The sequence below is a fragment of the Pan troglodytes genome, chromosome 12 (assembly GCF_028858775.2).
Source record: "Pan troglodytes isolate AG18354 chromosome 12, NHGRI_mPanTro3-v2.0_pri, whole genome shotgun sequence".
NCBI classification, from domain to species: Eukaryota; Metazoa; Chordata; class Mammalia; order Primates; family Hominidae; genus Pan; species Pan troglodytes.
In genome coordinates, this window is record NC_072410.2 from 112,157,641 (window position 1) to 112,395,585 (window position 237,945).

At 45.5% G+C, this 237,945-nt stretch overlaps 1 protein-coding gene across 11 annotated transcripts; it reads left to right on the forward strand.

Annotated features, from left to right (window-relative positions):
• The first annotated feature begins 16,509 nt into the window (after nt 1-16,509).
• On the forward strand, nt 16,510-135,934 carry NOL10 (nucleolar protein 10). Of its 11 annotated transcripts, XR_001715130.4 has the most exons (23): nt 16,520-16,717; nt 21,896-21,941; nt 24,206-24,304; nt 30,345-30,422; nt 32,663-32,700; nt 34,295-34,426; nt 34,523-34,659; nt 37,503-37,568; nt 38,952-39,012; nt 43,197-43,282; nt 46,998-47,076; nt 48,358-48,507; nt 51,714-51,780; nt 61,881-61,933; nt 100,660-100,786; nt 104,820-104,899; nt 105,103-105,201; nt 107,039-107,128; nt 118,202-118,375; nt 118,663-118,910; nt 129,845-129,947; nt 132,493-132,849; nt 135,398-135,934. XR_001715130.4 is itself a non-coding variant. In XM_016947059.4 (22 exons), the coding sequence occupies exons 1-22, from the start codon at nt 16,652-16,654 to the stop codon at nt 135,515-135,517; spliced, it is 2,199 nt and encodes a 732-aa protein (XP_016802548.1). In that variant the 5' UTR covers nt 16,520-16,651; the 3' UTR covers nt 135,518-135,934. The 11 variants fall into 11 exon arrangements, 10 of the variants coding, with proteins under 10 accessions (XP_525686.2, XP_016802548.1, XP_054534217.1 ...); XM_016947059.4 differs by lacking the exon at nt 132,493-132,849; XM_016947074.4 differs by lacking the exon at nt 132,493-132,849 and having other exon boundaries at nt 16,538-16,717; nt 21,910-21,941.
• Nucleotides 135,935-237,945: the final 102,011 nt, after the last annotated feature.

The following is a 237,945-nucleotide window of genomic DNA, read 5'->3' on the forward strand; positions in this document are numbered from 1 at the left end:
CTGCATCCCTGCCCACTCCCTGCCTGGCTCCTTTCCCGTGCTGGTTCCCTGACTGCCCTTCAGGTGTGCTTGACCTGAGTCTCCATTCTCGCCCACTGCTCCCTCACTCCACACCAGAGGGTCACAACGTTTTCTGGGGTCATAGACTCCTTTGATTCTCTGCTGGTCACTCTTCCCAGAAAAAAGTAAGTGCACATAATACATACATATGATTTTTTCCATACAACATCATGAAGGGGTTTGAGGGTCCCCCTAAGTGTTGTGAACTCCAAATTAAGAAGCTTCATTTCTACATTGTCCCAGAAAGATTCCATCTATTTTCACAGTACTATCTGTTTATAGCTTTTTAAAGTTGAAAACTGCACTGTAATCCCAGCACTTTGGGAGGCCAAGGCGGGCAGATCACTTGAGGTCATGAGTTTGAGACCAGCCTGGGCAACAGGGTGAAACCCTGTCTCTACTAAAAATACAAAAATTAGCCGGGCGTGGTGGCAGGCACCTGTAATCTCAGCTACTCGGGAGGCTGAGGCAGGAGAATCACGTGAACCAGGAAGGCAGAAGTTGTAGTGAGCTGAGATCACGCCACTGCACTCCAGCCTGGGTGACAGTGTACGACTCCACCTCAAAACAAAACAAAACAAAAAGACCCTGAAAATTCAGGTGGGTAGGGATGAATGGGCAGACACAGAAGATCTATATGATACTGTCATGGTGGATACATGTCATCATATATTTGTCACAGCCACAGAATATATAGCACCAAGAGTGAAACCTGATGTAAACTGTGGCCTTCGGGTGATAATGACTTGTCAGTGCAGGTCCCTTCACTATAGCAAATGTGCCACTCTGGTTGGTGGATGGTGTTGATCATGGGGGAGGCTGTGAGTGTGTAGGGGTAGTGGGTATATGGGACATCTCTTGAGAACCTTCTGCTCAATTTGCTCTGAAGAAGAAAGCTCTAAAACTGCTCTAAAAAATAAAGTCTGACCAGGCACGGTGGCTCACGCCTGTAATCCCAGCACTTTGGGAGGCCAAGACAGGCGGATCACCTGAGATCAGGAGTTTGAGACCAGCCTGGCCAACATGGTGAAACCCTATCTCTACTAAAATTACAAAAATTAGCCGGGTGCGGTGACAGGCACCTGTAATCCCAGTTACTTGGGAGGCTGAGGCAGGAGAATCACTGGAACCTGGGCGGCGGAGGCTGTAGTGAGCCGAGATTGCACCATCGCACTCCAGCCTGGGCAACAAGAGCGAGACTTCATCTAAAAATAAAAAAATTTTTAAAAAGCCTGTTATTTTAAAAATGAATCATATGTAGGAAAGAGAACAAATTACATGTATGAAGCTTGACAGATCATAAGTGGGGATTCCCATGAAGCCACCACCCAGGTCAAAAATGAGCCCTGAGTGTGACCAGAAGCCCCCTCTTGCCCCCTGCCAGTCACTATCCTTGCCCACCCCCCAAGGAATCTACCATGCTGACCTGCACACCAGTGACCAGTTCTGCCTGTCATAAGTAGAATCATCTGCCATTGGCTCTTCCATACACCTGGCTTCGTCTGTTATGCTTGTGAGATTCTACTTTCTTGGCCGTAGCAATTGTTCTTTCTCATCCACTGCTGTCCAGTATTCATTGTCTGATGTCCCATAGTGTGTTTTGATGGACTTCTGTTTCAAGTTCTAGGCTATATTGAATAATGCTATTGTGAGCATTCTCGTACGTGTCTTTTGAGCATTCTTGTACGTGTCTTTTGGTGAACATATGTACACATTTCTTTTCTTTTTTTCTTTCTTTTTTTTTGTTTGAGGCGTAGTTTTGCTCTTGTTGTCCAGGCTGGAGAGCAATGGCGTGATCTTAGCTCACTGCAACATCTACCTCCTGGGTTCAAGCGATTCTCCTGCCTCAGCCTCCGGAGTAGCTGGGATTACAGGCATGTGCCACCATGCCCGGCTGATTTTTTATATTTTTAGTAGAGACAGGGTTTCTTCATGTTGGTCAGGCTGGTCTCGATCTCCTGACCTCGTGATCTGCCTGCCTCAGCCTCCCAAAGTGCTGGGATTACAGGCATAAGCCACCGTGCCCAGACACACATTTCTTTACTTTTAATTTGTAAATATTTTTTAGAGACAGGTGGAGTACAGTGGCTATTCACAGGTGCCATCATAGCACACTACAGCCTCAAACTCCTGACCTCAAGTGATCTTCCTGCCTCAGCTTCCTATGTAAGCTGAGACTACAGGCACATGCTACTGTGCTGGACTGTACATATTTCTTTTTCTTTTTTCTTTTTCTTTCTTTCTTTCTTTTTTTTTTTTTTTGTGAGACAGAGTCTCACTCTGTCACCCAGGCTGGAGTGCAGTGGCACAATCTCAGCTTACTGCAACCTCTGCCACCTGGGTTCAAGTGATTCTCCTGCTTCAGCCTCCCGAGTAGCTGGGATTATAGGTGACTGCCATCGCGTCTAGCTAATTTTTGTATTTTTAGTAGAGATGGGATTTCACCATGTTGGCCAGGCTGGTCTTGAACTCCTGACCTCGTGATCCACCCGCCTCAGGCTCCCAAAGTGCTGGGATTACAGGTGTTAGCCACCACACTGGGCCAGCTGTACATTTTTCTGTTGAGTGTGTATTTAGGAGCGGAATTGCTGGGTCATAGGAGATACATATGTTCAACATAGGTAGATAATTCCAAATAGCTTTCCAAAGTGATCGTACTCATTCACACACCCACCAGCAATGTGTGAGTACATCTCCATCCTTACCAACACTTGGTATTGCCAGAATTTTTAACTTTCACCATTCAGGTATGTGTGTAATGACAGCTGGTTGTGGTTTTAATTTTTATTTCCCCAATGACTAATCATGTAGAGGACATTTTTATGTGCTAATTGTTATTAATACACTAATATACTTTTTATTGGATTGCTTTTATATTATTGAGTTGTAGGAATTCTTTATATATATCTTGGATACTAGTCCTTTGTCAGACACATACTTTGTGCATATTTTCTCCTGGTGTATAGCTTGCCTATTTTCTTTTCTTTCTTTTTGTTAGAGACAGTCTCACTCTGTCAACCAGGCTGCAGTGCAGTGGCACCATCATAGCTCACTGCAGCCTCAAACTCCTGGGCTCTAGCAATCCTCCTGCCTCAGCCTTCTGAGTAGCTTGGACTACAGGCACTAGTCACCATGCCCGGCTCCTATTCTTTTTTTTTTTTTTTTTTTTGAGTCAAAGTTTCACTCTTGTTGCCCAGGCTGGAGTGCAATGGCACAATCTCGGCTAACTGCAACCTCTGCCTCCCGGGTTCAAGCAATTATCCTGCCTCAGCCTCCCGAGTAGCTGGGATTACAGGCATGTGCCACCATGCCTGGCTAATTTTGTAATTTTAGTAGAGGCAGGGTTTTTCCATGTTAGGCTAGTCTGGAACTCCCAACCTCAGGTGATCTGCCCACCTTGGCCTCCCAAAGTATTGAGATTACGGGCATGAGCCACTGCGCCGGGCCCTATTTTCTTTTCTTCTTTTTTGAGACGGAGTCTCGCACTGTCGTCCAGGCTGGAGTGCAATGGCAAGATCTCCGCTTACTGCAACCTCTGTCTCCCAGGTTCAAGAAATTCTTCTGCCTCAGCCTCCCGAGTAGCTGGGACTACTGGCACGCACCAGTAGTCTAAACTACTGGTTCCTGGCTAATTTTTGTATTTTTAGTAGAGACAGGGTTTCACCATATTGGTCCAACTGGTCTCAAACTCCTGACCTCGTGATCCGCCCACCTCTGCCTGCCAAAGTGCTGGGATCACAGGCGTGAGCCACTGCTCCCGGCCTCGGCTCCTATTTTCTTAATTATGTCTTTTGATGATCAAAAGTTTTTCATTTTGATGAAGTCCAATTTAACAACTCTTACAATTGTTGCTTTCTGTGACCTACGACATCTCTGCCTATTCCCCAAGTCACACAGATATCCTCCTAGGTTTTCCTCTAAAAACCTTTTTGGGCCAGGCACGGTGGCTTACGCCTGTAATCCCAGCACTTTGGGAGGCCAAGGCGGGGGGATCACGAGGTCAGGAGTTCAAGACTAGCCTGGCCGAGATGGTGAAACCCTGTCTCTACTAAAACTACAAAAATTAGCCGGGCATGGTGGCAGGCACCTGTAATCCCAGCTACTTGGGAGGCTGAGGCAGGAGAATCGCTTGAACTTGGGTGACAGAGATTGCAGTGAGCTGAGATCACGCCACTGCACTTCAGCCTGGGTGATAGAGTGAGACTCCAACTCAAAAAAACAAAACAAAACAAAAACTTTACGGTTTTAACTTTGATATTTAGGTCTGTTTGTTTTTTTTTTTTTTAGACAGAGTCTTGCTCTATCACCCAGGCTGGAGTGCAGTGGCACAATCTCAGCTCACTGCAACCTTCTCCTCCCAGGTTCAGGCAATATCAGTGCCTTAGCCTCCTAAGTAGCTGGGATTACAGGCATATGCCACCATGCCTGGCTCATTTTTGTATTTTTAGTAGAGATAGGTCTTGCCACATTGGCCAGGCTGTTCTCGAACTCCTGGCCTCAAGAGATCTGCTCATCTCGGCCTCCCAAAGTGCTGGGATTACAGGTGTGGGTCACCATGCCTGGCCTATGGTCCATTTTGAATTAATATTTTTTGTATGATATGAAGTAGGACTCACGGTTCACTTTCAGCCATACAGATACACAGTAAATCCCAGTACCATTTGTTGAAAAGCATTTTCCTTCCCCATTGGATTGCTTTGGTGCTTTTGTTGAAAATCGGATAACTACATAAATTGGAATAGATTTCTGAGCTCTTTATTATTTTTATGATCTGTTTGTAGATTCTCAAACTAAAAGTGCATAATTCATTACTGTTGCTTTGTAGTATGTCTTGAAATGAGGCAAGGTAAGTCCTCTGATTTTGTTCTTTTTTTTTGTTTTTTGTTTGTTTGTTTTGAGATGGATTCTCACTCTGTTGACCAGGCTGGAGTGCAGTGGCGCAATCTGGGCTCACTGAAACCTCTGCCTCCCGGGTTCAAGCAATTCTCCTGCCTCAGCCTCCCGAGTAGCTGGGATTACAGGCATGTGCCACCACATCCGGCTAATTTTTGTATGTTTAGTAGAGACCGGGGTTTCCCCATGTTGGCCAGGCTGGTCTCGGACCCCTGACCTCAGGTGATCCACCCCCCTCAGCCTCCCAAAGTGCTGGGATTACAGGCGTGAGCCACCATGCCTGGCCTGACTTTGTTCTTTTTTAAAGTGTTTTGAGAAAAAACACTTTGCATTCCTATATACATTTTAGAATCAGCTTGTCAACTTCTATCAAAAAAAAGATTACTGAGATTTTGGTTGTGGGATTGTGTTGAATGTATAGATTAATGTGGTGAAAACTGGAATCTTAAATAAGTCTTATCCTGAATTGTTTACTTATTTCCCCTATTCTTCAACTGTCCACCAAAACTTGCTCTTACTGATGTATATTGTGTCTTAGGTAGAGTACCATTATCTACTATCCTGGCTGACTTTATAACTGGGAGGCACTTTTAACTTCGCCCTCTTCCTCAGCCCTAACAACAATCTTTAAGGCTGGCTGAATTTGCCCCCTAAATCTTACTGGATTCATTCGTGACTCTTTGTCCCCATGACTGCTATGCTAATGTAGGCCTTCCTCGTTTCTCACCGGGGTAACTGCAATCACGGCATAACTAGTTTTTCTGCTCTAGGCTGGACCCTGCAAATCTACTTGGCACTCAGCCTCAGAAAGATGGCTCTTGCAAATCTGACCATGCCACTCTGGCTCAAAGCCCATGGGTTCTAAGTTGAAGTCCTGATGGCTTTGACCTGAGATGCAGCGTGCTCATGATCTGGCCCTTTCCCACCCTTCAGTTGCATTTCCTGATATTCCCTGTACTCTGTTCTTTCTGAAAGTCTTGTGACTAAGAAGGGACCCCACAGATGAATAAGGGTCCCTTCTTAGTGTGCCCATAATGCTCTGTACACAGGACCAGCTACACAATTTCAAGAACCTAGTGCCAAATTAAAACATGGGGCCCCTTGTTCAAAAATGGTTAAGAATTTCAAGAGGTGACAGTAGAATGTTAAACCAAGTGTGGGGCCCATCTGAGCAGGGGGACCCTATATGACCATGCCGGGCCTGGGCACATCTCATGCTTGTTATTGTCTCTGTTTCTGTGATACAAACAGGCAGCCCTAGAGCTCTGGAGATCCCAGGCAAATCATCCATGAAGTAAGTTGCTTTCTTCCAAAATCAATGGCTTTGGCTTTTGTTATAATCTGATTAACGTAAATGCTCTTACAAGGTCAAACATTCATAGTTTTACAGTCCAGTTACTCAGTTCTGAAAACTGCAGTTAACTAATGACAATGTGTGAGAACCCCTAAGATCAGGCATCGTGAGTCGTGATTAAACGGATTGCTGTGGTCACAATGTCAGTCAGCAGTTTCATCACAAAGATAGAGGTTGTGATAAGCATTCAGACACAGAAGTTACCTTGGGGTCAATTTGTATTCTGTGTAGTATAATTAGCCTGTGCTTATTCTCAGTAAATATCTGACAATGTTCTTATTCAAAGGATTCTATAAATTAAATGTCCCTCCCCAGAATAGATTGGAAATGCATATTTATTTGTACTTGGTATTACTCATACAATACTTAGGTGTGTGATTAAAGGAGGAAATGTACAGTGAGCTAGCATCCCCTGGTTTTGGCAGGGTATGGGTGTTGACTGTGGCATGGTTTGGGACCCAGGCTCTAGCAAAGGTCTTCATGGGCAAGTCTAAGGGTCTTTTGGTCTGTCCTACTGCCAAGCCACCTGACTTCATTCATCAGTCCCTAGAATGCTTCATCAATGCAGACAAACATCTCAGCCAGCCTTTTATTTCTATTTCTACTTGTTATTTTTTTGAGAAGGAGTCTTGCTCTATCGCCCAGGCTGGAGTGCAGTGGCACAATCTCGGCTCATTGCATCCTCCGCCTCCCAGGTTCAAGCGATTCTCGTGCCTCAGCCTCCCGAGTAGCTGGGACTACAGGCACGTGCCACTACGCCCGGCTAATTTTTTGTATTTTTAGTAGAGACAGGGTTTGACCACGCTGGTCAGGCTGGTCTCAAACTCCTGACCTCAAGTGGTTACACCACTCCAGCCTGTGCAACACAGCAAGACTCCTTCTCAAAAAAATAAAAAATAAAAGTTTTTTAAAAATACAAAAAATGAACAAAATTAGCCAGGCGGGGTGGTGTGTGCCTGTAGTCCCAGCTACTTGGGAGGCTTCAGTGCGAGGATCTCTTGAGCCCGGGAGGTCAAGGCTGCAGTGAGCCGAGATCACACCATTGCACTCCAACCTGGTTGACAGAGTGAGACTCTGTCTCACAAAAAAAAAAAAAAAAAAAAAAAAAAAAAAATTCTTAAGACTTTTTAATTGCAAAAAAGAGAAAGTAATTTGTAAATCCACAAATATCCTAGAGTTCCCATTTACCACCCCCCGCCTCGCACCCAGCACTCTGGTTGTTAACATCATACATAACCCTGGTATATATATCAAAATATGAAATGAACACTGATACAATGCTGTCAACTAAACTGCAGATTTTATTCAGATATAACCAGCTTTTCCACTAATGTCCTCTTTCTATTCCAGCATTGAGTCCAGGACACCACATTGACTAAAGACATAATTCTTTTAAATGTTACTTAAAGATGTACAAATAGAAACCTAGTTACAAAATGTATTATGCTTTTAACTCTTGTATTATTATAAACCAAACCAAAACAAATTTATATTTTCTTTTTTTTTTTGAGACAGAGTCTCGCTGTGTCACCCACGCTGGAGTGCAGTGGTGTGATCTTGGCTCACTGCAACCTCCATCTCCCAGGTTCAAGCGATTCTCCTGCCTCAGCCTCCGGAGTAGCTGGGATTACAGGCATGTGACACCATGCCCGGCTAATTTTTTGTATTATTATTATTTTTTTTGTAGAGACAGGGTTTCACCATATTAGCCAGGATGGTCTCGATCTCCTGACCTCGTGATCCGCCCACCTCAGCTTCCCAAAGTGCTGGGATTACAGGCATGAGCCACCGCACCCAGCCCTTTATAAGTTATTTTCAAGCAAAACTTTAAAACTTCAACCTAGTATAATTCAAATTAATTTAGTACGATGATTGATATTGTTTTGATGGAAACCTGCTCTTTGCTAAATGAATGGAGAGCTCTGCTATGGCAAGAGTTCTCTTGCTTCTATCCCTGTGCTATCACGTTCCCTGGGATGATTTAATTCTTCCCACCCCTGACTTCAATTTGGTCAATTGCAAAACCCTTTTTCCCACAGTAAGCCATGACATCATTGACTTTCACTGGGCTCAAACTTGCCTGTATCTTATTACCTCCTACCAGACCCATCTCATCTTTTTTTTTTGAGAGGTAGTCTCACTCTGTCACCCAGGCTGGAGTGCAGTGGTGCAATCTCAACTCACTGCAACCTCTGCCTCCTGGGTTCAAGTGATTCTCCCATCTCAGCCTCCCGAGTAGCTGGGACTACAGGCACGTACCACCATGCCCAGCTAATTTTTCTATTTTTAGTAGAGACGGGTTTCACCATGTTAGCCAGGCTGGTCTCGAACTCCTTGCCTCAAGTGATCTGCTTGCCTCGGCCTCCCAAAGTGCTGGGATTACAGGCGTGCGCCACCGTGCCCAGCCCAGAGCCTCTCCTAATCACTGGGTCAAGACAATACAACTAGTGGGACAGGCGCGGTGGCTCACGCCTGTAATCCCAGCACTTGGGGAGGCTGAGGCGGGCAGATCACGAGGTCAGGAGATCGAGACCATCCTGGCTAACACGGTGAAATCCCGTCTCTACTAAAAGTACAAAAAATTAGCTGGAGGCCAGGCTTGGTGGCTCACGCCTGTAATTCCAGCACTTTGGGAGGCCAAGGAGGGCAGATCACAAGGTCAGGAGTTCTAGACCAGCCTGGCCAATATGGTGAAACCCCCGTCTCTACTAAAAATACAAAAATTAGCCGGACGTGGTGGTGCATGCCTATAGTCCCAGCTACTCAGGAGGCTGAGGCAGAAGAATCACTTGAACCCGGGAGATGGAGGTTGCAGTGAGCCGAGATTGCACCACTGCACTCCAGCCTGGGCGACAAGAGCAAGACTCCGTCTTAAAAAAAAAAAAAGAAAGAAAGAAAGAAAAAATAGTAGTGGCACATGGAACCAGTGAACTGTAAACTTAAATGCAAACTTGGCACTGAAATCAACCAGCAGTGCTTCTTAGAAGATGGCCAACCAGAGAATTGGGTGTGCTTATTATCACTGAAGTATTAATAGAAGAAAAACACCTAAAGATTATCTCTCTTTCATTATTTTCTTTTTTGAGACAGTCTCACTGTGTCACCCAGGCTGGAGTGCAGTGGCACGAACTCGAGATCTTGGGTGATTGCAACCTCCACCTCCCAGGCTCAAGCGATCTCCCGCCTCAGCCTCCCGAGTAGCTGGGATTACAGGCACGTGCCACCACATCCAGCTAATTTTTGTATTTTTAGTAGAAATGGGTTTTCGCCATGTTGCCAGGCTGGTTTCCAACTCCTGACCTCAAGTGATCCTCCCACCTCGGCCTTTCAAAGTGTTGGGATTACAGGCATGAGCCACCACACCCAGCCAGTTATTGTATTTATTTATTTTTTTTATTTTTTGAGATGGAGTCTCGTTCTGTTGCCCAAGCTAGGGTGCAGTGGTGGGGTCTCAGCTCACTGAAACCTCTGCCTCTCAAGTTCAAGTGATTCTCCTGTCTCAGCCTCCTGAGTAGCTGGGATTACAGGCCCACGCCGCCACACCCAACTAATTTTTTGTATTTTAGTAGAGACGGGGTTTCACTGTGTTGCCCAGGTTGGTCTCGAACTCCTGAGCTCAGGCAATCCACCCGCCTCGGCCTCCCAAAGTGCTAGGATTACTAGTGTGAGCCACCACGCCTGGTGCCAGTTATTTTAAGAATACAAGTGTAGTCTGGGCATGGTGGCTCACGCCTGTAATCCCAGCACTTTGGGAGGCTGAGGCGGGCAGATCACCTGAGGTTGGGAGTTCGAGACCAGCCTGACCAACATGGAGAAACCCCCCCCGCCAAATCTCTACGAAAAATACAAAATTAGCTGGGCATGGTGGCGCATGCCTGTAATCCCAGTTACTTGGGAGGCTGAGGCAGGAGAATCGCTTGAACCTGGGAGGTGGAGGTTACGGTGAGCCCAGATTGAGCCACTGCACTCCAGCCTGGGCAACAAGAGTGAAACTCCATCTCAAAAAAAAAAAAAAAAAAATAGAATACAAGTGTAGGCCGGGTGCGGTGGCTCATGCCTGTGATCCCAGCACTTTGGGAGGCTGAAGCAGGCAGATCACCTGAGATCGGGAGTTTGAGACCAGCCTGACCAACATGGTGAAACCCCGTCTCTACTAAAAACACAAAAATTAGCCAGGTAGTGGTGCACGCCTATAATCCCAGCTACTCAGGAGGCTGAGCAGGAGAATCGCTTGAACCTGGGAGGCAGAGGTTGCAGCGAGCCGAGATGGCACCATTGCACTCCAGCTCTGGGCAACAAAGCGAGACTTCATTTCAAAAAAAAAAAAAAAAAATAGCCAGGTGTGGTGGCTCATGCCTGTAATCCCAGCACTTTGGGAGTCCACAGTGGGTGGATCACAAGGTCAGGAGTTCAAGACCAGCCTGGCCAAGATGGTGAAACCCCATCTCTACTAAAACTACAAAAATAAGCTGGGCATGGTAGTGGCTGCCTGTAATCCCAGCTACTGAGGAGGCTGAGACAGAGAATTGCTTGAACCAGGGAGGTGGAGGTTGCAGTGAGCCGAGATCTCACCACTGCACTCCAGCCTGGGCGACAGAGGGAGACTCCATCTCAAAAAAAAAAAAAAAAAAAATTGTAAGCCCTAGTTTAAGAAACAAAACAGTGAGATGATACACAATGAGAACTTTGATCTCTAGGGCCTCTTGCAGGGGAAGAAAGATTCAAGAGAGTTACCCAGGTGTCTCAGTCCATTCTCTGTTGTTTACTACAGAATACCTGAAACTGGGTAATTTATAAAGGAAAAGAGTTGATTTGTTACAGCTGTAGAGGCTGTGAAGCCCAGGGTCGAGGCGCCGTATCTGAAGAGGGCCTTCTTGCTGGTGGGGACTCTGCAGTCCCGATGCGGTGCAGGGCATCACATGGTGAAGGAGCTGAGTGTCCCGGCTCAGGTCTCTCTTCCTTTTCTTATAAAGCCACCAGTTCCCCTCCCATGATAACCCATGAATCCATTAACCCATTTATCCATGAATGCAGAGTCCTCATGATCCAATCACCTCTTCTAGGCCCCAGCTCTCAATACAGCCTTGTTGGAGATTAAGTTTCACTGTGAGATTTGGAGGGACATTCAAACCACAGCACTGTGCAGAGGAGGGTGTTAAAAGTAGCCAGAAGAGCAGGAGCAAAGGCAAGAAGAGGGTGAGAGAGGCCTTGTATTTTTCAGGCTGTCAGTAATCCAGGATTTTTGGAGAGGGTAGTGAATGCAGGAGAGAGGCAGCAGCTTCGGCACTGGCTGGAAAAGGAAGGAGGGGCCAGGTGCCTATAAGGCCAGAACCTGCAAAGGTGTTCGAATGTAGTATTTTCTTTTTCCTAGAGAGGGTCTCACTCTGTCACCCAGGCCGGAGTACAGTGGTACGATTATGGCTCACTGCAGCCTTGACCTCCCTAGGCTCAGGTGATCCTTCTACCTCAGCCTCCCAAGTAGCTGGGACTACAGGCGTGTGCCACCACACCTGGCTAATTTTTTGTATTTTTTGTAGAGACAAGGTTTCACCATGTTGCCCAGGCGGGTCACAAACTCCTAAGGTCAAGTGATCACCCACCTCAGCCTCCCAAAGTGCTGGGATTACAGGCATGAGCCACTGTACTCGACCTTCAGGTATGTTCTTTTTGGCTTTAGGAGGATTGAAGAGTTTTTGTAGGAGTGCACCATAATCAGATTTGCCTGTTAGAGAGAATGAGTTTGTCTCTTATGGGAGGCAGACTTGAGGCCGGGAGAACAGGAAAAGGGACTGCAGTGGGCCAGGTAGGAGACAATGAGGTCTGAACTCCTGCAGCAGCAGGAACAGAGAAGGAATCTGATATTGGAAAGAAGGAACCAAATGCTTCGGAGACCCACTGGCCATGGAGGTAAAGAATTAGGAGAGGAGCCGGGCATGGTGGCTCACACCTGTAATCCCAGCACTTCGGAAGGCTGAGGTGGGAGGATCACCTGAGGTCAGGGGTTCGAGACCCACCTGGCCAACATGGTGAAACCCTGTCTCTACTAAAAATACAATAATTAGCCTAAAAAATTAGCCAGGCATCACAGGTGGCATGCGCCTGTGATCCCAGCTACTCGGGAGGCTGAGCAGGAGAACCGCTTGAACCCGGGAGGCAGAGGTTGCAGTGAGCTGAGATCCCGCCACTGCACTCCAGCCTGGGCAACAGAGTGAGACACTGTCTCAGAAAAAAAAAAAAAAATTTAGGAGAGCAAGCTTGAATGTTATTTGAAGGTTTCTGGAATGGCAACTAACACCAGAACATTTAAGGTTAGTTGGAATCTGTAACAACTAGTTTTTCTGGAACAGTTTTTAATGTTTTGGTTTTCTAATAACTAGCACTTATGTAGTGTTCTGTGTAAGGCACTGTTCTAAGTGCTTTATATGCACTTTATTTTATTGACTCTAAAAGACCATTACCTATAAGATGCACCATTCCCTCAAGATATGCACGATACACTAGACTCATCCTTTCAGAGATGCTAAAAAAAAATGAATGTCCTGAAATCAGTGATTTATGGCATAAACTCACTTTTTTGTTTGTTTGTTTTTTGAGACAGAGTCTCGCTCTTTTGCCAGGCTGGAGTACAGTGGCGCAAACTTGGCTCACTGCAACCTCCACCTCCTGGGTTCAAGCGATTCTCCTGCCTCAGCCACCTGAGTAACTGGGACTACAGGTGTGTGCCACCATGCCCAGCTAATTTTTGTATTTTTAGTAGAGATGGGGTTTCACCATGTTGGCCAGGATGGTCTCGATCTCGTGACCTCATGATCTGCCCTCCTCGGCTTCCCAATGTGCTGGAACTATAGGCATGAGCCACCATGCCAAGCCTTTTTTTTTTTTTTTTGAGACGGAGTTTCACTCTTGTTGCCCAGGCTGGAGTGCAATGGCACAATCTTGGCTCACTGCAACCTCCGCCTCCCGGGTTTAAGCGATTCCTGTGCCTCAGCCTCCAGATTAGCTGGAACTACAGGTGCCAACCACCACACCTGGCTAATTTTTGTATTTTTAGTACAGACAGGGTTTTGCTATGTTGGCCAGGCTGGTCTAGAACTCCTGGCCTCAAGTGATCTGCCCACCTCAGCCTCCCAAAGTGCTGGGATTACAGGTATGAGCTACTGCGCCTGGTCATGATTAGTTTTTTTTTTTTTTTGAGACAGAGTCTTGGTCTATTGCCCAGGCTGGAGTGCAGTGGCACCATCTCTGCTCACCACAACCTCTGCCTCCCGGGTTCAAGCAATTCTCCTGCCTCAGCCTCCTGAGTAGCTGGGACTACAGGTGCGTGCCACCATGCCCAGCTAATTTTTGCATTTTTAGTAGAGACAGGGGTTTCACTATTTTCACCAGGCTGGTCTCGAACTCCCGACCTCATGATCTGCCTGCCTTGGCCTCCCAAAGTGCTGGGATTACAGGCGTGAGCCACCGTGCTCGGCCCATGATTAGGTCTTAAGGGCAGAGCTCTCATGAATGGGATTGGTGCCCTTATAAAATACATGTTGAGTATCCCTAATCTGAAAATCCAAAATCTAAAATGCTCCAAAATCTGAAACTTTCTGAGTGTCAATGTGATGCTCAAAAGGAAATGCTCACTGGAGCATTTCGGACTTGAAATGTTTGGATTAGGGATGCTTAACTGGTAGACCCATCTCTATAAAAACAAAACAGCCAGCTCTGGTGGTGTGCCTGTACTCCCAGCTACTCAGGAGGATAAGGTGGAAGGACAGCTTGAGCTCGAGTTTGAGGCTGCAGTGGGTCATGATCATGCCACTGTATTCCAACCTGGACAACAAAGTGAGATGCCCCCATGGAAAAAACCCACAACCCCAACAGAAAGTAGATTAGTGGTTGTCTAGGGCTTGGGTGGGGGATGGGGCATGGAGTGAATGCTAATTGAGGCTGGGGTTTCTTTTTGTTCTAAAAATGATTGTGGTGATGGTTGCAGAACTCTGAATACACTAGAAGTCATTACATTGTACATTCAATGGGGACATTTTATAGTATGTTAATTATATCTCAATAAAACTGTTAAAAAGGAAATGTTAATGGAATTTGGATACATTTCCACTTATTTGGTATATGGCTTTATTTTCAGTTTTATTTTACAAACACTTACATGGTCTTACTATGTGCCAAGTACTGGGTTCCAAACGCTTTATAAATATGAATGTATTTCATCCTCATTAACTCTGTGAAGTGGATACTACTGTTATGTCCATTTTACACAGGTACAGAGAGGTTAGGTAACTTACCTAAGGTCTTTCAGTTAAAAATGGCAGTCAGGATTTGAATCTTGCCAGTCTGGCTTCAGAGTCTGTGATCTTTATTTATTTTTCAAGAGATAGGGTCTTGCTGTGTTGCCCAAGCTGGAGTACAGTGTTAGTCACAGGCATGATCCCATTACTGGTGAGCATGGGAGTTTTGACTTGCTCCATTTCTGACCTGAGCCGCTTCACACCTCCTTAGGTAACATGGTGGTCCCTGGCTCTTGTGGGGTCACCATATTGATGCCAAACTGAGGACACCCAATGCTCGTTGCGTGCTACAGCCAAGAACTCCTGGGCTCAAGTGATTCTCCTGCTTCAGCTTCACTAGTAGCTAGGACAATAGGCCTGCACCACCAAGCCAAGCCAGAGTCTGTGATCTAACCATTCTATTATGCCACCTTTCCCAAGGATGTTTACAGTTTTTCTTAACTGTAACCAGTGCAGAAAATTAAAAATTTGTGGAGGATCTTAAATTTGAGGACAGAGTTTAGGAATATATCCCTACGTACGTGGCTAAATGTAAATATGTAGCAATGCCTAACAGAGGCCAGGCACTGTTCTGGTACTCTGGGTAGGGGTGGATGGGGTGGATACGGAATATAAGGACAAATGATATAGGGTCCACGAAGAACTCTCAACCTAATTCTGATGCAATGTGGTGTTGGTATTTGAGAGTTTCCAAAATGTTCTGGGTAGGAGAGCAAACCAATAATATTTGGGTTTTAGAAAGTAAGGCATAAAATAATTTGTTCATTAAATCAAAGGAAGTAAGAAGATCACTTGGGAAAGTTATAATCCAAAAATAGTTAAGTATTTGAGTTTCAGCAGGAGGAATGAAAACAGATTACTTTAAGGAAATATTTCATAATTAGAAATATCCAGGTTTAGATACTGCAAGTGAGGGCCAGAGATAGGAATGGGTTGAAGATGACGCCACAGTCTTTTTTTTTTTTTTTTTTTGAGACGGAGTCTCACTCTGTTGCCCAGGCTGGAGTGCAGTGGCACGATCTCAGCTGACGGCAACCTCTGCCTCCCGGGTTCAAGCGATTCCCCCACCTCAGCCTTCAGAGTAGCTGAGATTACAGGCGCGCGCCACCAGGCCCTACTGATTTTTGCATTTTTAGTAGAGACGGGGTTTCACCATCTTGGCTAGGCTGGTCTTGAACTCCTGACCTCAGGTGATCCGCCCGCCTCGGCCTCCCAAAGTGTTAGGATTACAGGCGTGAGCCACCTCACCCGGCCTACAGTACTTCTAACGTAACATCGCAGAAACATTGGAGGAGAGAAGAGAATACACTTCCACTCGGAATTCGCACCCTGGTCGCCTTCATTCGCTGGGTTCACTCGCTGAACTGCCTCGCCCCCGCCCGGGAGGATGACATCTCGGCCTGGGCAAAGACTCGAAAGCCTCCTCCTGCCGCTCGGGATGCTAACAGCAGGGAGAGCTGTGTCTAGTCTTTTTTTTTTTTTTTTTTTTTTTTTTTTTTGAGAGTGAGTCTCGCTCTGTCTCCCAGGCTGGAGTGCAGCGGCGCGATCTCAGCTCACTGCAACCTCCGCCTCCCAGGTTCAAGCAATTCTCCTGCCTCAGCCTCCCGTGTAGCTGGGACTACAGGTGCCGGCCACCACGCAAGGCTAATTTTTTGGTACTTTTAGTAGAGACGGGGTTTCACTATATTGGTCAGGCTGGTCTCGAACTCCCGACCTCAGGTGATCCGCCCGCCTCAGCCTCCCAAAGTGCTGGGATTACAGGCGTGAGCCACCGCGCCCGGCTTGTGTCTAGTCTTGCCCGTAGCAGCGTCGCCAAAAGCCGCGCCGGGTTGTCAGAGCCTCACTAGCTTTTCTCCCGGCCGCTGCTCTTCGCGGATTCAGCCACCTTCCCTCTTCCGGGAACTTGCCCGCGTGTTCCGGCTCCAGGAAGTGCGTCATCAGTCGGCGCCAGCGGTCGCACGCCGCGGAGCAGGGGCTCGGAGGTCCCGGGATTACGGTGCTCGAGCACGCTGGTGGGAAAGGACCCGGGACTTGAACAGTGTTGTGCGGCGCCATGCAGGTCTCCAGCCTCAATGAGGTGAAGATTTACAGCCTCAGCTGCGGCAAGTCCCTTCCTGAGGTGAGTCACTTCCCGGCCCCCTCACTCTCGAGCTCTTGGGGGTCGTCCTCCTCGTGGGGCAGCCGCCCCTCTCCTCGGCCCTAGCCTCTGTTTTAGCTGGACGCTGGTCACCCCCCGACTCGGGGAGGCCCAGAGGCGGCTGACAATTTCCGGGGGAGGTGTCGGCATTGGGAGACAAGGACACTGACGTCATCGCGCCAGAAACTGGACCAAGGGATAATCAGGGTCAGTGAGCTTTGCTGGAAATTTGTAAAGTTCTCTGTTCCAGAGAACGCATCCATTTGGGCTTCTTTGGGTGTTCACAGTCCCTGCCGTACACTGAGGAGGAAAACGTGGCAGATTGGTTGACACATCTCTCCCCCATATGGCCATCAGCTGTTTGTGGAGTCCCTATCATTTGCCAGGTCTTAGGGATACAACAGTGAACAAGGGAGATACAGACTTCGCATCTGCAGAATTTATGGTGTAGAGGACAGTATTTTCGAGACTTGTTGAACTTAACCTGATTTCTAGTCTTAAAGTTGGAGAGGGCTTGGACAAGTCGGTAATTCTCTTCCAATCTTCTCGTGTTTAATAATGCAGCTGAGATTTAATAATGCGTTTAATATGCAGCTGAGATCCAGCAAGGGGAAGGGTGACTTGTCCAGCATGACACACTTAGGCTCTGAAACTTGTCTTTTGTTTCTTATACGTGATGATCCAGCCTCTGTCCAAGCACTACCACTGCGCACTACCTTTTGTGGAAGCTCATTTCCATTTTGAGACTCTGCTCTTGTTAGAAAGTGGTTTTCAAATATGTCACCTTATAGCATGCCACTGTTGGCCTGAGTCCTGCCCTTGGAAAACAGAATAAATATAGCTCTCCTTCCATGCGTCTGCTTCTACAAAAATTTGGAGCCAGTGCTTAGGTTTTTCCTTTCTTCCTAAAATTCTGGTTTAAATAATTCCCTGTCTTCCAGTTGTTCTTCACACCCCGTGAGCTTTCTCATTTTGTTCATTCATTCTCCACATGTATTGAGAAGTTACTGTGTGCAAGCAACTCTGTTTTAAGTATTGGGATATATGGTGGACATTTCAGATAAGGTTCCCTGTTGGGGAAAAGGGAAATAAACAAGTGAGCAAATAAGGCAATTTAAGGTAGTCAAAAAGTACTTTTCGTGATGAATGATTAGAAGAGAGCTGTTTTGGATAAAATATTGAGAGAAAATGTTTTGGATAAAACCTTCGGGGAAGGCCTCTCTAGAAGAGGTGACATATGAGCAGAAACTTGAATGATGAAGAGTAGCCAGTCGTGTGAAGATGTGGGGAAGAGTTTTCAGTGCTGAGAACAGAAAGTGCAAAAGTCCCCACATGGGAATGCACTGGACATGTAGGAGGACGGAGGAGGCACAGGTGTCATTGCAGTATGCTGAGTGAGGGGGCGAGAGCAGGGTGGATGAGGCTGGAGAGGTAGGCCTGGTAGGAAAGGTAGGAAGTTCAAGTTTTATTCTTAGTGCTGCTGGAAGTCACTGTTGTGTGGGCTGCTGTGCGACAAATGTCTAGCTGGGGAGGGTTCAAGTCGGGATGAATTAGGTAGTCCAGGTGAGCGACTTTGGTGGCTTGGGCTTGCCTGGTAACAAAGAAGATGCTAAGACACAGTGAGATTCAGGACATATTTTGTAGATAGGGCTAATGGAACTTGCTAATGGATTGGACTGTTGGTAGAGGGAAGTTGAGGTGACAAAAAGGAAGGAATCAGAGAACTCTTCAGTTTTGAGTCTGAACAAGTGGGTGCATGGTGGTGCTGCTAACTGACATGGAGAAGAATCAAGAAGGAACACATTGAAAGGTGGAGAGGAGGAACGTAGTGAGCAAAAAGAATCAAGATTTTTTTTTTTCTGAGGTCGCGTGCAATGGCCTGATGTTGGCTCACTGCAGCCTCTCGGGGTTCAAGCGATTCTCCTGCCTCAGCCTCCCCAGTAGCTGGGACTACAGGCACACGCCACCACGCCAGCTAATTTTTGTATTTTTAGTAGAGACGGAGTTTCACTATGTTGGCCGGTATGGTCTCGATCTGACCTTGTGATCCACCCACCTCGGCCTCCCAAAGTGCTGGGATTACAGGCATGAGCCACTGCACCCGGCCCAAGGTTTTTATTTTCAATAGTGAACGTTTGAAGTTCTAATACATACCAAATGGAGACGTTGAGTAGTTAGCAGTTGCATGGATACTAGGATGGAGATTGCAGGTGAAGTTACTGTCGTTGTTTGGGACTAGGTGAGATCAAATTGTGAGAGAAAGAACAGAGAAGATAACTAGGCTGAGGCCCTGAGGCAGTCTTAGCATTTGTCATCCAAGAAGAGGAGGGGAACCCAGCAAAGAAGAAAGAGTAGTAGGCACTGATGGAAGGGGAGACTGGGAAATGTGTAGTTTTGTAGAAGTAAGTGTTTCAAGGAGGAGGTGGTGGTCACCTGTGTCAGCTGCTACTGAGAGCTTCAGTAAGATGAAGGCAGAAAAGCGACCATCGACTTTGGCATGATGCAGAGCGCCCCTGACCTTAGCAAGGAGCTCCAGTGGAGTGGTGGGGAGGGTAGCTTGAGCTGAGTGGATTTGGAAACCCCTGCTTGTCCTGGTTAATATTTTCTGGTTATTTCTTTGAGGTGTGGTGCCTAAACTACACGTGGAACCCCAGTTGTTGTCTGATCTGTGCAAATATTGCTTCTCTCCTTCTGGGCTTTACCTTTTTATTAATGTAGAGAAGCCTCTACGTTTACTCCCCTGGTGATCCGATGCAGTCTCCTGGCTTTAAGCACATCTGCATATCGATAACTATCACATTGATGTTTCTAGCCCTTACCTCTGCTCTGAACTGGACTTGTGTATCCAGCTGTTTCTTGACATCCCCGCTTGGATGTCTGATAGGCATCTCAAACTTAACTTGTCCAAAGTAGAACACCAGCTTTCCCCCCACATTTCCCCCTCCTCCAACCTAGTGGTCTTCCCTCCCTCAGTCAGTGGCAACTCCATCCCGCAAGCTGTTGATGCCAAAAACACTGGAGGCTTTTTGTTGTTTCTTTGCTCTCATACAATCCACTAGAAAATGCTGTTGGTTCTGTCTTCAGTATAGATCCAGAATCCAGTCACCTCCATTACTGTCACTGATTCAAGACACTGTCACCCCTGACTATGCAATTGCAGTTATTGCAGTTGACTTCTAAGCAGTTTCTCAGTTTCCACCCTCTACCCCTTTATTCCACAGTCTGTTACCAGTAAGCTGCCAGGGTGATCCTCTACTCAGAACTGTCCAGTGGCTCCTGCTCTCTTGGGGGTGAAAAGCAGAGTCCTTTGAGTGACTTTTAAGGTCCTACTTGATGTTGTGCCTTCCTGCCCTCCTCTCTGAGCTCAGCGGTCACTGTTCTCCACCTTACACTGGCCTCACAAGTCTCCTCACTGCTCGAGACCAGGCACACTCCTGCCGTAGGACCTTGGCACAGGTCCTGCCTGCCTGCTTTTCTCCCAGATGTTCTCCAGGCTTTGCCTCCTCATGCCTTTCAGGTCGTTGCTCAAGAGGACCTTAACCTTATTTAAAATTATAATTCTCCACCAACACTTCGTCTCCTTTTCTTGCTTTATTTTTTCCATGGCATACATAACCATCTGACATTCTAATTGTTTTACTTCCTTATTTGTTGGTGTTCCCTCACTTGAAAGAAAGCTTCATGAAAGGAGGGGTTTTTAGATTTTTAATTTTTTTTTTTTTTTTTGAAACGGGTTTACTCTGTTGCCCAGGCTGGAGTGCAGTGGCACGATCATGGCTCACCTCAGCCTTGACTTCCCTGGGCTCAACGATTCTTGCACCTCAGCCTACTGAGTAGCTGGGACTACAGGTGTGTACCAACATGCCCAGCTTCTTTTTTTTTTTGTAGAGATAGTGATCCCACTTTATTGCCAGGCTGGTCTCGAACTCCTGGGCTCAAGTGATCCCCTTGCCTCAGTGCTGGGATTATAGATATGAACCACTGCACTTGGCCAAGAGGGCTTTTTTTTTCCTCCTGTTTTATTTACTGCTATACCTAATTACTGGCATTTAGTAGTACTAAATAAATATTTGTTTAATGTATTGATGAATAAAGTTAATTTTCATTTTCAGCCCCATCACACTTTTGACTTGGGGCTATGATTTTTATTCACACGATTTGACCTACAGTCTCCCATTCTGGAGTTAATCAGCTTTTGTTGTATTTTTAATGCCGTTAAATTTATTTTTGTTAGTTTTCCAGTGGTTAAGACTGTTTTTTTCTTTTTTGTGGGGGTGGGGGGGACGGAGTCTCTCTCAGTCACCAGGCCGGAGTGTAGTGGCAAGATCTCAGCTCCCTGCAACCTCCGCCTCCCGGGTTCAAGTGATTCCCCTTCCTCAGCCTCCCAAGTAGCTGGGATTACAGGTGCCCACCACCACACCTGGCTAATTTTTTGTATTTTGGTAGAGACGGGGTTTCACCATGTTGGCCAGGCTGGTCTCAATCGGCCTCCCAAAATGCTGGGATTATAGGCGTGAGCCACCATGCCTGGCCAAGTATCAGCTATTTGGTCAGTTATTTATCTGGTTTTATTCTTTGTAAAAATATATATTTCTATAAGAAACATTCTCCTATAAATGTTTTACTTTTAAAATTCTCACTTAAATAGATTAAATTGTTCCATATATTTAGTTATAACCCATAATATTTGAGGCTTTCTGCTTTCCTTTAGATTGCTTAGATGGGTTAGTTTTTCTCTGTGTAAAAGATGGTAGTTCAAAAAATTTCTTATCTGGCCGGGCCTGGTGGCCCATGTCAGTAGACCTAGCATTTTGGAAGGCAAAGGTGAGAGTATTGTTTGAGCCCAGGAGTTTGAGCCTTCGGTGAGCTACAGTCACATCGCATCATTGTACTATAGACTGGGCAAGCATGAGACCCTGTCTCTAAAAAAGTAAAAATAAAAGAAATTATCTAATGTATGTAAGTATACACAAGAAAAAAAATCCAGGAGATATTTAATACGTTACGAGTAGAGTTAGGATTAGAGAATATTTTTTGCTTCCTATGTTATATATTCCTATGAAGTTTGAATTTTTAAATATAAGCATGTATTGATTTTGCAAGCCGAAAAACAATTTAGCTAAATTTGTTTTAAAATAAACTCTCTTCATTTACTTTAAGTGGCTTTCTGATAGGAAGAAGAGAGCGCTACAGAAGAAAGATGTAGGTGAGTATTGTTTTTTCCCACTTCAGCTGCATTAGTGATCCATGTTCTAATGCTTTTACTCATTTGCTGTTATATATAAGTGAGGATTTATAAGAATGCAGTAACATGTAGTGGAAAATGAATGCTCTTGTCCCTTTCCTTTTTTTTCCTTTGACATGGGATCTCGCTGTGTTGCCCAGACTGGTCTCTAACTCCTGGGCTTGAGCAGACCTCCCACCTTGGCCTCCCAAAGTTTTGGGATTACAGGCATGAGCCACTGCACCCAGCTCTTCTCCTTTTTTTTTTTTTTTTTGAGACGGAGTTTCACTCTTATTGCCCAGGCTGGAGTGCAATGGTGTGACCTCGGCTCACTGCAACCTCCACCTCCTGGATTCAAGCAGTTCTTCTGCCTCAGCCTCCTGAGTAGCTGGGATTACAAGCCACCACGCCTGGCTAATTTTTTTTGTATTTTTAGTAGAGATGGGGTTTCTCCATGTTGGTCAGGCTGGTCTTGAACTTGCGACCTCAGGTGACCCACCTGCCTTGGCCTCCCAAAGTGCTGGGATTACAGGTGTGAGCCACCGTGTCCGGCCGCCTTTCTCTTTCTTAAGAAACTTTTTGTTGTGGTTGGTATGTTCCTGGTGGGTATGGGATTTGATTTTACCTTATTAACTAATAAGTTAGCCTGTTACTGTTTCATGGATAACAATAGTAGACGCAAGACTCCTGGGCTAGAAATGCAGATGTTATTACTCACAGCACAGTAGGTAGCATGAACATCAGCATATTTGTGCCAGTTCCCCTCTTGGGTCTCCTGGGGACACTTAGCACAGTCCAGGTGGATGCTTGGCACACAGTGGATTTGCGTTGTGGCCGAGCAACACAGCTTGGGAAGTCCACTGCTTTTCTGGCAAGCAGTAAGCAAACCTGTGTTTTGTCCAGAAGGGACAGGTTACCTGTCTATCAAGGTTCTCAGCAGTGTAAACAACCCTGAGAAATGGCTCAGGTAAGAGTGGCTGGGGTCTTGCAATCTCGCCATACCCAGTAAGCATGCAGGTCCAAGGAGGACTGTCTCTCCTAACAGGTCCCTAATTGCTTTGCTCTCTTGTGTATCAAAATCTTATCGTGTAAATTAAATCCATTTATCAGTGTTTGAGATACAGAGACAATGAGCATTTTTTGAAGAAAGGAATTTTACATGTAGGGTTTATGAATGAACAGTTAAAGGTGATTGCAGAAGATGTTGGTTCTTTTAAATTTACGGCAGCAAGAAATTGTAAGAAAAATTTCTAACAAATAATTTTGGTGTACAAGTTTTCATTATATTTTCTTCATTATAGCTTGTCACATATGAAAGAAAATTTATTTTCCCATATATTTTGTTTAACTTACTCCTTAAAAACCTAAGGTATCAAAGGGGTTTCCTCTTGTCTGCAGATAATTGGTGCCAACAGAGGTATAAGTCAGCTTCGTAGAAGTTTCTTATATAAACTTAAGAGGTTGGGTCAGGCACAGTGGCTTATGCCTGTAATCCCAGCACTTTGGGAGGCCCAGGTGGGCAGATCATGAGGTCAGGAGTTCAAGACCAGCCTGGCCAACGTAGTGAAACCCCATCTCTACTAAAAATACAAAAATTAGCCAGGCATGGTGGCACGTGCCTGTAGCCCCAGCTACTTGGGAAGCTGAGGCAGGAGAATTGCTTGAACCTGGGAGGTGGAGGTTGCAGTGAGTCAAGATCGTGCCACTGCACTCCAGCTTGGACAACAGGTGAGACTTGTCTCAAAAAAAAAAAAAGAGTTTGGAAAGTTTGGGGGCTTAAACCTGTTACTTAGGAGAAAAAAAAGTTAGATTTTTGTCTTTGCCATGATTGAGTAGTAATAGTGGTTTAGTGGCCCGGTGCGGTGGCTCACTCTGGGTGACAGAGTGAGACCCTGTCTCAAAAAAAAAAAAAAAAAGTGGTTTAATGTTTATGCTCTTCCTCCTATAACACTGGATGTTTGATACACTGTTGTGGAAAATTTTTTTTCAATTAATGATGCTACTTTTTTTATTCTTGAAAAGTAAAAATGAAATACTTAGCTTAGAAAAACAATGTATGAGCTAAGGAAAAAACCTCTGCTGTTTAATGGTTGGGCTGCGCTGGTGACCTTTCCCAAGGCCAGGAAGCATTTGGGATGAATTTCACCTGTTTATAGTTGTGGGGACTGCTTGGTACCCATTTGTCTTCTTATGATAGAGAATAAGCACATGTTAGTTAAACTAGTTGTTTTTTTCTCTCTTTTTAGATGTCCGTAGGAGAATTGAACTTATTCAGGACTTTGAAATGCCTACTGTGTGTACCACTATTAAGGTGTCAAAAGATGGACAGTACATTTTAGCAACTGGTAAGCATCTTTTTGGTTATGATTTTCATGCATTTTGTACCAGGAAATGCTGCAATGGGAAAGGTCTTTTTTTTTTTTTTAACCCTAATATTTTATTATAAAAAATTTCAAACACACAGAAATATTGAAAAAATTGTATAGTAAACACCCGTTTAACTCCTACCTAAATTCTCAATAAATAGTTTACTCTGCAGTATTTGATTTATCCCATGCATCTGTCTCTTTGTTCATGTATCAGTCCATGTTTCTTTGATGTATTGCAGTGTAAGTTGAAGATACCAGTATACTTCACCCCGAAACACTTCAGCAAGTATATCATTAGCTGGAGTTCAATATTTATCAGTATTTACTTATGGCTTTTTTCAAGGTAAAAAAATTTATATTGGTGAAGTGCACAGATCCTAAGTTTACCATTTGGTTAGTTTTGACAAATGCACACGCTTGTGTAACTCAAAGCTCTATCAAGATACAGAACATTTTTTTCCTGCAGAAAATTTCTCCCACCCATGCAGAGACAACCATTGCTGATTTTTTTTCAGTATAGACAAGTTTAGCCTGTTTCAGAACTTAATATAAATGTAGTCATACACTGTATATTCTTTGTCTGTGAGACTTATTTCATGTAGGATTTTGTATTTGAGGTTCATACATGTTGTTATATGTGTCAATAGCTTCTTTTTTTTATTACCGAAAGATATTTCATTCTATGACTAAGCCACAGTTTATTTACCCATTCTCCATGTGATGAACAGCTAGGCTGTTTTCATTCAGTTTTTTGGCTGTTACTAATAAAGCACTATGAACAATCGTATAGAAGTCTGTTTTGTGGGTATAAGCTTTCATGTCTTTGGTGAATACCTAGGAGTGGAATTTTTGAGTCCTAGGTAGGTGTATGTTTAGTGTTCTGGGAAACTTCTAAGTCGTTCCCCAAAGTGATCCTATCATGTGCACTCCTACTAACAATGAATGAGAGTTTTAGGAAAGGTCACTTATAACATGATTTTCTGTATAATGTACTAATTTTTAAAAATATCTCTAAGATTTTACATTAACAGTATTTATCGTTATCAAAAAATCATGAAATGTAGAGAACTTTTAGTGTGTTGGAGTGTTGAACAGTATCACCCAACCTTTAGTGGTTGTGATTTTGGCGCGTACGTCCTGTATATTGTCCAAACATTTTTTGCTGATAGGAGTATTCCTTTTCCAACCACTTTCTTTTTGGTAATACCTTTTATACATACACAGGCCAGTCTCTTTTGCTTTGTGTTAATGATTATCTCAGTACTAACTAACACTATCTACATCTCTTAGCCTTCAGTTTTATGTTCAGAAACTGGTAAAAAGAATTGAGGAAATCTAAGATACATGGACACCCTTACTGAAGACTAGAAGAAACTCAAATTTTCTTCATTTTATAGATCCAGAGATATTAAGTGACTTGTCTAGGCTCACAGATCTAGTACTTTAGAAAGCTAGGATATAGATTTGTTAAATGACACTTTCTTTTATGAACTCGTCCTCTATTCCCATGCAAAATTAATGGTTCTTCTTCTCCTTCTCTCCCTCTCCCTGTTCTCCCTCTCCCTCTTCTCCCTCTCCCTCTTCTCCCTCTTCTCCCTCTTCTCCCTCTTCTCCCTCTTCTCCCTCTTCTCCCTCTTCTCCTTTTTTAACAGAGTCTCACTCTGTCACCCAGTCTGGAGTGCAGTGGCATGATTTTGGCTGACTGCAACCTCCGCCTCCCGAGTTCAAGCGATTCTCCTGTGTCAGTCTCCTGAGTAGCTGGGACTACAGGTGCTCGCCACCACACCCGACTAATGTCGGTATTTTTTTAGTAGAGACAGGGTTTCACCATGTTGGCCGGGCTGGTCTCGAACTCCTTGCCTCAAGTGATCCGCCCAACTCGCCCTTCCAAAGTGCTGGGATTATAGGTGTGAGCCACTGCGCCTGGCCTAATGGCTTTCCTTCTTACTCAGAATGCCTCGGTTTTATTTTATCTTAAAAATATTTAATAAATAATATGTGGGCTGGGCGGGGTGGCTCACACCTGTAGTCCCAGCACTTTGGGAGGCTGAGGCAGGCAGATCGCATGAGGCCAGGAGTTCGAGACCAGCCTGCCCAACATGGTGAAATCCTGTCCCTATAAAAAATAAATTAGCTGGGCATGGTGGCGTGGACCTGTAATTACAGCTACTTGGAGGCTGAGGCATGAGAATCGCTTGAACCCAGGTGGCGGAGGTTGCAGTAAGCCAGGATCGCGCCACTGCGCTCCACCCTGGGCAACAGAGCGAGACTCTGTCTCAAAGAAAGAGAGAAAGAGAGAGAGAAAGAGAGGAAAGAGAGAGGAAAGAAAAAGGAAAGAAAGGAAGAAAGAATGTGAAACATGGTAGTGAGACTGAGGAACTGAATTTTTTTATTTTTATTTTTTTTTTGAGACAGGGTTTCACTCATTGTAACCTTGAACTTATGGGCTCAAGCCATCCTCCTTCCTCAGCTTCCTTAGTGGCTAGAAATACAGGTGCTCGCCACTGTGCCTTGCTAATTAAATTTTTTTTTTTTTTTTTTTTGAGGCAGAGTTTCACTCTTGTTGTCCAGGTTGGAATGCAGTGGTGCCATCTTGGCTTACCGCCACCTCTGCCTCCTGGGTTCAAGTGATTCTCCTGCCACAGCCTCCTGAGTAGCTGGGATTACAGGCATGCACCGCCACGCCCGGCTAATTTTGTATTTTTAGTAGAGATGGGGTTTCTTCATGTTGGTCAGGCTGGTCTTGAACTCCCAACCTCAGGTGATCCGCCCACCTCAGCTTCCCAAAGTGCTGGGATTACAGATGTAAGCCACCGCACCCGGCCAAAAAAAATATTTTTTAAATGGAGATGGGGTCTCAGTATTTTGCCCACATTGGTCTCAAACTCCTGGACTCAAGCAGTCGTCCGCCTGTCTCCCAAACTGCTGGGATTATAAGCATGAGCCACGGCACCCAGCTGGAATCTTAAATTTAATTTGATTTTAATTAATTTTAACTTAGCCTCACATTGCTAGTGGCTGCCATATTGGACAGCACAATTGTAGAGTCCAGAGTCCTGGTTTGACTTTCCTAGAGGCCTTTTTCTGGTATTGGTAGGGGAAATGGAGTTGGAGCGTCACTTGCTTCTCCATTTAATTTGGTAGAGGTTTTTCTTTCAATCTCGGTATCTATCCCTACATCTTTCTCAGATTCCCTTTGGTGTTCTAGGCCTTGTGGCTAAAAACAAGTTGAATAAGATTGGCCCTAAAGACCTTTCATTCTGGTTGGGGAAATAGATTATCTAAGGGAATGAACCCAGGGGATGTGCAAAGTATTGATTTGTTACGGAAGTGACCGGCCTCTTGATTCCTTTTGGAAGCATTGGGTTTATGATCATGCCAGATTCAAACCTATCCTTAGTGGTTGTGTTAATTTTTTCTGTTACTTGGGGATGAAAGATAAGAAATAGAGGATCTACTTTTATTAATGTTTATATTTTTTTTACCACTTTTTTCCCCTAGTGGCCAAAGTAATACTTGTAAGCCTTTTAAACAACATAGCAATAAAAAACAGCAGGGTACACAGTAGCTCATGCCTATAATCCCTGCACTTTGGGAGGCTGAGGCAGGAGGATTAATTGAGGCCAGGAGTTCAAGACCAGCTTGAGCAACACAGCAAGATCCTGTCCCTACAAAAAATAAAAAAAAATTAGCTGAAAGTGGTGGTGTGCACCTGTAGTGTCAGCTACTCACGAGGCAGAGGCAGGAGGATTGCCTGAGCCTAGCAGTTTGAGGTTACAGTGAGCTATGATTGCACCACTGTGCTCCAACCTGGGCAACAGCGAGACCCTGTCTCTAAAAAAAATTAAAGCCCCAAAAACAAACGACAGTGGAATAAAGGTCCTGGCTATATTAAAAGTTTTATGTATAGCCTTTCAAATTATGTGTGTGTGCGCACAAAAAATTGTGTGTGTATATATATGTATCTGTCTATATGGATATATATATACACACACACATATACACACGCATATATATGTGTATATATATACACACACACACACATACAAATGTATTAAAGTTATTGCCATACGACAGTGGGCTCATATTTACTGGTTTTAAACTTCTCTCTTTTAAGCTGGGTGCGGTGGCTCACGCCTGTAATTCCAGCACTTTGGGAGGCTGAGGTGGGTGGATCACTTGAGCCCAGGAGTTTGAGACCAGCCTGGGCAACGTGGTGAAACCCCATCTTTACAAAAAATACAAAAATTACACAGTCGTGATGGCAGGAGCCTCTTGGTCCCCACTACTTGGGAAGCTGAGGTGGGAGGATCACTGGAGCCCAGGGCGGTTGAGGTTGCAGTGAGCTGTGATTGCACCTCTGTGCTCCAGCCTGGTTGACAGAGTGAGACCCCATTTCAAAAAAGGAAAAAAAAAAAAAACCACCAAAGAAAACCCCACAAAATAACCTTTTTTTTTTAAACGAAATCTTGGGTTTTGATCTATGCCAGAAAACAAAGGACTACCTCATTCTTTTATTTTTAAGATGTCTTTGTTGGAAATACATAACATAAAATATGAAAGTCTCCGAAATTGCACTTCACGGAGATAGACTATCATTGTGAAGTTAGTTCCTCCAACTTTTGCCTTACAAAGTGCCAAAGTTAGGCCAGGCACGGTGGCTCACTCCTGTAATCCCGGCACCTAGGGAGGCGGAGACAGGCAGATCACCTGAACTCAGGAGTTCAAGACCAGCCTGACCAACATGGTGAAACCCCATCTCTACTAAAAATACAAAAATTAGCCAGATGTGGTGGCAGGCACCTGTAATGCCAGCTACTTGGGAGGCTGAGGCAGGAGAATCACTTGAATCCAGGCAGCAGAGGTTGCAGTGAGCTGAGATTACTCCTCTGCACTCCAGCCTGGGTGACAGAGCAAGACCCCATTTCAAAGAAAAAAAAAAAAAAAAGAGGCCGGCCTCGATGGCTCATGTCTGTAATCCCAGCACTTTGGGAGGCCAAGGTGGGTGGATCACCTGAGGTCAGAAGTTCGAGACCAGCCTGACCAACATGGTGAAACCCCGTCTCTACTAAAAATACAAAAATTAGCTGGGCATCATGGCCTGCACCTGTAATCCCAGCTACTCAGGGGGCTGAGGCAGGAGAATAGCTTGAACCTGGGAGGCGGAGGTTGCAGTGAGCCGAGATCACGCCATTGCACCCCAGTCTAAACGACAGAATGAGACTCTGTCTCAAAAAAAAAAAAAAAAAGACAAAGTGCCAAAGGTACCATTTCATTGTACAAAATTGGGATCGTATTATATGGATCATTCTCCAGCACTCACCTGTGCTCTCCCTGTACTTTTACTTTATAGTACGTTTTGGCAGCTTTCCATGTCAGTGGTTACTACTGAGGTCTGCCTCATCCACTTTATGGGCTATGTAATATTCCCCTGCGTGGATTTATTGTCATTTATTCAACTATTTTCCTGTCAGTGGACATTTTATTGCTTTCAGTTGCTGACCATTTATAAATAATGCTGCAGTGAACATTCTTAATATCTTTGGCAGGCTTGTGGATATATTTCTGTGAGTTCAATTTGTGTAAGTTGAAATATAGATTGAAAGTATGGAAACATCGTGTGTTTTAGGGATTGTCCTTCAAAGAAGTTGTATCAATTGTATACTAATCAACAACAGTATAGGGGAATATTTTATACTTTCGCCAACACAGATATTAACCGTTTTTTAATCTTTGCCATTCTGGTGGACAAAACTGTTTCATTGTTTGCATGTATTTTGTTAGATTACTTGTAAGGTTTCTTAGTTATTTTGTTTGGTTTTCTATGACTTGCTTGTTTAGCTTTTGCTCAGTTTTTCCTTGGGGTGTTTGAGAGGGGCTGCTTTTACATTCCTTTCTTTTGATTTGGTTACAATTAATCCTGCCTGTCTCTGAACAAGAAGTACACTCAATGTATCTGGATGTTTTGACTATGAAAGTATGTCTTTAGGTTTTACATCACATTAATTTTTTGTAGGAACATATAAACCTCGGGTTCGATGTTATGACACCTATCAATTATCCTTGAAGTTTGAAAGGTGTTTAGATTCAGAAGGTGAGTAAAAAGCTAAATTTGAATTCATGAAAATGGCTTTTTATGTTGTCTGCTTTTCTGGTTTTAAAATGAGAACTGTTTGTAATTAGTTTTTTATTGCTGTATAACAAATTCCTGTACTACAATCCCGATGGCTTAAAACATCCATTTAGTAGCTCACAGTTGTGTAGATCTTAAGTCTGTGCAGGTTCTGTGCTCAGAGAGGAGGTCAGGGTGTTGACCAGTTGGAGCTCTGACTTGGAGGTGCTGGGCAAGAATATGCTTCCACGTGTTAGTTTGTAGTTCTTTTAGAATTGACTGGCAGCTTTTCTTGTTTTCAGAGAATGCACCCCCCCCAAACCCCCAAAATAATAAAAAATAAAAAAGAATTTGCTTCCAAATACACTCAGGTTGTTGTCAGAATTCAGTTTGTTGTGGTTATAGGATTGGGGTTCCCATTTCCTTCTGGCTGTCAGCTGGGGGCCACTCTAGGCTTCTGGAGGCTGCATGCATTTCTCATCACACGCTCACCTCCACCTTCAAGCCAGCAACAGCTCATCAGATCCTCCCTGTATTTCTTTTCTTTCTTTTATTTATTTATTTATTACTTTTTTAAAGAGATGGGATCTTGTTGCCCAGGCTGGAGTGCTGTGGCATGATCATAGTTTACTGTAGCCTTGAACTCCTGGGCTCAAGTGATCCTCCTACCTTAGCCTCCCAAGTAGCTAGAACTACAGATGTGAACCACCATGCCCCACTAATTTTATAATTTTTTGTAGAGATGGAGTCTAGCCATGTTGCCCAGGCTGGTCTCAAGCTCCTGGCCTCAGCCGTCCTTTTGCTTTGGTCTCCCACAGTACTGGGATTCCAGGCATGAGCCACTGCACCCAGCCCCTTGTGTTTTGGATCTCTCTGACTTTTTCTTCTGCTGCCAGCCAGAGAAACTCTGCTTTTATTTATTTACTTATTTATTTTTTTGAGACGGAGTCTTGCTCTGTCGCCCAGGCTGAAGTGCAGAGGCACAATCTTGGCTCACTGTAAACTCCACCTCCCAGATTGAAGTGATTCTCCTGCTTCAGCCTCCTAAGTGGCTGGGATTACAGGCGCACTTTACCACGCCCGGCTAATTTTGGTATTTTTAGTAGAGATGGGTTTCACTGTGTTGGTCAGGCTGGTCTCGAACTCCTGACGTCGTGATCCACCCGCCTCGGCCTCCCAAAGTGCTGGGATTACAGGCATGAGCCACTGCGCCCAGCTGAAACTCTGCTTTTAAAGGGCTCATATGATTATAAATCCCCCCTTTGCCATAGAATGTAATGTAATCGTGGGAGCAATGTCTTATCAATTCACAGTTTCTACCCACACTCTCAAGGGAAGGGGGTTATACGAGGGTAAAGGTCACGGGGGGTCATTCTTAGAATTTTGAATGGCACTGAAGTCAAGTTAAAATGGGAAAGTTCAAGTGCTTTTATCAGTTGGCCTAGAATTTGAGATTGAGGGGAAAGGAGTTAATGGGATATGTGGTCTGTGGAATTATATGCATAGTCTCCCAACTTGTTTCACCCTTTGTTTTTTTTTTTTTTTTATTTTTACTTTTTAGAAACAGGATCTTTTTCTGTCACCCAGGCTGGAGTGCAGTGTTATGATCACAGCTCACTGCAGCCTCAACTACCCAGGCTTAAGAGATCCTCCTACCTCCGCCTCCCAAATAGCTGGGATCACAGGCATGCACCACCATGTCTGGCTAATTTTTTTTGTTTTTTGTTTTTTCTTTCCCATAGTGATAGGGTCTTACTATATCTTTGTTTATTGAAAACAATAGAAACTCTGTGTGCCACTAATAATGGCTATTTTTCGCTCTTTTTGTTTATCAGGTAGACTATGAATGGGTAAAAAATGACTTATCTTTTTTGTTAAGCAACAATTTTTTTGTTCTTTAATGTATATTTGAAAGTCTTTAAAATTATTTTGTTTTCAACATCTCAGAGTGTCAGAATTTAGAAGTCATTATATTTTGTGAATTTGCATTCAGTTCTACAAGAAATCTAGTTGATGTGTATTGAGAAATTATGAGGCTTTTAAGTTTTTGTTGGTGTTTTGGGACAATATACTATGACAATTTTCTTCTTGTTTCACGTAGAGGCAGAAAAAAACTGGTATGTGTATAATTTCTGTGTTGAATTAGAATCTTTGCATCAGGTTTGCGTTGTTACTAAGAATATTGATTGATAATTGTATTTTTCCTATTTCTTGTTTTTCAGTTGTCACCTTTGAAATTTTGTCTGATGACTACTCAAAGGTATGTTTTATAGTGTTGGTTTGTACTGACTAGACCCAAGAAATGAGTGAGTGGAATTTATTTTAATGATAAGCAGTTTTATGATATTTTTATTGTTAAACTAAAATGGCTGTGTAGTTCTATTGTTAAACAAAAATGGCTGTGTAGTAAAATGTAACCCATCATTTTTTATTAATATTAATACAGTGATACAGATAGCCTTTGGCCAATCTAATATCAAAGGTAATTTTTCATATCGTATATGAAACCTTATTTGTATTTTTAAGAATTGGCAGCAGTCATCTTTTATATCATTCTATATTCTAGATTTGTGATTCTGATTATTACGTTTAACCTAGATGTATTTGCCAGGTTGCTTTCATTTTCTTATTTATATGTGAAATGTAAACTAGCAGGGTTGTATGTTTAATTTTTTTTAACTTTGCAAATGGTTGTGATATATTCTGAAACAGTTCAAAATATAGCTAAGTAGATTTATTTCTCTTTTTTGGTGCCATTAGTCCATCTTTCAACTCTTTTTTTTGGAGACAGGGCCTTGCTCTGTCACCCAGGCCGGAGGGGCAGTGGCGTAATTTCAGCTCATTGCAGCATCAGCCTCCCGAGTTCAAGTGATTCTCCTGCCTCTGCCTCCTGAGTAGCTGGAACTACAGGCATGTGCTTCCACGCCTGGCTAATTTTTGTGTTTTTAGTAGAGATATGGTTTTACCAGGTTGGCCAGGCTGGTCTCAAACTCTTGACCTCAAGTGATCCACCTGACTTGGCCTCCCAAAGTGTTGGGATTACAGGCGTGAGCAACTGCCCCTGACCCATCTTTCAACTCCTATAGTCACTTTCAACAGTTATAAAATTGTCAGTAAACTCTTGAATTTAAAATGAAACATTTTTAGTGATGTCAAATGGCATCTTGAAAGAAAATTGAATTTTCTTAGCTGACATGGCTTTATATTTTCAGTTTTGGAAACTATGGGGTACAGCTTATCCTTTTGTCTATGGTATCATTTATCATACGTTTTGGAACATGTCATTTTAGAATGTATTTTCTCTAAATACTGACAAATTTGCCTTTAAATACCATCTGTTGATGTTTAAGATACCCCTTTAGTACACTAAAGTCAAATGTATACAAGGAGTTTATCATAACTTGTGTGATAATGGTGGGATTATTATTATTTTTTGTTTTTTATTTTTTGAGACAAGAGTTTCACTCTTGTTGCCCAGGCTGGAGTTCAGCGGCACAATCTCAGCTCACTGCATCCTCCGGCCCCCGAGTTCAAGCGATTTTCCTGCCTCAGCCTCCTGAGTAGCTGGGATTACAGTCATGCGCCACCATGCCCAGCTAATTTTGTGTTTTTAGTAGAGACGAGGTTTCTCCATGTTGGTCAGGCTGGTCTCAAACTCCCTACCTCAGGTGACCCACCTGCCTCGTCCTCCCAAAGTGCTGGGATTACAGGTGTGAGCCACCATGCCTGGCCAGGATTATTTAAATGTGTTCCCAAGTGAAAGAGGGAACTGATCATTGAGGGTACCATGAGAGTGCTCTATGTTATGACATGCTGGTGCCATGTAAATGAAGGGCGTTTGTTTCTTTAATTAGTATGTAAGGTTTGCAGAAAAGCTATCAGGATACAGGAAGGCATTAAGGAGCCGATGGAGCGTTTTCATTCTTAATCCCAGTGGAGTGTGTGTGCATGGACATGTGTGTTTAGATACAGAAAGTGAGAGAGAGGTAAGGGTTTTCCTTGGTTTGCCAGTTTTTTAGCGATAATGAAGTAAACACCTAACTAGAAACCTAAGCAAACTAATTTTTTTGTTTTATTTTCAGATTGTCTTCTTACATAATGATAGATACATTGAATTTCATTCGCAATCAGGTTTTTACTACAAAACCAGAATACCAAAGTTTGGGAGAGATTTCTCTTACCACTATCCATCCTGTGACTTGTACTTTGTTGGTGCAAGGTATTGGATCCAGTCCCTTTTTCTCCTTTTCACCTCCTAAAACAACCAACTTCTGTTCCTAAATTTCGTGTACATTTTCTCTGTTTAGATAACTTGCTTTAATAAAAAAGTGATATGTGGCTCTTGTAAAAAAAAAAAAAAAAAGTAGAAAACACAGGATAGGCAAAAAATTCTATTTTCTACGTATTGGTTTACTTATAAGTACCATATACTGTTTTAACAACTGTTGTTTTGCTTAATACAATATTTTCTAATGTTAAAAATATCTGTGATAGTTATCTGCCTCGTTGGGAAATACTGATGGGAAGTGTGTGAGCCTTTTCAGTTTAGCCTGGTTGCCACAATTTATGAGACATAGTATTGTTTTATTTATCTGTTTATCTTCTAGACTTTTGTCTCTACCTTAAGTTTGCTTCATGTCAGTAATCAGTATCTATCTGATCACGTTGTGATTAATAGGTCATATGTGGTTATGGACTCTAGTTTAAAAAAATTGGGAGAGGGTTTTATTGTTACTATTTTTGGTAATTTGATAGTTTGATTTAATTTGATTTGCATGAAATGACAAAAGCATTTAAAGCATCTTTCATTATGTAGTTGATGACCTACATTAAACAGTCTACTAAATTCTGAACAAAAGTTTATTAGCAAGTTTTCAAAAATTTAAAAAACAGTTGTTTCAAAACCATTAAGTAGTAAATGTATTTAAGAAACTAATTAGGACAGATGTCATAACTTTAGAACACCACTACCTACCCATGTCTTTTTGTTTTGTTTTTTCTGTTTTTTTTTTGTTTGTTTGTTTCATTTTCTTTTTTTGAGAGGGAGTCTCACTCTGTCACCCAGGCTGGAGTGCAGTGGTACGATCTCGGCTCACTGCAACCTCTGCCTCCCAGGTTCAAGTGATTCTCCAGCCCCAGCCTCCCGAGTAGCTGAGACTATGGGCGCCTGCCACCATGCCCAGCTAATTTTTGTATTTTTAGTAGAGGCGATGTTTCACCTTATTGGCCAGGCTGGTCTCGAACTCCTGACCTCAAGTGATCCACCCACCTCGGCCTCCCAAAGTGCTGGGAGTACAGACATGAGCCACGGTGCCCAGCCCTGTTTTGTTTTGTTTTGTTTTTAACAAAGCAATTAGTGTATCTTTTTGGCTATTAGTATTAGCAATTTATTTACAATATTTAACGAGATAAATTGTAGGCAAAAATTTAGTACAATTTCAATAGAAATATCCCTTTTTTTCCCCCTGAAAATACAGCAGTATTTGAAGGACTAATTTCTTTAAAGAAGAATAAGACATGATCTTTGCTTTTAAGTTGCTGAAAGTGAAGGTATAATTCCTACATGTGACTCATTTAGGAGTGATATCTTTGGCTTCTGTTAGTATGGTGCTAAATTTGGAGATAGACATGTATAATCTAGTTGATAAAGTCAGTTTCTTAGCCCTATTGCACGGTATTTCAAAACTTTTTATTCTAAGTACCTTTTTGGTTTTATTATTAGGTTTTTATAAAGATGGGGTCTCACTATGTTTCCCAGGCTGGTCTTGAATTCCTGGGCTCAAATGATCCTCTTGCTTTGGCCTCACAAAATGTTGGGATTACAGGTGTGAGCTACTGTACCTGGCCTATATTATTATTATTATTATTTGAGATGGAGTGTCGCTCTGTCGCCAGGCTGGAGTGCAGTGGTGCAATCTCCACTCACTGTAACCTCCACCTCCCAGGTTCAAGCGATTCTCCTGCCCCAGCCTCCCAAGTAGCTGAGATTACAGGCATGCGCCGCCAGGCCCAGGTAATTTTTGTATTTTTAGTAGAGACAGGGTTTCACCATATTGGCAAGGATGGTCTCGGTCTCTTGACCTCGTGATCCGCCCACCTCAGCCTCCCAAAGTGTTGGGATTACAGGCGTGAGCCACCGCTGCCCAGCCCTGTGTTATTTTTATGGTCATCAAAAAGGTAGCATTTGACCAGGTATTTGGCTGGTGGCTATTATGTGTGTATGTGTGTGTGTGTGTGTGTGTATATATATATGTGTGTGTGTATGTATGTGTGTGTGTATATATGTGTGTGTGTATGTGTGTGTGTGTGTGTGTGTATATATATAAAAAATTATATATATATATACAAATACATACCCATTTTAGAAAATTGGGAAAATATAGAGAAGAAAAAATTCAGGCTGGGCATGGTGACTCATGCTTGTAATCCAGCACTTTGGGAGGCTGAGGTGGGCAGATCACCTGAGGTCAGGAGTTCAAGACCAGCCTGGCCAACATGGTGAAACCTCACCTCTACTAAAAATACAAAAAAATAGTTTGAGACCAGCCTGGCCAACATGGTGAAACCCTGTCTCTACTAAAAATACAAAAAATTAGCCGGATGTAGTGACCAGCGCCCGTGAGGTGAGATTGCGCTATTGCACTCCAGCCTGGGCAATAAGAGCAAAACCCCATATCAAAAACAAAAAAACAAAAAAAAGAAAAAATTCAGCCATAATTACACCACCCAGAGAGGATCCTTATTATATTTCCTTCTAGTCCTTTCTTATATACATATGTAGATACATTACATTTACTTTTGGATCTTGTATTCTCCATCTTATTTGTAAATAGTATTCTACGTAATGACTTCATATTTCTTTGGCACATGAGTGGTTTAAATCACTTTTATACGTGAACAAATTCATAAAGTGGATATTTTTCAGATTTAGAATACATTTTTGTATCAGTGTTACAAAAGGAAGTGGTGGCTTATGAGTAATATATATATTTATAAAATTTATATTTACTTAAAGTTTCATTGTAGTTTAGCAGGTTTTTAACTTTCTTTATTACTTTACAGTTCTGAAGTTTATAGGTTAAACTTAGAACAAGGACGATACCTGAATCCTCTACAAACTGATGCTGCGTGAGTATTGTTTTAGTAATTCTGCTATATACATTTTGACCAGGAGGTGGAGCCAGATGCTCAGTTTGTTAACAAGTAACATAAAATATTGCAATTAAGCAAAACTCCCAGCAACTTAGTTAAAAAGTACCGTTGAATTTATTCTCAGACAAAAAATTCACTGAAAGATCTGGTGATTACTTTAAAAATTAAATAAAAGCTTTTTTTCATCTACTCAACTTTAAGTCAGTTAAAAATACTCAGTTTATTATTATTACTTGTAGTGTTCTTTAAATTTACATTCATGGTTTTGTTTTGTGATATTTTCTCCTGTGGAGAACTTTTGAATTAATTTGGAGTGCCATTTTTAAATTTTTATGTTCTGCTAGCGGACATTTAAGGTTTTTAAAGGTTTCCTTTTATCATACATTATAGTCTACACATATGTATTATGCAGCAAAAATTTTTAGGAATGAATCCATCATCATCATCATCACAACAAATAATAGCGATAAACACAGTAGGAAAGCACTTTGTGCCAGGTGTTATTCAGTCATTTTACCTTTATTAACTCATTTTAAACTTAGAACAGATTTTTGTGGTAAGTACCATTTTACAGATAGGGCAGCTGAGGCTCAGAGAGGTAAGTAGTTTGCCCAAGGCCACACAACTAGTCAAGGGTGGAAGCTGGATTACTTCTCATTGTGTATATGAAGAGCTTGCTGAATTTCTCGTATTGCTTTGAGAGGATTTTTAAAGGTTAGGTGAACATGTTGTGATAAGAACCAAATAAACTCCGATTTTTTTTTTATTTCACATTGGCTAGAAATGCTTTTATTTTTATTTTAAAAAAAAACTTGTAGTAGTAACTTCACAAATGCATTATATTGAGTGTCCTCTGTACCCCAGATACTGCTGAACACTTTGCAGTCTTTTTCATTTAATCCCCATAACAACCCCCTGAGGTAGGTGAAATATCCATTTTACAGAGAAAGAAAATGAGACTTAGAATGATGTACCCAGGACAAGCCTGTCAAGGCTCAGGATTGTCATGGTGATAGCATGTGTTCTTTTAAGAATGTTACCTGCCTTGGAAGAAAATACCTTGAACAATAGAGTGACCCTTTCTTCTCATGGTAGTGGAATAGTATTTCAGAAGGAAGTCCCTCCTTGTTTGTCACCTAGCAGGTAGAGTGTCACCCTGGGGATCAGAAACTCCAGTGACTGAGCCAAGCACTTAACCCTTTCATACCTTGGTGTTTTCCATTTGCAGATTAGTAAGAGAGAATCTGTGTGTCTTCTTTCTACTCAAAATTTGGGTTGACTGTTTATTTATTTAATATTCCTTCCCCACTAAAGTAAGTGCTAACTAATACTTTCTTTCTTACTGCTTTCCTGTATTAGGGAGAATAATGTTTGTGACATAAATTCAGTGCATGGCTTGTTTGCCACAGGAACCATAGAGGTAAGCATATGTTGACTTTATTTTTTAGAATATTTGTTTTATATTTGATTGGAATTTTTATTTAAAGACTGAGTTGCTTGATTCCTTAGAGCAGGATGATAATGAGGTGATAGCTTGAACATCCTGTAGAGTAACATTCAGTAAATATTGAGATGAATGTACACAACATTTTTCTTTTAAATGATAATATCTTTGAATCAATGTCCTTCACACTTACCAATAGTTTTTTGTAGATTTGCATTTTTCACTTAAAATAATGATAAATACTCATAGTTTTAAAAAATGCAAATATGTCAGAAGCATGTAATTTTAAAAAGTGCCCTTTTATACCTTCCAGTCACCAAATCCTACACCCCAGAGGTAACACTTGAATGGTTTGGAGTAGTATCCTTTCAGATTTTTTTTCCTAAGTGCTATATGCCAATATGCATATGTGTACATACATATTTTTTAAAGTGGTTTACCAAACTGAAATTGTATTCTACTGTAGTTCTCCATTTGCTTTTTTTTTAGACATAACAGTATATAATATACATCTTATTGGTACTTATAATTACTTACAATGCTAAACTAATTTAAAAAAAATTTACAGGCCAGGCGCAGTGGCTCACTAATCCTAGCACTTTGGGAGGCCAAGGCAGGCAGATTACTTGAGATCAGGAGTTTGAGACCAGCCTGGCCAATATGGCGAAACACCGTCTCTACTAAAAATACAAAAATTGGCCGGGTGTGGTGGCACACACCTGTAATCCCAGCTATTCGGGAGGCTGAGGCAGGAGGGGCGGAGGTTGCAGTGAATGAAGATTGGGCCACTGCACTCCCGCCTGGGTGACAGAGCGAGACTCCGTCTCAAAAAAAAAAAATGATAGTTTACAGATAGCATTCTGTTGTTTGTACTATAATTTATTAAACCAGTTTCATATGGATGGAATTAATGGTTTGTTTTTTTTACTCAAATTATTTTTATGTTGAGAGATTAATGCAGCCACAAAAAAGAATGAAAGAATGTTCTTTGCTGCAACATGGATGCAGCTGGAGGCTGTTACCCTAAGTGAATTAAGACAGGAACAGAAAACCAAATACTGCGTGTTCTCACTTACGAGTGGGAGCTAACCATTGGGTACTCATGACCATAAAGATGACAACACTAGACACTGGGGATTACTGGATGGGGAAGGGAGGGAGGGAGGCAAGGGTTGAAAACTAACTGTTGGCTACTGTGCTCACTGCCTGGGTGACGGGATCAGTCACACTGCAAACCTCAGCATTATGCAATATACCAGTGTAACAAACCTGCACGTACCCCCAGAGTCTAACAAAGAAGTTGAAGTTGTATTTTAAAAAAAGATTAATATTTGAAATGGGACACTGAGTTTGATCTGACAGATATTATGTAAAACTATGTTGAATGTGTTTGAATACTGTTACGTCTAAATCAAGCTTTCTCTTGGTAGTCAGCTTACTTGAGATTACCAAGGGGAAGTTTTACAAGAGTTTCCCTGAGAAAATAGTTTTTAGGGTCCTTACAGGGCAGTCTAGGCTAGACACCAGGCAATGTGCTAAGAGAAGTTATGTATTAGAACGTGCTGCTCTTCCAGCAGCTGGTTTAAGACCAGCCTAGGACATGTTGAAGGGATAGGAGGTAGGGATGCTCAAAGACTGGGCTTCCGGAAATTCCTTGATTATTAGCAGCTTGCAGTTTCATAAGCATAATGAGATCAGGCTTAACAAATTCATTTTACATTGATTTTCATATTATATCTCAGATTTTAGTTTCTTCTTTAGTTCTTAGTTATCATAATATTGTCAAACTAAATGTTTGCATTTTGTGCTTTTTGAAGTGCCTAAGAGGGGAGGTTTGGCAATGGAAATATTCAAATTTAGGTAATAGAAAATCAGTGTGCTTAAAAATACATTTTGTATTTACACTGGAAGTTATCTGCATACCCATTTTGTGTTTTTGGAATGCAGCTTTTCTTTTTTATGTCCATAAAATTTATTAACTCATTTTGAGAAGACATAGAAGACTAGACCATTTGGAATTACCTGCTGTAGTTTAAAAAGGTTTCCCTTCCTTTATTCATCTTTGCAACATACCTACTTGTAATAATATTAAAAGATTAATGAGGTCAGAACCTCCTAAGTATATTGAAGGGTTTGCTTTTAAGGTAGTTAATGTATTAAACAATCTTAAAACATCTTTGTTTATGTTTTTGTTTTATCATTACAAAATCAAATGATAGACAAGAATACAAAGTGAAAAGTGTAATTCCCTTCCGCCCTGTCCTATTCCTGTTTCCTTAGGTAAACACTGTTAATAATTTGCTCTGTATCCTCTCAGGTTTTTCTGTTTGCATAAGCATTTTTTTAAAAACACAAATGTTGGCTGGGTGTGGTGGCTCACGTCCGTCATCCCAGCTCTTTGGAAGTGCGAGTGGGTGGAACGCTTGAGTACAGGAGTTCGAGACCAGCCTGGGCAACATGGCGACACCTCTTCTCTACCAAAAATCCAAAAATTAGACAGGCGTGGTGCATACCATAGATGCAGCTACTGGGGAAGCTGAGGTGAGAGGATGGATTGAGCCCACAAGGTGGAGGCTGTAATACGCTGTGATTGTGCCCTGCACTCCAGCTGGGCGACTGAACAAGACCTTGTCTCAAACACACAAACAACGACCCCTCATTTAACAAAGTAAATTGCTTTTTTGTGGACACAATTCTAGTACATGTATATTCACATCATTCTTTGTAATGGCTAATACTCAGTTTAAATCGACGTACTACAGTTTCTCCATTCTGTTTTTTTTGAGACAGTCTTGCTTTGTTTCCCAGGCTGGACTCGGCTCACCGCAATGTCTGCCTCCCAGGTTCAAGCGATTCTCTTGCCTCAGGCTCCCGAATAGCTGGGATTACAAGCACCTGCCACCACGCCCAGCTAATTTTTGTATTTTTAGTAGAGACGGGGTTTCACCATTGGCCAGGCTGGTCTCGAACTCCTGACCTCGGGTGATCCACCTACCTCGGCCTTCAAAAGTGCTGGGATTACAGGCATAAGCCACCATGCCCGGCCTGTTCTCTTCTTTTGGGATTTTTTTTTTTTTTTTTTTTTACACGGAGTCTCTCTCTGTCGCCTAGGCGGGAGTGCAGTGGCACGCTCGGCTCGCTGCAGCCTCTGCCTCCCGGGTTCAAGCAATTCTCCTGCCTCAGCCTCCTAGTAGTTGGGATTACAGGCATGCGCCACTATGCCTGGCTAATTTTGTATTTTTTTTTTTTTTTTGGAGACGGAGTCTCGGATCTGTCGCCCAGGCTGGAGTGCAGTGGTGCGATCTCGGCTCACTGCAAGCTCCAGCCTCCTGGGTTCATGCCATTCTCCTGCCTCAGCCTCCCAAGTAGCTGGGACTACAAGCGCCCGCCACCATGCCCGGCTAATTTTTTGTATTTTTTAGTAGAGACTGGGTTTCACTGTGTTAGCCAGGATGGTCTCGATATCCTGACCTCGTGATCTGCCCATCTTGGCCTCCCAAAGTGCTGGGATTACAGGCGTGGCCACCGCGCCTGGCCGGGATTCTTCTTTTCATTAAAAAAAATTTTCCCCAGCTTTTTATTTTTAAAAAGTTCACATCTTTGTAAAAGTTTAGTGATATATATATTTTGCATTTTCTTTTCCTATAAAAATGTACATGTATTAAAAATGTTTTTTGAACCTTTTGAAAATAAGTTGCAGACATTATGATATTTCTTCCCTAAATACTTTAAAATGGATTTCTTAAAAATAAGGACTTTTTCTATGAAATAAACAGTGTTAATGTGGTTTATTTTTGTATGTGTTTTAAGGATTTCTTAGCAGCTTTTTTTTTTTTTGAGACGAAGTCTTGCTCTGTCGCTCAGACTGGTGTGCAGTGGCACAATCTCGGCTCACTGCAACCTCCACCTCCCGGGTTCAAGCAGTTCTTCTGCCTTAGCCTCCCAAGTAGCTGGGATTACAGGCATGCACCACATACCTGGCTAATTTTTTTGTATTTTTAGTAGAAACAGAGTTTCGCCATGTTAGTCAGACTGGTCTCAAACTTCTGGCTTCAGGTGATCAGCCCTCCTCGGCCTCCCAAAGTGCTGGGATTACAGGCATGAGCCACCATGCCCAGCCTTCTACAGCTTTTATTTAAAATTGTTTTTCATTTGCATAGGGTAGAGTGGAGTGCTGGGACCCAAGAACTCGAAACAGAGTTGGCCTGTTAGACTGCGCCTTAAACAGTGTCACAGCAGATTCAGAGTAAGTAGAAATTAATTTGCAATGTAAATGTTCATCAACTTTTAATTTAAGTAATGTGTCTATATTAAATTCAAATAAATTGCTACAGGATATCTGAAATTGTACTTTCCATGATTGTTTTCCATAAAGATCCTCTCCTGTAAAAGCTCACTAGTGAGTAAGCCAGATAGAATTTCTTTCCAAAATACTATACAGAAGGCCTTATTTCTTTAGTTGCTGTACGATTTTATTAAAACAATTACACTACAGGAATTTATATTCCAATTTTGTAGAATCTAGTGATAGAACCAGGAGTCCACCACAAAGTCCACAGAGGTGTGCTTTGAATTCTAAGGTGGAAGGAAGCAAGTGTTTTTTTAAAATATTTTCTTGTTCCTGTTTGCCTAATTTCTACATTTAAACCATTCAGAAGAGTTTTCACTATTATACATCCATTTACAGTTTTATGATTATTTCCTGAGAAATGATACCTAGAACCTGAATTTCTGGATTAAATAGCATACATGTTTTGAAGGTTTTTGGTACATTGCTAAATTGCCCTACAGAAAACATGACCTTAGGTTAAATGTCTCCCTGCATGCCCAGAGCATACATTGCTCACTCTCCTCAGCCTGGGACGTCCATCACAGCACTGCTAATAATAAGTGTTAGAAAGAGCCTGAGGATATTGATTAAATAAAGCTTAGTAGAAATAATAGCTGACAGATAGTGCTTTCTATTTGCCAGGTACTGGGTCTAAGTTCTTTACATATATTAACTTATTTAATATGACAGCCCTTTGCTGTAGGCACTGTTATTGTATTTATTTTATAGATGAAAAAATATTCGTCAGTGGCATACATGTTACTCAGCCTTTAGGAATTATGTTGCAGAAGCATATTTATTACTAGGGAAAGGTGGTCCAAATGCGCCTGTCAGTGGAAAAGCAAGCCATACTGTTGCCTATAGAGTGTTACCACATTGTTATCAGAAAAACAGTGAACACAAGTATAGTCATAGGAAGAAGGCTGGGTGTATACCAGAATGTAAAAACTAGAGGTTTTTTTTTTTTTCTGATTTGGTTTTAGGTAATTTTATTTTTTAATTTTTTTTTAATGCTTAGCTTTTTTGTTTTTGTTTTCCCTACAAACCTTAGAAGCTGTCACTTCTAGGTGGAGCCCATACAATATGAGAAAGCAGTAAGTGTAAGTGTTGGATAGGGGAAGCAGGCTGTCATTATTTGCAGATGATGTAAGTTTCTCTGCCTGAGAAACTCAGGAGAGTAACTGAAAATCTATAAGAACTAATATAGACCAGGCGTGGTGGCTCACACCTGTAATCCCAGCACTTTGAAAGGCCGAAGCTGGAGGATCACTTGAGGTTACGAGTTCAAGACCAGCCTGGCCAACATGGTGACACCCTGTCTCTACTAAAAATACAAAATTAGCCGGGCATGGTGGTGCATGCCTGTAATCCCAAGTACCCAGGAGGCTGAGGCAGGAGAATCGCCTGAACCCGGGAGGCGGAGGTTGCAGTGAGCCGAGATCACCCCACTGTACTCCAGCCTGGGTAACAGAGCGAGACTCCATCTCAAACATAAATAAGTAGGCTGGGCATGGTGGCTCATGCCTGTAATCCCAGCACTTTGGGAGGCTGAGGCAGGTGGATTACCTGAGGTCGGGAGTTTGAGACCAGCCTGACCAACACAGAGAAACACTGTCTCTACTAAAAATACAAAATTAGCTGGGCGTGGTGGCGCATGCCTGTAATCCCAAGTACTTGGGAGGCTGAGGCAGGAGAATCACTTGAACCCAGGAGGCGGAGGTTGCAGTGAGCCAAGATCATGCCATTGCACTCCAACCTGGGCAACAAGAGCAAAACTCCATCACGAACAAACAAATAAATAAATAAAGTGTTACCACATCGTTATCAGAAAAGCAGTGAACACAAACAGTCATAGGAAGAAGACTGGATGTATACCCAAGTGTTAAAACTAGGGTTTTTTTTCTGATTTGGTTTTAGGTAATTTTACTTTTTTTTTTTTTTAATGCTTTGCTTTTTTTTTGTTTGTTTTCCCTACAAACCTTATAAGCTGTCACTTCTAGGTGGAACCAATACGAGAAGGCAATAAGTGTAAGTGTTGAATAGGGGAAGCAGGCTGTCATTTCCAGATGACATAAGTTTCTGTGCCTGAGAAACTCAGGAGAATAACTGAAAATCTATAAGAACTAATATAACAGTTAAATAAATTGGTTATAAAATGTTCAAAAATCAGTGACCTTGTCAGCACTATCCAGTTAAAAAGGTTATAAATGGAAAAACATTCTAATAACGACAAAAATTGCAAAACTCGATAAGAACATATATGGGCCAGGTGTGGTGGCTCACACCTGTAATCCCAGCACTTTGGGAGGCCAAGGCAGGCAGATCACTTGAGATCAGGAGTTCAATACCAGCCTGGGCAACATGGTGAAAACCCATCTCTCCAAAAAAATACAAAAATTAGCTGGGAGTGGTGGCGCACATCTGTAGTCCCAGCTACTCGGGAGGCTGAAGCAGGAGAATTGCTTGAACCGGAAGGTGGAGGTTGCAGTGAGCTGAGATCATGCCACTGCACTCCAGCCTGGGCGACGGGAGTGAAACCCTGTCTCCAAAAAAAATATGTGAAGAAAATGACAAAGGAATAAGTAGAGAAATATATCACTATACTGAAAGAAACGATTAAGTATACTTTGAAGAGTAAGTGACTAAAGTTGCTGTGCATATGAGGCTTCGAGGTTCCCACAGGTGCCCCAGCGCAGTTACAGGCTCAAGCTCTAGGTGGCAGAAGAGACCTGATGATGCCGACAGCCAACAGCCAGGACTCTAGGTCCTGGGCCAAGGGCATGTGGACGATAGGATTGATAGCGATATTGTCCACTTCTGACTCATCGCCTAGCACTCTTTCCACTGGAGATCATTGCTTTTGGTGCTGATTGGCTTGGTTGGTATGTGAGAAGCATATTCTAGAGTCGTGGCCATAGCATTCACTCTGTCTTTGGTACTTTCAGAGGCTCTAGGGTCCCCATTTGAGGATTAGTCTTTTATTTTAGCTGAACTTGGCTAATTTTAAAGTGGAAATGGTGTACCCATGTCCAAACAAAACTATGTCTTCTTAAGTATGAAAGGGGATGTTTCTATAAATACCTTATTCTGGCTTAATTAAAATGGAAGAAAGAAGTAGATTATGTTTTGTATATAAAGTGTAACTTTGATTATGAAAGTTTGAATACAATTACCATTTACTTACTATTTTTGAGACAGGGTCTTGCTCTGTTGTCCCAGCAGAGCTCCACTGCAGCGCAGTGGAATGATCACAGCTCACTGCAGCCTTGACCTCCCAGGCTCAAGCAGTCTCTTGCCTCAGCCGCCCAAGTAGCTGGGACAACAGGTGTGTGCCACCACAACTGGCTATTTTTTTTTTTTAAATTTTTTGTAGAGATGGTGTCTCACTGTGTTACCCAAGCTGGTCTTGAATTCTTGGCCTCAAGAAATCCTCCCACCTCAGCCTCCCAAAGTGCTGGTATTACAGGTGCGAGTCATCTTACCAGGCTGCAGTTACCTTTTAAACAGAAGGCTAGAAATGTGATTTCCCCCCCCCCCCCCATTAGATTTGAAGTGAAGACTAATAATGAACTTGTTACTTGGAAGGAGGTTTGGCCGTATATTCATGAAGCATGAATATTTTGCTTTTCAGGATAAACAGTTTACCAACAATCTCTGCTTTGAAATTTAATGGTGCCTTGACCATGGCAGTTGGAACAACCACAGGGCAGGTAAATATGTTTAATTTGGAAACCACATGTAAGTTGGTATTTCAGTGGTGTGTGTATGTGTCATGAGAAATACACTGCAGGAACAGAAAATGAGATCATACTATTTTAGCCAGACCAGAGGGTATTCCAGAATGCTGGATTCTTCCACACCTTGAGAAATCTTGACTCTTGCCTTGGTCAGTCTGCGGTGCTGTGGACTTAGAGCTGCAGTGGGATAGGCCTGCACCACCACACCTGGCTAATTTTTTGACTTTTTGTAGAGACAGGGTCTCACTGTGTTGCCCAAGCTGGTCTTGAACTCCTGGGCTCAGGCGATCCCCCCACCCTTGGCCTCACAAAGTGTGGGGATTACAGGTGTGAGCCACCGGGCTTGGCCATAGGTATTCTCTTGTTAGTGGTTTGGAACAGCATTTTTCAGAGTCTATGCAACAGAATTCTGTGGTCAGACAGTCTTGGGAGTCTGCCAGACTTTTACTCTTGAAGATTAACAGTGGGTTTCAATACTTTTTCAATGAAGGCTCTCAGGAATTCTTGCAGACAAGAAATATGTTTAATAAATATTTCCAAAATTTGTGTGTTCAAGGAACTTTTTTTTTTTTTAATATAGCATCATTAACTATAGCACATGCCATGAGTGGTCAGCAGAACATGCATTAGCAGTGCTAGTCTGAGGAGTACTTCTTTCTTTCCTTCAAGGCAGAGCCTGTACACTTGCCTCCTACAAGAGGTCTGAAACCCTGCCTTGGAGGATTTACTTTCTTTGTCATCATGGGCTAGAGGGCATCTGTCACCTGGGACTTAATCCTAGGGGAGCTTTCCCAGGCTTCCTTGCCTCTAGTGACGGGTCCGAAGAGATTCTCCCTTCTCCCAAGAAGTCATAGCCTTGCCACCACCATCTGTCTTGATCTACTAGGACTGTTCCTGATTATGTCTTTCATTTTTGTTTATATCTGTTGCTATGACACTGCCTGGTACATAGGCCCTCAGTATATATTTGTTGAACAAATTAAATTCTTATGGGCTTTCATTTTTTGTTCTTTCTTAGTATGTTCAGTAGCTCTTACAAATTAATCTTGGGGTTGAATTCATAAAATGTATACTCTAAGGATTATTTAAGAGATCTTTCTGGAAAGAATCTCAAATCTCAGCACCTTGAGTAAGGGTGTTCATTTTTTTCATAACAAAGTGATGAAGCAAATGGCTGCCATTATTCTCACTTACAGATATTTCCTTTGAAGATAAAATGTCTAGTTTGTTTAAACAGAAATAATTTTTTTTCAGGTTTTATTATATGACCTTCGATCTGATAAGCCATTGCTAGTTAAAGATCACCAGTATGGGCTGCCCATTAAGTCCGTTCATTTCCAGGATTCATTAGATCTGATTTTGTCTGCTGACTCTCGAATTGTCAAGATGTGGAATAAGAACTCCGTATGTATTTTTGGTTGAAATTACTTGCTTCTTTATTTGCAGGTGTTCCGAATGATCCTTTCCTCTCCGTTTCCTTTTTTATGTGGGTTATTGGGAAAGAGATACTGAATATACATTTGGGAACTTAGCGGGAGGTCAGTTACTTTTGGATAGATAATATCCATATTTAGATAAGATACTCATGATTGCTTTCCTTCTGTTAAGAAGTTTTCCCGATTATCTAGAATTGGCATGCATTTTAGATGTTAAATTAGGTAGAGAGAAAATAGTGGTTTACAAAAGTTGATCTATGACCCGAGAAACCCCCTAGATATTGAGATTCCCTCACAGGTGTAGGAAAAGTCTTAAGAGCTACCAATTATCCTTCCATGCATGTTGGTATTATTACATATCTCAAATTCATACATTTCCTATTTGATTTTTTTTTTTTTTTGAGAGAGAGTTTTGCTCTGTCGCCCAGGCTGGAGTGCAGTGCCATGATCTCAGCTCACTATAACCTCCGCCTCCCAGTTTCAAGCAATTCTCGTGCCTTAGCCTCAGAGTAGCTGTGATTACAGGTGCATGTCACCATGCCCAGCTAATTTTTGTATTTTTAGTAGCAACGGGGTTTCATCATGTTGGCCAGTCTGGTCTTGAACTCCTGGCCTCAAATGATCCGCCTGCCTCGACCTCCTGAAGTGCTGGGATTACAGGCGTGAGCCACCTCACCTGGCCTTAAAAGCTATATTTCTTAAGAATATTTTGATGGTCCTTCTCCTCAGCTCTAAATGTCATTTGAAATGTAACAAAATCCTATATTGCTGGTTTTAATCTGTCTTCTGCTTTTCATTTTTCATTTTAAAACCTAAGTATTTTGAGAGAATAGTAAAAAGTTGATCAAATAAATGGGAAAAATGCATTCAGTATAGCTATGTTTTTAAGAGTTCTTCGCATTTAATTCATTAGAAACTTAGCATTTTTAGTTTAAAAACAGATCACTTTAAAAAAATTCCTATTTGTGATGAAGTTGGGTGGACGGTCCACCAGCCTGAGCAGTTCGTGCCTAAGCGCAAGTGCCCGTCTATTCCGTGGGGGCTGCCTGTGCTCAGGCACACATGCTACAGACAGCCCCTCACAGTTCAGCTGCCTGTTGAGTCTCTGGCTTTCTGGGCTGTTACTTTGGTTTTTTAAATTTCATTTTGTTAATTCCTGAAGTATGGGTCTTACTTGGCTTCTTTTCCTTTTTTCTCTGGATCTGTCCTGGAGACCAGAGGTGTGTTCTACATCCCTGAGGCCCTCACCTAATTCATAGGTTCTGGTGACTTTGTTTATGTTACAGAGAAGAACATAAAGAAAAGACAGGCTTTCAGTCTTTCTAAATTCTTGGAAGAATTGCCCTGATGATTGCCCAGGAAGTGTCTATGCTGTCTGCTTTGTTGCCTTTGAGTTTGAAGGATTTTGAGGGCTTTTTTAAGGAAGATTCATGATCTTAGACCAGAACTTTCTCTGCTCTTTTTCTGGCAATTCAAACTAATTGATGTTAAAACAATATTTATTTTTAATACTACAAATGCATATGTTTTTATTCTTAAAAGTTCATAAAACACTGGTAAAGTAGAAGTTATTTATCCTTGACCTGGCTTTCATCCAACCAAAGGGAAAGACTGTTAGCAATCTGGATGTATCTTTCCAGACCCTTTAACTTCTGCATAGTTTCCATCGTGTGGATTATTATCACCTTCGACACCTTTTTGTCATTGTTGTTCCGTGCCATTATAATTCCTTTCCCTTTGCTTCCTGGTTTCCCCTCTTTTCCTTCCTCTTTCAGTGGGAACTTGAGAAGAACAAGAGGTAGCTGTGTGAATTTCACTGTTAGTCTTGGGTTAGGACTTGGCCGTGTTCTTCATCGGACACAAACCATCTTGTCTGTGCTCTAACACTGCTCTTTTTCGCCGTGGGCACTCAGTCCATCCTAGTGTCAGACTTTGCATAATGAGTTACAAATGCAAGAGCTGGCAGAAATTTTCAACATCACTTCTTGAAATCATCACACTGTAATTGCTACAGTAAATTTTATTTTGGCATTTTTTTTGTTTCTTATGACTAAAGACTTCCTCTTGACTAACACCCACATTACATGGTTTTGCCTGACTTGCTTACCTTGTTTATCTTTCTCATCACCTTTTTCCACACCCACCTTCTTAACATCTTTTTCTTTTACTTTCCTTCTCTTAATTTTTAAAAGATAAAACACTTTTCCCCAACAGTTAAAATAGAAATGGTTTAGCCCTAACTACATAGTAACTAACACTTAAGTATTTGTAGGATTTCATTTTGTATTTCATATCCATTGTCTCACTTGATCCTCCTCGAAACCTTGCGGTGCAGGCATGGCAGTGTTGTCCTCATTTTCCATGCTGGCCATCTCTCTCCTCTGATTGGTTTGTTTTCTTTTCTTTTTTCTTTTCCTTTCCTTTCCTTTTTCTTTTCTTCCCTTCTTTCCCTTCTTTTCTTTCCTTTCTTCCTTCCTTCCTTCCTTTCTTTTCTTCCTTTCTTTCTTTTTTTTTTGGACAGAATCTCACTCTGTCGCCCCAGGCTGGATTGCAGTGGTGCTATCTTGGCTGACTACAACCTCCGCCTCCTGGGTTCAAGCAGTTTTGCCTCAGCCTCCCTAGTAGCTGGGATTACGGTTGCAGGCCACGACGCCCGGCTAATTTTTGTGTTTTTAGTAGAGTCGGAGTTTCACCATGTTGGTCAGGCTGGTCTTAAACTCCTGACCTCAAGTGATCTCCACGCCTCAGCCTCCCAAAGTGCTGGTATTACAGGTGTGAGCCACTGCTCCCAGCTGTCTTCCGATTTCTTTCAATACAAGTTAAGCTGGGTACACTTCACAGATTATGAGAGACTTTTTTTTAAAGTTGATGCATAATTCAAACTTCATCTTTTCTTGCCATGTTGACATTATCTTTAAAATGTTGTAATTTTTCTTTTTTTTGGACAGGTCACTTCTCCTCCTTAGGCCTGTTTCTTCATCTATAAAATGGGATTTTTTGATAAATTGATAAGATAAATTCTCTAAGATTTTTAAGAATTTAAATTTTGTATTTGAAGTAGGCTATTTTATTTCTTTACATAGGAGTAGATGGTTGAGTTACAGCTTCAGTTTGACATTGCCAAAGTTGTTGTTCTTTAACTTTTAATACTTCGTTTCTGCTTGCTATTTTTAGGGAAAAATATTTACTTCCTTGGAGCCAGAGCACGACCTTAATGATGTTTGTCTCTACCCCAACTCAGGTATGCATTCTGTAGTGAACGTTCAGTGAGACAAATAAAAAGATGCATTCTGTAGTGAACGTTCAGTGAGACAAATAAAAAGGCTATACTTTTTTAGGTTTTAAACCCATTTTATTTCATAAGATAGAATTTGGTTTTGTCAGCACAATTCTTGGATATTTAACTTACTTAGAAGAATTAAGAGCAGGAAGTGGTGTGGATGATTCAGAAAATGGCACTCTTAATGACTCAGTGCTCAGCCCGCCCAGCTATTAGTGGAACGTGGTAACAGCATACAGGTAGGAGGCAGGTGAAGTGCTATTTTAGTGTGCTCTTTAGCTCTTTTATGTGATTAGTAATAGTGTGTGGAAATTGAGGGTAGAGATTTGGAGAAAGCTAGATTGCCTGATAATACACAGATGGCTCATGAAGCCATAGGTTTTGTAAATTCTAAGTTGTATGCTATTCAGCAATTTACATGTTAGGTTTCAAAATTTAACAGTGCATTCAAGGCAAATCTGTGAAGAATTTCAGAGTATGGGAGAAAAATGAGAATAGTTTCTACTCTGAGGGCAGAGGTACCCAGATAATCCTGATAGAGAGAAGTAAGGCAGAGCGTGAGAACTCCTATCACGTTTGTGCAAAGAGTACTTTGACAGCTTGCTGGAGAGAGAGAGCTTTTACCCTGTGACCACCGAGAGCGGAGCAGTGAGAAGATTTTGCTTTGCGTTGAGCTGGAGTGCCGAGTGAGATTTGGTTAGGTGGAGTTGGGGGGCTGAGGTAATTCTCATGGGAGAGCAGTCCAAGATGACCAAAAAGGATGGGCACAGAGGGCTTGGTTGGGGTGGGGAGGAGTGTCCTGTGCCTGAGCTGTGGTGGCTCTGGGAAGGCTGAAGTAGGAGGCAGAGAGTGGCGGGTGGTAGAGGGTTGGGCATGATGTGCTGAATGTCTTGGGCTCCGTGTGCTGTCAGAGAGGACTTGTTCCGACTGTGCTTTCAGAGGCAGGTCTACCCACTGTGCAAAGGGTAGATTGGTTTTGAACAAAAGTGCCTCGGAAGTAACTGATATTCTGAGCTGAGATGGGGAGCACAGGTGAGAGAGCAAGTTTGGAAAGATTATGGCTTCTTTTTCTAACGTGTGAGGATTAGGAGGTGACAGGACAGTGGCAGTATCTGGCACTGTCTGGCTTCCCATCAAAATCATCTGCACAGCTTTAAAGGTGCAGCTCCCTTGACCTTATACTAGGTGTACTCACTCATAGTGTCTATGGAAAGGGCTTAGAAATGTGTGGTTTTCTTTTTTTTTGAGTTGGAGTCTCGCTCTGTCACCCAGGCTGGAGTGCAGTGGCACAATCTCTGCTCATTGCAACCTCTTCTCCTGGGTTCAAGCGATTCTCATGCCTCAGCCTCCTGAGTAGATGGGACTACAGGCACGCACCACCACGCCTGGCTGATTTTTGTATTTTTAGTAGAAACGGGGTTTCACCATGTTGGCCAGGCTGGTCTTAAACTCCTGACCTCAAGTGATCCGCCTGCCTCCACTTCCCAAAATGCTGAGATTACAGATGTGAGCCACCGCGCCTGGCCAGAAATGTGTATTTTTAACATACTTCCCAATGGATTCTTAGGCAGCAAGCCCTGAACTGATCCGCAGACTTGTGCTTGGGAGGCATGTCTGGCGTCCAGTAGAAAATGTGGTCTTGGGGTAAGCAGGTCTGTAGATAGAAAGTTTTGCGATTATCCCAGAAGTGGTGGGAATGAATGAGATTACTGATAGGGAAAGCTGGGAGTGAGATAAGAAGTGAGCAGGAGCTGGTTCATTTGGGAGAATGAGGGGGAGGAGCCAGCTGAGAAACTGGATGGGAATGGACAGAACGACAGTGCCAGGCCCCACGGTTTTTGAAGTATGGAAGAGATTCAGTGGGCACTGCTTAGCAACTACTAAGGATTACAGAAGTTGGGGCAGGAAGGAAAGAACTAAGATTGATTGCATGCTGCTGTTATCAATCTGGATGATGGATGCTGTAATATAAACTTATTTAATCTTTTATAACTGTGTAGTCAGTGGTCCATGGCTTTTTTTTTTCTTTTTTCTTTCTTTCCGTTTTTTTCTTACCTCTTAAGGGGTCAGAAAAATTGGGTAATTCATTCAGGGTTGGTCACCCAGCTGGTGTGTGGCAGAGCCTCAGTTAGAACCCAGCCTTCCTGTTTCTGGTGCCCATGCTGTTTTTTCTTTTTTCTTTTTCTTTTTTTTTTTTGAGACAGAGTCTCCCTCTGTCCCCCAGGCTGGAGTGCAGTGGCGCAATCTCAGCTCACTTCAACCTCCCCCTCCCGGATTCAAGTGATTCTCCTGCCTCAGCCTCCTGAGTAGCTGGGATTACAGGTGCCTGCCACCACGCCCGGCTAATATTTGTATTTTTAGTAGAGACAGGGTTTCACCATGTTGGTCAGGCTGGTCTTGAACTCCTGACCTCGTGATCTGCCCGCCTCAGCCTCCCTAAGTGCTGGGATTACAGGCGTGAGCCACCGCGCCCAGCTGCCCATGCTGTTTCTAATTGCACACTGCTCTCCCAAGAAAGATGAGAAACCCTGGACTTTATAATTTGCATTTCATCTGTGATAGTTGAGAGAATTTTATTATAATCATGGGAGTAAAGTGAAATTCTGGTGAGTTCAGGAATAGATTGCAGCTGAGGATGCTGGGTCCTAGTTAGGGTATTGAAATGACCTACATCAGGGTCTGGGCTAAGTAGGTAAGTGAGTAAATCAGGTGGAGCTGAGGTTGGGGCAAGGGTGATGAGCAGGGATAGTGCGACTGGGGGAGTGACAGTTTGAAGGGCACAGAGAGTGGGGAGAGAAAGAGTCTCACCTTGGGCTGTACAGTTTGGTAGCCACTAGCCACTCGTGGGCATTGACATGTACTGTGAGTATAAAATATACATTGGATTTAAAAGACATTCTACGAAAAAAGGATGTAAAATAGATCATTAATAATTTTCTATTAATTACATGTTGAAATGAAAATATTTTAGACATGTTGGATTAGTAAAATATATTAAAATTAATTTTACCATTTTTAAAAATGTGGCTACTAAAAATTTTAAAATCACATATGTGGTTCACATGCTCTTTCCATTGGACAGTGCTGGTCTAAACTGGGAGAGCTTCGACCCTTGAGGATGCTGGTAAGGTTTAGTAGTGCTTGTGCCTGGCCCAGTGTAGCGGGGATTGTTGAGCCTGGTAGGCTGCCTCAGTTTTTCCATTGTAACCAAGAATATAGAAGCCCAAAGAGATAACCTGCTGAAATGAGTGCCAATCTGTTGGCCCCCGCAGGCTGTGTGCCTAAACAGCTTCTCCAGGAGGCAGGGCTGGAGGGTGGACTCTTGTGGGCAACTTGATTTCTCAGGTCAGTTTTTGTGCATCTCTTCCCCCACCTTTAATGGCTGTAAAGATCTATTAACCCACAAAGGGTGTGACTACTGGCAAAGAAGCCTCTTTCTGAGAAATACTCAGGCTCAGACTGTTGAGGAACCCATTCTTGAAATGCCACCACTGATGACAGTGGTTGGAATCACAAGGACAAGGAGAAGAGGGAGGCTGATGTTAGCAGTGCATGTTGTTACCCAGGTAACTGCTGAGGAAGAGACTTAAAATGGATTGAGAGGGTGCTGATAATTCAACTAAGCATCTCTGGAATGCTGATTTTGTTTTTTCGCCTGGTCTGTATTTATTTATTTTTTCAGAGACAGGGGTTCACTTTGTCGCCTAAGTTAGAGTGTAGTGGCACAATTATAGCTGACTGCAGCCTTGAACCCCTGGGCTCCAGCGATCCTGCCTAGGCCTCCTGAGTAGCTGAGGCTACAGATACGCACCATCAAGCCGGCTCTCCCCTGGCCTCACGATAAAAATTTAAATGATTTGTCATTTAAAATGGCATAAAAATTGTAAAAATAAGCATGCTTTTAAATGAAATTTAAAAGTGTTTCTCTCTGGGAAAAATGCCCAGAACACTTATTTAATGAAGATTGTTGTGGCCTAGCTCAGTGGCTCACGCCTGTAATCCCATCATGCCTATAATCCTGAGGCAGGAGGATCACTTGAGGCCAGGAGTTCAAGACCAGCCTTGTCAACACAGCAAGACCCTGTCTCTACTAAAAATAAAAAAAATTAGCAGGAAGCAGTGGCACACGCCTGTAGTCCCAGATACTCTTGAGGGCTGAAGCAGGAGGATCGCTTGAGCCCAGGAGTTTGAGTTTATAGTGAGCTGTGATCTTGAAACTAACTGTACTCTTGCCTGGGTGACAAAGCAAGACCTAAAAAAAAAAATTATCTTGCTAACATTTTAATTGTAGAAGCATTTATAGCACAGTGATTTTAATAGTTACTTATTAAAGTAATATTTATGAAGAAATGTTTGACAATTTGGTCAGAAAACATTCTTAATGAGTAGCATTTTAAAAAGTCTATTTGGCAAACTGACCTATAGGCCAAATCCAGTCCACCACTTGGTAATTTGCAGCCTTTGAGTTAAAATGGGTTTTACATTTTTAAATGGTTGGAAAAAAAAATCTAAGAAGAGTAATATTTTATGACATGGAAATTCAAATTTTTGTGACTGAAATTCAGATTTCAGTGTCTTTCAGCATAAAGTTTTATGTGCACAGCCACCCTTGTTCGTTTATACATTGTCCATGTGGCTTTTGCAGCACTGTGGCAGAGGTGAGTAGTTTAACAGTGACCAGGTGGGCTGCAAAGCCTGAAGTGTGTACTGCCTGGCCCTTTACAGGGACAGTTTGCTGACCCCTGGTCCATATTACTAATATAAACAAAAATGGTCACTTTATCCACACTATTTAATTATGAAGAATTTCAGGCCAGGCGCAGTGTCTCATGCCTGTAGTCCTAGTACTTTGGGAGGCCGAGGCAGGCAGATCACTTGAGGTCAGGAGTTCGAGACTAGCCTGGCCAACATGGTGAAACCCTGTCTCTACCAAAAATACAAACTTAGCTGAGCGTGGTGGCAGGTGCCTGTAATCCCAGCTACTCAGGAGGCTGAGGCAGGAGAATTGCTTGAAACCAGGAGGCGGAGGTTGCAATGAGCCGAGATCATGCCACTGCTCTCCAGCCTGGGCGACAGAGCAAGACTCTGTCTAAAAAAAAAAAAAAAAAAATTCAAACATACAGAAAAGTTGAAAAACTGGTAGAATGAACATCTTTGTATTCTGTCCTCAATGTTTGTTATTGTTGTCTTCACCATAATTGATTTATTTATCTCTGTGCTTCTATGGTTGTTGTGGTTTCTTTGTGGAATCACTCGAAAGCCAGCTGCAGACATGGTGGCACTCACCTGCACCGAGGGTGGCATTGATCTCCTGAAAATCGTTGAAATTATTAGGTCCCTTATTGTGCCTAATAAAAATGGCAGCCCTTTTCTAATATTATCTTACATCCCGTCCATTTTCAGGTTTTCCTAATTGTTCCCCATATGCCCTTTTTTAGTTAGGTGTGGTTTTTTTGTTTGTTTTTTTGTGGTTCTTTGAACCAGGATATAATTGAGGTTGTGTGTTATATTTCGCTGTTGTATATCTTTAGTTTCTTTCAATCCACATTGAAAGAATAGAATGTGGGGGAAGATAGTCCCCCACATCTTTTTCTTTTCTTCTCCATGACGTTGACTTTTCAAAGATCAGGCCAGTGGTCTCAGAATATCCTTCATCCTCGATTTATGTCATTTTTTTTTTCTCATGATGTTGTTTAACTTGATCCTCTACCGTGTATTTTTTCTAAAACAGAAGTTAAGTCTAAAGACTTAATTAAGTTTAGATTAAATTTGGGGCAAGAGTAATGTGCAGGCTGCTGGGGTCTCCAGGTCATTGCAGTATTGGAGAGGGGTAAGGTTGATCCCATTGTTAAGTGATGTCGTCATTACAAAGTACAGTTTCTTGCAAACCAGCAACTTTAAGCATGATGTTTTGGACAAAGGAATGACTGTTACTATCTAATAACTCGTAAGAGGTTAATCAAGAATAGAAAAGCTAGCCAAATAATTTATTTCATAAGAGAGCAGGCAGAACAAGACCCGTAGGCGCCCCTTCTTTGTGGCTTGGATCTGAGTGTGGCGGATGATTGCGCTCCGCTTTTCCTTGCTTTCCCACACCTTTTCCTCCCGTTCAACTCTTTGTGTCTGGTGCTTAATCATTGTGGGCTTAATCATAGTTTAGAAAAGCTGAAACTGTCTTTCTTTTTTCTTTTCACTTACTCATTTTGGAGTAATTGAAGCATAATCATGATTATGGTTTTGTAATATTTTTCTTATACCAAGCCTGCTCAGTATATTGGGAAATGGTTCTGCCTTCCTGCCTTGTTCAGGGCCCTGCTCCTATGGCTCATCGGCCACCTGCACAGTGAGCAGCTGCTCCATGCCGGTCAGGGCACTTGAAGAGACAGCACGGCTCTATGACTTGGGTGTGCATCAGATTCATGACACGGGGAGCTTGTAAAGCTTACGTGTGTCTTGAGTCCCACTCCAGACCTGTGGAATCAGCATCGGTGGTTTCAGAACCATGGTAGAGAGAAAAGAACAGGGGCACTGGGCTCAAGAAAGACCCAATTCAGGCTTAATAGTGGTAGAAATTACCCAACCTCGGAATTCTCACCTGCCTTACAGGACTGTTGAAGACTACCTGTGCTGATAAGTGTGAAATAGCCTTTTATTCCGTCAGTGCCTTCTAAATACATGGAAAACTGTTGGAGCCATCTATAAATATCTTTGGTGCCTTGTATAGTAAACTTAAATGCCCCATACTTTCATCTGAGGTTCTAAATAGGGCAGGAGCGCCCCTGCCAGTCCTCTTTGGCACAGTTCTGTGTGCACAGCCTGTCTCCTCTGAGCTGTTCAAGGTGGTGACTGATGCCATATGTTTTTGCGCAGCACTTCCCAACATGTGTGGTGAAGGACCAGGATTTTGGTTTTTTGTTTTGTTTTGAATTTTCTAATCCACTGCACGTTGATACATCTGTAGAAGACAATACAAATGAATTACTAGGAAAATGATCACACATTTGGTTGTCACTGCAGTGTTGAATTGCAGGTTTCTAAATGCTTCTTTTCAATTTCTGCACTTATTTCCTGGCCTGGTAACAGTTTGCAGTCTGTCACTGGGGACACACTTTGAGCAGCTGTAGAGCACTGTGTTTGTGTTGTGAACTTCAGTGAGTCCTGTAGTCCCCAGAGCACATGCAGATGAGTACTGATTTGTGCATGTTTCTGGGGAGGGCACTATTTTGTCAATTTCTCTTTTATTGTATTATTACAGCATACAGTGCACTGCATACTATACACTATAGTGTACTGGGTCATATTGGAAATGTGTTCTTTTGACTCCAGGTGTGATATCTTTTCCTTCCTTTAAAAATGTATAGTTTTATTGTGGATAAACTACATTAAAATAAATTTAAAGGAAAAAAGTCCTCAATGCCATAATCTCTTTACACGTACTATCACGTACTATTACTGTCTTCATGGGTGAAACCATATTAATCCTGTGTTCATATGTTTTAACTTATGGTTATCTCTTGCTTTTCAGTTTGATGTTATATTAAACACATCTTTCACGTTGCCATGTGGTATTCATACTGACTTTTTAAAAATGGTTTCTTACTTGATCATGCAGGAGGTCTTTTAATTTTACCTTAGTTGATGAAGTGTCAGAGTCCCATGTTATGAGCCTTGGAATTGGTAGACTGTCAGTGGCTCTACTTACTAGCTATGTGGTGGCCCTGAGCAAGGGAGGTAACTTGCTGAGAATGTGACTTGCCTGGCGCGATGCTCATGCTCTTCTCTTCTCCTGCCTTGATCATCTTAATTTCTGCTGAACTAAGGCTTTCTTTCACAGGTTTATTTTTCTGTTTCTGCCTGTTAGAAGCTGCTCATACTCTTTGGGCTCTATGATGTTCTTTTTCTCATTCATAATTGCTTTCAGCCCTGACCCTCCTCACTTGAGTTTGGTAGTAGACCTGCTTGTATCATTAGCCGTATGTGGTTATGTGAGATCCTCCTCCATTTTTAGAAAACAGTCTAGCTGTGTCCAGTCTGAATTTTTTTGTGTAATTACATTAGAGCCCTTTCCGTGGTTTGTTTGGTAGGTGGTGTTGTATTTCATTGTGGAATGTTCATTGTTGAGTGTTCAGGGTTGAGCCAGTGGAGAAGGCTTAGGAGAGGTCTTTATTAGGAACCTTCCTTTTGGTTGTGAAGATGTGGCTTCTGTCTCCAGAACTGCTTTAATTATGTCCAAAGGCTCCTGGAGATCTTTCAGCAGTGTTGTTAGTGGAGACCTAGGAAGCACAATCAGTAGAGGCTGTTTCTGTCCATCATGACCTCGGTGAACATTGTTTGGAAGGCTAAGATGAAAGATTCTACAAGAGTTACAAGCTATGAAAAACAGCTCCGACTTTGTTTTGGTTTAATTTAGACATTATTCTTGCTTTTTTAGACTTCATTAGGTGCTTTTAGATGTTTTTACGGGGTGTGTGTGTGTGTGTGTGTATGTGTGTCTGTGTGTTTTGTGTGCATATATTTTTGGTGACCTGTTGGTCCCAGTTCAGGGCTAGCTCACACTTCTGAGTTATTGGCAAGACGTGGTTTTGGTAAGATAGTATCGAGGCCGGATGCGGTGGCTCATGCCTGTAATCCCAGCATGTTGGGAGGCCAAGGCGGGCGGATCATGAGGTCAGGAGATTGAGACCGTCCTGGCTAACACGGTGAAACCCCCCTCTACTAAAAATACAAAAAATTAGCCAGGCGTAGTGGTGGCCGCCTGTAGTCCCAGCTACTCGGGAGGCTGAGGCAGGAGAATGACGTGAACCCAGGAGGTGGAGCTTGCAGTGAGCCAAGACTGCGCCACTGCACTCCAGCCTGGGCAACAGAGCAAGACTCTGTCTCAAAAAAAAAAAAAAAAAAAAAAAGATAGTATTGAGTTCCTGCTTGAGTGGTAATTGACTCTATTCACTCAACATCTCATTTCTGTAATAGAGTCAAATATCATCACTTTTACAAACTTTTGTGTTAATAAAAGGAAAGGCAGCAAAAAATATTTTTAAAAACAGAATCTAATCATTGCCCTTAACATTTGGTATATTCATTTATCATTATGTGATCTGATAATCTAAATGTCTTCCCTCTGTGGATTCCTCTTGTATCTTACAAATAGATTTTTAAAATGAATTCTTATTTAGCTGATCTGTAGAAGTCTTTATTTAAAAACAGACGCTCTTGAGTTTGACTTTAACTTTAACATTCTCTCACGACTGGGGCATCAGTCCCTCTGAGCTTTATTTTCTGATCAATAAAATAGGGCTGATGATACATCTTCTTTTAGAGGGTTGTTGTATGTTCACTAAGATAGTATATGTGAAAGTGCCTAGATGGTTATGAAGGACTGGTCAAAGGCTTGCTGGTTTCAGTTTTATTTAAAGTGCAGTGGTCTGGAGCAGGGGATCTGAGGAGTTTTGATGTTTGCATATTGCCATGTTGGAGCTGCTTCAGAACACTTGGGGAAGGAGTATGTTGCAAAAATGGCAGAGAAAAGGGAACAAAACCGAGATATTTGAATACTTTGATACTAAGTAGTTTAGTACCAAATAATAATGTATTTATAGGTTGCTCCTGGGGTTATAGAGAATCCTTTATTGAATGCCGGAAAGTTATCTCTTTCTTCAGTTTTGCTTTCTTATATGCTGATCCCAAGGAGACTCAGTTATTAACCACCCTGTTGGTTCAGTCTGTTATAATTCCCTGTGAGGGAGTGACTGTGCTGTAGTCAGGGCTGTTAGAGTCCCTCTAGGACTTTCTGGTGTAGATGATAACAAAATGTAGACATTGTGTTTTGCAGTCAGTTTTGTAAAAGTTAGGAATTTGCTTTGCAAAAGCAAAGCAAATTTGTTCTGGAAAATTCGAATTTGTTTTGTAAAAGTTAGGAATTTGCTGTGACATTTTGTGGGAAATACTATACTTTGGTTCACTGACTAACAGAAGTTCCTCAGGCATTTCAGAATGGAAAGCAAATAGAAAAGGGTACTTTCTTTTTCCTATGCGTTGACCTTTTTCATTGTATTTATTTTTAGGCATGCTTCTGACGGCCAATGAAACCCCCAAGATGGGCATCTATTACATTCCAGTAAGTAATACAAAGAGGAGTTTCAGTAAAAACAGGACAAGCAAAGATACTTTTTATTATTTATTTAATTTTTTGAGACGGAGTCTGGCGATCAGTGATGCTGGGGTGCAGTGGTGCAGCCTCAGCCCACTGCAACCTCTGCCTCCTGGGTTCAAGTGATTCTCCTACCTCAGCCTCCTGTAGCTGGGATTACAGGTGTGCGCTACCACACCTGGCTAATTTTTGTATTTTTGGTAGAGACGGGGTTTTGCCATGTTGGCTGGGATGGTCTTGAACTCATGACCTCAAGTGATCCTCCTGCCTGGGCCTCCCAAAGTGCTGGGATTACAGGTGTGAGCCACCACTCCCGGCCAAAGATACTTTTTAAATTGGATGTATTGAGGAACCTGGGTCTACATGTGGCTGTGTACATTAGACACAGTGGACTCACTTTTGGGTTGAATTTGCTTTCTGGAGCCAGTCAATTCATGCTCAAACATTCTTTTATGGGAACTGTTTAATATCATGTTAAAATAGACATTATAAATTAGTATTTATTCTTCTGATTTACATTTATTTTTTGTTTCCAAGTATTTCAGAATCTTAAACTTTCAGCTGTTAGTGATCCAGAGGTCTAATTCTGAAAAGTCTATTACTCTTCAAGTCATCTCACTATAGTTTGTTTCTTTTAAAATAAGTTACATATATAAATTATCATAGATCATCCTGATCAGGGATGACATGTAGTTTGCCAAAAAAACCTTTTTTTTCCCTCCTTAAATAATTCTTCTCTTAAATAGCCAGAAGCTCCCCACCCTTCCCTTTAAGTTTATAGTAAAAAACAAAACAAGGAAATACGATTTCATAAGCAGAAAAACACATAGTATAAAGTTGGCATTAGATTACTTTATACTCAGCAGACATCTCCCTTACCTGAGATTTGAGAAGAGAGTAGAGTGAGGGGTACTGAAGATCAGAATCTGAGGGAGGTGAACTCTCTGTAACCACTATCATCTTCCAGGTATGAAAATTGTTCCTGTCTATGATAGTCCTTTTAAAATTGCTCAGTTATGTATTTTCACACACAAAAAAAGCATGCTGCTTGCTGTTGACTCTGTGGTTTCGGGATACTGACGTGTTGTTGAAAGCACTTAGAGATATTTCGTTTGGTTGGTAGTGAAATGAAGGCCTTTCAAACAGGAAGCATTTTGGTTTTCCTAAGTTACCATTTGTTCCTTTTCCCCTGGACTCTCGCAGATACTGCATTCATATTCCTGTCAACTTATCCATCTTTCCTTGTATTCACTTGTTAATAAATATTATGGACTACATCAACTGTGTGTTGGGAACGATGCTGTATGCTGGCAGTATTACAGCATCCAGGGTACTGCCCTTCACTTTGAGGAGTTACTGTTGGGAATCCAACAAGAAAGTAGGCAGTTGCCATTCAGTGTGAGGAGTGCTACCAGGGTACTGTGGTGGGAGCACGTAGGAGAGACCCTGTACCCACTGAGGGCCCAGGAGCTGATGAGAAGTGTGGTTGGCACTCAGGGAATACTTCCCAGAGGGAGAGACTTTGAAGGAGGGACCGAAGGATAGCTGCGTAGACTGGGTGAAGGGGTGGGGTGGAGTGAGGTGCCCAGTGGGAGAAGGGTTTTTTTTTCCTTTTCAGTCGACTTTCCCAGGTTGGACAGTAGATCGGATCTTGACAGTAGAGTCGGTGCAGAGCTGCGGGAGCAAGTACCTCCCATGGCTGAGCATTCGAGCCTGTGGGGGCAGGCAGAAAGCCAGGTTAGGAGGGGCCTTGTGAGCTGGCTGTGGGGATGTAGGGCAGGGAGTCCTGACAAGAGTTGTAAGCGGGGGGATAGGATCAGACCTGTGTTCTGAAAAGATTACTTTTGCTGCCACAGGGGAATGCATTAAACAGGCTCTAATTTGGACGCAAAAAGCACAGGCTGTGGCAGCCCACAGGAGAGATGATGGCACCTGCATTACCTGTGCCAGGCTCCCTTTCTAGTAGTTGTGGCTCTTTGGGGTTCTGGGATAATGTGAGAGAAGTCTAATCTGGTAGGCAGTACTTGCAGACGATTCATCCTTGAATTGCCCGGTGGCATGTCTCAGAGGTGTTCATTGATAGAGAGCTGTATAGATCACAAGAATGCTGCCCTCAGACCAGCGTTACGTAGTTTTCTCCCAGTTTGTGCCCCTTTGGGGAACATTGTCAGGAGAGGCAGAATAAATCAGCTTGCCCCTAACCTTTTCATCATGAGAAAGGTCTCTTTCATCTTCCTCTTAGAAGTGCTTATTGTATTTTGATCACTACAGCAACATGGACAGCAAGTGCCTGTCCATGCCTTGGATCTTAGATCCCTTCCGCATGTCAAAAGTAGATAGAATCAACTAGTGGGCAGGTGAAAAGCACTCTCAGTGTGGAGTGCTGCTTCAGGAGGTCTGCCTAGTAGAGGAGGAGATGTGGGCTGGAGAGCCGCGTTGTGGAGAGGTGGGGAGGGGCAGTCCTGAAGATGGTTGCAGTGAGGCCACCTTACAAGCCTGTGTGAGGATGGTGGCCATGGGGATAGAATTGAAAGGGTTGTTATGGTTGAGACTTGAAATTGATGAGTGTGGGAAGTAAGGAATAGGAAAGGACCAAGGATGACACCCCGGTTTTTGCTTGGGCAAATGTGCAGGTAACTATGTCATTCTGAGTCCAGGAAGAGGCAGGAGAATATTAAACATTATTTTCCCTTTGGTATTTTCTGCATTTTATAAAATGACCTTTTAAAGAAAGCAAAACAGCTTTTTTGTTCATGCAAACAATGTATGCGTATTCCTATTTATTCTAAGTGGGTTACAAAGTATATGAAAATAAAAACCAGCTATTCCCTCTTGATAATACTATAACTACCATTAATATTTGGATGTATTGTTTTTTAGTTATATTTGTAATGTTATGTGTGTGAAGTTGTATTTTTTTTTTAAGCTTTAATTTTTTTTTTTGAGACGGAGTTTTTGTTGCCTAGGCTGGAGTGCAGTGGCACAATCTCGGCTCACTGCAGCCTCCACCTCCCAGATTCAAGCAATTCTTCTGCCTCAGCCTCCTGAGGAGCTGGAATTACAGGCATGTGCCACCACACCCAGCTAATTTTTTTTTTTTTTTTTTTGTATTTTTGTATTTTTAGTAGAGATGGGGTTTCACCATGTTGGTCAGGCTGATCTCAAACTCCTGACCTCATGTGATCCACCTGCCTCGGCCTCCTGAAGTGCTGGGATTACAGGCATGAGCCACCGCACCTGGCCCTAATTTTTGTGTTTTTAGTAGAGATGGGGTTTCACCATATTGGCCAGACTGGTCTTGAACTCCTAGCCTCAAGTGATCCACCGCCTCAGCCTCCCAAAGTGCTGGGATTACAGGCATGAGCCCCAAAGTTGTATTTTATATACAAATTGGTTCCTGGTTTCTTCAGTTAACCTTGGACATATTAATTCTTTTTTTTTTTTAAAGTAGTCTTTTTTTTTTTTTTTTTTTTCTTTTCTTTTTTATTGATCATTCTTGGGTGTTTCTCGCAGAGGGGGATTTGGCAGGGTCACAGGACAATAGTGGAGGGAAGGTCAGCAGATAAACAAGTGAACAAAGTTCTCTGGTTTTCCTAGGCAGAGGACCCTGCGGCCTTCCGCAGTGTTTGTGTCCCTGGGTACTTGAGATTAAGGAGTGGTGATGACTCTTAACGAACATGCTGCCTTCAAGCATCTGTTTAACAAAGCACATCTTGCACCGCCCTTAATCCATTCAACCCTGAGTGGATACAGCACATGTTTCAGAGAGCACAGGGTTGGGGGTAAGGTCACAGATCAACAGGATCCCAAGGCAGAAGAATTTTTCTTAGTACAGAACAAAATGAAAAGTCTCCCATGTCTACCTCTTTCTACACAGACACAGCAACCATCCGATTTCTCAATCTTTTCCCCACCTTTCCCCCCTTTCTATTCCACAAAACCGCCATTGTCTTCATGGCCCGTTCTCAATGAGCTGTTGAGTACACCTCCCAGATGGGGTGGTGGCCGGGCAGAGGAGCTCCTCACTTCCCAGTAGGGGCGGCCGGGCAGAAGCGCCCCTCACCTCCCGGACGGGGCGGCTGGCCGGGTGGGGGGCTGACCCCCCACCTCCCTCCCGGACAGGGCGGCTGGCCGGGCAGAGGGGCTCCTCACTTCCCAGTAGGGGCGGCCGGGCAGAGGCGCCCCTCACTTCCCCGACGGGGTGGCTGGCCTGGCGGGGGGCTGACCCCCCCACCTCCCTCCCGGAGGGGGCGGCTGGCCGGGCAGAGGGGCTCCTCACTTCCCGGTAGGGGCGGCCGGGCAGAGGCGCCCCTCACCTCCCGGACAGGGCGGCTGGCCGGGCGGGGGGCTGACCCCCCCACCTCCCTCCCGGACGGGGCGGCTGGCCGGGCGGGGGGCTGACCCCCCCACCTCCCTCCCGGACGGGGCGGCTGGCCGGGCGGGGGGCTGACCCCCCCACCTCCCTCCCGGACGGGGCGGCTGGCCGGGCGGGGGGCTGACCCCCCCACCTCCCTCCCGGACGGGGCGGCTGGCCGGGCGGGGGGCTGACCCCCCCACCTCCCTCCCGGACGGGGCGGCTGGCCGGGCGGGGGGCTGACCCCCCCACCTCCCTCCCGGACGGGGCGGCTGGCCTGGCAGAGGGGCTCCTCACTTCCCAGAAGGGGCGGCCGGGCAGAGGGGCTCCTCACTTCCCAGAAGGGGCGGCCGGGCAGAGGCGCCCCTCACCTCCCGGATGGGGCGGCTGGCCAGGCGGGGGGCTAACCCCCCCACCTCCCTCCCGGATGGGGCGGCTGGCCGGGCCGGGGGCTGACCCCCCCACCTCCCTCCCAGACAGAGCGGCTGGCCGGGCAGAGGGGCTCCTCACTTCCCAGTAGGGGCGGCCGGGCAGAGGCGCCCCCCCCCACCTCCTGGACAGGGCGGCTGGCCGGGCAGGGGGCTGATCCCCCCACCTCCCTCCCAGACGGGGCGGCTGGCCAGGCGGGGGGCTGATCCCCCCACCTCCCTCCCGGACAGGGCGGCTGGCCGGGCGGGGGGCTGACCCCCCCACCTCCCTCCCAGATGGGGCAGCTGGCCGGGAGGGGGGCTGACCCCCCCACCTCCCTCCCGGACGGGGCGGCTGGCCGGGCAGAGGGGCTCCTCACTTCCCAGTAGGGGCGGCCGGGCAGAGGCACCCCTCGCCTCCCGGACGGGGCGGCTGGCCAGGCGGGGGGCTGACCCCCCCACCTCCCTCCCGGACGAGGCGGCTGGCTGGGCAGAGGGGCTCCTCACTTCCCGGTAGGGGCGGCCGGGCAGAGGTGCCCCTCACCTCCCGGACGGGGCGGCTGGCCGGGCGGGGGGCTGACCCCCCCACCTCCCTCCCAGACGAGGAGGGAGGACGCTCCTCACTTCTCAGACGGGGTGGCTGCCGGGCGGAGGGGCTCCTCATTTCTCAGACGGGGCGGTTGCCAGGCAGAGGGTCTCCTTACTTCTCAGACAGGGCGGCCGGGCAGAGACACTCCTCACATCCCGGACGGGGCGGCAGGGCAGAGGTGCTCCCCACATCTCAGACGATGGGCGGCCGGGCAGAGACGCTCCTCACTTCCCAGATGTGATGGCGGCCGGGAAGAGGCGCTCCTCACTTCCTAGATGGGATGGCGGCCGGGCAGAGACGCTCCTCACTTTCCAGACTGGGCAGCCAGGCAGAGGGGCTCCTCACATCCCAGACGATGGGCAGTCAGGCGGAGACGCTCCTCACTTCCCAGACGGGGTGGCTGCCAGGCAGAGGCTGCAATCTCGGCACTTAGGGAGGCCAAGGCAGGCGGCTGGGAGGTGGTTGTAGCGAGCCGAGATCACGCCACTGCACTCCAGCCTGGGCGCCATTGAGCACTGAGTTAACGAGACTCCGTCTGCAATCCCGGCACCTCGGGAGGCCGAGGCTGGCGGATCACTTGCGGTTAGGAGCTGGAGACCAGCCCAGCCGACACATCGAAACCCCGTCTCCACCAAAAAAATACGAAAACCAGTCAGGCGTGGCGGCGCACGCCTGCAATCGCAGGCACTCGGCAGGCTGAGGCAGGAGAATCGGGCAGGGAGGTTGCAGTGAGCTGAGATGGCAGCAGTACCGTCCAGCTTCGGCTCGGCATCAGAGGGAGACCGTGGAAAGAGGGGAGAGGGGAGAGGGGAGAGGGAGCTCTATCTACCACACAGTCCTTCTGTGAATATGAGTCCTGGACATATTAATTCTAAGGTACTGCAATTACCTAAAACATTTTTAGTTGCCTCTATTATATGTCATTGGCTGGTTTATGACATGTCTATTATCTTAGAACTGTAAGAGACCCATAGTTTACTTCTGATTCTCTGGATCAGTTTCTTAGGGTGGGCGTTTTTGTTCCAAGTAATGGTGACTTTAATTAGCATGAGTATGAGGGGCTGGTGATGAGAAGAAGTATGAAGTGTGAAGTGTGAGGGGCTGGATGATAGCCAGGTGATGAGAAATTGCCTTCTTGACAAATGTTAGCTTATCTTATAAGACCTTTTTAGTTTCAGCTTTCTACCTGAGATTTAACAGAAAGCTGTGAAAAAAACATCCAGAGAGCCCTCTACTAGGTGAGCTGCATATGGGGACAGTGTGAGCAGAAGTTGCTTTTGCTAAGCGAAGCATTATGCTGAAACTTGGACTTCAGTGTTCCTTTCTGACCTACCTTTCTGCCCTGCTCCCTCCCACAGTACTGAGTGATATTTTATAGCACCACTTGTCTTTACTTGGAAACTGCTCTTTGTAGTACTCCTTCAAAGCAAAGGGAGAGCCCAGGGGTCTGAAAGCCTGCCATTTTTCATAAGATTTTATCAAACTTACCAAGCTGACGTTTGGCAAGAAGGTTCATTTGAGGCCTATAGAACCAAAGAAATATGTGTTTAATGTATGATCCATGCCAAGTTTAGGAGGCCTGGACTGTGATTTGTATTAACATCTTATAAATCAGGTTTGAAAACTTTTTCCATCCCTCTTTGGGGCATATTGAAGATGAAGGCAACTTAGTGTTCTTTTAGCTTGTTAATTTTTGCCTTTCTATCTGATATCGTCTTTCTTGAGTAATTGAAATTTTTATAAACTAATGCAGTTTCTGATACACCACCTTCTGGCACTTAGATATCTCTGTAGCCAGCTTGTCCTTTGAGACCAAATGGGTTGTCTCCAGCCCCTGTCCCATTTTCTCAGTTCTTTCCTTATTTTTTTATTTTATTTTTTTTAAATTCTCTCAGAGACCAGGTTCTATTGTTTTGTTTGTTTGTTTTCTCCAGGGTCTAATTCATCTGCAGCTTCAGAGATTAATGCCAAGAATAATTTTTCAAGCTTGGTTTTTCCTCTGAAACATAATTTAATCTTAGGTTAGTTCTTTATAATTAACATCTTTGGCAACTATGTAGACTTCAGAGGGAATCCAAGTCCCCTATGGCACCCAACCCAAAACCCAGCCTTTCTGCTTAATGGTGTTTCTGTTGGAAATGCTCCTGAGTTCCGAGCCCCTAGCATATCAGGGCACTCCTGCAGCCACTCATTGCTTGGTGGTGGTGGTTGGGGTGCAAGTGATTGCTTGCTGCTTGGTAATGTGGATGTGTAAACTTGAGGAAAAATGTAGGAGGAAAACTATTTGTTTGGGAAGCTGTTTGATTTAGATGGAGTCTCGCTCTGTCACCCAGGCTGGAGTGCAATGGCAGGATCTCGGCTCACTGCAAGCTCCGCCTCCCGGCTTCACGCCATTCTCCTGTCTCAGCCTCCCCAGGAGCTGGGACTACAGGCACACACTGCCACGCCCAGCTAATTTTTTGTATTTTTAGTAGAGACGGGATTTCACTGTGTTAGCCAGGATAGTCTTGATCTCCTGACCTTGTGATCCGCCTGCCTCGGCCTCCCAAAGTGCTGGGATTACAGGCGTGAGCCACCGCACCCGGCCCAAGCTGTTTGATTTAGAAGAATAAAAGTAATTCAGTTGGCCAGGCATGGTGGCTCACGCCTGTAATCCTAGCACTTTGGGAGGCTGAGATGGGCAGATCACTTAAGGGCAGGAGTTTGAGACCAGCCTAGCAAACATAGTGAAACCCCATCTCTACTGAAAGTACAAAAATTAACCAGGCATGGTGGTGCGTGCCTATAGTCCCAACTACTCAGGAGGCTGAGGCAGGAGAATCGCTTGAACCTGGAAGGCAGAGGGTGCAGTGAGCCGAGACCACACCGGTGCACTCCAGCCTGGGCAACGGAGCAAGACTCTGTCCCAAAAAAAAAAAAAAAAGGCCAGGCGCGGTGGCTCAAACGCCTGTAATCCCAGCACTTTGGGAGGCCAAGGCGGGTGGATCACGAGTTCAGGAGTTCGAGACCAACCTGGCCAACATGGTGAAATCCCGTCTCTACTAAAGGACAAAAAATTAGCCGGGGGTCATTGTGGGCACCTGTAATCCCAGCTACTTGGGAGGCTGAGGCAGGAGAATTGCTTGAACCTGGGAAGCGGAGTTTGCAGTGAGCCAAAATCATGCCATTGCACTCCAGCCTGGGTGACAGGGTGAGACTCTATCTTGAAAAAAAAAAAAAAGGGAATTCAGCTATAAGGGTATGTGCTTTGTTTTTGTTTTTTTCTTTTTTTAATGTCACTATTTAAGATGTTATAAAGAATAAATACATTACTGCACCCAGCTTTCAAGAATGGCAGTTAGGTACTGTTATGTTATGTTATGTTATGTTATGTTATATTTTTGAATGAGACAGGGTCTCGCTCTGTCACCCTGTCTGGAGTGCAGTGACGTGATCATAACTCACTGCAACTTCATCCTTTGGGGCTCTAGCATCCTCCCGCCTCAGCTTTGTGAATAGGTAGGACTACAGGCATGTGCCACCAAGCCCAGCTAATTTTTATGCTGTTTTTTTGTAGAGAGAGGATCTCGCTGTGTTGCCAAGGCTGGTCTCAAACTCCTGGCCTCAAGCGATCCTCCCACATTGGCCTCCCAAAGTGTTGGGATTACAGGTGTGAGTCACTGCACCTGGCCAGTTATTTTATTTTCAAACATTTTCTTAAGAAACTCCTATATTATTTCTATTAAAATATTTTGACTATTTAAAATAAAACACTGATTAAATATTTTAACATTTACCATTTAATTTAAAATTTGGAAAGTACTCTTGGAGCCTGCAAATGAGGCAGTGTTAAAAACATGAAGAACCCTTCTAACTTGCACTAGTGCTTCTGCGTCTGTTCAGAATAGCACTGGAACTTATCCAGCAGTTCATAAACCCACAAAACTGTCTTTGCAAATAGAGGAGACTATGTGTTAAGAAGCATAAGACCTCAAAAATACATACAACACAACTTCACAGAGGCATGCAAACCAAAGGAAATGCACAATTAGAAGCCACATTTTTTGGAATGTAATAAAAGGTTGTTTAGTGAATGTTTCTAAGTCTCTCAGCTGAGTAGGTAGCACACTTCCCGCAGAGGTGAGGCCTTCTGACACCATCACGGGGTTCAACACTGGTATCTCCTCAGGGCTTCAGTCACTGGGCTAGGGCAGACATCTGTGCTCCTGCACCTGTAAAGATGGCAAGGCAGTAGGTGCTGCAGAATTTTAGGGGTTGTCAGGGAGATGCTTTTGAAATCATTATAGCTTTGGGAAGTCAGTTTTAGGGAAATGGCATGGACATTTTTCTAGTAAATATATGAATATTTGCAGTCTGGCAGATTTTTTTCTTGCTCAATGAAGAAATACAAATAGATATTATAGTCTTTTTCTCAGGTTTTTTTCTGTAAGGGTTTTTGGTTTTAGTGTGTTTTTTTTTTTTTTTTGAGACAGTGTCTTGCTCCGTGGCCCAGATTAGAGTGCAGTAGCACAATCAACCTCCATCTCCTGGGTCAAGCGATTCTCTTACCTCAGCCTCTCAAGTAGCTGGGATTACAGGTACGCACCACCACACCTGACTAATTTTTGTATTTTTAGTAGAGATGGGGTTTTGCTGTGTTGGCCAGGCTGGTCTTGAATTCCTGGCCTCAAGTGATCCACCCATCTGGGCCTCCCAAGGTGCTAGGATTACAGGCGTGAGCTACCACACCCAGCCTCTAAGGGTTTTGTGACAAAAACAAATTTAGGTGCAAACAATTTTAACTTCTGTCTGTGGTGAATTGAATTTGTTAGTCTAGTTCTAAACTCCATGACTATGTCAATGACTCTTGTCTGTTAGAGAGGTACTTATGGATACTTTTTAATCATCGCTATGTGATCTTCTTCCTATATAGATGGCATCTTTTTTCAAGTTCAGTATTTGAAACATTACTGTTCTGGTGTGTTTTGGCGTAATTTTCCAAAGTCTTAAGAACACAGCCTTACTCCTCAGCTTCATTAAGAAGATACTTTTTTTTTTCTTTGATTGAAGGTCACACTCTGTCTCCCAGGGTGGAGTGCATTGGTGTGATCATGGCTCACTGCAGCGTCACAACTTTCTGGGCTCAGGTGATTTTCCTACCTCAGCCTCCTGAGTATCTGGGACTACAGGTATATGCCACCATGCCCAGCTAATTTTGTTTGGTTTTTGTTTGTTTGTTTGTTTTTTGGTTTTTTGTAGAGACAGGGTTTCACTATGTTGCCCAGGCTGGTCTCCAACTCCTGGGCTCAAGCAGTCTTCCCGTCTCGACCTCTTAGAGTGTTGGGATTGGGATTACAGGTGTAAGCCACTGTGCCCGGCCAAAGATGCCATATTTTATCAGCTATCCAGAGTATATGTTGTTTTAGCTTAACAGTAGATTTGACAGTATCTTGAAAATAAGTGTCAAAAATTCCTGGATGGGCCAGGCATGGTGGCTCATGCCTGTAATCCCAGCACTTTGGGAGGCCGAGGCGGGTAGATCACTTGAGGCCAGGAGCTTGAGACTAGCCTGGCCAACAAGGCGAAACCCCGTCTCTACTAAAATACAAAAAAATAGCTGAGCATGCTTTGGCACGCGCCTGTAATCCCAGCTACTTGGGAGGCTGAGGCATGAGAATAACTTGAGTCTGGCAGACAGAGGTTACGGTGAGCCGAGGTCGTGCCACTGCACTCCAGCCTGGGTGACACAGACTCTCTTAAAAAAAATAAAAAATACATGAAATTCCTAGATGGATGAGTGTTTTGCTATTTTGTCTATTAATATTTTTATTTTGTCTTCCTATATTATAAAAGTAAATGTAGGAGACCAACAAGTGCTTGTATTTGTTCAGTAAGGATATATTGAGTATGGTACTAGGCTGCAGGAATATGCTGGTGAAGAAAACCAACATGTTCTCTATTGTACACTCACCGCCCTTGTGAGCTTACAATCTAGGTGAGGGGGTGATGATAAACAGATCTGTGACTAAGCGCTGTGAAGGAAGGCAGCAGGGTTCAGTGGCTTCCTAAGCATTTTCCCTAAGTCAAGGGTCAGGCACTTTGTATCAGTCTCTTTTTTATGTAGATATTTTATCAGCCCCCTTCTTCTGTGTAGATATTATATATAGATTTGTAAAAATCTCCCCCACCTTCATCTTAAATTTGAATTTCAGGGTTGGAGACTTGGTGTTTTCTTTGCCTTATGATCATAGCACATATCTGGGGCAAAACAGTGAATGACCATATTTGTCCCACAATCTCTGGAAACAAAAGAGAACAGCAGAGAGAATGTTGGCCGATAGAGAACATAGAGGTTGAGCCTCTATAATCCAAAAATCTGAAATGCAGACGCTCCAAAATTTAAAACTCTTTTGAGTGCCAACATGACTCCACAAGTGGAAAATCCAAACATGAGACTTAACCTAAAGTCTGTTTCCTGCCAAAAATTATTAAAAATATAAAATGTTTAAAGGTATAAAATTACCTTCAGTCTGTGTGTATAAAGTGTATATGAAGCATAAATGAATTTCATGTTTAGACTTGGGTCTCATCCCAAGATATCTCATTATTTTTATACAAATGTTCCAAAAGCCAAAAAAAAAAAAATCAAAAATTTAAAATCCTTCTGATCTCAAGCATTTTAGAAACAGGCTACTCAGCCCGTATTGCTTTTCCCGGACAGACATGTGTACAGTCATCCTCCCTTTCTCCTTGAACATACATCTCATATGCAGATCATTTTACTTTATCTCCAAATGGTATTTAGAAACACAGTTGACCAGGCCTCCTTAAAACTCTGTGTCCAGCTTCTAGAAGGCCACATTCTCCTGGGATTCCTTCTTTCATCTAGTTATCTCTTTTCAGTCTTCACTGGCTCCTCCTCCTGCTGATAACGTCCTAGACTTCGGATCTTGCCTCTCTCCCCTGACCTCTGAATGTTAGTGAGCGCTAGGACTTAGTCCTTGTCTCTTCTTTATTTATATTCTCTCCCAGGGAGCTTGTTTATGCCTAGGCTTTATATAACTAGGCTTTATATAACAGCTGTGTTAATGATGTCCAATTTTCCCTCTCCAGCCTTCCCTCTGAGCTACAGAGGTACATATCCACCAGTCTACTCGGCTTCTCCAGTTGGATGTCTAATAGCACATCCTGTTTAATGTGTCTACATCAGAACTTCTGATCCAGCTCCCCACCTGCACCCCACCTGCCAGGGTCTCCATTTCAGCTGAAGCCTTGTTGTTGCTCACTCGGCTGTCTAGGCTTAGAGCACAGGAGCCATCCTTGTTTCCTCTCCTCTCCACTTCATGCCTCTTCATCCAGTCCATCAGCTGTTTGCAGATTTTGTTCCACATCCAGCCGTTTCTCAGTGCTTCCCTTCCATCAGGCCTCTGGATTACTGTAATACTGGGTAACTGATCTTTCTGCTTCTGCTTTTGTCTCTCTTGTAACCTATTTTCCATGTAACAGCCAGACTGATTTAAAATATTAAAAATATAAACAAAACAGGCCCAGTGCGGTTGGTCACACCTGTAATACCAGTGCTTTGGGTGGCTGAGGCAAGAGGATTGCTTGAGCCTAGGAGTTTGAAACCAGCCTGGGCAACATAGTGAGACCCCATTTCCACAAAAAGTTTTAAAAATTAACCAGGTGTGGTGACATGTGTCTATAGTTCCAGCTACTTGGGATGCTGAGGCAGGAGGATCCCTTGAGCCCAGGAGTTTGAGGCTACAATAAGCTATGACCATGCTACTGCACTCCAGCCTGGGTGACAGAGCAAGACCCTGTTGCTTAAAATAATAATAATATATATATATACACACACACACACACACACACACACACACATACACATACATATAAACAAAACAAATATAAATCAGATTGTGTTACTCTTCTGCTTAAAACCTTCCAGTGGCTCATTATTTTGCTTACAACTTGAAAAGTCTTACATAATAGAAAAGCAGAAAGAGACTAAAGAATCAGATTCTGTTTTCTTCTCACTCAACAGAGAACAGATCTCTATTAAGCATTAATCTATTTACAAAGATCACCAAATGGTCAGACTGTTAAACCAAATCCTCAGCCACTGCCACCATAAATGGGGAATAACTTATGGGCTGTTAAACCAAATCCCCAGCCACTGTCACCATAAGTGGGGAATAACTTATGGGCTGTATATTAATAATATATCAATATATAATTAATACCAATGTTATGATACCTTAATATATAATTAATATATCAATTATATATTACATAAGCATTATTAGATAAGAAATTTAAAATTAGAGCCTTTTGCAGTGGTACCCACCTGTAATCCCAACTACTCAGGAGTGGAGAATCACTTGAGCCCAGTTCAAATCCAGCTTGGGCAACATGGTGAGACCTTGTCTCAAAAAAATAACGGAATAAATAAGTAAAATAAAAAAGAAAGACAGCCAAGTTCTGCTGTTCATTTGGATTCACCCCGCGAGCCAAGGACAACTGTACTTGGATTTCAGGAGCCCAAGTATGTTACACTCTGATGAGGAAGTTTTCCTGGTTCTGTCAGGTGAGTCCATCAGGTATCTTAGTGAGACCTCCAAAACTGCTAAAAGATAACTTCCCCAAAACATGAAATCATGATTCTCATATAGATATGAAATAAATACATGTTAAAATTTTAATTTAGGCCTAGTGCAGTGCCTCACACCTGTAATCCCAGCACTTTAGGAGGCTAAGGCCGAAGGATCACTTGAGCCCAGGAGTTTCAGACTAGCCTGGGCAACATAACCAAGACACTGTTTCTATTATTTTTTTAAATAATATTTAAAAATTTAAAAATTTCACATTTTAATTTAACCTGTAAATTAAATGAGGGAACCAGGCCCATGGTTAAATCAAAAGGTAAAATTTTAATTTAACTTTTAAAAGGAAAAGTGTAAAAAGGACAAATTTACATGATATTGAATTGGGAATGTGCAAGTAGACAGAAAATGGTCTATTTTGGACTATTTGGGGCCTTTTCCAAAGGTATAAACTGTCCACCAGACATAATTCATTTGCATGTTATAGACAATTATTTTGCATTGCTTCCAGTTACCTACAATTTGCAAAGTTGTAAAATAGGTCCTGTAGAATGAGAATCAGATGATCTTGCAGGGTGTACTCTGGACTGGGGTTTGGGAAACTACACACCAGCTGTCTGTTTTTGTAAATAAAGTTTTATTGAAACACAGCCCATTCATTTATGTATTATCTATGCAACTTTCTGACTATAATGGCAAAGTTGAGTAGCTGCGACAGAGACCATATGGCTCGTGAGCCCTAAAATATTTTCTCTTCGTTTATTTACTTCTTTATGTCTATATTTCCCCATTGTAATGTAAGACATGAATGCGAGGGCATTATTTTGTCTTTTTCCCTGTTATATCCTCAGCACCTAAAGCAGTTCCTATCATACTGTAGGCCCTCACTTAATGGGTGTGGAAAAATCAATGAGCACACAAGTGAGAGTGACCCGATTACTGCAATTTGGAGCGTCTTCGATAATGGTTGTGTACTTTGACCATGGCTGGTTTGCAGTGCTTCTTGACTGTACTTAATTCCAGATTGAAATTTTGCATTTGCCCTTTTCTGCTACTACTATTAAAATATAGAAAGGCACTCTGGGAGGCCGAGGCGGGCAAATCACCTGAGGTCGGGAGTTTGAGACCAGCCTGACCAACATGGAGAAACCCCGTCTCTACTAAAAATACAAAATTAGCCGGGTGTGGTGGCACATGCCTGTAATCCCAGCTACTGGGGAGGCTGAGGCAAGAGAATCGCTTGAACCTGGGAGGCAGAGGTTGCAGTGAGCTGAGGTCGCGCCATTGCACTCCAGCCTGGACAAACAAGAGCGAAACTCCATCTAAAAAAAAAAAAACAGGGAGAACATGGTTCATGTGTGCCAGAGTATAATTTTCATACAGTAGGATTAGCATCAGTTCTTTGGCTCTGACAGTGCCTTCTCGTCAGCCACATCTGAGAATGGTGGTATGATGCAATCGTTGTGTTTGGGAGTGCCAACAAATTTTTAAAAGTAATACCTTGTCCAAAAGATTTAATAGTGATTCTGTTAAGAAGATAGGTTAATTAAACTTTTTTTCCTATAAAAATCCAAAAGGAGAATATGAAAGCAAGGGCATTTAGCTTTTGTCTTAATTTTTTTGGAATTTGTGCAGAAGTTGGCTTTGCATCTAGAGTACGACAGCCTTATTGTATGTTTTAAAGATTGAAAAGAATGCCTTTAGTTTTTCTCCCCATGCTTTTAACTGGAGTTGCTGGGAGTGCTGTACATGTCATTCCCTAAGATTTGGGTTTGAATCAGGACCACGACTGGTCCAGCTGATGTATTTCAGTTCATAGCCAACAATGTAGGATCATTTATGTTTACTAAATTGATATTCTGGAGAAGTCCCCAGTAAGAGATCTCTTTGCCCCATTAGTATATGTTGAAATGGCCCTGAATCTGTTAGTGTCCGTGTAGAATCCTAAAAATGATAGATCACACTTTCATCTAAAGTGCACATTTAAGCAGAGCTCTATTAGACATAGTGACAGATGTAATTTTGCCAGAAATTGCTCTTTTATAGTACCAGTAGCAACACATTCTCTTTGTTTGGGAAGGTAGTGTCAGATGAAAAGAAAACTCTTCCCTAGGGAATTTATCAGCATACAAACGATGTTCCAGACAGAATGTAAACGGGAAAGTCGTTGCTCAAATCTTGTCCACACTAAAGGATTTATCAGTGTGCTTTAAAGGAAAGGGGAAGCTTTGGAGCATAGACCATCAGAGCTAGAAGGGATCTCCAAGGTCATCTAGTCCAGCCCTTAATTTGTAGCTGAGGAAGCAAGTTTTTGTTTTTTTTTGTTTTGTTTTTCCTGAGACAGTGTCTTGCTCTTTCGCCCAGGCTGGAGGGCAGCGGCACGATCTCGGCTCACGGCAAGCTTCGCCTCCCGGGTTCACGCCATTCTCCTGCCTCAGCCTCCCAAGTAGCTGGGACTACAGGCACCCGCCACCACGCCTGACTAATTTTTTGTATTTTTGGTAGAGACGGGGTTTCACTGTGTTAGCCAGGATGGTCTCAATCTCCTGACCTCATGATCCGCCCACCTCAGCCTCCCAAAGTGCTGGGATTATAGGCGTGAGCCACCGCGTCCAGCTGCAAGTTATTGTTTAAGGTCAAATTGCAAGTTGGTGACAGCTGGATCTAAAAAGCATTTCTTCCTTCCACATTGCATAGTAGAAATAACTTAGACTTTGGAATTGGTTGGACCCAAGTTTGAATACCAGCATTGCCATTTATAAATGTTGTGACCTTGAATGAGTTACTTATTCTCTCCGAACACTAGTTTCTTGAGCAACAAAAGTCCTAGGAATGATATTGTAAGGCATTTATGTAGAATGGATATACTCATTCAGTCATTTCTCATGTTCAGCTGATTTCTTGTAATGAAGAATTCACGGGGTCCGTGGCAAAGAGTATTTGGATAAAATTAAGTCATTAAGCTGGGCGTGGTGGTTCATGCCTGTAATCCCAGTACTTTGGGAGGATGAGGTGGGAGGATCACTTGAGGCCAGGATTTCTAGGCAGCCTGGGCAACATAGTGAGACCCTCTTTCTGCAAAATGTTTTAAAAAATTAGCGGGGCATGGTGGTATGCATTTGTAGTCTTAGCTACTCGGGACTGAGGGGAAAAAAAATAATAATTATGGCATTATGTGAGCATGGACTTTTATTTAGCTTTTAGAAGGGAATATCATGTTGAGCAAAATAAAGCTATACATGGAAAAGATTGTGACAAACTTGTGAATGTGAGCAAGGAAAATGAGTTAAGACATGATTTGGGATTGTTTAGTCTGATAATCACATAAGATATAGATTGAGAGAGGTCTGTTGTGCCATTAGTTTTGCCGTTGACTATTGAAACAGAAAGCAGTGATAACATCTGGTTGTTTAAATAAGAAGTCTGATTTTTTAAAGTGAAGTTCATTTTCCCCAGTTATATCATCAAGGCGCACTCTTTGCACAAAATATGGCAAATACAGATGAGTAGAAGAAAACTCAAATATCCTTTCACTGCCTAAAGACAAACATTAACATTTTGCTGTATTTTTTCAATATTTAATCTGAAACTTTGTTAATATGGTTTCTTATCTTGTTTTTTTTCCCACTAAACATATCTCTTTATTATTATAAACTCTTGGAAATTATTAAAAAATATATTTTCTGTATGAGTTTAAAGTAATAGTTATTTTTGAAAATACATAAATATCAGAAAAAGATGAAAAAACTATAAATCTCACTAGTCAGAGACATTCTTGCCAACATTTCTGTTACATTTTCTTTGCATTTGGGATATTTTAGTGGCTACTGATTGGATTTAAAGTGAAATCCTGTCAGAAGCTCATTTAGCTTACATCAGTTTCAATAAAAGCCCTTCAAGATGTTGGAGGCTGGAGGTGGAGGGGTGGTGGGGGGAGGGAGGGAGGTGTATGTAGGGGAGAGGTGGAGGGAGCAAGCGAGCATGTTTGCACTCTTAGGCAGTTTCACTTATGTGGCTGTCCATTCGCTCTGGGGGGCATATGTCCTGGACTAAACTTGAGATGGGAGGGCCTTTCTCAACCGAGAAAACGTGTTCCTAATTCCCTAAGGCATCCAGTTTATGTGATCAATTACCTTTTCCCCCATGCATTTAGGATGGCTCCAGTGATGGATCGTTGTTGGGAGAATTGAGAAAAGAGTTACTCGGTTATTTTTGTGTTCTTGGTTGAGATGAGGAAGACTGATTGAAAAAGTTTGCTTAAATCTGTTGTTTCCTAATACCGCTCATGACAGCATCACACTGAGTGTGATTCTGGTCATTTAAGACATGGGATTTTTTGGTATGACGTAGTCACCAGGTGCAAGTCTCCTGCTGTATCTGGTCCTATTCTAACACCAGATGGAAATTCTGATGGGCCTTTCAAGTTTAGGTTTGCTTATATTCCATTTAGTCTTATCTGCTTGACTTTTAGAACCTGATCTTTATATAAGAGATTAAACCAATGAAATTAAACTTCAGAAATATTTAATGCAATGGATAGAGTAGGAGAAGGGGAACAATTTTAAAAATATAATTAGCAGAATGGGTGAGATGGTGCCTAGCAGCAGCAGCATCTATAACAAAAAGAGCTCTGTTGGTTTCAGTCAACTGTAAGTCAAAGGCATAAAGGTTAAGTAGAATGTTGGCAGTGACTCCACTTGTGAATGGGGGTCGAGAATGTCAGGATAGCACAGTGAAGGGGCTGTCTTGGGGCTCTTCATGTGCCGAGTGTACCTGTGTTTGTTATTTCTTCTAGTGGTGGTAAGTTGGAGAAAGCTCGGAAAAGAATTCAAGAATTGTGTTTCCAGGCATCATCTAGATAGAGAAGGCATGATTTTAGGATCTAGGAAAAGAGTAAGATCATGCAAGAAAGCTACCTTGTATGAGGTACAGAAAATGATAGGACATTGGCCTGAAGACGAAAGTTTTCATTGTTTGAGGGTGTGGGAAGAGCTGTCAGACAGTGGGAGGCAGTGAAGCACTCGCCTTTCACAGCTTCTAAAAGGAGGAAAAAGACAAATTTGAATGAAAAATATGATTTACTTTAAATTGAGTTCAAATTTGAATTCAGATGTATATTTTTAATTTTTTATTATTTTTATTTTTTAAAATTTTAACCTTTTTTTTTAGATTCAGGGGGTACATGTATAGGTTTGTTACATGGGTATTTTGTGTGATGTTGAGGTTTAGGGTGCGATTCAACCAGTCACCCTGGAAGTGAGCATAGTATCCAACAGTTGTTCCTCCCTCCCTCTCTCCCTCCCTCCCTCTCTCTTCAAAAGATGTGTTTTTTGTTGTTGTTGTTGTTTTTTTTTGAGACGGAGTCTTACGCTGTCACCCAGGCTGGAGTGCAGTGGCGCAGTCTCAGCTCACTGCAACCTCCGCCTCCCGGGTTCACGCCATTCTCCTGCCTCAGCCTCCCAAGTAGCTGGGACTACAGGCACCCGCCACCATGCCCGACTAATTTTTTGTATTTTTGGTAGAGACGGGGTTTCACTGTGTTAGCCAAGATAGTCTCAATCTCCTGACCTCGTGATCTGCTCGCCTCAACCTCCTAAAGTGCTGGGATTACAGGTGTGAGAAGATGTGTATTTTTAAGATGTCTTGATTCATAATAGGATAAAAGAAACAAATGCCTAATTTTATTCTCCAAGAAAGGTATTACAATGATAAAGCCAAGCCTATAAGAAAGATCCGGAAAGATAAGACATCTTATGGAAGAAAAAAGACCTAATTTTATGGGGAAAAAGTGTGGAGTTCTGTTTTGTAATTTTTCAGTTATATATTCATAACTATGAACTGGGAAGCAAGGCACAAATGTCAGGTGGTTAATACATATTCTTTTGTAAGACAAACAAGTTGTTTGTGACTTTACAAAGGGGAAATGTGGACTTCCTATTTTAATCTAAACACTTTCAGGTAGTAACAGTATCTGTGGCCTTTTTCTCAACAAAGGATATCCTCCCCGTTTCCCATCACAATTTATTGGATCACAAGAATAGCGGACATACAGAAGCATTAATGTGTGACAATCAGGAAGTAATTTTCTGAGCGTCCTGTCGCATTTTCAAAGTTAATTTCAGTTCTGATTGGGTAAAAATGTATGTAATTTTCATGGAGATATTTGATACACATATGACATATATTGTGTTAGTGTATCAGATGATGTTTGTTTTTGCTTAAATAGTCTTAAATCTGGCATGTCCATTTTCTTGGAAATAAATGACAACTTCCTATTCAGATGCTAGTTTGACTTCAATGTTGACCAAAGGCCTTGTCTCCTGGTTCCGGCATTTCCTCCATCTTGGTGCTTACCAAGTAGATCTCGTTACCATTCTTACTTTGGATGAGATATAGTCGGACTTAAACCTAGTATTTCAGTGTCCTGGTTGTGTAGTCACTTAGGTGGCGATGTCTTTAGTTAACATGGCCATTATCTCTTCTTTTTTTTTGTTTTGTTTTGTTTTTTTTTTCCTTAAAAAAGAAGGTAGCTTATACAAGTAAGCCAGAAATTTAGACTACATTCTTTTAAAAGGCCCACCTTATACAGAAAATAATAAGAAAGTTCTAGGACTTACACCGTCTCTACTTTGATTCAGTGTTCTCAAATCCCACGTAAGTTTCTCCTCTGATGCCCACTTAGGATGTAAGCTCCACAAGGCGGGAACTTTATATGTTGTGCTTTTTGCTGTGTCCTTGGTTCTTAGAACAGTGTCTTATACTTCATAGGCTTTCATTGACTCCATGCATGCTGGTTTAAAGTAATGAATATTGACCCTTTTAAAATTTGTTTTATTTATTATTATTTTTTGAGACAGGGTCTCACTCTGTCTCCCAGGCTGGAGTGCAGTGGTGTGATCATGGCTCACTGCAGCCTCCAAACTCCTGGGCTCAAGTAATCCTCCTACCTCAGCCCCATGTAGCTGGGACTACAGGCACATACCACCATACCTGGCTAATTGAAAAAAAAATTTTTTTTTTCGTAGAGACAGGGTTTCACTATGTTGCCCAGGCTGATCTTGAACTCCTGAGCTAAAGGGATCCTCCCATCTTGGCCTCCCAGAGTACTGTGATCATAGGCATGAGCCACCACACCTGACCTGACACATTTTTTTAATGTATTATGAAAAAAATGTATTTTGTCTCTCATTGGTTAGAGGAGAAAAAATTTCAAATAAACATAAAAGTAGAGAGAAATGTAACAAACCCGTCTTCTACCCATCCTTTTGCTCCCATGTCATCAGCTTTTCCCCCAGGCTTTTTTTTTTGTGGGGGTGGGATGGAGGTAAAGTTGGCTTATACTGTATTACTAGCACTGTAAATTGCTCTAGAAAGTAGTTGTTACAGATTGTTAAATGGGAACGAATATTAGATCTTGACATGGGCACAAATCCTCATTTGGATTATATGTTTACCTTCTTGAGGAACAGAACATTATTCTTGGTTGGAAAACAAGTAATATGTAAATGATAGTAGTGGGACATTGAAAGAAAGGTTAGATCTGCCTGTCCATGTTTCTTGCATGTCTGTACATGGTTAAGTCATTCACTCATTCAGTGGTCTTTATTTTTTAGAGCAGTTTTTGGCTCACGGCAAAATTGAGTGGAAAGTACAGAGTTCTTATGTCCCTCCCCCACACGCTCCCTCACCATCAGCACTTTACAACAGAGTGGTCCATTTGCTGCAGCCAGTGAACAGACATTGACACATTACCACCTGAAGTTCATAGTTTACATTAGAGTCCACTCTTGGTGGTGTACCTTCTGTGGCTTTTGACAAATGTATAATGACATGTATACACCGTCATAATATCACATAGAATAGTCTCCCTACCCTAAAAGTCCTCTGTTCCACCTGTTCATCCCTTCCTCCACCCCACAAACCCCGAGCAATCACTGGTATTTTTACTGTCTCTAGTTTTGCTTTTTTCCAAAATGTCATATAGCTGAAATCATACAGTATGTAGGCTTTTCAGATTGGCTTCTTTCACTTAATCCTATGCTTTTGAGATTCCTCCATGTCTGTTTGTGGCATGATAGCTCATTTTCCTTTATCACTGAGTAACATTCTCTTGTCTGGATGTACTGCAGCTTGTCTGTCCATTCACCTATTGAAAGGCCTCTTCGTTGTTTCCAGTTTTGGCAGTTAGGAATAAAGCCGCTCTAAACATTCTCGTGTAGGTTCTTATGTGCACATAAGTTTTCACCTTGTTTGTATAAATGTCAAGGAACCCAATTGCTATGTCATATGGTCACAATACGTTTAGTTTTGAGAAATTGCCAGATGGTCCTCCATAGTGCCCATACCTTTTTGTATTTCTGACATCAGTGAATGAGAGTTCCTGTTGCTCCACATGCTCGTCAGCATTTGGTGTTGTCAATGTTTTTGCGTTTTAGCCATTCTAATCAATTTATAGCGTATAGTATCTTATTGTTGTTTTAATTTGCAAATATCATTTATTTATGTTGATCAGTCATGAAAATGACACACCATGATTTTTGTCTTTTTGGGCTTAACTAGATAGTTGTGTTAATTAGTTGTTAGTTTTGAGTATTTGAGGGGGCTGGGTCATTTATTATACAAACATTTGTTACACAAACACTTAGTGAGCATCTTTCCTGTGCCAGGACCAAGGGTGGGATATCAAAAACTGCACTAGGATATCAAAGGTGTTTGAAGAGATGGGCCTTGCTGCCTAGGAGCTGGTAGTCTAGTAAAGGAACAGATAGTACAGGTGATAAGGAACTTTGGTATACAGGATCTTACAAGAGGTAAGAAAGTCACTTTCCCATAAGTAATGTTTCATTCAAATTTCGAAGGACGTTCAGGAATTAGGCAGTGATGGTGGATAGAAGGGTGGCAGAATCAGGGAGATCATCCTGTACAGAGGGAGCTGAAGTAAGACCCACGAGCCCCAGTCCGTTCAGTCTGTTTGGGAGGAGCTTGGGTTTTTCAGTGGCTCTTAAGGAATGGGAGATACCGATACTTCTCCAGTAAGACTGGAGAAGTATCAGGACTTAAAGCCAAACCTTTTGTACCATGTTAAAATTTTTGCTTTTGCTTTAACTAGAGTGGCATGCCTTTGAAGGGTTTTATTCAAGGGACTGAAATCAGATAGGTGTGTCAGATTATTCTGCCTGTATAATGGGGGTTGGCTTTGGAAGCCAGGGATAGGACACACTGTAATTGATTAGAAAAAATAATGAGGGCCCCATTTAAGGCAGTAGGCATGGTGAGGGAAGAGTTGGGTGTGAGAGACAGTAAGGAGTATGCTCATAGAGTGCGGTGATTCTTGGGGAGTGATGGATGATGGGGAGAGAGGGGAACTGAATGAGCAGTGGTACCATTCACAGAGGTAAGGTGGAATAGATACTAAATTCAGTTTTGGCCATCTTGAATTGTCTTAATTCTGACTCTTCATATATATGAGTTAAACTGCTTCCTGGGAGGGAGTTTTGAGCTTTTGTTTTTCTGGTTCATCTCCATGGAAAAGGTCAAAGGTTATGAGTTAGGTTCTTGAATTTTCTGGAGGAAAAAAAATCATCTTTATTATCTACACTTTGAATATCTGTTCTCAGCCAGCAGCACTAGTACTGACTTGAGTGCTCACTAATAGCCTCAATGTTGAATTAGGGGCTGAGTCTCTGCTCCTTTACAGAGTATTTGAAATAATTGAGGTTTCAGTTTGATAGTGTAAGGGACTTGTTCACCACTTGGTATCTGCATCTGTGCCTGTATTCTTTTGGGGGTGTTTATTTTTTCTTCTTTTTTTTTTTTTTTGAAAAACGCTCTAACTAAAAAAAAAATTTAACCTTGTAACAATACATAACCAAGAAGATAAAAGTCCTTCATTACCATTATTAACAAGTTATTAACAAGTTGGTGCACATGCTGTGCAGTCAAGTCACGTATGACACACACAGCACTGGCATGGGGCTTGAGCAGAATCAGGGTCTCCTTATACTATTCTCAAAGGTTTTTTTGATCACAATATCATTTTGGTCAGCACGTAAATCAAGCTCTCTTTTTAATAGTTGCATAGTGTTTTGTTGTGTAGATATATCATACTTTATTTACATAGTTTCCTGTGTAACTGTTTACCATCTACATTTTCCAGTTCTCTAAACCAGTGCTGTCCAGTTCTCTAAACCAAAGTCTGCCAGCAGCGTTTCTGTGATGACGGACACGTTCTATATCTGCTGTGTCCTGTGTGGTAGCCATTATTCACATGTAGCTGTTGAGCACTTGAAATGTGAGTACTGCATCTAAGGGACTGAATTTTTAATTTCATTTAATTAATTTTAACTTAAATCGCCACAAGTGGCTTAGTGGCTGCCTTATTGGGCAGCATAGCTCTAAACTATTCCAGAGTCAAGTGAGATCATTAGGCTACTTCCTTAGACCACATACTTTGGTCTTCATCAATTATAGTTTAATGATTTTCTTTGATGTTGAACTTCTGTAAGCCTCTCAAAGAAATATATTTTGTTGCCACACTCCTTTAAAGGTCTATATTATGCTGCTTGAGTTTTGTTCCAACAGAGAATTTCTTCTTCCAGATCTATCAGTATACTTCCCTTTAGCAAGTAAAGGGTATCTGTCAACCTTACTGTGCATCTCCTTTTGTCTTGGTTGCCTAGAAGCCCAAAGTTAATTTTTATTTTTATTATTTTTGAGACAGGGTCTTATTCTGTTGCCCAGGCTGGAGTGCAGTGTCCTGATCACAGCTCACTGCAGCCTTGAATTCCGGGGCTCAAGTGATTCCCCAACCTCAGTCTCCCAAGTACCCAGGACTACAGGAATGTGCCACCACACCCACATAATTTTCGTATGTTTTATAGAGATGGAGTCTCACCATGTTGTCCAGGCTGGTCTTGAATTCCTGGGCTGAAACGATCCTCCTGCTTTGTCATCCCAAAGTGCTGGGATTACAGGCCTGAGCCACCACATCCCAAAGTTAAATTTTTGATTGAATTATAGCAGTTGTTTTTTTTTTTTGCCTCTCACCACCACCCCTATCAAACTTCATCACTTTCTTTTCCTTATGAGTTTAAAGATTTCGTTATGTGTATGGTTTTTTTTTAAATAAAGCTGTTCATATTCTTTTTGCAGGTGCTTAGATTTTACATGAAGTCTTTTGGATCTATCCTAAAACTTCACTAAAAAATGATTAGCAGCGGCCAGGCACAGTGGCGCATGCGTGTAATCCCAGCACTTTGGGAGGCCGAGGCAGGTGGATCTTTTGAGCTCAGGAGTTCGAGACCAGCCTGGCCAACATGGCAAAACCGTCTCTATTAAAATACAGAAAATTCGCCTGGCGTTATTGTGCACACCTTTGGTCCCAGCTACTCAGGAGGCTGAGGCAGGAGCATCGCTTGAGCCCAGCAGGTGGAAGTGGCAGTGAAGTGAGATCATGCCACTGCACTCCGGCCTGGGTAATAGAGCAAAACTCTGTCTCAAAAACAACAACAAAAATCAACAGTATATACACACTGCTTCCCTCCCACAGTCATGCACACCCACATATACATCTTAGTGAGATTCTAAATATTATCACATGTTTGTGGGAATCCTGTTTATTACCTCAGAGGAAACTATGCATATTTAAGACTCTACTTAAGTACTTTTGTGGTTGACCACATTTTATTCCACCGAGTTCAGATTGAGTTCCTTTACGTCCTTCGCTGTGCCAGTATCATGCTTTCTTTCCTTCAGCTGTATTTGGGGGAACATATGGGAAATCTTATTTTGTATGAATTTAAAATATGTTCTTCAGGATTTCCTAGTTCCATGCATGACCGCCTCCCCAAGATAATCAGTAACTGCTAAATGGTGTTAAAATGTTTTTTCACCTTCCTGGAATAGCGCCGTTAAGGTATAGAACCTTGAATAAAAGTGCACATACAATTTTTTTAAAGTTTTGCTCTTCCTTTTTTTCTGCCGAGTTTCCCCCCCTGGGTATTTTTAAATATATTGGTACCCTTAGTTTTTACATAGATTTCAAAATTAAGAATTAGAAAGCAATAAGAATATGCAGAAAAGTTATTAATAAACACTTTTGCCTGCAAGGAAGTTGAGTAGAACCAGGAAACTACTGATGTGCTAAGGATGACACACCAAACCATCTGTGTTACTAACTCTTGGCAGGAATAAAATGACAAAACAAGATCTTGGGAGATGCTCATTACCAGGTGCGTGATCAAAAAGATAAATACATTCTCATGTAAAAAAATTGGCATAGTGCCTTTAGCATCCTTGGGGCATGTGTGCGTGTGCATGTGGGCAAGTTTAGCATTTGGTGTAGATAGGAAATTGGGAGAGGAAAAGGGTAGAAGTAGAGGACTTTAACATTGCTTAGAGTCATTGTTATTGCAAAGTCTGGAAGTGAACTCTAGGAAACTGCACTGGAATTCAAGTGTAATATGATGATAAACATCAAATGACTGTTTGTAGCCGAGGTGCAAGGCCAGGCTCTTCAGGAAAGAATGAATAGGAGACCTTAAAATAAACATCTGTTTTTTTATTCAGCTAACAGTGGACTTTGAAGAAGATTGGGGCCATGTTCAGATTTTCTTTTTCATCCTTGAGAATTGAAGAAAAATGTCAGCTGAGGATTTTTTCATGCTACTTAACATGTCATTTGTAGTGTTTCATGAAAAGCAGACAGATATGTAAAGCTTTTTATTCCACTTCAAATTAGAATAATAAGTTAGATCCAGTTTTGAATTTAAAAGAGAACTTTAACAGATATGTTTTATGAGTGAGTTTCATGATTTTGAATAAAATTTTCACACACTTAAACTACAGTGGTTTGGCCAGGTACAGTGGCCACAACTGTACTCCCATTGCTTTGGTAGGCCAAGGTGGGAGCATCATTTGAGCCCAGGAGTTCAAGACCAGCCTGGGCAACATAGTGAGACCCCGTCTCTACAAAATAAAATAAATTAGCTAGGCATGGTTACATGTCTGTAGTCCCAGCTACTCAGGAGGCTGAGGCAGGAGGATAACTTAAGCCCAGGTGATCAAGGCTGCAGTGAGCTATGATCATGCCACTGTACTCCAGCCTGGGTGACAGAACAAGACTCTGTCTCATAAATACATATATACATACATACCTACATACATACTACAGTGGTTCATTTGAAAGTAATTCTGTATGTCCTGTTCCTAAATGTTTTAGGAAAATCTGGTTTTCACCAAGCTTGCATGTTCTGAATCCTGCTTAAGTTCAAAGTTTATAAACCTCCATTAGGTATGTGAATTTAGTTTTCAGCAAATTATTCCTTTGGTTTCCCAGAAGCTTCCTTCACATTCCAGCTCCTCAAGTAAATGTTAAAAGTTTAACAAGGAAAAGGAGTGAATTGATTTTGTATATATTTTTGTTTGGTGAAATAGCAGAGTGTAGGCATAGTCTTTTCAGATAAGTTTGCTAAAAAGTAGTTTCCTGTCACCTCCCTTTGAAAAGAACTGAGGTGTGCCCCGTCCTCAAACCTACCATCTTTCCAATTTATTTGTTTATTGGGGTAGTAGGTGGGAATAAATGTTTCTTAGATTTTTCTGGCCTCCCTTCCTAAGCCAGGGTAGCTCCTGGCAAATAGTCCCCAGACAAACCTTAACTGGGCCGCCTTCCTGGAACCTCATTTTATACCCAAAATACAAAAAAAAAAAAAATACAAAAATAGGAAAACACATGAAGATAAAGTGCTGCAAACACATGACTTTGCAAATATTAATCATACAGAGCCAATCGCTTATGGTATAGAAATAGTCTGAAGTATTCTTTTGGCACAGCATTGCCTGTGTGATTCTCGCCAGAAAGGTTTAACTGGATCTGATTATGAGCAGTGATCAGCAGAGGACTGTGGGGAACCCCTGCAAATCAGGGCTCTTTCTAAGAGCTCTGGCCTGAGCCTTGAGCAGATGTCCACATCCGGAAAGTCAGTGAAGGTGGGGGCTCCTACATTAAAGGAAGCTAAGGAGACATAATAACCTCCTTAATTCATTTTTTTTTTTTTTAAAAACAGCTTTTTAAAGACATAATACACATACCATGAAGTTTATCCTTTTAAAGTGTATAGTCCTAAGCCAGGCTCTGTGGTACCCACCCATAATCCCAGCTATTCGGGAGGCTGAGGTGAGAGGATCACTTGAGCCCAGGAGTTTGTGACCAGCCTGGGTAACATAGTGAGACCCCATCTCAAATAAAAAAGAAAAAAAAAAACATGAAGTGTACAGTCCAGAGTTGTGCAGTGGTCGCCACTAATTCCATGACGTTCTGTCACACTAACCAGAAACCCCATGCCAGTTTTTCTTCCTTCTCCTCACTCTCCCAGCCCCTGCAACCACTCACCTACTTTCAGTCTATACATTTGCCTTTTCTGGACATTTCCTGTACAGTATGTGGTCTGTTTTTTCTTTAGCATGTTTCCCTGCCCATCCATGTTGTACCATGTCTCAGTACTTTATTCCTTTTGATTGCTGAGTGACATTCCATTGTGTGGATATTATCACATTTGTTCACCCATTCATCAGTGGATGAATGTAGTTATCCAGTTTTTACTAAGTGAAGTGTTTGGACTTAGTGAAGTAGCTAGTCTCTTAAAGATGAGTTCTCTGGCAACTTTCCCCCTCCCTTCATATGGACCCTGCTTTTCTTGTTTCTTTGTGTGTCTTGTAATTTTTTTGTTGGAAGCTGGATGCTTTAAATAACATAATTTAGGAATTATGGAACTCAGTCCCTCCCCCAGGTCCCCAGGGTTTGTGGTTGTTTGTTTAGTGACTGTCCTGGACTAATTCTATAAAATCTGATTTCTTTCTAACGTGTGACCACTGAAGTCTCTGCTCGTTGCCGAACTGTCAGCTAATGAATAAACAGAGATTTCCTTCAATGCCCGGAACCAGTCAGTCGCCCAGCCTCTGCCAGAGTGATCCTCATGAATGCCCCTGCTCACCATTGCTCTCTCTATTCAAGCCACACTGGGCTGGTCTTTTTACTGATCCACAAACATGCCAAGCAGTTCCAACCTCTAGGCCTTTGTAGTTGTCAGGTAGTCTTGAGGGTCACTCCCTCCTGCCCCTTGGGTCCCTGTCCATCATCTCCCCTTCCCCTCTATTCTTCATTGCCTTCTCTCCTTCAGTTTCCACAGCACCAGTCTCTGTCTGTCATACTCTCCACTGCCTCTCCCTTGTTTGTAGTTTCCCCTTTCTGGAAGGTAAGCTCCTTGAGGGTGGGGATTGTTCTGTGTTTTGTTACTGAGTATCTAGAGAGAAGGGAAAGTGCCCGCCTCTTTGTTGAATAAGTGAATGGGGAGGGAGCTTAGGCAACCTGTTCTTGTTTAAGAATGAGGGCCAGACGTGGGGTCTCACTCCTGTAATCCCAGCACTTTGGGAGGCCGAGGCCAGTGGATCACTATAGCTCAGGAGTTCAAGACCAGTCTAGTCTGGTGCACTCTAGTCTGGGTGATAAAGTGAGACCCTGTTTCAAAAAAACAAACAAAAAAATGAAGAATGACGTGCTAAAATGCCAACTGGGGCCAGACACGGTGGCTCATGCCTGTACTCCCAGCACTTTGGGAGGCCAAGGCGGGCGGATCACCTGAGGCCAGGAATTTGAGAATAGCCTGGCCAACATGGTGAAACCCCGTCTCTACTAAAAATACAAAAATTAGCCAGGCGTAGTGGCACATGCCTGTAATCCCAGCTACTTGGCAGGCTGAGGCACAAGAATCCAGGAGGCAGAGGTTGCAGTGAGCCGAGATTGCACCACTGCACTCCAACCTGGGTGACAGAGCAAGACTGCCTCAAAAAAAAAAAAAAAAAAAATGCAGGGTGGTGTTGTCCACTGGTAGTTTTCATGTGGACTCTACCCAGATATCAATATCTTAAAGTCTGTCTTCTGGGACCTTTCGTTTACTCCAGAGAAGAATCCCCCAGTTTTGTTCTGAGGTGTTAGGGGTTTGGGCTGGTAGAGTGGACGCACAGCAGCATAGGCTTGACTTTGGCATTCCAGGGGCTGGGAAAAGGAGGCGAGGGTCCCACAGTTTGATGTCTAGACTGCCATTAATTGTCCTGACTTTAGCCCCACAGCTCAAGTCACCTGTGCCTGGTGGCATACTCCCCACCCACCCCGCACATAGGGCAGCTTTGGTTCCCCTCCTCCAGAGAATTATCTTCTGGTCTCTGTAGGCATGGTGGGGATTTGGGTGTTCATCAGCTCCATTGTTCCCCTTTATTCGGGCCTGTGCCTCATCCTGTCGTCCCCCATGCTTAGAGCCTTGAAGTTCTTGTCCCAAGGGTTCTGAGAGAGGAATCTTTTCTCTTTGCTATTCACCTCTGTAAGCTCTCATGTTTACCCGGTTAAGTTTCTTAAACTACTGCATCTTCTTCTTCAGTTCTTTTTGTCCTTAAAGGTTAATACCTTTTAAAATTTATTTACTGTCATTTTAAAAAAGCTTGACAGAGATGGGGGTACCAGTATTAACCGAAAGCTCTCTGTGTTTCTTAACATCAGTTTTAATTTGGTGTTTAAATGTTTGCTTGGGGCGTCCTGTCTCCGCTAGCCCTTGATTGAAGGCACTCTGTCATGCATATTTCTACTCATAGTGTCACATAGATTGACTATTGCTTGATGGGCTATTAGTGAGATAGTGGCTTAAGGAATCTTAACTTTTTTTTTTTAACTTGGCCTTATTTTTCTTGTTATTTCATTTCAGTCCCTAAATTATCTTTTCAAATATTAAGTCATGGCAGGTAATAGTTTTTCTTTTTTAAAAATAAATCTTTTAAAATGTTGAAATTAAATTGCTTCTTTGCTAATTTGATTTTTAAGAACAAAACACTACAAGTAGAGTACATTTAAATGACTCATAATTACTCACACAAATGCATGTAAACTTGGATATGCAATTAGGCAGCTCATTATGCTGCAAATGCAATTACATGCTTAAGGTCATGGCCACTCCCTCTGGCTCATCCAGTGTTCTCTTGGGTTTATGATCATTTATTAAGCCTCAGCTGTCAGAATTTGAAAATACATGCTGCTGCTAGTGAGGCCTTTCCAACAATAATGGAAGAAAAGCTGGAAAAGAAAATTTTCTTTTGAGTTTATATGCAGAGTTGGTTTTCTTAATTGGCAAAATCCCATTTTCCCACAGGAGATGCAGGCTAGGTAATTAGAAAAATTATCATTAATCATAATAGTGGTCAGTGATATTTATAGTATATCTATATTTAGTATATATTTACCATATGTAGCTATGTATAGTGTGTATATACATTATAGTACAACTCCATCATCTCTTATCTGCAATTCTGAAATTTAAAAAGCCTTGAAAGTTTGTTTATAACCCTGTGGTGAACCCTGACTGGACCTGATTTATTAGGACTTCAACCTATGTGAAATAATGAATTTCTTTGTAGGTCTGTGTTTATCCCAAATCACTGGTGTGAATTTGTGTAGGTTTTGCTGCAGAGATGTTAATATGGTTTGATCATGGGCCACTGACCCAGACCTTACTGAAGTTTTTTTGTTATATACAGCATACATACTGTATTACTTTTTTAAAATGCAAAAAGTTATTTGTTTCAAACTCTGGTTCCAGTTGTTTCTGTTAAAGAACCAGGGCCTCACTGCAGTGAGCTATGGTCATACCACTGCACTCCAGCCTGGGCAACAGCAAGATCCTGTTTCCCAAAAAGAATCATGGCCTCACAGTAAGGGTAACAGATTTCTGGTTAGACCTGGATTTAAATTCTAATAGGGGGCTGGGCACGCTGGCTCATGTCTATAATCCCAGCACTTTAGGAGGCCGAGGTGAGCGGATCACCCGAGGTCAGGAGTTCAATACCAGCCTGGCCAACGTGGTGAAACACTGTCTCTACTAAAAATACAAAAATTAGCTGGGCGTGGTAGTGCACACCTGTAGTCCCAGCTACTAGGGAGTCTGAGGCAGGAGAATCACTTGAACCCGGGAGGCGGAGGTTGCAGTGAGCTGAGATCGTGGCACTGCACTGCAGCCTGGGTGACAGAGTGAGACTCCTAAAAAAAAAAAAAAAAATTCTAATGGGGGATAAAAACCCTCTACCTCTTGGAGTGTGGGTTGCTAGTGCTATTATTATTTTTATTGTTGTTATTGTTTTTATTATTGTTCCAGTTCCAGAACTGATATTTATATCTATTTTTAGAGTGTCCTGAAAACAGTTCTATAATAAAATAACTAGATACTTGATATGGTTGCTAGGTGGTAAAAAAAACTTTTATATTCAAACTCCCTGTTGCTGTTAGTAAATGTAGTTCTTACCTGTTTGATTTAATAATGTCATTATAACATAAAAGTTTAAATTGAATTTCTAGGATTGTAATAGTTGAAGATCACTAAAAGGTAAAAATGACAATTCTCCTAACTAAACATCTTCTGTGTAATTAATCAGTGAAATATATTAATTTTATGTAGCACTACGTTCTAACTATTTAGTGTGGCAGTTAAGCTTTACTGGTTATGAAACCATAGCCTCTCAGTTGTTCAGGGCCTTGCTCAAGTGCCCCTTGCAAAGCTATCTTGATCGGCCTCAGCGGATAAAGGGCTTCCTAGAACCTTTTTAAAATTTCTGTTTTGGCACTAATCCCATTGTATTGTACTTGATTGTTTTCCACTTACTTATGTTTGACTTTAGCACTTAACTTTTACCAAATGCTCTGTTAACTTTTTGAATGAATGAATGAAGTTGAAGAAATTAAGAATAATTTAGTCCTTCCACATAAGTATTGCTGTATTTGAAACAACTCTGTTCCTTTTGGGTTTCATTCTACTATTTTTATAGGGTATACTGTACTTGGAACATAATAAATATGGAATTTAATAAATATGTGATGAATAAAAATTGAATTAAAATCTATTTCATTACATTTCATGGTTTCAGTTTTATTCCTGAAATAAAATAATTTACTTAGGTCCTTTTTCCATGTGATTCTTTTTCTTTCTCTTCTCTTGTCTTCTCTGGTCTTCTTTCTCTTTTTCTTTTATTTAACAGGGTCTTATTCTGTTGCCCAGGCTGGAATGCAATGGCGTGATCATGGCTCACTGCAGCTCAACCTCAAGTGATCCTCCCGTCTCAGCCTCAGGAATAGCTGGGACCACAGGCACATGCCACCATACCTGGTTAATTTTTTAATATTTTTTATAAAAAATATAAAAAATGTGTAGAGACAAGGCCTCACTACATTGCCCAGGCTTGTAAAAGAATATTTCTAGGCTGGGCGCTCTTGAAATCCCAGCACTTTGGGAGGCCAAGATGGGCAGATCACCTGAGGTCAGGAGTTGGAGACCAGCCTGGCCAACATGGCGAAACCCCGTCTCTACTAAAAATACAAAAATTTAGCTGGTTGTGGTGGTGAGTGCCGGTAATCCCAGCTACTCAGGAGGCTGAGGTATGAGAATCGCTTGAACCTGGGAGGCAGAGGTTGCAGTGAGCCTAAATTACGCCACTGTACTCCAGCCTGGGATACAGATGGAGACTGTGTCTCAAAGAAAAAAAATAATATTTCTAAAAAAAGATAATTTCAAATTTAATGGCTGTTCTATGTTATCAATTATTTTCTTATTTGTTCCATTAATAGTACGTTAGATAATGAAAGGCTTTGTCATACTCAGTAGCATTATAAGTAAGCAGAAAAAAATGATGGCATTTGTATTGGTTTAGTAGACTTTGGTTCTTTGTCTATAATATTAATAGTACTTTGTTGTTGTTTTAATCACCCTTGATCTGTTAAAACCATTTATCTGGTAATCCTCAATCTTTTTTTCTGTCTCAGCACAGCTTTGGGATGTAGCACAGTGATTTTTCTAAAGTAGAGTGAGGGAGGGAGTATCTTCTTTCAGCTCCCTAAGAGTATTAATTTTATTTTTATTTTTATTTTTATTGTTCTTAGAGACAGGGTCTCACTCTGTTGCCCAGGCTGGAGGGCAGTGGCACCATCATAGCTCACTGCAGCCTCCAAATCCTGGGCTTAAGGGATCCTTCTATCTCATCCTCCTGGGATAATAGTTGGGACTACAGGTACATGCCATCATGCCCAGCTAATTTTAACAATCTGTTTTGTTTTGTTTTGTTTTGTTTTGTTTTTTAAGCAGGGAAGCAGGGTCTAATTCTGTCACCCAGGCTGGAGTACAGTGACACAGTCTTGGCTCCCTGCAACCTCCACCTCCCAGGTTCAAGCGATTCTCATGCCTCAGCCTCCTGAGTAGCTGGGATACAGGCATGCGCCACCACGCCTGGCTAATTTTTGTATTTATAGTAGAGATGGGGTTCCACTGTGTTGGCCAGGCTGGTCTTGAATTTGTGACCTCAGGCGATCTGCCCACCTCAGCCTCCCAAAGTGCTGGGATTACAGGTGTGAGTCACTGTGCCTGGCCAACAATATGTATTCTTGTAGAGATGGGATCTCACTGTGTTGCCCAGCCTGCCTTGAACTCCTGGGCTCAGGAAGTCCTCTTGCCTTGGCCTTCCAAAGTGCTGAGATTAGGCGTGAGCCATTGCACCTGGCCCCTAAGATTTTTAGTATTCACCCTTTTTCCTCCCCACTTGTAGTGCTTTACAGGAATACATGATAATTTTGAGTTTTATAATTAACATCTTAAAGACAAATTGTAATCATAGAAGCGGTGATCATCTTGGGCACATGGCATGTATTTTCATGTCCTTTAAAATTGGTTCTTCCGCTCAATAGCATAAGCAGATACTTTGCTGCATTTGAGTTGTGGCCTTCTTGTAGCATGTTGGTACATAAAGATTCATATTTTAGAGAATCAAGTATTTCCATTTAGATTGGTTGATATGATTATCATTAAAGTTGCTAAGGGAGCCACATTATCCCTTTCTAGCAATCTGATGAATCAGTTTTCAATTTTCTACTTTTATTAATACTGACCTGTGAGTTGAAGAAATATTGCTGGGCACAGTACCACTGCCTGTAATTCTGTCTATTCTGGAGGCTCTCAAGAGTTTCAAGACTAGCCTAGGCAACACAGCAAGAACCTGTCTCTAAAAAAAATAAAAAGAAAAAAAGAAAGTCTTATAAATTGACCACAGCATGGGCAACATGGTGTGACTGGAGCATAGAATACAGCAATGTAACAGCAGGACCGAAAACCTGGAAAGTTTGAGGTAGTAGTGATAGTCTATATATGGCTAAAAAGGATGTTTTCCTCAAGTTGTAAAATGTGGAATTTAGAAAGTAAATTAATATATTTCAAAGGATTAGTTGAGGTTTAACATATTTTATGGCTATGAAGGCAATAAAGACATTTTACACATTGATGCTGTGATGTAGCTACATCAGAGAGTGTGACGTGCCTGTGATTGAGCCCTCCTTATTGGCTAAGCTGGCCACTGGTTTTGAAACTTAATGGTAGGCCTCTGACGAAAGGTCTAATGTGGATAAAACCTGCATTTTATACCAGTGTAAATCAATAATTTCAACTTTGTTATGGTGGTTTTGATGTTTTTTCTCTGAAGAGGAACTCAGGAAATGTGATTAATAAGGTCAACTACTAGATTTAATTTTGTTTTTGATGGAAATATTTTTTCCTAGAAAATTTAATGGCCATGAATCTGATTGCAGAGATTATTTACCATAACTAGACCTGTCCCCTGACAGGCAATTTAAACCATTTCCATTAAAATCTAGATAATCAGAAAGAATGTTGTGGAACATTATAAAAGAGGGCTATGTGAAAGTAAATTCACATCTAGACTGTTTTAGTATTCCTGCCTTCACCTTTGAAAGTCAGTGCACACAGTATAATCTTTTTATTGTCTTTGAAGCCCATGTTTATGATTGATTTAAAAAGGTGGAACAATTTATTTTGAGGTTCTTTGGGTAACAGTGTACCCTTGTATAGGAATCAAGATAGATGTAACTTTCACCAGAAGTATTCATATAGCCAGTAGCTTTATGGTGAGATATTTGAGTGTTTTTATCTGAATAAGGAATATTAGACCAATTTAGAAATACTTTTGCCGGAGAGGACCCTTTCAGTTTTAGTACTTTATGCATATGAAATTCATATGTGTTTTATACATGAATAGATTTATTTATCACATAGTTATTGAGCACCTACTATTTGGCAGGCACTGTTCTAGGTACTAAAAATTCAGCAGTTAGCAAAACAGATGTCTCTCCTCAGAGGACAATATCTTGGATATTATATCTAAAAAAGCAATAATAGCATACTTTGATCTCGTCTAGAAAAGAAAAGATTGCTGCTTTAGGGAGTACACCATTATCTGATAGAGCTTTGCATTTGCAGGTTTATGACTCACTGGAAGCAGATACCCCTGTAGTTACAAGGGCCTCAACTCTCTTGGCTTCAGAAGATGCCTGTGATTTTCCTAGCTTGCTCATGTGCTCCTTCCGACATGAAGTCCTTTCTTTTTTTTTGAGACAGAGTCTCGCTCTGTAGCCCAGGCTGGAGTGCAGTGGCGTGATCTTGGCTCACTGCAAGCTCTGCCTCCAGGATTCATGCCATTCTCCTGCCTCAGCCTCCCGAGTAACTGGGACTACAGGCATCCGCCACCGTGCCTGATTTTTTTTTTTTTTTTTTTGTATTTTTAGTACAGACAGGGTTTCACCTTGTTAGCCAGGATGGTCTCAATCTCCTGACCTCGTGATCCTCCCGCCTCGGCCTCCCAAAGTGCTGGGATTACAGGCGTGAGCCACCACGCCCGGCCATGAAGTCCTTTCAAATAGACTTATTCGGTGTCCCAGCCTTCCCTAGTTTTTTTTAAGCCATCTTCCCCTTGGACTCAGTGCAGTCTGAGTTCATTGCACACACATTGTGTGTGTATGTGCGTGTGTGTGGACACGCAAGTGCACACATGTGCTTCAGCTGGATTTTAAACTTCTTCAGGGAGATTGTGGTCAGTGTCTTTAATTTAGCACAGTGCTTTGTATGTGGTAGCATTTAGTTGTTGACTTCAAGCTACTGTCCTAAAATTGCTTAAAACCATAGCAGTTCTTTTAAAAAGTGTTCTATATGGAATTTTTAAAAAATGCCTTGCATTTCTTGAAGGTTTGTCTTTTATGGTTGGAGTCAAACCACTTAGTATATAAAAACCTTTACTTCTATTTTTAAAAATTGTAGATTGCACTAATATGAAATTTCTTCGGAAGACTCTATATGCTCGAGTTTTTTTCGTGTTTATGAGTACCATAGCTGTGTTGAGGTGAAGAGAATCACTCTTTCTAATCAGGCAAAATAATGTAACTAAATTATTATGGCCATATCTAACATTTACTTTTCTTTTTATTTGAAGAGGGTGTTAACAGGGGCTGTTTTTCTTTGTTATAACTCTCTTCCTTCTGCCTTTCCTTCTTCAGAAAGTTTAAGCTAGATTTAATAATTTCCATTATGATTTCTGGGTTTTTTTCCAGTATGCTTGATTGCTACTGAAATAAACAGGTTAAGTCGTCACTGGAAGTTCCATTTTGCCCGAGTCCAGTGTTCTCTCATTGGAATACCTCTAGCTTAAGGGAGGATTTCACTAGCATATCTTCTCTGTTGACTGAGCCAAGGTTTCCTTTGGCATACATTGACCTCAGCGGGTGTGGCATTTTGTTGGGAAAGATTTGTATCAATAGCAAAAATGTACAAAGTGATCATAGTATTTTATGAAAGTAGGTGGATTATATTTTTTCATAGTTGGATTACAAACTTAATGATTCATATTTTATTAGTTGGTTATAATTCTGTTCAGCCTTTTGTTCCTCAGCCTTTTGTTGGGATAACTCGTGGAGCCTGGTCACCCATTTAGTTTTGAAGAATTCTTTATACAGAAATTTCAAAAATCAACTAATTATTTTTAAATGGCAAGTAAAAATTATATGTATTTGTTGTGTACCGCATGGTGTTTTGAAACATGTATATGTTGTGGAATGGCTAAATTGAGCTAATTAACATTTGCATCACCTCACGTAGTACTTACCATTTTTTGTAATGAGATCATTTAAAATCTACTCTCTTAGCGATTTTCAAGAATACAATATATTGCCATTAACTATAGTCTAGAATTTTAGTTTTTAATGAGTTAAATGAATTAAATGAAGTGGACTATGCAGAATGGAATGTAATTGTCAAGTAATTAGTTGAAAAATCTTAAAGTAATTTTGGGCCGAGTGTGGTGGCTGAGCCTGGCAGATTGCTTGAACTCAGGAGTTCAAGACCAACCTGGGCAACATGGCAAAACCCTATCTCTACAAAATAATAATAATAATAATAATAAATATTGTTTTTTAAAAAGGTAATTTTTCTTTTAGACTTTTGCTTGGCAAACTTAAAAAATCTAGTGTACCAAATAATGCTTTTGTAGAATTCTAGTAGTATTTTGAAGGAAGGAGGTGATACATGAATGGATGGATGTTATTATAAGTATCTGAATTATTTATCTGTACTTTGATAGTGCTAATATAAGAACATTCATTCATACTTTTGTACCTTAGACTAAGTGAGGTTGTTTTCTCTTACAAGCCTAAACATTTACCACTTTGCTTATTCTCTTCTGTTATATACTTGTTCATTATACATAATTGCATCCATTTGTCAATACTTCTGATAGAAAAAAGGATTTAGAAATCATGTTTAACAAAATCTGGTTATAAATAACTGAGACTTGGATGGCGTGGTAAACTGTGCCTTTGCTGACCTTCTCATAAACACCAACAGGTTTTGGGTCCTGCTCCTCGGTGGTGTTCCTTCTTAGACAACTTGACCGAAGAATTAGAAGAGAATCCAGAAAGCACAGTCTATGATGATTATAAATTTGTCACCAAGAAAGACCTTGAAAATTTAGGTAAAAAAAAAATTGTGATGAAATATTATGTAATTACTTTATTTCTACTTTTTTTTTGAGTTTTGAACATGAGAATTGGCTGAGCCATGTTTACCTCATCTCCCAAATCTTCCCTTTCTGCCAAATCAGATATTAAACATACTATAAATTGTCAGATTTGTAACCTTTCTCCTTAGAGAAAAGTTCAAGTAAATTTAACATGCTGAAGCTTTTTTGTATTTTAAATGAGAATTTATTTTAGCAAATAATTTCTTTTAGCATACTAGCTATATAGAGGAAAAAAATTGTCATGAAAGCAGTGATTTTTTTTTCACCAGTATTATCTGAAGTATAATAAGGTTTTGAAAATGTCTCAGAGACGGCAAGTAAATGATTCCTGCCTCCCTTTTAGGTTTGATTATAAAAGACCCAATCCAAAACTTAGAAGTGATACATTGAAACTTCAGATGTAGAAGAACCTTAATAGTTACTTTATGTTTAAAGGTCACAAGCCAAGAAGTGTCTTAAAAGAACAGCAAATACTTATGAGATAGGGCTTACTATGTGCAGACAGTATTTTTTTTTTTTTTTTTTTTTTTTTTTTTTGAGACAGAGTCTTGCTGTGTCATCCAGGCTGCAGTGCAGTGGCCCAATCTTGTCTGATTGCAACCTCCGCCTCCTAGGCTGAAGTCATTCTCCTACCTCAACCTCCCGAGTAGCTGGGATTACAGATGTTCGCCGCCATGCAGCATGGTAAGAGGGGGTTTCACCATGTTGGCCGGGCTGGTCTTGAACTCCTGGCCTCAGGTAATCCACCCACCTCAGCCTCTCAAAGTACTGGGATTACAGGTGTAAGCCACCGTGCCCAGTCTGTGCAGGCAGTATTCTAAGCGTTCTACATGTAACTCATTTAATCTTCACATCCCTATGGATTGGGTACTATTATGATTCCATTAGATAAGGAAACTGAGACAAAAAAAAAAAAGATAAATGTATGTTGCCAGAAGTTTCAGTGGTAGTAAACTTGAGAGTTGAGCTTTAAATCCAAGAGTCCGTGCCCTTTCCCCAGCCATCCCAGCCCCTGCAGGACATGTTGGGCCTGCTTGCCTAGCCCTCCTCTAGGTTAGAGTAGATGGTGCTCATCTTGTTCTGCTGCTGCCAGAGGGCTACAGCAGAAGTTACTGAGAGTGGGAAAACTTAGAGGATCCATTCTGTACAAGGCAAGGCAACTTAGTTGTCTTTGGAACAAATAGATGTGCAACAACAGTTGAGTATTAAAACAGAATCATGTTACCATTAGATTAATTAAACTTCCTTTTTAACCCATATCTCATAGCACAGTTAATCCAGGTGGAATTACTTTCTGTCAGTTACTACCAAAAAAGAGCTGAATTTAGCCTTTTAAAAAATGACTTGAGTGAAATAGGACCTTCTTACTGCAGTGCCTTCTTAAGTGTCTCCAACGTAATTTTCATAATATGCTGTGTCACACTCACCTACATTCCTAAATCGAATGAAAAAAGGTCATTGTTCTTCTATGGATTTTTAAAAAACTACTATGTTTAGTACATTTTGGGTTCTTTTTCAGTTTCTTTACTGGGTTTATTTTGGGTGAAGAAAGCAGTTATATAAGTTTAGGTATATTTTGTTAAAAAGTAATTGTACTGCTCATTTTTAAAACTATAGAAATAGATATTCAACAAAATGACAGTCATACTAGAAAGCATTTTATGTATATTACTAATATCTTTTGTTGTCAAATGAGCTTTTATCATTTCCCCATAATATATAAAACCTTCTAAATAGAATATCTTAAGAGTAGAAGTAAGTAATGAACTTCCCTTACTTCCTAAGATTATTTTTAGTGCAGCATTAGTATATTGAAGATTTGCAAGTTCTGACTCTTCCGGATATGGCCAATAGCAGATCTTATAGCTTGGTATTTCCCACAGTGCGTTCTTTGGAAAATTACGTCTGTAAAAAGGACTGGGTGGATAGCATAGTGGCTGATATTGTGGGCACTACAGGTAGACTGACATGGGTTTACATCCCACCTCTCTCACTTAATATCTGCACAACTTGGCCAATTCACTTAGCCTCTTTAAGCCTTGGTTTCCTCATATGTAAAATGGGAATAATATTGGTCCCAACCCATAGGGTTGCCTGGAGAATGAATCAGAAAATGCTTGGAAAATATTCAGCACCCTGTTATTTTAGGAGATTTGTGGCAAATAAGTTTGGGAAATGCTAAGTTAAGCACAGTTAAATCAATTTCTTTACCTCGATACTTCTTAGAGCCTTTAATACCTTCATACATTGTAAATCTCCAAATGGAAGGAAAGTATGAAACATTTCCCAGACTTACTTGACCATGGAGCCCTTTTTTCTCAGAAGATCTCTTGGGACTAGTGATCCATGGAGTTAACTGTAGGAAATGCTGCTGCATCCGATTCTTGGGTTAGGATTGTTTCGCTATGAAAAGCGCTTCACTCGGTTTTTATTTATGACCTGACTTGGATTAATTCTGTGACATTAATAAAGGAAACAAAAAATTACTTTTGCAACCACTGGTATATGTATTTTATAATGTAGTGGTTAATCAGACCCTTATCCTGAGGAAGATGTAGAGAATATACACGTGCAGTTGTATACATTCACATTTCATTAAGGCTCAGCCCTCTTTTGTTAGGACTCCATTGTGAAAGTGCAAACCCCATGGTTTTATTAACCTAATGAATTCTATGACAGTATTTTCCTAATCAAGTTTTAGAATTCCATTATGAGAATATCCTAAATTTAATTTTTTAAATATTGTTCTATAACATATACTATTTTATACTACTGTATGATTTTGCTCAGTACTTGATTTTCAGGTCTAGATGGATGTATATTTCTAAAATTTGGAAATTAGAGTAATGCTTTCCTTAGAAAGACAGCCACTTATACCAGGGGTCCCCAACCCCTGGGCCATGGACCCATACCAGTCGGTGGCCTATGAGGAACCGGGCCACACAGCAGGAGGGGAGTGGTAAGTGAGCATGACTGCCTGAGCTCCACCTCCTGCCAGCCGTGGCATTTGATTCTCACAGGAGCGTGAACCTAGTGTGAACTGCACATGCGAGGGATCTAGGTTGTGGGCTCCTTGTGAGAATCTAATGCCTGATGATCTGGGGTGGAATAGTTTCATCCTGAAACCGTCCCTCCCTGCATCCGTGGAAAAATTGTCTTCCACAAAACCAGTCCCTGGTGCCAAAAAGGTTGGGGACCACTGACATATATCATAAATGTTCTGCATGTGAGTACATCACATGTGGACTTATTTTGAAGATCTCAATCTTTTTCTGTGTCAATATTTGGAATTAATAAATAATTCCTGTGACATAGTCAGAGCATTCTTATGTGACCACCAGCACCATAAATTCTAAGTGTAACCTATTAAAACTGGGAAACTCTGTGAAAGGTATTGTTTGAGGCAGGGTTCTGAAATGCTGACTGGCAGTGGACTTTTCATTAGTCCCTGATGAGGAGTGCATATGTGATATGAGTATTAATATGCATCTATGTATGTTTATATATGGTGGTAGGAATTTGTCAGCTGTTCTTTCTTGGAAGATGGTTCTTTCTGCATTGTTTTTGTGAGTGTCCTTTGTCTTTGCAAATGGTCCGATGACAATGTTTCTCCTCTCTCCCTTCTCCTCATTTCAATTTGGCAACTTACTGTTGATCCCCAGTATTATTTTCTAAATTGAACTTGTTTGTGGAAATAAAAAATCTGAGGACCACTCAGAGGGTATAAGGGAACCCTCTTTGTCTTAGTTCATAAGGACTTTCTCATCATTTTTGTGTGTAGTATTATTACATTTAAAATAAGGATGATATTGCTGAAGTAGATTAAATGTTCTCTATAGATATCAAAGAAGATTAGTAATTCTAATCCTTAAATTTTTAGTCTGAAGTGAAATCTTATTATAATCAAATTGTTGCCCAAGAAAAACTGTTGAATGTTAATGAAGATTGCATAAGGACCTGCTGTCTTCTGTTTGACCTTTCCCAGGGCTCACCCACCTCATTGGATCTCCTTTCCTCCGGGCGTATATGCATGGGTTTTTCATGGATATAAGACTCTATCACAAGGTAAACAGAAAACTACAGTTATTATGTTTCAGGTAACTAATGCGTAGTCTATGGGCATTTCCTCACTACTCGCACTTTCATAAAACATACATAGGATTTGTAGGGGATCTGCCTGTTCTTTGGCATAACTGTTGTGGTGTATATGAAAATGATATTACCAAATACCATTCTTTTATTTTAAAAACTTTTTTCATTTTGAAAAGGTGAAACTGATGGTAAATCCATTTGCTTATGAAGAATATAGGAAAGATAAAATACGACAGAAAATAGAAGAAACACGTGCACAGAGAGTCCAGTTAAAGGTAAATATTATACTTACCATTGAATTTATCAGAGAAGAGTACTTAATTTTCATTTTGTGTATTATTCCAAAGAAATCTGCCATTCTTTTCTTGATTTTCCATCTTTAATTTGCATCTTTTACTGATATTTTTGGTATAGTTTGTTTGTCATCAGTGTGTCATGTTTGTCATGAGGGTGCAAAAGTCTTTACAATTTTAGCATTATGACCTCTGCGGTAATTGTACTGTGGGACATAATGCTAGAATGATTGATATTGTCACCTCCACTAGAAACCTGATAGCATTTTTAAATGGGTTTTCCATTTTTGGAGTATCCGGGCTTTGCTAATCCCTATTCCTTACTGACCTTTGGCCGTATCTTAGGCTCTGTTTGGATCATGGGAAATGGTTGACAGTCATAAACTGCACTCGCTGTCTGAGTACATAGAATTTAATGTAAAGAATGATTAACTTGGTATTCGAGAACTGAAAAGACAGAACTGCTAAAGGATGGAGGAGAGAGGTAAACTGCAGGAAGCAGCCACCAACTCAGAGCTGCGGAACAGCCTGGGGAATAGGAAGAGGAGGCCCCGTGGAGCTGGACCCAGGCCTCTGAGGAGGGGCCGCAGGCCGGTTCCAGGGTCCTTGAGGCATAATAGCGAGGATGTTCCTGGGAGCGTTGGAAACTGCAAACTGGAATCCACCACTGCTGTGGAACCATCTGTTGTTTCCAGGACAAAGAGTTGCTGTTGTGTGATGCCAGTGCAGACAGGGAAGGGCAGGTCCTGCTCCCGCACCTGCCTTACAGTCTGTCTGCAGCCGCCCCTGTTGGTTCATTTCAACCACCAAATGATACCAGTGTGTATAACTGAACGTTGGTATACGTACATACTCTGTCACTATAAAAGACTAGTGACTGTTTTCTGCATTTACCCTCAGTACTTTTTTTGTTTTTCCAGACTGTTAAAAGATTTCTGGTGTATTTTTGAGACAGGATCTTGCTTTGTTGCCCATGGTGGAGTACAGTGGCATGATCAGAGCTCACTGCAGCCTCGACCTGAGCTCAAGTGATCTTCCCACCTCAGCCTCCCAAGTAGCTAGGGACTATAGGCGCACACTACCACACTCAACTAATTTTTTGTAGTTTTAGTAGAGACAGAATTTTGCCGTGTTGCCCAGGCTGGTCTTTAACTTCAGGGCTAAAGTGAGCCTCCCATCGGCTTCCCAAAGTGCTGGGATTACAGTCATGAGCCATTGCACTGCCTCTCAGTGCACTGGAAAGAGGTTCTCAGTGCCCTGGGAAGAGAAATGAGGGCAAGTTCCCTAGCAGTAAGCTGGGGTTGCCGTTTTTTTGCCATGTGGCCCACCTGGTATCATCACCTGTCTACATTTCCTACTATGAGGATAATGAAATTTTAAAAATAAGAATTAGTTGGCTGGGCGTGGTGGCTCCTGCCTGTAATAATCCCAGCACTTTGGGAAGGCCAAGGCAGGCGGATCACGAGGTCAGGAGATCGAGACTGTCCTGGCTGACACAGTGAAACCCCGTCTCTACTAAAAATACAAAAAATTAGCCGGACGTTGTGGCGGGTGCCTGTGGTCCCAGCTACTCAGGAGGCTGAGATAGGAGAATGGCATGAACCCGGGAGGCGGAGGTTGCAGTGAGCTGAGATTGCGCCCCTGCACTCCATCCTGGGTGACAGAGCGAGACTCCATCTCAAAAAAAAAATAATAAAATAAGAATTAGTTATCTCCTGTTTATGAAATTATACTTACACAACTGTTTACCTTTAAGCTAATATGTAAATATGTTAGCTTTTAAAATAAAATAAAATACCAGCTTTTATTTTCTCTCTAGAAATTGCCAAAAGTTAACAAAGAGCTGGCACTTAAATTAATTGAAGAAGAAGAGGAGAAGCAGAAATCTACATGGAAAAAGAAAGTTAAGGTAAGGTGAAAAAGTATCGGCAAATTGTTTCTGCATTTTGTTGATAGTAACTTACATCTTTTTTATTGTTTCTTTTTACTTTAAAAATACATGTAGGACTTTTTCTTTCCTGCGTATAAGATTAGTATATGCTTAAGATGGGAAGTCTGGAAAATAGAAAAGAATATCAAGAAGAAAGCTATCCTTACGATTCTTATACCAGAGAAAGGCATCATTAATATTTCAGTGAATTTTCTTCCTGTCTTATTTGTTTCAAAATTAGAAACTACAATAGCAAGAGTCTTGTATGTGTAAAATGTTTATCCTGATTCTTTAAAATAACACAGGTGGTTTCCCATTTTGTTAAAAATTCTTTGTAAATATTTTTAATGGCTACATATTCTGTTTTATGAAATGATTATAATTTACTCAATCCTTCTATTGTTAAACGTTTAGATTATTGTTTTTCTTTGTTCATAACTCCAGAAGTAACTGATTTTTATTTAGACTTGGTGTTCTTACGAGTATGCAGGCTGAAGTGTAACTTCCACCTGCTTTCCTTTATTAATGTGAAAATAGACAAAGATTAGTCATAAAATAAATAAAAGCACTTTGTTTAGTTGGTATTGTCCAGAGGTGAGATTTTTCTAGTGTTTTCAGATGTATGAAGGTACCTGGGTCCTTGCCAATCTTGTTTTCTCTGCTTAGATGAGGCAGGCAGATAGCCAAGCTTGGTTATGTGCTGGAATGAGTTTGAAAGAACTGATCTCTGCGACAGCCTGCAGAACCTAATGAGTAAGGAGCTGACCTTGTAGTTTTGGGCCAGCTGTGTGGTGCCCTCAGGAGGTTCTTTTTTTTTAGCTTATTCTTTCTCTGTCCTCTGGTTTTTAACCAGGTATGTGCATCTAAGATGAGTGAGCTCCTTTTGTCTTCATTTCTGTTCATGCTCTTCAGTACCCAGGGACTGCAACTAAAGGATCTTGTTCCTAGCTCTTGGCACACTGGTTGTGTAATCTTCGGTGATTGCTCATCTTCACTGGGTCACAGTTTTTTCATCTGTAACATGCAAGGACCGGATATGGGCATTCTTACAGCTGTGATTTCCAAATGGATTCAGACTCAAGACTCCCCCTTGCTGTCTTCTGCTTCCTTAGCCTTTCCCTGCATCCCCTCATCCTCGTTTATTACATTCTTTTAGTATATTATTTAAATTTTAATTTCTGGAAGCCTCTCAAGTAAATAGAGGACTTTTAGGTTTCCATTTTCATGACATGAATAGTATGCCAATGTTGAAATAATTCCTCAAACTTATTAATATTTGAATTTATGTCTGCGTGTAATGGCTCTGCACCTTCCTAAGTTACACCAATGTGTATAAATGAATATATATATCTTTAAGTGTTTAAAATACAAGTCTTTCCTGCTGTGTTGACTCTCTCCTCAGAGTATTCACACTGATCTTCTTGTTAGCTAAGCCTAAGCATGATTAGGGAGGTAACTTTTCTGCTTCGTAATGTCATTTTACAGTAAAAGCTAAATGGAAGTGATCTTTGGATGTACATACCCTAAGGCTTCAGTAGATAGAGAGTAGAGCTAACTTAGACTGTAGATGTTTGCATTCCTATCTGTGTTTTATGCCAGAGTCTTTATCATCTGATAGAGGCAAGAATACTTAAGTTACAATTTAATTTTGCTACTTTGTGCAGCATGCTATACCAGAGCCTGTTTATAAGGCCCTGTGATTATCTAGATGCAGAAGTGCCCTTCTCTTCCCCCCATTTCTTTGTAGACCTTTGCTGAGGTTGAGGGCAGCCAGAGAAGATTTAGAATACCCCATAGTGTAGGATGGTGGAAATGACCTCACAAGTTGAACACATGCAGAGCAATGCTCATGGTCAGTAGGGAAAATTAGCATTGTTCCATGCCTTTAAACATTTTTGACAAAACATTAAAAACTCTCTTACTGTCCATTATAAATTGGAAAACTAGGATCTTTTCATTATATTGCAATTTAAAACATTAGGAATAAAGCCTAATTGAGTATTTTATTTTCTTTGTTTTCTTTTATTTCTTTTGTCAATAGTACTTGGAACAGTGCTTACTGTTTTCTCCTCCTAAACTTTTGATACGGAGCCAGCATTTTTCTTTGCCTCAGCAAATTGTCATACTCACTTTCTAAGTTTGGATAAGCTTCCGATGTTTCATCCTTTGCTCTTTTGACGTTATGAATTGTCTCTGAGAGTTCCTTTCATGTAAAGTTTTTTGCCAGTGTCACTTCCACTGGGACACTTTTCTTCTTCTTGTCACAACTGTTTTCCTCATTTGTTTTCAGAGGTTCACCATTACGTGGTCCCCTCACTACAGACTTAGAGTGCCAGCCAGTGACAGTAGCCACATTCCCTGTATTCCCACAGCCAGCTCTTTCTTCTATAACTCCCTTTAAATTTGATTCACATTTTTGTTGTTGCAGTTTTATCTTGTTGATTAGTTCTCTGTAAATTGTTCTTTTTTGTAAATGTCACACGAGTTTGTCTTCAGTATCTAAAGAAGCAGTGCAACAGTTATACACGCGTCCTGTCTGCAGGAACTGAACAGGAAATTCACTGTGCATCACACCGCCTGATGCAGTGTCCGGTCACTGACAGGCTTTGAGAAAAGCAACCCATTATTTACGTAGGGATTTGTGGACTAAAGAGCTCGCTGTGGAGTTATACTTTATGAACGTACTCAGTTGATGAACAGAGATAACTGAAATTTGAACCGTCTTGTTGGGGCACCTGGTATTCTTCAACTGCATTCCTTAGCTACTCCTTCCTGTTGGCACCGTGCGAATCAAGAACTTGCCTTTCTGTTATCTCCAGTCACATCTACGTTCCGTTGATGTTCACTCATTTTGTTGCTACATATTCTCTAATTAACTATCAGGATGGCATTTGATTATTTTAAAACCTATTTGTGGGTCACCCTGTAAAGAATTACCAAGCTGTGTACCATTTTACTTCCAGTGAAAAGGAGGAAGAACCTTAGAAATTCCTATCTTCTTCCATCAAACAGCAGTTTCTCTTCAGCTCTTCATAGCTGGAAATGTGATCTTTGTAGCCATATCACGTGATAACAGAATTCTTCCAAAGAGTAGTACTTGTAAAATGTGCCCCTAATCTTCTTGTTGGTGACTTCCTAGCCCAAATCAGACCTATTATCAGAGCTCAGTTTCATTCCAGAAATATTTATATATGGTCTTTTGAAAATCTGAGGCTGTGCTTGGAAAAAGTTAGTATAATTTGTTGTTGAACAGTTTCATCTTATGTAAAGTGAAGATCGTAGAAATCACTCATGAATTAAGGAAAGAATCCTTCATTATAATTTAAAAGACTACTTGAAAGAATTGCTAAGTCTCATCAGCAGATCATTAGTCTTGCCTTTGAACTCAGCTCCTCAAAAGCTTGAGAACTTTACTAGCTGTGATACCTCCTGATTTGAAAGTCGGTATCTTGCAATACCAATTTGAAAGGTATGTTTTGCCTTGTCTGCAGCTGAAATTTATTGGAGACAGTGAAATGTGTTCCCAAATATTGCTGCCACTGAGAACACAAAAATCGAATAAGATGTTTACTGTATGGTTGATATTGAACCTAAAATGGGAAGTGGCCCACCACATAATGTCAATCAGTATTATATGGACATTATCCAAACTCAGAAATTTTGGTTGCATTAATTCTAGTTAACAATTAAGGCCGAGTGCAGTGGCTCACGCCTGTATTCCCAATACTTTGGGTGGCTGAGGCAGGAAGATTACTTGAGCCCAGGAGTTGGAGTCTGCAGTGAGCCATGATCACACCACTGTACTGCAGCCTGGGCTACAGGGCAAGACAGCATCTCTTTAAAAAAAAAAATGAATGAATGTATTTATTCTTTCAACAAATATGTATTGAATTTCCAGTATGCACAAACAGCTTTGAGAGGCATGGGCATCTGTGATCTGTTTGATTTGTGAGGGTTTGAATTTTGGTTAGAGCTATTTTTCCTATAGGTATCATTTTTTGTATGTTAGTCTTTTTTGTCAGTTTCTTGCTGTGGCCTTAAAGTCTCTGATGAATGTACTTTTCTTTCATTCTGCAGCAGCTCAGGCAGGACTGTGCATGAGATCTCTAGGCCAGGGGTCTCCAACCCCCAGGCCATGGTACTGGTCTGGGGCCTGTTAGGAATCAGGCCGCACACCAGGAGATGAACCTCAAGCTTCATCTGTATTTACAGCCACTCCCCATCGCTCACATTACTGCCTGAGCCCCACCTCCTGTCAGGTCAGTGGCCACATTAGATTCTCATAGGAGCACGAACCCTATTGTGAACTGCGCATGTGAGGGATCTAGGTTGCCTGCTCCTTATGAGAATCTAATGCCTGATGATCTGTCACTGTCTCTCATTAGCCCCCGATGGGACTTTCTAGTTGCAGGAAAACAAGCTCAGGGCTCCCGCTGATTTTATATTATGGCGAGTTGTACAATTATTTCATTATTATTACAGTGTCATAATAATAGAAATAAAGTGCACAATAAATGCAATGCGCTTGAATCATCCCAAAACTCCCTTGCCCCACCCCCCCCCCCCCACCACCATCTGTTGAAAACTTGTCTTTTCCGAAACTAGTCCCTGGTGCCAAAAAGGTTGAGGATCACTGTTCTAGGCTATGTGTATTCTGTGGCTAGGAACCCATGGAAGAGATATTTTAGCAGTTTCAGGAATTACTAAATACCACTGAGAACTTATATTAAAGTAATACTTCATCTCTCTAGGGAATACAATTAGGTGCAGATACTTTGGGTTGGATCAGGTCAGTTTTAACATCCAAAATATTATTTTTAAAGCTTTTTTAGTATCAATTAAATTTTTTTTTTAAATTACAGTTATACATACATAGTTTTAAAAACTAAACATTTCAGTCTGGGCACAGTGCCTAACACAAACTTTACGGGCTCACACCTGTAATCCCAGCACTTCGGGAGGCCAAGGCAGGCAGATCACTTGAGGCCAGGAGTTTGAGACCACTCTGGCCAACACAGTGAAACCCCATTTCTACTAAAAATAGAAAAACTAGTTGGATGTGGTGGTGCGCACCTGTAATCCCAGCTACTTGGGAGGCTGAGGCAGGAGAATTGCTTGAACCTGGGAGGCAGAGGTTGCAGTGAGCCAAGATCATGCCATTGCACTCTAGCCTGGGCAACAGAGCAAGACTCCATCTCAAAAAACAAACAAAAAAACAAAACAAAAAAACATTTCTGTAATCCCATCATTTTGGGAGGCCAAGGCAGGGAGGATCACTTGAGCCCAGGAGTTCAAGACCAGCCTGGGCAACATGGTGAAACCGCATCTCTACAAAACATTAGCTGGGTGTAGTGGTGCATGCCTGTGGTCCCAGCTACTCAGGAGGCTGAGGTGGGAGGATCTCCCTGCAAGGCCACAGTTAGCCATGGTTGTGCCACTGCACTCCAGCCCAGTAACAGAGTGAGACTCTGTCAAAAACAAAAACAAAAAAAACCTAAACATTTCTCCAAGGTTTGTTAGGAATGTAGGCCATCCCACTGTCTGCCCCTTTTCCTCCCTCTGCCTTCCTCCATTTTCACCTCTTCTCAGACAACCACTTTTGCCTTTTTAGCTGATTATTTTGGTATAAATCTCTCTCTCTCTCTCTCTCTCTCTCTCTCTCTCTCTCTCTCTCTCTGCCCCCTCCCCTTCCCTCCCTCTTGCCTGTAGTCCTACCTCTTAACTTTTTAGTGTTAGGCATTATCTTTTGATAACTTTCCTTTTCAAGGAAGCTATATTGTGATTTTGATTAAGTTGGTATTCAGCATTACATTGTCGTACTTTTGTTTTTTGAGATAGAGCCTGTTACCCAGGCTGGAGTACAGTGGCAGAATCATAGCTTACTGCAGCCTCAGTCTCTCGGGCTTAAGTGATCCTCCCACCTCAGCCTCTCAAGTAGCTGGGATTACAGGTGCACACCACACCCAGCTAATATATAGGTATGTATATATTTTAGTAGAGCTGAGGTCTCACTGTGTTGTCTGGGCTGGTCTCCAACTCCTGAGCTCAAGAGATCCTCCCAAAGTGCTGGGATTACAGGCACGAGCCACCATGCCTGGCCTACGTAAGTGCTATTTCCAGCCGAGTCAGTAGTAATCTGTGACTGCATTTCTTGTTCAATCTTTGTGTCCTTTGAAGTTAATAATTGTCTCTCTTGCTCGTTTTCTATGTAGTTATCACTAATCAACACCCAATTCTATGTCAGTTCTCTAAGTCTTATTTTGAGGTGTTTAGATAGGTTAGACTTATGCTTATTTACCTTCCTGAAGAAGTTGCTTCTAGAATTTTCTGCCCCATTCCATTCTGGCCTGGTCACCTTCTAATCCTGGGACCTCCCTTTACCATTATCCTGGGCATTCACTTCACCTCAGCCCATGTTGGACAGAGAATTACAAGAACCTTCAGTTTCCTGAAGGAATATAGTTTCCAACCTAGGCAAGCAGTCAGTCCATGTGAGGGTATGGTAGATATTTTCAGACATGCAAGTTCTCAACAACAACCAATTCCCCTTAAATGCTGCTTTTCCTCGGGAAGTTGCTAGGGGAGTTGTTTCTCTAAAATAACAGTGTAAGCCCAGGAAGAGGAAGCGTCCTGGGAAACCTGACACGAAGCGACTGTACTGTGCTGCAAGCCCATCTCAGTCTAGAAGTTCGGTCTTCAGTGCTGGGAAATTTTCTTGAAAGAAAATTTCAATTAGTTTTTCCTGCCATGATCCATAGTTATTTTTTGGCAGTGAGGAATAAGAGAGTTAAAAAACTGAATGAAAACTCTAGGTGGGGACAGGGTCCCTCAGTCACTGTGCGGTGACTTGGCCACACTGTTTGGGGAGGGACGCTGCACATGTCATTGTCTGTTAGGTCTTTCTCTTGGCTGGTCAGGTCCTCCTGCTTGGGGGGGTAAAGGCCTGGCTACCAGCATTCCTAGAACTGACCACTGTAGGTCACAGGAGGTTGGAGGGGTCCAGAGGGCACCTCACCCCCCTGTGCCAGCCTTGCCCTCCCCTCCTTGTGGCCAGCACACCTCTCTTGCTCTTGCAGTGCCAGCCTCAGCCAAGCAACTTCTCAGTGGGAGAGGGCTGGGGCCAGCCTTTCCAGAGCTGGGGTGTGATTTTTAAATAGGCTTTCTTTCTGGCTTCCAAATTTTTATTACCCCTATTTCCTTTCCTTTTTTTCTTAAGGGTTTATGCCCTTTTTAAAAAGCTCCTTTTCTGTTGTTCCAGTGAAGTTTTAGGAGAGATTAGAAGATACTGGTGTTCAAGCCACCATCTTTACTCAGAAGTCTGTACCAGCCTAACTTCATAGGTATCATAGCATTGAAAGAACTAATTTGATTGGCCGGGGTGCAGTGGCTGACGCCTGTAATCCCAGCACTTTGGGAGGCCGAGGCAGGCGAATCACCAGGTCAGAAGTTTGAGACCAGCCTGACCAACTGGTGAAACCCCGTCTCTACTAAAAATACAAAAATTAGCCGGCCGTGGTGGCGCGTGCCTGTAATCCCAGCTACTCCAGGAGGCTGAGGCAGGAGAATCGCTTGAACCCGGGAGGCAGAGGTTGCAGTGAGCCGAGATCACACCACTGCACTCCAGCCTGCGTGACAGAGCAAGACCCCATCTCAAAAGAAAAAAAAGAAAAAAAAAAAACTAATTTGTTTCAAATGGCAATCATTCTTCATATACGTTACTATGTTGGAACAAAATAATAATAGGCATCCCACTCAGGTAGACAGATACCATTCTTCCAGGTAGGACTGTGGTATGAATAGTACTTTAATGTTTTCTGTATTTTAATGGTAAAGTTGAGCATGTGTAGACGGGTATTTATAGGACGGATCACTAGCCAGACACTTGTAAGCTCCTATAGAACATTAATAGCTATACCTTATCCTACTTTTTTCCTTAAGACAGCTGTGAAAACAAACAGACTAGGAAAAAACCCTGAGGGAAATATTTTTACAAGCTGGGTCAGAAGAGGTTTTATTTTATAGTTGTTCATCCAAAGCATACTTGTCTTTAGGCAATGCAATTGATTTGTTTTAAATTAAGAAAAAAATCTTAATACCAGCAACATATGTAGTCTTTGTAACATTTTCTCTATTTATTAAATATGATTATTACTTTAATAAATATAGTAAGATGAAAAGTAAATATTTGCCCTTGGGTTTTTTTTAACCTGAAAATGTGTAATAGGCACATAGTTATTCATTTGAAATTATCTTTGACAATATCACCTATCCGATATCTACAGATAACTCCAAAATTTACATCATAGCCCCCTCCTTTCCCCTGAGACATGGCGCATCGTTCCCAGACACCTAGTGGTGTCCGTCTGAATCCTGGTGCTCTTCTCCCTGTGCCACAGGCATAGGCAGCCCTAAATGGAGCGTGATTTCTTCCCCTTTACTCCACCCCTGCGTTTTTTCCTAATGCTCTCCAGTGATGGATTCTAACTCAGTGTCGCCAGCTTTCTGGTTGCTTAAGCTACATGTTTGAGAGAAGTTTCTAACCCTGTTTTTAATTCTTAACCCTCCCATCTCCATAGCTGGATCTGTCAATTCTAATTTAGAACTGTATCTCACAATTATTCTTTCTTAAAAACTGTCTGTTCCCATTGCCCTAATTCAGGCCCTGTCTCTCTTGCCAGTTTCTTAAAATGGCTTCTTAGTCTTCTCATGATGCTAACTTCTTACTCAGCAGTCCGTCAGACATCATGCTGCTGCAGACTTTTGAAGCACAATTTTGGGTTGTTTTGTTTGTTTGTTTGTTTGTGACAAGGTCTCTCTGTTACCCAGGCTGGAGGGCATGGTGTGATCTCAACTCACTGCAGCCCTGACTTCCCAGGCTCAAGCGATCCTCCTACCTCAGCCTTCCAAGTAGCTGGGACTACAGGCGTGCACCACCACGCCTGACTAATTTTTTATATTTTGTATAGACAGCGTCTCACCATGTTGCCCAGGCTGGTCTTGAACTTCTGGCCTCAAGCAGTCCTCCCACCTCAGCCTCCCAAAGTGCTGAGATTGCAGGCATGAACCACCACCTGGCCAGTTCTGTCATCTGGGAGTCTTGAAGCACACTTCTGTTGATCATCCATCTTCTCCTTCCTCCCTCCTTCCCTGTCTCCCTCCTTCGTTTCTCTTCCTTTTCCTCTTCCTCTTCTCCCTCCCCCTCCTTCTCTTCGCTAGTGGTTTCCCCTTATATCTTCAAAATAACAGTCATGGTATTTAAAATCCTTTACAGTATGACCCAATCAAAAAATTGTTTCGAAATTGCATCATTCTTATGTCGCCAGACTATTCACCACTCCCATCGGCTGGAAATGCTGTTTCTTCAGATTTCTACTTGTTGAAACCTACTCATGTTTCAAGCCCCCTCCCTGATGCTGCACCCCCCAAGGCCCCTCCTGGGGTGTCTTGTTGGGATTCCTTTTTCTGTCCTCTCCTGTGGCACTTTCAGCACTACCGAGCAGCCCTCAGAAGAGGCCTAGTAGCACGTGTTTGCAGTGTTTTTTCTTCCTTACTAGTTTAGGATCAGGAACCCGATCTTACCTTTCTTTTTCCCTCCGTCCTAAGTCTTTCTTGGAAATGATGTTTAATCAGGGAAAACTTGCTGCATTTAATATCTTAGAATTTTAGGTAAGGGTTTATCTGTTTTTAGGTACATACAAATAATAAACAGGCCAAGTTCCTTAATATCTTATGATTTACTAAACTTTTGTATAGGTCTGTCACACAAATAATATTCAGAACTCAACTGCCTGCAATCTTGTTTACTCTCAACAGTGGAGAAATAGTAAAGTAGTCTGTTCAGCAGAGTCAGAGTCCATCACAAACAGGTCAGCTTTTTCCAGCAGTGTTCAGGGCTGTTTACTCTGATTGACAAACAATTCTGAGTAAGCTGTTTCATCTGGCTTCCAAGCCTGTAGCAGAGAAGGAACAATAAGACAGTCCTAAATGTGTAAGATTCTCTGTCATCTACTTAAGTGAACAGGTAAGTTTACAGTACAGTTTAGAAAACTTTCCATTGAAAATGGTACAAATAAAAAGGAATTTAGTGTCAGTCCTGAGCTATCTAAATGGGTCTCAGTAGCCAAAGTTTTTGTATCTAAAGGATACACAATATCCTTTGACAACAATTAGTTGACCTGAGGGGGAATATTGATGAAACAACCCTGTAGGGGATGGAAAGGTTCGGTTTCCCAGTAACTCAGCTGGAATCGGTAAACTGACATCACCAGCTTCCTGCATCCCACCATGTGAGTTACTGGCTTTGTATACCTCCTCTCCCAGTTTTGGAATCTGAAGTTGAAAGAATTGCTTATTTTAAGTCAGTGTAGTAACTAAGCTTTATTTAAAAGCCCTGTTTTCAGTGGCTCATGCCTGTAATCCCAGTACTATGGGAGGCCAAGGCACGAGAAATTGCTTGAGCCCAAGAATTCAAGACCATCCTGGGCAACATAGTGAGACCCATCTCTACAAAAAAAAAAAAAATTAGCCGGGTGCGGTGGTGCACCTGTGGTCCCAGCTACTTGGGAGCCTGACTGAGGTGGGAGGATCACTTGAGCCCAGGAGGTTGGGGCTGCAGTGAGCTGTGATTGTGCCACTGCACTCCAGCCTGGGTGACAGAGTGAGACCGTATCTCTAAAAAATAATAAAAGCCACTTTCTAAAAACCTAGTATCTTCTTGAAAGGTGTTTTTTTGCATTAAAATGTTAATTGAAGAAATTCTTTCTAATCTGTTAAGCATAAAGTTAGCCAAAAGGCTCATTCTTGGCTCATTGTGTGTAATGGCCAAGTGGTGTAGAGCATCTGCAAAGTAGATTAATAGAGGTTGTTTTGGTGGTGGCAGCTAAAACCTAGGGGCACGTTGAAAGTCCTGGAAGAAATTTCATAATGAGTTAATAATGTATGCCTCATGCTGCTTATTAACTTATAATAGAATCAGTGTTTTAAAACCATGTTTCTGGTCAAATTTTAATCAGATATTAACTTAAATTTTTACGTACTTTTTCCTCCTTGTAGAGTCTTCCTAATATTCTCACCGATGATCGATTTAAAGTTATGTTTGAGAACCCTGACTTCCAAGTAGATGAAGAGAGTGAAGAATTTAGGCTTCTGAATCCACTTGTTTCAAAAATTAGTGAAAAAAGGAAGAAGAAACTAAGACTCTTAGAGCAACAAGAACTTCGTGAAAAAGTAATGTACTCCTTATCAGTTAGAATTAGCTACTGTTTCTTTAATGTAATGTTTTCTTTGTAAGTTAGAAGAGTCTTTGATTATACTTGAGATGTAATTAATTCCATATTAAGTGTTTGACATTCGGCTTAGGAGTATTATCTTATTTAATTAAAGGCATTTCTCCTGATGCATGCAGTAGAGCAGCTGTTAGGCACTCATTAATGGGCCAGTGCTGCTTCAGAGAAACCAAGGGGTCTGTGTTTGACTGGGGGAAAGGAGTTGCTGCTTACTATTTTTATTCTCAGGAAGAGGAGGAAGAGCCGGAAGGAAAACCAAGTGATGCAGAAAGTTCGGAGAGTTCAGATGATGAAAAAGCCTGGGTTGAAGAGGTCAGGAAGCAACGCAGACTCCTCCAGCAGGAGGAAAAAGTGAAGCGGCAGGAACGACTCAAGGAGGACCAGCAGACAGTCCTAAAGCCCCAGTTTTATGAGATCAAAGCAGGAGAAGAATTTAGAAGCTTCAAAGATTCTGCCACAAAGCAGAAACTGATGAAGTGAGTAGCACTGCCTGAGTGCACAGTTGACATGTAACCAAGCCCTTGCTTTTCCTCTCTGGCACATTGCCCTAAAGATGACATTTCTGTCTTTGGATGATGGAGGTGCAGAGGGTGGAGGGGACGAGGGAAGCGGGGGAGGTAAGGCCGTGCAGGAGGTGATGTGAGGGAAGCACCCAGGAGGCCTGAGGGGAGCGTCGCTATTGAAGTACAGTGGTCTCTAGGGGATTTACTTATTTGTCACAACTTTTTGAGGTATAGTTTACATGCAGTAAAATACAGGGTAGAGGGAGCCTTATGAGTATCAGTGGAACACTTTTAAGCTGCAGAAGCCACACACTTTCCTTGTCCTTGTTTTTTCCCCATGGGGTTCCCTCACCTACAAATACTTACTCTGTGCCCTACAGATCAGTGGTTTGAAGCCTTTTGGACAGTGGTTGCTAGGAGATGACAACTTTTCTGCTTCTTCACAAAGTTATTTTAAAAAATTAGAACCTCGGTTATGTTTACCCCATCTCACTTTACCTGGTTATTGAAAAGGTTACTTGGAAAATTGCCAGAAATTTTAAGTCTTTTTCAGGAAAATTGAGAGATTGAAAAGAGTGGTATTCTAGAATAGGCAAATATGTAGAAAGAGGCAGAAAGTAGAATGGTGGTTGCCGAGTGTTTCATGGGTACAGAGTTTCAGGTTGGATTATGAAAATGTTCTGGAAATAGTTGGTAGTGGCGGTTGTACAACAGTGTGAATGTACTTAATGCTGCTGAACTGTCTACTTAAAAATGGTTAAAATGGTAAGTTTTATGTTATAAATATTTACCACCCTTCCAAAAAAATTAACCTTCCCCAAAAAAGGTAGTTTTATTTGAATAATTTTCAGTCGTCAGGAGTCTGAGTCAGGAACAAGCTAGGTGTCAAGCCCAAGTTGTATATAAACTCTAAATTATGCAAGTCTCTGCTTTGAGAATTCCTAGGCAAAGTATTGATGCACAAGATTGGAATATGATAGACGGTCACAGGAGATGTCTTAAAAGAATAGTGGAATGTCTGGGGAGCCAAGGGAGCAGTCTTGAGGCGGAGCAAGAGGAGTGGGCAGAATAGACGAGGTGTTAGGCTGGGGTCAGTACATTTCTGTACCTTGTACTTCTCCAGCTCCCAGCTCTCCATGCAGGAGAAGGTGTTTTCTCCGAAGTGGGAGGAGGAAAAGGGTGGGGAGGACATCAGTGAACAGGTGGAATTGTTTCTGGGGTTGAGATATGTTTTATTCATCTTTATTTCACCAGCTTCTAGCAAATATCTGCAACACCAGATGTAGTGAATCCTTGAATTTAGAATTCAGAAGCACCTCAAAATTCTGGTTCTGATGAACTAACTAAAGATATGTCCATGAATAAAGAAGCCAGTGGAGTTGACCCTTGAACAACTCGAGGGCTAGGAGTGCCAACCCCCTGCAAAGTAAAAAATGTGCATTTAGGCCGGGCATGGTGGCTCACGCCTGTAATCCTAGCACTTTGGGAGGCCGAGGGGGGCGGATCATGAGGTCAGGAGATGGAGACCATCCTGGCCAACATGGTAAAACCCCGTCTCTACTAAAAATATAAAACTTAGCTGGGTGTGGTGGCACGTGCCTGTAGTCCCAGCTACTCAGGAGGCTGAGGCAGGAGAATTGCTTGGACCCGGGAGGCAGAGGTTGCAGTGAGCCGAGATCACGCCACTGCACTCCAGTCTGGCAACAGAACTAGACTCCATCTCAAAAAAAAAAAAAAAAAGAAAAAAAAAAATATATATATATATGCATTTCACTTTTTGTGTTATTTATTTTCACTAGAAAGTCTAGACCTAACACATACAACTTTTGATTTCCCGAAAACTTCATTTTTTTTTTTTTAACCTTCCTGGTGACTGAGAACCTAGAATATCCCCGAAAACTTTACTAATAGCCTACTGGTAACCAGAATTTTTAACAGTCAGGGGTCAATTACCACATATTTTGTATGTTCTATGTATTGTATACTGTACTCATACAATAAGATAAGCTGGAGAAAAGCAAATGTTATTAAGAAAATCATAAGGAAAGGAAAATATATTTATTCATTAGGTGGGAGAGGATCATTGTAAAGGTCTTCATCCTTGTTGTCTTCATGTTGAGTGGTCTGAAGAGGAAGAAGAGAAGGGATTGGCCTTCCTGTCTCGGATGGCAGAGTCAGAAGAGGAGGAAGTGGAAGGGAGGCAGGGGAGGCGAGTAATGGTGTTAACTTTTTTTGGAAAAACTGCGTGTATAAGTGGAGCAGTGCAGTTCAAACCCATGTCATTCAAGGGCCAACTATAATGTTCCTGGTATCTTTTGAAGGTGTTTTCTTTACTGACCAACCTCACTTTTTAAAATAACCACTTTCTTGAGATATAATTTATGTAACATACAATTCATCTGCTTAAAGCATGCAGTTCACTGGTTTTTAGTATATTCACAGAGTTCTGGAACTATCACCTTAATTTTAGAACATTGTCATCACCCCAAAAAGAAACCCCACGCCTTATGGGCAGTCACCCCACATTTACCCTACCCCATCTCCCATCCTGAGGCAGCCACTAGTTTACTTTTCTGTCTCTTATCGATTTGCCTATTCTGACATCTCATGTAAAAGGAACTGTATAATGTGTGGCCTTTTGTGGCTGGCCTCTTTCCCTTAGTACAGTGTCTTTAATGTTCATCCGTGTTGTAGCATCTATCAGTGTAGTCAGCCCTCTGTATCCAAGGGTTCCTCATCCATAAATTCAACCAATATGGGTTGAAAATATTCAGAAAAAATTTGTAACTGTACTGAACGTGTACAGACTTTTTTCTTGACTTTATTCCCTAAACAATAGTATAACAACTATGCATGTAGCATTTACATTGTATTAGGTATTATAAGTAATCTAGAGATAATTTAACATATAGGAGAGGGTGTGCACAGGTTATATGGAAATAACCACACCATTTTATACAACTTGAGCATCCATGGATTTTAGTATCCAAGGGAGGTCCTGGAACCAATTCCCCAGCGGATACCAAGGGACAACTCCACTCCATTTGTTTTTATTACCAAGTAATATTCCAGTGTATGTATAGACCAGTTTATATATCCCTTCGTCAGTTGATGGACATCTGGGTAGTTTCCACTTTTTGGCTTTTATGAATAATGCTGCTATGAACATTGGTTTATACAGTTTTACATGTGTTTTGCATATGTTTTCATCTATGTGCAAGAATTGGAAGAAATTGCTGGTCATATAGTAACTCTATGTTTAGCCTTTTCAGAAACCGGCAAACTTGTCCACAGGCTGTGCCATTTTACATTCTCCAGCAGCGTGTGCAGCCTCACTTTTTATACAGCTGTTATGCGTAGGTGTTTTACTGGGAGTCCTGCTTGGTTTGTGCTGTTCTGGTTCTGTGGAGTAAGTTTATTTGTTGAGTATATGCTGTTTTTGTCTTGCTCTATTTACTGCTTTATCTCTGGCTCTTGAATAAGTACTTAGAATAGAGTGGGCACTTGAGAAATACTTGCTGAAACTGTGAATCTTTTTTGCCATGACAACATATCAGGCAACTCAGAAGTTACTCCTTCAAGATCTGCTGAGAAAGGACTCCTTTTCCCCATAGCCATTGACCAGGAAAATCTGGGAGCAGTTGTTTTGAGTGTAACCACAGCAACAGGAGGCTGTGATTTGGGGGTAGGCGGTCTGACTAATCTCTCTAACATTCTTCCTTTTGCCTGGGGGCTGTAGTAGGATATGGAGGTATAAAACAAAGAGGATAAAAATTTGTATCTAAGAATAACCCATAGCAAGGTGAATAAACTGCAGTTAAACATTCTAAGTTAAATATCACCAAGTTAAACATTCTTACTAAGTTAAATATAACCAAGTTAAACATTCTTACTAAGTTAAATATCACCAAGTTAAACATTCTTACTAAGTTAAATATCACTAAGTTAAACATCCTTTTTGAGAACTATATAAGTGATAATATTTACATGAGTATTTGGTGAAGCATTAAACCATGATCCTTCAGAGAACTAAAGTGACTCTGTATGTTTATTCTGCAAGTTACCGCAAGCCAGTCAACAAGAGACAACATCAGATTGAATGTGTTATATTTAAATGTTCACTTGGACTTGCCTAGCTTTAAAACTGTTTCTATAAAGGGAAAGGTGGATCGTGAATGGTAGCTGGAGACTTGAGTGAGCTGTCTGCGTTGCTTGGTGTGGTCATATGGCTTTAGATAAACACGTGTGTCTGTCGACACATATTTTTATGCCTTACAGTGGGCTAACTTTGTTTGTGAGTCTGTTCATCCACTTATCAGCCTCTCCACCACCCATTCATTCATCAAGCATTTATCAACTGCTCAGTGCGAGCATACCAGCATTCTAGACCCAGGTGATGGGAAGAACGACATGGCCTGCGTACCTGAAGCGCTCATGGGAAAGGAGCATAAGAAGGAAGGAGCTGAATTTGGGGAGCCTTGAAATCATATGGAAACTGGTTGTGGAAAGATGCAGAGTGGAGCATTCAGGGCTGGTGGGAAAGATCGCATTCCTGGCAGAGGCACGGCGCAGCCACAGGCAGGCCATGCGAAGGGTTGGGGGGTGCCTTCCTACAGCCAGAGCATGGGGTGCCTGAAGGGGTAGCCGAGCAAGCACTGGAAAGCCACGATCTTACAGCTTAGATGAATGGGATCCAATCTATTCCAACCCCTCCCCTAGTGTTGTAAATACTTTTGTAATAAAAGCAGTGCATGTTTGTTGTAGCAAATAAAAACATAGGCATAAAAAGTCCCTATTCCCAGAAACCCATTAGCAGAATATCTCCATTTTAGAAAGACAATGTGCGGAGAACCTGGACACCCAGAGACCAGCTCTCAAACCATTAGAATCATCCCAGTTAGAAGGGCCACAGGCCTGAACGATGGGGTGGAGAGGAGCAGACAGACCAGAAGACTAAGAGTGAGAAAGAAAAACGGGCAGAAACTCCACCATCAGTTCCTAATAATATCAAAGGAGAAGGGAATAGTCAGGGATGACGTAGAGATGTCTGGCAATGTTGCCATTGAGGTAAAAAATACAGAATGCAAAATAGGTTTAAGGCTAAAAGTAATGAGCTGGGTTTTGTGCACATTAAATAAAGGAGCCCATGCGTCTTCTGTGTCACATTCAGTAAGCCAGTGGCAGTGTCCATCGGGCCCAGGAAGAGGAGGCTGGAGATGTCAGTTTGAGAGATACCAGCCTTTATTGTGTGGTCAAGATCACGAATGAAAAGAGATTTAGCGTCATTGTATAAAGTAAGATTAGGGCTAAGAATGGAAGCTCGGGGAAAAACAAATATTTTACTTGAATCTGTGATAAAATCCATACCATACACCTCTCTAGAGAAAAATACAAATGCCTGTGATGTATTTGCATAGAATTTTAGAGACCTCACAGATGTACTGATTGCCTAGGACTAAAAACTCTGTTAGAAAGCAGACAGAGGAGAAGATGGACAGTAAAAATACTGGAGTTGTCAACAAGCTGAGAGGAAAACTGGAAAGGGCCAAACCTGGAGCGTGTCTCAGGGAAGGGAGTGGTCCTGACACCCATCGGAGTAGAGAGGCCCAGGCATGAAGGCTGGGAAAAGGCCAGTATGTGGATGGCCTCACTGGCACTCGTTTCTCAGTCCTGCCAAATGGCCAACTGCAATAGAGACACGAGTGACTGGGAGATAGAAAACACAGTAAACAGTTAGTGTAGGTGAGTCTTTCAAGAAGTTTGGTAGTGAAAGAAAGGGATGAAAGCCAATAACTTGATGGAAAGCGGTTTATAGACTTGAGAGACGTGATTTGTTAGTAGGCAGAGAAGACTCAGCCACAGAAAGTGGGTAGTAAGGAATTGAGAGAATTGAGTCAGTTGATAAAGTAGCATCTGGTAAGGAACCGGGTGGCAGTGGGCCCGAGTACCAGGTAAGGAGAGCCTCAGAAAAGACAAGGTATGCATCCTCAGAGACATGGAGGAAAGAAGTCCAGATGCGTGGACATAGGGGAAATCATTCTGGTTAGAGGTAGAAAGATTGGGAAAGCCATGCTTGTTGGCCTCAGGAATCTGGGCACATCAGCCTTTTCTGGTATCTGGAGCAGCCGTGACCTGCAAGGTATAGGAGTGGAGCTGTGTGTGTTGGTGAACAGTGGAGGAAGAGAGTCCTTAGAATGAAAACTCTCCACGTTTCAGTTGATGGGGATAACTTCTCTCCTTGGGTAGTCAATACTAGCTGCCAGGCAGCCTTTCAGTTCCATTTATGAAAGCATTCTTTGAAGTACCTGCCCTGTGGTAGGTCCTAGAAATTCAAAGATGTTTAAGACAGTCCCTGCCTTTGGGGAACTCATCTTCTTCACCGGGTAGCTTGGTAGCTTTGGGTGAGCTTTTTATCGTGTCTGCAACATTATCCACTTTGTGAATTAATATGGCATGTTTTTACTCTTCAGCTCACATTCCTCTGATAGTGGATAAGAGCTGAGGTAATGCAGCTTTGTTTTAATATAAGCATTTAAAAATCTAATCTGGAAAGTAATTAAATTCCAGGCTTACATTTTTAAAAAGAGAATCTTGTATTACTCAAGGAATACGTCCTCAGTACTATGTAGGCATGTTATCATTGTAACACTTAAGAGTGTGGACTGAAGGTTAAAGCCTCTCCTGTCCCCCACCTCCCTCCCTGAGGTCATGGCTGCATGTGCACCATACTTCTCTCCTTTAAAAAATGCATTCATTCCTGTATGTGTTCACACTCACACATCTATACCTGTAGCTTTTTTTCTTTAACATGAATGGTTCATACTCCTCATGTTATTTTTTGAGATGGGTCTCATGCTGTCGCCCAGGCTGGAGTGCAGAGGCACAATCATGGTTCACTGCAGCCTCGACCTGCTGGGCTCAAATGATCCTCCCACCTCACCCTCCTGAGTAGCTGCGACTACAGGCCACCACATGCGGCTAATTGTTAAATTTTTTGTCCAGATGGGGTCTCATTTTGTTGCCCAGACTGGTGTTGAACTTCTGGCCTCACAACATCCTCCTGCCTCAGCCTCCCAAAATGCTGGAATTGCAGGCATGAGCCACTGTGCCCAGCCTAATTATACTGTTTTAACTTGCTCTTTTCATTTAGCAGCAAGTGTTGGAAATGTTTCTTTACAAGTACAGTAGGCTTACCTTCTGGCTGCATAAATACTTCATAAGGTGGGTGTGCTGTGATGTATGTTGTTCCTCTGACGATGGGTGTTGAGGTTGCTGCTTTTTCTCTTTCCCTTTTCACAGTCACAGATATGTGTATGCACACGGACAAGTATTTCTTTAAAGTGTATTCCTAGTAGGAGTTTGCTGGATCAGCGGGGGTATGCGATAGAGACTGCCAGATCACCCTCCAAAAAGGCTTGAGCACTTTGCACTCTGGCCAGAGCGCCTGTTTCCCCACACTCCAGCAACGCCGGATATTAAGAATCTTTTACATCTTCGTTATGCCCATAGATGAAGCATCAGATTTCATGGTTGCCTGAGTTTAAGTCTCTTGAAATAGGGCCTTTCAAGCAACACATGGAAACGGAAAGCATTCAAATAAAGTTTTTACTAAACCTTATGGCATATGTAAATATTTGTCAAAGGTAGTTATTTAAAGCAAAGTACTTTAAATTTAAAAAATACTTAATCCTTTATCTGTGGATTCTCTTTCTCCATTTTCTAGTTTATTCCCTCCGGTGTAGACTATGGAGCGGGGGCTCCTTTAATTAGAGTTAATTAACTCTTCTCAATTTTGTCCTGAAGCACATACCTTTATGAATATGACCCCCACCCCCACACTGCCCCTTCCATGCAGTGGGATTCAAAACCTCTCATCTGAGGAGCATTGAGTTTTAATTAAATATGTGTGTGTGCGCGTGTGTTCGTATTTTAAAACCCCAAAGTAAATTAGTCAGCCTCCCTGGTGCATCTAAATATTTAATTTGATTTTCTTCCTTGTAGTTTCTGCCCACTTTCCTTTTTATTTTAAGATAAATTTACTAATAATTTAGGTTCTTCCCCTGGGAGCCTTCTGCATTCTACACTGAGTAATTCTACCCACTTTCAACATTGTAAAGCCTCTATTTTCTTAGCAATCACAAGTTTGGGGATTGTTTTTATCTACTTGTTCCAATTAGATTTTCCCCTAGAATCCTTTACTATACACCAATGAAAAAGTCCCCCATGGCTGTCAGACCTAAAGTAAAGCCTAGGCAGGGAAAAGAAACAGGGGCGGGGCAGGGAGCGGGGGAGGGGAGAGGAGGGGGAGGGAAAGGCCAATTCTGCCATCCTCCTCTGCCACCTGCCAGTGTCCTGGAAGAAACATGCTGAGAAGCGCATGCAGCGTGGTGTTCTGCCTTTTGTTTTTCTGTTCAATAAGGAATTTTCAGGTGTTCCTACAGCAGTGTCTGCTTAGGTCATCTCTGACCAAAGTCACACTCAAGAAGCAGGCTGTGGAACTGCTGGTTAGCAAACGCTTTCAGTAAACTGACTTTCAAAGGGAGGGAAGTGGAACTTCTTTAATGTAGAAATCTCCACACACGGTCTCTGTCTGTGTCTGATCTTCTGCCATGGTTTGTTCCAAAACTCAGCTTGTCTTTCCAAATAGCCTAGACAGAACAAGTTTTTACAAGTGCACATTGAAAGTACATTGAGAGAAACCCCAGAATGTGTATGCCCTATCATGGAGGAAGTAAGGTCATTCTTAACAGAGTAATAATTGCTCACAATTTACTAGCAAAGTCTTTTTCTTCCTAAATTAGTGTTTTCTGTATACCATCTTCTCTCAGTGGTTCTATAGTTATTCAGAATTCCTGTTAACTTTTTTTTTTAAGTGAAAGCAAGTTTATTAAGAAAGTAAAGGAATAAAAGAATGGCTACTCCATAGGCACAGCAGCCCTGTTAACTTTGAAACCTCAGAGTTTATAGCTATGAAAAGAAAGAAGAAGAATGACATGAACAGGTTGAGGGATTTGCTGAGGCTCACATAATTCACATGCATGCCAGAGTCCGTTTACACTTCACTTTTGAATTGTTCGGGAAAAAAAAAAAAAAGCTAACCTAAATCTTCATTTCATTCCGTTTCTCATGTGGAAGCTTGTCATTGAGAATACTTAATGGACAAGTTTCCTGAACAAAACTGTGTAAATCAAGTGTGGCCTGACACTTGCCTAGAAACCAGCAATTCTGAAATTGGAATCCTGCTTAGAACTGAATCCTTACGTGGCCTGCAGCAAGTCATTTCACATCTTACCTCCCTTTTTTGCCATCTATAAAGGATAAATACTTCTGTCTCAGGGATGTTGAAAGGATTAATTAGTTAGTCTATAAAGAACTTTGAAGATGAAAAGTACTTTAAAAGTGCTTCTTAATAACATTATTGCTTAGAAAAGAGTGCCACTTTTATGCTAACCACTTTATGTCTCAAATTATATAAAGAAGGTATGTTTAGTACATTACTACGAGTTGTAAACTAGAGATAAATTTCACATGGTGTGAGCATCAAACATTAGCTTCAGAATTTCAAAGAAGCATCCCTTTGTCTTAAGGATCATTTAGGAGCTGTGCTCTCCTCAGTAGTTAGTTACAAAGATCATATTTCAGGGAAAAAAAGACTCTTTCACACAGTTCAGCCTTTTTCTTTCTTCAGTCAGGTTTCTTAGCCATCACTTTAAAGGGCTGCATTGAATTTGATCTGGGGCAGGGAGGACAGGAGACAGTATACTATTTTTGAGGAGGGAACAGAATAGAAGAGAACCATATTCTTTGTCTTCCCTCGCATCTCTCTCAATCTTATCAGGGGGATAGGAATCTATTGCTTTAGCCATTTCTAGAAAAGTTAGAGTAACTGTTTAAACTTACTGCAAATATATATCATTAGGCTTAATTCAGTTTATTTCCCTCTAAACCAAGTTAACAAAAAGGGCCAGTGTTCTAGTTTACAATAAAACATTATTATAACTTGCAGTGAAGTTTCATATAATGGGTACAAAATTCATACTTAACGTCTTTATTGGAAAGCAGAGGGGGATTATGTTAATTACACAGATGACAGTGAAATGCAGGGCACTGCAGACTGTAACAGAGACAGATTATATAAAGAGAGCCTAGAAAAATTTGGAAAATGTGATCAAGAAATGAGATTTAAATTTGGAATAAAGTATGTCAGAAAGAGTAAGTCAAGTAAGAAACTAAAAGGAAAGATACCTGGAGAGATAGCAGTGGCTAGAGCTGAATCAGGTAGAATTACCCAAAGTGTAATTGCTTTTGTTTTCTCTCAGCGTCATCAGATTCATGTTTCAAGCTGTTCATGCTGTGGAATGATGGCTTGCAGTCTACAGAGTTAAGACTGAGTGAAGGAAAAACGAGAATTATCATAGCTCTTCTCTGTGGCTTGACCTGGAGGACTTAATTTGTGCTCATTCCTTTGTAAAAGGTGGACGAGTGGCCAAAATACTCACATACCTAATTTGTGTATTGTTTAAATATATCATTATATCATAAATGCCATTGACCATTATGATCAATTACAGGCTTCAGGAGTAGATTGCTCTTTGCATTTGGTCTTCAGAAATATGATTGATTTTAGTAAGAAAAGTAGCAGGCATTGAAGTGTTTGGTCCTGCCACTTAAGATATTAAATTAGTGGGTGTTTTTGCCAGCCATTGTTTTACAGTCTATCTCTGGAATATGAATAATGACTATTTGAATGCACCTAATTCTTTCAATTTATTGTGTTAAATGAATGATATTTTCTGTTTACATGTGTAAACATTTTTCTTCACTATCAATTCTAATCAAAACTTGTTTCAAATGGTAAATTAAAACATAATTTTGATTAATGTGGCATTCTTTTGAATTTCCCATAGCAAAACCCTTGAAGATCGTTTGAAAATTGAAGCAAAAAATGGGACATTGAGTGTATCTGACACCACCGTTGGCAGCAAACAATTGACATTCACGTTAAAGAGGGTGAGTTGTCTTTTATTGTTATTTTTTAATTCACAAAAGAAAAATAGGCTTTCAATAGTGTTTGTGTGTGTGTCCTCAGAGCAGCCTTCTCAATGCTTTTCCCCTATTGAGGAAGCTGTGTTCCCTGTTCTAGCATTTTCCTTGCAACCAGAGTCCCTGGTGGGCCAAGAGCACAGTGTGTGACTGCAGCAGAGCCAGGAATGTCACTGGTGTCCCAAGGGAGACAGGGAGTTAGTGGCCCTGGAGTTAGCTCTGTTGGAGATGAACCAGCCGTCTTGGTTTCTGGATTGCTCTGTGGCCTCAGGTGCGGCTTATAAAGCAGAAGTCCCATCCTGACCCTCTAAAGATGTAGGGCTACTACATCCTGACCCTCTGAGGATGTAGGGCTACCTCGCATGTATATGGACTTTGAAGAAGACCGGGAATTGGCGAGTTCTGATAACTTGTGACAGTCACACCCAGCTTGCCCAGATACTATCATTTTAGAAGACAGACTACTCTGCCGGTGGTCATCCTATTCTAAGTTGATTTATAAGATGCATTTTTTTTAGCCAGTGGTAATAGTACCTGTCACACATTGTAGGAGGAGTAAGCTGCTTAAATATTTACTGTTAACTGGATACAGTTTTATTTCTCAAAAAAATTTTTTCTCATTCAAAGTCAGTCCTCTTCAATATAGTCACCAAATAGAAAAGAATGACAAAGATTTCATCCCTTTTTTTTTCCATAAGCAGTAGTAGGGAGATTATTCTTTTTTAAAATTGAGATATAATTCACAGACTATATGCATCCTTTTAAAGTGTACAATTCAGTGATTCTTAGTGTATTCACTGAGTTGGGCAACCATCACACTGTGTAATTCCAGAACATTTTTCATCACCCCAGAAAGAAGCCCTATACCCTTTAGCATTTACCCCCATCTTTTCATCCCCCAGCCCGTGGCAACCACTAATCTACTTCCTGTCTCCATAGCTTTGCCTGTTCTGGACATTTCATACAAATGGAATCATTCAATGTGAAGTCTTTCATAACTGGCTTCTTTCACTGAGCATAATGTTTTCAAGGTTTATTCATTCAGTGGTGTAGCTTGCATTGGAATTGCATTTCTTTTTATGGCTGAATAATATACCATTGTACATATATAACACATTTTGCTATTCATTCGTTTTTTAAGGGACACTTGGGTTGTGTTCTTTTGGGGGAAGCAATTAATAATTGGCTGTGAAAATCAATGTGTAAATTTTTGCATGAACATGTGTTTTTATTTATCTTGGGTCTATACCTAGGAGCGGAATTGCTGGGTCATACAGTGTAGCTATTTAACTTTTTGAGAAACCTGTCAGACTGTTTTCTGACAGTGGCTGCACCATTTTACATTCCCACCAAGCAGCGTATGAGGGTTGCAGGTTTTCCACATCCACACCAAACCTGTCTCGTCGGTCATCTTTATTATAGCCATGCTAGTGGGTGTGAGTGGTGTGTTGTTTGATTTGCAGGTCCCTAATGACTAATGAGTTGAGCATTTTATCATGTGCTTATTGGTCATTTGTGTGTCATCTCTGGAGAACTACCTCATCACATCCTGTACCCATTCATCTCTGATTTCTCTAAAATTTTCCCAACGTGCATCCAGGAGGCTTGCCAAGTAATAAAAAACTTCATTATTCTAAGTGCAAAAAGCTTTTCAGTTAATTCTGTCTGCTGAGAGCAAATTTGCCCTCTTACATTTATCACTTACGTAAGCCAAATACACATTCAGAGGGACCTCATTGTGCCTGTTCCTAATTTCTTATCAATTTTCTTTATACCTGGAAGCATTCGTTGATTCCCTCTGAAACTCAAGTGATGTCAAATGGGGCAGGAGCAGCATAGCCTGGAAGGATCCCAGGTCTGCAGCACAGCCACCTCAGCTCCTGCAGAGGCCCCTCTGCTGGGTTGAGTGAGCACCTACCTTGCAGTAACATGAAAATACAAGCCTTTTCCCACTGTTTTTAAATTGGGAGGTACTGAGTTGAAGATCAGTTTAAAATTTGTAGTAAAATGAAAATAAGATGGCTCCGAAATTATATTTTTGTTTATAAAAAAAGTATTAAGAATTGCTTTAAATGGCCTCATAACTGAATCAAGCAGAGGCTTTGAAACTGTTTTGAGGACTGTGTCAATTAATGTTTGATGTGTGTGTTTCCTTACTTGACAGACATTTTAATTATTAAATCTCAGTTTTACTTGAGTTCTAGTTTACAGTAAATTTTACTTATTCAGGCAGTTGTTCATAGAAGTCTCTTTTTATACTGCATGTTCGATATGCTCAGGTAGAATCTTGAGTTTTTCCTATGTTTGCATATGTACCTCCTAAAATTTCAATAAAATTGAAGAGAGAAAATCCATGCTTTAATGTCATTTAAAATTGTATAGTGGCAAAACTGGGATTCAGTCACAAATCTAATTTTAAAATGCCATTTAGTACAGTTCCTCATCAAGCCTGAGACTGTTGCTGATACAAATGTGCCTGTTTGCACCTGTCCTCCTCCTCCCTCTGTGACAGGAGTGCTGGAGGCTGTGGTGAAGTAGTCGGGAAGAGAAGGCAGAAACACCCAGGAGAAGCGCTAATGGCCCATAGATCCCATCCTCCTGAATGCGCCACGTGGCGGCAAGGCCTTCCAGATGCAGCCTTGGGAGAGAGGCTAGTCATAGTCCTTTTTCTGCATGGAAATTTGTCTGCAGAACAATAGTCACTGCTTACAAGCTCCTCTCGAAGCTCCTACCTTGGTGGAGAAAGTCTGGCAGAGCTTCCCAAAATGTGTTCCAGGAGATGTAAATGGTGACTCTGGAAGATTACTTTTGCCATCAGACAGATAAGGGAAAAACCTTGGACTGATGTCCATGTTGAAGACTTATGAAGGTACCTTAACTTAGAAGCTCCAACACACACACCTTGTTTATCTGTATTTAGCACATAATTTTCCAAAATTATATGAAGAAACCCTTTTTTTTTTTTTTTGAGACGGAGTCTCGCTCTATTGCCCAGGCTGGAGTGCAGTGGCACCATCTCTGCTCACTGCACGCTCCACCTCCCGGGTTCACGCCATTCTCCTGCCTCAGCCTCCCGAGTAGCTGGGACTACAGGCAGCTGCCACCATGCCCGGCTAATTTTTTGTATTTTTAGTAGAGACACGGTTTCACCATGTTAGCCAGGATGATCTCGATCTCCTGACCTCATGATCCGCCCGTCTCAGCCTCCCAAAGTGCTGGGATTACAGGTGTAAGCCACCACATCTGGCCTGAAGAAACCCTTTTTAAATAAACCCTGATTAACATGAAGAATCGAAATATTGAGTAACTGGTGTTGGTTCACTTTACAGGGCTCCTGGTGGTGTCATCACTTGCTCAGCTAGGGAGCGTTAGAAGGAGTTCTGAGTTTTCCATTAACGCATGTGTATTGATGCCTGCCCTGTGCTGCATGCTAGGGACGGACATGGCTCTTGCCACCACAGTTCTCAGTGTACTGGGAGAGAGAGACAGCGGGTAAAAGTTATACACCTCTAATTATATCATTAGAACTGCGGCAAGTGCTTCAAAGGAGAGCAGAGGGCTGTGAGAGTGTTTGGTAAGGGACCAAACTTTGCACAGTTTCAGTAAGCACAGGACTGAACTGACATGTTATTTCTATTTTTTTTAAATCCTTCCGGTTGCTGCATGGAGAGTTGCCTCAAGGGATATTTGAAAGGAAGCAGAGCACGGGGAAGGCAGCTCCGTGGTGGCCATGCTTAGGAGCGGCAGCAGCCTGGGCTTGGGTGGGACCCTTTGAGACGGAGCACAGTGGAGGAGTTTGGGACGCACTTCAGAAGAATACACAGGACAGGATTTACTTTGAAAAGACAGTTGAAGAATAGTAATAGTCAGAGAAGGGACTTAAGAATTATTCAGAAACCCAGTTTAAGAACTTATTAGAATAGGAGAAATGCATCCTTTTTTTTTTTTTTGACATTACAAATTGCTTTCCTTCCCCGCTATTCTCTCACTTGCAACTCTTCAATTTTAGAAGAGTGGGTAATATCCACAAGAGGTGAATCCACTGGACACTTTCTCCTCAAGGGTAACATACAGATGCATGTGTTTTGTTAGGTGTGTGGAAAATACAGATCCTGGCTGGGTGCGGTGGCACACGCCTGTAATCCCAGCACTTTAGGAGGCCAAGGTGGGTGGATCACAAAGTCAAGAGATCGAGACCATCCTGGACAACATGGTGAAACCCCGTCTCTACTAAAAATACAAAAATTAGCCGGGTGTGGTGGCGGGTGCCTGTAGTCCCAGCTACTCTGGAGGCTGAGGCAGGGGAATCGCTTGAATCCGGGAGGCAGAGGTTGCAGTGAGTCGAGATTGTATCATTGCACTCCAGCCTGGCAACAGAGCAAGACTCCATCTCAAAAAAAAAAGAAAATACAGATCCCAGAGAAGCAGGTTCCCTGGGTGTCCATAAGACGGTGCTTTTCCGCTTTATCAACTGAGGCCCCTGACAGTGCTTTCTCAGTTTACCATCTGTGCAGTTCCACCACTAAGAATTTTTTTTTTTTTTTGAGCTTTACATTCAGGAGTTTGTATTTTCAAAACCATCAAATGTGTTTTTAAAACCGTATAGCTCTTACCTTTGTTGTGGATTCTGCAGTGATGCTCTTCTAAGAATTTCTGCTGAAAGTAGTTAAACCATTTGGCGCCAGGGATGGGGTAGGGAGGAGTTCCAGCTCCCATGTGAGCCAATGAGCATTGAGAACAAATGTGAGCACCTTTCCAGCAGTCAGCCCGAGAGTCCACATGGTTATCGCAGCTGTGAACGTGTGCATCGTCTGCCTGGCTTTTATCAGTGATTAATGAGAGCAGTTTGCTGCTTTTAAGGAGAAGTGGAGTTTTGGGAAACAGCTAAAAATTCTTTGGAGCAAGTTCTAGTGAATGAATGCTTTAATAACGTACTTTTAGTACATTTAAGTATTTTTTGTTTTTAAAAACAGTGGGAATAAACTAATGGCTCTAGTTTGTAAACAAAGATCTCTAAAAGGAAGTGGACACTCTTAAGTGATATCATCTTCTTAAGGTGGCTCTTGTGTAGGCTCTTTTAAAATATCCCAGTGGTTGTGTGAGTGTGTTGGTTGAAAAACCAGTCTCCTACTTTGTAGGAGGCTGGTCTGTCAGGGCCCTTCTCTTGCCTGGGGTTCAGAATTTCTGCTTTTGCATTGATGGTAAAAGTTGGCCTTGGTCCTGCTGTTTCTGCCAGGGTAGCATTTGTCAGAGCAGAGTCCAGGCAGCCCCACCATGTCCCCTGGAGCCTGTGGGCAGCATTTCTCCTGGCAGCAGTTCTGAGATTGGTGGTGGTACTGTTGGCAGCCTGACGGTTACCAGAAAAGAGGTATAGAATTTTCTCTCTTTCCCTCTACTCATTTCATTTTCTCTTTTAGTCTGAACAGCAGAAGAAGCAACAGGAGGCTGAGAAACTGCATCGACAAGAAAGGAAAAGACTCCGTCGTTCGGCCGGACACCTGAAGTCAAGACACAAAAGAGGACGGTCGTTTCATTGATTTGGGAAGTGGTCCTACCTGTGATTAGGGAGGGGTACGTCTCCCCCAAACTGATCATCGTTAGGGTGTTAAACACAGACGAGGAAACACACGTTTTTAAAGTTCATGTACTTTCTTGTACACAGAGGTAAAGGTTTGAAAACCTGTGCCTTGTGGATTGGACTTTGAAGCTGGCCCCGCCGACGGCCACCGCATAGCCCCAAGGGTGTGCTTGCAAGTCGTTGCTCCTTGGAAACATTGTCCTTTCCCCATGGCTTTAATCATGAAAACCAGGTTGGGGTTTTTTTTAATATTGTGAAATGTACACCATGAAATGAAAGGTTTATGCTGTGCTAGAAACCAAGGTTTATCATGCTCTAGGAACTTTTTTCTTGCACTGTCTACTGCCATTCATGATTAAACCATCCAGAAATACCATCCCTGTTTTACCTGTTGTCTGTGTATTGCTTGTGTTTGTGTTTATAAGTTTATGCTGATAGGTTTGTTTGGCTTGTTTATGTATTAGTTTGGGATTTGTTTTTAAATAATTTATACCAAGAGAGTATAATCTAATGGTGCAGGTTGAGAGCATCCCAAATCCGAAAATCTAAAACTGTTTGAGCACTGTATTTATCTGTTCTTGCACTGCTATAAAGAACTACCTGAAACTGGGTAATTTATAAGTAAAGAAAAGAGGTTTAATTGACTCACAGTTCTACAGGTGGTACAGGAAGCATGGCTGTGGAGGCCCTGGGAAGCTTACAATCGTGGCGGAAGGTGAAGCGGAAGTAGGCATGTCCTACATGGCTAGAGCCGGAGGAAGAGGGCAAAGGGGCAGATGCTACACACTTTCAAACACCAGATCTCCAAGAACTCACTAACATAGAATAGCAAGGGGGAAGTCTGCCCCCATGTTTCAGTCACCTCCCTCCAGGCCCCTCCTCCAACACCAAAGATTACAATTTGACATGAGATTTGTGTGGGGACACAGAGCAAAACCATATCAAGCACTGACATGACATTGGAGAAAAATGCTCATTAGAGCTTTTCAGGTTTTGGATTTTCAGATTTGGGATACTTGACTAGTAAATATAATACAGATATTCCAAAACACACAAAAAAACCAAAGTCTAAAAGACTTCTGGTCCCAAGCATTTCAGATAAGGGATACCCAACCTGTAATAATGGGAAACAAGCAGTAGAGGCTGTTGGTTAATCTTGGCACAAGTTTAATTACACGTTTTTTTTTTTTTCCTGTTTCTTAAGTACAGTCAAACATAAACTTACTGGAGGAAACATTTATAAAAATAAATATACTTTCATTTGAATAGCTTCTTTGAGAAAGACTCCAAGAAAATTTTTTTTTAATTAGACAAACGGTGGTGTGCACTTATAGTCCCAGCTACTGAGGAGGCTGAGGTGGGTTGCTTGAGCCTGAGAAGTCGAGGCCAGCCTGGACGACAGAGCAAGACCTGCGTCTCAAAAAAAGAAAAAAGAGAACCAACTTTGGTTTCCTTGGTTTTTCCAGCTTTGATGTGATTTAGGAGGTGCCTTTATAGGTTTTTAAGATTCTTTATATACAACTGAAATAGTAACTCTTTGGACTGTGAATGATACAGCCTAACTTCGAATGGCATAAGCCGAGAGGCAGAATGCATTAATTTACATCACCACGCTTGGGACATGGAACTGGCCTCAGGAACACCTAGATCCATGGCTCCACAGTCAGTCAGCTAGCACATGTGCACTCTATCTCTGTTTCCCTCTTTCTCTCTCTCTCCTTCCCCTACTCCCTCCCTTCCTCCTCCTGTCTTACCATTGTTCCTTCTCTCTTCAGGCCTCCCCTGCTCTCTTTTCCCTTTGTGTTTCCCGTCCCCCTGCCTCTGCTCTCTGTGCTGCTTCTGCTTCTGTGCAGATTGGCTTGTTCCCAAGGCAGGGAACAGCTCGGCCATGTGTCCACTTCTGTGGTCCGAGAAATGAGATCTGTTTACAGAAAAAAGGTGTGTGGAAGGTGGGGTATGTGCATATGTTCTTGTTCCTGGGGCACCCAGCCCCATTTGTGCTGTGGTACCAGGGAGTCCTCCAGCTGTTCCAAGCCCTGGACCGGTACTGTCCTTTTTCAGCTTCTTTCCCCCTAAACTCTTGCTCAATGTCCACCTCTTCTCAAAGGAAGTGGCTGCAGCTTCCTGTTGCCTTCTCTTCTCTGTTTCCACGCTGCCTCCCTCAGGGATGAGGGGTTTTAAAAATTTAGAGAGGGACATTTTGCTGGCTGGAATGTGCCCAGGGGTTGGGTGTTTATGCCCTTGGCCTGTTTCCTGAGCTCAGGGTCTGTCACATCTACTCCTGGCTCCCCCAGGCCCCTCTTTTCCTTCCTTCTTGAAGGGCCTCCTGGTTCTGTGGGGAGCCAGTATTCCGCAGGGCCAGATTCCACAGGCAGCGGTGCTCTCTGTTCACCCAGCACTCCTCTCTGTTCACCCAGCACTCTCAGCACACCAGGAGGTCAGGACATCAGGGTAGAGGAGGAGGGCCAGGATCACTTCTGGGCACCTGGGAGGCTGGCAGTTTAGTAGAAAGAGCTTGCACTTGGAACCACCCTGACACAGGGTCGAATTCCAGGTCTGTTGCCTACTAGTTCTGTGTCTTTCGACTGTTCCCTTAATCTCTGTGAATCTCATTTCCTCCTGTAGATCAGCCTAATACTTAGTTTTTATTAGAGTAAAATGAGGCACTTACATTAGGTACAGCACCTGGCACTGTGCAAGGCTCATGAGGACTTGACAAAGCTTCTTGACCATTGAGGGTTTTCAAGAGCAGGGGAGGTGACCTCAGCTTTTGTTCTGGAGAGTTGCTGAAGGGCAGGCGGAGGGACTGCCTTGAGTCTGAGGGACACAGAAGGAGTGTCCGCTGACGACAGCTGCATGGGTACTCCTCCTAGGCCTGACCCGTCCCTCATTGCCCCAGTTTTCCTACCGATTCAGCCCTTAACGCAGGCCTGCCTCTTCAGGGCTGATTCCCAGCGTGCCTGCTCTAATCCTTCATGTCTTCGAAGTTTCCTGTTTTCAAGTTTTATTCAGCTTTCATACTCTACTCCATAATTTTTCCGTGTGTGTGATATACTACTCACTAGCCCTAGGAAATGGCCATTTCCCGTGGGTCTCTGTCCCAGGCATGCGCAGCTGGGGGTGTTCATGAGCCAGTGCAAGAAGCATTTCCTCGCAGATGGGGCCCTGAGGACATGGCTTTTACATCGGGACTGAGCTGGGGGTTCCTGGGCTGCCATTTCTCCCCTTCCCCTGCTCCAGATCCCCTCAGCCTCCGACACCCCAGACCTAAGGCCCAAGTTTGTTTATTTGTTTCCAAGTTTGTGCTCAGCAGTTAGGATAATGGTGGCTTTGGAGAGAGGGGGGAACATGGCTGGGAGGGATGTGATGGGGGATCCTGTTTGGTCCTGTTCCCTCACCTGGTGGTGGCTTTTCCCACGGGCGCACTTTGATCATTCCTGGGCTGCTCACGACTCATGTCTCTTTCTCTGTGCTTGTTATCCTTGAACACAAAGTTTCATTGAAAAAGAATTACTCGTGTTATCCAGGATGGTCTCGATCTCCTGACCTCGTGGTCTGCCCCCCTCGGCCTCCCAGAGTGCTGGGATTACACAATGAAACCCTGTCTCTACTAAAAATACAAAAAATTAGCTGAGCATGGTGACAGGCACCTGTAGTCCCAGCTACTCTGGAGACTGAGGCAGGAGAATGGCGTGAACCTGGGAGGCAGAGCTTGCAGTGAGCCGAGATTGCACCACTGCACTCCAGCCTGGGCGACAGAGTGAGACTCTGTCTCAAAAAAAATAAAAAGAAAGGAAAAAAAAAAGAAAAAGATTTGCTTTATCGAAGGGACATGTTTCATGGCTCCTCACAAAACCATTTCTATAGATAACTCATAACACTGTAAGGTTATGTTTTTTAGATATTTTTCTGTTCTATAGACAATGATAGACACATCTGTTTTAATAATACAAATGGGATCACACTATATATGCTGTTCCTGAACTTGATTTTTTGTAACTAACAATATATTAGAGATATTTTCCCAGGTCTATACATATTAATATGTAGGGTGATCTACCTCATTCTTTTGTATAGAGTATTTCATTACATGGCTGACCCATAATTTATTTAACTCTCTGTCTACATACAGTTCAACCTAAAAATCTAAAGAAATAACCTTTTAAAATCTTTTTTCAAAAAAAGTTTACATTCAAGGAGACACGTGCTTGTTTGTGAGATGGGCATATTGCACACTGGTGAGGAGTGGGCTTCCAATGCACCCATTACCCAAATAGTGGACACTGCATCCAATAGGCAGTTCCTCAACCCTTACCACCCTCCCAGCCTTTGGGGTTCCCTGTGTCTGTTATTTCCATCTTTTTTTTTCTTTTTCTTTCTTTTTTTTTTTTTGAGACAGAGTCTCGTTCTGTCGCCCAGGCTGGAGTCCAATGGTGCAATCTCAGCTCCCTGCAACCTCCGCCTCCCGGGTTCAAGTGATTCTCCTGCCTCAGCCTCCTGAGTAGCTGGGACTACAGGCACCCACCACCATACCCAGCTAATTTTTGTATTTTTAGTAGAAACAAGGTTTCACCATGTTGGCCAGACTGGTCTCGAACTCTTGACCTCAGGCGATCCACCTGCCTCGGCCTCCCAAAGTGCTGGGATTACAGGCATGAGCCACCATGCCCGGCCAGTTATTTCCATCTTTATGACCATGTGTACCCATAAAAATCATTTCTATAGTAAGTATAACCCAAGTTATTTTTTAAATGAATGTAGTAACTTTGCAAAGCATTTGTATGTAGTAAAACAATGGAAATGTCATTTCGGTTATCATTTTCTTTCTTTTTCTTCACTATATGGAGCTTGATAGTTTTAACTCCACCAGTTAGAATAGAGTTTTAGCATCTTTTTTATTCATTTGTCAGAAGAGCAGAAACAAATACTTTATAACATTTTTGTTGTAACAAAGACAATCTTCATAACATTCTCTTAAGTACCATTTATGGTACAACAATTGAAATTATTAAAGTTCCTGGGACATTTCTATGGATTTCCCATCTCTTATGAATAACCCCGTGTTATTCTTCAGCTACAGGAGAGGGTGGGATGCGTGGGGCTGGGGCAGAAGCAGGAGACCACTTGGGAAGCGCCATAGCATCGTGGGTGGGTGATGGGGCTGGCCCAGGGGTAACAAGGGTAGAGCCCCAATAGGTTTTGCAGGTAGGATTGACAGGATGTGGAGGAGAGGAGCCAGGCATAGCTCTGACATATTTGGCCTTAGCAATGCCAAAGATGGAACTGTCCTTGCCTGGTACCACAAAAACCACAGCAGAAATAAGTTTGGGGGTGAGGAGGTAATGAGGGATTCTGTTTTGACCAGAATCAGCTTATTTTATTATGTACGTATTATTTATATGGGGACAGGTTCTCACTCTGTTGCCCGGGCTACTGTGCAGTGGCATGATCACAGCTCGTTGCAGCCTCAACCTCCAGGGCTCAAGTGATCCTCCCCCCTCAGCCTCCCAAAGTGCTGGGATTACAGGCATGAGCCATTTTATTTTTATTTATTTATTTATTGTTTTTAGAGACGGGCTTGCTATGTCGCTCAGGCTGGTCTTGAACTCCTGGCCTCCAGTGCTCCTCCCACGTCAGCCTCTCAAGTAGCTGGAATTGCAGACTTATTTTAGATTGAATGCTTATCATTTTTCTCTTTTTGAAACGCCCTGTGGTTCATGTTCTTACTCAGAGTAACAGTCCATGTCCCCATAACAGCCCACAAGGCACCACATGGCCCCGGCTGGCCTGTCCAGTGCTCTCCCCTCCGTCCGCTCGTCCTCTGCATGCTGGCCTCCCTGTCATTTCTAGAACACTCGGGCATTCTCTTAAGCCAAGGCCTTTGCAGTTGTGATACCCTCTGCATGGAATGCTCTTCCCCAGCCATCTCCTGTCACTCTCTCACCCACCCCATCAGGTCATGACCACGCTATTTAGATTGTCACACCCCATCTCCTGGATTGCAGATGAGATGATATGCAATGTGCTTTTTTTTTTTTTTTTTTTTTTTGAGACGGAGTCTCGTTCTGTCGCCCAGGCTGGAGTGCAGTGGCGCGATCTCGGCTCACTGCAAGCTCCGCCTCCCGGGTTCACGCCATTCTCCTGCCTCAGCCTCCCGAGTAGCTGGGACTACAGGCGCCCGCTACCACGCCCGGCTAATTTTTTGTATTTTTAGTAGAGATGGGGTTTCACCGTGTTAGCCAGGATGGTCTCGATCTCCTGACCTCGTGATCCGCCCGCCTCGGCCTCCCAAAGTGCTGGGATTACAGGCGTGAGCCACCGTGCCCGGCCGCAATGTGCTTTTTAAAAAGACTCTACTATGGACAATGTCAAACATATACCAAAGTAGAGACAAATTTAATGTGCTTCCATATTCCCAGCACCTGCTTCAGTAGTCAACAGTAGCTGACCCTGTTTCATCCTCACTTCTACCCATTGTCCCATTATTTTGAAATATTTGATCCCCAGACGTCCTGTTGTTTCATTCATAAATCTTCATAGTGGCTTACTTGTTTATGGTTGGTTCCCCAGCCACGCTCCCCTCCATAGCAGCCTAGTAAGGGTAGGGATGTGGGTTTGGATGCGTTTTGCTCATTGCTGTATATCCAGCATCTAGAACAATGTCTGGCACCTCGTAGTTACTTATCAATATTTATTAGATGAATAATTAGGTCAAGTTTGATGAAGCCTGAAGATTGAACTTTGGCTTTAATACAAGAGGGTTATTAAATTTTTGACTGCAGCTGTTTGAGAGGGGCTGGGAATGCTGAAAAGCCTAATTGGAGTAGTTGAGGAGAGAATGGGGAAGAGGAATCAGAAATAGTGATTATGCACAACAGTTGATACAGGGGAACAGAAAATAGGACATTTGAGGTCAAGAGAGAGCTTTCTTTAAGAGGGTAGATATTATAGCCTGTCTATGTGCCCCTGGGAATGATCAGGAAAGACTGAAAGCGATGATGCCAGACAGAGGGCAGCTCCTGGAGTGATGTCAGGAAGTCCGTGTGGTGGTCCTCTGTCGCTGCATAACAAACTACCCACTACTTAGAGGTTTAAAAGAAAGTTAGCTCACAGTTTCAGTCAATCAGGAATCCAGCTTAGCAGGGTGATTCTGTCCAAGTTCCTCCTGAGGGTACAGTCATCTAAAAGCTTGTCTGGGGCTAGAAGAGCCCTCTTCCAAGCTTCCACACATGGCTTTTGGCAGGCGGCCATTGTTCCTTGCCACATGGCCTCTCCACAGGGCTGCTTGAATGTCCTCACAGCATGGCTGACTTCCCCCAGAGAAAGTCATCCAAGAGAGCAAGAGACTAAGATGGGAACCACAGTGTCTTTTGTGACCTAGTATTAGAAGTTGCATGTCATCCCTTACTCTGATTTGTTAGAAGGGAGTCACTAAGTACAAAGTAGGGTGGCCAGACATCCAAATAAAGATAAACAAAGGCTTATTAGTATAGGTGTATTCCAAATATTGCATAGGGAATTCTTATACTAAATAATGACTTTATCTGAAACTCAAAGTTAATGTATGACCTGTATTTTTATTTGTTAGATTTGGCAACTTCAGAAGGAATTTGTGGACATACTTTTAAACTACGGCACTAGCCAAAGGGAATGGGATGTAGTGCATATGTAGAGCTCAGGCCTACAGAAACACGGCAGATCATAGGGAGAGGGCTGGCGGAGTACCTGGCAAATGTAGATAGGTAGGCGGGTGGGTAGGCAGATGCAGTGAGGGGAGCAGGTGGACATGCTCTTCTGATTGCTTCTCTTTTCTCACTGGAGTAAGCAGCAAGGTTATGGGCAAGGTAACCTTCTCCCGCCCCACCATACACCTTGCACAGAGCTTACCCTTGACTCAGACCCTCCATGCTGGGGGAATTACCTCCCTGTGACCATCCTAGGAAGACACCTCTTGGCTCTTGCAGAGTCAGAAAAGCACAGGACATGGAGTTGAGAAACCTGGGTTCTGCTTTTTCTTTTTTCTTTTTCTTTTTTTTGAGATGGAGTCTTGCTCTGTCGCCCAGGCTGGAGTACAGTGGCACAATCTCAGCTCACTGCAACCTCCACCTCCCGGGTTCAAGTGATTCTCCTGTCTCAGCCTCCTGAGTAGCTGGGATTACAGGCACACGCTGCCATGACCAGCTAATTTTTTGTATTTTAGTAGAGATGGGGTTTCACTGTCGTTGCCCAGGCTGGTCTCGAACTCCTGAGCTCAGGCAGTCCACCCACCTTGGCCTCCCAAAGTGCTAGGATTACAGGTGTGAGCCACGGCACCTGGCCTGCTTTTTCTTTTCCCTGTTATGGCCTCTCTGGGTTTCCAAAATTCTACCTCAGGGTTTTTCTTTTTTCTCCTTTTTTTTTTTTTTTTTTTTTGATGGAGTCTCACTCTGTCACCAGGCTGGAGTGCAGTGGCACAATCTTGGCTCACTGCAACCTCTGCCTCCCAGGTTCAAGTAATTCTCCTGCCTCAGCCTCCCGAGTAGTTGGGCCTACAGGCATGCACCACCACGCCCAGCTAATGTTTTCTTATATTTAGTAGAGACAGGGTTTCACCATGTTGGCCAGAATGGTTTCAATCTCCTGACCTCGTGATCCACCCGCCTCAGCCTCCCAAAGTGCTAGGATTACAGGCATGGGCCACCTTGCCTGGCAAATTTTTTTTTTTTTTTTTTTTTTTTGAGACAGTGTCTCACTCTGTCGCCCAGGCTGGGGTGCAGTGACGCGATCTTGGCTCACTGCAACCTCCGCCTCCCGGGTTCAAGTGATTCTTGTGCTTCAGCCTCCCTCAATGTTTTTTTTACTTTGTCCCACAGTAAGAAATCCACTTGACATCATGGTGCAGAATACATGTACATCAAAGGTATTAGAAAATTGTTATCTTGCATCATACAAAGGACGCTGTTATTTTTCTATCCAGTCCTGCTCTAGTTCCTTTACACCTCCCCCCAAAAAAGTTCACACCCATTACTATGGTTCCACCACCCACTAATGAGGGCTCCAACCCCGAGTTGAGAATCTCTGCTTACTACCCTAATCCACTGATGGCATTCTTGCAGGAGTATGTTGACAAAGCCCATACTGAAATGTGTCCCCCAAATGTGTAATTCTTCCTATTGTAATGTGATAAATTGTGTAATGAAACATTTTGCTGGAGTTTTATGAGAATTTTTTTTGACTGAAGACACGAGATGAGTTTTTAATTATTTTTTTCAAAGCTCTATTTTCAGCATAAATTAAGTTCAAAATATATTTTATGGAATAGTTATAGGGTTTTTTAGGAAAATTTAAAATATTTTGTGGTTCTTTCTAAGGAAAACTTTCAATGTGTTAAAAACCTATCCAGGGCCTGGTGCAGTGGCTCACGCCTGTAATCCCAGCACTTTGGGAGGCTGAGACGGGCAGATCGCTTGAGGCCAGGAGTTCAAGACTAGCCTGGTCAACATGATGAAACCCCATCTCTACTAAAAATACAAAAAAATTAGCCAGATGTGGTGGCAGGTGCCTGTAGTTCCAGCTACTCAGGAGGCTGAGGCAGGAGAATCACCTGAACCTGGGAGGCAGAGGTTGCAGTGAGCCAAGATCGCGCCACTGCACTCCAGCCTGGGCAACAGAGCAAAACTCCGACTCAAAAAAATAAAAAATAAAAACCTGTCCAGGTTTTTTGTTTGATAAATTTTGTTTTTGAAATGATTTTCAAACCTAACTTTACCCATGTAGCCATGAAGTTAAAACAAAATCCTAGAGTTTATGCTGTCATTGTAAGCAATTACAGATGATGGCCATTACAAAACTTCATTTTACTGTTTGTGGAAGACTAGTCTCCATTTCATATGCAATAGAAGATTCAACTCGCTTTTGCACTTGAGAATACTAAAAGTAAATGTATTATAGTAAAGAAAAACAACCCACGTGTAAATGAATGTGTGTCTTGGAGCAACTGAATTCTATTCAAAACTTTGGAAGGAAACAGCAAAGTGTTAGAATACGTGATTTTTAAAGTGTATGTATAAATAAATACCGTGAGTAAATATTTGCTTATTTCTTTGACATCCCTAAAAAGTTTATATATACAAGTTGGCATAATTTTTTTTCTTCCCCTTGGGAAATAGTGTAATTGCCTTTATTTGGAGTTTCCTTATGTTAACCATTTATAATTATAGTCGCTTGATTTAGGACATTACACATCTCTTTGAACGTGGGGAAATTTTCAGTCCTGAAAATTTTTATCTTACAATTTTTTTTATTAACGTGTACATTTTCCAAAATTAATGCAATAACAAATCTGACAGTTAATATTTGAAAGAACTATTTTGGCCAGCATGCTGCCTCCTACTCAAAACATCTGATGTTCCCCATGAGCACATACTGGGTGAATGGAAACTTATAAGAAAATGTCAGTCCTTACCCTTGGAGATAGGATGGCCTGAGGCAGGAGTGTCAGGAGGGACACAGGTCACCATGCTGGTGCGGGCTCCGGGTGTGCAGCTCCCTGCAGGGGGTGGAACCCTCCCCACTCCCCGGGCATCCTGCCCAATGAGAGTCCCAGATGCACATCTTAATGCACAAGGAAGTTATTATTCTCTCACTGTTGTCAGTTGCAGACCCTGTTTGTGACTATTCTGTAAACCCAGATGGAACTTCAAAGCGGTAGGGTGGAGGGAGGCCAACTATATTTTTCTGGTAGCCTTAGGTTTCTTTCCAATGTAGGACAAAATCACGAATCTCAACCTCTCAGGATTTGAGGGATCTTCTAGTTGAGCTGGCTGAGACGCCTACCTGATTGGATTTTCCGAGTTGCCTTCTCTCCCATTTCAGATGATCTCATTGTGAGTTGAGATTTGGAGAATCAAAACCTCCCTCCCCGCCCTTTCCCTAGCTTCCTCCTGCCTTCCAGGGTTCTGCAGAACTGCTCTGATTTCTCCTCGCGCTCCCCTCTCTGTCCCCATTTCCCTCTGCACATCACCCCTTTCCTTGCTGGGACCCACCTCCAGTCCCCTCCACTCACCACTCAAGCTCGTGGGAGAGGAAGCTCATCTCCTGATCTCCAGCCTTGCTAGCCTCCCTGGGAGCTTTGACACGGCCTCCATTTCCCTCTTGTCCTCGGCCTCCTTGGTCTCTGCCGACTCCTCATCCTCACCCAGACAGGTGTTAACATGCTCCAGGATGTCTTCTTTCAGCCTGTCACTCTTCCTTCCACAGTGTCACCTCTCTTCAGTGTCCCAGAGCTGCCTCCCAGATAGCCTCTGGGCCTTTCATCTGGGTGGTCGCTGGCACCTTGAGTTCCACGTGCTCAAAGCAAAACTCATCCACCCCATCCCACCCACCCGAACACTTGCTGCTACTCCTCATTCGCCCGTCTATCAACCTGAGCCAGAAGTCACAGTTCCCGCAAGCACTACTTATCGAGCACTCTGTGCAGGTGACTCAGCAAAGAGCCGTTTACTTGAGTTTATGTTTCACGGGGGAGACAGACGAGATCCAGTAGACAATGCAGGCCACACGAGCCATTGGGCAGGAAGGAGAGCTGGGAGGGCAGGGCTGAGAATGCAGGAAATCGGCTGGCTCAGAAGAGGCCTCTCCGAGAAAGTGAGAAGTGAGCAAAGCCTGGAAGGAGGGGAGGCAGTTGGCCAGGGTATCCGGGAGGAACGTTCTAGGCAGAGATCTCGAGGGTGCATCAGAAGCCCCTGGAGGGCATGTAAGGCGGAGTTTCTAATTCAGTGGGTCTGAGGTGGGGGCAGAAAACCTGCATTTCCAACATCACAGATGCTGCTGCTGCAGCTGGCCTGGGGCCCCACCTGAGAACCAGTGGCTGGTGCAAAGGCCCGAGGCAGGGCTTTGCCCGGATGCTCAAGGAAGACGCCATTGGCCCCTGGGGCTGGCAGGGAGTAAAAGATTCCCCTGTAATCCGGCGGGTGTGGCTTGGTGTCAGCTGTACCAGAGTGAGTTGTGGGGCACTTGGGTCCTTGCATTGCTGTCCCAGCCCATGGAGCTCTCCGTGGGGATCTTTTCATCCCGGGAACCTCAGCCACAACTTCCTCCTTGCCCTTTGCTCACCTCTGCAGCCTCCTGGCCCAGCAGCCTTCTCTGCACGCGAATGGCAGCAGCATCTGGGCTCCCCAGGCCAAGCTGTGGGAAACTCTAAGCCTTTCATGATGATGGGCTTTCAAAGTCCAGGACGGTCTGATGAGTGAAGACAACAGAAGGAAACAAGACCTGGGTCTGGTCCGGACTTGCTCATGGCGAAGATTTCAGTTAATGGCCAAGTCACTTAACCCGTCCGTGCCTTGGTGTCTACATCTGTAAAATGGGTTTAATAGTATCTGTCCCCTAAGACTTCAGAGGATGTTAGTGGAGCCTAGTGAGTGAAGTCCATTAAATTCAGAAGAAAGGCGTAACTAAATTCAAAGCACTACTAAAATTAGCTCTCAGGGTCTTTAAGCCAGGTTGCATCTTGTTTTAAGAGGGTTACCATGGCGATGAGTTTGTTTGAAAAGCATATGTTTAAAAGGCTTGGCTATTATCTTGCAACAATAAGTAAATTTCATTTTGCTGGTTCCCATTGTAACTGAGAGGCGCAGCGCCTCACCAGCAGCCATGACAGTCAACACTGCTGCGACTGCCACCTTCTGCCATGGCAAAGAGCACGGTTACTCCTGCTGTACATACAGTGAGTGCTTACTGTACGTTGTAGAGGCCACTGTGGTGGCATCTTGTCATGCGGATAGAGGACTGTCCTGTGGGCAGGACCCACCAGAATAATGCTCCTGCCATACCCACATCTATGGTTATGCTGGGTCTGCACTGGGCCAGAGATGTTGGTGGGATGGGCGGGGAGGGGTGAGGCTGAGCATCCTGCAGGAACGACTCTGTACCAGGCACCATCAGATTCTTTACACGTCACATCTCATCAAATGCCCCCGGCAGCCTGGCACTGTCCCGGGCAGCAGGATGGGGGTGTGGGTGCATAAGAGGTAGGACGGTCCCTCCCTCCATGAGAACAAAATTCAGCCTAGAAACGCAGCCAGCGTGGCAATGCTGGGGCGGTCGTGGGGGTCCTAAAACTCAGGCACAGGGGCCAGCCCAGAATCTGGGGTCCTGGGGCTGGGCGGGGGCTTGGGTCAGCCCCTGGGTGCAATCCCAGCCCCACCGCGCAGCAGCTGCATGACAGTGGACAAGTCACTCACCCTCCTTGCCCTGGTTTCCACATACAGGAGCACACACAGCGCTGTCAGTGGGACGTGGGGCACGCCACGTTCAGAGGCTCCATGTGAGTGTCTGGCAGGCAGCAGCAACTGAATGAATGGGGCAATGGGGACTGTGGCCCTGGATGGGGACTCAAAGCTCCTCAGGTGCTGCTCTAGTTCCGTGGTCCTGATTGGACAGGAAAGACCCTGTCACTCCGCCGTTGCTTCTTCTCAGGGCTGGACCCACCACAGGCACCTCACACACCTCCTGGAGTGCAGGAAGCAGGACCCCTTGTCTGTGTGGGGCCACATGAGCAGAATCTTGCTCAGGTCTGAGAGCCCCACCTCTGCTAAGAGGGGCTTTGAGGGGGTCACATATCCCCATGTTCCTGCTCACGATTGGGCTGTGGTGTCCCTGCTGTGCCACAGGCCCAGTCGCAGCCAAGGCAGGACCAGGGGCTGGAGGGTCTCGGAAGCTGCCGCTCAGCCCCTGCCTCAGTTTCCTCACACTGTGAAGGTGGAGTCAGGTGAGCCTCCCGTTGCCTGGTTTTCCTGGGGAGGGTGGTGTCTTCCTGTCCAGCTTGGACATGGAGTGGAGCACCCCTCTTTCCCACAGTCCCGCCAAACTGGACTCATTTTCCTTCAAAGCCTAAGTCTTGTGAAGACACTTGTGCCCTGGAGGGCCTGGCGGCCACGAGGTAGACACTCCATGGCAAGACCTCGTCACCAAGGCACCTGCCGCTCAGCACAGCACTGTGCACAGCAGGTGCTTACTAAATACAGGCTTAATGAATAAGTGAATGAATGGAGAAGGGCATGAGAGAGGGGAAGAAACTCATCTGTATTAGCTCAAAACAGCCTGAATTCTGGCCTCCAGTCGGCATGGGACCAAGGAGAGCTGCACATGTGGTGGTCTGAGCCTCAGCCAGGGTGAGCCCAAGGGTGGGGGTGAGGCAAGGTGCACCCATTTTCATGGGAGCTGAGCTGGAGGCTTATCCCGGCTCAGGGCCTCCTGCTTCCTTCCCTGTGTGGGGAAACGAGAGGCATTTCCTGGAAATGCAGCCTGGGTGCAGCGGAGGACAGAGCCAGGTAGGCTGGGAGGAGGCTGTGGGCCAGGGCTCTGGGACAGGTGAGAAGACACTGGCGCTCTGCCCAGAGCCCCTGTCCCCCAGCAGAGTGGCTACGAATTTCCTTCCCATCAGAAGTCAGGCCCTGCAGGTCCGTGGACCAAGACAAGCCACCTCCAACCAGAAAGAACTCTGGAGAGACGTGCCTGTGTCCACGCCCATGGTTGCTCAGGGACCAGTCAGGCAACCTCCTGCCTCAGATTCCCCCTACAAAACAGGGAGATCAGCATGGCCCATTCTGTGCCCCCAGGAGAGGCACCTGTTATACAGAGCAGGGCGGCAAACAATGGCCCATGGGCCGAACCCAGTCACCGCCTGGTGGTGCTTCCTTTTCAGCCACCCACCTTGTAGTGCCTGGCAAGGGCAGCCTAAGGGAACCCACACCCTCTCTGACACCTCTGTTGTGTGAATCTCACAGCTCTCCCTGCTGTCATAGCTTATCATTTATTTATTTTTATTATTTTTTTGCAACTGAGTCTCACTCTGTCGCCCACGCTGGAGTGTGGTGGCATAATCTCGGCTCACTGCAGCCTCCGCCTCCCGGGTTCAAGCGATCCTCCTGCCTCAGCCTACTGAGTAGCCGGGACTACAGGCATGTGCCAGTACACCTGGCTAATTTTTGTATTTTTTGTAGAGGCAGGGTTTCACCATGTTGGCCAGGCTGGTCCCACACTCCTGACCTCAGGTGATCTGCACGCCTCAGCCTCCCAAAGTGCTGAGATTACAGATGTGAGCCATCGCGCCCAGACAGAAGTTATCATTTATTTATTTTTGCTCATCTTCCTCTACTAGAATGGAAACTCCACTGAGAGCAAGGATCCCATTTATTCTTTATTTCCGTATCCCCGGTGTCTTTGAAAGTGCCTGGTATGTACTGGCACAACGTTTCTGAAATGAATGAGTAGATATGGCTCTACTGGTGTCCTGTGACCCGCATAACCAAGTGCCAAGAGCTGGGTGGCTCACAACAACAGAACCTGCTCTCTCACCGTCCTGGAGGCCAGGTGTCTGACATCGAGGTGTCAGCAGGGCCCTGCTCCCTCCAAAGGCTCCTGGGGAGGCTCCTTCCCGGCCTCCTCCAGCGTCTGGGGGTTGCTGGCAATCTTTGGCAATTTTGGCACTCCTTGGCTGGTGGACGCTTCACTCCAATCTCCGTCTCCGTTTCTGCCCAGAACTCCCTTGTGAGTCTGTGTCTTCCCTTTCTCAGGAGAATTGCTCATTCCAGCCGCAGTTCTTCCAGAGGGCGGTCTGCACGCGTGAACTGCCTGAGTGGGGAACCCAGCCGGATCTTGAACTGCCCAGGCCCCAGCTCCCAGCTTGATTTGCTGCGGTTTTCCTAATTGGAAGAGAAACGTATGCTGATTATTTTTAAAGACATAAATGTTACAGAAATGTAACAAAAGCAAGTGAAATTCCCCCCAGCCCCATCTCTCCCTGCTCAATGGCGTGATCGCACACATTTGGGGCTGGTGCCTCAACTCAGGCCTCTCATCACCCACGGAGGCCTGGGATGGGCAAAGCATGATGTCAGGCACCGTGGGGGGACTCGCGGGGGCGAGCTTTACCTTCGCTCTTAAGGAGCTCCCAGTCTAAAGAGGGAGACAAAAAAAAAAAGCCCAAGGAACTGTCCTAGCCAGAGGGGCCTAAGGAGGCCATGACTAAATGGCCTGTGGCTTTCTGCAGGGGATCCTGGAACAGAAAAGGACTTAAGGTGAAAACTGAGGAGATCTGAGCCAACAGTGGACCTGATGAATGGCAGTCCATTCATCGGAACAAGTGGGCCGGACTCATGCCCCATGTTAATAACGGAGGAACCTGGATGTGGGGTTTATGGGAACTCCCTGTACTATCTTCTCAATTTTTCTGTAAATCCAAAACTGTTGGAAAAATTAAAATCCATTAAAAAAAAAAACAGACACAAGATAAGGCACCAAGGCGAACGGTCTGCTGAGACAGAGGAGGCCAAGCCTCAGAGCTCCCCACCGGCTTACGCTGAGGGACCCCAGGAGGGAGGCCAGCTGGCCCTTGCAGCCACACAGGGTGAAGGAAATGAGTTGGGTGTTTCAGGAGAGAGCAACCAGATGTCCCATCTGGCTGTGGCCCGCATCCCTCCCCGCCAGGGCCCCGCTCGGTAAGCGGTATCTGCAGCCTTGGGAATGCCCCAAGGGGAAGGGGACAAGAGGAAAGGGAGTGAGACCATGGGATGGATCCACGGGCCTTCCTGCTCTAGTTCCCAGCCTCTGCCTGCCCCATGGGAGGCTCCCTAAGTTCCCCGAGAGTGCGGGAATGCACAATGAGCAAATGCTGGTTGCTAGGCCTGCGTGCACACAGGCAGACTCTCTGTTGTGTCTTTCGGTGCCTGCGAGCTCCTTGCGGGTCTGCAGCTCATAAACCCTCTTCACTCACCATCTATTTTGCTATTTTTTAATTGCCTGAGGTCAAATCCAGAAAGCAGCTTCTGAGATTCCTGCGGCTTCCTGCCCGCCTGGTGTCCTACGCTACCATTTTCCTGTGCAAACACTTGAGGGGCGTTGGGAGCCGAGGGAATTGGAGCAGCAGGCCCTGTTCCTTCCCCTGGCTGTGTGTTTAGGAAGGTCTTTGGAAACACAACTGTTTGGAAAAGTCTTGAAATAGGAAATAGAGTCCCAGCTGAGTGTCTAGGTTACATGAGAGTCAAAAAATATAAAATCATTTCCTCCAAGGTTGCCAAGTTTGGAGGGCCCACCCCGCTCTGCACATCCTGCAAATGACTCAACTTGAATTTACCTCCGTGACTCTTGCGCGACTTCCACGCGTGAAGCCAGCACCCAAAGGAGCACTGAGTGCCCCTGGCGGCCTGGACACCAGCCTCCCCTCCATCACAACACTGGGACCCTGTCCCAGGCTGGGCCTGGCCCACTGCTCAACAAGCATCACACTGTCACCTGGGGCATCTGCAGAACTTTTCATCAGACAAGGAGAAATGGCCTGTCCCTTGCATGGGGAGAATTCCTCTGCTATTTTAACCATTTTCTTTTTTTTTTTTTGAGATGGAGTTTCGCTTTTGTTGCCCAGGCTGGAGTGCAATGGCGCGATCTCAGCTCACCATAACCTCCGCCTCCCAGGTTCAAGCAATTCTCCTGCCTCAGCCTCCTGAGTAGCTGCGATTACAGGCATGCACCACCACGCCAGGCTAATTTTGTATTTTTAATAGAGATGGGGTTTCTTCATGTTGGTCAGGCTGGTCTTGAACTCCCGACCTCAGGTGATTCACCCGCCTCAGCCTCCCAAAGTGCTGGGATTACAGGCGTGAGCCACCGCACCCGGCCTTATTTTAACCATTTTCAAACATGCAGCTCAGTGGCAGGAATGCATTCATTGTTGTGCACCCATCACCAACATCCACCCCCAGAACTTGTTCATTATCCCCTGCTGAAACTTTGCACCCACAAAACACTCTCTATTTCCTCCTCCTCCCAGCCCCTGGTAACTGCCACTGGACTTTCTCTCTCTATGAATTTGCCTCTTCCGGGTGCCTCATATCAGTGGACTCATGTCCCTTTGTGTCTGGTTTTTTCACTTAACGTGGTGTTCTTGAGGAGTCTGTCCCTTTCTGTCTGGTTTTTTCACTTAACGTAGTGTTCTCGAGGTTCACCGGTGTGGTAACAGGTATTCGAGTTTCATGCCTGCCCATGGCTGACTAGCATCTACTGTGTGACTGGGCCTCACTGCACTGATGCGTCCCTCTGCGGAGGGACAAGTGGGTCGCTTCCACCTTCTGGCGACTGTGAATAACACTGCTGTGAACATGGGTGTGCACTCTCTGTTGGAGTCTCTGCTTTTAGTTCTTTTGGATATATACCCGGGCATGAAACTGCTGGGTCATAGGGTAATTCTGTGTTTAACTTTTTTTTCTTCTTTCGAGACAGAGTTTCTCTCTTGTTGCCCAAGCTGGAGTGCAGTGGCGTGATCTCGGCTCACTGCGACCTCCGCCTCCCGGGTTCAAGCGATTCTCCTGCCTCTGCCTCCCGAGTATCTGGGATTACAGGCATTCGCCACCACGCCTGGCTAATTTTTTGTATGTTTAGTAGAGATGGTATTTTGCCATGTTGGCCAGGCTGGTCTCGAACTCCTGACCTCAGGTGACCCACCCACCTCAGCCTCCCAAAGTGCTGGGATTACAGGCGTGAGCCACGGCACCCAGCCTGGGCTTTTTCCTGTTGCTGTCATTGTTGAATTGTAGTTCTTTACATGTTCTGGAGCGGGACATCACATTCTATGTTTGATTTTTATCCATCTGTGCACACATATCCAGAAGCAGAAATTCAAGTGTAGGGGGGCTGTGGGGGTCTGAGAAAGGCTTATATAAAAGGCTTGGCAACAAAATCAAATCAGCCTTTGCAGAGGTCCCTGTTCCTTCCATTCCCAAGGGAACGTTCCAGAAACCCCCATTGTGGGCTGGGCTTCTCAGTCTTTTCTCCATGTCCTGTTGCAAGCCCGAGAGCCCTGAGTCCATGGGCCTGTGTGGTGGTGGTCCACAGCCTCCAGGCCAGGGGAGGAAGGGTAGACCTTGCTGGGCTTGGGTGCTCACCCGCCAGGCTCCCATCCTCAGTGCCCCTGGGAACCCTGTCAGCATCGCCTTGAGTGCCCCTGCTGTCTGTCTCCGGCCCGCCTGGGTCAGCCCCTTCCTGAATGCCCCTTACACCCATCCGTGCCCGTCTTCTCCAGGAGCAGGAATTCAGCCTGTAATGGATGCAGGTTTATTATTGAGGGAGGCAGTGAGTGTGGGTATCAAAAAGGAGAAAGAAACCCACCCGGCGTTCTTCCACAGCGCATGATGCGGCTGAAGGATACAGTGGACTTACCCACTTCAGTGACTCCCAAATTATTCATCAGATTCCTCGAATTGTACACACATCCCAATTCCTCACCTAGAGGGCGTTTTCCACCTGGCATCAGCCCCCAGGGATTTTGGCCTTCGTTGTCACTGCTTGGCTGGGAAGGGTAGGTGATGAGCTGCAGGCTGGTGGCAGATGCAAGTTGAATTTGAAGGCCCCCAGCTCCAGGACTGGATGTGGTGCCTGCCCCAGCCTGTGGGGCACCATAAGGGCCCTGTGGCTTTAAGAGCCAAGGCCGGCTCTGTCCCCCTGCTCAGCCCAAGTTACTAGAAGGCCAAGGCAGAGGCCTCACAGCCTCAGAAGGAACCAGCCCTGCCCACACCTCGGTCTCTGGCCTCCAGAACTGTGAGACAGGATGTGCCTGCTGTTTAAGCCCCCGGTGTGTGGTGCTATGTGACAGCAGCCCTGGCAAACTCACATACCTGGAAGCCCTGGTTAGAGCCACGTGGTTTGTTGAAGTGGAGCTTGGGGGCCTAAAGGAGGGGCTTCTGCTCTGCCTACAGCCCCCGAGCCCAGGGGGGTTTCAACAGTGATGCCCTCTAGGTTCTGGCAACAATTGTGTGTCCTCAGAGGCAGTGGAAGGGAGCACCTCGCATGGCTGATTGAGACTGGAAAACAAGGTCCTGGCGAGAGAGAGAGAGAGAGACAGCAACAGAGAGAGAGCCCGAAGCCCACCCATGGGAAGCCCCCATCACAGACTTGGCCCCGCTTAGGCACAGACCTCTCCACGTTAGCGATGGAAGTTATCTGAGTCACACGGCAGCGGAAGATGTTAGCGAATCCATACGGGGCTGCAGCAACCTCCTCAGAAGAACGAATTTGAGGGGCATGAGGCAGGAGAGACTGGGGCAAGTTTTAGGGCAGGAGTGAAAGTTTATTAAAAAGCTTTAGAGCAGGAATGAAAAGAAAGTACACTTGGACGCGGGCCCAGCAGGCGACTCGAAAGACAAGTGCGAGGCTTGACCTTTGACTTGGGGTTTTGTATGGTGGCCTGCCGGGGGCTTGCATCCATTCTCCCCGATTCCTCCCTTGGGATGGGCTGTCGCATGCACAGTGGCGGCCAGCGCTTGGGAGGGGAGCACGCGCAGTGTGCGCACTGGAGCTGTACACATGCTCCCTTGAGGCGTTCTTCCCATGCCAGTTGAATGTCCCTAGAGTGTCATATACCGCTTATACTCTGCCGTTTCACCTCTCGGTGCACACGTGTGAGCCCACCTGCCCAGCTCCTGAGGTCTCATGGGGAAGCTGCTGATGGCCAGCTTCAGGTGTTTTCTATTAGGAGACTGCCTTTCCCTGGAGCTGGCTGCAACCAATTATTATTATTGTTATTTTTAATTTAATTTTATTTTTTTGAGATGGAGTCTCTGTTGCCCAGGCTGGAGTGCAGTGGCGCGATTTCAGCTCACTGCCACCTGTGCCTCCCGGGTTAAAGCAATTCTCCTGCCTCAGCCTCCTGAGTAGCTGGGATTACAGGCATGCACCACCACATCCAGCTAATTTTTGTATTTTTAGTAGAGATGGGGTTTCACCATGTTGGCCAGGCTGGTCTCGAACTCCTGGCCTCAAGTGATCACCTGCCTCAGCCTCCCAAACTGCTGGGATTAGAGGCGTGAGCCACCACGCCCGACCCCATTATTATTTTAGAGAGACAGTCACCAACCACCTGACCATCCCTTGATGGTCGCGGACACTACTGGTGGGGTGGGGGTGCCTCTCCTGCCCTGCTCATGTCTGACCAGCCACCTTCTGTAACATGGGGAGCCTGAGTGCTGGTGGATGGAGCAGGGGCAGCCCCCAGCACCCACTGCCCCCTGGTGCTGGATGTCCCTCTTTCCCGATCTGAGGAACAAGCGGCTGTGGAACCAGTGATGGCGGCTTATTGCTTCCTTGATGGAGCGGGCTGGGTTTCCTTCCCATCCCAGCACTGCCCCCACCCCCCACCCCCAGGGCAGCAGCTCCCTCCCTGGAAAAGGCTGAGGACACGTGTATCCTGGCAGCTGGGCTGAGGGTACATCCTCTTGATTGTTTGAAGGAAAGTTCAGGAGTAAATATGGAAAAAGCCATCAGCGTGTGGCAGGCCACCTGCCCCAGGGGGTGTGGCTGGGCCCTGGGACCGTGGCCCCCCCTGCCACTGGCCTGGACGCAAGCCCCAGCTCCCCAGTGCTTGGGGCCTCCTCTCCACAGGGACACTGGGGTCAGGAGAGCCTGGAGAGCTACTGGGTCTGATGGAACAAAAGACAGCATTTTCAGGGGGTGCTGGGGGTCCCCACGGTCCACAGTAACCTGTTCCAAGGTCTGCCCCAGGGCCCAGAGAGCCTTGGGGATGGAGGCAGACAGTGGACAGTGGTGCCCGGGGAGGCCAGGCAGGGATGGGGCCCCACCATCCGGCCGCCCTCTGGGGGCTGGGAAAGGGGTTCAGTTGCTGCAGGTTTCTGGCCCAGTGCCCCTGGAGATCAAGCCCCAGTCCCTTAGCTGCCCCACTAGTCCTGCCTTGCAGCCTCACTGTCCCCATCTCTCAGGGTGCCTGCCCGTCACCACTGTACACACTGTCACTCGAGGCCCAGCACCACTCTCTGCACACTTTGTGGGCTATAAAGACCTACTTATTTTCCGTTTGTCAGCATCGCTCTGTGACTTGATTTAGAAGGGTCCTAGGATCCTAGGATGGGATCCCCTTCTCAGCCGACCCCCACATTCTCCCCACCTGGCACAGAGCAGGCACTCAGTTCAGGGCTGGGTTGCTGCATTTAATTATTCCTGGGTAGAAGTCTCGAGCAGGTTGAAGTTCAAGCCGAAAAAGAACCATGTACATTAGAGGAGTGCCAAATTGCCCGGGAGGATGACAGCGCCTCTGGAGGGGTGCATTCAATCAAAAGGTGCGGGGACACACGGCCCTGGAGGGCCTCCAGCACTGAGGTCCTGAGCGCCTTTGTGAGTGGGGCACACAGGCTGGGTGGCCCTCATCAGATGTGACGTCTCAGAACCCAGGCACGGTCCAGTGTCTCACAGATGCCAGCTGCCTCCAGACGTCCGTGTCTCCTTTATCCCCACCACAGTGCACTATTTGCTGCTTGAAAATGCTTGTGATGCCTGCGTGCCTCTTCTCCCCTTCTTCCAGCTGGTACCCCAAAAGTGAGCACGTGCCCCTGGAGAAAGCGCCGCCTTCACAGCCTCCCTGAACTCACTCAGTGCTGGACAAGGAGATGTGAGCAGAAGCAGTGTGTGCCACTTCTAGGAGTTCATGTCCTCAAGGGCGGAGGGAGCATCCCTTCCAGTCCCCACGGCTGGAATTTCAACGTAATGACCCAAGTTCCAGCAGCTGCAAGGACAGGTCCTGCACCCCAGGGAGGACACGCTGAAACCGGGAGGAGCCTGATCCTTACGATGTCGGTGCCACTGCTGGAGGTGACAAGGAACCTCTGTGACATGAGAGGACAGAGCTTTGGATTTTTCTGCTAAATCTCCTACCTGATGTAGTCAAATCACAGCAGTGTCCGGGAAGGGAGACTGTTATGTTTCCTTGGAGGGGGAGTCCATGTTTTACATTTATTTGTATTCTTTTTGTCATCTAGCACAGAGTAAGCATTTTGATCTGATTTGATCCAATCTTTTCAAATTCTGTTACCCAGGGAGTGACAAAATCTACACCATGCCTCCCTGCCGTCTCCAACATGCCCTGTTTTCTCATCGGCAAACTCCCTCTTAGGTTCCAGACGGGCCTCTTTGGAGGGCTGCGGAGCTTGCTTTTGCCCCAGTTTCTGCTGATCTTGGGTCTGGATGACATCACCTCTTAGATCTGATCTTTCCAGATGGGACATCCACCCGGCAGTGGCTGCTTAAGGCATCTGCTGCCCGCCGACTGAGCATCTGAGCAAAGCCATGTGGCAAGTCAGAGTCCGAGAAAGGAAGGGCTTCCAGGAAGGAAGGGCTGGGGTCATCCGGCAGATGCCGAGCCGCTCAAGGTGGGGAAAGCCGGCCTTCCGATGGGGCCCCGGGGCAACAGGACGGGGTCATCCCAGCAGAGGCGCACACGCGGCCAGGCTGCAAGCACTGAGGGCGCCTGGAGCAAGGAAAGCCACAGCAGCAAGGAATCACCCCTCGTCAGGGAAGTTCACAGCGATAGGAATGAAATAGAACAGTGGCTTCGGGAGCCACAAGGTGGGCTTTCCTTGGATAGAATCTAGAAGTGAAAAAGTGACGGCTCTTTTTCAACGAGTGGCAGCCACTTCTCCTTAGCCTGGGTCTGCTCTCCAGGCATTGCTGCGGGGAGGGGCAGGCACTATTTTTTCTTGGTAGTACCCATCTGTATTGCTTATATTTTTTCAAAGCCTGTTTACCTACTCCTGTCATTTAAAAGAAAAACATTTTAAATAGATTCCTGAGCGGGTCATCAGACCAGGGGCCACCAATAAAAAAACTTGGAAATTCCACTTGCTCCAAGGACTTGGCTTTGGGGGGAAATGTCAGAATCAAAACAGGCAGCCGCAGATTTTGAATGGAACGGGTCTGGGACATGCCTTTCCTCTGAGCCTGAGGTGGTCCCAGGTCCCAGCATGAGCACTTTGTTGTCACGTGACCAGGAGCCAAACCCTGCCTTCGGTTTTGTTTCCTGTGAAATAAGTCCCCGGGTGGCAGTGGCAGGGCGGAGGTGTGCTTTCGCAGTTGGGGGTGAAGCCAGGTAGTCACGAAGGTCAATTATAGGGCAGGGACAAGGCCACGGGGCCGTCTAATGATGAAAGGATATATGAGATTGTCTTTCTTTCTTTCCACATGCAGCTTACTCCTGTAGCTGCTGTGCTGAGCTCCATATGAAAAGGTTACTGACCACAGAGCTTTGGGTTAGTTCCTGGTGAGAACTCCAGGGTAGGGTGGGTAGGGGAAGCGTGCCTTCCGCCGTGGGACAGTGTCTCGGTGCCTGACTGTATTAGGGTTCTCCAGAGAAACAGAACCAACAGGATGTATAGAGAGCAGTAGAAAGAGATTTATTATGAGGGACTGGCGTGTGATTACATAGGCCACGATGTCCTAAGATCTGCTGTCTGCACTGCACTGGGGATTCAGGAGAGCTGATGATGGAGGTCCCAGGCTGAGTCCAAAGGCCCTAGAACCGGGAGCTCTGACGTCGGAGGGCAGGAGAAACGCATGTTCCAGCTCAGGAGAAAAGAGAGACAATGGGCCTTTCCTCTGCCGCTTTGTTCTATGAAGCCTTCCTCCATGGGTTGGATGAGGCCCACCCGCAGGGAAGAGAGCGGATCTTCTTTACTGGGTCCCCTGATGGAAATGCCAATCGCTTTCAAAAACTATGCCCCCCACCCCGCCCCCCGCACTGACACACCCAGGAATAATGTTTTGCTGCTTATCTGAGCATCCCTTAACCTAGTCAAGTTGACTCATAAAATTAACCACCACGCTAACCCCAGGTGTGCTACATACCTTGAAGTGCTAAATACTGGATGAGATACTTTACTGCTGGGATCTAACAGCTTCTCATCCAACCCTAGAAAGCCCCTAGGATCTTCCTCCTCATGAGTGAATAGATTAAGGCTGACCAAGGTCTCCCAGCCCCTGAGTGGCCCAGCTGGAATTTGAGTTCGTGACTATCAGTCTTCAAATCTGAGTCGTGCCTACTCCAGGCTGACGCAGCCCTGAGCGACTGAATGAGCTGGCAGGCGCAGGATGTGTCTACTGAGTTAAATCGAATGTACTGGAAGGGAGGGGACTTAGGACACATTATATTATTCATGCATTTTTGCACTTACTTATCAGGGACCTGCTGTGTGCACATTCTGATACTGAGCTCAGCAGAGGTACAAGAGAAATATACCGCCACGGCTTCCTTCAAAGAGCTCGCCGCATGGCTGGGAAGCAGTAGCAGGGAGGCTTCGCTCAGTGCAGACGGTAAGATCTGTGGGCCCCAGGAGAGAGAAAGCCTGGGCCTGCGGTATGGGGTAAAGGCATCATTCAAGAATATTTCCTGAAAGAAGTTGGGGTTGAGCTGCACAATATGGCATGAACAGGGCTCGAGTTCATGCCAAGAACTCGGGAATTTGTTACAAGGACTTCGTTTGGAACTTTGTTCCAAGAACAAAGGAAGAGCATTCCAAAAGGGGAAAATGGAATAAGCGAAGCACCAGAGATAGGTACGTGTAAGGCATATTCGGGGGGCAATAGATCAAACCGGCTGCAACAGCGAAGGCTGTGGTGGCGTCTAGTAAGTTTGGAGGATACCAATAGATAATTATTCAACATTTATTTATTTATTTAGAGACAGTCTTACTCTGTCGCCCAGGCCAAAGTGCAACGGCAGGATCTCGGCTCACAGCAACCTCTGCCTCCCGGGTTCAAGCAATTCTCGTGCCTTAGCCTCCCAAGTAGCTGGGATTACAGGCTCCCACCACCATGCCCGGTTAATTTTTGTAGTTTTAGCAGAGACGGGGTTTCACCATGTTGGCCAAGGTGGTCTCGAACTCCTGACATAAAGTGATCCACCCACCTTGGCCTCCCAAAGTGCTGGGATTGTAGGCATGAGTCACCACGCCTGGCCTATTCAACCTTTAAAAAGAAAAATTCTGGGCCAGGCATGGTGGCTTATGCCTATAATCCCAGCACTTTGGGAGGCCAAAGCGGGCGGATCACCTGAGGTCAGGAGTTCAAGACCAGCCTAGCCAACATAGTGAAACCCCGCCTGTACTAAACACACACACGCACACACATTTAAAAAAAAAAAAAAAGAAAGAAAGAAAGGAAAAAAGAAAATTAGCCAGGCATGGCAGGTGCCTGTAATCCTTGCTACTCAGGAGGCTGAGGCAGAAGAATCGCTTGAACCCGGGAGAGGGAGGTTGCAGTGTGCCAAGACTGCACCACTGAACTCAAGCCTGGGCGACAGGGCAAGACTCCGTCTCAGGAAAGAAAAAAAAAGAAAAACTCTGACACATTCTACGTCATGAATGAACCTTGAACCTTGAGGACATGATACGAGTGAAATATGCCAGTCACAAAAGGACAAAAACTCTGTGATTCCACTCCTGTGAGCTTCTAGAGCAGCCATAGCTACAGACAGAAAGTAGAAGGTGGGTGCAGGACTGGAAGGTGGGCGGAATTGGGAGTTGTTGTTTAATGGGTGTGGAGTTGCAGCTTTCTCCTTCTTCTTCTTCTTCTTTTTTCTGAGATGGAGTTTCATTCTCGTTGCCCAGGCTGGAGTGCAATGGCAGGACCTTGGCTCACTGCAATCTCTGCCTCCCAGGTTCAAGAGATTCTCCTGCCTCAGCCTCCAGAGTAGCTGGGATTACAGGTGTGTGCCAGCACGCCTGGCTAATTTTTTTTGTATTTTTAGTAGAGACGGGATTTCACCGTGTTAGCCAGTATGGTCTCGATCTCCTGACCTTGTGATCCTCCCACCTCAGCCTCCCAAAGTACTGGGATTACAGGCGTGAGCCACCACACCCGGCCCTGGCTAATTTTTTGTATTTTTCGTAGAGACAGGGTTTCACCATGTTGGCCAGGCTGGTCTCAAACTCCTGACCTCAGGTAATTTGCCTGCCTTGGCCTCCCAAAGTGCTGGGATTACAGGTGTGACCCACCGTGCTCGGCCATGGAGTTGCAGGTTTGCAAAACGAAATAGTTCTGGAGATGGACGGTGGTGATGGTCGCATAACAATGTCAGCATACTCAATGTCATTGACCTGTACACTTCAACACTTCAAAATGCTTATGATAACTGTTATGTGTGTGTGTGTGTGTGTCTGTGGTGTGTGTGGGTGTGTGTATACATTTTTTTTTTTTTTTTTTTGAGACAGAGTCTTGCTCTGTCGTCCATGCTGGAGTGCAGTGACATGATCTCGGCTCACTGCAACCTCTGCCTCCCAGGTTCAAGCGATTCTCCTGCCTCAGCCTCCCGAGTAGCTGGGATTACAGGCACACACCACCCACGCCCGGCTAATTTTTGTGTTTTTAGTAGAGACAGGCTTTTGCCATGATGGCCAGGCTAGTTTCGAACTCCTGACCTCTGGTGATTCACCCACCTTGGGCTCCCAAAGTGCTGGGATTACAGGCGTGAGCCACCACATCCAGCCATGTTATGTATATTTTACCACAATTTTTAAAAATAGGTCAAAGTTTTTGTAGTTTGGAAGGTACAGACGTCTTTTGTGGCTTGCGTGCTGCACGCCGAGGAGTCTGGACTTCACCTCGTAGGCTAGTGGTCTGCTTCAGTTTCCTCTTGCTACATAACCAACTACCTCAAAGCTCAGAGGTTTAAAACAGCCACCACTGTATTTGCTCACATTCTGCGGGTCAGGAACTTGAGCAGGGCTCCACTGGGCAGGTCTTCGGTTCCACGTGGTATTGGTGTGGGTCTCTTGTGAAGCTGCTATCACAGGATGGCTGGGGCTGGAACAACCAAGACGGTGCCACCTCTGTGTCTGGTGTTTGCAGGAATGGCTGGGACAGTAAGACTTCTCTCCTTTTCTCCCTATATTCCTAACTTGGTGGTTGGACCACAAGAATGGGCTTCCCAAGTGACCAAGGTAGAAACTGTTTCTATCTTAAGGCCAAAATTTGGAGCCGACCTAGCATTAGTCTCACCGCATTTCATTGCTCAAAACAAGCCCAGCTTCAAAGGGGAGGGGGAAAGCTGGCACTATTTCCTGGGGAAAGCTGGCACTATTTCCTAAGGAAATCGTGGCAAGGTTGCTTTGCAAAGGAGCAGAAAAGATAGAGATTATTGTTATTGTCAGTGAAAAGTCTTGGAGCTAACTTAGTTTTTTGTTGTTGTTGTTGTTGTTGTTGTTTTGAGATGGAGTCTTGCTCTGTCGCCCAGGCTGGAGTGCAGAGTGCAGCGGCACAATCTTGGCTCACTGCAAACTCCGCCTCCCGGGTTCACGCCATTCTCCTGCCTCAGCCTCCCGAGTAGCTGGGACTACAGGCACCCGCCACCACGCCTGGCTAACATTTTTGTATTTTTAGTAGAGACGGGGTTTCACTGTGTTAGCCAGGATGGTCTCGATCTCCTGACCTCGTGATCCACCCGCCTCGGCCTCCCAAAGTGCTGGGATTACAGGTGTGAGCCACCGCGCCCGGCCCCAGAGTTTTTTGATAACACATTGTTTTCATTACAGAAGTCATTTACAGTTGAGAAAATGCCTTCTCTGGCAGGTCCTTCCTTTGGTGGCTCATAAAAAAGGAGTTCTTTGTGCACTTCATCTGTGAAACATAACCTTTCCCAGATACAGTAACAATATCTGTAGTTTCATCCAATTGAGTGGCAAACTTCCCACTGAATAATTTGTTCTAATGGTTGTCTTCACATTTTCCAACACTATTTGTTGACCAAAAAAATGTATCTTGGTTTGCTGCCATCTTGCTTTCCAGTCTGTAATCCATTTAAGCATTTGCCCACTGGTATTGCCTCTTGGACTTTTTCTATTAAAACAGAAACAAAAACAACAACAAAAAAAACACCTCAGAGGGCTGGCCACGGTGGCTCATACCTGTAATCCCAGCACGCTGGGAGGCCAAGGTAGGATCATTGCTTGAGCCCAGGAGTTCAAGACCAGCCTGGGCAACATAGCAAGACTTCGTTCTACAAAAAATTAAAAATTAGCTAACTGGGCATGCTAGGGGGAGGACCTGTAGTCCCAGCTACTTGGGAGGCTGAGGCGGGAGGATTGCTTGAGCCCTGGAGGTCGAGGCTGCAATGAGCTGTGATCGTGCCACTTCACTCCAGCCTGGGTGACAGAGCAAGACCCTATCTTAAAAAAATAAATAAACATTTTTTAAAAAACACCTAAAGGCTGGGCGCGGTGGCTCACACCTGTAATCACAGCACTTTGGGAGGCTGAGGCGGGCAGATCACAAGGTCAGGAGATCAAGACCATCCTAGCTAACACAGCAAAACCCCATCTCTACTAAAAAAAAAATACAAAAAATTAGCTGGGCGTGGTGGCGGGCACCTGTAGTCCTAGCTACTCGGGAGGCTGAGGCTGGAGAATGGCGTGAGCCCTGGAGGCAGAGCTTGCAGTGAGCGGAGATTGCACCACTGCACTCCAGCCTGCGCGACAGAGTGAGACTCCATCAAAAAACGAAAACAAAAACAAAACAAAAACACCTCAAAAGAAGCTTCTAAACATTTTTCATTAAATCTCAAGAGTCCATAAAGAGTAGAACTGTAAACATCACAAACAGTGTTGAGGTTTGTCTTGGGTTCTGAAGGCTGAGTTTTGTAAATGTTTTGCTAATTGAGATAGTTTTATGGAATCTTGAGCTATGATCCAATACCAATGCATAGCGTAGACTTGGAGGCTTCTTGTTAGCAATGACGATAGATACATAAATCCACATTTCCAATAGCCTTGGTAGTTCAGAAAAGGGAGGGGTGCTGACTTCTCATCACATTGGATTAGGTCTCTATTGCTTGTACTTGATATTTGTCAGCTCGGTTACCTGTTGTGTGGTTCTCCAATTCTCTAACACCAACTTGGTGTTCAACAAGTTAATTCAATTCTGACACTATCTACCTGGAGTTAGCATCAGACTCCACAGTTGAAGGGCTCAGTTCCACAAGACAGCCTCATTCAGATCCCAGCCACAAATGGGGTCCTTAGCCGACCTACACTTCTGCCCAGCTGACTTCGAATTCAGGAGTCCCCACCCCCAACCCTCAGGTTCGCTAATTCGCCAGAACGCCTCTCTGAACTAAGGGAAGTGTTCCCCTTGCCATTCCGGTTTATACAGGATACAAACAAGCCGTCCAGTGAAGAGGCCCATGGAGAGTGCCGGAAGGGGCCAAGTCATGGCAGCCTGCGTCCCGGTGGAGCTGGGACGTGCTGCCCTGTTGGCGTGCGGATGCGTTCACTAACTTGGAATCTCCTCAAACCCCATCACTTAGGGGTTTTCAGCGGAGGCTTCACTATGCAGGCAAGACAGAGGAAGTCACTGGCCATTAGTGACAACTCACTCTCCAGCCCCTCTCTCCTTCCTGGAGGTGGGGGGTGGGGTGCTGAAAGTTCCAACCGAGGCTTGGTCTTGCTGGTGTCCAGCCCCACCCGGAAACTGTCTCAGTGCCCCATTTCCCCAAGACCCATCATTCATTAGCGTAAAGAAGACAGTTCAGTCACTCAAGAGAGTCCAAATGTTTGAGGAGTTTTGTGTCAGGAGCCGGAGACAAAGGTCAGAATTTTTGTAAACCACACCTGTTGTTCACTGGGGCTTGTATGTTAGGATTATTTTCAATTTTAGGACTTTTTATCTTTTTTGCTGTGTTTTTTTTTTGAAGCACTTCTCCATTTTAGAACAGTTACTTTGATTAAAATCTGATAATATAATCTATATATCCATAAGGAATCCACCTAACTGGGCAAATGTTTCATGATCCTAAGAAGAGACAAATATGGGCAAGAGCGCCTCTGTATTTTTTTTTTTTAACAGGGTCTCACTCTGTCACCTAGGCTAGAGTGTAGTGGTAAGATCATGGCTCACTGTAGCCTCCGCCTCCTGGGCTCAGTGATCCTCCTGCCTCAGCCTCCCAAGTAGCTGGGACTATAGCACATGCTACCACACCTGGGTAATTAATTTTTTTTTTTTTTTGGAGAAATGGGAGTCTTGCCATGTTGCTCAGGCTGGTCTGAAACTCCTGGGCTCAAGCAATCCTCCCACCTTGGCCTCCCAAAATGTTGGGACTACAAGTGTGAGGCAATGCACCCAGTCTCCCCTGTATTTTGTGTGCAGAAGTAACCTTCTGACTTACCTGCCAAGCAGGGACTAGTACCAATCTGAGTGATAAATATTTGTCAATCTTACTCTCTTAGGAAACAGAGTCATCAACATTTCTTGAGGTAGGGTGACTCATTCTTCCATGCATCCCACAGACATGCGTCAAGAGCTTACTGGGTTCTAGGAGGTGTGGTGGGTGCTGAAGCCACCAGATTGAATGCTAGGCCCTTGCCAAAACCAGGATAATCCTGGGCACACCGGGACAGCAGCCCCAACTCCATCCTGAGGAATGAAGAAATGATGCCACCCTCCATTCTGAAAAACCACATTCCCCCACGCTCCAGCTCTCCTGCATGCTCCGAACATGCTGCTTACAGGCGTGAGCCACTCAGCCTGGCTCAGCTCTTTTTTGATTGTTTGTTTGTTTTTGTTTTGAGACGGAGTTTCGCTCTTGTTGCCCAGGCTGGAGTGCAATGTTGTGATCTCGGCTCACTGCAACCTCCGCCTCTCAGGTTCAAGTGATTCTCCTGCCTCAGCCTCCCTAGTAGCTGGGATTACAGGCGCCCGCCACCATGCCCGGCTAATTTTTTTGTATTTTTAGCAGAGACAGGTTTTCCCCATGTTGGCCAGGCTGATCTCGAACTCCTGACCTCAGGCAATCCACCCGCCTTGGCCTCTCAAAGTGTTGGGATTACAGGCGTGAGCCACTGCGCCTGGTCCCCAGCTCTGTTTTTAATAGCCAAAGAATAGTCAGACAGGAGGCGACTCTCTATCCAAGTCCCAGGGGATATCGATGCCAAATATAAAATGCCACCCCAACAGCCGACGACGGGGCTGGCGGGCAGGCTCGAGGCCTGGCTCTGCAGCATCGCTCAGTGGGGCAAACACCTGCTCTGGGAGCAGGCCAGGTCCCACACGGGAAGGATGCGTGCAGGAGACGACAGTCATGGGAAACAGAAAGGGCAATCAGGTGTCTGTCTGTGAAACGCAGCACCAGGTAGGTGGCTCTGTGTGGCTCTGGAAACTTGGAATATCATAGCGTCCTCTGTGTGCTCAGATGGTGGTTTCTCAAAGCACTCACCAGAAAGCCCACATCCTTCCGCTGAGGTTTAAGGTCCAGGGAGAGTGTTCCTGGTACCGAGTACCATAACCCAGGTTTTATGTGCGACTTCCCCCTGCATCTGTCTGCCAGGCGCCACCGGCCTCTAGTGCACCATGGTGGGGAGCAAAGCCCTTCCATCTCTGAGCTGCTCTGATGTCCACACCAGTCTTAATCTCAGTAGCCCTAAGCCACTGGTGTTGGTTTTGTACTCTGGGGTTTCATTCTAGAAGCCAGATCCTTCTTTTTTTTTTTTTTTTTTTTTTTTTTTTGAGACAGAGTCTCACTGTCTCCCCCAGGCTGGAGTGCAGTGGCGCCATCTTGGCTCACTACAAACTCTGCCTCCCGGGTTCAAGCGATTCTCCTGCCTCAGCCTCCCAAGTAGCTGGGATTACAGGCACGCACCACCACACTTGGCTAATTTTGTATTTTTAGTAGAGACGGGGTTTCACCATATTGGCCAGGCTGGTCTGGGCAGACAACAGAGACACCGTGACCCCTCCCCGCCACTGGGCTTGACATTCATTGAGTGTGTGTGAAGGACACACACAGACCAGAGGAAATGTACATCCAGATTCCTCCTGAAAGGCGGCCACAGGATGCCCAAAGGAGAGGCGTTCCAGAAATCAGTAAATCTCCCCAAGGGATGTTCGAGCAAAAACGCACTCAGCAGTTCCATGACACGACGTTTGCTTTCTTCTTCTTTTTTTTTTTTTGGTTGTTGTTTCCTGTGTAAATATTTTGTTCTTTTGTCTTTGTCAACAGCCTTGACCACACACATGTAAGCTTCGTTGCACTCAGCGGTTTCCAAGCTGACAATGTCCCAGGCGAGGCCGGGTTTCAGCAGACGCATCCCTGCATCCTCCACCAGCACTGTTTGTTCTGAAATCATCTTGTTCATGGGGATTCTGGGGAAAACCTTACTTAGCCCCCTTTCTCCTCCCTGTGGTGTCAGCATTCCCATCCTGGCTGCATATTCAACTCACCTGGGGAGACTAAAAAACACCCCAATACACAGGACCCCCCAAAACACCCCAATACACAGGACCCCCAAAACACCCCAATACACAGGACCCGCCCAAACACCCCAATACACAGGACCCGCCCAAACACCCCAATACACAGGACCCGCCCAAAACACCCCAATACACAGGATCCACCCAAACACCCCAATCCACAGGACCCCCCGAAACACCCCAATACACAGGACCCGCCCAAACACCCCAATACACAGGACCCGCCCAAACATCCCAATACACAGGACCCGCCCAAAACACCCCAATACACAGGACCCGCCCAAAACACCCCAATACACAGGACCCCCCGAAACACCCCAATACACAGGATCCACCCAAACACCCCAATACACAGGATCCACCCAAACACCCCAATACACAGGACCCCCCGAAACACCCCAATCCACAGGACCCCTCAAAACACCCCAATACACAGGACCCGCCGAAACACCCCAATCCACAGGACCCGCCGGGATCCTGATTTAGTGTCAGAGAACCTGCTTCCCGGGTGATCCCAGTGTGAAGGCCTGGGCGGGAACCCGTTTCAGGTTCCCACGCCAGCAGACGCCGAGTGACCACGCCTGGGCGGGCAGGGCTCTCAGTTCTTCCCAGCTGTGTGACCTTGGCAGGGCCCTGCAGCTCTCTGAGCCTTGGGTTCGCCCATGTGTGCTGGGATAGTGTCCCTGCCTTCCGTGTCTCTCAGGAGTATTGAGAACATCAAGTGAATTCCAGGATGGGGCCAGTGCAGGCCAGCAACCAAGAGCGCCCTGCTCCTTCAAGGCAGAGCCTGGAGCCAGGCCACAGAGGCCGGAAGACGCTGGAAGTGCGGCGGGAGCCGGTCCCATCTGCCCTCCGCACTCTGCCCAGGCTTCTGCCGCCGAACACTGCCTGGACCTGGTGGGGCATGGCTGGGACCCAGGAAGGATCTGCGACGTCAGTGACATAAAGCCCAATAGGACAGAAAAAGGAAGCACTTCTCTCATTGGAAGTGTTACCTAGATGTGGGAATGACAGTGCGGTCATTGTGAATGGAGGTCCTGGGGCCGAACCACCCAGGTGAGAATCCAGCCTCTACCAGGAGAAGCTGCTGAAGTCTCATTTCTTCACCTGTACAATGGGCAGAGTTGCTTTGAGGATTAAATGAGATAATCCATACAAGGTGCTTGGCTTTTGTTAGGATTATGACTGGTACCTTACAGGCGCAGTTGCGTTTCTTTTTCACAACAATCATTCTCCTCTCTTTTACAGGTGACACCATGGAAGGTCAGAGAGGTTAGGGATCTAATTGCCCAAGGGGCAACGCCAGCAAGTGGAAACAGAGCCAGAACCTGAACCCACGTCTGCCTAACTCCAAAGACAGCTCTTTCTCTTTCTGTATGGTGTCCTGCTTGAACTCAGAATGGGTGCTTTTGGGGCTGTCTGAGAAACGGGAGTGAAGAACCTCCCAGGCAGCTGGGAGGAGGGCAGGGCCTGGCTGGAGACCCCCAGAGCAGAGTACAGGGACCACGTGGAAAAAGGGAGATGCGGGATCAGAGCCCCAGAGCAGTGGGTCGTGGAGGTCGAGGGCCTGGGGCCTAAAAAGGAAGTCACGTTCTTTGAGCGTCGTGTGCCCCAGGCTCTGACGCATGTGTTGAATCATGAATCGTCATTGTCCTGCAGACCGTCTATGACAGAGGAGGTGAAAATCAGGCCCTGGCCCAGTCACACGGGAGGCACTGTGGAGCTGTGGGGCCCGAAGCAGCAGACAGAGGGGTGAGGAGGGCCTGCGCCCTGTGGCAGGTGGGGGCCTCTAGGTGCCCCCTGCGGTGGGAAAGGCCCTGCCAAGAAGTCCTCGCTCTCCCTCCTGTCTAACATCAGCCTGCTCCCAACGGCTGGCTCCCATTCTCCTTCCTCCACAAAGCAAACTCCCATCCCCGGTCGGGCAGGCCTCCTGCTCTCTACACCCCAAGGCCACCTCGGCCTATGTCGGGGTGAGCTTCCGCCCTCACTGGGACCTAGAAGGCGCAAGAGAGGAGCATGAGGTGGCAGCCACGTGCTGGGGGCCTGGATCCTGGGACCCAGATGCTGGGTCATAGGGGGCAGCTGTGAGGTCTGTACTGGGGTCTCAACCCTGCATTCTAAGTGGGGTGAGGAGGGATTTCCTTTAGAATCCCCTCGGTGTCTCCCAAGGGTGTTTCTCTTGGTTAGTGGCATCGAGTTTGGCTCCTGGCTCTTTACAGCAGGGTCACTCTGAGCAAGACAGGCTTTTTGCAGCAGAAATGGCTGCTGGCATCGAACCCTCAAGAGGACAGGACCTGAGACAGGCCATCCTTACTATTGGGTTCACAGGCAGCGAGGGCCCAGTGCCCAGTTGGCATTAGAAGATGGGAGCTTTCCTTGGCATGTGGTGGAGAAAGTCACGGGGCTGTGGCCAGTGCTCACCAGGAGTGAAGCCCCATGAAGCCCTGGGTGTGGCTGGCTGCTTGCCATGGGGTGAAGCATGTGCGGGTTGTGGGGCAGCAGCTCCCAGTGACAGTGGGGGTTTACAGAAGGAAAACCGCAGGCTCAAGGCATAGAAACAGAACCAGCCAGAGAGCTTGTAGTCAGAGTCTCTGGACTGATGCAACTTACAACCAGAGCCGAGTCTGGTTTCAACACAAGGCAAACTCACAGCCCCTCCAGGTCTCTGATTGAAATGCTATGGCATTGTTGGCAACCAGCCGGAGCCTTCGGATTGTATCCAGGACTTCGGGAATGTTCACCTCACTGATTCCCAACCCCCAAAGCCCACAGAGCCGCCTTTGCAAACGAAAGCAGCCCCTTCCTCCTGTCTGGTGAGCTGGAGACCTTGTGCACAGCGCACCCATTGCCTTTAGACCTGTCACCCAGCAGGACGCAGGAGCCGGTAAGTACCCACTTCTGGAGATAGGAGGAGTATGCCTCCCAAAAAGCAATATTTGCCAATGTATTTTGTCAAAAACTTGGGGAATATGTCAGGCACGGTGGCGCACACCTGTAACCCCAGCACTTTGGGAAGCCAAGGGAGGTGGATCACTTGAGGCCAGGAGTTCAAGACCAGCCCGGCCAACATGGTGAAACCCTGTCTCTACTAGAAATACAAAAGTTAGCAGGGTGTGGCAGTGCACACCTGTGGTCCCAGCTACTTGCGAGGCTGAGGCAGGAGAATCGCTTGAACCTGGGAGGCAGAGGTTGCAGTGAGCCGAGATTGCGCCACTGCACTCCAGCCTGGGCAACAGAATGAGAGTCCATCTAAAAATAAAATAAATAAATAAAAAACTTGGGGAATATATGTGAGAATGGATTTGAGGCTATTAGGCTTAGGAAGAAAGGAATAATTTTAGAATGGACAGATTTTATTACTGTGGTGCAACTATAGCAAAGTCAGTGCCGTTTTATGGTACAGTTTTTCAACATTCTGGAGTCAGTGTGCATGTAACTTTCCTAAGCCAGGACAGCTGTAGGATCTACGGCCATTGAAATGGGCCCTCTGATTTCAAAGGGAAGGGTGGGCGTGTGACTGAGACGGGCAGCAGGACCCAGGGGTGAGCAGAACCAGCTGGGAGCTGATGGTCCCGCAGAGCCAGGAGCTCTGCAGTGGGGGGTCCGAGACCAGCCCCTGTGAAGGCATCACAGCACAAGTGCCGGGCGACAGAGCAAAGCCACACTCTCATCAGCAAGAAACTATGCACTTCACAAACATCTCCGAGGCTAAATGTCAACCACAGGGACACCAAGTGACCACGATCACAAGCTATGCATCTCGAACTGAGCCTTGTGTGAGCCAGGGAGTCACAGGCTGGGTGTGCTCGGCCGCAGTTAGTCATCAGGGAAGTGGCATGTACACGGCTGGGCTTGAGAAGGTCCTGAAGGCACAGGTAAGCTGGCTCTCACTCGCCTCCCCTCGCTGCACCGCCCTCCCCGGCCCCTCGGTCTTGGCCTAACTGGCACCTCTGAGCACCATCCACCCACCCCCAGGTTCCCAGGCTGCCCAGCAAAGCTGACCCTCATGTCCTACCAGAGGGTCCCTATGGCCAAGTATCTTCATTCCCTAGGGCTGTCATCAGAAAGTGACACAAACTAGGAGTCTTAAACAACAGCAATGTATATTGTCTCAGTTCTGGAGGCTCGAAGTCCAAAATCAAGGTGCCAGCAGGGCCACGCCCCCTCTGAAATTGTGGGGGAAGAGTCCCTCACTGCCTTTTAGTGCCCGGTGGTGGCCAGCAGTCCTCAGCATTCCTTGGGCCACAGGCGCGTCACTGCAGTCCCTGCTTCTGTCTCCCTGCGTGTCTGTATCTCCTCTTCTTCTAAGGACACCAGTCATATGGAATTAGGGGCCCAACCTACTCCAGTATGAACTCATCCCAACAAATTACTTCTGTAATGAGCTTAATCCAAATGAGAATTGCATTCAGAGGTACTAGGGGTTAGGACTTCAAATGGTCTTTTTCAGGGGGATATAATTCAGCCCAAAACACCAGGAGACCAGGGAGGAGAAATCTGAGCTGGGTTTCAGGACGGCTGTGTATGACCAGCTGATGCCAGCACCTGCCCGATGGGCTCCCAGCTGCGCTGCAGAACCCCCTGGGCTCAGTCCTGAAGGATGATGGGGAAGGGACAAGGAGGCTAGATCGCATGCAAACCAGAAGCCGGATGTGTCAGCCAGTACCCTGTGATAAATATCTCTCCTCTTAAACTGGCAAGAAGGGATCATATTAGCTCAACAAAAACCCTGTGATTGAAGCATTCTTTTTTTGTGTTTTTTTTTTTTTTCTTCTGAGATGGAGTTTCACTCTTGTCACGCAGGCTGGAGTGCAATGGTGACATCTCAGCTCACTGCAACCTCCTCCTCCGGGTTCAAGCAATTCTCCTGCCTCAGCCTCCTGAGTAGCTAGGATTACAGGTGAGCGCCACCACGCCCAGCTAATTTTTGTATTTTTAGTAGAGACGGGGTTTCGCCATGTTGGCCAGGCTGGTCTCGAACTCCTGACTGCAGGTGATCTACCTGCCTCAGCCTCCCAAAGTGCTGGGATTACAGGCGTGAGCCACCGCACCAGGCCGCCTTCTTTTTGTAATTAGAAAAAATAGTAAACATGCAAGCAAGAATCTTCCCAGGGTGATGCAAGTGGGGAGTGGGGGGTGAAAAAGAGGGAGTGAGGGGATGGTGTTCTGTGGGCTGCTGGGAGTGCTGGCCCCACCCTTTTCATCTAAACCCTCTATTTGGTCTTGCTGTGTTGCCCAGGCTGTTCTTGAGCTCCTGGGCTCAAATAGTATCCCCCACCTCCTGCCCCGACCTTAGCCTCCAGCAGAGCTGGGACTATGGGTGCGCCCCACCATACCTGGCCGGGGAGGTGCCTCTTCTAGTAATAATTCTCAGAGCCATGGTGGCTCTGCACTCCAGGTCCTCTGGGATCTGTCCCCACCAACGTGCTTCCTCTTCAGCCCAACTCCAGCCAAAGACCTAGAACGCCCCAGTGAGACCCCATGTTCTGCCTCCCTGAGGGACACACCACTGAGGCCACCAAGGGGGGAGCCAGGCCTAGTCACACATCTGGGAGGGAACATGAGGTGACTCAGGCCACAAATCAGCTTCGGGAAGGAGCATGCTCTTGCGGCTTGGAGACGCTTAGATAAGAAGTATATTGGGAACGGGCAAGCGAGCAGATCTGATTAAAGGGAGCTGAGTGAGCAGCCCTGAGCGAGCCGGGCTGGTGAGCCTGTTCTGTGTCTACAGCCTCCATTCAGCCTCTCAGTGCCTGTCAGTAGCAGGGCACCCCAAGTCCCTGCAGTCCCAGTGAAGAGCTCTGGAAACACAGCCCAACCCTTCCATTGTACAGGTCAGGAGACTGAGGCCTGGAGCTGGGACCAGAGCCTGGCCCTCCTTGGTTCCTTGTTCTTGGCCTGACTGGCATCTCTGAGCATCATCCACTCCCCCAGTTTCCAGGTCACCCAGCAAAGCCATCTGCGTCCTTCTCTACATGCCCTGCCCAAGAGGCCCTGGGGGAAGAATAAATGAGAAACCCCCTCCCAAGGGAGAGGGCAGAGCAAAGGCCTCAAGGAGGAGGGCTGCAGCTGTGGCGGTCTCCAGAAATAGAGACATTGCTCACAGCAACGTCCAGTGGGCCAAACAGCCCATTTAAAATGCCAGTTGAGGCTGGGCGTGGTGGCTCACGCCTGTAATCCCAGCACTTTGGGAGGCTGAGGCAGGCGGGTCACTTGAGGTCAGGAGTTCGAAACCAGCCTGGTCAACATGGTGAAAACCCATCTCTACTTAAAATGCAAAAAAAAGCTGGGCACGGTGGCATGCACCTGTAATCCCAGCTACCCAAGAGGCAGGAGAATCACTTGAGCCCAGGAAGCAGAGATTGCAGTGAGCCAAGATCACACCACTGCACCCCAGCCTGGGTGACAGAGCGAGACTCTGTCTCAAACAAATACATAAAATGCCAGGGCGCAGTGGCTCACGCCTGTAATCCCAGCACTTTGGGAGGCCAAGGCAGGCAGATCACCTGAGGTCAGGAGTTCGAGACCAGCCAGGCCAACATGGTGAAACCCCGTCTTTACTTAAAAAATACAAAAATTAGCCGGGCATGATGGCGGGCACCTGTAATTCCAGCTACTTTGGAAGGCTGAGGCAGGAGAATCGCTTGAACCCAAGAGGTGGAGTTTGCAGTGAGCCGAGATCACACTATTGCACTCCAGCCTGGGAACAGAAGCAGACTCTGTCTCAAAAAAAAAAAAAAAAAAAAAAATTGCCAGTTGGCTTACAGGCAGCTCAGCCCCAAGTGCAGGGTTCCCCGTGAACCTGGCAGCTCACACGTTCCCCCTGCTGGGGCCTCCCATGACCTGAAGCCACTGTGCTCATTTTCCAGCGGGCTCGAGGTGCAGTTGAGTTCCTGGGGGTCTGTGCCAATCCTGGAAGCCACTCAGGAAGAAGTGCAGGCCCCTCTCCTGCCTCACCTGGCCATCTTGATACTATTTCCCTGAACACTCAGATCTATATCCTTTGCCCCGCTTTCTATGATTATGAAAGTAATCCATGCTCATGAGAAACTAGGAAAATCAAAAAAAGTTAAATAAAGAAGACAAAGATCAATCATAATCACACATCTGGGTAGATGTTTTGTGATTATCTTCTGGATTCTTTGCAGCATATAAAAGTAAGTTTTAAAGGTAGTCATAACTGGGGCCACACCACCTACTGTTTTGTATCCTGAGTTTGTTTTTTTTTAAACAGCATAATGTTCTCTGAATTTTCCCACATTAATAAACAAACACTATCCAAAAACAAAATTATTGATTCATTTTTGTTTTCTTTGAGACAGGGTCCAGCTCTGTCTCCCAGGCTGGAGTGCAGTGGTGCAATCATGGCTCACTCTGCAGCCTCAACCTTCCTGGCTCAAGTGATCTTCCCTCCTCAGCCTCCCAAGTAGCTGGGACCAGGTAGCATGCACCACCACACCCAGCTAATTTTTAAAATTTTTATAAAAATTATTTTTGTAGAGATGGGGTCTCTCACTACATTGCCCAGGCTGGTCTTGAACTGCTGGGCTCAAGTGATCCTCCCAGCTTAGCCTCCCAAAGTGCTGAGATTACAGGTGTGAGCCACCAGGCCTGGTCCACTTTTTTTTAAGCCTAAATTTTTCAGGAGGTTAAGTTATCCATGGTGTGGAGCACAAGGTAAATCCCCACTCCCAAATACGTATCAAAATCAAAACCCCACTTCATCCCTGCATCCCGCACCTTTCACCACTGAGCTGGCCAAGCAGGTCAGACACAAGATATTTGGAAGCACCTGTGCCTCATGGGGAAGAGACTCTTCCAGGACACAGGACTGTTTACCAGAACAGTGAAGGGGTCAGCTGGCCAAGCCCTTAGTGCAGCCTCTCTGTTAAGAGTTTTTTGTGGCAGCCGGGCGCGGTGGCTCATGCCTGTAATCCCAGCACTTTGGGAGGCCGAGGCGGGCAGATCACGAGGTCAGGAGATCGTGACCATCCTGGCTAACACGGTGAAACCCGGTCTCTACTAAAAATACAAAAATTATCCGGGCGTGGTGGTGCTGCCTGTAGTCCCAGCTACTCAGGAGGCTGAGGCAGGAGAATGGTTTGAACCCAGGAGACGGAGCTTGCAGCTTGCAGTGAGTCAAGATTGTGCTGCTGCACTCTGCACTCCAGCCTGGGCGACAGAGCAAGACTCCATCTCAAAAAAAAAAAAAAAAGAGTTTTTTGTGGCCGGGCACAGTGGCTCACGTCTGTAACCCAGCGCTTTGGGAGGCTGAGGCGGGTAGATCACGAGGTCAAGAGATTGAGACCATCCCAACTAACATGGTTAAACCCCGTTTCTACTAAAAATACAAAAAATTAGCCGGGCTTGGTGGCATGCACCTGTTGTCCCAGCTACTCAGGAGGGTGAAGCAGGAGAATTGCTTGAACCTGGAGGCGGAGGTTGCAGTGAGCTGAGATTGTGTCACTGCACTCCAGCCTGGGCGACAGAGCAAGACTCTGTCTCAAAAAAAGAAGAAAAAGAGATTTATGTGCATTATCCCTTTAGCCTGCTGGCAACCTGTCAAATGGGACAGTGGGGCAGAGGTGGCCTGATTTCCCCCAATAGTCCTTCCCTTCGTCCTTAGCGATAGGACATCAATTTTATCTGGACACACGGCTGCTGGAATAAAGACCACATTCCTCAGAATTCCTTGTTGCTGGGTGGGACCATGCGACAAATTCTATCCAAAGGTCTGTAACCCAGTGTGTTACATGTAACTCCCAGGAAGTGTGCTTTAAAGAGAACCCTTCCTCCCTTCTGCTAGCTGGAAATAGGACACAGTGGCTGAAGCATGGCAGCCACATTGGGCCATGAGGTGAAAGCTTCCTGCTGAGGATGGTGAAGCAGCAGGAGAGAAGGGGCCTGGGTCCCCGCAGATTTACCACACCACCAGCCCCGGACTGTTTACCGGTAGACTTTTACTGAAATGAGAAATACATTTTTATCTTGCTTAAAAATATGCTACAGCAGGCCTCTCAGAGCCCTGGGCTCTCTCCATAGATAGCTTCCTGCTATTAGGAAAGGTTATTCACATTTATTGCGTGTCTACCTCTTGCCAGGATGTCATATACTTTCTTTAATCAAATTTCATGTATTTTAGCCTCATTTTATTTCCCCAACAACCCTACAGTGTCAGTATTATGATCCCCATTCTACACATGAGGAAACCTAGGCTCAGGCTGAGGACCATATCCAAGTCCCACAAGTAAATGACAGTGCCTGACTCCCCAGGTCCCGCTGGCCCCGTGGGCCTTGCTGCCTCCTCCCCAGTTCTCCCGGGTTCAATTTTGCTTCTGAAGGAAGAGCTCCCACCTGAGAAAATCAAGTCACCAAAGGTGGCCATAGGCCAGGTGTAGTGGCTCACGCCTGTAATCCCAGCACTTTGGGAGGCTGAGGCAGGCAGATCACCTGAAGTCAGGAGTTTGAGACCAGCCTAACCAATATGGTGAAACCCCATCTCTACTAAAAGTACAAAATTAGCTGGGCATGGTGGCGCATGCCTGTAATCCCAGCTACTCGGGAGGCTGAGGCAGGAGAATTGGTTGAACCTGGGAAGCGGAGCTTGCAGTGAGCTGAGATTGTGCCACTGCACTCCAGCCTGGGCGATAGAGCAAGACTCCGTCTCAAAAAAAAAAAAAAAAGGTGGCCATTGTCTTGTTATCCACCAGCCTCACGTTTGAGATGAAGTCCCAGAAACCCAGCCATTTCCCAAGGGTTTGAAGGAAAACTTCAATCATGTTTTAATATCAGTAAATTATTTTCTTTCTCTACTTAAGGGGAAAAGAGCCATCGTCAGCTATAATAAATCCAACTCAATTACCCTTATTATAGTGATTACTGCCCATGCCAGTCTAATTGGCTTCACTCAGCGTTTTCATTAAGAAACCGTATCTTCAAAGCTTTATACTCAGACACATTTTTACTTGGAGCTAAAATTTAGCTTTAGCGGCCAAATTGGGAGCTCAGGCGCCGGAGGTGCCACCGCAGCAGGCGGGCAGGCAGGCCAGCTCCCCTTAGCGCCCTCCCAGCCTCGGGAGGTGCTAGCAGGTCTGTCAGGACAACCGGTCACGACTGTGCAGTTGTCTCCACACGGGCCTCAGTCTTGTTGGGACAGGCCCCGGGCTTGTCAGATGGCAGTGTGGCCACGGCCTGGCCGAAGCCTGGCTCCAGCCGGGTTCTGGATCTCACCGTGGCTCGAGCAAGTGCTCAGGGGGTGCTAGTTCTGGGGCATGGTGGGAGGAGGCGGGACGAGGAGCTAGAAGGCCTGTATGGGAGTTCTCGCTCCCCCCATGGCTTTTGGCAGGGTGCTTGAGCTTTCTAAGCCTCAGTTTCCCCCTCTTCAAGTGGATAATAGTTGTCATGAGGCTCAAGAGAGATCAGGTGTGGAAAGCACCGATGCAGGTGGTACCGTTTGACTGTGAGCCTCAGCACGGACCCAGCCTCAGCGTTCCTCTCTCCAGTGGAAAGCTTGGACAGGTCGCATCTCTGGACCTGTAGAGACACCAACTCAAGTCAGTTCTCCATCCGGAACTGTCAGTGGCAGGCCATGGTGCCCGGCAGCAGGCATCTCAGGCTACTGGCAGCCGAGGGGCTCCTGCAGGGCAGAGGGCCAGGGCACTGCCCTGGCACTGTCCAAGGTTCAAATCCCACAGCTCCACGTATTCTCCATGCGACTCTGACTTCTCAGAGCCACAGCTTTCACTGGCGCAAAATGCAGATAATAATTGTGTGAGGCGCAGGCTGGCACAGGCGGGCTCTCAACAAATCAGGCCTATTGTTATTAGCAACGGAGGACCTCGCAAATTCCGAGAGTCTGGTGAGTGGAGGACACCTAGCTGGCCAGCAGCCTTGTGCTGCAACATTTTGCCAGCCCTGGTGACCGCTTGTGAAGGAAGAACAAAACTCCCCCCACGTGCCACTAGTCCAAGGCTGGCCTTGCAGGGGCTTACCTGGAGACCCCAGACTTGGGGTGCTTGTCTAGGACCCCGAGAGCTCCCCTTTCGCAGCTCCACCTGCTGCACTGCTGCTGCTCCCCTCAGTCAGCTTCGGAGGAGCATTATTGCTTTACTTCTTGAAACAAGACCGAGCTGGCCTTGACCCACGGCATTTGCAGGGAGGGAGAAGAGGTGGGCCTCGCAGAAGGGCTCCTTCCGTGAAGCCAAGACGCAGGGCGGCTGGGAAACGCTGGTGCCAGGGAAGCTGGAACTCCCTCTGCTCCCTCTTGCCCTGGTCCCGCTGCCCTGGGATGTCTCTCCCTCTCTCACATCCAGAGACACAAGCACAAGTAGACCGTGGTGTCCTGCACGGAGTGTGAATCTCGGCCCCAAACACTCCATCACCAGCTGGAGCAGCTGCCGGGGCTTCTCTGGTCCTCGGTCTGCTCATCTGTAAATCGGGTAACACTGTTCACCTGGCAGGGCTGTGGTCCCATCTAAACGAGGCGTGCACACGAGGAGGCTGCACTGGGCCTGGCACTTGGTCGGTTCTCAGCAAATGGGGCTGATGTGGTTTGGATGTGTGTCCCCTCCAGATCTCATATTGAAATGTGATCCCAATGTTGGAAGCGGTGCCTGGTGGGAGGTGCTGGATCATGCAGGTGGATGCCTCATGAATGGCTTCCCTTCCCACGTGAGTGTGTTCTCACTCTGGGAGTCCACGGGAAATATGGTTGTTTAAGAGTGTGGTGCTTCTGCCCTCTCTTTCTCTGGCTCCCCTTCCACCATGATTGGAAACTTCCTGAAGCCTCACCAGAAGCAGACGCCGGCGCCACACTTTCTGTTCAGCCTGCAGAACTGGGATCCAAATAAACCTGTTTTCTTTATAAATTACCCAGTCTCAGGTATTACTTTGTAGCAATGCAAGAATGGGCTAATACAGGGGCAAAAGCAACAACTCCGAACTTTCAGGGACCTTGGTGATCACCCGGTCCTGCCCCATTATTGAACAGACCAAGGTCCCGGCATCTGAGGTCCAGAGGCAAAGTGAGTGCTGCACCTGCACTCACACCTTGCACCCCACCCGGAGCCACCCCGTCTGTGTCTCCCGCCAGGCCTCTGCTGCACCTGCACTCACACCTTGCACCCCACCCGGAGCCACCCTGTCTGTGTCTCCCGCCAGGCCTCTGCTGGGCCTGCACTCACACCTTGCACATGCCCCCCCCACCCAGGCCCCCCATCACTGTGTCTCCTGCCAGGCCGCCACACCCTCCAGCTGCTGCTCCTCCACCATGGCTGCCCTCAGCCCTTGGCAACTCTTGCCTACATCGTAGCAGCCCTTAAGGTCTCCCTGCCTCTGGCATTCCCTTTCCAGTCCCTTCTGAGGCCCCCTGCCTGATGTGCCCTCCTAAAATGTCTTCATTTAAAAATCCCCATTGGTTTCCAAACCCCTCAGTTTCAACTCCTCAATTTGCCACTTAAAGCCCTACAAAAATGGATTTTGCCTCCAGCCCCATCGCCCTGTTTCCCTGAGACAACCCTCCTGCCGCAGCCCAAAGGGTCCCATTGGAGTTTCCAGAACCCCAGGCCCTGGCTTGACCACGTGGCTGGAGACCAGGCTGCCTGGGGCTCAGGACAAATTTACCTCGGCCACAGGCTCCCCAACAGGGCTCAGTTGGGGACGACTTCCTGGGGAGCAGCCCCTCAGTCCCCCCACCTCCGTCTGGCCCCCCACACCACCCTAGAGAGCTCCTGAAAGGCCCTTTCCCTGAGTCCCCATGTGCCATGTTGGGCCACAGTCTCAGCAGCCGAGAGGCCGGCAGCTGAGGGATCTGCAGAAGTGACACTGTTGAGGGTCCTGAGATTGGAAGATGACCTGGGATTATATGGATGGACCCTGAGTGGAATCACAGCTGTCCTTATAAAGGAGGGCAGAGGGAGCTGTGATGGAAGAGAGGAGTGGGTGACGTCACAAAGGAAGAGAGGAAGAAGCAATGTGGCCTCAGCGGGGAGGTGCGCCCTGCCCACTGTGTGCCCAGCACAGGCACGGAGCCGGTCCCACCTGTGCCTCCAGAGGGAACCCCCACCACCAGCTCACCCAGAACCGTCAGGGAGCACCTTCACTTATTCAAAGTCATTGCGTTTGAGCTTAGTCCTCACAGCAGAAACAAGTGAGGTCACCCAGGCATGCAGTTGAGGATCACACAGCCAGCCGGGCTCCAGCCCATGCCAGTCCAACTCCTGGTGGCAGGATTTTGCCTCCTGCCCCCTGGGCCGGATGGCCACGGGGCTGCCACAAGGCCCATGATGAGCTGCCACCTCTGGGGCATTGCCTGCACTTGGCACGAGGACTCACCGGCATGGGAAGAACAAGGGCCTGCCAGGTGGCCCTCACAGACATCCTTGCAGGATCCGACCCTTCCACTGTGCCTCTGCCCTCGCCCCAAGGCCAGCACCTGCGGCTGCCTCTGCTCCTCTGCCTAGGCTGCCCAGGGCCTGGGGCCCTCCTTCTGCTCCCCTTGTAGCTGCTGCCCTCCACTCGGAGGGCAAGTCAGAGTCTCCTGGGTGCGCCTGCCCCAGCCCTCCCATTGGTCCCTGCACATGGATCCCCCACCCCAGCCCACTGCCCTCTGCTGCCCCTGCCAGCCTCTGTGGCTCTCTGGTCCTTCCTCCCTGACAGAGCCTGCCCACTGTCACCTTCTTATTCCTCAGTCCCCACAGACCACTGGCTGTCCATGCTGGCTTGCTCATCTTCCATCCACACCGCCTTCACTCAGCAGGTGATGGCGAGCCCCATAGGCGCCCATGAGACATCCGGGATGCAGACAGAGAAAGGCCCTGGTGGTGAGTGGTGGCGAGTTCACTCCAACGGGGGCAGCCCCACAGTGAAAACATCAAGTGAGCAGATGGTGCCAGGAGTGAGATGGGGCTGAGTAGACTGGGGGTGCTGAAGAGGCTGGGGGGCTGAGGAGGCTGGGGGGCTGAGGAGGCTTGGGGTGCTGAGGAGGCTGGAGGGCTGAGGAGGCTGTGGGAGCTGAGGAGACTGGGGGTGCTGAGTGGGCTGGGGGTGCTGAGGAGGCTGTGGGAGCTGAGGAGACTGGGGGTGCTGAGGAGGCTGGCGGGGACTGAGGAGGCTGGAGGGCTGAGGAGGCTGAGCAGGCTGGGGGAGCTGAGCAGGGTGGGGGAGCTGAGCAGGCTGGGGGAGCTGAGCAGGGTGGGGGAGCTGAGCAGGGTGGGGGAGCTGAGCAGGGTGGGGGAGTTGAGCAGGGTCGGGGCCCCACTGCCTGGAAGGGACCAGCCAGGAGAAGCTGGTGGCAGTAGAGAGTCTCCATGTGGTATCTGGGGATGAGGGCTCCAGGTGGACAGAAGGACGCCCTGAGGCTGGACCTGTCAGTTGGAGGAGAGCGGGAGAGGTAGGCGGAGGTAACTGGCATCCCAGATAGGGCCTTGAGGGAAAGGACACTCGGCAGGGTGTAGGGCTGGGGCTGCAGGCCTGTGTGGGATCATGAGGCTGAGACTTAGAAGGCAACTGCTGGAATGGGGAGGGGCCCCAGGCTTCGTGGGAGGCCGGATGTGTCTGCAAGGGGGTCCCCCTTTGACTAAAACCCCCTCTACCAGCTCCGCTGGCCGCCCCCCTGACTGCTCCCCACCCCCCACTCCACTCCCATGGCCGCTTGCTCAGAGCCGCCCCTCCCCTACACCCAGTCACAGCCTTGGGAATCTTCAATGCCCACTGGTGACCCCCTCATCCCCAGGGGACAGACCACAACCCTCAGTCATGCCCAGACAGCTGCCCCTCAGGTTTCTCTGACCTACCCTCAAGCCCCACAACTCCTGACATCCCCTCTCAAAGGGGCCCAGCCCCCAACGATGGGGCCCTCTTTATCTCTCCAGCCTGACCCCAGGGTTCCTCCGACCTCCCCTGTCCCCCTGCACCCCGTTTTCTGCCCCCTGGGTCCACAAAACCCACCCCACATCAGGCCCACCCTATGTCTTTCCCATCACGGCAGCAGGGGCCTGAGCTCGCTTCTGGGAGGTGCTGTCCAGCGCCTGGGCCTGGGTCCTCGGAGAAGCTTGGGAGCCTGACCCCGCCCTTCAGGGAGCCTGACCCCGCCCCTCAGGGAGCCTGACCCCGCCCCTCAGGGAGCACCCGGCCCCTCCGCAGCTCCTCTTCCCACCTGGCTTTCATGGTGACGAAACGTCACAGGCTGGACGGCTTCAGCAGCAGGCACTCCTGCTTGTTCTCATGGTTCAGCTGGAAGTCTGAGGTCAGGAAGCCCCTAGGGTCCATTCTGCAAGGCCTCTCTTCTTGGCTGGCAGAGGTGGAGGGACAGTCCCCTTGTCCCTCTGATAAGGCTGAGGTCCCTATCAGATCAGGGCCTTTCGCTTACGACCTTACTTACCCTTAATTACCTATACAGTCACACTGGGGTTAGGGCTGAACCCAGGCATTTCAGGAGCCGCGGTCGGTCCACAACACCCTCCCCTTCTCGGAGGATATGGGGGCTCCCGGTCAGATCTCCCTCCCTCCCTCCCTCCAGCCTCCCCTCCTGGCCTCAGCCCCACCCTCCCCTTGCCCCAGCCTGGACTGGGCTCCATGTCTCCTGCTCACTGTCGCCCCAGGCCTAGCTCGCACATCCCTGCCTCAAAACAAATATGAGACCAAAACCCCAAAACCCTTCCCCTGATCCCACGGCGCCCACCCTCATCAATCTCTCACTTTCTTTTCTCTTAGAGACTTCCCAGAAGACCGTCTACATTCGCCATCCTCAGCCCACTCCTTCCCACTCCAGGGAGTCCACAATGTCAGGGTCTCCTCTTCTGCCCCCCAGGGCCCGGCTAAAACACAGAGCCCGCCTCCGCCTCCCAGAGTTCATGTGGAAGCCCTGATCCCCAGTGTGATGGTGTTTGGAGATGGGGCCTTTGGGGGGTGATTAGGTTTAGGGGCAGTCATGAGGGTGGGGCCCCCATGAGGGGACTAGTGTCCTTCTAAGAAGAGGAAGAGAGACTCAGGCTGTCCCTCTCTGCCATGTGAGGACACAGTGAGAAGGTGGCCGTCTGCAGGCCGGGAAATGGGCCCTCATCGGAAACAGAAGCCACCGGCATCTCAACCTCAGACTTCCAGCCTCCAGAAGGGTGAGAAATAGATCTCGGTTGCTGAAGCCACCCAGCCTGTGGTATTTGGTTACAGCAGCTCCAGCAGACGGATATCCAGGTGAAATACCAAAGGCCGCCTGCAGGGAGTGCTCCTGTGAACACGCAGGTGGCCCTAAATGAACACACCTGCTTTGGGTAAATAAGATGCCCCACATATGCCAAGGAGGTGTGCCCAGAGCCGATGCCCAGGATTCGGGCCCCTGGTCAGCAACTGACTGGGGCCTGCTGTTCAGAAGAATCTCGGTGCCCTGGGGACCAGGTAGGTCACTGCAGCCATTGACCTTTCTAGGCATCTGTGCCCCTCACGGCTGCTGCCCCGTGGGCTCCCAGCCCCCCTGCGGTATCCTCATCGACTGGATGTGCCCTCTGCCCAGGGCGGCTCTGACCAGGAGCCAGTGTTCCCCATGCTTATCCAGAGTCTTCTTGCCTTCTGGCCTCCGTCCATTGAAGGATTCACACATCTTTTTCATGTTGAAGGCAAAAAAAAAAAAAAAAAGATTACATAGCATTTAGCAATTACAGAAAGTTACAAAAATATTAAAATTGATTTTGGTTAATATTTTATTTCTTTCCATCTTACTCCCAGTATTTTCCTGTGGGCGTGTTTCCTGAAATTCTATCATATCATATATATAATTGTATGCCTTCTCCTTTACTTCTTTAGAATATATATTTATTTTTCTATCTATCTGTATCTTAACATTGTATCATGAGCAGTTTCACGTGTCCTGACGCAGTCTTCCATTTGTGGATTTAGGTTTTCCATTCCTTTATTCATTCAACAAATGTGTGTTCAGAGCCTGCTATGTATGTGCCAGACGCTGATAATATAGCAGTCAATGAAACAGTTGGAGTTCCAGGCCTTATGCAGGTTCCAATCTGATGGGAAAGCGGGGTAGTGAAGAAGCATTTGGAAGGGAATTCACAGTGCTGGGGAGGAGAAGTGCGGCTTGCTCTGAGAGCAGATAACACGAGAGCCCGGCCGGGAGACCGTAAGGACCTGAGATCTGAAGGCTCTGTAGACAGATCAACACCAGGTTGTCTCTGGGGGTAACATCTTAGGCAGGGGAATAATAGCAGGTGCGAGGGCCTTAGGTCTGGGGAGTGCACATAAGAGAAAAGAAAAGAAAACCCTTCCGGGCAGCGTGGAAAAAGCCTGCTCCTTCCTCCCTAGAAGGCCATGCAGGGATGGATTTCTGCTGTCCACGCCCCCTCAGGCACCCGCCTCGGGAAGCCCAGTCTGTCACTCGCCAACCCCTGGAACTGAAGAACAGCAGTGTTTTGCCCGTGGTGGGAACATGGAGGCAGCGGGGCACTGGTGCGTGTGGCCAGGCTTCCACATTCAGGTCTAAGAGGCAGGCCCAGCTAGAGATCCAGCCAAAGACAGGCCGAGTTATGGTACCGACCCAGAGGGTGGGACAGCCACCAAGGCCTCCAAAGCCTCACCTTCAGAGTGGGGCAAGTGCACCCTCCTGGACCCTGGCCCTCTGATGCTCACGCTGAGAGTGAAGTACTATGAGCATGACTTTCTGAAGGGATCATAATTAGGGAGGACATCCCCTGATCCCAGCGCCACTCCCCACACCTCGTTCTGGCACTGAAAGAGGAAAAGCTGATGGGCGTCCTCACCCAGAGGCCTGGCCTGGGCCTGCGTGCCCTCTCTGCCCTGACCTTGGCTGGACTCCCCTGGCCTGATCCACATCCGAGAGGGACCTTCTGTGAAGGGTGCCTTCTCTCCCAGGCATTCTGTGTGTGTGTGTGTCATTCTGTGTGTGAAGTATGTGTATGTGGTGTCTGTGTGGTATGTATGTGGTATATGTGTGTGTGGTGTCTGTGTGTGTGTGATATGTATTGTGTATGTGTGTGTGGTATGTGGTATGTGTGCTGTGTGGTATGTGGTATGTGTATTTGGTATCTGTATGGTATATGTGTGTGTACTGTGTGTGTAGTGTGTGGCGTGTGTGTGGTGTGGTGTGTATGTGGTGCCTGTGTGTGTATGGTGTGTGTGGTGTGTATGTGTGTGGTATGTATGTGGGTCTGTGTGGTGTATGTGTGTGTGATGTGGTGTGTGTGTGGTGTGTGTGTAGTATATGTGTGTGGTGTGTGTGTAGTGTGTCTGTGGTGTGTGTGGTGTATGTGTGTGTCGTGTGTGTGTGGTGTATGTGTGTGTGGTGTGTGTGTAGTATATGTGTGTGGTGTGTGTGTAGTGTGTCTGTGGTGTGTGTGGTGTATGTGTGTGTCGTGTGTGTGTGGTGTATGTGTGTGTGGTGTGTGTGTAGTATATGTGTGTGGTGTGTGTGTAGTGTATCTGTGGTGTGTGTTGTGTATGTGTATGTCGTGTGTGTGGTGTATGTGTGTGTGGTGTGTGTGTAGTATGTGTGTGGTGTATGTGTGTGTCCTGTGTGTGGTGTGTGGTGTATATGTGTGTGGTGTGTGTGTGCACGTGTGGTGTGTGTTCTGTCAGGAAACCTGTCCTTCCACTTTGAAGCCCACTTTCTGGAGGCTCCCAACAAGGCAGGCTTTTTCTGTATGTTGACTTTGTGCTGCTTTGCTGGAAAGTGGGCAGTGGGCACAGCAAGCTCCAAGCTCATGGCTCTGGGTTGCTTTCCACAGCCAGTCTCCCCTCTGCCTTTCCAGCATGCTCCTGACTGTGTCCAGTGTCCAAGGGGAGCACCGCGAATGGTCTGAACTGACCGTGACAGTCTGATTCCATTTTGCCACCTGTTCCTCAAGCCTTCCCACAGCCGGCAACAGGCATGTGACTGAGTCTTGGACAATGAGATACATTGTGAGGGGTCTGCTGGGAGGCCTTTGGGGAACCATTGGCCTCCCTATAAAAGGGACAGATGTGACTGGTGCTCTTTCCTCTTTTTCCTGTCTTAAACATGGACATAATGCCTAACATTATGGTGGCCATTATGTAACTATGAGGCGATAAGCATGAGGAAGTGTTAGAATCCCAGATAAGAAACATACAAAGAGCTTTGACCCTCCCCTGCCCGCTAGGGCATTCCTGAGCAGGTGAACCAATACCACCAACTGTCTGTCTTTAGACTTCTTGTTATGTAAGAAAAATAAGCTTCTATTTGTCACATTGCTACTACTTGTAGTGGAAAGCATTCCTAACTGATTCATCCTGTACATTTAAAACCGCTAAAATTCTCGAAAGTTGGTTTTGTAGTTTTTATGGCTTCAGGTTGTTTAACCTGAGCAAGAACCAACCATATCTGATGTAGCAAGAAGAATGTCATGTTTCATTTCAAGGAGACTTGTCTCCTTCCATAATTTTCCAAGATTTAGTGCACTGCCAATAGATTCATCACTGTGCTTAGAAGAAAATTCACCTGTCAGAATTTCAAGCCGAGAATCAGAATCCCAATCCCAGAATCCACGTAAGGCTGAGAACCAACCAGAAGATCTTTAGCCCATTATGCTAGAACTCTAAAGGGTTACACACCCAGGATTAGCGTGAACCCGAAGTAAATTTTTGCATTCTCTCCCTCAAACCCCCCTTTAGAAATAACAAGGAAATGTTTCTTAGCACTGAGGAGAGCGGGAGAAAAGCTCATCTCTGTGAAGCTGTATCCACACACTGACCCTTGTGCAGACTGGTACCCAAATTCACACCCCCTGAATGGCCCAGAAAATTTCCAGGAACAAATTCAGATGAAGGTGATCTTGGAGTGGAAGTGTCCCTAGGTGCATGGCAGATGCAAGTACAAATTCTTTCAGGCAGATGTCACATTCATCCAAGATCTCAAAGAATTATCATCAAGTAATATCTCAAGAAAGTAAGCAGGCTGGGCATGGTGGCTTATGCCTGTAATCCTAGCATTTTGGGAGGCCGACGGGGGTGGATCACGAGGTCAAGAGATTGAGACCATCCTGGCCAACATGGTGAAGCCCCCGTCTCTACTAAAAATACAAAAATTAGCTGGGTGTAGTGGAGCATGCCTGTAGTTTCAGCTACTCGGGAGGCTGAGGCAGGAGAATCTCTTGGACCCAGGAGGCGGAGGTTTCAGTGAGTCGAGATTGTGCCACTGCACTTCAGCCTGGTGATAGAGTGAGACTCCATCTCAAAAAAAAGAAAAAAGAAAAGAAAGAAAGCAGCACTTAGTGAAAAATAAGGAAGCACACAAGGAAATAAGGCAACATGAGCATGAATAAGCAGAAAAAACAAACAGCTAAACTACTCCCAAATATTTCATATAATGAAATAATAGGAAAGAAATTATATAATTGTTATGTTGAAAAAACAATACAAGCTTAAAGGTATTTGCAGGAAACAGAGAACTATGAAAAAACTGATTTGGCAGGTTTTTCGAAAATCAAATAGATCTTTCTTATAAAATGAAAAATATAATAACTGAAACTTTAAATTTAATAGGTGGATTTAATAGGAAATTAGATATAGGCAAAGAGAGAATTAGTGAACTGGAAGATGGGTCAGAAAAAATTATCCAAATGATAGCACAGAACAACAGAAAGATGAAAATCATGAAAAAGAGGAGGATAGAGTGAGAAGGTCTAAATACATTTAGGTGGTATTCCAGAAGGAGAAGCAAGGGAGATGGGGGCAAAATTATTATTTAAAGAGATAATGTCTGATAATTTTTTGGAATGGATCAAAAGATGGCAATCCATACATTAAAGAAGCTCAACAACTGCCAAGGACAAAAAATAAAAATAAAAGTGAAAAAAATGTTCAAACTGAGTGGCTATCACAAATCTGTCTCTTACTGGCAGGGTGACCCAATGGTGTGTCCAAGGGGCTGATATTACTCATCCAATCCTGGAAAATGGAGCTCTGAGCTCTTGCAGGGGATGAGCAAAGCAAGTATAAGTGCAATAATGGGCTCTGTGAGGCCCACTCCTTCTGGCCTGATCTAGGTCTGTTGGTACCATAAACAGAATGATGGTGGAGGTACCAGTGCATTTTGAACCTCCTTCTGTTTGTTATATATAACATAGGAGGGATGGACAAATGATGGAAAACCCATTCCTCCAAGGTGAGATTTTTTTCAAGAAGTCTGGCATAAATCCATTGTTTTTTCCCACCCTACCTTGTAACTTAGTCTCCATATCTACCTTAGAATTGTCACATGCTTGGGATTTCATAGGAAATACTCTAAAAATCTTGTTTGGCAGAAAGGCTCATTGAGAAAAATTCAAAATTATACATTTTTTGAATATCAAAACTTAGGTTTGATACAGTTCACCTCATGTTAAGATGGAATAACTGAGGCCAGAGAAAGTAAGAGACACTGGGAGAGTCTGTGTGACAAGGCCAGGCCTAGGTTGTGATCTCCTGGCTCCAATTCTAGGGATTAGTCCCCATTCAGCCACTCACTTCCTAGAGAATGAGGAGGCAGGTGATTTCATTCTCAAGGGATGGTATTTCAACAATGGTTTGTTATGGCATGTATCAGGTTGTTTAAAAAAGAAAATTCTCCAAAGCTTCCCAGCGGTGACATAGAAATACAGATGCAGACACCCCAACAGATAAAAACAGCCTCAATTACATAACCATGACAGCAAATGGTGAATCATTGCCGTGTAATGAAAAAACTCAGATTGGTCACTAGTAAAAGTAAAAGGATCGCTATGGTGAGTCACTGGGCCCACCCTCCTGTGGAGCCGCTGAAATGCAGACACCTACCAGTTGATTCAGAGTCTGGGCTTTGTCTTCCTTTCTTCCACATCGATGTTTCGGTATTTCACAATGGAGCTTTGCAAGTGACGTAAATTTTCAACAAGGGCTGGGCCGCAGCCCCACACTCTGTCTCTAGACTGTTTGAATAGGTGGGTTCTGCACCTGCACCTAAAAGAGAAGATGACTTGAAATGTACAAATAGCAAGTATTATTGAGTGCCTACTGTGTTCCCAAAAGACACATGGACTGGAGATTCATTACACAGGTTCATCCTTGTAAACTCTAGGAGATAGGCACTATCCTAATTTCCCTGAGGCCAGAACAAAGGCTAGGGGGATTCAGAACTTGCCCAGAGTCTTACAGTTAGTAGGAAGTGACAGAGGCAGGACTCATCCCAGGCAAAACCATGTGAAGGCCTACCCTCTTTCCACCAGGCAAGAAGGCATCCTCCAGCCTTTTGACTGCCTTGGTGGCGCAAGAGAAAGGTGGGGCACCAGGTGGTGGCTGTCACATGGAAGAGGAAAGAGCAAGTAGAGGTGGGCCCTCACATCTATAGAGTGGCACTTCCACAGTGCGTGAAGTGGCTGAGCACTGGATATCGGTTTCCCCTAGCAGTAAAGTAGAAGCATTGAAGTGAGAGAAGACCTATTTGTTCAGTGGAGAGCAAGGCTTACATCTACCTGTTACTCCTTTGGCAGACTATGCTTTAAATTGACCATCTGAGACCAAGTGGGAAGTTCCAGAAACAACCTTTTATTCAACACTGATGTGGAGCACTTTGTGGGTGGTGTCTCAGCAATCTGCTACTCTGGCCTATACTGTGGAGTGGAAACTCACCCAGAATAATATTTTTCAAAGCAGCTTATTCACTTGGTGGGTGGGTAGGAAGGGTTATCTCTTCCTCAGGAAGTTCCAACTGAGCAGCATGAAAACACACTATTCTTTTTTTTTTTTTTTTTTTTTTTTTGAGACAGAGTCTTGCTCTGTTGCCCAGGCTGGAGTGCAGTGGCATGATCTCGGCTCACTGCAACATCTGCCTCCCAGGTTCCAGTGATTCTCCTGCCTTACCCTCCCGAGTAGCTGGGATTATAGGCACCTACCACCATGCCTGGCTAATTTTTTGTTAGTAATAGAGACAGGTTTCACCATGTTGGCCAGGCTGGTCTCGAACTCCTGATCTCAAGTGATCGCCCACCTCGGCCTCCCAAAGTGCTGGGATTACAAGCGTGAGCCACTGCACCTGGCTGAAAACACATTATTCTTTCTGATGGTCTGAAAAGTAATTCACTTATGTATATACATTACTGGTATGACCCTCTTCCCCAGCCACATCTCCTTTTTAATATTAACATATTCAAATGAGCCATTGAGTATGCATAAGTGCAATTGACCACAAGCCTTGGGGCCTCAGTCCAAAAGAGCCAGTGCCTCTGCATCCAGGTGTGGAGAGGCAAAACTGTCATAGCCTGAAGCTGGGGGGTGAGAGTGGTACAATCATTTTGGGCAACCATTCGGCAGTATGTACTGAAGCTAAATCCATGCTGCACCCCAAGCCCAGCAATTTCGTCCCTAGGTGCATGCCCAACAAGGGTGGATGTGTGTGCACACAAATGTGGGGGAATATTCACAGGAGTCAAAACTCCTGTGAATACAAAGATCTACCAGCAGTGAATAAAGGAAGAAATTGAAGTTTAATCACCAAAAGATCATATACAGTAATGAGAGTGGACAAGCCACTGTTTCTTGTGACAGCATGTGTACATCCCACAAACATAATATTGAGCAAAAGAAATGGATGCAAAGAACATACTGCAGGCTTTTGATTAACACACTTGTTCATATATATATGAACATACTTCATATATATGAACATACTTCATATATATATGAACATACTTCATATATATGAACATACTTCATATATATATATGAACATACTTCATATATATATATGAACATACTTCATATATATATGAACATACTTCATATATATATGAACATACTTCATATATATATGAACATACTTCATATATATATATGAACATACTTCATATATATATATGAACATACTTCATATATATATATGAACATACTTCATATATCTATGAAATTTAAAAACAGTAAAAAGGGATCAACGGTGGGCATAAAAAGAAGAGAAGTTACTCTTGGGAGAGTCAGTGACTGGGCGGGGGCACAAGGTAGCTTCTGGAATGTTCTGTGCCTTGATCTTGGTGCTAGTTTAACCGAGTTCATTTATGATTTGTGCACTTTTCTGATGCATATTATTGTCAATCAAATTTTTTCTTAAAAATGTGGAAGGGAAGGAGTCAAGGTCTCCATCCCTTTTCCTCCAAGAGGCTTCTCCCACTGTGTGCTCACCCACACTCTTGCTGTGAATCGTGAATTCTGCATTCCAAGGGATGTTTCCAGGGACAGCCTTCATCAACACAAGATGCCTGTTCCCAGGTGCATAGCTGTGGAGGCCAGCTCTGGGGTTCTGCCCGGATAAAGGGAATGTGCTTTGCTCTTCCTGTTAGAGAAGCACCTGGCATCTTTAAAATGACAACTTCTCCCACCAAAGCAAGCAAGCAAGTTTCGCCTCATCTGCATGCTGCTACACACACACACACACACACACACTCTCTCTCTCTCTTGCTGTTTTTCTGATTATCCAAGAACTGCAGGGCTGTTGTAGAACACTCAGAAAATGTAGGGGGAAAAATAGAGAAAATAAATAAAAATAAAGGGGAAACCACACATGATCTTATTACCCAAAGACAATAGAAGCTATTATTTTCTCTCGTTTTCTTCCAGTCTTTTTAAACACACATATTTGATAAATAGGGGGTGTTTTGTTTTGAACTTTAAAGATCAGATTTATCTGGAGAAAACAAAAAACCCACAACCCAAAAGATGGGATTTTACATCTCAAGACATCTCCCAGGTATTAAGTCTACAGATTACAAATCATTTTTATAGAAGATATTTTTGTACAAATTTTACGTGTATTCAGGAGTGGGATGTAGATCAATCCCCATTTCTACTTTAACAGGGGCAAGGTAGGAGAGTGGAAAAAACAGTTTTAGATGCAAATATTTGAAAGGAGAGCAGACACGAAGCTTTTCATTATCTACAATCAATAGGCTTAAAATAAAACAAAACTTTCAGTCTTCCATATCTCTCTTTAACAGCTCACTTCTTAGCTGCTAGCCAATCCACACCAATTATTTAAATTTACTTGGTATACACCTTTTGTCCACTGGGTAAATTATTCATTCTGCCCGCTGCTGCAGCACACATAAACCAACAGCCCTGCTTGGCTGAACAGGGCCTAGGACTGGTGGGAGATGGGCTTGAAACTGAGATCAAGGTGTCATTTCTCTGCAGGTGCTAATATTGCCCATGATGGGGAAAGATACCGTCTACCAAGCTGATTCCTACACAAATGCACATAAAGGCACACAAGTTTAGCTACTGTGTTGCAAGAGAAACCAGGACCTTGTTAAATAGTTCTCTCCATTACCATTTATTTTCTCAAGGGAAGTTTTAAAACAGAAAAGAAAAAACCCACACATTGGCCTAGGCCACCTTATAAATCCAAGCATTGGTGTGGCATTTCAGTGAAGATTGAAACTTGGGGAAAAAAACAAACAAACACACAAACAACCATCAACGTTGTAAGAAAGGCTCCCAGTTTAAGTGTCCCTATTTATCCACCCTTATTCATCATCTGAGACCATCAATTCTAGAGCAGGATGAATACAGTTTTAATACGGTTAATGAAGTATAATTTACATCTAGTGAAAAATTCACTTGTTTTAAGTGCATAATTTAATGATTTTTGGCAAATTTACAGTTATGTAACCATCACCACAATCCAGTTTTAGAACATTTTCATCACCCCAAAAAGATCCCTCCTTCCCACCTGCAGTCCATCTCTGTTCCCGTAAGCCCCAGGCAGCCACTGACCTGCTTACTGTCTCTAGAGCTTTGGCCTTTCCAGACATTTCATATCATACGAAGTCTTCTGTGTCTGGCATATTTCACTCACTATAGTGTTTGTCGAGGTTCATCCATGTTGTCACATGTATCCGTTTGTTCCTTTTTCTTCTTGAATACAATTCTAGGGTACATCTACATATATCACATTTTGTTTATATACTCATCAGTTGATGAACATTTGGATGTTTTGGCTGTTATGAACAATACTGCTATAACAATCTGTTTACAACTTTTTGTATTGCCAGACCTTTTCATTTCCATTGGGTAGTTTCCCAGGGGGGTGGGCAGGGGGGAATTCCTGGGTTGTATGGGAAAACTACACTTGAGTTTTTAAGAAACCGACAAACCATTTTTTTAGAGGTTGCTGTACGATTTTGATTATGGACATTCTAGTTAGCGTGAGGTGGTATCTCACTGCGGTTTTAAGATGCATTTCCCTGATGACTAGTGGTTTTGATCATATGTGTATTAGCCATTTATTTGTATTTTTGGTAAAATGCCTATTCAAATATTTTGCCTATTTTTAAAATTGGGTTGTATGTCGTCTTATTGAGTTGTAAGAGTTCTTCATATATTCTGGGTAGAAGTCCTTCATCAGGTATATGTTTTATAAAAATTTTCTACTAGTCTATGGCTTGTCTTTCCATTCTCCTAATGTTGTATTTTGAAGCACAAAAGGTTTTCATCTTGATGAAGTCCAATTTATCAATTTTTTCCTTTTACCACTTGCACTTTTGGTACCCGAGAACTCTTTGCCTAACTTAAGGTCATAAAGATTGTATTCTATGTTTTTTCCTAAAAGTTTTATAGTTTAAGGTCTTGCACTTAGGTCTAGGATCTATTATAAGTTAATTTCTTTATAAGGTGTGAGGTAAGGATCTGAATGCTTCTTTTGGCATGTGGGTATACAATTATTCCAGCATCATTTGTTAAAAAGCTATTCTTTTTCCCCATGGAATAGCCTCAGTACTTCTGTTCAAAAGCAATTAACCATAAATGTAAGGTTTTATTTCTGAACTCTTAATCCAGTTCCATATATATATATAATATTATATATATATTTATGCATGTGTATACATATACACACACACATACATATCTTTATGCCGGTACTACACTGTCTTTATTACAATAGATTTACAATAAATTTTGAAATTAGGAAGTGTGAATTCTCCTACTCTTTTCTTCTTTTTCAAAATTGTTTTGGCTATTCTGGGTTTTTTGCATTTTCATATACATTATAGAATTAGCTTGTCAATTTCTGCAAAAATGCCTGCTGAGATTTTGATAATGATCGCAATGTATCTACAGATCACTTTGAGGAGAACTGCCATCATAACCATATTGAGTCTTCCAATCCATGAACATGGAATATATCCTCACTTATTTAAACCTTTAGTTTCTCTCAGGGATGTTTTATAGTGTTTGGTGGACAAGTATGATGCTTCTATGTTTAATTTATTCCTAAGTGTTTTATTCTTTTGATGCCATTGTGAGTTAAATTGCTTTATTATTTTATTTTTGGCTTGTTAATTAATTTTGGGTTTTGTTTTTGTTTGTTTGTTTGAGATAGGGCCTCATTCTATTCCCCAGAATGGAGTGCAGTGGCATGATCTTGGCTCACTGTAACCTCCACTTTCCCAGGCTCAAGCAATCCTCCCACCTCAGCCTCCTGACTAGCTGGTACCACAGGTACCCGCCACCACACCTGGCTAATTTTTGTATTTTTTGTAGAGACAGGGTTTCACTATGTTGCCCAGCCTGGTCTCAAACTTCTGAGCTCAAACAATTCACTCGCCTCTGCCTCCAAAGTGCTGGGATTACAGGCGTGAGCCACCGTGCCCAACCTGATTTTTGTATATTGATCTATAACCCATGACCTTGCTAAACCTGTTTGCTACTTCTAGTAGTTTGTGCATATGTGTGCGTGTGTACATGTGTGGGTATTCTCTAGGATTTTCTACATACAAAATAATGTCGTCTGCTAATTAAGGCAGTTTGGCTTCTTTCTTTCCAATCCTATTCATTTGCTTTTACTTGCCTGTTTGTACAGGCCAGAACTTCCGGTAGAATGCTGAATAGAGATGGAGAGAGTGAATATCCTTGCCTTGTTACCAATCTTAGGGAGAAAGCACTCAGTCTTTTGCTGTGAAAAATGGTGTTAGTTAGAGGTTTTCAGTAAACCTTTTTTTTTAAGTTGAGGAAGTTTCCTTCTATTACTAAGTTGTTGGGAGTTTTTGTAATGAATGGGCATTCAATTTTGTCAAATGCATTTTCCTGTGTCTGTTGGGATGACCATGTGGTTTTTGTTCTTTACTCTATATGGTGTATTACATTAATTGATTTTCTTGCATTCTTGGGATAAATCCCAATTGGTCATGATGTATAATTCTTTTACATGTTGTTGGATTGAGTTTGCTAGCATTTTGTGGAGGATTTTTGCATCTATAGTCATAAGAGATATTCTGTAGTTTTATTTTCTTGTAGTTGCCTTACCTGGTTTTGGTATCAGGGTAATACTGACTTCATAGAATGAGTTGGTAAGTGATTCTTTCTCTACTATTTTCTGAAAGAGTTTGTGAAGTATGGGTTTTGTTTCTTCATTAATGTTTGCCAGAATATACCAGTGAAGCTATCTGGGCCTAGACTTTTCTTTGTGGGAAGTTATAAAATTACTAATACAGTTTTTTTTTTTTAAACATGTTACAAGTCTATTTAGCCCATCTCTTTCTTTCAGGAGTTTGAGACCAGCCTGGGCAACATGGCAAAACCCTGTCTCTACAAATAAGACACAAAAATTAGCCGGGTGTGGTGGCACATGCGTGTAGTCCCAGCTATTCGGGAGGCTGAGGTGGGAGGATCGCTTGAGCCTGGGAGGTGGAGGTTGCAGTGAGCAGAGATCATGCCACTGCACTCCAGCCTGGGGGACAGAACAAGACCGTGTCTCAAAAAGAAAAAAAAAATTATCCTAAAGCTTTTCCCACAACATTAAATACTCCTTAAAACCCAGTTTTGTAAGTGTTTAACATTGCATCATATTGAAGAATACAACTTACTTAGCCGTTGCCCTATTGTTAAACATCTGGATAGTTTCCTAGTTCCTCATTATCATAAACAATGCCTACATGAACATCTTTATCCCTAAATCTATATCTAATTATTTCATTAGATTGATGTCTTGAAAACCAGATTTCCTGGTGAGTGCATGTAAACACTAATTGCTTTCTAGAAGGACTTTACCACTCTGCGCTCCCACTGGCTGGTGTGAGGGCGTTTATTTGACTGCACTTGCTCAATGGGTGTTTGAAATGGAAGTCTTGGCCCAGGTTTTCTGGGGCCCAGTGACAGTGGGGACCCTGGAGGCTCCAGCAAGGCTGAGTCTGGGGACAAGCCCCTCAAGCTGCTTTCAGCTGGGAACAGGTGCAGCGAAGGTGAAAGATGCCCTTTCCCAGGCGGTCTCTGGGTCCTGGAGACCGCTGTGTGTCAGCCCTGTGCTCTACCAAGTTGAAGCCAATGGTGCCGGCCTCAGCCCCTGCTGGTAAAAACCTTGAGTTTGGTTCCTGGGCCCCTGGGAGCCACAGGGTTCCCAAAGGGTCGGGGGACCTGTGTCACTCATTCCATTCAGCACACACTGTCATGCACCACACTGCAACCACCAGTGTGATCTTCCCAAAGCACAGATGAGGTTGGTTCACCCCATACCCCAGAGCTCTTCATTGTCTGCATGGAACGAAGTTCAAGCTCTTCGGCTTGGTGTTCCACAACCTTCCATGACCTGCCTCCAACTTACCCTTCCAGCTTTGTTCATTCTTTCTTGTATTCAACAAATATTAGTAATTGCTACATGCAGTAACCAAACCAGACTCTCACCATAGAGGACATTTAGAAGCATTTCTCCCTGTCCATAGCTCTACCTCACTATTCCCAGAACAACCAGAACTCAGCGGCCGTAAAGTTCTGTCTGCTCAGCAAGACCCTTCTGGGCTACTTCTGTAAGAGAATCCTCCTCTGACTCCCTGGCCATGGGCAGGACCCAAAACATACAGTAGGTCACCAGTAAATGTCTAAGGACTATGCAATTTCATGGTGTTGGGCACCTCTGGAGTCAGGCCGGGCCTGTGGGCCAGCCCCAGCAATGCCATGGATCCCCTGAGTGCAGGGGAGTGTGGCAGGAGGGGTGCAGGTGCAGAAATCATAGCATGCCGGTGACAGAAGCCACACTGGACATCAGCTCTGCGCTCTGCACAGGCTACGGGACATCAGCTCTGCGCTCCGCACGGGCTATGGGCTGCTCTATAAGGCGCAGGCCTCTGACTAGATGAGAAGTCCTCAGGAACCAGTGACCTGACAGTCCCCCTTCTGGAACTTTTTTTTTTTGAGACGGAGTCTCTGTCGCCCAGGCCAGAGTGCAGTGGCTTGATCTCAGCTCCCTGCAACCTCCGCCTCCCAGGTTCAAGTAATTCTCCTGCCTCAGGAGATTCACTGGGATTACAGTGCGCTGGGATTACAGGTGCGCGCCACCACACCTGGCTGATTGTTGTTTTTTTTTTTAAGTAGAGATGGGGTTTCACCATGTTGGCCAGGCTGGTCTCGAACTCTTAACCTCAGGTGATCCACCCACCTCAATCTCCCACAGTGCTGGGATGACAAGTGTGAGCCACTGCGCCTGGCCCTTCTGGGACTTCTGTTACAAGGCCAAGTTCCTTGTCCTAACCCCAGAGAACCCCAGAGATTCTCAGTCAGGGGCCCGTGGCAGGGCTCAGAATCTGTATTTTCATGACTACCCCATTCCTGGTTTCGGAATTACTAGAGCAGGTGATCCCTAACAGCCACACAGCCTCAGTTTCCTTGAGCTCTTGGATCTAAATGTGATAATTCAAACCAGAAGTTCTGTGAAAGAGTCTCATTCACGGAGTATCCCTTAAAATCCCCCAGTGAAATCTGCTACTTAGAAATTCTGCCCATTTTTCTTCCTTTTAAAAAGGGGACCCACTGGGGGGCCGTGAAGGTGACCTGTGTGTCCCTTGACAGGCTTGCCCAGGTACAGGCAAAGCTTGAGATGGAGAGGCCAGGCCAGTGGGACCGTGCACAGCCCTCTCCTGCATAGCTTCGTGGCTGTGTGTGGCAGCTGTTCTGCAGTGTCCTAGTGAGCCCAGGGGCCCGGCCTGGAAGTTTTGCTCACAAGTGGCCCCCTCTGGCCTCCCAGGAGGCCCACAGCCACAGGCACCCTGCAGGGGTGGGTGGCCAGGAGCCTCAGACCTGGAGTGGGCTGGGGGCAGGTGCTCTCCAAGGGGAAGGGTCCACTTCAGAGGTCCAAGGGCCAATCAGCCGCCTCACTGAACCTCGGTTTCCCCATTTGTTCTGTAAGAGGACTCCTGCTGGCCTGCCTCCCAGCAAGTGCTAATGGGAGGGACAGTGACGACCCGTGTACTCCAACCTGAGCCCCCTCTGTAAGGAGGAGCGAAAGGCCAGGCCCAACCCATTGTCCACCTCCAGGGAGGACAGGCAAGAGAAACCCGGGCACCTCTCAGGCGGGGTCCAGGCAGGAGGCCGCAGCCCCACGGGGCCCTCGTGAAAAGGCCCAAGGCGGAGTCCAGGCTGAGGCACAGGTTTCCAGGAGCCTGTCAGGGAGCAGCTGCTGGAGGAGCTCAGCGCTCCCGTCCTGGCGGCCCTTCCCTGTGTGACCCCCAGTCCCATCTCAGCTGACTGTTGGAGACTCCAGGGGTGCCCCGTGAGCACTCCTGGGAGAAAGCCACCTTCTGCAGCAACAGAGGCTCTAGTGACCAAGCTGGGACCCCGTGTTCTGGAAACACTCCCGAGAACCTATACTGGCCAGAAAGGGAGGTAAACATGGGCCCAGCCACCCCAGGACTCTAGCCATCTGAGCTAGAGATTGAGGCAAACTACAGATGAGGTTAGTGTCTGGGTGAACCCAAACAGCGTCTAGTCCAAAGTGTCCATTTTACAGACAAGCAAACCAAGGCTCAGAGTCCTGAGGCAAATCTGCTCAGCGTGGAGCCCCAGACTCAGGTTCCCCGGACTCAGGGAAATCATTTCTTCGGTGCTGTTGTCTGAGGCGGAGGAATTTTGCCTCGTGCTGGCTTCTCATTCCCTTTCGTCCCCTCTTAGACTGGCCCATGCCTGGGTCCTACCGGGTGTGTTCCTCAAGACGTGCCTGGGGGAGCTCCTCTCTCCAAGGAGGCTCTGGGGCAAGAGGCCATGAAGAGGTGGAGTCTCAGACCCTCAGCTCAGCCTCGACAAAACACGCACGGGGCGCCCCTGACCTCTTTCAGCTGAGGGAGGAAAAGCAAACATTTATTTCATCACATCATTCACCTTGAAGCTTCTCGCTACCCCTTGGGCAGCAGAGCTCTGAGGTGGAAGTTGCTTTTGTTTTTTGTTTTTGCTTCTTTTTTTTTTTTTTGAGACAGAGTCTCACTCTGTCATCCATGCTGGAGTGCAGTGGCATGATCTCGGCTCTCTGCAGCCTCTGCCCCCTGGGTTCAAGCGATTCTCCTGCCTCAGCCTCCCGAGTAGCTGGGATCACAGGCATGCACCACTATGCCCAGCTAATTTTTGTATTTTTGGTAAAGACAGGGTTTCACCATGTTGCCCAGGCTGATCGCAAAGTCCTGGCCTCATCTACCTGCCTTGGTCTCCCAAAGTGCTGGGATTACAGGCGTGTGCCACCGTGCCCAGCCCTGTGGTGGGAGTTTTTATCTCATTTTTAAAAGCAGTTGGGAAAGCCTGTAAGGGAGGCCTGGGGTTTGAACCCTGGTCTTTGTCTCCAGGAGAGAGCTCTAGAAAGGGAAAAGAGAAATCCGAAATGGTGTCAGCATTCACGCTTGAAGCGTATCTCCAGCCATCGTGTGTGGGCTGCAGTGAACAGTCTCCCTGTGCTTCAGGAGCTCATTGTTATCTCTTAGCCACAGCAATTATGTGAGGGGCATGATAGTAGCCCCATTTCGCGGATGAAGAAACTGAGGCTCGGAGGGAGTACCTGTCCTAGGTGGGGTCACCTAGCTCATAAGGACGGAGGCCTGACGCCACCTCTTTCCACCGCCTTCCGCTACCTCTGTTTGGAATTCTCTGGCAAGTTGTGCAAAGTGTAGACCTGCACCTGCCCTTCAGTTTTACATGCGGGGAAAAATGAGGCTCTGAGGGGCGGCTACACAACTGGTATAGAGACTCCAACCAGCCCGTCAGCCTCCAAGCCCAGCAGTTTCTCTAGACCAGCCACTTCCAATCGCACGTTCTCTGTCCCTTGGTTCCCTGGCTCTTCCCAGACCCCCAGAGCCCTGGCCCTAACAGGCCACCTCATAGTCCCCCTGCCACCATGGGAACCAGACCTCAGACAGAGGCAGCTGAGGCAGAGGACAGGCAGGGGAGATGCTCACAAAAGCCAGCACAAAATGCAGCCATTTGGTACTTTCATCTTTTTGCAACTCCTGAAATAACACCTTTTAATTGCTTCATTTTCTGTATTCTTTCATTTTATTTAGACTAGTCTGGGGCTCTCCAGTCTGGTATATTAGAGAACTTCTTACTTTTTAATAATAATACTTAGCGTTTATGTAGCACGTTTCATGTTCAAAGTGCTTGACAGAGTTCACTAATTAATCCGAACGCTAACAGCTGTCCTGGGCAGGTTTGCCCAAGTTCTCAGGCTCCTAATTGTGAGGGGTGGAATTCTTCCTGCTGCCTGACCCCTGGTTCCCTCTCTGGACCCCCCAATTCTCTCTGCAGTTGAGACTCTAGGCTATCAATCACAGTTGACCTGTGTGCTGGGTCATGCTCAGGGCTGGGGGACATGGAGCAGGGGCAGACACGCTGCAACCTCAAAGGGCCCTGGAACAGTGAGGGAAGAGACTCTAGTGCTAAGACATGTGTCTCAGTGGAGAGAAGCTTGGGGACAGCGGGAGCATAGGAGACAGTGACCCACTGGTCTTGCAGAGCTGTAGGAGGAGGGGATTTGAGGAGCAAAGAGGAGCTCTCCAGGCAGGCCGGCCAGGCAGAAACGGCATCCCAGGCAGAGAGTGCAGCCTGTGCCCAGAGGTGGTGTTGAGAGGCAGACATTCAGGGCTTAAAGGAGGAGGGGGAGAGATGCCATGGAGGCCGGGCCAGGCTGCTGGGGCTGAGGCCTGCCGAGGAACTGGACCTTACGGCACGGACTGTGGCTGGAGGAGCAAAATCCTTCCCTGTGGCAAGAAGACACAGAAGCCAGGCTTGAAAGGTGGTTCTGCACATTCAAGATTCTTCTGTAGGCTGCGAGGGGCTGAACCGAGGACAGGCATGAAATGGAGAAGCCTGAACTAGGGCAGAGAGAAAGGAGGCCGAATCCGGGAGAGATTGGTGGGATGACAGGACTCAGAGGCCCGTCAGGTGTTGGGGGTGGAGGGGGGCATGGCGGCGGAGTGGCCTGAGGGTCCTGGAGTGCAAGCACAAGTCCCTAAAGGGGGCTTGAAAAGGCGGTGCCTGCGGACCCCTCCCAGTGTAGCTGCAGGTGAGATGTGGGGCATTCACTGAATGACCATATATGGATTCATGGGTCAAGAGCTTGGGCAGGGTATGGAGAGGTCCGGAAAGAGCCATACTTGGTGTCACTGTGTCCAGGTGGCATTTGATACCCTGAGAGTGCCTGGGTTTATCTCTGGGGACATCAATAATTAAGGGGGCAGTGGAGGCAAGGGGCTGACATGGGCTGCTGAGTGAGTTAGGCAGAGTGGGGCGAGATCTGAGCAAGGTCCGCCGGATGGCTTGGTGCCACTGCCACTGAGGGAGAAGGCTGGGTAGCAGGAAGGGGAGGAAAGGCTGGTGGAGGAGGGGTCAGAGCTGGGGAGAAGCTTCTGCATGATCGTGTCCACAGGCCCAGTGGAGGGAAGGAGGCTGGCTGCCGGGGCAGGTGCCTGAGGAGTCCAGCACAGGTGTCCACTTCCACCACGTGGTGGGGGTGGGAGGAGGCGGATCAGGGCAGGTGCACTGGGGGGAGCCGAGGGAACTCACCTGTGACTGGAGGAGCCAAATCCTTCCCTGTGGCAAGAAGACACAGAAGCCAGAATCAGAGGCCCTGCCCCTGTCCTAGGTCTGCCCAGTCCTCTTCCTGCAGAGCCAGGAGGAGCCCTGGGGCCATCGGGGTGGAGGGCAGGCCTGGGGTCTTGTGGAGGCTCTTGTCTACAGCTTGTAGGCCAGCTGTGCCCATGGAGGGTCCCAGTCTTCTTCCCACCGCCTCCTGGGGGTGTCAAAGCCCCTAATGTTACAGCTGGGGCTCCCTGCCTGGTAGGTACCAGCCACCAGCAGCTGTTCCTTCGAGAGCAGGGTCTCAGCTGTTTTGTTGGGGGGCAAGCCCCACCGCCAACCCTCCCAGGCCACCCTTCAAGTGGGGCAAAAATATAGCCTGTGCCTGTCCTAACTTCCAATTCCCCACCCAGACTCCAGCGAGAGAGTCGGAGACAGCCTGAAGTCCCGAGGGCCTCAAGTCCCACCTCCCCACTGGCCCGGATGCAGCGCTTGCTGGCCATGCCCAACCTACAGCCTCCGGTCCTGGAAGACCAGGGGACCGCACAGAAGTGGGAGGGTGAGCAGGAAAATGGATGGGGGCCAGGCCTGTCCTGTGCAACTCAGCCCTCGCCCTGCAGCATCTTCCACCTGGTAAAAGAGGGGCCTTAGAGATTCCCACCTTCAGACCTCGGGCAGGGGAGGAGGGACCGGGAGGCACCCGCAGGAGAAGGGAGCCAAGGTGGGGAGGTGCTCCCTGGCGTCTCTGTGTGTTTGTCACAGACACAACAGAAGAGCTGGGAGGAAGGAAGGAGGCGTTGACTTGTTGGGGCTGGGGCTCTGCCAGGTCTGTGGGGACTCGGAGACAGAAACGTTGCTGCCCTGGAGGGAGGGAAGAGTCTCCACTCAGAGGTTTGGAGTCTCCACTCAGGGCTGTGACTAATGAGGTGCTCACCATACAGGCCTGGCTCCCTCCCGGGCTCGTGAGTCCCCGGGGCTGGGTAGGAGAGGAAAGTTAATTGAGCACCTAATAGCGAACAGGTCCCGTGCCAAATAATAATAATTAACTTTTATTGAGCGCTGTGCTTGGCGCTCCTGAGCTCATCACAGAAACTATCTCATTTAAGGTTCACGGCAACCCTATGAGAGAAGTGCCACTCCACATTACAGCTGGGGAAACTGAGGCACGCTGAAGTTAAGTAATATGGCCGAGGCTGCACCACCAGGATTGGAACCCAGCAGCTGAGCACCCTCATGCCAGTCCTGCACTTGTGATGCTACTGTTCACGTGTGCTGATGGGGGCACGATGCACCCAAGGTCCCCATAGTGGTTCCTAAACAGAGCGGCCAGAGTCCCCACCTAGGCCTGGATGCACACTGGGCCCTGCCACATTCTCCCTAAACTTCACCTGTGTCCTCCACATCAGCCCAGGCCAGGGGAGACTGGGTGGCCAGAAAGAAGGCCGTCCATCCGCACACACCGGTGTACATCTGTACAGGTGTTCAGCCCCCTCGAGGGGTTTTTGCTTACACTGATGAGCCTGCTGATTGTCAGGCCAGTATCAGAGAGACCCCTGGTCCCAGGCCTCCTCTAGTTGCAGAATCTTGGAGGCTGGGCAGCGGCAGCTCTGCCCGCTGGTGCGGAAGCATGACCCTATTGTAACGACCAGTGCAGACGAGCTGGTACTCTCCAGTCACAGACCGGCTGGCTGCCCTTCCACTTCTGCCGCAGACTCTGTGCTCACTGCCTGGAGCCATGGGGTGGCCAGAGTGGCTGGAAGCTGGGCCAGGGCCAAGGAACTGCCTGCGGCTCCCATGCAAACCAGCTGGAGTGGGGTGACAACTCCTGGGAGCACTGGCTTCTTTCCTGAGCTGCAGACCTGCCTCACTCCATCCTTCACTTCCTTCTTCAGGGCCTGGCTGGCCCTCTGGGCTCCTGGACACACTTAAGAACTGAATACGGTGATTTCCTTTGCATGTTACAGGATGTTAATAGAGTGGCTTAATGCAGTAACCTAATGGGTTTGTTAAACAAATCAGAATCCTGAGTTTTATCCCTGGAAAGTCCCCTAGCCATTATGCAATCCAGACTAACTTGGCCTGAACAGGTGGCTAGCCAGCCCTTGCTTGAATACGTCCCATGACGGCAACCTCACTACATGTAAGGCAGACTCTTTCACTTCTCAACTGCTCTTGCTGGAAAATTTAAAATCTGCCCTTAGCAGTGTACGCCAGTACCTAGAACAATCGTTATCCTTTTCCGCAGAACATTTCAAGTACTAGAAATCAGGACTCACGTGGCCGACTGGAGGAGTGGCTTCCACCTTGAGTGCTGCCCACCCAGCCCTCCCCCCGCACAGTGCAGGACCAGCCTCCTACCCGTTCCATCCACTGAGTTTGATCAGGCCATTGGCTCCAGCTCACAGTTCTCCTGGGCTCTTGGCTCACTCACCATTTCCTAAGAGCTCTTCCAGCCTCCTTTTAAGACGAGAAACATCTATTTTAGTTCATAGAGTTTATCAAAGACCCCATGAAGGTGACCTCACCCTGTGAGACCTTTGCTGGTAGAGGGAGTATGTATGGCCTGGGAGAGAGAGTGCGTGGTTAGGATGCCAAGGGCCAGGTGGTACCGTCTACCAGCCATTGGTCAGGAACATAGCTAGGGGTGTCTGGCCATGGACTCCCCACTTGCTAAGCTGTGTGCCCTGGTTGGGGGCTGCATCTTCCCAGAGGCATGCCTTCAAATTCACACAAAGCAACTGTAAGAGCTAGATCCAGCCTTGCTTGGGGGAGTCAAATGGTCTGTTTGAGCCTCAGTTTCCTTACCTGTAAAACAAGGATAATAACAGTGGAGGGACCAAGGAAGTGCTCAGAAATATTTGGGGTTTTTTTGTTTGTTTTTCTTTTTTTGAGATGGAGTCTCTTTTGGTTGCCCAGGCTGGAGTACAGTGGCAAGATCTCGGCTCACTGCAACCTCTGCTTCCGGAATTCAAGTGATTCTCCTGCCTCAGCCTCCTGAATAGCTGGGATTACAAGCATGTGCCACCACGCCCGGTTAAGTTTTGTATGTTTGGTAGAGATGAGGTTTCACCATGTTGGCCAGGCTGGTCCCGAACTCCTGACCTCAAGTGATTCTCCCGCCTCAGCCTCCCAAAGTGCTGGGATTACACTCATGAGCCACCACGCCTGGCCAGAAGTGCTTAGAAATATTTGAATGAATGGATGAATGAATGAATGATGCCCATCTTACTGGGCTGTCATGAGACTTAACACTGCACCTGCGACCCCATAGGTACTCAACAAAGGATCACTTTCTCATTTTACCTCCTTCTCCTTCTTAGGTCAAAAGAAGCAACTCCTGCTGCATTTGCCCTTCCTCAGGCACTGGGGCCCTAGGTCTGTCTTGAATTTCCTTCTCTCTCTACACCAAGCTCTATGCCAGGAGCATCCACTGCAGTACACGCGCCCCCCACCTGTCCCCCCAGGTCCAAGGTGAAGATGAAGGGCAGGTGGCTGCGCGTGGAGGTCGAGGAGTGGCTGGCGGGCCTCTGGACCTGGCCGGCTGTCTTGGCCGTGGGCTGGGGGAGGAGCTGTGCTGTCTCCATGCCCCTCCCGCAGCAGAGGCGATTCAAAGCCATGACAGAGGAGGAGAGTGAGTTGCCTGCCACCCAGCAGCTGCAGCAGGCCTGTTACATCACAGCCCACACACCCGGCTGCCTGTCACCCACCCAGACAACGCCCCGGCCCGGCCCCGGCACGGCCCGTGTGCGCGGTGACTCATTGTTGCCGCCTCTTCCAAACAGCTGGCGGGCCCTGTCTTGCCGCGGCCGGCTGGCACCTTGGGCTCCTGTTCTTAGCAGGATCATTGCAGGGAATGTGGTGTGCGCAGCCTCACCGTCTCCCAAAGTGAGGTGGCCCAGGGTGCTCGGCATCCACGGGCTCCTACGACCAGCGCCAGGTGCCCAAGGTCAGCCTCAGACTGTCACTGGTTAAATTACACCTGCGGGCTGTGCAGTTAAACAGCTCTGCCACCTACTAGCAGAGACTCTGGACACATTTCCTAGCATCTGAGCCTCAGTTTTAGCTGCTGTAAAATGGGAATAATAATGACACCTACTTCTTGCAGTGTCTTAAGATAATGCTTATGAAGCCCTCAGTGCCACATGCTTGATGCAGAATAAGAAATTAATAATAAAATAGTGCAATCGCTTTCGTAATGTTGGACTGTTCTATGTTTTTATTTATTTATTTCTTATTTAGTAGAGACAGGGTCTCACTACATTGTCCTAGCTGATCTCGAACTCCCGGGTTCAAGTGATCCTCCTGCCTCAGCCTCCCAAAGTGCTGGGATTACAGGTGTGAGCTACCACACCCAGGCCTGTTCTTTTCATTTACTAGTGGTCAAAGCCACTGCCAATGCTCTTTGCAATGATACATGGCAGCATGGAGAAGAGAAAGAAACAGCATAATCTTTGAAGTATAAACATACTAAATGAGTTGAGGATCACCGGTTGGGGGATTACTGGTGGGAAAGATGAAACAAAAGTGGCAAAGCGTGAAGGTTATTAAAGCTGGGTGGGAAGCATGCGGGTTCATTATACTATTTGCTCTTTGTTTGTGTTTACTGTTTACGTTGTGTACGTTTGACATTTCCATAACAAAACAGTTAAATAAAATCATGGTGTCTGCGAGGCAGACTGATTGACTCTGGACATGCCCTCACTCACTGGCCAAAGTGGGGCAGGTTTCACAGCAATCTTAATGAGGACTTATTCTCTGCCAGGCTGGGAAATCAAAACTGAGGGCAAGGGGGGCCCAGCCCTGCACAATGCTTCCGGTTCAATGTGAGGGGGATGTATAACATCTCTTTTGGAGATAAGCTCAAAAGAGGGGTCTTCCGAGAGGGAGGGTGTCTGCATGGTCTGAAGCCAAGGTCAGGGCAGGTAAGCATAGAGGCAGGAGGGGCATTTCAGAGTGGAGCCCCCTGGCACTTGCACACGGCCTGAGAAGTTCTGGACTCAGGGTGCCGTGTGACGCCAGAGGTGGCAGATGACAAAGCTGGGTGGGTGGCAGGTGGCAGGTAGCAGGTGGTAGTAATGCCAGCCTGTGTAGCTAGGCATTCACTTGGGGGCTGAGACAGAGCCCCAGGAGGCTCAAACAGGTGACAGAATGGCTTGCGGTCAGACTCGTGCTTTAGTAAGTTCATTTTGTCGGGCGCGGTGGCTCACGCCTATAATCCCAGCACTTTGGGAGGCCAAGGCAGGTGGATTGCCTGAGGTCAGGAGTTTGACCAGCCTGGCCAACATGGTGAAACCCTGTCTCTACTAAAAAAAAATACAAAAATTAGCTGGGCGTGGTGGCAGGTGCCTGTAATCCCAGCTGCTCAGGAGGCTGAGGCAGGAGAATCGCTTGAACCTGGGAGGCGGAGGTTGCAGTGAGCCGAGATCATGCCATTACACTCCAGCCTGGGCCGGAGAGAGCAAGACTTCGTCTCAAAAAAAAAAAAAAAAGAAAGAAAAGAAAGTTCATTTCACAGCGTGGGGACCAGGGTTGGGTGGGCCGGGAGGTCGGGTAAGATTCAGAAAGTGAAATTGGCAGGACTAGGGTGGGATCAGATGGAGGTGGGAGCAGGACTCTGGACCAACCCCCAGTTCGATTTGCAGAATCTGAATGTAGGGAGGGAAATTGTAGGATGTACCCCCAAGGCTGAAGGGCTGAAAGCAAAGCTCCCGGGGACCTGCTGTCAGGACTTTCCAGGAGGCTGATGTGCAAGGTTCAACCATGGCTGGAAATGGGGGTTCGGGTTGTGAACGTGGAGGTGACAGCCGGGGAGCAAGTGGGTCATTCAAGAGGAACCTTGACAGAGGAACAGAGGGCAGTCAACAGCACCCCATCATAAAGGGGGGTGGGATGGGAAGGGGAGAGCCACACCGTGGAAGCAGCATGGAAGAGAGGGTCAGGAGGCGGGCGTGCCTGCAGGATGGGGCCGGGGCACAGGGCGTTTGCTCAGCAGATCTGGCAGCAGAGCCATCGCCTGAGGTGCTGCCCAGGGAGGGCTTATTTAGGATGGGCTGAGTTTACGGGCAGAGGGGTAAAGCCGATGAGAAGATAAGATATAGGAAAGGGCAAAGCACTGAGGAGTGGGCTGTGAGCAGGAGCTGGAGGGTCTGGGAGTGCGGGGATCCCCGGTGGCTTGTGCAGGATGAGCAAATGAAGACTCCGCATCTTCACGTGCAGCACGGGGTAAGACGGCTTCCTCAGAGTGTGCAGGGAGCAACTGAAACAGAAGCACACTCAGCTTCAAAGGGCCGAGCGTATCAAGTGTAGGTGAGGATGGAGAGCAACTGGAGCCCTCAGCCGCTGCTGGCGGGTGTGGAGAGGTATAACCGCTCTGGAGAACAGTCAGGTCCAATCTACACCTGGCCTATAACCCAGCCACATTCCACTCCCGAGTGTTTACCAAGACATGAAAGCTTATGTCCATGCAAAGACTGGTACATGGATGTTCCCAGAAGTTTTATTCGCAGTAGCCCCAACTAGAAACAACCCAAATGCCCATCAACAGACAGATGGGTAAGAAATTGTGGTCAAGACACACAGAAGGATAATACTCTAAAGGACAGAAGGAAGAAAAGAAGGAAGGGAGGAAGGAGGGAGGAAGTGAGGGAAGGAGGGATGGAGGGAGAGAAGGAAGGAAGGAAAGAAGGAAGGAAAGAAGGAAGGAGGGAGGGAGGGAGGGAAGGAGGGAGAGAGAGAGGGAGGGAGTGAGAGGGAGGGAGGGAAAGAAGGAAGGGAGCAGGGAGGGGATATCCCCACCCATGGCAGGGAGGCCGACTTTGTCTAACTCTGCACCCAGAGGAAACCCCTCTGGAGGACAGTGGGCAAATCCCATCCCTCTTGCCCTTCCGTGACCGGCATGTGGCAGGCACGGGGAGCCTTGTTAACCACGGTGACTGATGACACAGATATGGGACAAGCAGGGAACGCCAGTGCTGGGCTCCCAGGTGGGGAGGCAGCTCCCTCCTGCGGCCTGCCCCTCACCTGGCCCACTTGCAAGGCTCCGTGGCCAGTTGGGCCCCTTCCCCAGCAGCTAAGTGAGTGCGACCCTGGTGGGGTTTTACCCCAGCCTGGCTGGCCCTTGACCTCGACTGCTCTTCCTTGGGAACTGCTGTTGTGCCTCTGGTGTGGATTGGTCCTGGCCCGCCCCAGCCCTGGCCTCCCCGACTGGCTTCCGAAGACATGTCTGTGACCTGTGATCCATAGGGGCAGGCTCAGCTCATGGGGTTTTGATCCAGCTGCTGGACTTCCATGGCCCACGTCTGGAAAAGGCCCTGGCTGTCCACCCACAGCCCCATCCTTCTGCAGAGCCCCCACCCCTCTTGTCCTGACTGTGGGGCCCACCCATGTGGCCAACATCAGGTCCGAAGACCTGGGTTCTCTTCCCAGCTCCACCAATTCTAAGTTGGTATTCACGAACTTAGAACAGACACGTCACCTCTGTGAGCCTCAGTTTCCTTGCTAGGTCATTGCTGAGCGGGGGGCACGGCCACTCACGGAAGGCCATTGCGTGGTGGTAAGGTACACATGTACGGAAGGGAGGGTGACTCTTAGACAGCACTAGCCTCAGTCCACAGGCACTGGCCTCAGTCCACAGTCTTATTGTGCCTAGGGTCGGTCTCCGTGACTCTCACCGTGGCAGCCTGCACGCTGTTAGAAGCTGGACTCATCTACTTTGGATTGTAGCCAGCTATAAGGGTCTCATTTGTGACATGTGTGTGTTCTAGAGACAGCTTGAGTCCACAGCACAGTCCCTCATTCTGCAAAAGCAAAGCTGGCTCAGCCTCGCTGCCTCCCTGGATGGCTTATGGGTGAATCAGTGGGACGGTTTACAGGTGCTGTTGAGTAACCATCCTCTCGGGGGGTTCCCCTCACTCCAGGATGTGGCGTGCAGAAAGCTGCCGCCCCGGCATGAGCCTGGCCCCAGCGTCATCGCCCAAGTTGTGTAAATAGCCAGCCAGTGAGGCATGCAAAGGGTAGGGGCTGCTGAGGCAGAGGCTTCCGGGGAGAGGTGGCACAGGGCCGGGGGCGAGAAGCGCTGAGGCTCCTGGAACCGTGACTGGTGGTTCCCACGCAGGGCCAGGCTCTCCAAGGGCCAGTTCTCATATTTGGTTGTTGATGTTTGGGTATGGAAATGTCAGCCCAGGGAAAGGCAGGCTTGCCTCCTAATGGACAGAGTTGTTGCCAGGGATGAGACACCTGCTTCCTTGTGGTTAAAGGGCTTGGCACCTGGGAGGCGGCACAAGACTTAGGCCTAGGAGGATCATTCATGATCAGCTGGGTCAGCAAATCCTTGACTGAGCACCTACTATACGCTCATGAGTGTGTCTCTGAATCCATCGTAAAATTACAGGGTTTTAGGGTCAGAAAGGACTCATAGTCATCTAGTCAATCCTGCCTTCCAAAGCCTGTGTGTGAACAATCTCTCCAGTAACTCTCCTGGGCAGTGGCACAATCTCTGCTTTGTTAAATACTCCCAGCGATGTGGAACTCACTGCCACTGGAAGTAGCTAGTGCTGTCTCATAGCAGCTTCTTTTTTTTTTTTTTTTTTTTTTTTTTTTTGAGACAGAGCTTCCCTCTTGTTGCCCAGGCTGGAGTGCAATGGTGCGATTTCAGCTCACTGCAACCTCCACCTCCTGGGTTCAAGCGATTCTCCTGCCTCAGCCTCCCAGGTAGCTGGGATTATAGGTGCCTGCCATCATGCCCAGCTAATTTTTTGTATTTTTAGTAGAGACGGGGTTTCACTATATTGGCCAGGCTGGTATCAAACTCCTGACCTCAGGCGATCTACCCACCTTGGCCTCCCAAAGTGCTGGGATTACTGGTGTGAGCCACCGCGCCGAGCCAGCAGCTTCTTATTCTAAGGAAGGATTTTCCATACCCAAGAGTTCTGATGGAGCCTACAGAGCCGCAGTTTCCTCATCTACCTGCCAGTCCTCCAGGTGTTTCAACACAAAGCCAGTGCTGCTGCTTCTCCCTCTCACTGTCCTTGTCAATTGAGATATAATTTACATACCATAAAAGTGCTTTTAATGGGTACTGGTCCATGGCTTTAGAATATATTCACAAGGTGCTGCAACCATCACCATGATCTGATTCCAGATATTTTCATCACCCCCAAAAGAAACTCCTCACCCCTACCTCCACCCCGGCTCCTGGCAACCAGTGACCTACCTCCTGGTCTATAGATTTGCCTATTCTGGACATTTCATACAAATGGAATCACAAAATATGTGGCCTTTTGTGTCTGGCTTCTTTTGCTCAGCATAATATTTTCAAGGTTCATCCATGTTGTAGCAAGTGTCAGTACTTCATTCCTTTTTATTGCCAAATAATATTCCATTGGATTGATCAACCACATTTTTTAATGCATTAATCAGTTGATGGACATTTGAGTTGCTTTCACATCTTGGCTATTATGAATAATGCTGCTGTGGATGTTTGTGTACACATTTTTGTGTGAACCTGTGTTTTTAAGAATGGCATTTTTGGCCAAGTGCAGTGGCTCACACCTGTCTCCTGCCTCACCCTCCTCAGTAGCTGGGATTACAAGGGTTCACCACCACGCCCAGCTAATTTTTGTATTTTTAGTAGAGAGAGGTTTCACCATGTTGGCCAGGCTGGTCTCAAACACCTAACCTCAGGCAATCCACCCACCTTGGCTTCCCAAAGTGCTGGGATTACAGGTGTGAGCCATCATGCCTGGACAGTATTGCATCTTAAATGTAAGCTAGCTATCACTTAATCTAAGATCACATAGATTTATACCTGAGTTTTCTTCTAAGAGTTTTATAGTTTTAGCTCTAACATTTAAAAATTTTTTATCTTTTTTTGAATTTTTAAAATATGGTGTGAGGTAGGGGTCCAACTTCATTCTTTTGTGTGTGGCTATTCAGTTGCCTCAGCACCATTTCTTGAAGACTGTTCTTTTCCCCATTAAGTTGTCTTGGCAGTCTTGTTGAAAATCAATTATTCATACACATATGAGTTTATTTCTGGATTCTCAATTCTATTCCATTGATCTATATGCCTATATTTAATCCAGTACCAGACTGTCTTGATTATAATCACTTTGTAGTAGGTTTTAAAATTGGGAACTGTGAGTCCTCCAACTTTGCTCTTCTTTACCAATATTGTGTTGGTTATTTTGAGGCCTTTGAATTTCCATATGAATTTCAGAATCAGTTTGGTCAATTTCTGTAAAAGGGCCATCCTGATTTTGATAGAGAGTACAATGAATTTGTAGATCAATTTAGGAAGTATTGCCATCTTAACAATTAAGCCTTCCAATCCGTAAGCATGGGGTGTCTTCCTCTTTATTTAAGTCTTCTTTAATTTCTTTCAGCAATGTTCTCCCTTTCACTCTTGCCACTCCCAGCCTTTTCCTTCCAGCAAAACAACTGTAGTTCCCTGAGGGAACACGCAGGACGTGGGGACAAGCCCCTTAGCCTCCAGCTGCTCCTCTGAACTTGCTCCTTGTTGTCCATGTCTCTCTTACAGGGTGGGGCCAAGAATCCCTGAGCACTGAGCTCCGAGTCTGGCCTTGATGTTGGGGGAAGACGACTGCCCCCTGGGGCTCCCCCATCCCTTCGGACACCATGCAGACCTCAGGTAACCCACTGCTCCTGGCCCCAGCATGCCGATGCGGCATTTCCCTGTCTGTTTCCCTTAGGACACTCTGAACTCATTTGAAGCAGTGACCCAGGCTCAGCCAGCTCTGCACCTCTGCAGCGTAATTCCAGGGCTTCTATTAATGTTTGTGGAACAAGGCAACTTCCTTGTTCTGGATCTAGATAACACTGAACTTTGCCTGTGAGTACACTTGAGGCTGACTGCTCCATGACACGGCAGATCTTATGACAGATCCCGGGAATAAAAATCCCTCTCTCAGCCAGGCTCAGTGGCTCATGCCTGTAATCCCAGCACTTCAAGAGGCCAAGGTAGGTGGATCACCTGAAGTCAGGAATTCAAGACCAGCCTGGCCAACATGGTCAAACCCCATCTCTACTAAAAATACAAAAAATTAGCCAGGCATGGTGGTGCATGCCTGTAATTCCCGCTACTCGGGATGCTGAGGCAGGAGAATTGCTTGAACCCAGGAGGTGAAGGTTGCAGTGAGCCAACATTGCGCCACTGTACTCCAGTCTGGGCGACAGAGTGAGACTCCATCTCAAAAAACAAAACTAAGAATAATAAATAAATAAATAAATATCCCTCTCTCTTTGGAAACCCAGCATTCTGTGCATTATTGGAGATTTCACCCACTCTTCTCTTTACTCCACAGTCAGCCTCGAACTGTGCTGACCCAGGATGCAGCGCCCACCCTAAATGTTTGAATGGGGGCTTTGCTGGCCTTATGAATCCCCAGAGGCTCAGAGCCAACGCTTCAGAAGCGATAAGTAATAACAACACTACTCTCGTCTCCTGGGGACTGAGTTTTAAATTAAACGTTTTGTTTGGGTGGTGCCTTCCAAAGCCTGCAGGCAATGTGTAGAACTTTCTGGTAGGAGTTGCAAACAGTGAGAAGCATGACTCAGTCACCCGAGAGACTCGAGGGAACATCAGGGTGCTGTTTCTGAGACACTGGATCGCACGAGACAGAAGTAATCAGAAGTTTCCCAGTGGATAGAAACAAGAGCAGTCAGAATAGAAGAAATCAGACATGTTGTGAAATAGATCCAGACCCTGAATGCATGCACACTCCCTGGAAGAGAGCTGTGAACCCTCTGAAATTCTGCCCACGCCGTCCTGCTAGAGGCTGTCACAGAGGCCATCCAGGGAATCTTCGTTGGCTGAGACAGCCAGCTCCCTATGGCTTACCTAGATGCCACAGTGGGTATGTCACATTCACTGCTGATTGATGCAAAGTGAGGCTGGTTCTCTGCCTGCATGTTGCCAGAGTGATTGCCCTCACCTTCCAGACATTCCAAAGCAGGTGCAGCTGCACAGCCTGGTGCTGGTCCTGCATTCTGGGTGCATCTTACTTTCTTAGAGCAGGCACCATAGAAATCTGATTTTCAAAAACTGATTCTGTTCTGTGTGAAACTGCTCTCAAATGTTTATTGAAGGCATTTGAGAACCTGTGACCAGGTTTTAAAATAGGATTAAAAAAAAAAAAGCATCTTCACACCAAGATGCTTTTTGCAATCCCACCAGCTCCAAAATAAAGGCCTAAAGATACAGATAAGGTTGGGCAAGCCGGGCGCGGTGGCTCAAGCCTGTAATCCCAGCACTTTGGGAGGCCGAGGCGGGTGGATCACGAGGTCAGGAGATCGAGACCATCCTGGCTAACACGGTGAAACCCCGTCTCTACTAAAAATATAAAAAAAATTAGCCGGGTGCGGTGGCAGGCGCCTGTAGTCCCAGCTATTCGGGAGGTTGGGGCAGGAGAATGGTGTGAACCCGGGAGGCGGAGCTTGCAGTGAGCCGAGATCGCACCATTGCACTCTAGCCTGGGCGACAGAGCGAGACTCCGTCTCAACAACAACAACAAAAAAAGGTCGGGCATATTCAATATAAATGGCCCAGGAAGATCCCCTGGCAGCCCTGCCTATGCTACGTGTTCCGGAATTCCTGTTGCCATTTTCGCACTCACACTTTAATAGGTGCAGACAACTGAGAATCTCAGATCCTGAACTACAGAGACTCAAACAAACAGGTAAGCTGAGGAAATAGTCTATGTGGGGGTGGGGGACACGGGGAATCATTCTTACTGGGTTCTGAAAGGAATGCTAATTCCACCCATGAAACAAGAAACAGGTGGTATAGAAAAGGAAATTCAGAAAATAGAAAACAGTTCTTGAGAATTAAAAACTTGAGAGCAGAAATGAAACAGTCAGCAGAAGGACTAGAACACTGAGTTGAAGAATTCTAGGAAGTAGAGCAAAAAGGTAAAGTGAAGGCATAGATGGAAAAAGACAAGAAATGGAAGGTCCCACCAGGAGGCCCAACTTTTTTTAAAAAAGGGCATTCCAGAAAGAGGAGAAAACAAGAGAGGAACAACAACGAAATCATTCACGGACATTTTCTCAAACTACAGGGCATGAATGTCCACAATGGAAAGGGCCCTGAGTTCCAGCTCAGCAGACCAAAATAGATGAGTGATCAAGCCTTTCTCCTGAGTCGGTGGCTTGATTAATTTCTATTTCTCTTAAAAGTTGTAAGCAGTCATTTTTCTCCTGAAATGTGAAGGCAGCTCTAGAGGCCTCGGAGAGTCATTGTTGGTTCTAGCAGGTGAGAAATCTTGGCAGGTGGAAATGGAGATGAGAAGCCTCCATGAATGGAAGTGGGGGTGAGAGGCCTCAGCAGGTGGAACTGGAGGTGAGAAGCCTCAGTGGGTGGAACTGGAGGTGAGAAGCCTCAGTGGGTGGAATTGGAGGTGAGAAGCCTCGGTGGGTGGAACTGGAGATGAGAAGCATTGGTGGATAGAATTGGAGGTGAGAAGTCTTGGCAGGTGGAACTGGAGGTGAGAAGCCTCCATGAATGGAAGTGGGGGTGAGAGGCCTCAGCAGGTGGAACTGGAGGTGAGAAGCCTCGGCGGGTGGAACTGGAGGTGAGAAGCCTCGGTGGGTGGAACTGGAGGTGAGAAGCATTGGTGGATAGAATTGGAGGTGAGAAGTCTTGGCAGGTGGAACTGGAGGTGAGAAGCCTCCATGAATGGAAGTGGGGGTGAGAGGCCTCAGCAGGTGGAACTGGAGGTGAGAAGCCTTGGTGGGTGGAACTGGAGGTGAGAAGCCTCGGTGGCTGGAACTGGAGGTGAGAAGCCTCTGTGGGTGGAATTGGAGGTGAGAAGCCTTGGTGGATAGATTTAGAGGTGAGAAGCCTAGGCAGGTGGAACTGGAGGTGAGAAGCCTCTGTGGGTGGAATTGGAGGTGAGAAGTCTCAGCAGATGGAATTGGAGGTGAAAAGCCTCGGCAGATGGAATTGGAGGCAGCTCCTGAGGATGCCCTGTGTCTGGTGCAGCTGCACAGCCAGGGTATGGACTGTGTGTGCCCCCACAGCTCCGTGCCTAATCAGTGATCTGCTTACCAAAGTGGGCAAAGGGCCCTGGGAGTGAGGCCAGCCAGGAAACCGGAATCAGATGAGGGGCCTGAGCCCCCTGCTAACTCTCCCTGGGGAGCCGGAGGAAAGAACTGGCTCCAGGAACAGGTGCAGAGAGGGAAGCCAGGCATCGGGGGTCGTGGCAGACAGAGACCGCTAGGGCTGCCTCAGGTGGAGGTAGGTGCTTTCAATGCATTTCAGCTAAAAGAACAGATAACCCCACAGCATCATTCTCCCCTTGACCTTTCAAAGCCCCTAATCTGATGGCATACCTGTATGTGGATCACTGACGATGCATCTCAAGGTTGAGCAATTTGTTCATATTTACTCTGTGGTTGGGTGTGAAAACACCAGGTCAAGGATAACATCGCGGCTGTTTGTTCGCCTCATGGGAGAAGGAGCTGAGGGCCTTTCTGCAAACACAGGATTGATGGTGATCCTGAGTCACGAGCAGGCAAATGGGAGAGGCTTTTGAATTGGGGCATTAGGGAGAAGCTTGAGTTATGTAATAGAAGCATGGTGAGCTGTCCTTGATATGATTACCACTCTCAGTAATTATTATTATTTGACCTACGCAGACAAATCCAATTAAATAAGAATTGTTTTGCAATCGAATTGTTCGGAGGACAGCAGAGAGCTCCCTCTGCATGGTGAGAAAATTCCCCTGGGTTTGCACTACATTCGGTGGTTTCTCAAGCAGCCCCATCTATATGGCTGCTTTTAGATTTTGATCCACAAAACCAAATGTGTGAAGAAGGCCAGGCATGATTCCCCCCATTTTGTGACCAAGGGGTTTGAGGCTCAGAGAGGCCAAGTGACTTGCCCAGGGTCACACAGCACGAACAGAACACAGGCAGGGCTGGGTTGGTTTCCTAGCCTCCATTTCAGACTTTGCTCTGCCAGTGCTAGCTAGGCTCCAGCAGCATTGTTAGGCGGCATTGTCCTGGGTGGGAGGAGCAGCAGGTGCTGGAAAGCACAGGAACTTCAGATCAAATAAAATATTGTAATGCTGGTCCCCATAACGGGCCCCATGGGATGTTGGTGAATCCTGGGTCCTGTCCTCAAGCCGTGCAAAGCCTGTGAGGCTCAACCCTCCACTGAACTCCAAGCAGGCTGTGCTGGGAGAACCCTGGACACTTTGTGCCTGTAAAAGGAGACTCAAGATTCTTGTTACTGGCATTCCAAAATGTAAATGTGCTTTTTCTCCTGATTATGACAGCACGGCAAGTTCATTGGAAAAATTTTGAAAATACAGAAAACTATGAGTAATAATATAAAAATCACCCAAACCTCTATTAACATTATATACAGTATTTCCTTTCTGTGGTTTGTCATGTATAGATGAGTATTTCTTGTTTAAAAGACTAGGTTCATGCTATACATGGTTTTGTATACTGAGGGGTTTTTTTCACTTTAACTTACTTCATGATTCTCTTACCACGATGCTAGTCATTGAATATATAATATTTTCAATAATACACTATTCCATCATACGCAAAAAGCCTTTTGCTTAGTTTTTGTCTTTGAAAAACCACAGACATGAATTAAAATCAGAAAGAATGAGTGACAGACTATATGCAGGTGCACATTTACAAGCATAAAAGTATCTTCTTCAAAAACAAAGGGAAAACAATTTTTGAAAAATCACACATGCACATGGGCGCGCGCACACACACACACACACACACTCCAATAGAGCCTAACAGCCATTTGACAAAATGTAGCATCTTTTCTTTAAAAACCTCTACGATAGATTATGGAAACGATTTGGAAATATAAGGCATTCACCAAGAACCAACAGAGGATAGTTTTCTAAAGAGTGAAACTCTAGAACCAAGTTCATTTAAGTCAGGAACTGTACAAGGATGATAATATGACCATTATTATTATTGAATATTGTCGTGGTTCCAGCGAATGCAGTAACATCAAAAGCCTATAAAACCATTTTGGGACCTTGGAAAACAAGAAATAAATTTGTCTATTTTTGTGGATGATATGACTATGCACTTAGAAAACTCAAGAGATTAGTAAAAGTAACTAGAAATTATCAATGAGTATTGGTGACATTGCTAGATACTAGATAATTATACAAATTATACAAATACTGACAGCTTCTGTCTATTCTAGTCATAAGCAACCAAAATGGAAAAAAGTGTATTTACAATCGCAACCAAAGCTATGAAGTGTTCAGAAATAAAATGTAACAAGAAAGAATAATGTCCTATGTAAATTCTAATTGGATGGCATAAAGCAGACTGAATGAAGAGAAAGCTTGGATGGGAATGCATATGTTTAACTTAAAGTACCCCTCCTAGAATTAATGTATAAAGTTAATGCAACTTCAAATAGAATTCTGATGGAGTACTTTTTTCTTTTATTTATATATTATATACTTAATATATATATTATATTGTATATTTTTTCTTTTATGCACATATTTTATAGAGATGGGGCTCTCACTTTGTTGCTCGGGTTGGTCTCAAACTCCTGGCCTCAAGCAATCCTCTTACCTCAGCCTCCCAAAGTGCTGGGATTACAAGTGTAAACCATAATACCTGGCCAAGTATTTTTTAAGAGGCAGAGAATTGGATAAAATTATCATAAAGCTTGTTGGGGAAAATTAATTCCTAAGAAATAAAACCTTTTGAAATAGAATCATTGGGGGAATTTGCATTTTCAGATCAAGACATGCCTGAAAGCCACTCTATTCAAAGAAACAGACTGTTGGCATCGGAATAGAAAGCTAGTTCTAGAACCAAACAGAGAAAGCAGAAATAGATCCCAGTACATTTAAGATTCTAACACATGAAAAAGATGTTCTTTTTTACTAATGGGAAAAGATAGATTACTTGGTCCTCAATCTTACAATTTATAAAATAATGGATTTTGACAAAGACATCAATAGCAAGACAGTAAAGATTTCTTTCCTTTTTTCTGTTTTTAAAGATTACTTAATAATTTAATGGTAGGGAAAACTCTTTTAACTCAGAAGTTTTTTTTTTTTTGAAGACAGACATATTTGTTGACATTAAGCCATTTAAAATTGTTTATAGCAAAAGATACAATAAACAAGGTGCTAGTTACAAACACTTGCAACTCAGAGGCCAGTGGCTTCATGTCTTGTATGCAAAGAAAGAGCTCTTACAAATTAGTAAGAGACAATCACCCAGTTAAAAAACGGGCCAAGGATCTAGAGAAGCAATTCACCAAAGGGCAAACCCAAATGACTATCAAAAATTTCTAAAGATTCTCTGCAATTTAAAATAGTGGTCAGATTTTTCTTTTTTTTCTTTTTCTTTCTTTTTTTTTTTTTGAGACTGAATCTCGCTCTGTCTCCCAGGCTGGAGTGCAGTGGCCCAATCTTGGCTCACTGCAACCTCCACCATCTGGATTCAAGCGATTCTTGTGCCTCAGCCTCCCGAGTAGCTGGGACTACAGGTGCAGGCTGCCACACCCAGCTAAGTTTTGTACTTTTAGTAGAGACTGGGTTTCACCATGTTGACCAGGCTGGTCTCAAACTCCTGACCTCAAGTGATCCACCTGCCTCGGCCTCCCAGAGTGCTGGGATTGGAGGCGTGAGCCACCACGCCTGGCCCAGATGATTCTTTACAAGTGTAAAACTACCAAAATTTAAAAACAGCAATAACATCTTTTGCTCTTGGGGTATGGGGAAATGAGTACTCATTTACTGGTTACAGCTTACTTGAGAGTATTGAGAGTCAATCTGGCAATATCTGTTAGGATAATAACCCTTCAGATCCGCAAAAATCCTTTTCCTGGGAAACGAACACATAGACACAAAAGCATCCGTACATAAGGCTTGATATTCAAGGATTGTAGCCCTGGAAAACTGTGGGAACAAAGTGAATACCTATCAAAGAGAGGGTTGAATAAAGTACAGTAATTCTCACCTTAGACTTAATTATGTAGCCATTTAAAAGAATGAATTTGAGTCACAATTGTTGACTTCATTGAGAAAACTAAGATGCAAAGAAGAACTGTATAAGGTATGATCTGACTTTTGCAAACAATGTGATGAAAACCATATATATTTTTGCATATTATTATATGAGCAAAGAGACATATACATGGGGTTGTTAGTATGGATGTCTTGGGGAAGCTGCTGTATGTGGAAGTGGGAACAGGAAAGTGGGAAACAGGAAAAGAAAAAAAAATACCACTCCCAAAAGGAAAGTGAACCAAAGGGAAGAGTGGGTCTGTGTGTGTTTGGCCCAGACCCGGGGGAATCCTGTGAAATCTGCCATGTGTGTCAATAAAGATATAGCACGGAGGCATTCCTCCCATACCTCGCCGAGTATTTTTTAAGAGGCAGAGAATTGGATAAAATTATCCAATTTTATCCAAAATTTTATCTGCTTTTATCCAAAGCGTGTGATAAGACACACGTTTATCACTCGTGCTTAATATGACTCAGAGCTAGTAAGCAAAATTATTCCTGTTTTACGTCTTCAGAGATAGGAAAATCTTATCACGTGAAAATCTCGCCATGTCCTCTCTGACATAATAAAAAACATATATGTTGACCTCTGCCCCCAGTCCCTGGCACAGAACTCCTAAAAACCTTGTAATTTCTTGAGCAAGAAGTGTGCTAGGAGAATTTTTTGTTCTAACATTTGGTCTCTGCCCCGGTTTTTGAGACAGAGCTCCTGAAACCTTTGTAGATAGGGGTGCTCGGAGAATCTTTGGTTCTAATATTCGGTCTTTGATCCTGGTGCCTGACACAGAGCTCCTAAATCCCTTGGAATTTCCTGGATGATAGGAACTTTTTTTTTTTTTCTAATGAAGTGACTCTTGGTGGACTCCTGGCCAGGAGGATGGTCACTGGAAATCCCAAGCCCTGATGAGAGGCTTGGAGCTTTCAGCTCCATCCCGCATTCACCAGAGAAAGAGAGGAGCTGGAAGCCAGGTTAATAATCAATCATGCTTATGTTGAAACTGCCATGAAAACCCCAGAACTCTGGGGCTCGGAGAGTCTCTGGATTGCTGAACACATGGGGGGTGTTAGACGGTGGGGGGTGTGCCCACAGAGGGCATGGAAGCTCCACACCTCTTCCCACAGGCGTGCGTCACGCATCCCTTCCCTCTGGCTGCTCACCTGTATCACCTGTGACACCCTTTATAATAAATCAGTAAATGTAAGCATTTCCCTGAGATCTGTGAGCCATCCTAGCAAATTAGTCAAACCTGAGGAGGGGGACTGTGGAACCCCCAGTGTACAGCCAGTCAGTCAGGAACACGAGTCATACACCAGGGCTCGTGATTTGCATCTGAAGAGGGGACAGCTTTGTGGGACGGAGCCCTTCGCCTGTGGGATCTGACGCCACCTCCAGGCGACAGTGCCAGAACTGAGTGGCATTATAGAAACCCAGTTGGGGTCTGCTGAAGAATTGCTTGGTGTGTGGGAAAAAAAACCTCACACATCTGGTGTCAGAAGAGTGGTGTTGAGTGTGTAAGAAAGGCACTTCGGGTTTCCTATCCTTACATGCTCCCTCATATGAGTGATGGAATACCGTGTTCCACTGCCTGCCCTGGCACAAGCCCTTTCCTGGAGAGCTTCCCTCCCCATAATGCCTCCTGCCCAAAGTGCCCACCGGCGTCAGGTAGCTCATCACGGCAGCTGAGCTGGGCCAACTGGGTTCAGGGTGCGTGTGAGTCAAGGAGACCCAAGGGCCAGTCATTTGGTAACGGTGAGCTCTTGCGCTGAATGGCCACGTGGAGTTAGGGCTGAGGCAGCAAGATTGCTGAGAGTGGCCTAAGAGAAGGGGCAGTGGTGCTGTTGACAGCCACCATGCATCCCCGGAGAGAGACAAAGAGAATGGCTCCGTACCCCCGCCAGCTCCCCAGCCCCCAGCTTCAGTTCCATGACTGGGCTTTGTTCCTATGAGCTTGCCCTGTGCCCCAGTTATCTATTGGTAGGTTACAAATACTCCCAAAACTCAGTGGCTTCCGACAGTTGTCATGTTCACTCATGATTCTGTGTGTTAGTGATGTGAGCTGGGCTCAGTGGCATCTTCCTTCTGGGCTGAGCTGAACTTGGCTGCTCTAGGCTTGGCGTCACTCACCTGTCTGGGGTCTGCATCTATGTGGTCTCTCATCCTCCAACAGGGGGACTGGAAGGAAAGGGAGGAGCTCACCTGTGCACAAAAGCATCAGATCAATAAGGGCCAGGCAAGTCAACAACTCAGGCCACAGGTCACAGGTCTTCAGTGAGCTGGGGAAGACTGCATGGGATGAGTGTGTTGTGCCCAGGAGCCCTTGTCCCTCTTCCTATTTGGGCTAATGATTGACAACCTGACTTCCGTGCCCGGGGTGGTCAAGATTCCCCTGTGACCCCTGGAGAGTGAAGGGCCATGTGCCTCTGATGTGTCCCTCCTCAAAGAGGCACAGATCTTTTCTGGTGCTGAATAACAGCAGTACCAATGAAGATGCAGGCCTGGTGTGGGGGTTCCCACTGAAGATCCCAGCACTTCAAGAGGCCAAGGTGGGAGGATCACTAGAGGCCAGGAGACCAGCCTGGGCGACATAGTGAGACCCTGACTCAAGAATGAACAAACCAAAGAAAGAAGGAAAGAAAAGAAGGAAGGGACAGAAAGAAAATAAATTAGCCAGGCATGGAGGATTACTAGAGGCCAGGAGACTAGCATGGGCAACACAGTGAGACCCTGTCTCTACAAAAGAAAGAAAGAGAGAGAGAGAGAAAGAAAGAAAGAAAGAGAGAGAGAGAGAGGGGGAGGGAGGGTGGGAGGGAGGGAGAGAGAGACAGAAGGAAGGAAGGAGAGAGAAAGAGAAAAAGAGAGAAAGAGAAAGAGACAGAGAAAAAGAAAGAAAGAGAGAGATAAAGAGAGAAAGAAAGGAAGGAAGGAAAGAGAAAGAAAGAGAGAGAAAGGAAGAAAGGAAGGAAGGGACAGAAAGAAAATAAATTAGCCAGGCATGGAGGATTACTAGAGGCTAGGAGACTAGCATGGGCAACACAGTGAGACCCTGTCTCTACAAAAGAAAGAGAGAGAGAGAAAGAAAGAAAGGGAGAAAGAGAGGGAGGGAGGGTGGAGGGAGGGAAAGAGAGAGAGAAGGAAGGAAGGAGAGAGAGAAAAAGAAAGAGAGAGAGAGAGAAAAGAAAGAGAGAAGGAGAAAAAGAAAGAAAGAGAGAGGAAGAGAGAAAGAAATAAAGGTAGAAAAAGAAAGAGAAGGAAAGAAGGAGAAAGAGAAAAAAAGAAAGAGTAAGAGAGATAAAGAGAGAAAGAAAGAAAAAGAGATAAAGAAAGAAAGGATGGAAGGAAGGAGAGAGAAAGAAAGAGAGAAAGAGAGAGAAAGGAAGAAAGGAAGGAAGGAAAGAGAGACAAAGAGGAAGGAAGGAAGGGAGGGAGGGAGGGAAAAAGAATAGAAGAGAAGAGAAAAGAAAAGAAAAGAAAACTAGCCAGGCATGCTAGCAGGCACCTATAGTCTCAGCTACTCAGGAGGCTGAGGTGGGAGTATTGTTTGAGCCCAGGAGTTCAAGGTGTCAGTGAGCTATGATCACACCACTGCACTTCAGCTTGAGTGACAGAATGAGACCCTGTCTCAAAATAATAATACAAATATAATAATAATGCAGATGCCTCTATAGTCTGCTCTGTGCCACGCATCGCACCACTTAGATATGTGGACCACTGGGGCCCCATCTCAGCTCTGGGCTTACAAGCTCTGTCATGGCCCCGGCCAATGAACACTTCATTTCATTTTCTCATTTGTTAGCTGGTGACCATAACACACACCTCCTAAGTCTATGCTGAGTGAGGTATCTCAGGTACTTAGCACAGTGTCTGGTACTTAGCAAGTACTTGTAAACATTATGATTATTGAAAAGTGCGTCAACGCTCATTCATTGACCACGCAAGGTGACGCGTGGGTTTCAACAGCACTGCTTCACATGCATGTTTATCTCGTTCTCTCTGTTCCCCGATAACCTGCACAGGAGTTGATGGATGTAGGATCCCTTTATGCTACTAAAGGGGATCATGATACATGACAGGGCTAATTTGTGGGGCATTTGGTCATCTTGAAGCAAAATGGCAGCTGATGCATGTTTTCAAATGAGCATATCTGCTGAGGCCGAACTGAGTGGGGTCGGGGGCTCCAGAATTACTAAATCGTGACCGTTCTTACAGAAAACTTCAAGTAGCAACTTTAACCAAGAGGTGGCTGAGACCCTGCCTGAAGCCATTTGTGTGACTATTGCTGTTGGCTCTAAATTCATCTCGTCCGTAACCAGAGAAATGCATTTCTACTACCTCAAGGGGAAGGCAACCTCCATTTTTCTGTTCATAAAAATTTTTTAGTTATTTTCTGAATTGAAACTTCCAGGAGAATATTCCACAGGTGCAAGGTTTATGACCTTTAAATCGCAGCGCTAGTGTTTCCTCTCTTGCGGTAGGAGTGCCTGTACTCATGTCAATAAATATTTGCCTTCTCCTCTTCCCTCTCTGGTCCTTGTGTTTCTGCCATTACAAAGCCGGAAGGGCAGCGGGGTCACCAGCTCTCATGAGGAAGGGGGGCCGAGCACGCCCCGTCACTGGTCGGCGGGGAGACATGGGCATGCACACTGTGGGTTTTGGTGGGGTTGGTGTGTAGGGTGCACACCCACACGCTGCTGTGCGGACTTGTTCCCATGAAATGAGTCTTTCATGGTGGGGAGGGAATATCCATCTATTTGATTGTATGCCTGTCAGCATTGTTCTAGGGAGAGAATATTCTAGAGTGGTGCCAGCAGACACAGTCACCACAAAGCGTCAGCTGAGGGACGCACCTTCATCTCCCTCAGGCAGCTGAGCCATTACTTCCTGTTCCCCCGATGCTGCCCGCACAATTCCATTCCTTTATTCCTCCATCTATTCGATATTTATCGGACCTCTTCTGTGGGGGGATACACAGACAACAGGCCCAGGTCCCACCTTAGGAAGTTCACCTTTGGGGAGGGGAGAGGGGAGAAGGAAAAGCAAACGAAGGACAGGTGCCCCAGCATCAGGCAGAAAGAACACCCGATTCAGCCTGGAGACAGGGAGGGCTTCCAGGGTGGGTTGACACCGCCATTGGGACTCAAAGGACGAATAGATCCCACAAAAAAGTCGTACGATGTACAAACGTTCAGAGGAGGGACAGGGCACAGGCTCAGGGCCCCTCAGCAGCACACAGGGCCGTGGCCACACTGCACCATGACTGCGTGTGCCGCTGTGCCTCCCACCCACTGGACACCAGCTCCTGGAGGACCTAGGTGGCCTCTCCCTCATCTGTGACATCCCCAGCACCTGGCACTGGTGAGGCCACTTAGCGAATGGTGAGTGACTCAAACGACGGCCATCACGCAGCTGACCCAGCCTAGGCAACATGGTCATGCGAAGGGCCTTGCCATCCTTCCTTCCGTGGAACCCACCCGGGCCTTGGGATTCTGTCTCTCAGTGCCTGAGGGGGGTCTCAGGCACCACCTCCCTCAAAGCCCCAAGACCTTTCTTATCTCTGCACCAAGTCACAGAAGCAACAGGGGGTCCTGCACAGCCATTGTGAGAATGTTGAAAATGCAGACTTTTAACCCCATGACACCAGGGCCACCTGCAGAGGAGAGACACGCTTCTCCTCTGCCGTCTGTCCACCCGTGGCATAGGAAGACAGATGGGTGGAGCATCACACCCTCTGCAAAAAAAAGAGTCTTTGATCACAGAAAAATGTTTGGTAAACTTCTCCAGAGTTAAACTAATTGGTTTGGGGCAGATCTAATCTCCTGGATGCTTTGCTGCTCAATTAGTACTGGTCAAAATGTTTGAAGTTCAGAGGAGAGCGGCTTCTCAGAGGACAAGCCCATTTGAATAATTAGCATCACGGGGTGTTCCCAACACGGCCGACCCTCCTGGGGAGATGAAAGAGACACCTCCCCTATACTCGTTCTGGCTCCACTGCCAATGGAGACCTCTGCAAAGCTTTAAGAACAGGTGGCCTCTGCCCTTCCCTTGAAAACTGAGTGTGGGAGGGAGCCTGTTCCAGGCCACAGCCTGGCAGGAAGAGAGCAGGCTCAGAGGGGAGGCCCTCTCCCTCTTCTGAATGTTTGCACATCACACGACTTCTTTTCTGTGGGATCTACTCATCCTTCTAGTCCCAGGGGCAGTGTCAACTCACCCAGGAAGCCTTCCCTGTCCCCAGGCTGAACCACGCGTCCTGTCTGCCCCTGTGCTGCCAGGCTCAGGCACCCATGCTTTGCTTGCTTTTCTTTCTCTCCTCCCCACTCTCCAAATGTGAGCTCCTTAAGGTGCGACCTGGGCCCATTGTGTACCACACCATAGTTATTGATAAGTATTGAAGAGATGAATGGATGAAGGAATGAATGAGTGAATGAATGAATGAAATTTGTGTAGGCGGCACCAGGGGAACAGGAAATAACAGCAAAGACATCTGAGGGAGACAGAGGTGCACTGTTTAGCACTGTTGACACCGTGGGCTGGATTGTTCCTTGCTGTGGGGACTGTCCTCACCTTATGAGACGTGCGGCAGCAGCCCTGGTCTCCACCCACCAGACGCAGGAGCACACACCTTCTCCCCACCATGACAACCAAAAAGATCCTCAGACATTGCCAGATCACCCCAGTTGAGAACTACTAGGCTAGACCAACAACTTGTCTTCTTTTGGGTCTGAACAAAACATGGTACCAATGGCTTCAATTCAGAAAAGGTTTCCCTTCTCCAGCCAGCACCTGTCTCTTTCCCACCCTGTAGTGATAAGAGGGAGATTTAAAAACTGCAATTCTTTTTTTTTTTTTTTTTGAGCGGGAGTTTCACTCTGCCGCCCAGGCTGGAGTGCAGTGGCATGAAAGCGGCTCACTGTAGCCTCTGCCTATTTAGTATTTTTAGTAGAGACAGGGTTGCCAGGCTGGTCTCGAACTCCTGACCTCAGATGATCCACCCGCCTCGATCTCCCAAAGTGCTGGGATTGCAAGCATGAGCCACCAAGCTCAGCCTTAAATTCCAGTTCTTAGTGACTAATTTGCAGTATCACAGCCCATTTTGAGGTTGTGTCTCCCGGGCTTTGAATCCAGGCTCTGTCACTCACAAAGGCCATTTCATCTCTCAGAGCCTCGGCGTCCCCACCACAAAGTATGAAGAGTGCCAATCCCATTTGTACAGCGGGCAGTCCATGAAATCACGTGGGTGGTGCCCCCACACAGTAGGGCTTGCACGTGGCAGCTACGGTACTGTGTCTGCGCTTCTCCCTTCAGGAGGAGGGGCTTCCCAGGGTATGAGAGTCTAACCTGCTACCAAGTCCTTCAACGGTTGGCATAATTCAGTTCATTCAAAGCCTGTCTTGCCCACTTAGAAAGAGCCAGAGGCCGCCATGCTCTCTCACGAGTGCCCCGTCTCAGGGCAAGAGTGTGACCCTTGGGGCCAGTCAAGCCAGACCCAACCTCCAGCCCTACCATTGCCCAGCATGTCCAGGGCTGGTCATTCAGCATCCCGCTCGCCTGAGGAAACAGGATTAACAACCCTCCCCTCACAAGGTCGCGGGAGGATTAAGCGAGTCCTTAGGTTCACAGATGCTGTGGAATTATTAACTGTGGCTCAGTCGGTGTGGCGAGGCCAAAGCCCAGAAGGCTGGGATGGGAACGTGAGTACAATTCCTTCAGGGAGGGGCCCTGGGAGGCCCCGGGCAGCTTCCCCTCTGGTGTGGCTTGTTAGACCGGCACGAGCTGGGTGTAAGTCTGTTAACTGCGTACCAGATCTGCGACCCTCGGCTTCCAGAACCGAGTATATCAGCATGAAGGGACGGGCGTGTTCAGACACGGGGTTGCTTTTTAAGCAAGAAAATGTTCTTCCAAGCGAAACCAGCGGCAGCACTGGAGATCTCGGCGGTCTCTTTCATGCCCAAATGCGGAGATTTTTGTCTTTTCTGAAATCAAGCACCCACAGCCCTCTCCTTGCGGCAGTGAGAACCCCGAGGCCCATCGAGACTCATCCTGTCCACTGCGCACAGCACGCCTGGAGTCTACGAGGCCTCAGGCCCGGCCCAGGCCTCCTGCCACTGTGCTCGGATGAACCCTGGTCTCCAGGTCCACGGGGAGGACAGGTCTTTCCAAGGCTGCTGGCTGAGCCACATGTGTGCAGCCCTCCCCACCCTGGGCCGGGGGTAGGGTTCCCTGGGGACCTCACACAGCCCCCTCCCCCGTGGCCAGCCCTGAGAATGAGAGCTAGAAATGCCCTGAGCAGCCCTTAGGTCCATCAGCCCCCTTCACAGACAAGTGTCCAGTGGCTGGCACACAGTTCCCGCTGGACCCCCAGCCCCCACGCAGAGGTGACGGAACCTCTAGGCACTCCCCAGAGGGGCTGCCGAGAGTGGGTGTGGGGAGACCGTGAGTGTGGAGCCAGGAGACCGCCGAGGCCTTACTGTGTGGCCTTGGGTGAGCCGCCCGACCGCCGTGAGCCTCTGGGTCCCCCTCTGTGGAAGAGGGACTCCGTTCTACAGATGTCATTGCAGGACTGGGAGAGGTTGCGTGACAGTGGGACAAGCGCACTTCCTGCACACAACGGAGATGCAAACGGCAGCCCCTGTTCCTTCTGATGTGGCATATTTAGGACGCAGCTGCATAAAGGTAGAAGACCAGTCAGCCGAAGGCCAGTGCATGGGAAGCAAGTGGGTGCGGCCTCCCGACATGCTTCCTTGTCCTGAATGGGACCTCCCTTGGCTCAGAGCTGGGCCCGAGCTAATTCAGCCCAGGTAACAGGGACTGAGAGCTTCCAGCAAGGGAGGTGGAAGAAAGATCATGCACTCTCCTGGGGAACCCCTTCCTCCCAACACAGACCCCAAAGAGGGGAGGCCCTGCCCTCCGGCCCCACCAGGCGGCTGCCTGTCCCTCTCCCTCAGTTGAGGGATCCTCCTCTGTGGCCTCCTGAGAGGCTCCTCAGCCAGGATTTCTATGCTGATGATCACTTTGGCTTCTGGTCAACACTGGTTTTGCAGATGGAAAAACGGAGGGTCAGGGAGGCCATTAAAAGCAGAGCCAGTGGGAAAGGACCTTGAGCAGCCAGGCCCAGGGAGCAAGCCAGTCCTCGGCTTCGGTACCCTCTTAAGAAAGCACTTAGGCCTCTCCGAGACCGTTTTTCTCTTCTGTAAAATGATACCATCTCAAAAGCCCTTCCAGGCCGGGTGTAGTGGCTCACGTCTGTAATCCCAGCACTTTGGGAAGCCCAGGAGGGAGATCACCTGAGCTCAGGAGTTCAAGACCAGCCTAGGCAACATGGTGAGACTCCATCTCTCCAAAAATAAAAAATTAAAAATGTTTAAAGCCCTTTCCGATGTTAAAATGTGGTTATTTTGATCCTCATATTCCTGGAGTCGAGGAACACGGGTTCCCTCTCTCTGGCACATCTGTGTCAGCAGCTCCGGGTGGCCTGTCCCTGCAGAGGTTGTGGGTGTGGAGCGCGGCACCAACTCTGGGTGCCCGTATTGGGGGGGGAGTTCACAACCCCGATGGCCTGGTCTCCAGGCTGTTTGTCCCTCCCTGGCTCTTCGTCACCTGCCCAGGAATGCCGGCACTGGTGGGAGACGTCGGAGCCGCTCAAGGCTCTTTGTTGCAGCCGGGCGCGGTGGCTCACGCCTGTAATCCCAGCACTTTGGGAGGCCGAGGCGGTCGGATCACGAGGTTAGGAGATCGAGACCATCCTGGCTAACACGGTGAAACCCCATCTCTACTAAAAATACAAAAAATTAGCCGGGCATGGTAGCGGGCACCTGTAGTCCCAGTTACTCGGGAGGCTGAGGCAGGAGAATGGTGTGAATCCAGGAGGTAGAGCTTGCAGTAAGCCGAGATCGCACCACTGCACTCCAGCCTGGACGACAGAGCGAGACTCCGTCTCAAAAAAAAAAAAAAAAAAAAAAAAAGCCTCTTGTTGCCAGGTGTTTGCAAAGCTCGTGTTTCTTGCACAGATCCTAGCAGAGATTGCTTGGAGTACTTGGAATATGGAGGGACAGATTGCATTCCATCCTGTTACAGATTTTATCTTTCTCTCTTTTTTCATAAAAAGGGAATTTAGTAGAAAAGTATTTCTTCAAAGTTGAAGGTCAAATTAAGATCTTGACATTTTATCTCCTATCTCACAGTGAAGAATTCATGAAATAAGACAGAAAAAGCACACAGCAAGTTGCTGGCCCCAAGCAGAGGTGAGGCAGGTCCTCCCGGGGCTGGGGATTTCCACACCTGGGAGGCTGGCTAAGCACTGACCCATGAGTCCTCAGGACACCCTGGGGGGAGGTTCTTGTTTTCCAGATAAGAAGATAAATTTTAAAAATCCTGCAGTCACAGACAGCGAGTGGCAAAACTGAGATCTGAACCAATGTCTTCCACGTGGAGAAAAGTGACTGGGGCTACTGGCTCTTTAGCTTCTGTAGCTCAGAGGAAGCAACTCAGGCGGGCTGGGACCCCCGCGCTTGCTTCAGGCATCTGCTCTCTGAGGACCCCACTTTCAGGTTTGCCTCTGCACGTCCCCAGTAGAGCAGGAGCCTCTCCCCAGATACATGGATCCCGGAATGAGCCAGACAAAGATGCCTTTTTCTTACCCATTGGTGCCCATTCATTTCATGTTATAATTTTCTAATCTAAATGTACTTTTGAAATTTTTCAGACAAGCTGGGAAATTATAGACTATTCTGCCCACCCTGTATTCTTCCATTTCTCTGTCCATCTAATATACAAAAGAATAATACAAATCATTTTTGGGGCCAGAAACGGTGGCTCATGCCTGTAATCCCAGCACTTTGGGAGACCAAGGCAGGAGGATCGCTTGAGCTCAGGAGTTTGAGACTAGCCTGGCCAACATGTGAAACCCTGTTTCTACTAAAAATACAAAAAAATTAGCTGGGCATGGTGGCGTGCACCTGGGGTCCCAGCTACTCGAGAGGCTGAGGTAGGAGGATGGCTTGAGCCTGGAAGGGGGAGGTTGCAGTGAGCTGCAATGGCGCTACCGCACTCCAGCCTGGGAGACAAAGAAAGACTCATTCTCAAAAAATATATAAAAATAAAAATCATTTCTCCCCCAGTATCAGGTGCTTTGCATGCATTGCCTAGGAGCTCAGTTCTAGTGTCCACCCCAAATCCCAGAGTGAATCAACCCAGGCCTTCACCCCAAGCCCGTGGTCATTCACGCTGCCTCTCTGTCCCCCTTAGAACCATCCTAAAGGTATGGGCTTGCTCTACCCATCCCTGGCACCTAATTAAACCTGTGGAAAGGCTTCCAGGGGAGATGAAAGGGACCAGCCATACAAAACTTCCCATACAAAGGGCTTCTCATCTTTAAAGCTCTATCTATCTAAATAGATAGATAGATATCTATTTATCATCTATTAATATTTTTTAAAGAAGGTAATTGAGTCTCCCTACATAGTTCACAGGCAGATGGAGACGATCTTTCCTTTTTTCTTGTGAAGAAAGAAGCCTAGAGATGGAGGAAGGGGGGCTTTCTTGGGGAGACAGGTGTTCAAACATGAACTAGAATGCAGATAGCAGCAGCTCATTTTTCCTTTCAAACAGCCTGATCCAGCCTTTCTCTAGGTTACCCCTTGTGGTTACAACTCAAATCTGCTTAAAGATGCCCTGCCGGCCGGGCGCGGTGGCTCACGCCTGTAATCCCAGCACTTTGGGAGGCCGAGGCGGGCGGATCACGAGGTCAGGAGATCGAGACCATCCTGGCTAACACGGTGAAACCCCGTCTCTACTAAAAATACAAAAAATTAGCCGGGCGTGGTAGCGGGCGCCTGTAGTCCCAGCTACTCGGGAGGCTGAGGCAGGAGAATGGCGTGAACCCGGGAGGCGGAGCTTGCAGTGAGCCGAGATCGCGCCACTGCACTCCAGCCTGGGCGACAGAGCGAGACTCCGTCTCAAAAAAAAAAAAAAAAAAAAAAAAAAAAAAAAAAAAAAAAAAAAAAAAAAGATGCCCTGCCAAGGGGAATTAGAAGGTCACCAAGCATTCCTCAGAGCTGGAAAGCTCTAGAGCTCCTCCAGGGTTCCAGGGCTGGCCTTTCTCTCCCCTCGCATGATGCTGGGGTGCTGATACTTGCCTCCCAGGGCTGCTGTGGGACTCCAAGGGCTAACTCAAGGAGAGTCCCTAACGCAGGCCTGGCACAAAGAGACACGTTATGATCCTTTGCTGGCCTACCACTGAAATCTGTAATTATCAAGCTGCATTGATTATTGGCAAGGAGAAAATATGTTATAATTTTTTAAAATTATGTAAATTATCTTCTAGACTTAAAAAAAACTTTCTATGACTATATCTGCCTCTGTTTCTGCTTGTATAGAAATTAAAATTTTGCCTTTTCCTGTGAAATTATGTTTTATAGCTTACTGGCTTGTGATAATAATCCTTTGTACTTTTGCAGGGCCTTTTATCTGGGAATCTCAAAGCACTTCATAAACTTTAATTAATTCTTGCAACAAGCCCCGTGAGGTAGGTAAATATTATTATCCCCATTTTACAGATAAGGGGAGTGAGACATTGAGAAGTTAAGTAATTTGCCGAAGGCCCCAAAGCAGTTAGTAGCTAAGTCTGAACAAGACCGCAAGTCGACTGTCTCAGGCCCGGCTTGGCCCCACGGGGGCCGCCCTGCTGGTTTCCCCGCCCCGCCCCAGGACGTGATTGACAGGGAGACCTCAATCAATTGCAGCGTCTGTGTTAAATACATGTTGTACGGCTTACAGGCGTTATGGGGAGTTATCGGGGCTGACTCAGAAGTTTCACCCTGGTACTGGCTTATCTTCATGTGAGCTGAGCAAAGCCTGCACATCCATTTCTCAGGTCAGAATGCTTCTGCTCCTCAACCCTCTCGCTCGGAAAACTCTCACTTCCCTCATACTTGGACTCAACCAAGCATCTGCTGTGTGCCGAGCACGGGGCTCGTGGCTTTTTTTTGCCTGTGCTGTCTCCTCGAAATACATTCTTAAGACAACCCTATGAGTGACTGTTGTTATCCCCATTTTACAGATGAGGAAAATGGAGGCTCCGAAAGTGAAGTGGCATATTCGGGGTCACACAGGAGAACTAGGATTCCAACCATGTTCTGGCTTGAAGTTGATGCTCTTGTCACTCAGCCAGCTGACACCTGGTACCCGGTTGTGTTGCAGGAAGGCTTATTAATCCTACAATGGCATTTCCAGAGGACGTTGGTAAGTGAGTGAAGGGCTTCCATTTTAACCGTGAGCCAGGCTGAGCTAATAGTTTCTGTTGTTGGGTGCATGGATTAATAGGCAACTCTCCTAGGAGAGTGTGCGCGGTTCCAGAACGGGGCACAGTTGCCCCTGAGAGACCCCTTGCTGATGGCTCTCCTTGTCTTACTCAACAGCCTCACCACCAGCAGCAAAGCTCCTTGCTTTGACCTGGAGACACTGAAGCAGCTCTGGATGCTTTGCTCTTTCCTCCAACATGACTGTTGAAGTCAGACAAGCCTGGATTTGAACTCTGGTTCTGTACCCATTGTGGTTAATCTTGGGCAAGTTCCAACCTCTCCCTGCCTCAGTTTCCTCATTAGTAAAAGGAGCTGTGGCAAGGATCAAATGAGTTAACGAACACGAAATCCCACAGCACAGAGCCTCACACGTGGCAAGGGCTCCATCAGGGTCCGCATCTGCTCTGCCATTCCTGTCCCGCCAGCTGCCTGCATTCTGTCCTAGCAGAGCCGACTGAGGAGCACCAGTGCTATCCAATTCTTTCCTCTGTTGCTTTTGCCAAAATCCTGGCTGGGACTGCAGCTCTCCTTCACCCAGGTCATGACAACACCCAAGAGCAGTCACTACAGCTGCTCCTGCTATGTGACAGCTCAGAGAGACAGAGGATTAGCTGGGGTTACCCCACTGTGGATATGTCATGCTTGTCTCTTTCAGATCCTGCTAAAGTGGAGAGTTGAACTTAAGGTGCTTCCTGCCTCCAAGCCTGCAAGCCTGGACCTCCCAGGATTCTCTTCTGCCCCTGACAGCGTTAGCATTGCAAGCGCAGCCTTGGGGAATGAAGTGTCCCTTCCCAGTGCCGCTGAGAGAGGGGCAAGAACTTGGGTGCAGTCCCATGGCCTGAATGAACAGTGTTTCTCAGGCATGGCAAATCTGAAAGAAATCAACACATTTTTCTGTTGGATTCTCTCTTTAAAAATGGGAATGGCGGCACAAGCACATTTCAGTTCGAACAGGTTCTGCGACGCCAGCTCACCTGCAGGCTCCTGTGTTCTTTCATGCTCCTCCAGCCGCTCTTCCTTTCAGGCCCTAAGAATGCACCCCTAGCACTGGGGCCTGGAGCACAGACCCCCACATACTGCCTGCAGCTCAGCCCTGAAATGACATTAGCTGGGGGTGTTGGAGCCAGCCCGGCCACCAGGCCTCTTAGACTGGTTGTCTGGGACACTGCCTGCAGGACAAGCCCTCAGCCCTTTCCTTCCCCTCACTGGACTGTGGGCACGACAGGGAAAGCATGTCCCATGTACTAACTTTGCCCAGAGGTGGCCTGTCCAGCCCCCTCTCCAGGTGACCTTGCCCCATAGGGGGAAAAGGTACGTGCCGCTACCGCTGCAGACTTCTGGGTACTTCTACCAGGCAGATGGCCCTGCCACCAGGAGCCAGGGGCTGGCCACCAACCTGGTGCTCCAGAGTGCACAAGGCCTCCCCTGGTCTTGGGCCCCCTCACCCCATCAGTCTGCTGTCCTCTCAGCCTCCTGATCTGGGTTGGTCTGAGCCAGTCCCTCGGACCCTGACCAGGTGGAATTTCTGAGCCTGGCCTTGGCCAATCCCACCCAAGTCTGGCCCCGAGGGCCTGTCCTCCCCTTTCTTGGGCTGTCTGCCTTCCTAGACAGGCCTTTCTTATTTCAACAGCAGCGGAATTGCATAAATATTTGCCAAGTCCATGTGTCTAGACAACCTTGAGGATGTCCCACAATGGAGTATGGAATCCCTCCACAAATGGGAATTAGACTTCTTCACTGCCAGGGGTCCTCCTAGAAGTTTTAAGACCATCACAGAGGGCAACTGTAAAAGAATGAGGATGGTGTGTTTGTGTGTGTGTGCACACACCTGTGTGTACGAGGCCCGTAGAATCCAATGTGAAGGACTGAATACAAGCCACATTACAAAAATGGCCCCAAATACAGCAAAGCACATCCGACAGGGCCGGGCCTCCCCTCTCTAGTGATGGGGGTGAACAGAGGGGTGGGCTCATTCTTTAAGGCAAAGCTGTTTCTTCTCATTTTAGAAAATAACATTTATGGCCTGACACTGTGGCTCACACCTGAAATTCCAGCACTTTGGGAGGTTGAGGTGGGAGGACAGCTTGAGCCCAGGAGTTCAAGACCAGCCTGAGCAACATAGTGAGACTCTGTCTTTACAAAACACTTAAAAAAATTAGTTGGGTGTGGTGTTGCATGCCTGTAGTCCCAGCTACTCCAGGAAGCTGAAGTGGGAGGATTGCTTGAGCCCAGGAGTTAGAGGCTGCTGTAAGCTATGATCGCACCACTGTAGTCCCGCCTGGGTGACAGGGCAAGACCCTGTCTTAAACAAAAAATTAATAGTACTTTTAAAAAGTGAGTGCTCCTTATTATAACCACCAGGATACTTAATGGTTATGAGGTTTCCTTTCAGGGTGATGAAAACATTCTGGAAGTCAACAGTGGTGCTGGTTGCAGGACACTGTGAATGTACTGAATGCCACTAAATGGTACACTTTATTTATTTATTTATTTATGTTCAGATGGAGTTTTGCTCTTGTTGCCCAGGCTGGAGTGCAATGGCTCGATCTCCGCTCACTGCAACCTCCGCCTCCCGGGTTCAAGCGATTCTCCTGCCTCAGCCTCCTGAGTAGCTGGGATTACAGGCGCCTGCCACCACGGCTGGCTAATTTTGTATTTTTAGTAGAGACGGGGTTTCTCCATGTTGGTCAGGCTGGTCTCAAACTCCTGACCTCAGGTGATCCGCCCCTCTCAGCCTCCCAAAGTGCTGGGATTATAGGCATGAGCCATCATGCCCGGCTGAATGGTACACTTTAAAATGGTAAATTTTGGCCAGGCACAGTGGCTTACACCTGTAATCCCAGCACTTTGGGAGGCCAAGGTGGGCACATCACCTGAGGTCAGGAGTTTGAGACCAGCCTGGCCAACATGGTGAAACCCCATCTCTACTAAAAATAAAAAAATTAGACGGGCATGGTGGCATGCACCTGTAGCCCCAGCTACTCAGGAGGCTGAGGAAGGAGAATCACTTGAACCTGGGAGGTGGAGGCAGCGGAGAGCTGAGATCGCGCCACTGCACTCCAGCCTGGGTAACACAGTGAGACTCTGTTGTTTCAAAATAAATAAATAAATAAGTAAATAAATAAAATAAAATATAAAATAGTAAATGTTATGTGCATTTGACCTCACTCACACACATTGTCCATCCCGGCATGTGAGGCGTGCC

Excerpts from the sequence above, each read along its gene's own strand:
- NOL10 (XM_016947059.4), top strand. The coding sequence starts at position 16,652 with ATGCAGGTCTCCAGCCTCAATGAGGTGAAGATTTACAGCCTCAGCTGC. Across the intron at positions 51,781-61,880 it reads TTGTCTCTACCCCAACTCAG|GCATGCTTCTGACGGCCAAT; the intron begins GTATGCATTCTG and ends ATTTATTTTTAG. Across the intron at positions 100,787-104,819 it reads GAAAGACCTTGAAAATTTAG|GGCTCACCCACCTCATTGGA; the intron begins GTAAAAAAAAAA and ends GACCTTTCCCAG.